The sequence below is a fragment of the Perognathus longimembris genome, chromosome 19, assembly GCF_023159225.1.
Source record: "Perognathus longimembris pacificus isolate PPM17 chromosome 19, ASM2315922v1, whole genome shotgun sequence".
In the NCBI taxonomy this organism is placed as follows: domain Eukaryota; kingdom Metazoa; phylum Chordata; class Mammalia; order Rodentia; family Heteromyidae; genus Perognathus; species Perognathus longimembris.
In genome coordinates, this window is record NC_063179.1 from 8,751,793 (window position 1) to 8,995,585 (window position 243,793).

The 243,793-nt window shown below is 45.1% G+C and overlaps 2 protein-coding genes and 1 long non-coding RNA gene across 4 annotated transcripts; all 3 read right to left on the reverse strand.

Annotated features, from left to right (window-relative positions):
• Positions 1-111,566: 111,566 nt before the first annotated feature.
• On the reverse strand, positions 111,567-127,030 carry Znf622 (zinc finger protein 622). Its single transcript, XM_048368043.1, has 6 exons — positions 126,267-127,030; positions 124,487-124,750; positions 123,671-123,833; positions 119,571-119,683; positions 112,885-113,028; positions 111,567-111,826 (listed from the first exon to the last, which is right to left on the reverse strand). Exons 1-6 carry the CDS (start codon positions 126,883-126,885, stop codon positions 111,699-111,701), a joined length of 1,431 nt encoding a protein of 476 aa, XP_048224000.1. The 5' UTR covers positions 126,886-127,030; the 3' UTR covers positions 111,567-111,698.
• A 1,383-nt stretch (positions 127,031-128,413) lies between these two features.
• Positions 128,414-234,532, reverse strand: Retreg1 (reticulophagy regulator 1). Of its 2 annotated transcripts, XM_048368044.1 has the most exons (9): positions 234,259-234,532; positions 200,309-200,415; positions 196,940-196,970; positions 138,362-138,488; positions 135,948-136,032; positions 132,918-133,055; positions 132,142-132,206; positions 131,792-131,918; positions 128,414-131,209 (listed from the first exon to the last, which is right to left on the reverse strand). In XM_048368044.1, the coding sequence occupies exons 1-9, from the start codon at positions 234,510-234,512 to the stop codon at positions 130,716-130,718; spliced, it is 1,428 nt and encodes a 475-aa protein (XP_048224001.1). In that variant the 5' UTR covers positions 234,513-234,532; the 3' UTR covers positions 128,414-130,715. The 2 variants fall into 2 exon arrangements, with proteins under 2 accessions (XP_048224001.1, XP_048224002.1); XM_048368045.1 differs by lacking the exons at positions 196,940-196,970; positions 200,309-200,415; positions 234,259-234,532 and adding an exon at positions 160,809-161,691.
• Positions 203,413-224,584, reverse strand: LOC125367398. The gene is made up of 3 exons (XR_007214078.1): positions 224,454-224,584; positions 215,742-215,747; positions 203,413-203,423 (listed from the first exon to the last, which is right to left on the reverse strand). It is a non-coding gene; the product is annotated as an uncharacterized LOC125367398 (long non-coding RNA).
• Positions 234,533-243,793: the final 9,261 nt, after the last annotated feature.

Genomic DNA, 243,793 nt, shown 5'->3' on the forward strand with positions numbered 1-243,793 from the left:
GTAAGACTCTCAGAAAGAGTCTTATAACAATCATGCCAATGAAGTCCCATTTGGACAACGCACATTTAGGAAACCAAGGGGAGCAGAGCGGAAGTCTCTGCTCTCCAAATGCCCTCAGATCAAAGTAACCAGCACAGCATGGAATCCTATTTGGGGGTATAATGCGGTCTAGTTGGTATATTTTCCAAGACCATTGAACTTCTCTTGGAAACGTGAATATATCATTTAGAAAAGTTTTGATCATTTTGACTAGGACACAAACTTTACTTCAAATGAAATTATTTATTCAAACTATTCATTTAATAAGTGTGCATTTATTGATGAGATTGTCATTCAAATAAGTAAGTTCAATGGTACAGAAGATGGATGAATGTACCTGCTTTCTTTTGAATGTTTGCTACTTCGGTATTCCATATTAGTAGCTAATATTTATTGTTTAATCCCTTGTCACCAGTCTCTCCACACCCCACAGATGGACTTTTGGAATCTACTGGCAAAATAGTGTTCCTTATTTTACCAGAATTGCCCATTCCTATTGCTGCTAGCCCATAAGTGCAGAATTTCATCTAAGCTAAACTATGAAAACATAGTCCAAACGCACATTCCTACTCCGTCCCCACCGCCTCTTCTGCCAAACTTCTCTCATCACACTGCCAATGATCTGACGCCTTGATGAGCTACATAAAACAACAAAAAACATCTCTCATGTAATACTCTGCTCACAGAATCAACTCAGAATCCTACTTCAGAATTTAAAGACTTCTACCATCTGGTCCCACCTTGAATTTCCCCCCGTTTATAGGTTTTATAGATCACTCACACTTTCCAAACTTTCTACTTCTGTTCATAGTTTCCTTTGTAAAAATTTCTTCTCTTTCCTTTACCCACATAACACCTGCGTTTGCATATTTAAATTAGCCCTTGTCCATAATTCTTTTTTCTATGAGTATTTTGTACTCTGTGGGTAACTGTTTAAAAAAATTATCAGAACATTCCCAATTCCTAATAATGTTGACGTTGGCTTAATATTGTGCATGCTTGTTTGATTACATCAGATTCCTTTGAACCAATCATGTTTCTTCAGTGACTTTAACACTTTAATTCTCCTAGGGGAAATACATATCTATAATATATTATATGTAGGTTTTTGTTATTGTTTCCTATTTTCTGGGTTTTGAGATTTAGAATATTATCCTTGGTAAGTGTCATTTAGGAAGTCTCACATGCAAATACTATTTTCAATTACACACACACACACACACACACACACACATACACACACACACACAGAGGTTCACTTTTCTTTTCTTTTCTTTTTTGCCAGTCCTGGGGCCTGAACTCAGGGCCTGAGCACTGTCCCTGGCTTCTTTTTGCTCAAGGCTAGCACTCTACCACTTGAGCCACAGTGCCACTTCTGGATTTTTCTATATATGTGGTGCTGAGGAATCATACCCAGGGCTTCATGTATACGAGGCAAACACTCTACCACTAGGCCATATTCCCAGCCCTTAGGTTTACTTTTAAAGGATTAAATTTGATCAGGAAGTGCCTACAATTGACCTGTTTTTACTATTAATTAAAGGACTATGCTTTGTGAAATTACTTGTTTGCTTCTTGATTTCTTCCTAGTAACAAAGATAATGCTGAGGTTATGATTTTTCTGTCCTACAGGACATTAATGATACTTTTCATCTAATTACCCAATATGTTCTAACACACTTTTCTCAAAGTATCTATAATTACCCAGTTTCTCAATATGCTGTCTAGACTAGTTTCATCATCTGCGTGATCTCTCACTCATGAGTTAATAAACCTCTAGCCCACATCATTCTGAATTTTAGTGAGAATCGTGGCTTTTATTTTTCTAATTATACATAATACCATTATTTGAGAGCACTTTATAATTGCTTGATTTCCATAAGATCCACCTCACTTATCTTTTCCAATTTGTTGTACTAAATTGTCACCCCCTGGAGGGCAGGGTTCTAAAAATGCTTATCTTTGTATTCCCTGAGACCTCATACAGTGCCCTGCAAGTGGTAGACATCCACAAAGCATCTGTTAAACGTGAGGAGAAATATATACCAAAAAATTGACCTCTTTCCTTTTATCTTTGCAAGTAATTTTAATTTGAGAAGTTGTTTGAAAACATCTGTTCAGCACTATAGAATCCATTCTTCAATTTGATCAGTGCCCCAGTGCTGGAAAATAAATAAACAAATAAATAATATATATACACACATACATATATGTAGATATGAATAGATATGTATGTAGTTATAAATGTATACAGACATATATGTGTATATATATACATATATCATATATCTGCATATGTATAAACACACACAGACAGGGGCTGTGGCTCAGTGATACCTGCCTAGCAAATGTAAAATCATGCATTTAATCCCTAGAACCATCGAATTTTTTTAAAAAATAAAGAGTTGGCCCCAGGATAAACTTTGAAGTAGGAAGAGCTCATATTTTTCAGGCCTGATGCTTCCTGTCTGTAATCCAAGCACTCGGAGACTGAGGCAGGGAGACTGTGAGTTTGAGGCCAACTTAGGTAATGTAGCAACACCTATCTGAAAACAAACAAACAAAAAAGAGATTGCCTTTGATATCCCCATCTTGTCTTCCTCATGGTTTTTATTCTGTCAAAGCTTTCAGAAAGACAAAAACTTCCTGTACACTTCTGGCTTCCATTACTCATAAAACAGATTCCATGTCCACTTAACTGTTTCCCTAACCTGGCCTCTTACTGGTGCTATCTCCTCTTCCATTGAGCTTTGTCCTCCAGTGTTTTCATCATGAATCTTTTTTCCCCTATTGAAAAGAAATAAAAGGAGTCATCTTCAGTTAAAACACTAATTGAATTTTCAAAATAAGAGAATTTTGACAGGACCAGGGAATTGTCTACATTCTTTCTGTTTAATTGTCTTTCTGGTGTACAGGAGAGGTTGGACAAAATGACAACTGCAGCAGAGTAAGTAAACTTACCCAATGAAAAAAATCTGGTAAAATCCTACAAAGAATGACTGGATAAATCCAGGAGGTGTGACATTCTGAAGGGCCACTGACAGTTGCATTAATAATTCTGTGTCATTTTTTAAAAGACTGTTCTAGATCAGCAAGTAGCAGCAAACTTTACCTGCAAATGTCCAGGTAGTAAGTAGGTAGGGCTTCGCGGGCTGCAGAGCCTCTGTCACAAGTATTTGACTTTGCTTTTGTCGAGAGAAAGCAGCCATGGACAACACCAGGCTGTCTGTCTGTTGCTTCATTTACAACAGGCAGCCTGATGGATTTGGCCTGCAGCTCTTGTTCTAGATTGCAGACTTAATTAACTTAACAAGGAGATGTAATGCACAGTCTTGTTGTATATTCATCTTGGAACAAACCAGCTGTTGAAGACATTTGGGAGAGTAATGGGTACAATTGCACTATGGTGTAGATACAAATGGTCCTTGAATTTACCATGGTTCAACTTTTTCAACCACATGGATAGTATGAAAGCAATAGGCATCAGTAGAAACCATACTTCCAAAATTAAATCCAGGTCTTTTCCTGGGCTGGTGATACACGATATAATCCTCTGCTAGGATTCTGGACAGCATAGCAAAGCCATAGCTCCCAGCTGCCCTGACAATCACCAAGGCAAACAATAGGTACTCCATAATCAGTCCTGCTGTCAGGAGATGATGTTCACCGAGTAAGTGAATTAAACACAAGTTTTACTTAGGATGGGTTCATTGGCATGAAAACCACTGTTAGTCCAGAGGCATCTGTACTGAGTGCATTATAATTTTAATTCCGTGGGAAAGTAGAAAATAGCAACTAAATGCACATCACTGGATCTTACCTGCACAATTTCATTTTCTAGAAAATATATACATCTAGAAACTTAAAGCTATATTTAGTGATAAGAATCTAATGCTTTAATTTTGTGATTTAAAAAAAATTAAGTATATTGCAATGTACTTCACTGCTTTTGTAACAGGAAAAATTCATTTTGTTACTATTGTTGTTTGTTTGCTTGCTTGTTTTGGTCGGTCATGGGGCTTGAACTCTGGACCTGGGTGCTGTCCTTGAGGACTTCAGCTCAAGGTTAGTGCTCTACCACGTGAACCACATTGTCACGTCCTGTTTTCTGGTGTTTAGAGATAAGAGTCTCATGGACTTTCCTACCCCAGCTGGCTTTGAACCACAATCCTCAGCTCTCAGCCTCCTAAGCAGCTAGGATTACAGGCATGGGCCACCAGTGCCTGACTTTTGTTTTTTTTTAGTTTAAAAGAATACAGAAGAAGATTATTTAATTAAAGCCTTTAAAAGTAGTATATACTTTAGTTAATTCAAATAAAGTCTTAAAGCCCCCACATCATTTCATTTTTGGAAAAATGTTTACCATAGTGAACATTAAATTCATTTAAAGTCTATGCTTTTATAATTCACTAAAACAAAAATGATTCCTCAAATTAAAACAAATTCTCATGGAAGGGGTGACATTTATCAAGATGCACTGTACTTACAAACAGATATGTTGAGTTGAAACCCCTTCATACAACTATATAAAGATAATAAAAAAAACTAATCTCCCATTTTTTTCTAATTTTTGATGGTTTTCGGAACTGTCCTCAAGAGAATATGAAATAGACTTCCCACAAATTTGTGACTTATAAATCACATTTATTGTTGCCCATAGGAAATTTTGTGCTTAATGTATGCAGTGAATTATGTATGGCAATAAAGTGTGTCATTTAAATATACATAGCTATTAACTCAGGATTTTACATTTTATTAAAGGAATTCTGCAATGCATTTATAAGTGGTTGTCATTTAGCATAACTGAAACTAAATTTACACTAGGTAAGTATTTCCTACTACAGTGTGTTATTTGACTCAGCTACCTTTCAACATCTTCATTATTTTTATTTTCTTCCTATAATAAAATGTGAGAGTCCAAATACTTCCATAGTTGTATTCGCACAAGCCAGTATTCTCTATAAAACAGAGCTAGGAGAAGTCTTAGGTCAAATGATTCCAAATTTCTGAACGAGTATTTAGAAGACTTTTCAGTATAATGGAATGCTGGCTTCTACAATGATACAAAAATACATTATTTAACATTTTTTACTTGCCCTTTTTTTGCTGAAAATGATGGGCTCATGGTATATATACACAATATTTTACTCATCCATTAGAAAGAATAATGCTACATTATTTGTAAAGAAAAGGTAAGACCAGGAATAAAGTATGTTAAGAGAAGTAAGTTAGGCCCAGACTTAAATGTGGAAGCTAAATTTAGCTTCTAAACTTATATGTACATATGTTGGGTAGTATGAAAGTGCATACAAATGTGTTAATTGAAATATGGCAGATTTGAGGGAGAACTCAAATATTTTAATTCCTTAGAAAAGCAAACTCAAATTTCAACTAAATAAAACACTAGGAAATATGTACTCCAAATGAGTGGGGTGGGGTCAAGGAGGAAGGGGAGATGAATGGAGAAGAGAGGGAAAAAATGCAATCAAGAGTCCAATATATAGCCTACAGAATTAACAAGAGTGAGGGAAGGAGTAGGTTGGGGGGATGAGTAAGAACATTGAAAAGGGTAACATTGGGGCTGGGGATATGGCCTAGTGGCAAGAGCGCTTGCCTCGTATACTTGAAGCCCTGGGTTCGAGTCTCAGCATCACATATACAGAAAATGGCCAGAAGTGGTGCTGTGACTCAAGTGGCAGAGTGCTAGCCTTGAGCAAAAAGAAGCCAGGGACAGTGCTCAGGCCCTGAGTCCAAGGCCCAGGACTGGCAAAAAAAAAAAAAAGAAAAGAAAAGGGTAACATTGATCAAGATGCATTATATTCATAAACTGCCTTGTTAAATGGCAACTCCTTTGTATAACTACTTAAAGACCAAGAAAGGAGCAAAGAACGAGAAATAGATTATATATTTTTCAAACTAAACAAAATAAGGGATTTCAAAACAAAAAAAAACAAACAAGAAAGAAATGAAGGGCTCATGACAGCTTCTTTTTCAAAAGCCCATTTAGCAGACATGCGGTAGCTTACGAATTGTGAGTCTCATTCCTTGTTCATTCATCTTACTTTTTTCATTAAATGAAAGCCTTGCAATAGCACAGGGTAACGAGCTCCTTTCTTCCCGCTACCAATGCCCCCAGAGATCTCGCATCTTTCTCACTCCAAAGCTGCTGGGATCTGCTTTAGTTTTGTCGACCTCCACAGCCAGGCTGAGCCTTGTTTACACTCCTACTGGAATGGCTAATTTTCTGTGTCCACTTGATTGGGATAGCTGGTATATATATATATATATATGTCTAAGGGTATCTGTGAGAAAGTTTCAGATTAACATTTGTATCAGTGGACTGAGCAAAGAAAATCGCCCTTACCAGCATGCCAGGCCATCTCCTGACATTAAGGATCCAAGTGAAACAGAAGACTCCCTCTGCCCCTCCTTTCTCCTCTCCCCTCAGCTGGTGAGCTAGACATTCACCCTTTTCCTGCCTACCCAGGTTTTCCCCTCTGATTCTCACAACTGTAGACTCAGGAGCAGGACTCCCAGCCCTGGCTCCTCTGGGTCTCGGGTCTTTAGGTGTGTGCTGATGCAGGAGCACCTGTTTCATTGACAGTACATGGTGGGAATGCTCAGCTTCCATTCTGATGTAAGCCACTTCCTTAAAAATCTTTTTTTTTTTTTTACCATGTACAATTGCCCCGTAGCGTTCTCTGGGGACTGGTTCTAGGAACCCTACAAACACTGAATTCTGTGTGTGCTCAAGTCCCACACCATACCATAGAGTGGTATTCGCATATAACTTCTCACACCTTCTATGTACTTTGTCATTTCTAGATTACTTATATTTAATACAACATAAATGCTATACAAATAGGAGTTACACTGCACCGCTTAATAAACAAATGACAATAAAATGATGTCTGTCAATGTTCAGCACAGATACAATTTTTTTTTCCTGTCCTGGGGCTTGGACTCAGGGTCTGAGCACTGAAAAAAGAAGCCTGGCTTCTTTTTGCTCAAGGCTAGCACTCTACCTCTTGAGCCACAGCACCACTTTCTGCTTTTTCTGTTTATGTAATGTCAAGGAATCGAACCCAAGGCTTCATGCATGGTAGGCAAGCACTCTACCGCTAAGCCACATTCCCAGCCCCACAATTTTTTTTCACAGATACAATTTTTTAAATGCTTTCTTTTTGAGTTTGGTTGAATGAATAAATGAATGAATTTTTAACCCACAAACATAGAAGGCCAAATGTATGTGTATATATACATGTATACCTGTATGTTTTATGCATATGTGTTAACTATGTTATAGTCACATGTGTGTATACACATGTATACATGTATATATTCTAGTTTGATAGAGGACTTTAACATAGCTGCAAACACGACCTCTGTCATTCTCTTCTGGAAAGTCTCTATACTTGTGTGCAGAGCCATTCACATTTTTCAGATGCAGCTAAGTGACAGAGTATTGGAACTATGAATGCATAATGCAGGTTACAAATCAGGCTAACGTGCAGACCCTCATCCTGCACACCCTGGCCATCCTGCCCTTGAATTCTTCACTGCTGCATTCATTCTTCTTTTTCCTCTCCGCTCTCCCCTTTCTGTCTTGTGCCTTTGGTTTCTCAGCACAGGAGCAACTCATATCCAAATTAATACTTAAGAGGAGATACTTTTAACACTCCTCTCCTCAAATATTATAATTATCTTTGGTACTTTAGTAATCATCATGAAAATGAGATGAATAATAAACATGGCTCAAAAAGAAAATGACCATGTAATTTTTCACTTATGAAAGTTTGAATATAAAATCATGCCAATAAAAAATTAAAATAGACAGTGATAATGAAGTATAAAATAACATGGAAAATAGACATTGTGTTGATTTGAATTAGAGCTTCCCGAACACTGTCCCAGCCAGAATCTCTGCAGATACCATTGCATGAAGGGTAGTAGGATGAGGCCATTTTGAACTAACCAGGTTAGTCTTAAGTACAGTGATTTCACCTCATAAGAAAGGGAGAAGGGAGCACAGAGGAGAAGGCATGTGAAAATGAAGTCAGAGATTGCATGTCTGCAAGCCAAAGAATGCAGGGATTTTAGGAACCCCTAGAATGTCAGAAAGAGCCTCTAACAAGAACCATTCCAACATTTCGAGTTTGTGCTTCTAGACTCTAGAACTGAGATATAAAATATTTCTTGAGCAAAAAAAAAAAAAAACTAAGTAAGAGTTCAAGGCTCTAAGTTCAAGCCCTCGGACTGATAATAAATGGTCTAAATGCCAGGATACCTTGGTAGAGATACATCAAGATCCTGTTTCACAAATTTTGGAAATCACAGAAGTCCCCATCTTTTTTAATCCTTTCCAGAAGACTTTCAATGTTCCCCTTCTTCTTAAAGTTTTTAAACATAAATAGAAACTCCAGTGATCATATAGAAGGCCAAGTACCCATTGGTCACCTTAATAATTCTTATGATTGTCAGCTTGGCCATCACTGTGCCCTTGTTGTTTTTCCTTAAGCCCAGAAGTATGTTACATTGATGAAGTGGAAGACATAGACCAGACCTGGAGCCCTTCTGAGACTTGAGAATGTACCTCAGCAGGAATGAGAGCGTGGAATGCATGTGGGTGGCAGGCCAACTGTGTATCGAGGCGTATTTGTCATCAGTTAAGAGATACAAAATAGAAGCATGCTGAGTTGAAGTTTACATAGGGATAGAAGCAGTAGTTACCTCAAAAATCCTTCTCGGGGCAGGGAGAGAAAAACTAATGATTGTTGATCTGGTTTGGAATTAGGCTATAGAGAACACCCTTTAGTCTAATTTTATTGTTGTTCACAGGGTTGTCTAGAAACAATTTACCCCTTGCTGACTTTATCCATATGGGCCTTACTCATGAATACACTGTACTTCCCTTAGTGTATTTCATTTGCCTGAAGGACAAGAAAGAGAATACAGAAGTTGTATTGTTTTATTTTCCTAGGGCTGTCATGCAAAATACCACACACTGGATAGTTGATTCTCACAACTCTAAAACTCTGCATGGAGTCCTCCCTTGCCTCGTCATAGCTTCTCTGTGGCTGGAAAGCCATGATATTTATTGGCTTGTGGCTTCAGCCCTCCAATTTCTGCCTCAGTTGTCATCTGATCTTTACTTTGTGTGTCTGACTATGACCTTCTAGGGAAAATAGGGGAACAGTAAAATGCTAGAGGACAAATTGGGGAGGGTGCAAATGGAGATCAGTCAGCACAATAGCTGAGTGGTGAAAATTAATTAGCCCTAATAGGCTTCCATTTTTACCATTGTATCTACAGACATCATTTGACAAACTCAACTCTCTTAACACTTGCAATTGAAGCTGCATAAAAAGGTCTAATTTTGAGTCACTCAAGTTTAATTTCACACCATGAAATTCATACATTATTCAGGATTATTGAAAAACAAAAATAGAAAAGAATAAAATATACACAAGACTGTGACCCACATTTGAATCACTTCTAAAAGTCATTGGGACATTGTGTTGCCTTGATTGAGCCAATGTCAGTCATGGTTAGCTCATCAAAATGCACTTTTCATTTTGTATACCACCATCTAAAACTATCTGAACACTATAGAATAATTTGTGGAGTATTCCAACTACGTGCTTTCCTATTACTTCCCTAAACTTCCAGTTAGTCAGTGCGGCGTGGGAAGGGGAAGTAGTTAAGACCAGACCGCAGGAAGAGCAATGAACGTTTCTGACATGCTGAAGGTCATCGAATATCTTACTTCATACATCTCTGAGAGGATGGAAATTACTTCTGGTAACACAGGAAACCCCAAACTAGAACCCGGGTGGCTAATTCCAAGTTTTTCCCATTCCCCTATAGCCATTTTAAGGTAAGAAAATAGGCCCAGACATGCTAGCTAACATACCAAAATCAACCAGGATAATCTATTCAATACTAATTATATCCACAGAAAATATCTGAGAGTCCAGATCCATGCTAGATTACAGGAAGAGGACAACCATTCTTTCTTTCTTTTTTATTTTTATTTTTTTGCCAGTCCTGGTCCTTGAACTCAGGTCTTGAGCACTGCCCCTGGCTTCTTTTTGCTAGCACTCTGCCACTTGAACCACAACGCCACTTCTGGCCATTTTCTATATATGTGGTGCTAGGGAATTGAACACAGGGCTTCATGTATACAAGTCAAGCACTCTTGCCACTAGGCCATATTCCCAGCCCCAAAGATAGCCATTCTGGAAGACTATGAAGAAAGATGAGACTGGAGACCCTCTCCACTCAGCGAGTGCCCACATCATCTTTGGGTACCACATGCAACCTGGCCAGTGTGGTCATCTCTGACTGTAGACACCACAGGTGTGCCCTCTTTGGGGCAAGATTTTTTTTTTAGTAATCCCATAATGGATCCAAAGGAAATGGAGTGATTGCAGCTTTAATTTATACTGTAAATATAAGCCAAATTACACTAAAAAAACAACGATGCTGTCTTTCAATATGCTGATGAATACAATGAAAAAGATTTTCCATGTCAATGGAAAGTTAGTAGGGGAATATATGAAACTAAGAGGGAAAAACAGCAATCACATGAAGACCTGCAAATGAAAATAAAACCCAGAGATCCTGAAGAATGCTTTCCATCATGGAAATATCATGCCCGTTAGTCCTACTGTCAACTCCGAAGTAGATTGCTATTGAAAGGCCAGTGTGAGCAATTGTATTTTGTGCTTTAGAGATGTTCCATACAGCAGTAAGGGGAGCTCCTTTGTCATTATCTCAAAGGGGTCTTACTACACTGACATCAGTAAATACAAGGCACATGGAAAGGTAGCTTAAAGTGAGATATATATGTACATAAATATTTTCAACTATGTTAACTTTGTGTTGTTTGCATTTTTTCAAATGCTGCTTGATCAGTGAATTAACTTGGGTTAGTAATTCCAAAATACACCTATTACTATCAAACATGTCGATGAGGATCTGGTTCTCCTTTTCTTTCCATTGGTAATCAATTTTAATTTTATTCCTATAACAATTGTACACAGTGTATTGGCAGTGTGTGTGTTGTTTCAGTACATTTATACTTTAGGTGTTGATTAATTCACGATTCTAAGGTTACCCATTATCTCCAAAATTTTTCTTAGTGATGACAATATTCAGCATCATCTCTTCTTCTGGGTATGGTGGCTCAGAGATCAGGAAGATCACAGTTTGAGGCAAGCCTAGGCCATGACAGCCCATCTCAGCCAGTAGCTGGACATGGTGATTCATGAGCCTGTTATCCCAGAAAGGTGGGAGGCTGAGCCTGGGAGGATGGTGATTGCAACTGGGCATGGTAGCATCTATTGTTGGGAGAGTAAATAGGAGGATCATAGTTCAGGTCATCCCAGGCATGGAGTGAAACTCTATACTAAAAATAACCAGAGCAAAAAGTGTTGGAGCTGGAGCTCAAGCAGTGGAGTGCCTACCTAGGAAATTTGAAGGTCCATGTTCAACTACCAGTAGCACCAAAACCATACTTTAAAATCCTGTCCTCGAGCTGGTTTGCATTAAGTGGCATAATATTAAGTTCAACCAACCTCTATGTCATAAAACATCGGTTTGTCCCTCGTGCTATGTACCCTTGTCCCCGTTACCTGGGCTCTTCCCTCCCACATTTTGCCTGCCTCCTCCATGTCCTCTGGTAACCACTATTCTCACTAGTTTTATGACCATTTTTTAAAATTCCATGTATGAATGATGTCATGCAGCACTTTTCTCTTGGTTCCTGGCTTATTTCCTTTAACAGGATGGCCTCCAGTTCCGTCTGTGACAGTGTCTTTTTTTTTCTGATTGAAGACCGTTTCTGTGTGCATATATGTATGTGTATGTGAGAGACAGAGAAAGAGAGAAATGGAGAGAAACAGAGAGACAGAGACAAAGAAACAGTCAGATACATATTTTCATTCATCTTGGTTATTGTGAATAGTCCTTCAAGAAATATGAAAGTGCAGCTATCTTTTGATGCACTGATTTCATTTTCTTTGGATGAATAGCCAGTGATGGGATTGCTGGATCACAGGATAGTTCTCTTTTCTCATTTTTGAGAAATAACCATACTCCTTCTTATAGTGGCTCTACTGATTTACATTCTGACAGAAAAGAAACATAAATAATGTGATTTGAAAGTGGGAAAATGATCTGAATAAGCATTTCTCAAAAGAAGACATACAAATATCCAATAGAATATGAAAAATGCTCTATATCACTAATCATCAGGGAAATACAGATCAAAACCACAATGAAGTATTATCTCACCCCAGATAAAAGGGCTACAAGCAAAAAGACAAAAAATAAAAGGTAACCAATATTTTTAAACTAAAATCTCCTTCATCTTTTTTGTAGTCACTGGTGCCTCATATAGCCGAACTTTGAATATATATCAATTTCACACATACTGCAGCTTTAGAAATGAAATGTAGAATGTGCCTTATATTCGCAGAATAAAAACAGAATTAGAAGCTCACAGATCCAAATGGTTTTCTATTACATGGAACTGGAAGGGGAGTTTACACAGTGGATAAGTTAACTGAGAAATTGCAGGCAGGGGGTAGAGGTTGAAGGGGAAACTTTTGACCCTGTGGAAGCTGGAGGGCAAGAGCTAGCTGGATGTCTGTCAATGCAAAGGAAGTTCTACATATGCATAAAACACTAATTTTCATCAGCGGGTCCCCATGTGGTATGTGCGTGTGTGTAGAAAATTTATTATTATTGTCACTATATATAACTCCAGTCTGTCTGTGGCAGTGAAGAACAGCTGTCTTCCATGAAACAATGTGCCTCTGAGGAGTTCCAAACAAGTCTGGGCACAAGGCAAAGCAATCAGGACTGATGAAAAGGATAGCATAACGGCGGGAGAGGCAACGCTAATGGGGAAAGAGAAGGGGGAAAACATCACACCTCAAGTCACATTTGTATCACCCACAGGCATTCCACACAGAAGCATGCTGATTTCTGTTTCTAACCATGATCACTTAGCACAATGAGGAAATTAAGAAGTTATTTGTTATATCACATTCAGAGTTGCACAGGTATAAACTCATGGACATTCCTAGTACACAAATAAGGTGCCATTATCATGCATTTGTATAACTTACTAACATGGCAGCCATTAAGAACTCATTATTGACATCCTCTTTAAAGGAAATCCTTTGGGAGGTTATTTGCTTTATCTCCTCTGAGGAGAAAGTTTGTCACATGAGTTTCTCTGTCTCTCTGTCTCTGCCTATCTGTTTCTCTGTCTCTGTCTAGCTCTCTCTGTCTCTCTCTCTGTCTCTCTCTCTCTCACACACACACACACACACACACATACACTTGCATAGAAGAGCCAATTGATTACAATAAGATTATTTTAGATTTTTATGATTATGTTTTATCATTGCATATTAGTAAATTTTTTCCCATCATCATTCAATACTAGTAGCTCAACTCATTTTCCATAACAAATTCCCTGACAGTGTGTGACCCATAGTACTTGGCCACAGAGAAGGAAAACGTTTCTTCATCAACCATGCAGCATGGCCATATGACCAGATTCAATAAAGGCCAAATCAAAATAGTAGTTAATAGAGTTGTCTTGAAAAATTGAATCTATCCTCATAGACACTACCTTGAGAATGGCTTCTCATGTTCCTGTGAACCAGCCATGATCACAGTGTCAATGCTTCAGAAACATCCTGAACCATTAGGCTGTATTTTCTATCATCCATGCTTTAAGAGTCATTGTCTAGGACTGGGAATATGGCCTAGTGGTAGAGTGCTTGCCTCATATACATGAAGCCCTGGGTTTGATTTCTCAGCACCACATATATGGAAAAAGCCAGAAGTGGCGCTGTGGCTCAAGTGGTAGAGTGCTAGCCTTGAGCAAAAAGAAGCCAGGGACAATGCTCAGTCCCTGAGTTCAAGCTCCATAACTGGCAAAAACAAAACAAAAGAGTCATTGTCTAAAAACATTCAATCATATAAATTTTCAATTATATGAGTAAGAACACCTGTTATCAATAGGTAAGGTAGGTAGAAACTCACCTCCATTGGCCTAATAAGGAGAAGAAGGCATCAACAATTCCTTTATAATCACAGAGCATAGTCTAAGCCCTCAGACACTATTAAACCTACCAAAAGGGGGCTGGGGATATGGCCTAGTGGCAAGAGTGCTCGCCTTGTATACATGAAGCCCTGGGTTCAATTCCCCAGCACCACATATACAGAAAACGGCCAGAAGTGGCACTGTGGCTCAAGTGGCAGAGTGCTAGCCTTGAGCAAAAAGAAGCCAGGGACAGTGCTCAGGCCCTGAGTCTAAGGCCCAGGACTGGCAAAAAAAGAAAAACCTACCAAAAGGCAAAAATCCTCCACCTTTGCATAAATGATTATGATTGTTTATATCTTCTTCAGAGCCTCTGTTCCATCCATTGAAAGTGAGTTTCCCATGTCCTGTGGGGTTTGCTGTAAAATTCCTGGACATCACAATAGGAGAGATGATATAATGAAGTACATGGTAGTAACGCCAGGTCAAGTGTTGAAGGCAGCATCTACTACAGTGCCATCACAGTAGTAATGACGCACACACCTCTGCACTAGTTAGGGATTTCAGTCCCCTCCTCTGCATATTTACAATGGCCCATAAAGCTTCACTCCTGTCCATGCTGCTGGAAATAAGGATCAAATACCAATGAGTCTGCAAGAGAACATTTCCCTCCCACACAGGCAATGCATATAGGAGAGAAGATGACTAGACAAGATGTTATCAAGCAAAGCCTGTGAGGAAAACATCTATAAATCCAAGATGGCCATAATTGAAAAGCACTGGCCTTTTCAGGCTAGGAATAACTTCAGAGAAAGAGACAGAGGTTCACAGGAAGGAGGAGGGGCTGGAGTTGGTGAGGAGGAGAGACCACTAATAAGAAGCCAGAGGCAGGGATGAACTCTAGGAATTAGCTGCAAATACTAATTCCTTCCAGACTTTTTAGGAATCGGTGGAGAACAATCAGGCCACACCAGGTGAAAGCCTATGAGAGTATCTGAACAGGAAGGACGCTTGGATCTCAAGCCCAATCTACAGTGTTCCTATTCTTTTTATTTAATTTGGAAGCTCTTCCCTTTTTTCATGCTATGAAGACATCAGCTGTCTTCTGAGTATGAGGTCCCACGGAAAGAATATCACAGGCTACATAAAGAGGAGTCTGCTTGGTTCCTAGGATTTGGGAGATTTTATTTATTTTTCTCATTTATTTATTTGAAGGCATCATGAAAATTCAGCTTAATTCCTATTTATTGTTGTTACCATTGGTGATACTTTTTAGTATGGAAAGTTTCAAACATATACAAAGATAAAGGAAAATAACCTGACCAATTTCTTATTTCAGCAATTCTAGCTCATCCATAATATCACCAGATCCCTAGGCGCTCAGATTATTTGAAAGCAAATCTTAGGCAATCATATAACTTCAGAAGTATTTCAGAAGATCTATATAAAATATACAAAAATTAGAAACTGAAATTTCAACTGACCATGAGCAGAATATTACTCCTTGCAAAAGAAAAAAAAAGTGTCACTTGGCTACATTCTACAAAGAAAAGAAAGAAAAAAAATATTAATGTGCCTTTCTTCTTGGTTCACTTTTTCCCACCTCAAGAATAAGTTCAATCGTGATAAATTACTTAACTTCCTTCCTGTCAGACATGGAAATTCTCCCATTTGCTCAAACAGAGTCAAGAAGGAACCGGGCTGTATCAGTTTCATTCAAAAATATATGGAGTTTTCCTTTTCACATTCAGTTTTTAAAAGGCAAATGCTTACATTGTTGGAATGGGTTCCCTGATGTTATGCTCCAAGTCTCTTCACAGGATGTCTAGGTCCACACATGAATCTCCAAACCCACCATTGTTCATTAGTTCTTCGGCACCGGGCCTACAAGGTCCTTGGGTGTCAAATGCCAGGTTCATCACACCACTGCTCTTTCTCAAAATCCTATAGAGCTCCTTATTATCTAGTAGTCTCCCACATGACGGCTTTAGGAACGATTTCTATGCTGATTCATTTGTATATCTACATCTCCTTTCCAACCAGGTCAAAGTTAACTACAGTGGCTTATAATTTTTCTTACACACTGAGCAAGTTTTGCCCTGTGATACAATTTTCCCCAGTGGATGCATTTTTTTCTACCTCTGTGCCATGATTTCCATTTGGGTATAATTATTACCTTCGGTGTAAGCACAGATATTAAAGAAAATAGTACCTCAATTTTTAAAATTTATTAGTTGTCAAAGTGATGTACAGAGGGGTTACAGTTTCATATGTAAGAAAATGAGTACATTTCTTATCAAACTTGTTAACTACTCCCTCACTTTTCTCCCTCCTGTCTCCCTCCCCAGTCCCCTCCCCTCCCCAAATTGTACAGTTAGTTTACGGCATGTAGTCTTATAAGTATTGCTGTTGCATTGGTTCTCCTTTTACCCTTTGTCTCTCCATTTTGATGCTCCCCTTCCCTTCTCTAGTTCCAATAAACATATATCCAGTACCAGGGTACCAAACTCCATTACAGTGACATCAGGGGTAAAACCATGAAGAAGGAAAACAAAAGAAAAATGCATAACATCACATGGTAGGTTGAAAATAATAACAACAATGATAAGCCACTTATCTCCATAACTTGGAGTTCATTTCACTTAATATCATCTTATGTGTTCATGTGAGCATAGCTATTGAGCTATGGTGATCTGCTAGGACTATGCTAGACATGTACTAATTATTACCAATGAAGGAGTCTATGTTTCTTTGGGTCTGGCTCACTTCACTTAGTATAATTTTTTCCAAATCTTTCCATTTCCTTATGAATGGGGCAATGTCCTTCTTTCTGATAGAAGCAGAATTCCATTGTGTATATGTACCACATTTTCTTGATCCATTCATCTACTAAGGGGTATCTGGGTTGGTTCTATATTTTAGCGGTAGTAAATTATGAACATAGAATGAACATACAATGAACGTAGTTGTGCTGGTAGCTTTAGTGTGGTCTTACATGTAATCTTTTGGTTAAATGCTCAAAATTGAGGTTGCCGGATGATAGGGGAGCTCTATGTTTAGCCTTTTGAGGAACCTCCACACTGATTGCCAGAGTAGTACCTCAATTTTTAATAGGTGATTATCACAAGTCAGTTGGTCTTTTGAGTAAGACACCAAAACAAGAATAATGTCACATTAAAAATTAATATGTGGAGGGGCTGGAGATATAGCCTAGTGGCAAGAGTGCCTGCCTCGGATACACGAGGCCCTAGGTTCGATTCCCCAGCACCACATATACAGAAAACGGCCAGAAGCGGCGCTGTGGCTCAAGTGGCAGAGTGCTAGCCTTGAGCGGGAAGAAGCCAGGGACAGTGCTCAGGCCCTGAGTCCAAGGCCCAGGACTGGCAAAAAAAAAAAAAAAAAATTAATATGTGGAATTCAATGTTTATTATTGGATTGAAGCAAAGAGTCATGTTTGGCCATACAGAATTGTACTTTGTAAACCATTATTTATCATATAAGTCATGTGAAACTGGATGTGATAATCTATAATATAATAGGTGAATCTTACACTTACTGTTCAGTAAACGTTGTTCACCTATTTTGTTCTAACCCAAGGCCTAAATCTAAGGGTTATACTTAAAAAGTAGACTAATTACGTACATTCATGTAACTAAAGAAGAGGACACAGAATATTAAAAAGTTAATAAACATAGGAAGCAATTTCTGTGCCGATAAGTGATGTAGAACTAAACAAACCAAGACAAAAAAAAAAAAAAAAACACCAGTGGGTGGAGTGGCCATTTGTTTACTTGTTGGCCTCAGCAGTCAGGAAGATGACTGAGAGATCTTTAATATGAATCTCAAAGGGAAGAATAATATGGAAAAAGTGGAACTCAAAGTGTGAGTTAGAAATGTTGAGTTTGGCATTCACTCTTCTAAGACATGTGGATGACATGATAGGATGTAAGTCTGGAGCTCAGGAAGGACCCCCCCGAAAGAGACACTATGGGGTCACCACCATGTGGACGATAGTTAAACCCAGGACATTGGAGATCCACTAGGGAGAAGAGTTCTGAGTCCACTCCAGCCTTGAAAGAAGGGAATGGATTCAACAAGAGAACAGAAGAGAACCAGGCAACTAGGTGAGTGGAAGCAAGGCCAAAGCTGAGTCATGGAAGGCAAATAAATAGTGTTTTTAAGAAGGATCAAGTGATGGGGCCATTGTACCAAACACAAATACTCAAATCAAATGGGCATCTAGGATTTGCATTGGATCTGACAAATAGAAGTCACTGACGATTTAAAACGAGTTTTAATGTGATGAGTGAGTAAGGGACAAAGACCTAAATGAGGAGGATTAAAATGGAAATTTAAAAGGAGATTAAACTATGGGAAAATATAAGCAATTCTTTAAAGGAATTTTGGCTCAAAGAAGTGAGGCAGTTATAGAGGGGATTCTAAGGTCAAGGGAGGATTTTTTTCTTTAACTTGCGATACATTAAAACCTTTCTATATGCTGATGAGATGGGCCCAGTAGAGAGGCGGCAATTGATAATCTGGGGAACAGAAGCAATAAATGCAGCAACAAAATCCCCAGATCAGTGAGGAAGGCCAGGATCCAAGCAGAGAGGAGAGGGAGCCTCTCGAGATAAGAGCAGGCTCTCTCCATGTCAGGGGAAGAACAGATGGAGGACGGGGATTCAGATGCCATGAGATTGGAGGTTGTGCTGGGGCTCAGTCCCTTGACAGGAGACTTACCCAGGTGAATGTTTCTCATAACAAAAAGGTGCAGCACTATACTTGAGCTGACAAAACATGAGAAGTGAGATACAAACATTGACAGACGAGCGTAGGGTTAATGCATTTGTGTGGAAAGCTCTACTGACCATAACTCAGACTTCAACATACAAATCCCACTCAAGCCTATCCACTCATCTCAAAACTACCACAATGAAGGGGCTGGGGATATGGCCTAGTGGCAAGAGAGCTTGCCTCATATACATGAGGCCCTGGGTTCAATTCCCCAGCACCACATATACAGAAAATGGCCAGAGGTGGCGCTGTGGCTCAAGTGGCAGAGTGCTAGCCTTGAGCAAAAGGAAGCCAGGGACAGTGCTCAGGCCCTGAGTTCAAGGCCCAGGACTGGCCAAAAAAAAAAAAAAAAAACTACAATGAAAATTAAGATTCCTTGGCAGAGATTTTTTTTACTTTCCATAGTATTTGATGGACCTTTTTGTAGCTCATATGGGAACTATTTTCCAGAGACATGCAAAGATCTGGAACTGGCTCAGCATCCTCAGAGAAGCAGAAAGCTCAAGATGAAAATTCATCACTGAGTTCTTTATACTTCTTTTTTATTATTTTAGGCAGAAAGGAGTTTATTGGGCGGGGCGGGGGGGGGAGCAAACTGCCAGCCCGCACAAGGTGGAGGTGTGGGGAGACAGATGAGAAGGAAGAAGAAAAAGAGGGAAATAAGAGAGAGAGAGAGAGAGAGAGAGAGAGAGAGAGAGAGAGAGAGAAAAGGAAAGAGAGAAAGGGAGCAAGAGGGAGTAAGAGAGAAAAAGAAAGAGCAAGAGAGAAAAGGAGTAAAAGAGAGAAAAGGAAAGAGAGAAAGAGCAAGAAAGAGTAAGAGAGAAAAGGAAAGAGCTCTACTTTTAATGTGGCTCTATAACATTTAAAATAACACATGTATCTTGTAAGTGTGGTTTGCACTTGTTTTCACACTATTACACTGTTGTGGAGCTGTAATCATGGTGGAGTCGAGGAAAGGCCTCTGGAAGCAAGGTGAAGGGGCTAAGACTCCAGGACGGGGTGTAGACCACAAACACACAAACACTGAGCTAATAGGGAGCCATGGGAAAGGACTATGAATCTAAGAAAAACCTTAGTGAGTGAGGAGCTGGCCAGACTGTTAGTAGATGACTACGGCTAGGAAAGGTAGCGAGTGATGGATTCTCAGGAGGTGTTCAGGGATTATGAAGAGGAAGGAGGCTTATCTATGCACATCAATGAGAAATGAAAGGGTTTACCTCCACTCCCAGCCTGGGACTACAAGGTGGATACAAGAAAATCGCACCATAGAGTAGCATGGGAAAAAGTCAGAGTATGTATGTATGTACGATGTATGATGTATTATATATATATATATATATATAATGTACGTAACACACATATGTATTATATGGGATTGAAGGTATGACCCAGCAGTAGAGTGTCTGCCTAGCAAGTAAGTGCAAGACCCTAAGTTCAAACGTCAATACAACAAAAATGAGAGGTCATAAAAATAAGCGATTAAGGATATGGAATATTATGATGGCATACCATGAATGCCAGTGTGTTGCAGATTTAGAAAGCTGTGGAATGTGTCAGGTTTGAGGAATATGAGGATCGCTATCCTTATAAAGACAGGTGACTGAAGACATTCAGATCTCTGTACTGCAATGCATGATAATCAGACCTGATGGTCTTATTGAGTATTGATGGTCTTATTTGGTTGATTATTGTCTTCCCAAAATTTCTATCTAGCTGGAACCTCGTTCTTTGTTTCATTCTTTGGAAATAAAGAATTTGCATATACAGCTAGCAAAGGGCCTTCAGGTTATATCTTCCAGGTCTTTGGGAGGCACTAAATGCAGTGGGGTAGTGTTCTTAGAAGAAGACAAGCATGGTGAAAGGTAAAGAACCAACAAACATACCTACTACTAAGAGAGCATCAAAGATGGCTGGCTGCTTCAAAGTTTCCAAGACAAACCAAACCCATCAGCACCTTCATTTCCAGATCTCTAGCTTCTGAACAGTGAAAGGACATATTCCTATTGTTTTAAGACATCTGGTTTGTGCTAATTTGTTACTGCAGCCCTAGCAAACTAATATTCTTGGTAATTAGCTTACCAGTAAAAGGGACTGTGGTTTCCTGTTGTATTTCAACAGTCACCCATGAAGCTAGGCACACACCAGCAATTAGGAAATGTATTTTGTCAGCCCTATCACTTCTCAAATCTATGGCACAGAATTTCTCAGCCCTTAAACATATCCGCATGAAAAAAATTCAGTATCATCTTAAACCATTCCACTACTTATTAGGTGAGTCGCTGGACACAGGGAGAGAAATCTCTTCATTTACCCCACTTCCCCCCACACACACTATCTTAGTGTGTGCAGAACTGAAAAGCCTGCATGTATCTTTCTAAGTGGCAATTCCACCAAGGCCAAGTGCCTTGATCACTTGGAGGAAAATCAAGTTCAAGAATTTCATTAAAGTTGTAGAAAACCGTAACTTCCAGCCACCTACAAAGTCTCACAAAGCCCATTTCCACTTTATAACTGGAAAGAAGAACCCAGCCATGGTAGCACATTCGGCTTGTTCAATGCCATTCCAGCAGTGCCTGTATGCAGACAGCTTGAGGAGCTTTTTACCCCCTCTCCCTATAGAAAGCCATTGTTCACTAACAGGATTTTAGTGACATTGATTCTAGTGACATTGTTTTGACATTTTTTATCAGCTCTCTAATAAGGTTCTCTCTCAGCTTCAGGTGACATTGATCAAGTTATATTGTATTCATTGTATTCACAAACTGCTTTGTTGGGACTGGGAATATGGCCTAGTGGCAAGAGTGCTTGCCTAGTATATATGAAGACCTAGGTTCGATTCCTCAGCACCACATATATAGAAAACGGCCAGAAGTGGCGCTGTGGCTCAAGTGGCAGAATGGTAGCCTTGAGCAAAAAGAAGCCAGGGAAGTACTCAGGCCCTGAGTTCAAGCCCCAGGACTGGCAAAACAAAAAACAAAAAAAAACTGCTTTGTTAAATGACACTTTCCTTAAAACTACTTAAAGAGATCTATGTATTCATAAGCTGCTTTGTTAAATTGCAACTCCATTTACTACAACAACAACAACATCATCATCATCATAAATAAATTCAATGCAGAAGAAAGAAAACATTCTCCTACAGGTGAAAAGGGACAGCCAGAAGAACAGCAGCCACTGATCAAAACGCTTTGGGTTTCAAAAAAATCTGAAGGACTTAGAAGTAAGACAAAGAATGTTCTAGCCTTCCATAGGAGCAGAAGCTGAGGTTACAGAAAAGACTGCCCTTCCCAGAGCCTCATCTAAGCAGGAGCAAGCATCGAACCTCTCTCCTTCAGGGTGCCACCACCTGCCTGTCCTATATCTGGTGTTTTTCACTGTGAGGCCAGAAGGAAAGAGAAAGAGAAGAGCACTAATGGATGTAGGAATGAGGGGGAGGCTAAGAAGAGAAGGCAGATTTACTTTAGCTTGAAGTAAAATCATATTTTTTAAGTTGCAAAAGAAAACAGTGCGGAGTTCTTGCTGCTCTTGCTCGTTCGTCCCTGTCTGTCTCCGGCTCACACACTGATGGATGGGTAGCTGTAGAGGGAAGGTGAACGGAGGCAATGCAGACCTGCTCTAAGGATGGCCTTCTTGCTTTGAACACTCCCAAGAATGCTTCCAGCCAGCCAGTATTGGAATAGAGAACTCCCTTCTCCTCCCTTTCTCAGGTTATCATCCTCAGGAGTAGAGGTAAAAAGCCACTAGTGACACTAATTCAATTTCAAGATACATTCATTTATCTTCTGTTCCAAGCTTGTTCACACCTTTACTAATGTGTTTACCAAACAATGCCTTTTAAAAATAAACATGCTACTCGTTAGCATGAGATATATCCCATCAGAGTTTTATGCTGTGGAAGACACTACACTGATATTATTATTGTTTCAAACATTCAGGAGCTCCTTTTATAAAATTGGTTTCAGATCTTAGATTAACCTTTGAGTAGGGATGTGCCTCATGGGTGGTAAAATGTCACTCAGAAAGAGCTGGAGCCTACAGGGTGAATAACCATGCTAAGCAATATCATTGTTGGACAAAAAGCAAGTTCACAGAACAGCTCATGATGTAACAGATCATGCCTATTATTGGCATAATTGCTTAGACGACAATCCATTTCTAGTCAAGTTGAAAATGCATAGACTTGCTGCTGGCCAGCAATCCTAGAGAATTCTCATTTGTATACACAGAGAGATAGGTCAAAGAAAAAAATGTATGCAGCACTGTTTGCAATGCTGAAAAGAATATTTATATAAGAGGACATTAGCCAAAGCCCATGGAATCCATATGGATAACTCTGAAAAGATATAATTTCTAAGTTATATCTTTGTAACAGAAAAGTGTTTCAGATGACTATATACAGGAGGATGAAAATTACATGAAGTATTAAAATCTACAAAGAAACTAGAAATTATTTATGAACGTATATAAAAAGCATAAAAACATGCAAGTGTATGATTTTTTTAAACCCCTGTATTTAGACATCACCTTTCCTTAAACTGCTCCTAGCTGAAGCCTTTGCCCTTTGTAAGACTTTCCTTTTTGAGGACGTAGGTACTGTTGAAGAGTACAGTGGTTAGTTCTCTTGTGGAACATCCAAATATGTTGATTTGTCTGGTATTCTCACAATAAGATGGAGTCTCTGAGTTTGACAAAGAACGACCATAAAAATCCAAGTGTCATTTTTATCATATCATATCACATAGCAGCAACACGATTTTTGACTATAATTACTGATTTCTGCACTGAATCATGGTGTTGCCATCTCTCTCTTCTGTAAATTTGTTCTTCTACCCTCTTCCTTTCCTTGGTGTGCATTCTATAGACGATGGAGGATATTATTAATAGTCCCCACCCAGGGGAGAGGTTGAAACGCACTCTCCCTTTGAAGGAGGGTATCTACAACATATTTGGAATTCTGCATAGAAGACTCATCTCTGCTCCCTCGTTTGTTAGTTTAATCCTTTATTGCTTCATATGGAGTCATAATTACTGATATTACTCTTTGGGCTCGAATCCAGTACTCTTTCACTTATCTTGTGGCATAATCTTCCAGTTTGGTCCTCTAGGAACTGTTTCCTGGGGCTCCTGTGGTTCTTTGACCCACTCCATGGCTTGCTTCCTTACTTTCTGATGTGGCCTGCTGTTCTAGGCTCTTCTTGTGTAATCCCTGCCACTGTCCAATAACCATTCATCTCTCTAGAGCCTTCTCTCTTTTCAAGGAGAATGTAATTCAAAAATCAAGTTTTAGACTCTGAGTGAGCTAGTTGCACCTGGGGTGTCCCCAAGTTCTGATCAAGCCATTACTTTAGCCCTAGCTTATGAGGTACTCCGTTAAGTCCCAGTGGACATGACCTGGACTCTTCTGTTTCCCTAAGTCACAAGGACATTTCAGTTCCGTTATTCCTTAGATGTATTGCACTCAACAGAACCAAGATACGCATGGCAATGCTGGAGCTCAGTGGTTATATGAAGAGAAGGGCACTTGATGTTCTCCATGTAACAAACTGGATTGGAACCGTTTCTCCCCAGTGTCCCTATAGGCCTTTACTGGTACTGATCTGTGTCACTATGTCCCTTGTTACTTCCAAGACCCATTTTATCCCTTAATTGTAGTATTTCTATATTACATCACCCTCCTTCATCGGAAAAATATTTAATGCTCTTCCCAGTGATAGGAGATTAACCACCCTATCTTTGTTTCAAGATTAGGATCCTCATAATTCAACCCAATTCATGAAAGCAGAAGTGAATTCCAGAAGTCTTATAAAAATGAAGGTGTCCTTATGCCATTCAGGTTGTTATACTAGGATACCACAGAATGGATGGCTCATAAACAATCGATGTTTATTCTTCTCAGTTTTGAAAGCTGGGACCAAATCTAAAGTCAAGGCACCAGCTATCAGAGTCAGCTTCTGATGAGGCCCTGATGAGGTTCACAGACAGCCGTCTTCCTGCTACCTCACATGGCAAAGGACATCATGAGTCTCTTCCAGTTCTCTTCCTGTTCACAAGGGCTTTACTCTAGCCACTGAATCACTTCCCAAAGGTCCTCCCTCCAAATACCTTTATCTCAGGGGTTCATTCTCATAAATTTAGGGAGAACACATCCAGTGCATGGCAAAGACAGCCTAGGTCATATTTCTTCTAATCTCACAGTCACTGATTTAAATATTGTTGCCGATGACAACCTATTAGCATTAAAGGGGCGGCTCTATTCCAGAGCATGTGGTAATAATCCCTGAGTCCAGCTTTACTGACAGTTTCCACTGCAGTAAACACAATGGAAGGACGATTTATTCCAACTACTAAATAGAGAAAAGCGTTGTGTTCCCATAAATGACTTATAGCCTCCAAAGTGATTCTAAACTTGTTGGCTTTGCTGTTTAGAATTTCTGCATCTTTGCCTCATATGTTCAGGTCTGTTTTCAACAGTTGAATGACAGCCAGGTGGATGTGTGGTTCTAAGCCCTCACCTTTTTGAAAAAACAAAAACAAAAACAGATTGTCCCTACTTCTGGCAGGAAAGAGATGATGTATATTGTACATGCCTTGCAAGTGTGTGGTCTCTTGATTGAGTTGAGATCTGTATGACCACCCAAAGCCACACACTGCCAAAAACTGAAACTTGTTCTGATTAAGGTACATCATATGGATATATGTGCATATCCAAAAGAAGCCTCCCTTGTACAATGCATTGACACAAAATGTATGTGTATGTGCAGAGAGAGAGCGTTTTAAACTACTGAGAAATATTCATCCATGAAAATTAGAGTACCTTCTCTACATAGAATGCAGTCCCCTTTGAAAGTTCGTTGGGCATCTTCAGTGCAAACAACCCAACTATTGGGAGGTGGGTGATGACTTCTGAAACTGGGGTTGGATATTTCCATTGATCACAATAAAGCATTTGACCTGTAAAACAAATGCAAGAACGTTAATTTAATGTTTGTGCAAAACAAATCGAAGATGTTTTGTTTTATGGTAGTAACTTTCTCTTTATCACAAAAGATCTACAGGCACAATTTAAAACCCAAACTCACAAAGTCATTGTTTGTCAAATGATTTGCCTTGAGTGGGTCTATTAAGTAAGTCTTAAATTACAATTTCATTGCTAAAAATTTATTTTATTATGTACTACTATAACCTCCTAACTCTTAGTTCCAAAGTCTTAATATAAAATATTGCTAAATAAAATCTTTCCAGTTTTATTGCTGCCACAAACATAATATGTCCTTTCCTATGTTCACGCTTCTTCTATAAAACTGCCAAACTCTACTCCATTTTCTGAGCCAACAAGAAACCACCACAGGTACCTGCTCACACCAGCTCACAAGTGCTAACTATGCACAGTCATTCATAATCTACTACCGAGGGGCCATGGTGAGACAGCACACACTCCAAGAATCTACATTACAAGCTAAGGGGGTTCCTAGGGTTTTTTTCCCCATAAACACTGCTTACAAACTTATTACCAATGTTCACAACGCAGGGCTTGTGTAGGGAAAGGGCCTGTTAGTCTGTGAACCAGCCTTATAGATATTATTGGGGGAAAAGATTATCCTTTGAGCAGAGTCTGACACTAACGTAAGGAAACTGCTGACAGGAACCTCAAACACATGACCTCCACAGTCAATGCTTTGAGCATATGGAGCCCAGGGACTCCCAAGTAGAAATAAAATGTTCCACCGTATTTGTTTCCTATTGCAAGTGGGAATTATTTGTTTATGGTTCTACAAGTGATAAGTCCAAAAGAAGTTTCACTAAGCTAAAATCAAGGTGTGTGCAGAGGTTGTAGGACAGAAACCATGCCCTTCCCTCTCTAGGTCCCGCATTCCTTGCACTATTCTCCACCTGGATTTTGTCTATGCCTTTGTTAGCACGTATTAATTGTGTAAAAAGGCTTTATTGTGATGATTCCATGCATGCACATATGATTCTTTTATCAAACACTCCCTCTATTCCTGTTTTGCATCCCACTTTCCCCCAATTAAAAACTATTTTAACGGGTTTCATTATTCCATTTTCATAAGTATAATAAAGCACTTCTTTCCCTCTCTCCTTTCAGCTTTCCTCCTCCTTTTCACCCCTCCACCCCCAAACACTCCCCATTAAACATTTCAGTCAGTGTTTACTGAGGTCTAGATTGGGAGTGTGAGAGACTACATGTGGTCACACCCTCTTCAAATCTTCATATATACTCTAGCCCTCTTCCTGTTGTCACATCTCTTTCTCTTCCATCTTTTAAAGATGCCATGATTACGGGTAATTGCCTGAATGATACAGGATAATAATAATACAGGATGATCTCCTCATTTAAAGGTCAGTAACCTAATCATATCTACAAGATCCCTTTTCATGCGAAAGGTTACAGTCACATATTCTGGGAATTCACATCTGGACATCTTCAGGGAACATGTTTTTCACCTAAAAGGAATTCTTGGGAGATGATGGCATCATAGCTTTTTGACTTCTTCAACTTATGCATAAAAATAATTGATTGATAATAAAAATGGAAACAAAACCTAACTAGTATGTCAGGAACGATGGCACAAAAGAGCAGCCGATGGGGGGAAACTCTCAGGATCTCTGACCCTCTGCTGCCCCTCTAACTCTGTATTATCATGGCACTTTCCACCCACCACAAACTATTTAACCTGTTTGCATGAATAATTAGATAATGAGTTCTGTGCCTAGACAATAATTCTGACATATTTGTTTCATAGTTGCCTCTAGGGCCTAGCCAATATCTAATCACTATTTTTACTTGACATGTATAATATTGAAGAAGTTGATTTAAATATTATTTCCCCCAACAGAATATCTGTTCTTCCAAAGACCAAGTCTCAAACTATTTTTTCTTCTGATGGCTCATTGTCACCCCAAAAAAAATACGACAGAAGGCAAGTGCCACAGTAAAATGTGCCTCTCTGGCCTAAGGATTTTGTTTGGAGCTTGAGAAATTGCAGGCAAAGAAGCAACTATGGAAAGATGTCCTTTTGTACAAGAAATCCCTACTCACCAGAAAGAAGACAACTCCACCCATTAAACTCAATTGATGGGGAAGGCTTGGACTTAAGCCTGCGTTTCAGCTACACCTTTATCTTGTTCTAAATATTTTTTCACCGTCTTGTCTTAACCAGGTCTTTCTCTCATGCCTTACGTTATTATTATTTTTACTTCAACTAACTATCATATCTAAGCTTGATGTTCATACTACTCTGAGACTGCTCTAGAGATTTGCTCATAGATCTGGGTTATCTTTCCCATTTGTTACAGAGCTTCTGTTTGTCTTGCCCTTGTTAATCTCGCCTATGTTACCTAGAGCTCAGGATATACCCAGAGGAAACCATCTGCCTTCCTTTACAAGCTAATTCACATCACAGCAGAACATATTATAGGTATTCAAAAAATATTTCTTGGACTTCTCTCTAAGGACCAGATGGAGTCCTTCTACTTTCCTTTCATTTTTAAATAAACCTACTATATTTACCTTAAAGAAAAGATATGAAAATATCCGTTGTGATAAATTAATGAATCAGTCCTCTTGACAAAGATTATGAAAGTGGTCTTTGCTAAAGAAGGATCTCTGGCTCACCTATCAGACTCCTTATCTGAATCCTCCCTTCAGAGCAAAGATTCTCTCATCCCTGGTAAGTGCCCAGGGCGACTGCTGGCACCCTAACCAAAGAATCACAATATGTGGATTCTACTACCAAGCCAACCAGGTGCCACAATCCAATACTTTACCTCCCAGGACTAGTGCTTCATTGCCTGTAAAATGTGAAGAAACAGACCTAGGTTCCTTTTGGAAGCTATAAATGATTACATATAGCACATTAATTCATTATTATTTTTTGTCTTATTATTTTTTGTCTTATTATTTTGTCTTATTATTTTTGTACAAATTCTGGTGCCTTCAGTTACCTGACTGACTTTATGTAAACCTAAGTTCCTCTCAAATCAGAATAAAAACTAACCTTGTCCTGGTTAAAATATACCATCATGTGGCATCCCCCTACTTTTCTAACTGATAAAGTCCAATTGTCCAACAGCCAATAACACCTAGACTTCTCATTCAACCTCAGACAGCATGTGTGGTCCAAACGCTTCCGTTGATGTATTCTGACCATTTATCCATGAAAGTCTCCCCTCAGAAATTCACACTATTCGGGAAACTGGGACCTCCCCTAAGCATGCAATGCCAAGTATCCTCTTCCTTTGATGTCTGTTTTTCTGCCCTTCAGTATGATGTATGATGACATTGATCTGCATATTTGTGGCTTCTGTTTCTATGGTTAAACTATTCGTTCTATGAGAACAAAAATTTGGTCTTTTTCTTTTTCTGAATCCTAAATGTCTAGAAAAGTGCCCAGTCCCTTGCAGGCATTTGATTTACATATTGAAAACAGAACTCCCCCCCTCCAAAAAAAACATTGCTTTAGAGTTCACACTGACAGCCCCCGGGATGAGGGAGAAAAGGTGTTGAAGAGCTTTCTCTGAGGTTCCTCTAGCAACCTAAATATCACATCCCTCCAAAGAGGAGCACAATGACTTTCAAATCCTCCTACTGAAATTTCATTAACCATAAACTCCTAGATGAAGCTGACATTGAAACGGCACGCTAGAACCAGAGGAACTTGGTCATAGAGCATTGTCTGTTCTCTGGGTTCATCGACACCCTTGAATTGGTCCTTGAAATTTGCAGTCCCCCTCCTCCATACATTTACTTCCCCTGTAGAAGGGGAAGCCTCCACTATCTGGCCCTTGTTCAGGTTTCTATTTTGTATGACTCCCATGAAGATATGTATGCTAATAAATTCATTTGTATTTGCATATAATACATACATATGTATATAGAAAAACATGTATATTCCACTGCTCTTTTCATTCTGTTCTCTGAGGACCATTTTCAGATGATACATACTTTGGAGAAATCTGGTAGCAACAGGGTAGAGGTAAGTTCCTGTAGGTATTTTTGTCTCAGAACCATTCCTTTTGTGTGAAACCTGTGTATTTCTTTAAGGTTGCTCCTTGGAACTTCAGTCCCTAAGTGTTAGATACTGTCATAAGACCTATGAATTTTCCAGTAGGTCATAGGTCTCTTTCTTTTTAGGAACTCCTCTGATTCTTAGCAATAAAACTCTCATGTGTTCTTACATTTATAGTTCAAGGGGACCTAGGGATGCAAATGGAAGTCTTGTAGCCCTTTACAAGAGGACTTTAAGTTTATGAAAAAGTCAATTTCCTTCTTCTCTCTCTTTCTATTCTTCTTTCAAATCTTCTTTCTTTTTACCCTCATTTCCTTCCTTCCTTCTTTATGAAAAAACTGAGATATAAATTCTCCATAATTTTAAACTCCTATGCTACTGAACATGTAATAAAAATAAAGGAAATCTATTTTGACAAAATTTGAGTCATAAAACAAAAACAATTGTCTTCACATCTTTACTATTAAGGACTGGCTATTTTTGTTCACAAGCTACAAGTTACAACTATATTTGAAATGGTGCTGGGTGAATACATTGAGCCATAAAATTCCTGATGCTTCAGAGAATATTAAATTTGGGACATATCATAGTTGAACAATAGACTCCCTAATCAGATATCTTGTTAATTAGTAAAATTATGTTTTTATCCTGATTATCGCAAGAAGGCTTATGTGTTCATGCTTGTACTTGACCAATTGTAGAGGCCTACTTAGATAAAAATTGGAATGTTAAGTCATTTCCCCAAAATAATGGTTTTACATGCTTAAGCATATAGCTACTTTCCTCTACCATCAGTTTCACCTACGGAAGCCAAAATGAGAAAGAAGAATGGACTCCATTTCCTACACATGCAAAATACAACATTTCTTTCCAGATTCAGGGTGATCAGTTCTCTTTGGCAATTACACAGATTGCTACAATGGGAAACATAAAAATCTAGGGACCCACTGCAGCTTACTTCCTCTCCATATTTACTGTGGCCCTACCTTAGAAATCTACATCCCTACCTTAATTCATAGCTAATAGAGGTCAGAGTCAGGGTTAATAGCTTGCAGCTTGCCACTCATTAAGTCATTCACTGATCGTTAAAGTAGTCTGAAAGAGCTTTGTGTTGAAGTTTTAATAGCAGCAATATATAGAGACTTGCTGTTCCTAAATACTAATAACGTTCTTTTATGACAATAAGGAAGAGTTTGCATCCAACAATCAACATTAATCTTGGTTACCAGTTCTGCTCCCTAGAAGTGAATTTAAAACTGAATTTTAAAAAGAAAGCTTTCATGAAGATGAGATTTCATCATCTGAACACCCCTGGTACAGAAGACCCAAGAGTGTTGAAGGATCCCTGTGCTCACATAGTCTGCTATGGGAAGCTATCCTGGCATCAGTACATGCCTCTAATCAAGTCACTTTGTTCCAACACATTGGGTAAACATTAATTGAGCATCTATGACCAAATGGCCCCAGAATGGGCCGGATACAATGCTGTGGAATCCAGACTTCAGCCATTTGGAAAAAAAATTCCTGGCCATATAAGACTGAGCAATCTGGAGAATGATCAAAGTAATCATATAAAGTCTATATGCAGCATCAAGAAAAGATCTTCAAGCACACTGCAAACAGTTTCTATGTCACCTGTATAAATAAAGATAAAAATAATGCTGTGGACTGTCTCTTAATGCATATTTATTTTTAAAGGCATTTCCAATTTGGGATGGGAGGCAGGAACAATGTAGGAGTCAGAGTGGCCAATGGATTTTTATTGATAGGGCACTACACAATGTGCTACAACACTCTGAAGTAATCAACACAGTATCCATTGTGTTTCTTGCCAAAAGAGTAAATAATCCAAATGGAGTCATAATGAAATATAAGAAAAAATCCAAACTGAGAGGCATTCTACAAACTGAAAATTCTTCAAACTGAGACGACATTTTTCTACTAGCACATTCAGGGCGTGGAAGACACAGCTGAAGCAGGACCCATCTGGACACACCTCACCAAACACCTGGTTCCCCATTGTCCTAGAGTGAAAACCGGCCATGCTGGAGACTACCTGTGTGCCTAGCAGCCCACAGTCGCCTCCACAACCCCAACAGGGGCCCTCCCTAGGTCAGGGGTGAGGCTGAAGCCCTGCCTATATGTCACTGATGGCTTTGGTTTTCTGTACCCATCTCCTCTTGAACTGTCACATTGGCTCTTAGAACAATGTGAGGTGCTACACTCTATGGCCTAGCTCTGAAAAATCCAAGTAGGAGTATAATTCGCTGAGGCTTGAGAAAGCATGAGTAAGAACACTGTGAGCGAAGTTCCGCAGACTGTCAAAGACTTCAGAAAGTGACATGTAGACCTTAGGCTGTGTGAGTATGCTCGCAGACCATGGAGGAAATCCAGGTGGGGGCTGAGGAGTAGACTGAGGCTTAGAAACCGCGGCCTTCCGTTGAGAAAAGTTAACCGTAACTTAAATTTCTTGGTATGCCACAAGGAGGAAGAGGAGGAGGGGGGAGAAGGGGGAATGAGGAGGAGGAGAAGGTGGAGGAGGAGGAGGAGGAGGAGGAGGAGGAGGAGGAGGAGGAGGAGGAGGAGGAGGAGGAGGAGGAGGAGGAGGAGGGGGAGGAGGAGGAGGAGGAGGGGGAGGAGGAGGAGGAGGAGGAGGAGGAGGAGGAGGAGGAGGAAGAAGAAGAAGAGAAGAAGAAGAAGAAGAAGAAGAAGAAGAAGAAGAAGAAGAAGAAGAAGAAGAAGAAGAAGAAGAAGAAATGCCCCCCAAAGGAACGAGGAGAAGGAGAAGGAGAATGGAGGCGGGGGGGGAGGAGGAGGAGGAGGAGGAGGAGGAGGAGGAGGAGGAGGAGGAGGAGGAGGAGGAGGAGGAGGAGGAGGAGAGAGGAGGAGGACAAGGAAGAAGAAGAAGAAGAAGAAGAAGAAGAAGAAGAAGAAGAAGAAGAAGAAGAAGAAGAAGAAGAAGAAGAAGAAGAAGAAGAAGAAGAAATGCCCCAAAGGACTATATAATAGATACATTAAATGATTATTTTTAATGATTCAACACAAATGTTGAAAGTTGTAGATGCTATCGCAAGCTAGAGATAAGACAAGAACTGTACATTTGGGGTCTTTTATTAGTATAAAAACATTTCTTCCAATGCTTACGTGCATGCCTACACAGATACTGTATTTCTATATACAATACTCACGGAAGCACCCATGAAATCTTTAAAGGATTAGTAAGGAATGGAAGATTTATAATAAGAGCAATGAGAATTTCTAGAAAGGACTGAAGCCTGGTAATTGATCTCATTTATATTTTGTAACGAATGAGAAAGCAAAGGGCCATGGCCTTGGATAGAGACAGTGGGCAGCTGTAGTCGATGCTCACAGGAAGAATGAAGATGCTTTGGGGCAAGTACAGAGGCTGACATGAGATTTGCATTAGAGAAACATTTCTTTTTGTCAGTTGCGGTGCTTGAACTCTGGGCCTGAGAGCTGTCCCTATGCTCTTCAGCACTCTACCACAGAGCACTTCCTAGAGAAACATTTGAAAGCTAGAATCAGCAGATAACTAAATAAGAAATAACAAACTTGAGCTGAGCACTGGTGGCTCACGCCTGTAATCCCAGCTACTCAGGAGGCTGAGATCTGAGGACTGTGGTTCAAAGCGAGCCTGAGCAGGAAAGTCTGTGAGACCCTTATCTCCAATTAACCACCAGAAAACTGGAAGTGGCGCTGTGACTCAAGTGGTAGAGCGCTAGCCTTGAGCTGAAGAGCTCGGGACAGAGCCTAGGCCCAGAGTTCAAGCCCCACAACAGAACTAACCTGATAAATAAGAAAACAGAGGCATTTGTGGGCCAGTTGAAACTGTCCAGTGGCTTTCAGCTTATAAATATCAGCTTCACACACATGCTGTCCTTCTCCACTTCCTTGTATGTTTTACATCTATATAACCCCATGATTTGAAGTCAATGATGATGTTAATTAACTATTTCATTTCCAAGATCATTTATAAGGAAGTGTTGTTGACTGCAAAGAATCAACTTTTCTTTTTTTCTTTTTAAAATAATGCCTTCCATTTTTTAGCATTTCCATGAAGAGATCACTTCAAATTGGTTTTGTCTTTGTAATCTAATTCTGACATGTTAATCCCTCCCATGGGGCAAATAGACATAAATTCAGATGTGGACTCAAGCATGTCTTACATGATTTTATAAATATTGTTTGAAATCTACAAGTGTTAGGAAAACACTAAATTGTTTTTCCTTAGCATTCACTGATGTTACTATGTTCGTTAAATTTGGAAAACCAATTTCTATGACAGATAACAGCAAACCACTTTGCAGTCAGTGTCTTTACAGAAAGGTCATTCTTCTGCAGAGATACATCAAGGCTAATGGATATACTCAAAGGTTAAATTCCATAGCCTTAAACCAAGTTTGATTCATGCTGGCTCCTAATTGCATGCCCATGGCTACCCTGGTTGGTTAGCAAACCATAGTAATGAGGTCAGTGGCAAAAGTTCAAATCCTTAGGCAGGCAATTTGTTTATCTCTGCTTGTGGTGATGACTGTAATACTTACCCCAAGTCGGGCATTCGAAATGCATGTCCATCATCACAGTGCTAAAAGGGAGTACAGGTAGCAAAATAAGAATCTGTCCTTTCTAGTAAATAAAACTGCAGATCACACGTACAACTGATGGGGGAGAGCACAGTGATGTCACCTTCAAAAACAGAGAGGAATACTCCTCATATTACAACAAACAAAGTTCTTGCCAGCAGCAAGTCATAAATGTCATTAAGAATGATGAGCTTAAATTAGATTCCCCATGAATAATTTCCTCATTTTTCATCTTGGACCAAGCTGCATTAAATTTACCATTAAGTAAAAACACTGCTTCGTCTGCTTCCTCTTCCTGTCTCCCAAAATTGTTAGGAGGATGAATCAGACAGCATCTTGGAGGCATTTTAAAATAATAAAATATTAATCCAAATTGCCCCCTTCTGGCTCAGCAGGGGAAGAGATATATTGAGTTTTCACAAAGCAAAAGCAACGGCTGATGTTCAATTCAGCCTTGAACAACAGCTAATTCAGAAAAGAAAAAGAAGAGGATTCGAATCCCTCTACTGGGTGGAACAGTAGTTACGTGAGTTTGAATGATTAATTGGTGGCACAGGCAGACAGCGACACCGGTAGTTCCAGCATAACTATTCGTTCATGTTCAGTTTAGCAATACTCACTTTTTGAATAGAATTCAGATGTTCTGCCCATGACAAAACCCATCTAGGAGATTCATTGTCTTTATTAACAAAATGTCTCACTAGAGCACTGTCCCTTTGCAGTCCCTGCAAGCCCTACTTGGCCAGCTCAGCTAAGCGACTTCAAATAAAGAAAGAGAAAAATGAAGAGGAATGATCTAGGATTGAACTAGGGACCCTCCTGCCTCAACAGAAGGGCTGAGATTACAGACATGAGCCACCGTTCCTAGCCTCAGAGCTGTTATAACCAGTGGCGGAAAACAATCCAACTCATAGGCCCATTTAAATATCAGAATGGCAATGTTTTACTTGTTCTTTTACAACAATATCAAGATTCATATCTATTATTTGCTCAGAGCACTCTCTCTGAATAAGCAAGCATGAGAGATTCAGGGGTTAGGTTGTAGCCATAGAATTACATTTAAAAGAATTCGGAAAAACAAAACAAACTAAAAAAATTTTTTTTCCCAAGGTTTAGCTCATTTCCATGAGTGTGCATGCATGTGTGTTCCGACGCCAGTGGTGGATTCTGTTTCTTGCCCTTCCTAAGGCTGGGCGGCAGCAGACATCCCGGGTTTACGGTGTGCTAGGCCTGATGAAATGCGCTTTCCTGCCTCCATGAAATGCCCCTCACACGGTGACCTACCCCAGTTACTCCGAGGAGAGAAATCAGATTGTTTCTTGAAGTCGATTGGAATCTAAAGGCTGAAATACCTATTCATACTTTACAGAGAAAAAGAGCTTTTCTAAGGGTTAGCGGTCTTCAGGGACACCTCCACCAAGCCAGAGTCATCAGGTGAGTCCCAATCCTACGTTTGACTTGTCCCTCGCTGCGAGGCAGCGGAAGATGGAGCTGCTCCAGAGACAATCAAGAAATGAGCATTGCCCTCTGCTGCGGGCCCCGCTGCCTCTCGATGCCTAATCACTCGATCCTCCCTCCACAAGGGAAGAGGTCAGACTCCAGGCCTCTCACTCTTTCCACTACCCAGCCTTTCTTCCAAAAGGTGTAGAAGCGACAGCATGCTGTGACACGAAACAATCCACCAATTATTTCTCTGCATAATAAGATCTAAAAATCCTGTAACTATTAGTCTCAGGAAGAAAACAACAACAACCAAACAACTTCTTTCTCTGCCTGTTTACTCGGGGAAGGCTGTGGTGAGTATTTTAGCCTGGTCAGAAGAGGTTTGCAGTAGCCCATATTCAAGGAAAGGATCTGAGGAACTATGAACTTTTAAAACGGCTATAACTTTGTCAGGTATTACCAGCCCTGCTCTGCAGAGCAATGCATTCATTGTATAACAGAGGTTTTGTTATGTACCCCTCATCCTAGCAAGCTAGCCGTAAGATAGTTTTATAAAACAAACCAAAATGACCTTGCTTGTATATATTACAAAGAGGACTCGTGGTATGGTTCAAGTGGTAGGGCCCAACAAGCATGAGACTCTCAATTTAAAACCCAGTTTGGCAAAACACAGAAGTCAGACGGTTGGTCTGTAGCAACAAAAATACATTATTCTTACTTTTAGGTGTAAACAGCAGTCATAAGATACAGTTTTTCTAAAATATATGAAGAATAAAGGAAGAGCACTTTCCCTTCCATGTTTACAATGACAATGTTTTCTCTCCAAAGAGCTAAAGCTGAAATACAGCTTGGTAGAAATTTTCCATTGGCTATCTAAATGATAAAGAAAAAATGTTTTTCTTTGCTATATGGGGAGGTAAAGTATATAACAAAGTTCTCTTAAACACTGAATTTTTATCATTCATGCTTGACCTTTCTTCTTTCTACTTCTGATCTGTCAGCACAAACGCTAATCTAAGAGTGGAGCCAGGCTAAAGGAACTCATGACGCTTACAGAGGAGGAGGAGAGAGAAAGGGCGGGGGCGGGGGGCTAGCTTAAATTAGCCAGACAGATTTCATTGGATATAAAGAGAAATCCTTGATTTCATATAATAAGATGTCAAAATAGGAAAATTAGAGGTAATGAAGTGTGTATCCTTGAGGAATTTTCTATAAAGGCTTAAAAATGTTTCTATCAGAGGCCCTTCATTCCATTGGTTCATTCATTCATTCTTTTGCTAGGAACGCCTATCAAACAGCTGACCACTTAACATGCACATAGCATGCCTCTCCACCAACAGGCGGGAATCAGAACCATGTGCTCTCTAGGTTTCTGACATTTTTCAAGTGATATGAATATGACAATGGAGAAAATGGCTGAGAAGATCATCTAGAGAAGCGTTTTTCAAAGCAAAGACAGACGAATTCAGCTATTGACTATGGTATAGCTGTTTGTGATGGATGAGAAACATGTGTGAGAAATGAATGGAAGTCAATCCTTTATATTTCAGAGGGGAAATTGACCTCCATGAGTAGTGAGCTTTCCATCATCAAAGTTAGAAAAAACTAGATGCCCATCTGTAGCTAATAGCTGGTTTGAGCAGGATACCCCTGAAGGATTCCTGAACTGAGAACTACACTGTTGACCAATTTGTTCAGCAGTGAATTTATTTGAAGATATTTAAAAGGGTAGACAATAAATCAGTGCTGTTGTTACATGTACATACACAAACTCTACATGCACACTCACATGTATACACACAGACACACACACGACCGCAAAGGAAATAAGTTCAGTTCAAAAGCACTAGATCATACTTTAAAAGACCGTAATGAGGCCAGACACTGTAGTCCTAGCTAGATCTGAGGAATACAGTTCAAAGCCAGACTAGGGAAGGAAAGTCCATGATTCTCCTATCTTCAATTAACCACCAGAAAACCAGAAGTGGAGCTGTGGCTCAAAGTGGTAGAGCACTAGCCTTGAACGAAAAAAAGCTTATGGACATTGCCCAGGCCCTGAATTCAAGTCCTACCACCAACTAAAAATGAAGTCGTCATCATCATGAGGAAACAGGAGTGGTGGTCAGCCACCAACACGGCACAAGCCACAGCTAATCCGGATAGGTTGGGTGAGGTCCTCGTAGCCTCTTGTTAGGCTGGTTGTTGCCCCTCATTGGCCAGGATAGTTGAAAGGCAGGCCAAGGAAACAGGCTGCAGGACAACTTCTCAGACATTGAACCGTGGCTATTCCTACCTGGCTCTGAAACTGCTTTCTATTTTAACCAGTAATGTTATCATATGAAGGGACTTCATGTTGCCTTCCAGTCTTGGATACATCCACCACTGCTAACACACATTTGGCCACACCCATGACAGACATAGTGAGCTTGAAGAGAAGGGAAGGAAAGAGGCAGTCTATTTTAATGTATCTATACTCTTCATTAATTCTGAGTGCCATGGCATGCATACACAGGGATATACAAGGCTGGCTCTGACAATACAATAGGGAAGATCTAACTGAAGGCTCGTCTACAAAGGGATGCTTCCGGTACTGCACTTCACACAGAGAAACTGGCAAGCAATGCACCACAGAAGTGTTTTGAGACAAATGATGTTCACCTGTTTGCCAGTTGACCATATTTTGTACAGTAAGACTTATAACTGTTAGTGGCCAGGAAAAGAAGAGTTCTTATCAAGGGTTAAAGAAAGTATAATGAAGAGTTGGTGGGATATGTCAGTTTTTGAAAGAACGGCACCAGCCCGAGTGTCATTGTTTACCTAAAAGGTGGCAAGGGAGAAAGTTCCCTACATGAGATGGGAACAAAAGTGTTTGAGGATGGGATGGGGGCGAGAATTTTCTGTGGCTATTACATCAATGCCTTGCTGCACTTATACCTCCAGCTCCACCCATTCTTTTATCTATGCAAACTGTATTCAACATCTGCTCCTTTTCCCATTGCATGTGCTTGTGGAGGCCTGCAAGATGCTAGGTACCATATTTTTATGTTACTAAAATCAATTGGTTTTCTTGAAGGAAATTATAATGTGATAACCTTTTATACATCCAATTGCAATTACACACATAATGATAACTCCATTTACCTAAGCCAACATATAGTCACACTTGTTTTTACTGTAGTATTTGCTTTATTCATTTTTCAAAAGACAAATAGGCTTCTCATTATTGTGTAATCATAATTAGTCCCCAAAGGAGCAATAATCACTGAAAATATTATCCTTTCTTTCTTCCTCACCCATGACTTCCACTGGAAACATCTAATTGGTGGGGTCAAGAGACAGAAAGTAGCAACATCAGGTTGAAGCCGTCAGAACTGTATGGTCTTCAGCGGATCAGTGATTCTGACCAGCCAAAAGAAAGAAGCTACCTGCCATTGTAGAGAGGGAGGCGGGGAGTGCAGTCACCGTATTTAATGTGTATCTGATGAGAGTAAGAAATTGATGGGTTGGGAGGGTTGAGAGAGAATGAGGAAAGGAGTGACATCAATCAGAATGCATTGTACTTATAAACAGATTTGTTGAATGGTACAACTACTTAAAGATAATAAAAACATAGTTTAGAAAAGGAAGCCACCTGTGGCTACTCAGCTGGTCCCCAAACAGCTGGAACCAGTCTTTCTAATTGCGAAGAAGCATTACTAAATCTATTTGGCCACCGTTAGAGCTATGCTTCTCATCCACTCCATCAGTATTAAAGCCAACTTTCTTTTTTATTCCCCATCTGTCTGCCTCTCCACTGGCTCCAAAATCTGGAGAGAAAGATGAGGCTCAGCCCCCCGCATCCCATGTTCAGCTGTAAAAGATGAAGTCTCAAAGCACCTCCTCTTATCTGTGACCACAGCACTGAGCAGAAGTGACAGAGCCTCCCCTGTACAGACTGTTTCCCTTTGTCTTCGGTGACTAACAGCACATATTTGCATGCAAGTCCCAGGGGCAATCGTGATGGCTAGGATTACAGGATAGAGTTTCTTCTAGCTAAAGTTAATCAACACAGAAGGCTATTGATGAGGCTCACTGCTAGAGCCCTTGCCTAGCATCTGTAAGGCCTTGGGTCTTTAATCCTCAGCACTGAAAAACAAACAAACAAACAAAACCTAAATACTAACAGGAATAGCCATGGAGAGTAGCAGCTTTTCATCCTGGATTTGTGTCCCACCCTACTATAGCAACTCATAACCGTTTTAAATCTGTAGATGTTTTAGATTGTTATGTAAATACAGCATTCACCCTGGAGGATCTACCTAAGCATGTAGTCAAGAAGCTTGGCAGCTAGTGTTTCCAGTTTCCTGAAGTTCTTGAAATGATTGGTAACAACCCATACAGCTTCCTTAAACCAGTGTATAATCCAGCTGTCTCACCTCCAACTGGCTGCAGAGAACAGACAGACCCTGTACTTCTTTTATTTATTTATTTTTCCGCCAGTCCTGGGGCTTGGGACTCAGGGCCTGAGCACTGTTCCTGGCTTCTTTTTGCTCAAGGCTAACACTGTACCACCTGAGCCACAGTGCCACTTCCAGCTTTTTCTGTTTATGTGGTGCTGAGGAATCAAACTCAGGGCTTCATGCATGCTAGGCAAGCACTCTACCACTAAGCCACATTCCCATCTCTGGATCCTGTACTTCGAGACAGGAGGAGCATGCAGAGCCCATTAAAGCTCACTTTATTTATTTGCTTGGTTGTTTATATGTCTTACAGGATTTGGGATGGAACCTATACTTGCTCGTGCTGAGCAAGTACACTGTCCTTGAGCTACTGATATCTCCGGCTCATCTGAGAAACAGACCCAGAACAACGTCATTTCAGATTGTTATATGCAAATCTCTTTTAAGTCCTTAAGATTATTCATGTATGCAGCGCAATTTGCCATAGCTAGAATCTGGAACCAACCCAGATGCCCCTCAGTAGACGAATGGATCAGGAAAATGTGGTACATATACACAATGGAATTTTATGCCTCTATCAGAAAGAATGACATTGCCCCATTTGTAAGGAAATGGAAGGACTTGGAAAAAATTGTACTAAATGAAGTGAGCCAGACTCAAAGAAACATGGACTCTATGGTCTCCCTTATAGGGAATAACTATCACAGGTTTAGGCAAGTCACAGCAGAGGATCACAAGGCCCAATAGCTACACCTTATGAACACATAAGATGATGCTTAGTGAAATGAACTCCATGTTATGGAAACGATTGTTATATCACAGTTGTAACTACTTTCAACGTCCCATGTGTATCTGTAGCTTCTATTATTGATGATGTTCTTGTATCACCTTCATGTGGTTGTACCTACACTATCTCTGTAATCTTATCTGAGTATATTGGAAACCGTGTATACTGGTCTTAGAACTAGGAAATTGAAAGGGAATACCAAAATCGAGAGACACAGGGTAAAAAAAGACAAACAACTACAAAAGCAATACTTGCAAAACTGTTTGGTGTAAGTGAACTGAACACCCCATGGGGGGAAAGGGAAAGGGGGAGGAGGGAGAGGGGTACGAGGGACAAGGTAACAAACAGTACAAGAAATGTATCCAATGCCTAACGTATGAAACCGTAGCCTCTCTGTACATAAGTTTGATAATAAAAATTTGAAAAAAAATTTAAAAAAAGATTATTCATGTATTAATACTACTACCTCTGGAACAACTGTCCTTTCCAACTGATGTTGGATGCAGTTTTAAAACAAAAAGAAGCCAAATGTGAATTCTTTTTTTAAAAAGATATACGAGTCACACTAAACATACATATATATGTATGTACATATATACATGTATACATACGTATATATGTGTATGTGTATATACAGATAGATAGAGAGAGAGAGAGGGAGAGAGAGAGAGAGATATTCAGGGCCCAGTGAGTATTGAGGAAATTATAATTATCTGAGAGTAGAAGAAAAGTCGTATTTAAAAGAAACAGAGTATACCAACTGTCCCCTCAAGAAATGAGCTAAAGACCTAAAAAGAGACTTCTCTGAAGAGGAAATGAGAATGGCCAGAGACACAAGAAGTACTCTACATCACTGGCCATAAAAATAAATGCAAATCAAAACAACACCGAGATTCCAACTCACCCCAGTAAAACTAATCATAACAAATGCTGGAGGGGATGTGGCCAAAAAGGAACCCTACTACATTGTTGATGGGAGTGTAAACTGGTTCAGCCACTCTGGAAAGAGGTATGGAGGTTCCTCAGAAGGCTAAACATAGAGATCCCCTACAACCCAGCAGCCCCACTTTTGGGTATCTACCCAAAAGATTACAAGCAAGATCACACTAAAGCCACCAGCACAATTATGTTCATCGCAGCATAATTTGTCATTGCTAAAATATAGAAACAACCCATGCCCCTCAGTAGATGAGTGGATCAGGAAGATATGGTACATACACACAATGGAATTCTATGCCTCTATCAGAAAGAACTACACTGCCCCATTCATAAGGAAATGGAAGGACTTAGAAAAAAATCATACTAAGTGAAGTGAGCCAGACCTAAAGAAACATGGACGCTATGGTTTCCCTCATAGGGAATAATTTGTACATGTTTAGGTTAGTCATACCAGAAGACCACAATAGCCCAATAGCTATACCTGTATGAACACATAAGAGTATGCTAAGTGAAGTGAACTCCACGTTATGGAAACAAGTGGTGTATCATTGTTGTAATTATTTTCAACATGCCTTGTGAAACAGTACCCTATTTTTATTTTTATTTTCTCTCATATTCCCTTCCTGTAGTTTTACCCTTGCTATCACCGTATCTGATCTTAGTACCCTGGATACTGTATATATATATTAGAATTAGGGAAGGGAAAGGGAATAACAAAATTGAGAGACAAAGGATAAAAAGACAAACCATTCCAAAAGCAATACTTATAAAACCATTTGGTGTAAACAACTGTACAACTCATGGGGGGGAAGGGGAATGATGGAGGAGGTAACAAGTTGGGTAAGAAATATATTATCTTACATATGAAACTGTAACCCTTCTGTACTTCACTTTGACAATAAAGAAAAAAAGTATTTCTGTTTATTGTAACTATACCTTTTATGTACACATTTCATTAAAGGCAAATCAGTTTCAACCTCAAGACTCTGGGCTGGTGGCCAAAGTGCTTTTGAGCCACAGTTTGGATATCAGTGTTGTTTAATTAACTCCAGACACCTGACAAGAACATTGAATCATCCTGTCACATTTTTACCTCTTCATGTTGACTTCCCTTTTGTCATAGCAATTAAATCCTTCCAGGCTTCCTACCAGTTGTTCTATGAACACAAAAGTTGTTCTTTTTCTTACTGAGTTTCTCAGTTTTGCCACTCTTGATGTTTAGAAGTGGATTAACCTTTGTTTGGGGACTGTTTCACTGTATCCATGGCCTCCACTCATTAAATGCCAGTTGCCCATCCTTTCTTTCTGCTCCTGATAACCAAAATATGTCCAGACAGGAGATGAGAGAGAGAGAGAGAGAGAGAGGAAGGAAGGAAGGAAGGAAGGAAGGAAGGAAGGAAGGAAGGAAGGAAGGAAGGAAGGAAGGAAGGAAGGAAGGAAGGAAGGAAGGAAGGAAGGGAGGGAGGGAGGGAGGGAGGGAGGAAGGAAGGAAGGAAGGAAGGAAGGAAGGAAGGGAGGAAGGAAAACAGCCTTTGGTTAAGTTAAAAACTTGATGCAATTTCCAGGAATCAAGAGACCAAATCAAATTTGAAACCAAGAAAGTACTAGAGAACGGAAAGATGCTAGTAGGATTCTTTCCTCAGGATAAGAGATGTCACAAGCACCCAGAATAGATGGCTGCCTGGATTTCCCCCTGGATTTCTTTGACCCAAAAGGACTCTCACTATACATTGGCTGGAAATTCTTCCTAATGACTCTCTAACCTCTGCTGATTGCTTTAGGACCCTTCTTATAATGTACTGTGCCATCTTTTCTGGCTCTAATCTGTTTTGTAATAGAAGTAGTATGTGTTTGTGGGGAATATCAAGTTTATTACATTTAGACACATAATCAATGACTGGGTTTTCTTAATGAAAGGAAATGAGGTGACCAGAAAAGGGAGTAGCTTAAGTAAATGTGCCAGGCAAACATCAGTTTAGTTTTTCAGTACAACAGTGAGCTCAATGCTTCTAGAAAGTTCTTTTCCAAATTGAGTAACTCAGAGATGGCCCTCCGGATGCCAACTGTTCATCCATGGAATGAGAATCTGGCCAAATGTAATACAGGGAATTGCTTTTCCGTATACCTACCTCTAGAGTATCCTCATTCAAATTCCTCCATCCTGCTAATTTATGGCACAGCTCTGTGTAACTCCACAGCCAAGATGCAATAAGGCAGCTCAGTAAGAGCCACGAGGGAGTATTTACGAAACATGCAAAAGGAACAGTCCCTTCATTTCCTGTCCCTAGAGCCTTGTTTCCACTCTAAGGTTTTCTCCATTTCTTCTAGTTTGAACAACTAAAAATTGTCTTGAAGAATAACTTGCCACTACAGGTACATCTCCAGGCAAAATGGCTTTCACTTTCACTTTATGGTTCCCGGAGATGAACGTGATTCCTTTCCAATTCCAGAAATCCAAAGGAGCAAAATGCACTTCTATTTCTCATCTACATTAAATAATTCATTTCTCTAATTCTAAAGAATCCAATTCAAATACATTGACAAGAACTCATCTACTGCATTCATTAGAAATTCACCTTTCTCTCTCCCCCTCCCTGTAATGCTGGCCTTCCACAAATTCGGTGGTTGTTTCAGAGTGTGCTGAACAGACACAATCAATACCTCATTAAGTTGTTTCAAATTGCTGAACTACAGCTGTTTCAGAGCCCAAGCATGAAATATAATTTCATCAATAGAAGTCCAGGCTGTGTCTACACAAAGACAAAACAATTGGGCAATTAAGTCAATTTTGTAAAAAAAAAAAAAAAAAATCAAATGGCTTATTTGGTATTGGATAGGCCAAACAATTATGTGCCTGATTTTTAGAAATCATTTATTTTTGTCACATGTACAGGACATAGAATTGACAGACACTACCGTGGTCTTCCTGGTCTGTTTCTTTGAGTTCTTTTAAGACTATATGTAGAAGATGTCTATTTTATTCTTTAAATGTTGCTAAGAAAATAGTTAGTGACACTCTGAAGCAAAAACAGCCCTGGTGGCCCATCTCTTCACTCAAGAGGGGATACAAAGCTTCCTTATAGGTCTCTAAATCTATATAGATCTATATAGATACAGCTATACCTATAGCTGTATCTGGGTGTTTAGGAAGGCTGCCATATGCATGGAAAAATTACATTCTTATCTTGTCCAAACTATAACTCACACGGAACTTTCCCATGGTTATTAACGTAATTTATTAAATTGCCAAAGAATTAATGGCAGAAATAGGCCTCAGACTTCTAGAGTATCAATTCTTTCACCAACAAATGGGAAAATGAGAATTTCTCATAGTTGAATGAAAATGAAAGTGCATGCCATAAAAAAGTTATAACTAGTTAGAGATCTATCTAGATCTAGAGATCTATATATGAACCTTGGCAGGAAGATTAAGTAACAAATATTATAAAATAATATAGGGATTTTCTTTAAAATAAATTGTATTTTCTAACAGCCAAAACAAAAAATTAGCATAGTTTACATAAGGTTTAAGTAGTAATTGACCTTAGTTTTCTAGTTTACATAAGGTTTAAATAGTAATTAACCTTAGTTTTCAGCTGATTCTTCTTAAAATATTGTTATAATTGAGTTGGCATTTAAAAGAGACAACTTTTACATTTTGGGGGGAAATTAAAGTAACTGCCCCAGCAATAAAACAAGAAATTAAGTATATCAAATAAAATGTCTCATATCTCCCTATTATATCTACTTAAAAAAATAAGGGCCATGGTCCAAATGACTCATCCATATGCCATGTTGACGAAGTCCAGTGATTCCAAAACGGCATATACTGAAGATGTTCATGATGCTCTGGACCACCTTGTTGGGCAGAAGATGATGCAGATTTGTGATGATTTGCCTACAGTCTCATGTCTTTGATCCCAGTAACCAGGAGTGGATGAAGAACTCGAGGAGGTAGAAAGGACCTGCCTAGGGTAACATCAGAGCACCCAGAAGATGGTTAGTTTTAAGGTATGTGTGTATGTCAGGAATGTGAATATGTGTGTCTCTACTCACTAGATAGAGTATTACCCCTTTGCTGTGGCTTTATACCAAAAATAAAGTCTTTAAAAATATGTTGCCAGGTGCCAGTGACTCATGCCTGTAATCCTACTTGACTGGGGAGGCTGAAATTTGAGGACCACAGGTCAAAACCAGCCCAGGGCAGAAAAGGTTGTGAGACTCTTAGCTCCAATTAACCAAACCGAAAAGCCAGAAGTGGAGCTGAGGCTCAAGTGGTAGAGTGCTAGCCTTGAGCACAAAAGCTCAGGGACAGCACTTGGGCCCTGAGTTCAAGCTCCAAGACTGGTACCAAAATAAATAAATAAAACTGAGTCTAGGAGGAAGCATATGAGAAAAGTAAGAGAACTTAAGTCCCTGCAACTTAAGTCCAAGCAACTTACTAAATAATCATTCTTCATCTCTCAATTGTCACATCATTCCTCAGTCATAGCCCCCCCACATACACAGTAGCATTCTCCAAAGCACTGTAAGCTTGTGCAATTACTGTGGCTTAATACCCATTTGCAGTGGATACTCAGGTACATAGACTTCAGCAGAAAATATAAGCTGCCAGCCTGGGTAGGATGTATACTTGGACTGTGGTATTCTTGGTGTCCTTTGATCCAAAACATTCCTTACTTGGATTTATATGCAGTCTTTTGGAATACACTTAACATTTTGGTTCAAGTATGAGAAATTCTTATTTTTCCATTTGTTGGTGAAAGAATTGATATTCTAGAGGTTTGGGGCCTATTTTTACCATGAATTCTTTGGCAATTTAATCAATTATGTTTATAACCAAGGGAAAGTTCCATGCCAATTATAGTTTGGACAAGATAAGAATATAATTTTTTTCCATGCATACAGCAGCCTTCCCAAACACGACACAGATACAGAAGCTGATTAAATCAAGTGCAAGTGTAGGTGTTATATCTACAATGTAGAAAATATTCTTTTCTTATTCTGGCAACCCTTTGTAACTAATCTGCCAGATTTATTACATATTTTCCTTTCTGCCATGCAGATAATCCTCCCACTCTTCCAAACGTCCTGAAATCAATGTCCTTCAGCAAATAACTAATTTTAAATAATAACACAAGAACTTTCTTTCAAGCTGGCAACCTAACATTGCTCAAGTCAGAGAAAAACAAAGCCAATAAGCTTTGATTTGAAGTGGGAAACTAGGATTCAAAGTGTTATTCTATGTATATAATAACTGTATGATTTTCACCTCCCTTTAAAGAAATTGCTCTAATTGTATCTGAATCAGCTCCTCGGCCTTTTTCTTCTTCCTCTTTAACACCCAATGATTCATTTGCAGATACTTTTGTCATAGAATGAGAATTTGCTAGATTTAGGAGACAGTCAGCTAGTTTTAGCTTAGTTCCCCTTTGTCCTGTTTACCAAGAAATTGATTGGTAAATGAAAACCAAGAGTTAAAAGATCAGTATTAAGATGCTTATTAAGAAATCTCTGAAATTCTTTTTCCTTCTAATATTTTAATAGAAAGATACTTTAAATAAAGAAATAACAGACTTTTTTTCCCAAAGGATCTAAGTTTCCTGTTACCTGACTCAAGTACTTAGAGACAGGTGAGAACTAAGCCATAGCCTTAGAGTGTATTCTTGTTTTAGTCTTTTCTGAAATAGATTTGCTGAAGCAAGAAATGTATGTGCCCTTTTATTACAATTTTTTTTCCTTTTAAACTAAACCTTCTCTCAGTGATCCGTGTCTATGCTTTCCAAAAGCACAACTTCAATTTCTACTTTGAAAAATGAACTCAGGCCATTTTTGTCAACGCACATTCTTCTCCACTAGACATTTAATTTGTTCTGGCCTTTCAGGAAAGCATCTCCATCTTGGGGTCTGCCAACAGCCTTAATGGAGCAATTCCTTGAAGTCCCTTCAGGTTCGCAACAGGAGCAGTAGACATCGTCAGAAACGAAGAGGACACCTGGCTCTCAGACTGTGAGAACTTCTTCTCTGGAGTTCTCCACCCAGTGTCTCTCTTCAGGTTCCTAGCCAGCACTGAGACATTCATTTTTTCATTATCTGAGAGCAGGTGCTGAAAAGAGATTGCCCAAAAACATAACCCATCACCTATTTTGGCAATGAGCTTTGAAACTGCTTTGAATAGAGCTCTGGATGGATCTGTGACAATAGAAAATGAGAAACGTTAAAAACTGTTAACATCTCTATGGCTCTATGGGAAGGTCAGTGATCAGCTCTATTCAAAAACTGTCCGAAGTGGCTTACAAGCCAGTAGATTGGACTGTTTTCTTTACCAACTTTTTGTATTTCGCCCCCACTGCTTTGCCTTCTCATTTTGACTGCCATTCTGATTGTTTCCTGAGAGGAACAAGGGCCAGGCCTCAGTACAGGCAGAGAATGAACTTCACGTACATTATGGCTCAGGCAGTGTCAGTTGCCGCTGAATTAATTTATCTCAAGAAGCCACTTCTTGTAACCGTCAAACTGCAAAACTCAGGGAGATTGTCACCTAATCTGAAAGACATTGTACAAAGCAAAATGGAATCAAACAGAAAATGTATTATTTCTTGCTCATTGAGATCAGAGTTCCTTAAAGTTTGTTTATGCCATGCTATCTTCTGGTATTTTGGTGAGTACTTTAGAATCAGATTGATAATTTGAGTTTGTGTGTATGTTTGTGTTTACCAGTCCTGGATCTTGAATTTGGGGCCTGGGCACTGGTACTGGGCTTTTGTTGTTGCTGTTTGTTCCTCGGGGCTAGTGCGCTACCCATTGAGCAACAGCTTCACTTCCAACTTTCTAATAGTTTATTGGAGATAAGAGTGTCATAGACTTTGCTGTTCAGGATGGCTTCAAACAATAATCTTCAGATCTTAGCCTCTTGAGTGGTCACAGGCATGAGCCACCAGCACCCTGTGATATTTGGGGCTTTTCTTAAATCACAAAAACAGTATTCTAAAAGAAAGCAGTAATAATGAAATATCATTATCAGATATTTTCCAAATAGAGTTAGAAGACTTCAGATTTCCAGTCTAACATGTAAGTACCTTAGAAGAAACCATTCAAACTAACTTGAAAATCAATATTTGTTAACGCCATCAGAGAAGTAAAGTCAGAGGGCAAACTGATGCCCCAAAACTATGGCAATCGACAGACACATGCAGAGAATCCTAACTCATCTCAGGAGTAGAAATTTCTAGATCTCAGGAGTAGATATTTCTACTGCAACCAGCACCAGGATAGGAAAACATGCTGTTTAACTGATGAATTTTTAGAGCTCAGTGTGGAGAACTTTGAGAATTAAAGGGGAAAAAAACTCAAGGAGATGGGAACTGGGGTGCTGCCCAGTGATAGAGCACTTATATATAGCTTATGTGAAGCCCTGAGTTCAATCCCCAGCACAAAAGAGAGTAAATAATCAATCATCCAAAATAGAAAGCATCTGGCAAAGATGGGGTAATAATGAATTTTATTGAACATCTAAGGAAAAAGTTAAATTCTCTAAAATCTCAAAGCACAGAAGCAGAGAATATATCTTAATTTATTCTATAATCCCAACTCTATCTTAATACCAAAATCTGACAATGTTATTAAAAGAAAATCACATGCTAATGTTTTGCTTTAGAACAAAAATGCCAACAAAATATTCACAATTTAAATCTAAAAATTTATCAAAAAGAGGTGTCTAGTATCAACAAATAGGGCTTTAATCTATGGAATGCAAGGCTGGTTCAACATTAAACCATCCACTAATATAATCCAACAGGAAAGAATTTCCTGTGAAGGTCAACAATAAACAGAGATGCTCCTTTCACCACTGCTCTTCAACATGAAATCAGGATCCCTTGCTCGTGCAAAAAAAGACGAACAGGAAAAGAGAGAGAAATGCCAGTGGCTCCTACCTATAATCCTAGCTATTTGGAGAGCTACATCTTGGTTCCGGGCCATCCTAAGAATAGTGTTGGGTGCCTGCCATGGTAAGCCTCATGGGAGGCTAAGATTGAGAGGATCGCTGTTCTAAACAGGAAAGTCTACGAGACTCCAACTTTTTAAAAATCTTTTTTATTATCTTTAAGCAGTTAAACTAAAGAGTTTCAAGTCAACTTATAACTACCATGCATCTTGATCAATGCCATCCTATCCCCCTGTCTCTCCTAACTGCGTGTACTTTTTTAGTCAAGCTAAAAAAAAACATTCTACAACGTATCTTTCCATGAATCATTTTTAAGGGTCTGATTTTTGTGTCTATTGGGAGGACGTTTTCGTGTGTTTTCAGTATCACACCACATTAGTAGGCAGGATTCACAGGAAGGAATTTCACTCCTAGAACCCAGGATCTGTGAAAGGATATCACTCCATTGATTGCACTATGGAGATGGCACGGTGAATCTTAAACAAGAGGTTGCCTACTGAAGATCTAATCCTATCCACCCTTAAAAGAGAGCTTTCTCCTGCTGGAGGCCAAGGGTAGCAGTAGGGGTCAGAGCAAGATGGGGCATGAAGCCAACTCAGCACACACTGCTGGCTAAAGATGAAGAAGGCTACCACAGGGGTCTCCATCTCACATATAAAGGAACTGGATCTTGCCAACGTGTAAAAAGAACTAGGAAGAGAATTTTTCCCATGTCTTCCACAACAAAAACCATAGCCCTTTTGTGTTGCTAAATTTGCAAGAATTTTGGAGCACACAAATCCAGACTTCCAACCTACCAATTGGGGAGTTAACAAACTGGCATTGGCTTAAGTCTTGCTTTGAGTTTGAGGTGACTTTTTAGGACAGCCTTTTAAAAAATAATCTCCTGGTTAGCCTCTCCTATAGTCAAACTCTCTCAACAGTTTCAGTTTTTGTGGCTAGGATTGAACTGCTTGCCACAGTGTTTAAAATGCAGCGTTGTCTCTTCCTAATACTGGACCCCACTCATCTTTCCTGCAGTGGCGCTGCTTTTTGCCTTGTGCTGGTATTGCTTCCATTAATTAATGACAGACATTTCTCAGGGTCACCTCCTGCTCTATGTGCCCGGTGCCGTGTTAGTCATGTTACCACAGCTTATTTGGAATTTCATGAGGCTCCTTCCACCATTCTGTAAGCAATCTTAGCCTGCCTCTACAATGCTACCGTTTTAAAGAAAGGATGACCTTTGGAAGCAGTTGAACTGCTAGTGGAGTTCGTCTTATCCTCCCTACAATTTATTGTTTTAGTCATAAAATGACCTGCTTTGTGGGGCTGGAAATGTGGCTTAGTGGAAGAGTGCTTGCCTAGCATGCATGAAGCCCTGGGTTCGACTCCTCAGCACCACATAAAAAATCAGAAGTGCTGCTGTGGCTCAAGTGGTAAAGTGCTAGCCTTGAGCAAAAAGAAGCTCAGGGAAAGTGCCCAGGCCCTCAGTTCCAGCCCTAGGACTTGCAAGAAAAAAAAATTAGCTGTTGTTTGACATTTGGTAGGTTGCAGAAAGGAGACAGGCTTTCATTGTTTGACGTTTTCCAAAGTTACATATACAAAAGGGTAAGTGATAAGGCAAATGGCAGCCTCACAAACCATTATTGGGATCAGATAGTCAACATACTGCTTCCGTCTTAATCTTACTAAAATATGAAACTACTAGGACTTCTGACACAATTATAAACATAATTTGTAACCTGGACAGTGGAAATTAGTCAAAGGATCTCTGGTGGCAAAGAGAATGGTCACCGGGTAGGATTGGAAGTGAAGCAAGGAGTTCTGGTAAGTAAGAATGCCAGGGAGGTAGAACTGGCCAATGAAAACCAGGAGAGTTACAATCAGAATTTCAGAATGAAAGAAAGCGTTGAGCGAGTTCCCAGGTAACCATTTGAAGATGAAGAGCACAGTCTGTAGGAAGTTGGAGAGAACGCTTTGTGGCATCAAGGAAGCGTGAGCTCAGTGGTCCATGGCCATGTTAGAAGAATTGAAGGGTCATTTTAAATGCAGAGCAGGGAAGTAGCTAGAAACCAAAGTAATTCAAAACATATAATTTGTAATATTTTCACGATTCTAAAATCTCTGGGAAAGTATCCATTGTGTTTCAGTTTCTTCTTTGCTTACACGTTTTAAACATTAGAAAAACTCTGTTGAAAAAAAGGAATTTCCTCTTCCCCCTGGGCAAGTTAGGCAGCTCTCAACAATGGAAACTATGTTTATTGTAATCGAACTATATTTATGTAATAGAACCATGTTTATTGTGATGGGAAGACGCTGTAAGCCTCTAAAAAGTAAAAATTCAAATAATATATCAGGCTGTATGTACTATTTTGTAAAATGTCACATGCAAGATACCATGTTTGTCTCATGTTAACCCCTGCAACACAACTCTGAGGTACGGGTATTAATATTACAAAAATTCACAATAAGATAGAAGGTTTCAAACTGTTTAAGTACTTTGTGTAAACTCACAGTAACAGTACCCACCAAATCTGTATCTTAAACAGTGGCTTGCTTTACTCCAAAGCTCATGTCTCTAATCAAAAACTATGACCTCATTTCTAAGAGAGAATAAACCATAAATACATCGTCCAACTACTCCATTTACTCTAAGATGCACTTTTTTCTACAATCTTGTTGTGTCGTGAGTGTACCATGCTGTTGCTGACAATCTGGAGGCAAGAAATTGAATTTTTCCAGAGAGGATTAGGAATTGCTTCTACCATGTTTGTAATTAAATTAAATTCTCTTCTTTGGAATCTTTGGGCCACACAGGAGTTGTAAATTCAGACAACAAATCTGCTTTTAGGTACCAGCTTGTGATGTAAATTCTCAAGGGAGAGTTTCCTGTTTTTCTTCTTCTTCACAGCACTGTTAATAAAATTTCCTTCTGTTTCTTCCTATTTTTTAGGGGGAAGTGGATTTATATGGGGGGGGAGTCCCTGCCTTCATTGTTCTTTTCTTTGCTAGTATTTATCTTATTATCACTGATTCTTTAGATCATATAACATTATATACATCAAAATATTAATAGTAAGGATATATAAAGTAGATTTGTTCTTTTTGGTCTTATTTTCATTTTTTGTACAAAAAAACAACATGAATTTGTATTTTTTTAAAGAGAGTATTAATAACTGAATCAGACAATATATTAAGGTACTGAACCAACCATCAAATGTAGGTGGGTTTAGGAAAGGAAAAATGTCTCCTTCTACTCTGGTTAAAAAGATGAGAGAAAAGTGCACAGGTGTGTTTAACAAAAAGTTTGCATGACATGAGAACCTTCAGAAGGAAATGAGGGCCCAAAGAAATGGGTGGACTTCAGCATTTCTCTACTAGGTTTGATGAAGGGTAAAAAGTTGTAAAAAAAAAAAAAAAATGTGATAGGACTAAACCTGGCCATTCAGAGTCCTCTCACCTCCCTCCTTCAGAGGCAAGGATGTTCTTTACTTCTGGGTATGAGGGGGCCTCTCTCTCTCTCTGTCTCTCTCTGTCTCTCTCTCTGTCTCTCTCTGTCTCTGTCTCTCTCTCTCTCATCTTATGGTCTGCTTTAGACAAGTCCAGAGAGGGGCTGGGAATGTGGCTTAGTGGTAAAGTGCTTGCCTCGCATGCAGAAGGCCCTAGGTTTGATTCCTGGGCAACACATATACAAAAAGAAAATAATTTAAACAGGAAAAAAGCCAGAGAGTCCTTCTTGACTCTTACCTGTCTCTGTTCCCTTCAGCCTGGAATGTTCATTATGGCCAAACTCATATTTTGAGGCAGTACATCCTAACTCCCATCAGGATGACCTAGCCTGCTATACGTGTTGGTGTACACACATGCACTCATTACAAAAAGATAAATCGCAGCTGGTCAGGAGGCAGGGCTATTCGGGAAGCTTGTGGTTCAAGGCCAGCTTGGGAAAGAAGATTAAAAGACTCAATTACAGCTAAGAAAAAGCTAGCCGTGGCGGTGTGTGCCTGTCATCCGAACTACATGAGGAGCATAAATAGGAGGCGTATCACAGTGCAGGCCAGCAGGGCGCCAAAGCAAAACCCTATTCAAAAGACAAGAGAAGTAAATAGGGCTGAAGTACTGAGTGAAGGGGGGGGGGCGAGAAACAGACACAGACACAGAAAGGAATTATATGTAATGTACATGAAAATATATCCATACAATAAAGTACCTATATGTACAGAACCTTCTTGCTAGGATCCTTTCCAGCTTTGCCCTAAGTATTATTTTATCTAGCTGTCTTGTGAAATTGAGCCCCTAACCTGATCCCTTAGCTCTCGGCACTAATTTTAGTCAGAACTGGACTTAAATTGTAGAGCAACCTGGATGGTATCCAGAAAGAATTGAGAAATGTCTCAAGGTGGGAAATACACACATTTGGGGTCACATATGTTGTGGGTGTTGCAATATCGTTTTATTTTTTCCTTTCAATCACCTGCTTGTTTCTGCAGGCTCCTGGGGCCACGACCATCTAGACGGAGCTAGACCGCGGCTCCGTTCCAGCCTGTGGTTGAATTGAGCTACTCAGGAGGTGGAAGTGTGAGGATCGTAGTTTGAAGGCAGCCCCAGCATGAAATTCCATGAGACTCTTAACTCCAACTGAACCCCTAAAACCCAGTAGTAGAGCTGCGGCTCACTACTAGGGTCAAGGGCACTAGCCTTGACCCATAAAGGAAGCGCAAGCCCCATTATTGACCAAAACCAAAAAAGGCTGGACATCAAGGTGTAGCTGAAGTAGTAGAGTGCTAGCCCAGAGCAAAAAAGCTCAGATACAGCACCAGGCCCTAAGTTCAAGCCCCAACGGGCACAGAAAACAAATTTTGAAAAGAGTGTTTCCGTTGAATTTTTCCAAATCCTTCTACTCTTTAAGAAATTACCTCAATTTTTAAACAGATCATTCCTGGGAGGGCCCACTAGAGTGCCAGTGTGCTACCTTTTGATGACTAGATCAGAATGTTTGAGAGAAACCAGCCGTGGGGAAAACGCAGCCTGTGGGAAGATGGACTCTGAAGATGGTCACGAGAGACATTTCGGAGGAGATGCAGTAGAATTTCTGCGGGTCAAGGAGCTGGTTGCTTGACCTTCTTACTTTTTCATTCTGTATAATTCTTTATTCTGCCCCCCCCCCCCACACACACACACACACCCACTGTCTCCCTCAGCTCTCGCCTCAGTCCATGGGAAGGAGATCCTCAAAAAAAACCAAAACCCTGAACTCGTTTCTCTGGAGCTACAATGGGGATTCAGTAATAATGTAACATGCAGTGAACGCTGCATTTAACCTTAATAGCCCACGCTTTTTCTCAAAGACCTACCAGAAAAAAAATTGATTTTATTGAAGGTTGTTTATATTTGGAATGCAGCAGATAGTGTACCCACTGTCCCAGTCGGGTTAACTATTCTCATGCCATTAAATTAGGAGAGGAGAATGTTTGCATCATACCTTGTCCAAGAAACCCAAAGTCTACAAAAAGTGAACAGTTTAGTGCAGTTGTGTTCTTATATCTCATTTGTGCTTACTGAAGATTAGAAGGACAAAGATTGACCATCTTCCAAAATATAAGGCTAACAGTAAAGCAGTCAGTTATATTACAAAGGTTTATCACACACGGTTGAGACGATTGAAATCCATTTTCAGCCAGATGCCAGCAGTTCTGGCCTGCAATCCTAGCTACTCAAGAGGCTGGAATCTGAGGATAGTGATTGAAGCCAGGCAGGAAAATCCTTGAGACTCTTATTTCTAATTAATCACCAAAACAAGAACTCAGAAGTGGAGCTGTGGCTCAAGTGGTAGAGCACTAGCCTTGAGCTCACAAGCACAGGGTCAGTACCTAGACCCCAGGAGCGGCTCGCGCGTATACACACGCAAACGCACACGCACATACACACACACACACACACACACAATCCACCTGACTTACATAACTGTACCCCCTCTGTACATAACCTTTATAATAACAATAAAACTAAATAGAAATCAATTTTCAATTATACCTGGATTGCATATTTCTACGCAACTGACAAGCTTACCCAACAACAATTACAAGTCAAAACTTGTACTTTTCAAAAGTAGACATTCTCTAGTGATGAGTATAAACGTGTCCCTTTATTTCTTTAGTCCAAAGTCACTCCTCCTGCCTTGATTTTCTGCATACACACCTTAGCGACATCCCCTCTGTCCTTGGACAAGACGCACTGTGAATGAATGGATTTCCCATTTGTAGGGAGTATGACAGGCTTGGGGGCTGATGAAGGGAAAGCATATGACCACAAGGTGGCAGTAGTATACACAAGCTTTAGTTGGATGCTGCTTGGACAGGTGTCCAGACGGAGCAAGCCCCTCTGGGAATGGGACAGTCCAGACCACTACCCAGAAGGTGGGGTAGGGGCAAGGGAACTCCCAGTGGAGAGGGATAACTGGAGAGGGGGTTACACATTGAGGTGATGCCATTGAACTATCCAGCTGAGAGACTGCCCCCTAAGCGCAGCAGCTGCTTAGGGTCTTCAGAACCCCGAGGTTGATTTTATTGTTAGGAAGAGTTTCCAGAGGTGTGAAAAATGACTGGAAATCTGCTTATTTCGGGCTCTGTTTGTGTTTCGGTCTGGTGCTGCAGGCTCTCAAGTCACGCATCTTAGCTCACTGTGAACCAGAAAATGGCCCTGGGATGGACAGCGGAGGCCCTCTTTAGCACCCCGGGCACTGCCTTGTCCTTGCCACAGGTTCTTTCTGTGTCGAGCTGCTGTTCCTGCTGTGCCAGCCTTGTCCCAGGCGGGTCTGGGGACTGGCCGTCTCCAGGAGGGAGGAGTCATGGTGCCTTCACCTCCCGCCGGTCATCCTTGGCTTTCTAAAGGCTCTGAATGCTCTGAGACCTTCCTAATGTCTTCCTGTCTGTGATGCTCCATCGCTGCTGTAACTCAACATGAGGTGAATCTAAGAGCCAACAGGCAGTCAGATAGGGGTGAGAATTCAGATGAGGAAATACATCTTTATTTTTATTAACTGCAAACAGAAATTCAGCATAACCTTCCTCTAGGTAAGTCAAAAGGCCCCTTACTTTACAGAGAATGAGGTTAGCTCTGCAAAATTTGAAAATAGCCCTAGTCAAAAAATGCACTTAATATACCTAACCCATGGACCAGTCCACCCGGAACGTGCTCAGAACACCTACATTGGCCAACAGCTGGACAAAATCAATGAACACAAAGCCTGCTTCTTAATGGAGTATTGGGCATGTCATGTACATTTTTGCATACTGACCTGAAGGGGAAAATAGAATGGTTGATTAGATAAGGAGAAGAAAGGACGGCTGCCCTTCTCAGTGTTGATATCACTCATGGAGGAGTCACCGGGGCCTGCCAAAGGACAACAAATGGGACCAAGAGGGGAAAACCTGGAGGAGTAAAGACACCTTCCAGAAGTTTCGCTATGAAGGGAAGGACAGAAACAGGGAAACAGCTGGAAGACAAATCAAGATACAAGACAGTGGTGATACAGGGACATCTTAGGTGCTGCTGGTTGGATCCAGGGAAACTGCCGAGGTAATCTACAACCTCCATGGTAGCCAGGAGGTGGTCTGTCCACAGCAAGTTGCTTCACCCTGCATCAAGAGGGGAGGGAGGATTCCATGGATGCAAACACAGGTAGGTGAGAGGTGAGGGGGTAAGAATTTAGGATGCCTCTTTTCTGACTCAGACTTTGTTTTCAAGGAAATGGGAAGCAGCAGTTGGTCAGTTGTGATTTGGACATGTGAGGTCTTCGAAAGTGATTTCCAATACCAGCATGGCCCCTGCTGAATGCTGAATGCTGAAAGCCACAGCCCCAAGTGCATTCAGCCGTGTTCAGGGAGTCAAAGTGAGGTCACTGATCAAGACAGGAACAAGAGAGTTGAAGGCAGGGACAAGAGCCTCTCAGAATCAGGGTACTAGAGGAAATAACTGAAAAGGTAGGAAGTAGGGGAGACACACCCGTGGTAAATTACTGCATAGGAAGAACAGGGTGAGAGGTGGGATGGAAGGGGATAAAATCACTAATAAGCAGAAGTCGAGAGCCATGAGTACGTACAGATAACCAAGCCCAAGCACTAGGATGGAACACAGTTGAAGAGAGGGAGCCAAGGGCTAAAACTCTTAAGAAAGACAAAAGGACATGCATTGTGATGTTAGAGGCCAGCTTCCGCTGGGTCAGCTTCCGCTCAGTTCCACCTGACTGTGAGTGAACGGGACGCGCTGAACCCAACCACTTAATTCCGCCACACGCAGCCACCTGTCACCTCCCTGTGACCTTTGTCCACTGGATGGAAATCATTTGAATTCATCAAGCATTCTTTGACACAGCCTATTTACATAGGGAGCAGCCTGAAGCCTGGATCTTTCTGTCTATTAAAAGCATACCTTGATGTTCTTTTACACGTCCAAGTCCGCAGAGTAAAACAAACAAGCCAGCTTTTTGTTATTAAGGAGTTAACCACTGTCCTTTCCCCCCAAACCCTAAGCAGCATTTCACAAGCCTGGTCTTTCAGTGCTACATGATGATTGGAAGAATGTGGTACTCAAACTCTTTTCCTGTGAAACATGGTCCAAATCTCCTTATATAATTATTGTCACACGGCCTATAATTATTCAAGTGTTTACTTCAGTTACAAGCTTTGCCAGGACAGCCCCGTGCCAATGTTCTTCCCTACTGCCTCTCTCTCTGATCCATTTCTCCCTGTTTATCAAAATTAATGGCCAATAGAACAAGACATCTATTCAAAATCAGGAAGCAATTGAATTCCACATGGCCAAAATCGCAGTTATTTTTAAGGATGTTCTCAGAAGTAACACAAAATAACACACCCCATAGAAATGATCACACTCTACCGTTCCACCTGCCTGAAGAACCGAGGGTAAGAGTGGCCTCTTCTTCTGCTCTAGTTTGTGTTTCATTACCTATGACTGTGTATGTTTTGGTCACTAGCAAGCATCCGTTGCCTACAACAACCCATCAGCCACAAAGCAGGAGCAAGAATGTTCTCAATGAAGGTATGAGTGAAAAAAAAGGATGGACACAAGAAATGCTATCTCGGGGCCGGGGATATGGCCTAGTGGCAAGAGTGCTTGCCTCAAATACATGAGGCCCTGGGTTCAATTCCCCAGCACCACATATACAGAAAACGGCCAGAAGTGGCGCTGTGGCTCAAGTGGCAGAGTGCTAGCCTTGAGCAAAAAGAAGCCAGGGACAGTGCTCAGGCCCTGAGTCCAAGCCCCAGGACTGGCCAAAAAGAAAAAAGAAATGCTATCTCGAGGAGAGAATATTCTTAGAAATGTTTTTCATTTCATAATAAGAAGGCAACTGTTAAAAAAAAAAACATTTTCTGCAAGCTTAAATCGTTAAAATACAGTAATATCACCGAAGGGACTGTCTTGACCATTCTGTTGAAAAGAGAATTTCACATAAGTAAGAAAAGGCATAGAGGAAATGTCAGTCCAGGGGATAATTTTACTTGAAAAGCAAGTACTCCAAAGCAAAGTCCTGTAATGGGACTGCGCCATCCAGCACACTGTGTATGCTTGACAAAGCACTTTCATTAGAGTGATTTACGTAACAGTGGGTTTGAACAAGTCCAAATACACACACAGTAAACATAACGATTACACAAAAACATAGGCAGAACTTTTTCGTGTCTAGTTCTGAGAAATAGATAAGTCCTACTTCTGGTTGATAATTACAGTAATATTGATGGGAATTACTGTGTTAACTTCCATAAGGCATTTCTTGCCAGAGGATCAATTTAATACTCTGTCCCCAGAAACATCAATCGTCTGAATAATTTCCTCCTTATAGATTCAGGCAACATGAGACAGCATTTTTCAGATGTTCCTGGCTGACTTCCAATCTGTGTTCAAAAATTCATTGGTTAAGCTTAGGGAATGTGGAAAGAGAATGAGGGCTCTGGGGAAGGGTGGACCCAGAGGGCAGAGGAAAGGAGCTACTTCAGTTCACTGCGTAGATCAGATGAAATGGAACTGAAGCCCCAGTTCAGAAATCACCTCCCATTTAAAGGAAAGAAGCTCGGCTAGCTTTGTGATGGTATGTATAGGCATTTGTGTGCCTAGTTATTTCTACATATGATTTTGTTCTATTCTTTTATTCCAGATCCTTGTGCATCTACATAGGCAGAAATCTACAAATGCTCTTCTGGAAATCTTTTCTATAATTTTAGTAACATGAAAGGAAGGTAAATTTCATAAAAATGAGAAGGAAAAATATACCTGTTCAAGAAAACATGTCCAAAGATCACTGTAGTGAAATTATTTGTATTTTTCACTTACAGAAAAATTAAAACCTATTTCTTAAAAGCCTTACAACTTGTTGTCAAGATTGTAATCCACATTCCTTATGTATAGTGTTGGGCGACTCCCAACTTCACGCAAGTTACAAGAAGAGTTTCATACACAATTTCAACCTTGTACAACAAAGCTGACTTGTTTATTTATTTTTTAATCTCAGTTTCATGGTCTTGCAAGAATAAAATCCTTACCAAAAAAAATAATAATAATAAGGCAAACCTGTTTAGCATTTCGGGTAATCTTGCTTTCACCTTCTATACTCCAAAAATGGACCCCAGCTTTCTTTCATGAGTTCACTCATCATTAACCCTTTGTTGATCTAGCCTTTCTGTAAGCACCAGTAATGTCCTGATGGCGAAACAGTGCAGAGAATGGGGCAGAAATCTCCCCCTCATTCACGGATGATACCCCCTCCCCTACAGCCCCTCACCTTTGAGACTGATGGAAAGCCAGTGCCTCCTGTCCTCCCAGTCTGAGGGGGTCATCAGCTAACTTCCACTAGCACACGTGTCTTCAGGCTTATCATGAAGGTAGATGCATAATGGCCCCTGGAGGAGGAAGTCAGCTTGACTCTCTAAGACATTTCAGGGTGCTTGTGTAAGGTGCTCACTGAATATATGCAAAGACTTTTAATGGGTTGATTTCATGGCCCCAAACTGGGCCCAGGAAATGGTTCTTCTCAAAAAGATCAGATCAGAGTCCTGGGGCATCTGATGTTTTCTTTACCTTCCGCTATGAATAATTAATCAAAAAGCATTCTCAAATTCTGAACAACACAAATACAGAATGAATTATTAACAGGAGCTTCTCCAATGGAATCAGTGTCTCTTCCTTTCTAACTTACCCTCCTCCCTCCTCTTGTCGTGACTCAGTGGAAACAATCTCTATTCTTGGCTCTTCTTGTAAGCAGCTGTGTACTCAAAATTGTTTTGAGCCTTGTGTCTATATCTATAAAGCAAGGGTTGGCCCAAATATTTTGTACCGCATCAGTACTGATAGTCGTGTGGGGATTGGGGAGTAATACTGGTCCTGGTGCTTGAACTCAGGTCCTGGGCACTGTCCTTGAGATTCGTTTGCTTAAGGCTAGCACTCTACCCCTTGAGCCACCGCCTCTCGCCTTTGAGCACGTTGTGTATTCTACATCAATGGAAAACACCTGCGGGCGCCGGGCTCCTCCCCACCGCTCCCTCAGCCCCTCTTGTCCCTCGACCATGGTGTTTGAGGGCATTTGCTCTCTCTCAAGGACGTTCCCTCCACCTCACTTGACAAGCACACACAAGGAATAAAGCCAGACTTCTTGGAAAGTATCACTTTAGAAATAAGCAAAAAGGTGTGGTCAGAGTTCATGGAAAGCCATGAAGGGCAGTGTTGCAGCAGCACGGGAAGACCTAAAGAGAGCAAGGGAAGAAACAGCGATGAGATTCCACTGAGGCAAAGTGGCAAGAGCCACCTGGCAGGACGGTGGCCAGCAACATGGAGTTAGAGCAAAGCCCTGGCCACGCGGTAGGGCACTCCCTGGGCCTCTCTCTCCTCTCCCCCGCCCCTTTCTTCTAGCAAGGCTTCCATTCTTGGTAGAAGAGACCCAGAACCCTAAGCCAGGACACGCCATGATGTCACCACAGATCGCGTTCCACGACCTGGGGAAGCACGGAGTGGTCCCGGAAGGACGTCCCCGCCTCTAGCATCTCTGTTTCTGGGCACCCTGGAGCATATGCTCCCTCCAGCAACGCACAGCCTGAGCATCAGTCCGGTCCTAGCCTTTCACGATGATGTACGCTTAAGCATCGCAAAAGCCTTATCTGCTTTTGTTCCTCTCTGTATCTCTATCCCCTAGAATAATACCTAACACATAGTGGGCGGTCCTCATTCGTACGATGATGGATGAAGTCACACCACTAGATATGATGAACTATGAGCAAAATGCAAATTTCCCACTAGGGGTTCATGTGGTAGAGCACCTGCCTAGCCAAGCACAAGACCCTGAGTTCACACCTAGTACTGAAAAACTAAAATCCAAATTTCCCTTCACCCAACCCCACACTTCTTCCTCTCTGCCCTCTGAGAACATAGCATAGGTTCTGCAAGAACTTCCCACACACATGGAAAGATTTGTGGAATGATTTCAACTCTCACCTCCATCCAACCTATTCCCAAAATCTTTCTCTGTAGCTCTTAATAACTTGGAGCTATTAACACCTAAATGGCCCTCCGGTGCAGAGGAAGACATCTTTGAATGCACATTGCAATCATTTGTCGCTTTTCTAAAACACCAGTCCCTGACTCTGCCCCCAGGATTCTGATGCCACAGACAGGATTCGAATGTGTCCCCTCAGTTCAGAAACACTGTTCCAGTTTCTCCAGTTGCCCATATCCAAAACAGCATCCAGGGTCTTTCCCTACAAGTTAGAGTTTGCTTTTCTTCCCCTAATTGTCTGTTTCTGCTTTAAATCCAATTTTTCCTAATCACCCATAATCAAAATCATGTTCCCTTTGGCTTCATCTCCTGCATGATCTCAGGCAAATGCCTGCCAAGTCACAAAGCGCTAGGTCGCCATTTTCCACCTTCCCTGTTGGCCCTGAATTCATCATTTCCTCCACTAGCGACAGTACATGGTGGATCTCAACGTCTCTTGAGATCCAGCCCTAGCCTGAGCATGTGGAGACTTGGAGGGCATCTACTGCCAAGATCTACCTGCTCATTCCAAATTAAAGGACATTTATTACACAAGCAACCTTGCAAGGAGATATTATTACCTTCCTTTTATTTAGAAATATCTACTCTGAAATATGATCAAAATCAAAATGTATTCAGATACTACATATGTATATATATGTACATGTACAGATACTACATATATTAATATGTAATATAATTATATAATATATATTAATAAAGGGTCAGATCATACCATTAGTTAGTATCAACTTTTGTCATCTGTGAGTAAAACCCACTTTGGGAAGACTCTCGGTACTGGACTCCTTCCTCCAGGCCTGTGTGACCACAGCACCAGTTGTTTCTGCTGTGGTGATAGACTGCTGGGTTCTTTTTTTGCTATTATTGCTGTTAAATGATTGCTTCTTTAGAGAAACAACGTAGACAAATAGGAAACCCAAGGTCTTGGCCCATCTATTAGATGGGACAAAAAGTAGACCAAATGGTAAATACAGAGACATTTTAATTATATCCCCAGGATTCTAAATGTAAAACCCCAGGGATTATTGTCAGAACTAGCTTCCAGGCTGTCACCTTTGCCAAGAAAGCAATCAGTGTATTGAGGTCACGGGCTCTTCCCATATGTTTGCCTTTCAGTGGACTCCAAGCCCCGCCATGATTCATCCCTGCCACCTCCGTTTCCACGCCCTCCCTTTGTCCCCTGCCACCGCTTTGACCTCTAGCTGAGTTTTCAAATATGTCTACCCCCTCCGAGCAAGGACAGTGCTGGGTCCCAGCAGCTGCCTCTACCGGGCCAGCTGTCCCCCGAGGCAACCTCCTTCTCCACACTTCGGCTTTTCTCCAGTGCCTCCTCAGTGAGCCCGCTCCTGCTGGCCCTGTGTGACACTCAGACCCGTCCCTCCTCAGTCCCTCTTCCACTTTTCTTTAGAGAACTCCTTGCTAGCTAGCACTGGCACGAATAAAACCTAAGCCCTCCACCAGGCTATTCTAACAGCATTTCACAGGCTACCTCATTTCATCCTCACGGCAACAAGGAAATTGGGTCCTCCACTGATGTCCTTTCACAGAGTAGGCAAGTGAAACACAGAGGAAGTGAGAAGTTTGCTGCGAGTTCCAGAATGACTGCATGGTGCATTTAAAACCCAGGCAGTCCAGCTGGAGAGCCGCAGTCCACCAAGCTTTCCTTCCTGAACCGATTGATCGAGTTGATTTTGATCTCCCCCCTCTACAGAGTGAACTCCTCACAGCCAGGATGTTCTTATTGCTACAACTCCAGCACTCACCCACCCTGCCTGACCCACAGTGGTGCCTGGCATGTTTGTGTAATGAGTTAGCTATTTCTCTCTCATCCTATTCAACAGCTGGCCTATGCCGGCATACCTAGATGCCTAGTCAATATTCTTCAGGTGCCTTTCCCTGACCGTATTACCCCACTGTCTACACCAGGCAGAAGCACATAAGCAGGGTTACAGGGGAACTCTTCTCTGACTTTTGGCATGCAACAGCCAGTTAAGTGCCCACAGTTCCTCTCTGCCAGACAAGGAGTTGGCCAGTGATGCAGAAGCCAGAAAAAAAGGCCCGAGACTCTTTCAAAGGCAGATGAGCATGGGCTGTTGGAGGTGGTGGGCGGGGTTCTGCTCTGCAGGCAGGAGGAGCCCTCTTGGATCCACAAACTGGATCTGACCACAGCTGTGTGTCTCTCCTGAGAGACCCCTGCCGTTCTCATCTCTGTCTCCACAGAGGCAGGTGCTCTCCTCAGTGCTTAGGGTCACAGTGTGCAACTCGCAGAAATGGGCAGAAGGGAGTTTTCCTCACCAGTGTACAGGACACACACACACACACACACACACACACACACACACACACACACACACCATGCCCTGTCCTACAAATACCCTTGTCTTTACCCTAGTTAGTGAGAAAGCCATTTGAGCTGAATTTTTAGAGCCCACAGTGACTGTGACCCCTTGATCTCTAATTCTCATCCCTAGGACAAGTGACGTGAAATGCTCCTGACGACCTGCAGTCAACTTACACATGGGTGTAAATACAAGGGCATGCAACCTGCTTTCTCCTGGGTACAACTCTCCAGTTACAGTCTCCATGTCTGGATGGCTGTTGGTCTACCTCACCATCTGTCAAGCTGGCCCTCTGCCCACCTGGGAAAATGAGTCCGTGGCTTATTCCACACAACGAAGCTGAGAAGACTGGGATTTGTTAAACCCGTGGCATTGCGTTTTCACATACCATCCCTCTCCCTGGAAGCTATTCATGAGCACACCTGTTGATGCCCGCACTTGTGGGAAAATCCCATAGCATAGACAGGTATACCTGGCAACGAGGGGGAGCTGGTACAGAAACCAGAGGCTCCAATGGCAGCTTCTGCCATTCCTCCAGAACTGAACGAATGCATCATGAAAGGAAGCTCTTGGTTTTCTGTTCCTTGGTTGGTTGTTTGGGGCGTGTCTTGGGCTTAGTAGGCCCATGCTCTGCCACTGAGCTACATGTCTAGGCTGTGTATTTGAACACACAGGGTGTAGTTCAACCCTGCTATTCCATTATCCAAAATCACCTAGGAAAAATTTGTCAATAGGGGAAGACTTGAACCAAGCTCACCCGGTTGTCTCTTTTAGTGCTGTGGCTGACATCTCTGTCGTGGAGCTAACTAGAACGTATAGTCACTGTGTGGGTCCTTCAGCAGCCAATTCACCCTGTGCCATAGCAGCCATACATGCAGGGAAATCAATGTATGGAAACGATCCTTACCCCAGACACTGAGAGCTGCTCCTATCAACTAGGTTTCCTTTCATCTTAGAGCAGAACACTTGGCATCTGCTTGTGGCTAAAGATGCAGGAGATAGAAGAGCAAATGGGGACAAAGAGAAGCTAGTTTATTAAACAGATCAATGATGAGCTCGTCCCTGTGCACTACTTAGTAACAAATGAGAGACATGTATATTGCCTAGGAGGGTTTGGACCGAAATAAAACATCTATACTGGTTACCACAACCCTACTAAGTTAAAGCGGATAACATTCAGGACACTGAACACAACGTCATTGTCCCCACCTTGTAAGGGGAAAGAGCCAAGTAGCTTCAACACCCTTCCAACCAAAACACACACAACACCGCTCTTGGCTGTGCTGGGAGTGGAAGACAGCCGAGTCCTGGGTTCACGCCAGGCGCCTGCGTCTTTGGAAGGAAGCAGCGAAGCTGGCTGAGCCGGCAAGCAGTCACACCCACCAGCCTATGGGCGCTCACCAGTCAGTTCCCAGGAAATTTCCACTTCCGTTACATGGATACCTACAAAACGTGGCCAAAATGCCACCCTGTGGCACTGGTTTTAGGTGGGCAGGGGAAGATCCAGTCCAACCCTTTGCGTTGCCCACCCCACTGCACTTTAGAGCCCCCATCTGACCCAGCAGCTATTCTCTATTTCCTGTTCCTGTCAGGCGCTTTCAAGATACTAATTTATTTATTCGGGCTTCGGTGAGACGTAAGTTTATGATGGTCAATAAACAGACATTACTGTTAAATGATGCAAGCCCTCTGCTGGGGCGTGCTGCCAAGCGGGGGTGAGCGGGCTTCTCCCACACACACCGGAGTTCTCTTCCACCCCACGCTCAATTGCGGATGGCACGGGCCACTGTGTGCAGTTTTCTGGGTTGAGATCACACAATTTGCCTTCCTCCAGATTTCTGAGAAATCTGCCTAAAGCTATGACATTGTAAGCCATTAAATATATTACCACCCATTAACTAGGCCAGGAAATCATGTATTCCTTTCACTGGACTTCTGTACATGCATTGAAAATAGGCAGAATATAGATTATGAAATAACATTGATTTTTTTTCAACTTCAGTTTACCCACTTTAAAACATGCCCACACTAAAGCGTCAGTGATATATCCTCAAAACGTTGTGTCATGTTTTCTCTCTTTCTCTGTGTCTCTCTGTCTCTGCCTGTCTGTCTGTCTGTCTCTCTGTTTCTCTCTGTCTCTTTCTCTCCCCCTGTCTCTCTCTCTTCTCCCCCTTTCCTCACTTAAGAGAATTGAGTCCTGGATCACTGTTAGACATCTTAAATGCATTTAACCTGTTCAGTGGTCTATGATCTTAAAGACATGAAACATAAAAGGGAAGATACTGATGAGAAGGAAATGGTTACACCAAGCCAAACAATGGCTTCTTTCTCAACCATATGCTTCCTCTAGTCTTTTAACACATTTCTGAACCCTTTAGCTTAAAGGGGATTCTTTGTAGAAAGAAACCCTCCCAAGGAAGCCTCTTCTACTAACCAGCCTTCTTTATTCTGATCACATTCACTTTTTCTTTCTTGCCCATGGTTCTTAACCTTGCTTCCAAACACTCTTCCTCTCCTTTTCTTATTTATTCTTGTCATGAAGGCTTGCAGCTTCTAGGAAACCATCTTAGATGAGCCTTCCACCCTTGTCCCTTCTGTATACTGTACCCAAGCCCACTGGTATACTTTATACCATTGTACATACACGTATTATCTTGCGGAGTATGTGTGTGTGTGTGTGTGTGAGAGAGAGAGAGAGAGAGAAAGAGAGAGAGAGAGAGAGAAAGAGAGAGAGAGGAGATGGGCTCACAAAAAAAAAATCTTCAGATGCAAGAATTCTGTTATTTATCTTTTATGTCTTTGCTTGCCTAGGGCCTCGGACAGCAGGCAACCAAAACAGTGAGCTCATCAAATGGCTAGTAGTGCATGCTAGTAGTATTCTCTATTCCATGCAATGGCCCTTCCATGTCGGCATTTCTACTTCCATTATAAAGACAAGAAAACTGTAACTCATAAAGATTAAAGAAATACACAAAAAGTGAGAAGACAAGTCGAGCAATACGTCTGCCCTTCTCCAGAGAAGGAATCCTGTTATGTTTCCTAACACTCCAGGTCCCTCTGCCCCCTTTTTTCTCCCTGCCCCAACCCTCCACTCCCATCCCTGAGTCTGGGAGTGCTTGCTTTGGGTGGAAGAAGAATCTGAATAACAACTTCCCTCTCCTCTTCCATTCCTCTTGTGCACAGAACCTAAGTTCTCTGATCCTAGTCACCATAACTCTTTTGGAAGCAGCTTCAATTCCAATAGTAAAGACATAGGGAGGGGGTCTGTAGTTTTGGGAACATCAGCTCTAATGCTAGAGAAACTGGCACCATATACCAGTCATCATAGGAAATAAACAAAAAGCAAAATATCTACTAACTGATTGAGCCAGAGAAATAGCTTTGATCCTTGGATCTTAGCGCATGAGCAAGGGTTTTGACCTTAGAAGTGCTCCAGGTTTGTCTACAATGTTAATGCAACTGTGCCATGGGTTTTAACTGCTGAAGCTTGGGCAGAAGCATTAAGCCACAGGCTACCTAGTTTTTTGACCTTGGTAAATGACTTCAGCTTTTGTGGGATTTGTCCACGGGTCATTGACTATCTACAGAGAGGCACAGTTGATTACACAGTGGGAGAAAAAGAACCTGATAAAATGCACAGGACTTGACAAAAGAGCCAGGCAATTCAGGGATTAACAAAGGCCCAGGGGACTACAGAGTCACCAAGGCACCAGGGCTCCAACAGTCATGTCAAGGCCATCTCCGCTGGAGTTCACACAGGTTCGCTCTGGGACAACGCCTCCCGGCGCCTTATACAGGCCTCTAGGCCTCAGCAAAGCTGTGGGCCATTGTCAGTGAGGTTGGCCTTGGAGTCCAGGTGCTTCAGCTCATCCTGAGCCCACGCAGCTTGCAGGCCACCTTCCTAAGCAGGGGAAGCTGAGCAAGGTTCACCCACAGAGCAAAGAGTCTTCCACGCGAGGGTTCGTGACCTATCGACTGGCTTCCCTAAGAGTGATCCCAAAGCAAGGCAATGTCTCCTGGAACCTTCGCCTTGGAAGTCACACACGCTGCCATTTCCATTGCAAAGCAACACCCAGCAAGAGCCAATAGACGTATTTCCAGCAATAAGGGGAAGGTCCGTGAGCAAGGTCTGTAGTCCCAGAGGTGGTTCGCCTCTAGTAGAGCACGCCCAGGCGCCCGTGGCTCACGCCTAGAATCCCAGCTACTCAGGAGGCTGAGATCTGAGGATCATGGTTAGAAGCCAGCCTGTGTATAAGTCTGTGAAACTCCTATCACCAATAAACTACTTAAAAAAAAAAAAGCTGGAAATGGAGGTGTGGCTCAAGTGGAAGGGCACTCGCTTGAGCAAAAAACACATAATATATTCTTAGTAAATGTTGATCTCTTGCTTCTTCATCACATCATCAATATTTCATATTAAAACATGCCAAATATATTTCACATTCTGGTTCAGATCATTTTAATATCTAATGTCTTTGCTTCTTTTGTGCTTTTGGTTTTTTTCCTCCTGACTTTTTGTTTCTGGTGGCTTCTTTTGACTTGTTTTAAATCAAGAACTCATTTTCTTCTGAAACTTTATCTATGGGAATTCTTTGATGCCATAGTTTAAACTGTATATCTCTACGAACTATTTGCATTTGCTTCTGCCATCCTTCCCCCAGAAACTGCCAACTCAAGACTACTTCAAATTTTCTATGACCAAAATCTTATGATTACAGACTCAAAGTCTGTAATAAAAAAGAATGCAGTTTTTCTCCAATTCACTAAACTCCTGAGGCTGAAATGGGAGTGTACAATCTGTATTATCTTCAATATCTTGATCATCAGGACTTACATCTTATCATCTTATCCCAACATTCATCTCTTATCCCTGTGCATTTGTCTGAGTAGCAGCCAGACACTCAGTACCAGATTTTTCTGTTTGATCTGAGGGTCCAGCCATTAGATATTAAAATGATCAAAAACAGCATGTGAAATATTGACCAATACAGCTAATAGCTCTGGGGAAGGGAGAGGGAATACCAAAATCGAAAGACAAAGAACTAAAAGACAAACCATTCAAAAAGCAACACTTAGAAACCATTTGGTATGAACCAACTGCACAACTTTTGGGGGGAGAAGAAAAGGGGGACTGGGGAAATGAGGGAGGAAGTAACAAGTAGAACAAGAAATGTACTCACTGCCTTTCATATGAATCTGTAACCCCTCTGTATCACACTTTGACAAAAAAAAGAAATATATTTGATATATTTTAATATGAAATATTGAAAATATGATGAAGTAAGAGATCATTAAGATTTGTAATTTGGTATAAACACCCTGGAAAGCTCCTTTACTTTCTCCCAGGTCTACCTGCATCATGAAAGACATACAAGGCTGCTATGGGGGGGGGGGGAGGCTGTCCTGGGGCTTGTATTCAGGACCTGGGCACTGTCTCCAATCTATTGTGCTCAAGGACCGCACTCTACCACTTGAGCCACAGCTCTACTTCTGGCATTTTGGTAGTTTATTGGAGATAGGAGCCTCACAGATTGTCCTGCCTTAGCTGGATTTGAACCATGAGCCTCAGATTTCAGCCTCCCAAGTAGCTAGGATTATATATAGGCAGGAGCACCGGGCACCCAGTTAGAAAGACTGATTTTTATGTAATATTTTAGGTGTGCAGTAGTAGGAGAGGTCCTCTAAGTGTCTAAACACCACTTTGCAGACACTAGAAGGTGGAACTATAGTGTTGGATCATGCCTCGAGCAAGATTAAACATTTACTTAGGCTTTGTGCTTGAGACTCCAATCGAAAGGAGAGATGAAAAAAAAGAAGCTAAGCAGGTCCATGGTCTACCAGAAAGGAGCAGTTTCAAGAGAGCCAGAAGGGTGTTAGGTAAGGCAATATTTGAATGTTCCTAGGAAGCAATAAAGTGTCAAAGGATGAGACCATTGCGCAGTACCTCCAGCAGACAACAGCTACAAGCTCTGAGATGACCCCTTCCCCCAGCGAGGAAGAGCGAAGCGTGGAGAGGCGGGGCTGTCAGTCAACACAGGTAGGATCTCACCTAGGGAGCGGGAAGTGTAAGAGGCAGACACAGCTACTTTCGGAAGCAGGACTGAAGGTGTGGAAACTGAGAAAGCGTTCCTCAGATACAGTGCCAGTGAAGTGGGGATCCGAAGTCTGGATATTGCAGGGCCTCCCTGTTCCCTGCCTTTGCAAAGTAGGGCTGGTGCTCATTTATGCAGAACACATGGAGGGGAGAGCTTTGTGATGAAGTGAATAAGCCTAAAACCAACCCGATAACTCTCCCGCACAAAATTATCTTTCAGGAGAAATAAGGACGTTTAAAATCCACATTGGTGTCTGCTTGTAACCGGCAAAAGAAAACGTCCACGGGAAAAACATGCAAACATTTGTGGAACTAAATCTCAACAAAATCTCTGTATTTTTAGATCAGATTAAAAGTCCCAAATAACATTAGCTCATTAGAGCCTCAATTAACCCCATGTGTGTAAAGCATGTGGGTCTTCAACCCACGAGCAAGCGGCTATGACAAAAAGATTCTGCCCTTCGTGGGTCTGGTGTCTCGCACCTGCAATGTCATTGTACTTTTCAACCGTATCCTCAAAGTATGAATCATAAAGCATAGTCCTCAATCACAAAATGAGATTTAAATCATTGTGACAGTCTGAGTATCAAAGGAGAAAATGAGATAGGCAATCAAAATTCTTAAGGTATGAAATAAAATATATATATATATTTCATACCTAAGGAATTAGAAGAAGTGAATGGAGATTATCTCATTCCTAGTGATTTTTATTAATAATTATTACGTAGCAATTAAAATAAAATTGAGAAAACCCTAGAGATGCTGGAATTATCTTGGAATTATATATAATTAACTCGAAATACACTAATAAGCCGGTGCCACTGGTTCATGGCTGTAATGCTAGCCACTCCCAAGGCTAAGACCTGAGGGTCTTCTGTTCAAAGCCAACCCAGGTGGGAAAGTCTGTGAGACTCTTATCTCCAATACAACTACCAAAGTAAAGCTGTGGCTCAAGTGGTAAAGGCTAGCCTTGAACAAAAGAAGCTCAAGAACAGTGAGCTGAGTCCAAGCCCCAAGCCCAGCACAAGCGGGCTCGCACATGTGTGCACACGCACACACGCGCACGCACACACACACACACACACACTAATGAATGGGTATTTGCAGCCTGGCCCCTAAGCCTGCAGGTGAAAACCATGCTCTGGCACCATAAATACCTAGGCTGCCTCGTCTGGTATTAAGGCTGAACATCATCTCTTCGACATTCATATGCTGATGTCATAACTCACTATCTATTAAAGGTAAGTGAGTTTATAAGAGTGGGCCCTGGGTCTGAGATGACTATTTTTCTCATAAGAAGAGATTAAGACACAGACACACCCAGATGGAGCACTATGGGAAGATGCGACCTGAGAACCATGACCTGCAAGGCTTAGCAAGAGGCCTCAGAAGAAACCAGCTGTGTTGGACAGCTGGATTTGGCTTTCCAGTCTCCAGAATGGTGAAAGGATCTATCCCTAATGTTCAAGGTACCCAGTCGGTGCTCTTTGGAAATGTCAACCAGAGCAAACTAATGTATCTGCTAATGAGATACAGATTCCCCATGATGGAGCTGCAAGAATAAAATAAATTAGTTACAAGAGAATACATTGTTGTAGCTAACGTTAACTGGCCACCTATTATATGCTGTAATGGCTAGGATGAAAGCCTGGTACATGGTGTCTGCTCAGTCAGAACTCTTACTATACTTCCATTCGTTTTCAAGGAAGAATTTACTGGGTGCAACAGCATGATATTGAACTATAATTTTGGATTTGGTTTTAAATATTAGCTATGGACTGTTCATCTTCCTTCCTAACTTGGGAAGAGAGTCAGCCTCTGTGATAAATGGCAGCCATGTGTAGTTTTTTATCCACACACTGGATGACACAGTTTGAGGAATGACAATAATTCATTTAACCTCATCTAGTTCATTATATCACTTGAGAGCAGGGAAATTTATGTTCTTTTGTGTGACAGGCAGTAAGTCATTGCCTGAAATAAGATTATCAGTCTTGACCCGCCCTCTGCCTCTTCAAGTTCCTAACCTAACTCTGCCTTTACTTGAAGTGGAAGGGAAGTAGATGTCAATTTTCAAGTGCTGTCAGAAGAGACATACTTAATGGTAGGCATGGCCACCTGGAATAAAAGCATGACTCAGAAAGAGGCAAAAAGAAAGGAAGGGAGACAGGAAGGAGGAAGAAAGGGAGAGGGAGAGAGGAAGAAGCGAGAAAGAAGAGAAAAGAGAAGGGAAGAAGAGGCGAGGGGAGAAGAGGAGAGAGGAAAGGAGAGAGAGGGAAGGAAGGAGGGTAAGAGAGTAACTTGTAAATACACCTGGACTGCTTAGGAGAATATGAATCTATCGAGACACTTGACCTTGACTTGAGAAATCGAATGAAGAATTGTAATATGGTGATAAATGAGTATCTATCTGGGATGTTTTTATCATAACTATGTAAGACCTACGAGGTGAATAAGCTTTAAGGTGATTCTAGAAAGGCTGGAGAGTTCCTGCCGTGTCAGTGAAGGGGTGCGCTGGCAAGTTAACCTCATATGGAAGTCCACTGCGATTCCTCTGTAGACAGACCATGTGGACTCGAATCCAGAACTTCCTGGAAGTCAACGGAAACAGATGTTCTGAGCTCCGCTCATTCCAATCCTGGGCCAGACTTCCCATGATAAAGTTTAATAGGTAGAAAGGCAGGTTTGATTTCAGAAGACATCAAATGTCCAGTTTCTCTGTTCTGAGAACATTCGATACCTTGAAACACAGCATCAAAAGAGAGGCTCGTCCGAGTCTTTGCCTTAAGGACTGAGAGTCACGCGTGAGGTCTGGAGGTGTGGCTCAAATGGTAGAGCACCTGCCCAGCAAAGTACTACAAAAGAAGTCACATATAACTAAGACGTGCCAAGTATTTGTCCTCAATGAATGACTTGCCTTTTTAATAACAATTTTCATACTGATTCTTGAGTTGCCTATTTTATAATAGATGTACGATGATTAATTCCAGCTCAACCTTCAGACTGAATTATCCAAAATTCCAAATTTATAGAATTAGATTATGAAATTCATGACTGTTCTTTGTCGTGTTGCTTGCCCTTGATCTTGACCCCTATCCCAAAAGTCTGTGCCATAAATTTACAACAAATCATCTTCCAGGACACAGACTAATTTCTTGGGTTGTGAGTTATTTGCTGTGTGTTTTTTTTCTCTTCTGTGTATATTCATGTATAAACCTTAGTTTAACTCCATAGGCTAATTCAGTAACTATCAGCCCAACTTTGATGTTTATCCCACTAAAGCTCAAATTCCACAAAACACAAAAATTAAAAATATTTCTCTTCTAAGAGATATGTGATATTAAATTACCCCAAATTACATTTCCTATTATAAAACATCTCGAGTATGTTGGACATCTTAAAATGTTTTTAGTAGTCCTGCCCTTTTGGTTTTCCTAAGTGTGGAACCAAGAGTCCTATGTATTCTAAATAAATGCTCAAACACGGAGCTACCCACACATCCTGGTGGCCAGCCTTGATTCTACATGGCAGGGTCCTGGGCACAGGGAGGTGGAGTTTAACCCACTAAGATGACTGGATAGTACAGTTTGAGTTTATAGAGATACTCACTGAGAGCTGGTTGCAAATGTATGGAAAGAATGACTAAAATCACCGGGCTTCTTTGATTAGCTAGTAATTGAGTTTACGGCTGTCAAAGTAGCTGTCGATTTGATTTGTACATAAAATTAAAATGATAAAGACATCACCGGAAAATTATTCTGTGGCTTATGGTTACATAAAAAAAATCAGTTTGATGGTTTGCAGACTCACTTGATTAGATTAGCTGGTGGGAAGTTTAAAATTCATCAAACCAGTTATATTACTGAATTGACTGCTAATTCATCTTAGCAGCAAGTTAAATTTTTAGTAAGTTATCTCTGTGTGTAGAACTCAAAAGCAGCCGAACACTGTCCTTGCCTTCCAAGACAGGTAGCTAGCTACGGACCTAGCATTGGTGAGTAGTTACAATTTCTGTTTGCATGCTCGCCAACCACTTGACCTCTGGCACACCTGCATAACCACACCTAATCAGGGAAGAATCATTACGCTGCCATCGGAATGTCAGGACCTACCACAAGACACAGTAGCCAGGAGCCTCGGGACGAGAATGAAAAATGAACAGAGGAATAAAGGTGCTGCTTTGCAGATGGTGAAGATGCCTGGCTCCCATCTCTGCTCACTGATGGAAATGGTTAGGGCCCCGGTGGATATTAAGCAACAGCAGGAAAGTTGACTTGCATCACCGCAGCTAATGCACGCAGGGACTCCGGTGGTAATTTGTTACCAATGCGACGGCAAGAAAGTCAGCGGCATCATTTCCTCTGACGAGTGATTCCTTCTAGGAAAACCACCGTGAAGCCTCTGCAGTTAGATCTCAGGCAGCTACAAACTTCCCTCCGCCACGCAATGCGCAGGGAGACCAGGCCGGCTCCATAACGAGAACACCAACCGTGTGCAAAGAGAAAGCTGTGATGTACTGAGACTCACTCGCTTTTATAAACACGTGGGGTTCATTATCACTTCTAGGAAGTGTTGGTGACAAAGGTGACAATGTACGTTAAAAATAGTGTTTTCTAAAGATCCAGAAAAGAGTGCATGAGACTTGGGGCTTGAAAACCCACCACAGACGCACTGGGGGTAAATTAGTATGCACTGTGGAATTATCTCAGCTTCCTAATGGTGCTAACATTTATTTTTACTTAATCATGGAGAATGACAACTGAGAGAGGGAGATAATAAATATATAAAAGGATGAAATACACCAGAGAGAAAGAAGTCAACCTCCTGACCAATTTCAGCATCGCTGGGGAGATGTGTCAGCCCCCGGGGAGGAAGAAGAAAGGGAAGGCATCATCGTCTGTCTGTGATTTCCTGGATCGCTTTGCTGGCTGTTTGGGCTAACGACTGATCTATGAGCCATTCATTTAGAGAGAGGGGGAAATGGAGAAGCGGAAATGGAAGCAGTCCTCTCTTATGTAGTGCAAGGTTTTATTTGCAAAGGGCTAAATATAATTGCAGCTAATATTATTAGCGTGCATAACTCATGGATTTTTTAAAGGCTCATTTGTTTCAGACACTTATTTTCATAAAAGCTTTTGCATGAGTTGGATGCTTTTAACTTTCACTCTATTAACTGAAAGTGGTCAGGAAGAAAAGAATACTCTAGAGCAACGATGGGTTGTCATTTAAAGATGCCTGCCAGAGTCTGAACTACACCACCACAGTCTCATGGTATGGGAGGGAAGGGCTCTTATTCCAGCCAAAGGGAACTGCACGTTAATATCAGAATGACTCCTCTCTGTCTTAACATTTCTGGAAATGTCTTCCCTTGAACACCAAAGTGGCATCTCCCACAGGAAAGCAACTGGGTTTATGCAAACAAATGTGTTCTGCTGGGATGGCCATCTTTTCAAGCAAGAGGGGAAATGAGGGAATCTCCGTGTGTTCTCAAATAAGCTGAATGCTTAGGGAAGGGAAACCATGTATGTTTGCGTAGGTGAATTTAAGCTATTTACAACTCCTGCTTTTCAGAGGCAATGAGTCTACCTTTAAGAATTAAATCATGCCCTCTACATTTCTTAGCTCAACACTCCTTCATTAACTATAGATGACACAAAGTAGAAAGACAGGAACACAAAGTTCAAGAGCCATGTGAGACACAAACCAATTTTCTAAATGAGTAGAAAAGGTTCAATATTCCTCATCCTGTTTGCCCATCAGAATGTCCTCCCCACCAAATCAATGACTCATAAGCATGTGACGTGATCTAATCTCTAAATACCAGTTGAGTCAATGGGCCACCTGTGTCCAACGTACAAAGGCCTCTTTTCTAATTCAGCAACATAACCCTCTGCTGTCCGTTGCCCTATTCGAATTAACCGGATTCAACCTAGAATTTCAAATTCATATTTGGGATCAGGAAACTGCTCAAATGAAGCCCATATCTGTATTTATCAAATATTTATGCTTGTCTGGCTCACTTTTCTAAATGTGCTCATTAGCTATGATACCCTCAGAAAGAACAGCGGATCTACACTTGCTCAAGTGTGTCGGGGGATGGAGGGAAATAGAGGCTTTGGTAAAGAAAGCACTGCCTGAGGACAGAGAGGCGAGGAGGAAAGAGCTAAGAGGCTGCCGTCAAAGAGGGCACGGCCCTTTGCACTGGTACAGTGAGCCCCAGCGAGCTGCAGGGGAAAGAGGGTCTCCTTGGCAGCACTAAGGTGACAGAAGCAAGAAGAGGGCACAGGACAGAGGGGGCTGCAGGGGCGCCGTTGGGGGATGGGTAGAGGACATCGCACTGAGGTCCTGGGTTTTATTCCCACTCCCTTCAACAAGCATCAAGCATGTACTATCTGTGAGGATATGCTAGACACTGTGAGTGATTGCAATAAATACAGGGAAATTGTGTTTTGTGCCCAACTTCTATTCCAATAAAGATACAACGCACATGTTTGGATGCTACTGTACCGTGAGAAAATGCTAGAACTGCCCTAGCCCTAGTGGATTATACTTGTAATCCTAGCTACTCAGGAGGCTGAGATCTCAGGATCGTGGTCTGAAGCCAGCACTAAGCAGAAAAGTCCCCACGAGACTCATCTCCAATCAGCCACCAAACACCAGAAGTGGAGCTGCAGCTCAAAGTGGTAGAGCACTGTCCTTAAGCAAAAGAGCTCGGGGACAGCACGCAGACCCTGAGTTCAAGCCCCCATGACTAACCAAAAAAAATTCTTAGTAGCAAGAAGCCTGCTACTAAGTCCTGAGCTTCTAGAAGACATGATGATTCTCCGTATACAAAGCTCAGTACTTCAGATATAACTTAGACTCGGTATAACTAAATTGATTAATGATGTCTGAATAAACATCTGCTACTAAGTCCTGAGCTTCTAGAAGACATGATGAAACCTCCCTGTCAAAATTACTGGCTGCCAAATTTATACCTGTTTCTTCAGCTGTATCTTTTGATATTTAGAATTTTTAAATTTCTGTAAAGTAGATTTTTTAGAATGTAATGTGTTTACTGCCTTTGTGAAGTGGTATATAATTGTATAATTTCTGTGTGTAAATTGAATGCTTGGGCTTTCAATACAGTATTCATATAAAGCAATAAATGTTAATGTTATGAAAAAAAAGACATCATGATTCTCCGTATACAAAGCTCAGTACTTCAGATATAACTTAGACTCATTATAACTAAATTGATTAATGATGTCTGAATAAACATCTCTGATGTGCCATTTTAAAATATTTCATTCTTACAAAATAGATCTCTAGAGTATAATTATAATAAATGCCTTAGGAGTTAATATTTGTGTTACATTTATTATTTTAAGAACTACTCTAATAAACAGTCAAGATTCAGCTAAAGAAATAGAACATTTGCAAGTGTTTAAAGTCTCTCTAAATTGCTTCCCAATTCTCACTCTACATTGTAATCATTTATATCATAGATTTATTTATGCCTTTCTAGTTTTACCTCATACAGTTGATCTTCATTATGTATGGATTCAGTATTCACAAGTTTGCCTGCTGGCTAAAATGTACTTATAACCTCCAAATCAACCCTCCTGGCAATTTCACCATCGTTTGCCAATATGCAGCAGGTGTGCAAAGTGAGAGGGAGCAGGCCTACATCCTCAGCTCGGGTTGCACACGATGATGCTGCCTTCTTCTCACAGCTCTCATTATCACAGTTATTCTTGCAGCTGTGCCTTAGGGGGGAAAAATACATGTATACCAGATAAGCTTCAGGCAAAGTGACAGTGCTACTGACAGTGAGCTCAGTGTAAATGAATCCATATTATAAGTTAAACACAGTGTTTAAAACAGGAACTCGGATCACACAAGTTCCATACAGATTGCTTGACAAAAACATGACCAGAAGCTCACAGGAATCAAACCTCCCATTTATCCTGAGAGCAGTGTTTCCATACCCACTAATTTAATGTTCTTAAATTGACGTTGTACAATAACACTATCACAAATAACATAAAACAACCATGTCTACGTATCCCTGAGTATCACATGAGTTAGTCTTATGCAGTATTCAGCATGAGTATACATATACATTTCAATATACCTGACAATGTATTTTCCACCATGGTAGCTATACAATTCATCTGTGTTGACACATGCAGGTATATCTCCTCTGACAGTACTGTGCAGAATTGCATTTTTCTTTCTTTTTGCTTTTGCTTATAAATTGAAGGTTTCTGGCAGTCCCACATAGAGCAAGTATGTGGGTGCTATTTTTCTAATAGTAATATTCATTTCCCATATTGACTCACATTTTGGTCATTTTCACAGTATTCTCAACTCTTTCCCTGTTACGCCGTCTTTCATGGTGATCTGGTATCAGTGATTGTGTTTGTTTGTTTCTGGTGATACTGGGGTTTGTTTCCAGAGCTTTCCACTGGCTAGGCAGGCATGCTAACACTTGTACCACACCTCCAGCCCTTTGGTCTCTGGCTATTTTCTAAGGTCTCACTTTTTGTCCAGGCTTGACTGAATACAACTCTCTTATTTACACTTCCTGCTATAGCTAGAAAGAAAGGCATATGCTACACCAATCACCTTTTACTGTTGAGACAGGAACTTTATGAGCTTTTGCCCCTTCCTGATAAACTCCACATTTGCAGTAGCTAGCTAGGATTACAGGCATGTAGCACCAGTTTCTGGCATAAATCAATGATCTTTGACATTAATATTGTAATTGTTTTGTTGACCCCACGGACATTCATATATGACAATGAACTGAATAAATGGTGTGTGTGCTCTCACTATCTCACCGAATGGCCATTCTCCATCTCAGGAAACATGAAAGCCTGACTATGGAAGCAATATTGAAATCAGGCCAATTACTAAGCCTACAGTGACTTCTAAGTGTTCCAGTTCAAGGAAAAGGTTTTTACTTGAGTTAAAAAAAAAAAGAAAAGAAATATTTTAGCTCAGTGTGAAAGGTTGTGAAAAACCAAGATAGGCTGAAATCTAAACCTCTTGCATCAAGTTCGCTAAGTTGTAAATACAATGGAAACATTCTTGAAGGAAATTCAAAGCACTACTCCAGTGCATACATAAATGATAAGAAAGAAAACCAGCTTGACTGTTGATATGAGAAAGCCCAAGTGGTCAGAATAAACCAAACCAACATTTCCCTAAGTCAAATCTAGCCCCCAGAGCAAGGCTGTCACTCTCCTCTGTCCCCTGAAGGCTGAAAAGCAAGGAAGCCAGAAGGGGTTGGGAGAGAGTCTGAGCTAGCTGAGGATGCTTGGTGAGATTTCAGGAGAAGAAGCTGTCTCCACAGCCCACAAGAGCAAGGCAAAGCAGCCAGTGCTGATGGAGACATTGCAGCAAGCTAAGACCTAGCTAAGACTGTTGAAGAACTAGTGATCTGTGTGGATAACGCAGCCCTGTATTGGCAGATGTCATGGAGAGCGCTTATAGCTAGTGTAACCTCAGCATCTGCCTTCACAACGTCAAAGGACACGCTAACTCCTTTGAGGGGCTAGTGCAGCTAATGGCTTTAACTTTGAACGAATAGTCACATGCCATTATGAAGTCCCAGAAATATGCTAAACATGAGTTTAGGAGTATAGCTCAAGTGGTAGAGCACTTGCCTAGAAAATGTGAAGCCCTAAGGCAATCTTTAGTCTAAAATAAATAAATAAAGACCCAAATAACTCTATGCCACCCGCCTGTGCTCTGCAGCTGACCAGTTGTCTTAGCACCATTTATCACAGTGTTCCGCCTTACATTCTAATGTGCAATGCTACCTTTAATATGTCCTTTCCAAGTAAGTATCTGAGCTGAGAACTTGGAGCTTCACCCTAGCACCTGGCTTTTTCCTTCACAGCTGGAACCCTACTACTTGAGCCATGCCTCTCGTTATAGCTTTTTGGCTGATTATTACAAGATGACTCTCAGATTTGCCCAAGCTAGCTTCAAAATGCAATCTCCACCCCTGAGAAGCTAGGGTTACAGGCTTATCTACTTTACTAACCACTGCTCTCTTTGTAAATGACTTCTTGCTCAGTCTTGGCATCTGGCAGAAATAAATCCCTCATGTCTGTTCTTCAGAAATGTTTAGATATTTCTAGTCCTTTGTACTTTCATGGAAATTCTCTGACCAGTTTATCAAGGTCTGTCACAAATGCTACTGAGATTTTGATGACAATGACATTACATTGATAGATCGGTTTTCCATGAAAATGATATTTCTCAGTATTTCATATCTTTTTTTTTTTTTTTTTTTTTTTTTTTGGCCAGTCCTGGGCCTTGGACTCAGGGCCTGAGCACTGTCCCTGGCTTCTTCCCGCTCAAGGCTAGCACTCCGCCACTTGAGCCACAGCGCCGCTTCTGGCCGTTTTCTGTATATGTGGTGCTGGGGAATCGAACCTAGGGCCTCGTGTATCCGAGGCAGGCACTCTTGCCACTAGGCTATATCCCCAGCCCCATGTATTTCATATCTTGAAATAAAGTTTTATAATTGATTCATTAATATATTTCAACTATTTTGTTCATTTTATGGTTTTGTGCCTTATTGTTATTATTACAAGTATTGCTTTTCTTGTTCCTTACTACTGTCTATCAAAATATAATGTTTTTTATTAATGTCACTTCAATGGCCTTTGCCCTTTACTTTTGAAGTTGCCATCTGCAATTTACAACAGCTTTGTTCCTTCCTAATTGTTATAACATTTTTTTTTTTTTTTTGGCCAGTCCTGGGCCTTGGACTCAGGGCCTGAGCACTGTCCCTGGCTTCTTCCCGCTCAAGGCTAGCACTCTGCCACTTGAGCCACAGCGCCACTTCTGGCCGTTTTCTGTATATGTGGTGCTGGGGAATCGAACCCAGGGCCTCATGTATACGAGGCAGGCACTCTTGCCACTAGGCCATATCCCCAGCCCCTGTTGTAACATTTTTATCCTTAATCTTCTCCTTATAGATATTATTGGCCCTTAATCTTTGACAGTGTGTTATGAGAATGTTGATATGGTATCCTTGTCTTGTTCCTGATTTCAGTGACTTTTCATTACAGCTAGCTGGACTCCTTTAAGTATCATCTTCTGCTCCTCCTTTAAGATGAAAGCAAAGCTTCACTGCTGAGACAGCCCTAGCAATAGTACCTTTATGGAGTCTAAACATCTTCTACCCTTTCCTCAGATACTTCCGTCCACAACACTCACTGTCCACCAAAGAGCCCCAAGTCCTCAAACTAATTATATCTAAAATCTAAATTGTCATTTTCTTAAGAAAAAAATTAATAAAAAAACAACTTTAAGGCAGCTAGGTATTGCTTAAAACCTTCCTGCCATCTCCTGCTCCAAAATCCAGTTGGCTCCCCAATCTTGTCTTGGTGGAGAGGTGTCCCTCCCCCCAACAGGTCTTCCCAAAGTTCTGTTTTTATCTCTCATGATCTCTCCTGGATTACTGCATGGTCCCACTTCACTGGTTGGCTTTTTTTAAATCCCCATTTACCCAATTAAATTAACATTCCCGATGGCACGCTATATGGAAGGGAACAGCTGGGCAGTGAGGAACTGTTTGTGTTTGTTGACGCAGCTTCGCAGCCTCACCTTACAGATAAAGCCAGCCTCCAGTTACAGATTTTACACTGCCTTTTGTTGATTTGTACAAATCAGAGCTGTGGGTGATATGTCACCCACTGTTCTCGACTGTCTCCCTAGTAGAAGGTGCTGTGCAAGTCGCCGAGGGGCATGTGAAGATGAGTAAACAAGAACTTGGTAGTCTAGAGATCACTCAGTTAATTAGCTCCCTTGGCTGGACTCATGACTACTCAAAATGTTCCTTATATTTATAGAGATGAATGGCTAGAGTTGTCAACCGTGCACTGTCTCTCTTGCCTGTGACTCTTTAATTAACAGAACCTACCAGCAGACCACACATATTCCTTCATAAATCTTAGCCTTGGCTTGTTTCATCCCATAACTAAATTTGCAGAGACAGAATACACAGATCTCCAGGGCTGTTGTCCTTGAGAACCACGCAGGTGCTTTCCCAGGGCCTCCGTAAGCACACACACACTTCCCTGTGGTTCTTTTTAACCGCTCGATAAAGGGGAAATTTTGAAATTCTTGCCCTCAAAAGATACTGCCAGACCATCCACTGCGGAAAGGTGAGTTTGTCAGTTTTCTGTCACTGTGACAAAAGCCACAGTGAGAAAGGGACAGAGAGAAAGGGAGCAAGAAGAACAAGAGGAGGAGAAGAAACTAGGGACAAAAATATATCCTTGAATAGAACATTCTCAGCGACCTATTTCTTCCAGCTAGGCCCTACTGCCTGGGGAACTTCCTACCACCTCCCAGTGGCTGATTCGGCTGCGAATCCATCAGCGGATTAATCCCTTCGTGAGGTCCGATTCACTTCCCAAAGGGCCCCCTGTCAAGGAGCCTTCAACATAGGAGAGTTTGTAGGACATTTAGGATTCGAGCCACAGCAAATGAAGGCAACACACATGTCCATGTTGGAAAATAACAGGGAGCAGGGATCTTTTTAAAAATTTCTTATTATCTGTAAACGGTTGCACAAAGGCGGTGCCATTGAATGAAGCAGTTTATGAATGCAGTACCTCTTGCTCAGCATCCTCCCCTTCCGCGTTCTCACCTAGCTTTGGCCCCGACGGGCCCTCTCTTCACATCGTGGTCTCTGTAACGAGTTCTTGACTGCATTCGCCACCCGCTTTCCCTCTTCATTGCTCTGCCGCTCTCTCCTAGGCCCCGTTTCCACCGGTGCATGGATCCATTTCCTAGAGTTGACGTTGTTGGGCTTTGCCCTCATCTTTCTAAGAACGCATGCTATTTGAGCTCCTCGTAGAGTCTACTCTAATGAGGAAGAACTTAGTGGACCAAGATTGGCAGTGGCATTTGGTTCTCTTGCATTACCAGGGGACCGGGTGAGGTTATTATTGTTGGAACAGCAGTCCTGGAAAAGCAATGGATTGTGTAAAAGCACCCGGCGCTCAGGCTGCTGCAGCTCCACAAGGTAGCACTTGATAATTTTTTAAAAAGTGGAAAACAAGTGAGACTTCACTAGCAGTGTGTCAACTAGGAGCAAAACTAAATGATACAAGAGAGTAGAATGCTCAGAGCTGTCGCATTTCAGAACCTCGCTGTGCATCCAGAAGACCCCCCTTTCACCATCACCACCTCAACCGACTGACTGGCTCTTCAGTATCCTATTGTGTCCACTTGGGTGGTTTTTCTTCTAATGTGCAATGTTGTTGATGTGGAGGTTCTTTATGTTGTACTAATCAGTAATGCAGAAGGAAGGGACTGGGGCATAATCTACTACAAAGAGAGAGAAACTGATGACATTATCATTTTACCCTGGACTTTCCAAGTTTCAGCAATAAAGATTCCATAAACCTGCAGATTCTCAGTCCCAGACAACTAGGCTGGGTTTCCTATTAGAAGAAAAGGATCAGAATTAGGAACTGAGTGGAATTGACAGCATTTTCTATTTGTTTTATTTTATTTATATGTGACAAGTCATTGTACACAGGTGGCTATCTGCATTTGCGGTTAACACATCTCAAAGGGAACCAACCACAGACTGAAGAATAGTGTCTGGCTAAACAGGTATAGGCTTTCTTCTTTTTCATTATTCCCTCAAGGATATTTAACGCATAACAATAATTTACACAGTGCTTACATGGTATTAGGTATTATTCTATTTAGAAATTACTCTGATTTAAAGTATGAAGAAGATACAAATAGGTTATATAAAAATATTGCACCATTTTCTAGAAGGATGCTAGAGCATCCTTGGATTTGGGTATCTGATGGAGGTCCTGGAATGAATTTTCCACTGATGGGAGACAACAATGTGTGCATTTGTAAGAGTCAATGTGAGGTTATGGTATATGTACACATCATACATACAACTAAATGGAACTGATTAGCATATTCATCAACCATATTCATATCATTTTGTTACATCAAGAACACTTAAAATATACTCTTAAAATATGACATAATTATTTTTATTAATATGCATTAGTTGCACAGAGAGTTTTATTGTGACATTTCCACATATGTAAACAATATACTGTATCTCACTCCTGCTGTCACACTCTATCTCATGTCTACTTCTTGAAACAATTTTAATGTCATTATTTATTTTCATATATGCCAATAAACTATATAACCATATCCACGCTGTTAGCCCTCTTCATTTCACCTTTCACCCTCTGGCTGGTGTCTACCCCCCAATCTGATCCTGTTTTACTTTCCTGTCATTCTCTTGCTTTTTCTGGTGTGTACTTATTACTCCAACGGGCTTCACTATAGAATTTCACACATGTACATACCATGTTTTGCTCAGACACTGTTATTAACTACAGTAACCATGCCATGCAATTCCTAGCTAGCATCTATTCTTATCTAAGTGAAACTCCATGTCCTTTGGCCGACAGCCCACTTTCCCCATCTACCTTGCTCTCTCCTCCAGTTTCTAAGTATAAATAAAATGAGAGAGAGAGAGAGAGAAAGAGAGAGAGAGTGCAACAAGACACTATTCAGCCTTAAATTACAAGGCAATTCTGTCTTTTACCACATCGTGGATGAACCCAGAGGATATATGCTAGGTGGTACAGCAAAGCACAGAAAAACAAACACTACCTGACATCCCTTAAAAAGTTAAATTCTTTAGAGTGGAGTGCTTTTTTCCTTCTGATAGGAAAGCAAAGGACATCTTTACAGAAGGTTTAAAAATAACAACCTGGATTTAGTAAGTCAACAAGATTCACTTACTGGGGGGGGTGTGTGTGTGTGTGTGTATGTGTGTGTGTGTATGTATGTGAATATTGGGGCTTGAACTTGGAGCCTATAGGCCTGTCCCTTAGATGTTTGCTCAGAATGGCACTCTACCACTTGAGTCACAGCTCCACTTCTGGCTTTTTTGTAATTAATTGGAGTCTTATGGATTTTCCTGCCCAGTCTGGCTTTGGACCTCAGTCCTTACATCACAGCCTCCTGAGTAGCTAGGGTTGCAGGTGTGAGTCATCAGCTCCCAGCTTACAACTTTGTTCTAAAGTCCAGATTTAATAGACTTTAATTCTATTGTTCATTCTTTTAGAACTCTCCTTTCAGTCCTCCACTCGTGGCTTCGGTTACCCTTGCTGTTCCTTGACCCATGTATAAATAGATGCTGTTCCCACTGGCTTTCTTAATAGATCATCCAGAATGACTTCTTTTAGCCATTTACTCCGAGGCACGGCTTTATACGGTGAGGACACAGACGCAGTGGAAATGCGGTGTGGAAGCTCTGAGCTCATCGCTCTGAAGAGGAGGAGGCTGCTGAGACTTCGTTCACAAACATGCATACAAATCCCATCCAGTGTAGTTAAGTAGAGAATGACATTGCCATTCGTTTTTCTTCTCTGAGTTCGTTGATGACTCTTTTGTTGACTATGAATAATGAATCAATTACTCTTTCAGTTCACCACATCACTTGTGTAAGTCAGAGTTCTCCAGAGAAACAGAAACAAACAGGCTGTATCTGGAGAAAGAATGATCGATTTCTAGGAACTGCCTCACTAGATTGTGGAAGCTGGCAAGCCCAAAGTCTGCGTGGTGGACCGTCAGGCTGGGGAACTAATTGCAGCTTGAAGATGGGGCTTTTCTCTGCTAGGCGGTCAGCTGATTGGCAGACAGCCAACCGCCCGTGGCGGGCAATCAGCTTTCTTCAAGGTCTTCTGACTTCGATGTTACTCTCACGGTAAAAATCTTCACAGAAACATCTCAAGTGATATTTGACCGACCATGTAGGCACCATGCCCATCTTGTTGATACTTAAACCATCCCAAGGTCCAAGTGGTTTAGCCTCTCAACGAAAGCCACTTACGCAAAGGCTTCATGAACTATGTCTGACTAGGCAGCCCAGAACAAGTTCATGGCTATGTTTGAGCATCTGTCCTCCATGATTACCTCAGAACGACTCAACAAGCACGGAAGACAGGTTATCACATTTACTTGAGTCTACGTTTCCTAAATAGGGGGAGCTCATTGCTGTTTTGCTCACACTTGGTGTCTGAGTAGGACATCAACTAGGGTCTGAATCTAATATTCAGTGTGAACTGTTTTCAACTCGGTCTACTCTTCCAGACAGTATACTTGACTATCTCCACTCAGAATTGACCAAAGGAAAGTCAAAATTTCTGTCTTGTTTATTTTAACATATGAGTAATAAAGTTATATAGTGGCTTCCGGCATAAAGGTATACACATCTTTAAGATAAAATGAGAGAATTTAAGGAAGAATTTTTCTTTCCATTGTCCCTTTGGGGCTTTATAGCCCTGTCTCTCTCGGGAACAACTCTGAAACTTACATTCTTCTCCATTAGACACTGAACTTTATCCGTGTGATGGTTTCACCCTGGTCATGTTAGAGCCTTATGAAAACGAGATCTTCCCCCTGTCGCGTCGCCTGGACATTTGGCATTTCTGGAACAAAACAGCTACAACTCCTTTAATGAGTTAGTCCCATAATCATATTCATTTATTCTTAGCCTTCTAGCCATCCCCTTTCCTCACTGCTGGAAGCCAAAAAAACATAAATTCAACATAGCAGTCCATCACTGATAAACATGCTTATGGCACGTGCACTCAACAGAATCTTTGAATTAGTGTTTCCAACAACAACAACACCAGCCTAAGACTTTCACTCCTCCAACAAACACTTACTATGTATTAGTAGCCCTTGTCTAGGCACATTTGCTGGGCTACATATCTTATTTGGTTCCTGCTCTCCAGAGGTTTGGAGGGATTAGAGCAGACATAAAAGTAAGAGAGAGAAGCATTAGCTTCATCCTAAGGATATTTGTTACATAATTGAATTTGATCATCCATTTTAAGACTCAGTGAAAAACCAATTGCAGAAAACCTTTAATTTAAAATGGAAAAAAACTCAATGATTTTCTCCTACTGCAAACTTAGGTAGGGAAAAAACTTATTATCTAATAAATTATCTCCATTAAAAATGCATTAGTAATCAATCTTTATAACATCTGGTGACAGCTACATTGCTTATTAAAAAAACAACACAGTGTCTTTTCTCCGAGCATGCTTTTTATGGTTCTTCTGAAAGAAACTCATTAAATTCAACCATAGAAAAAGGCGAACTGCTTTACAATAAATTAGTATGTTATAAATAAGAGAATGCTTAGCATAATATTTTAATTGCTATTTTAATTTAAGGCCTAATGCACTGTTGCCCAAATGTCAATTGCAAAAACATTAAAACACACACACACACACACACACACACACACACACGGGGGGGGGGGGAAGAGAGAGAAAAACTAACACTTGGGAAGCAAGAATTCAGATAAAGAATGGGTAAAAGATATAAGCAGTAATGATGAACTAACAGTGAGTAAGTAGTGAATGAATGAAGCCAAATGTTTTCAATGCCTTTCTCTTTCCTTCTCCCATGCTATGGTTTAATGTATTCCCTTTGAAATTTCTGTTGAAACTTAATCTTTATGGTGACTGCATTAAGAGCTAAGGGTTTCAGAAGAGTAAAAGCCATGATGGCTTCACCTTCATGAGTGAACTGGTGTCTTATAAAAGGAGACAAACTTTTGTCTGCTTTTTACTGCATCATTGTGACGCATACTTGTGGCCAGTTAACTCCAGTACTTTGAATCTGAAGCAAGACAGAACACCACAGCAATTAGAACATGAGCACGAGGCTGGTCACCTCATTATCACAAGCTATCAGTGCCTGCGCCTTTTGAAGGGACAAACCCTAAGAATGCTTTCCCACTCTTCTGCCAAAGGAGGAAGGAGGAAGAACCTGCCAATGCTGTGAGCTTGGATCTCCCAGCTTCCAGAACTGGGAGAAAATGAATTTCTCTTATTTATCAATTACTCAGTCTGGGGCATTTTAGTTACAGCAGCACAAAGTCTAAGATATGCTGCCCTGCCCTCGTTCTGATTAAGGATACTTTTCTCTTACCAGTCTCTGTTTCTGTTGGGTACAAGTGGTCATTAGCCCATGACTGACCTTCAAGATCGCTCTTTCAGTCACTGGTGAAAAGAAAACCCTGGGACCACTTCCTCCTTCCACCATTTACAGGACCCTCAAGTGGGGGATAGCTTTTTGCCCTCGCCATACCTCAACTTCATCATATGTAGTAACACACGGGTACTAGTGCATAGCTCAGGCATAGAGGCATTGCGTCCATATAACAAGGGCCCAGCATTGCTGATGTCAAGCCCACGGTGCAATTCTGTAACTTGTAGGGAAATTTTGTTTCCAGGATATGGAGTTTACACCATCACCCCTGACCCGTAAAGGGGTGACTGCCTGTCAATCTCCGTCCATCCACCACCTGCCCTAAACCTGCCTGTCAGCATGAGCGATGCTTATGTCTGAAGTTCCTAAACCTGTCTGATCATCAGAATCACAGAAATCCTTTCTAAAAATATAAGCTCCAGGGATATCCTAGGTTTGGCTCTCAAGCAGCCAAATGAGAATTCATGGGTGGAATTCAAGGTACATGCTTGTCGTTTTCACAGATGTTCTCAGTATAGTAATTCTAATTTGTCGTCCATCTAGGACTCCATTTCAAATTCTGTTTTCCTAGTGGAAAACTTGCCCAAATCAATAACTGCTAGGTACAATGCTCAGCCTTGGCTGGCCTTCTCTTCCACGCTGCTCCCCGCCTATACGTGCATCCGGAATGGCCTTTTTCCAACTACCAGTCCTCTACACTTAACTCTCCCAGGCCCAGCTTCCCAAACAACCTCAGCTTCTTGCCCAGCCTGTCCTGAGCTCCCGTGCACTGCTCTCATTGTGTATGCTGGTCTCTGTTTAATTCTTCTTCCAAAAGCATATGGTTACTGGTTCCAAGGCCACTCTCCTGTGCTCAGCACTGGCCTGTCCTTGTAATGAAGGCCCAAACTCCAAGCAGCAGTTCCCCTTTCCAGGCCGCACTATCAATACTTTCCATTCCTCCGCTGGAAACCCATTTTGTTTTTGCATCATCAGCCATAAAAAGCAAATGCAACTTGTTTTAAATTTCCCTCCTGTTGCTGATTCCACAGAATGCAAATGTAGCTTTCTCCAGGTCTTCAGGGAAAGCCCTGAGAAGAGACACCAGACTCCTCCATCCACACAGATGTGAGTGCCCCATCCGTTACCCAGACTCCTCCTCTGCCATCCACAGCCCAACAAGGCCACTACCACTTAAAACTTCGATATTTTGTTCTTGTCGATAGTCCCTGGGCATTTAAAACCATCACACACACACACACACACACACACACACACACACACACACACACACACACATTGAACTGAGAGGAAGCATATCAGATGTGATCTGTGTGTACATACGTACATCCCTAGTGCCAAAAGAAGTGTGCCTAGAAGTATTGCCTGTGTTTGTGAGAAGGGAGCCACTTTGGGTCTAAGGAGAATGAGTGTCCAAGGGAAGCTGGGGCAAGTGTAAATCAGGATACTTTTAGCTGAAGATCAGAAAGTACTCAGTCATAAGCAACTTAAACCCTAAGCGCTAAATCCAGAAGACTGTAGGGAGGGTGACTCCCACTGGTGCTGTAGCTCCATGATGGCACTCCAGCTCTGTCCATCTCTCAGCTCTGCTGCTTTGCAGTGCTGGAGCATCTCCCCTAAATGTGCGGAAATATTATAGCTGCATCCAGTGGAAAATAGTAGTGCTTTTCCACCACAGATGGACAGATAGAGACAGTGCCTCTTTTCTCAAGGCTGGATTGTAAGCCAATCTCAGCTTCCAGACAATCTGGGAATGTGAATTCCTTGTAATGTGAGCCATCTTGGGAGTTTGACCCAAACAAAATAAGAAGCCATGGAACTGTGGCAACGGTAAAAAGGATGCTGAGTCAACATCCAACAATGGCTGTCCCCAGGTCTCCGGGCTGAATGAGAGGATAAAAACATTTTTCCTGTGTGACTCTGGGGTGATTTTCTCTTGATAGGATTTGGGACACTCTCAATGGCTGCCTCCTTCATATCTAGATGTGCTTTAGATACTGACATATCATACTTTCATTTACTACCTCCTTGCTGAAGGCACCTTTCATCTTTCTAGACCCAGGAGATACGGTAAGTATTGTATTCTTAAATTGACATGCCACAGGGACTCACACTCTACAACCGCCTGTCTTAGCTCAGACTGATACAATGAAAACACAAAGTCTGGGTGGCTTAGACTTCCTTTACGCCCTTTTTGTAGTTGGAAATCTGAGATCACAGTGATGGTTCAGGTGAGGCCTTCTTTCTGCTTTGTGGATAGACACCCCCTTGCTGTGCAAAATGTACATGGCAGAAAGCGAACTGGCTAGCTCTGTGGTCTCTTCCTACAAAGGCACCTGTCCCCATTCATTAGAGCTGTTATACTATACAGGCACTGACCCCTCTTCCTAATTCCATTAAGTGGGAATTTGGGGTTTCTACAGGTGAGTTTGAGAGTCACAAACATTTAGTCCACAGCAAAGTTGGGATGAGAAGAGAAGACAGGATGGCTCTGTCTAATTCACAGTCCAAATTCAGATTCGCACTGGGGCAGTGAGGCAGGCATGCGCAATGTCTGAGGCTCACCTGGGTCTCCCAAGAGGGCAGTTGAACCAAAACACACTGAATCAAGGCACCAACTATTATAGAAATTAATCTCCCTCTTGAGCTTGTGAAGCCTGCACATTTGTGGATAAGGAGAATTAACAAGGAACATCAGGAAATAATGGTTAGAGCAGGGCTTAGAAGTCAGACTCTGGGATTGAGTCCAAATCCCAGCCATGGATCATGGTGTAACCTTGAACAAGGCCATTCAGACAGCAAGGAGCCATCAGGACATCGTGTAGATGATGCAGGGCCTGTTCTGAGTCTGCAGCAAGAGGAAGCAGAGGTTATTCATTCACAGAGGGTCCTGGCAAACACAGACAGCTCCCAAGGTAAAACTGGAATGCTTACTGGCATCGCTGAAAATTGGACATCACAGAATTGGGGAAATTCTATAAACTTCCATGACACTGTCTCTTTTTAGTACCCTCTAGCCCTGTTTATACGCCCTGCTCCTGCTTAGGTATTTCTGCCTTTACAGGGTCAGAAGCCCTTAACTCTTGAAGATGAAGTATCATCTTTTTGAGACTGTTTTCTATATTGTGCCTCTTCTGTAATTTTTTATCTTGTTTTCTTTTTGTCACAGTGCCTGGGTTTGAATTCAGGGAGGACTTTACGCTTGCTTCAAGAACAGATCAGGCCTAAAATGAACAGAAAAGACAGGGTGATTGTGCCTAACACATAGTCCAACTTCAGGTAAACACTCAAGTGTTAACTTCAGTGCTTGTTCTGTTGGTGCTCTACCACTTGAGCCATGCCTCCGGTCTTACTTTTTGCTGGTTATTTTGGTGATGAAATCTCATAGACCTTTCACTCTGAGCTGGTCTCACACCATAAGTCTCAAGATATCATACGCCTGATTAGCTATTATTAGCAATGCCTATAATAGTTCCCAGCTCTAACATTTGCACTTCTTCCAAAATCTTCCTTTATATACCATTACATCTATGTATTACTGAGATGGTATGGCTCAATTGGTAGACCACTACCTTCGAGCAAGAAAACTCAAGTACAGCACCCAGACCCTGAGCTCCAACCCCAGGACCAGCACCAAAAAACAAAATGGAATGGATGGTTTTCTTTAGTTGTCACTAGTCAATGGTTCCATGAAAAGCAAGTAAAGTGCTCTGTACGCTTACCCTCTGTCAGTGACAGACAACCAGCTGTGACTATTATTCTGTGCTCCTAGAAAGAAGACCACAGGCACCTCAGAGGGAGGGTGTTGGAGGGAACCCTAATAAGAGTGGGATTCTGGGTAGGTCATTAGTGAGCTGGGTGAGCCGGTCTAGGAGAGCGCTCGTGGAAAGCGAGCCATGCTCTGTGATTGGGTATATCCTCTTATCCATGTCAAGGGCAGAATGAAGTGAGGATGAAACTGCAGCTGGCAAGGAAATAGCCATCACTTTGCTGCAAGCATGGCTGTGGGTGTTTTATGGGCTGTACCGTGGCCTTGTTTGGTCTCACTTCACCAGGGTCTCAGAGTGACCTTGCTGGATGTTGGCTGTTCTCTGAGGTTGTTTATGGGAACGAGAGAACAACAGGTCCAGGGATGAGAATCAGAGCAGCTGGAAGCAGCACTGAGGTCCAGCCGGGAGCACCGGGCCACCTCCCAGATGGCAGCGACTGCTTCTCTTTTCTTTATGTTCTCACCTCTCTAACAAAATGCATGTTTTCATTCTCTTAGAAACAGAAACTTAAGTCACTATCTCCATAACTAAGAGGCCCACAATGAAATGAGTTACTTCATTCTTTCACATGACATTTAATTCATACAACAGTCGGTACTTTAATAATATTTCTGGGAAATATTTCTGTGAAAAATCATCCTCAAAATGTCCTGCTCTCCAGGTCCTTATCCTCTTTCTTACCCACTCCATCTCTCCCCCACCCAGAGACAACGGAAGCTTATTCGGGGATTCATCTTCTTTATATTCATATCCTTAGGAAAGCCTGAGAGTTGCCAGATAATGAACAAAGGACTAAATGGGAAAAGGATAAAAGTGGGACAAAAAGATACATGGAATTTTTCATAAATGTTGTTCATTGCACCAATACCTATCTGGCATGAATATTGCCTAATTTTTCATCAACTGGAGACAAACCCAAGATGTATCTGCATCAAGACGGATTCTTTAATAAAGAAATAATTTGAAGGGCATGCATAATCCCCTTGCAGCAAAGAGGAACTGAAATGAAAATGTTCAGTAGATGACTTATTCTTTGGGGAATGAAACAGAGAAGGGAATGAGAAACTCAGATGCACCTGAGCTTTTAGTGTATTGGTTTATATACAGAGTTAGTATCAATTAAAAGCCACTCTCGTATTAATATACAAATGTACATTGTTTACCTGTATGTATATGTGTGTGTACATATGTGTGTGTATCTACATAGATATGCATGTGTGTGGAAACCTTAAGTGCAGAGCCATGAGGGCTGCCCCAGGGACTTGGCTCTCAGAAGGCTGAGAGCAGCCTGAGAACGATCTATTGCCCTTAGCATTACAAAGGCCACAGCTTCTCCCCGAGGTGCAACCTTTCAGCTTCTGTCCTTCCCTAGACCTTGGAGCACGGCCGGAGCCTATCCGAATTGTGTGCCCTTGCTGCTCACCTTCACCTCCTGTTTTCAAGAAGTCACTGGTTCTAGGATGGCTGAGACTGTAGGAGTGGCTAAAGGAGCTAGCTCACCCTCATGAGCTATCTCATCTGTGCTCACAGACCATTTCCAGTGGCACCCACGGGGTGCGGTTTATGTGCAGATACGAAGGCCTGACCCCTGGCCTGAGTTAGAAACACGCTGAAGGGTCATCTCCATCCACCTCTCCCTGGGGCATTTGCAGAGGCCTGCAGTAATGACATCGCAGTTGGACATCTCCTGCTCCCGGTTGGCACAAGCGATGCTGCTGAAAGCCTTGGCATGTTGACCTTCCGTCTCAGAGCCTGGGTCCTGGGGTCCCAACCTAAGAATGGGCTCCGGCTTAAACGTCTTACAAATGCTTTCATTCCCACCGCCCCCCCACACCCCTCCCAAATAGTTGTAACTATGGGGTTAAAAACAAACCAATTTAAGAATAAAATTTCCCCTCACAAACTTAAAGCTAAAATATTTAGTCATTTAATTTAGCAGAAAATAGTTTGCTAAGCACCAAGGGCTTTGTCTTCCCCACATAGCAATCCTTCCATGTGCTTTCGGTGGTTAAATTATTTATTTTTAATAAAATTCAAATCCATTGTTTAGATGGATGTTTCCGATATATTTTTATAATGTGGTATGTTTTAAAAATGAGATCTCCATCTGTCATTATGTGGAATCTGTGTGGGCATATGGTGAATGGACTTATTTTTAACCCCAGAAAGCTATCAGCTTACTTAATTCTATCCTGTTATTACAAGTATTTTCTTCTCTTTACTCACAATTAATTTTTTTCCACTTCCAGACACGCAGCATCAGATTTTTGAGAAATCAGATTACCATCTTAGCCTCCTTAAAGAGGATTACAGAAAAATTGATCTGCAGGATTTATAGCTTCTTTCCTTCTCCAAATTATTCCTTTGTAACAAGAAAGACATGTTCACCAAGCATGTCATAAGACTTTCATTCTCTGCATTTCTTCCTTAGGTTGAGACATTTTATGTTCTTACTTAAATTGATGATAGTGGTGAGTGCCAAATGAATGTAGAAGGTGATCAATCTTTTTATTAATCATCAATTTCAAAGCTAATCGGATAATACTTGGAATAATTTCATGTCAAACCTAGATATGGAATCAGCACATAGCTTAGGGAGTAGGGAGTAGACATTTCTAACAGATTTTTTAGAGTTATTTATACCATGTCTGAATATTTAAATATCTTCTTAAATATCACTTTACTGCCATTTTTGTTGAGAAATTTTCCAGACTTATTCAAAGAATGATACAATGAAACCTCATATACCCATTGTTCAACTTGAGCAATTATCAACACTTGACAACTCTTATTTCATCTATTCATATCTTTTATCTCTCTCCTCTCTCTCATATATCTTTCTTCTCTCACACACACACACACACACACACACACACACTTTTCTCCTAGAGTATTTGAAATTACAGACCTGTCTTTTTCTCATAAATACTGTATATGAACTTAAGCAACACGACATTAGAAATATAACCACTTAGGCATTATAGTAAACAACAAATAACAATACTTTATAAAATATTCTAATACCCAATCCATATCCAAACCTCTCCAATTGTCACCAAATTTATCTTTGTTGTTGCTGTTCTTGTTTTTGCCAGTCCTGGGGCTTGGACTCAGGGCCTGGGCACTGTCCCTGGCTTCTTTTTAGGCTAGCACTCTGCCACTTGAGCCACAGCACCCACTTCTGGCTTTTTCTGTTAATGTGGGATCGAGGAATCGAACCCAGGGGTTCATGAATGCAAGGCAGGCGCTCTACTGCTAAGCCATATTCCCAGCCCCAAATTTACCTTTTACAGTTTATCTTGCCAACAATTAACACCTAAAAAAAACTCATGAACTGCATGATTGTAATCTCTCTTAACTATTTTAATACACATCATTCCTCTTTCCTTCTCAATTCTTTTCACAACTCTGAATTTATTGGAGAAATGAAGATATAAATGTGTGTATACATATATACATATATATGTATACACACACATATATATCTCCTTTAGATTCTGGTTCTACATTTGCATGATTGTTACTCTGTAGTGTTTTAAAGTAGTGTTTTAAATTTGTCCTTCTGTTTTATTGCATTTTCTACAAAACAGTAATTGAATCTGAGCCTTGATTTGATGGAAATTTGAATGGTATTTTTAGGTCCTATTCCTATGTCGTGTGGTTCCTGTGGCAGTATACCAAGCTCATGACGTCTGTTTGCCCCACTTTGAGTAATGAATCGGTGAGGTCTGAGAATTCCGTTCTCTACCAGGCTCCTGTGAACAACTCACCGAGACTTCGCATTCACGACATCTTTGACCCCGTGTTTCATTGGAGACTGAAATGGCAGTTTTCTCAGTGTGTCCTATCTTTTGCACCCCGTAGCCACAATTCTCCTAAAGAGACTTTATTCTAATCAGTTATTTGGTTGTCTTGAAATACCGTTAGTACAGAAGATTCAGGACAGATTCCTGAATTTATATTTTTATCAATTTTCAGTACAATAACTTGGTGCTAATTTAGGAGTACACTGATTTTGATATTTACTATTGTAATTGACTGCAGTTTTCCTTTTTGAAAGCCACACTGTGTCATTTTGGCCAGTGAGATTTCTTTCAAATCAGTTCTTTTTGTTCCTAACATAGCCTATTTAAGTCATGTAAACCTATTTTTGGATCATCGTGTACATTTGAGATTTGCTATAGGTTTGCAAAATATGTGATTTACTGAGTGAGAAGGAATAATTATCATTGTCTTTTGGCAGCAGTAGAGGTTTGAATTCAGAGCTCTGAACTTGCCAGGCTCCCCCCCTTAATCCATGCCCCAAACACTGGAATAACATTTTTTTTCCCTGGTGCTGGTAACGGGGCATGAATGCAAACGCTGGATGCTATCCTTAGCTTTTTGTGCTCAAGGCTAGTGCTCTACCATAGCTCCACTTTCAGTATTTTGCTGGTTAATTGGAAATAAAAGTCTTGTGGATTTTCTTGCTTGGGCTAGCTTTGAACTGCAAGCCTCAGATCTCAGCCCCCTGTATAGCTAGGATTCCAGGTGTGAGCCACTGGCACTCAGCTAAGAGTAACTATTTTAAAGGCCATTGAGCACAATGAAAAGACTATGGTCTGTGGAGGTATCAGGTTGCAATGCCAACTCCATTTGCTTACTAGCTCTGGAGTCTTACAGACGGCTTACCCTCCCCCATATAGGCTGTGTTCAACAGCCTATAAAAGTTGTAGAGGAAGGAAGTTATAACAACATAGGAAATTGTTTCACTTTGTGTTAAGTGAAAACAAAAAGTAGAACCCACAATTCTGTAAAATGCATAGTTATGATTACATATGCTCAGATGTTAACAGTGGCATCCGTTGTTGGTGAGATTATAGGCGGTGTTTCTCTTCCAGATGTTCACACTGTGCATTAACACATAATCTATAATGGAGAGACGTAGGGAAATATCATAACAAGCAAAATAACCTCTGTTGCAAATCACGTAGTGTTGCTTAAAATTCATTTGTGATATGATTTATCATGTTCTCTCGCTTTTTGGTCAATTTAATCTCCTTGTTCTTTAACAGAATTTAATGCAAATTATAGGAAAAGAAAACTATTGATGTAACTATACACTGCCATCTGCTTCCTTTCTCTGCGTCATGCCACATTGATTTCGGTAGACCCGGTCAAAGCTGAGTGTTTCCTGCTTTCAAGGATGACCCTGAAAGCCTCCGACTATCAGCCTCCAGCCCCCAAGGGAGGGGGCCTAACTTCGTGGTTGACAGCCGAGGGCAGAGCTGTAAAAACAGGAAGTAAAATATAATCTCCATTCGACACGGAGATAAATCAGCTTCCTTATGGGATGGAATTGGTGGTGGTGGGCACTTATTGAATATAGTCTTATTGATCCGAAAATGAAACCACTGGTCCTTGACTCACATAGGAGTCAAAGGATTTAGAATAACTTGTCAAAGACAAATTCACCTAGTAGCTTTTTAAAATGTGGAAAATGGTAAAAAAAAAAAAAAAAAAAAAAATCTTTTGTGGAACTTATCCCCAGATTTCTAATCTAGGGTTCATTCTGGTTTGGGGGACTTGAACTCAGGGCCTGAGCACTTAGCATTTTTGCTCAAGGTTGGGGTCCCACCACTTGATCCACAGCTTCGCATCTGGCTTTTTGATGGTTAATTGGAGATAAGAGTCTTACTGACTTACCGCACAGGCTGGCTTTGAACTGTGATTCTCAGCTCTCAACCTCTTGAATACCTAGAATTACAGACTCCTGGCTACAGGGTGGTATTTTGCCCTTGGTGTTGAAAGTCATCATTTCATCATTTAAATGGGCAATGAAACGCAACAGACATTTGGAGTCTAAATGAGGATGATAATTGTAAATAAGTATGTATGTTTTTTCGGTTTGAATTAATCAGTTTCAAAAGACAGCTCTTGAAGTTTAGGCTTGAAACAGGTTAGGTGAAGTCCTACATTGTGGCAACTTACTTGGTTAATTTTGTGACAGTTCTCTGCATAGCTGTGTAAGAAACATGCACAATAAAATCTTGTGGAAGCGAAAACAACTGGGTAAGAGATGCTGTTGTTTCTCTTAGTTTTCTCTTTCTTCCCCCCAAAATTGAGCAGATTTGGATGAGAGGCTATAAAAACAAACAAACAAACAAACAAAAACAAAAAAAACACTCAAGCTCTCATCTTGAAGCCAACTGTCATTAAAGTGTGGCCTTCCGGGCTAGCTAGCATGGCTGGCTGAATGCTCGTCAGGAAACAGCGCAGCAGAGCTATGAGAAGGTGATGTGTGGTGGGCGGAGCCATTCCCGGGGTCTCCTGAGAAACAGAGCAGAATTAATAGGGTGGCACCCACCCCTCACGAGAGATTGACTTTAAGGAATTGGTGTATGCAGCTGTGGCTGGAATTTGCAGACAGGCCAGCGGGCTGGAGAGCTCGGCAAGGGCTGATTTCAAATTTCCTGTCTGAAGGCAGTCCAGGAGAAGACATGCTCTGGGGAATCTTAGTCTTTTTTCCCTTACAGCCTTCAATTGATTGAATGAAGCCACCCATCAGCTTTACTTGAAGTGTACTGATTTAAATGTTAATTTGATGTGAATTCTGCCTTCACAGTACCATCTAGACTGGTGTTGGACCACACACCCTGGATGCTACAGCTTAGACCAGCTGACAGGTAAAATTAGCCTTCACAGTTGAGACAGTTCATAGGGGAAGGCTGGTTAGGAGGCATGCCAATATCCAGAGAACCCCAAGACTGAGGTCTCTGGCTGCTCCAGGAGTAACTGAATTGCAGCGTGGCAGCAATGAAGATGCCATCCAATGGAAACACTTTCCTCAGGAACAAATATATAAGTATTTGACACCTGTTAAGCACAGAGCGGAACTTCTACCAGGAGATGACCTCATGCTCTCCATTTCCAATGCAAGTTTCTCTGTGTGTGTGTGTGTGTGTGTGTGTGTGTGTGTGTGTGTGTGTTTGCGTGTGCTGATGCTAAGGGCTTGAACTCAGGGCCTTGTGTTAGCTCAGCTTGCGTGCTTGGCTGTGGCTCTATTACTCTTGAGCCATCTCGTCTAGCTTGGCTTTCTCTGCTTGTTTTGGAGATGGAGTTTTGTAGACTTTTCTGCCCAGATTTGCTTGGAATCACAATTCTCAGGTTTCTACCTTCTGAGTAGCTAGGATTATAGGCTTGAGCCCCTGCTATGAGCATAGATAATTTTTAAAGATACCACTGATAATGCCTTACTTTACTCAGTTAAAAATTATGTTGAGGGTCTGGGAGTGTGGCTTAGTGGCGTAGCATGCACGAAGCCCTGGGTTCCATCCCTCAGCACCACATAAAGAGAAAAGGCCAGAAGTAGCACTGTGGCTCAAGTGGTAGAGCACTAGCCTTGAGTACAAAGAGGCCCAGAGACAGTGCCTGACCTCTGAGTTCTAGCCCCAGGACTGGCAAAAATAAAAATTATATATATATGTTAAGATTGTTTCGCTGCAATTCAAAGCTTTTTTATTATTTCCAAGGCTATAAAATATTCAATCTTACACATATACCATATTTTATTAAGCCAGTCTTCCAGTTGAGTCTTTCTAATCTGTCCTAGTAAGACAATAAAAATATAAATATCTGTGTGCACTGTTGGGAAAATGGAGGAGGATGGAAAAGGACTAGGCCGGACTCGATCCTCAGCAGCCGAGGACTGTTTATTGAGGAACAGCGAGGGGTACAGACGTTCCCGCGGGTTTGGCGGTTATGTTCCTGACTGGGTTTGGGGGTGAGCTTGTACAGGGCTCACCAACGAAATAGAAAACAGAAAAATGGGTGATGGTCCCAGGGGGATGTCCTTGGCCAGCCCCACACTGGAGTGCTCCATGTTGGGTGGGGGGCATTGTCCCTGGGGGACCAAGGGTGGTGTCCTTGGCCCGGCCTCCATTGGAACCGCCTTGGACAGGCATGTGATCAAGCTTGTTGTCTTGCCTGACCTTGGGAATGAGGCAGGAGTCAATCCTTCATGCACTATTTTCTCCCACTCTTTTTTTTTTTTTGTCAGTCATGGGGCTTGAACTCAGGACTTAGGCATTACAACTGAGCTCTTTTTGCTCAAGGCTAGCTCTCTACCAAAACCCCACTTCTGGATTTCTGGTGGTTAATTCTCCAATTAGATAAGAGTCTCATAGACTTTCCTGCCTGGGCTGGCTTTGAACTGTGATTCTCAAATCTCAGCTTCCTGAGTAGCTAGGATTACAGGCGTGAGCCACCAGCACCCATATTTTTCTCCCAATCTTTAGGATAAATTCCCAGGAGAGGAACTGGTAGGTCAGATTGTATGTACATTTGACATTTTGGCATCTTAGCAACATGTCTACCCCAGAGACTGTGCCTACAATTGGTCATTCTCCTCTCCCACCTGCAGATGGGGCAACATGGCTTCCAAGGGTGGTGATCAGTTCTGGCCAATCCATTATTCCTTTTCTCTTCATACTTCCGGAGCCCAATCACCAGCCTTTGCCAGCCTGGGGAGGGTGTGAGGAACAGTGGACAAAATGAAGGGAATCTTCCCATGGCCATATTGACTCCCGAGATTTACTTCATTACTCCTCGGGTCAAGTTCAAGTATGAAAAGCTAAGTCTCCTTGCGCTGTGCCCAAGGGTGCACAGCTCATGGCTGCCAGGGGCAGAACTGTTTAGTGAGTTCTTGTGGCCCTGGCTGGGCAGGGCCCGGCATGGGAATGGGAGAGGATGGAGTTGTTGGCACACCTCTACACCTGTTTAGGACGCCAGTGAAGTTAGTGACTGTCTTCCTTCACCCAGAGGGAGTGCGGGATGGGTGGGGTGAGGTGGTGGGGGGGGGGTCTGTGTACCTCTGGGGCTGGAGGTAGCTTGGCTGCCCTCGCCAGTCCTTCCTCCATCTGTGCGTCTCAAACAGCAGCTCGTGTGCTCTGGGAGCGAAGGGCATTACTCTTCATGGAGCAGCAGCTAATGGAGCTGTATTTCTCTGAATCTGCCCGTTGGATGAGAACAAACATTCATGACCGCTGGGCTGGGACGGGCCAGATACCATTCACCAAATGAGAGGAGCTCTTCCCCCACCAGCAGTCACGCGGTGTGCAGGAGCAGCTGGGGCCGCGTTAAATACAGGGCGAAGGCTCCAGAAACCGGCCCTGGAGGAGGCGTGCAAGCTACCCGGCCCCATTTGGCACGGATTTCCTCGGGTGCCCTGTTGGTGTAGCTGCTCACCAACCTTAGCCCAGAAGAGCAGGGCGGGGGGGCGGGGGGGGGGCGGTGGCGCAGAGCCCAGCACAGAGGGGCAGATCTAGTCAGATGGGGGGGGGGGGGGTGGCTCCTATTCAAAGTGGAAATTAATCCACAAGCAACAAAGGCGAGCGGCTTATTTGCATATAAATGGCACGCTCATCGGAAATGTCCACAGAGCAGTTCAGACTCCAGGCTGTGTCAGGACAGCCTTCCTGTGGGGCGGTGTCCACACACAGGAGACATCCGGTTTCAGGGGAATGATCAGCTACCCCAGGCCCACGGCAGGGGGCCCGCCCCCCCCCCCCCCCCCGATCTCTGCAGTCCCGGGATGGGGGACCATTATCTGCTAAAGCGGAGGGATTAGAAATCATGTGAGGGTCTTACGGACAGCGGTAAGTAGTCAGCCGCATGGTGACAGCCATTGCTTGTGAGGAAGGCATCTTGGTGGTGGAGTCAGGAGGCCAAGGGAGATGAATTCTGGACTACTGGCCAATTACCAGAGTCACCTTGGGAAAGAGAGCTTTCCTGTAACTGAGATTTAGTCTTCGTTGCTATCATTTAATTCTTGTTACAGGAATAAAGTACAACAAGGTTGCAACGGCCTGTTGGGAAACTGTAAGTTCAATCCATGTAAAGAATTGAATTTTAGGCCACTGGTTACTTGGCATTTAATATATGCCCAACATTGCATCCGCCAGCGTGTATTACATGCTGCTATATGGCAGCATTGCCCTAAGTTTAAGTAATTGTTTTAGTCGGTTAGTACAGCTGATAAGGTAGATGGCATAAGATAAATCTCCATTGGGGAGATTCGAACATGGAGGGAAGGGCACGGGTTGTAGGTTGTAGCTACTGTGTATCCTGAGAGCCTCCAAGACATTCTAGAGCCTGTATTAACCATGTGCCCTTCAATTCGGTCACTGCGGTGGGTCTCATATAGAAGTAAAGCCAATAATTGATTTAATGTACATCAGTGTACTCCATTACAATACCTGCCTCTCACTTGGCTTCATCTCACTGAAGTGGGGGATCATCTCCCTGACGCCCTGTATGACCTCATGTCATCCCAAGCACACGTAAGAGAAGCATTTGAGAGAAACAAAACCATGTAGCTTTCATTATTCAGTTACAATTGTTCAGTTCTATTGTGAATCTCTTACTGTACTTAACTTATAACCTTTCTTTCAGGGTTTTGGAAGTATTAAGATTTGAACTCAGAGCCTAATCCTTCCTAGGTTGGTGCACTACCGCTGCTCCAGCCCTAACTACGTTTGCTAGCCATGTTGGAAATGGAGTCTAATGGACTGTTCTGTCGGGGCTGGCGTTGAACGGTTGTTCTCCAGATCTCAGCCTGCTGAGTAGCTATGGTTACAGGCATGAGCCACTGGTGCCTGGCATAAAAATTAAATTTTACCACCTACACAGACATATATCATATATATATGAAAAATATGTAGACTCAGTACTGCTCATGTTGTTAGTCGTCTGCATCTTGGGCTGTATCTTCCTCTATATAATAACTGCATATTCCCTGCCTCTGCCACCTGGTTTCTGCCAACCAGCCACTGTCAAGTCAAAGTCTTACGGTGCCCATTGCTTTAGAGCTGAGGGCTGAATGGGCAGCATTGCCCTCCACAACCCGTCCTGAAGAGGGCGTCATCACGGGGTCACTGTCTCCGTGCCCCTCACCAGCCTCGTTCCTTTCAGCTTTGTGAAATGGCTTGAGGGTCTGTGATGGTTGTTTTCTTCTGTTTTGTTTCTTTTAGTTTCCTTGAGAAACTCAGTGAACTTGTAGGTTTCCCAGTCTCAACCTTGGCTCGTTTGTCCGCTTCTCCAGGCCTTTGGATTTCTTTGGTCACTGTCTTTATGGCATTTCTCACTTATCTCCTTTGTTTAGCTTAATAATCAAGCCTCTAAAAAGGAAAAGAGTCAAAGAAAAGACTACAACAGTCAACCAGAGTGCCAAGCCCTCTTATCTCAGGAGAGTGCTCCTATGCATGTAAACGTCATTATCCAACTGTATATTTATCTGCCTTAATCCAGACCTCTCAGGATTCAAGCTTACATACACGTATTTCCACTTCTTCTAGCATTGGGTGGTTAGATCTTGCATGTTCTTTGATGTACATTTGTTTTTGTCAAGGTCTGCACTTCTCCTGCCAGATTCTATTATAACTTGAACCTAGTTCAGGGTCCAGCTTGTCCTACAAAGAGCTAACTAGTGTTTGGTGGTTCACACACCCTGCTGCAACTATCCCAATGTCGCAAGAAGGCGGCCAGAGACAATGTCACTGTAATGTAGCAGTTACAGTCCAATACAACAGTCCCCCAAATTCAGCGTCATAACGGGGACAGTGGCGGAGAATGATAGGATGACATTGATCAAGATGCATTGTATTCATAACCGGACTTATAGAATTGTAACCTTTATGTATAACTAAATAATAAAAAAGAAAACACTTTAGTCCCCCAAACAAACGTCAGCTAGGTTTAATTGCTGATCCTAATTCCAAGGATGGAGATAGAAATACCTTTCAAGGCTTCGGTTCTGCATGAGTAGCTTTATACAAAAGTCTAAGTAGCTTGTATTTGGGAAGAGTGGGCCCAGAGGGGTGGGGATAATCTGAGGATAGTAGATTTTTGGTGCATCAATGTACTGAATCCAAATCTCCCAATCTTACTCTTTGCCAACTAGGTACTGGTCTGGGCATAGCAGGCTTGCTAGGGTCAGAAATTCAACCCTCTCTGGAGCTCTGCTGGTCTTATAATGGACAATCTGGGCTTTGTTTTGTTTCTGGCTGCAGGAGGAGGGAGTTTCTTTGTAAACTACCATCTGCCCTCTGGCTTTTACATGTTGCCCTATATTGGTAATTAACCATTCATTGAAGCCTTTCATTGCCTCTCTCACTGACTTTATAGCACTGAGCAACAGCCATCCAGTCTCACTGTACTAACCATTACATGCCCTGGACCCTCAAAGGAACTCGGGTTTTGGATCCACGGGTGCGTTCCCTTCCAGGGTCACCACAGGAAGGCTGCAAGCATCCCAGGACTACTGCTGGACACGGTCCCAGTGCTCCACCCACCCAGCGGGGGTGTCCTCCGCGAAGGCCGGCCAGCTGGTGACTTGGTTCTAGAACACCATTTTACAGTGCCTTCCTTGGGTCACTCCTTGCTTCAATGGTTTTAAGCGAGAAGTGGCACTGAAATAAACATTTACGTGCAGGACTTTTAGTGAGGCGCGCTTTCAGGATCAATGTTCACAAGAAATGAAGTAAAATAGAATTCCACCAAGGAGAAGCTGAAGGACAATGCAGTCGTGTGGAGGCTTTGGGCAATCTGTGGATTACTGTCAGAGTTGTCCTAGACTAGGCAAGGAGCCAACTTGAGATGCAGGCCGCCCCCCACCCCTTAACCCAAGGGAAAAATAACAAGGGGGGGGAAGGAGTGGAGAGGGTGTGAGGAAGGGACAAAGGGAGAGAGAAGAAAAATTAATTCCTCCCAACTCACTATTGTAGCCTCTCTACTTAGCCAAGCATACATATTAAGAGTCCATTTCCCTGTCTTCTAGCACACGTTTTCCTTGGGGGGAGGGGGTCACTGGATGCATCGTGATGCTGAATAAAAGACAGTGGAAACTTAAGAGGCTGACTATGACTTTAAGAAGTAGATATAAATAAGTTGGAATCAGCAAAGTATCAAACAATATGTGTAGTATGCAATACCCAAATAAATGTCACTTGTTTCTTCCTAAAGTCAGAAAAATAAGTAGAGTTAAGAAATCATGTAAAGTTATGTTATCTTTGAAGATAAAGGTTTTTGAGAAACCCCACAGAAACGACAAGTTGAAATCATTTCTCAAGGTCCTCAGGCACTGTCATAACACTTGAATAATTTCAAGTTCGGATAAATTCTTCACTAGCTTAATTCTATCTATAATCCTTTCAGCTTGTTCAACATGCTCTCACAGCCAAGACCATTTTTTGTTTTTGTTTTTGTCTTCAAACTTCAGGGTTTATTTCTCTAAGAAACCCTGTACATTGAAGATTATGAACATGAAATAATGAGCATGGGCACTTGTTTACAGATTTTGAAATGTGCCATCTGTTCAATTTCTATCCCTATAAATGCAGTTGAGTAATGAATCTTATTAGTATCCAAAATATATCGCAGCTTATACTTACTTGTTCACGGTATATGCTTCTAGCTAGGTGAATTTTCTACCAGCTAAATATAAAGGGTTAGGTTCCGGGGGGCACTGTTCTTGTGAGAACATCTGTTGATGTTATTGGGTTCATTTTGAGACCTAAAGAACACACATGCCAGGGACTGGTGGATCACACCAGTACTCCTAGCTTCTCACTCAGGAGGCTGAGATCTGAGGATCACTGCTCAAAGCCAGCCCACGCAGCAAAGTCCATGAGACTCTTATCTCTAATAAACTACTCAGAAAAAGGCAGAAGGGGTGCTGTGGTTCAAGTGGTAGAGCACTAGCCTTGAGCACAAAGAGGCTCTGGGACAGAGCCCAGGCCCTGAAATCAAGCCACAGGACCAATAAAAAAAAAATGAATGAATAAATAAATAGCACATGACTAATCCCCGTGCCCCTTGCCCTCCCCCCCCCAAAAAAAATTTATGTAAGTGCTTAGGCTCTAAATGGCAGATAATAGCCATGCACCACAAGTTAGAGGCCACATTCCAACACTAGGGCCTGATAAAGCTTGCTGAAAACAAAAACTAGGTAAGGATGGTTTTGCCTCCTTAGATCTGTCTGCTTTGTGCTCACAGGGTTGAGAAAATGAGATGAACTAGTGCAGTCACAAGCCCTAACCTGGTGCAAGTACTATAGGTAACTAGGCACTAGTTAAAGTCTGCCATGTTTGTTTCTGTACACCCTTCAGCCTCAATCCCTCCTGGACAGACAGGAGGCTATTTGGAGGCATTAGTATAAAATGCGTTCCTCTCTAGAAAACCAGTGCAGGAAATCATCAGGTGATCTTCAAATTCTAGGAAGGTCAAACATAGGCCACTTATGCATCACATTACATTTCTAGCTCAAGATGACTTGAAAGGGTTTTAAAGTTTGAGCATCTGTCCTTGCTGTCTTGCTTCCCTTCCCCTCCAGCTTCTCCTTTTTGCTTCCCCTGATTAGCTGGTCTGAAGTAAAAACTACACTTGGTCAGGTATATTCTGTTGAGCACTTTATCACATTGTTTTAAGATGTGTACAATGTTCTTACACGGTAATGAACTATTTTAAAGATGCAGACAGATGAGACAGAGAACTTGCAAGTGCTCAAGGTTAGTGCTCTACCACTTGACCCACAGTCATTTCTGGCTCTTTTGGGGGGGGGGTGTAGTTAATTAGAAACAAGAATCTCATGGACTTTCTAACCTGGACTGGCTTCAAACCATGATCTTCAGATCCCAGCCTTCTGAATAGCTAGGATTATAGGTATGAGCCATTGGTGCCCGGCTTAAAAGGGTTCTTAAATGTATGGTGTGATGCTTGTCTTCCAAGGTTCATGCATTGAAAACTTAAAGCCCAATGCAACAGTGTTGTCTGATGGGACCTTCAGCGGGCCACAGAAGCACGGTGCTCATGAACGGATTGATGGTGCTGTGTTTGTTATCACAGAGTGAGTTTGTGATAAAGTGAGCCTAGCCCTCTGTCACACTCTCTTGACCTGCCTTCCACCATGGAATGACACACAAACAAAGGTGTTGCCAGGTGCTGCATCTGACTTGGGACTTCCCAGCCTCCAGGTGTGAGAAATCAATTTCTCTTTCTATTACCCAGTGTATATAACATTGTTATATCAACAAAAAATAGACAAAGACAGTAAACTGCCGAAGACGAGGGACCACTTCTGTAACAGACACCTGAGAATGTGGGAGATGTTTGAGGATTGGATGAGGCTGGAAAAATTTGAAGGAACAAGCTTTTAAAAATCTGTATTGCTGTAAATGGAGCATCAAGGGCAATTCTGTAAAAGCTCAGAAGACAAGAGCTGTAGGGAGAGTTTAAATCTTCTTAGGGATTACGTAAATCCATCCTTGTTATAAAGTAGCACAGAATTTGGAGGAATTGTGTCTATGCCCCAAGGCTTTATGGAAGATGGAATTTCAGAGTGATGAATTAGCATATCTGACAGAAGAAATATTTAAGTACCAAAGTACCCGAAGTGCTGTGTGGTTTTTCTTGGGTGCTTACAATTAAATAAGACAGACATGATTTAAGGATGGAATTGATAATTAAAAGGAAGCAAAATGAAAAGATGTAAACAACTTTCAGCTTGGGCCACATAAAGATTAGCCAAGTATGCCCTGGAAGGAATACCAAGTTTATAGGCAATACTACGCTGGAAAACAATATGAAAGAAAGCCAGGTTCTGGTCAATTACAAGCAAATAAATAAATAAATAAATAAATAAATAAATAAATAAATAAATAAATAAATAAATAAAAAGGAAGACCCCGGAGACATTTGTGGAGAGACCTTTGAGGCAAGGTGTGACCTTGAGGTCAAGATTTCCAGACAGAAGCCAGCGCGGTTCAGCCTCGGCTGCCTGGTGCCAGCTGAACACAGCGCCCTCAATTCTAGCTCAGTGCATCTCTAGCTCTGTGCCCCCCACTCGGGAAGGCCCAAGCGGTCAATCTCAAAAGAATCCACAGGATATGAATTCTTGTAAGCATGGAGAATGCAAGAGCTGTGGAGCCCTGGCAGGTTCCGCCTCAATTTCAAAGGACATCACAGACAAGGGGGTGAGGAAGGACGCAAGGACGAATCACCAAAGGGAGTCCTCACTAGGGCAATGCCCAGTGGCCTATAGGAACAAGGGTACCACACGCAGTCCCGACACAGTGAATGCCTTGGGGTAGAGCAACCTCAAAGACTACAGAACAGAGATCCACTACCATGCACCTAGAGCCTGGGCAAGCAGCAGGCATGAGCCCAGCCACACTGGGGAGCTGAGCCCACAAAGCTGGGCAGGGCTACCTGGGAAGCTGAGCGGGAGAGGGGTTTATGAAACATGGAGTCAAAGGAACTTTGTCACTTCATGTTACCTTCCCTGTTGTTTACAACTGGCATGGGACCTGTGACTATGTCAATCCCAGCTCTCCCTTTGGGAAGGGAAATGCCCATTCATGTCCAGCGCGGTATGTTTGAAGCACATTAACTCGTCTGATGTCACAGGCTCAGCTAGAGGATCTTTGCCCCAGCATGAATTATGCCTTGAGTCTCACTTGTACCTAACTAAGTTGATGGAGGTATACAGCTTACGAATTAGGAGTCCACAAATAGCAAAAGCTAGTTGGGAGCAAATTTGGTTCAGATTCTAGGGAAGAAAAGGTGACATCGTCCTTTACATAGCAAAGTAAACAATAGGGTGAATTTATTTATGGACTTAGAGCAAGCTTTGTTCACAGCTGTTGCGAATCTAACGGACTTAAATGTCTTATGGCCTCATCTTCTCCCTCTGCTAGGCACAATACCCAGGACCTGCAGGTGCCGTGGCAGGATCAGCAACACTGGACAGAAATCGTCCTGAGCCTCCTTCTGTTGTCCTTCTTGAAAAGTTAGTGAGCTTTCCTCAGCCCATTTCCTGGTCTGCAAGATAGCACTACTTACACTTCACAAGGGAGAACCATAAAACGTGCTTAGGCTCAGTAAAACACAAAGTCATACCACACCCAGTAGAGGAGTCCTGCAGCATCTAGACTGGAGATGGGAAGTGCAAACAGCCAGGCCGCCCAGGGCTTCTAGAATATGCATACAGAGGAACAAAAGCTTATGTTCTCACTTGCCGTCCCAGGTTTCATGTCTGATGCTGAAGCCAGACAAATCAACTTGCTAGGCCACGCCATCCCGGGATGCCTCTCAAGAGGAAAGACGTTACATGAGCCACAAAGACAAACTCAACTTCAGAAAATGACAGAGATAGAGGCAAGTAGATTGCTCCTCAACCCCAAACCAAAAGTGTCTCCTGAAGGTTGGAAGAAGTAACTAAGAAAACAAATGGCATGAACACAGAAGTATTTCAGAAGTCAGTCAACACTACTATCATATCCCACTCCAAAGGTCGACGGGATGACATCGTATAAGGAAGCATATAAATAAGCTCCAAGGCTTGGAATATGGCCTAGTGGTAGAGAGCTCGCCTCCTATACATGAAGCCTGGGTTCGATTCCTCAGCACCACATATATAGAAAAGGCGGGAAGTGGCGCTGTGGCTCAAGTGGCAGAGTGCTAGCCTGAGCAAAAAGAAGCCAGGGACAGTGCTCAGGCCCTGACTGCTCAGGCCCCAGGACTGGCAAAACAAAACAAAAACAAGCTCCAAGTGATCGGTACTGGGCTGGTGTCCTAATGTGGCATTGGAACAACCACATATTAGCTCCATGTTTCTAACACATTCACATTAGGCAGCACCATCATGAGAGAGACTGCCACATGGTTAAATGAACGATGCTGAGAGGAAAACTGAGAACAGCTAGCATAGTATCACACACATTTGGTTAAGTTTAACTTTTAAACATACATATGCAAAGTATTACACCATTTTACAAGACAGATTTAAAAGATGTGTCAGGACTGGGTATTTCTGTGAGGTGGAGGAGCGAAACTAAAACAAGCTCTCCATGACTGGATAAGTGAGCCTGTGCACTGAGGTGTGATAAAGGCTGGCTAACACCATTAGGGCAGCTCCATCCACTCTCCCCTCAAAGTAGAGCCTACTAGAACATCAACTTAATGTGACATGTTTGCTCTGGAAGGGCACTGATTTAGTGCTAGTGACTAAATAAGAAATGGGTCCTTTGGCAGATTCATTTAGCTACCACCCCCCAACTGTGAGACAAAAAAAAAAAATCACATTTAAAAAATCAAGCCACTTTTCCAAAATCAAGACATTATCTCAATGAACTCTAGCTTCACTGTCAATGCTTTTGCCTATCTAAACTGAGAATCTCCTCAGAAATTTCACTGTGAGGTAATCTTTCTAAAATACTATCCAACCATTTCACGTTTATTTCCCCCACCTAAACTAACTGCTCAAGGAATGAGAACCCTAAAAACAGGTCTGAATGTCCGGCACTGGATGTACTGCCAGAAAAGCCACTGCAGCTTCCTGCCTAGATTTAATCAGTGCCACAGTTCATGAGCCATTACACATGTAACGAATGACAGTGTTTTATTCCTACATAAGCCTCAAAGCCCTTATTATAACATAGTCCCAGGATCATAATGTGGTAATTATTCTGAAACCGAAACTAAGTTTGGAGTAGGCAAACTTCCCACGTGATGATACCACAGGAGAGAAAGCCTTTGAGAGCCGAGACAGTAAGGCAGCTGGCAAACAGGAGGAGAGGCCCCAGAGCCAAGCAAATCCACACCACCTACATATTAGCAGGAATGACACTTGAAAGTCAGTCGGATTCTGACTTTATTAGGGCAGAACAAACGAAGTAGCAGCAACAAGGTTTATCCTGCAACTCAACTTCCACCCTCAGATGAGGAGGAAACTGAGCAGGCAATGGACAGCTTGACCCCGCAGACTCTCAGAATCTCACTTGGGCCCTGAAGTGCATCTGCTTGGTGGCATTGTTCTTCATTCCCGTCTTCAGCATCCATTTTGACTTCATCCGCTGGACATACTGCATGTCCCGCTCTCGCACAAGAGCTGCTCCTGTGGTTGGAAAGAGGTTAAGAAAGTGAAGCTCTGTTATTTGTAGTCAGAGAAAGTCCAGTTTTTGCAAAGAATCCCAAAGCTGGTTTGGAGTGATGTGAGTTCTTAAAGAAGAAATGCAAACTTGAGGTGTTCAAGCAATGACCCCAGGGGTCTATCGAAGCATCTTTAATTCTCATTATGTTGAAGGGACTACAGGACTCAGTGATCTTAGAGGACAAAGGCAGAAACTACAAATTGAGTCAGTAATTTCTGACAAGAGTTAAGATGAAGTCAGCTTCTACAAAGCTCAAATGGGCTCACAGTTTACAATGTGGGTCCACAGTGAAGAAGCCATGTGTGCAGACAGAGGTGTTTGAGATGGATTTAGGAGCACCCATAGCTTGCTGGGCATGAGAAAGTTCTCGTATCCTCTCCACTGAGCTCTAGTTGGATTGATGTTCTCCTCGGAGAGCTGAGGATAACCCAGCTTTATAAAGCACACAGTTCTCAGTAGATTTAAGGCACACCACAATGATGTTTGAAAGCTTTACCCATCAGAAGCTTACAAAAGTTTACACAGAAATTTTGCAGTAAGGAACTAATTAATAGCTAACCTTTACTGTGAGCATACTTAATAACATAAGCATTATGATATTCAACACTCTCAAATGTCATTACCATTTCCATTGTAGGAATGGGGAAACAGAAAGCAGCTTAAGTGAATTACTCATATTCACCATTGAGGACTTGTAAGTATGCTTGCAAGTTGTGCTAGACTCCACCGCTCCAATTAGACACAAGGCATACTATTTAAATTCCCCTGGAAAGCCTCCAAAGTTTCTGCCTGTGGTGACCAGCAAACCTTTATGTGACTGTGATCTTCTCAACAAGTTCATGGTATAAATTAAGTTACTATGCTGGGAATATGAAGTTTTTAAGTCATACAGTGTTGTTCTTATTGCCATAAGGCTATCCAGTGGTAATGGACCCATAAGGACAAGATAAATGCAAACACCACCCAAGCCTCTTTAGAAGTGCGAGTCCTTGGGTATCTGTAGGTGTACACAGTGATATACCTGTGCTTCCGGTCCAGCCCAGGGCTCTGTACTGCTGGAGTACCCTGCCCACTGCTTTCTGATTCTTGGCCACTGCTACAGCTCTTGACACGCCAAATCGCTGTTTGTAGTATCTCATCAAAGAACGATGGCCCACTCTGGCACCTGTTTTTGCAAAAGAGCAGGATTTAAATCCTGAGTTTGATAGTTCTTTCAAGGCAGAATTATAAAGCAAGGCTTTCCAAATCACATCAGGAAAATGGATATGTCAGAAGAAACAAGTGTTTTAGTATAAAGAAAGATGACCCAGCATTTACAAAAAAAAGTAGAGGAACAAGCCAAGGATATTAGGATATTATTAAAGAGGAAAATGGCATGTCACTGTTAACAGAAATGAAGCACTTTAGACTTCCAGACAACAATGTGCCTCCCAAGGGATGCCATACTACTTCCACAAAAAAGGCCATGTAGGGGAGGATTTTACATTAAAAAAAAAAAAAAAGATTAAGCAGAGAACAATCCTGATTTTTAGGTCTGGGTCAGAAATTAACCTACTTCCGGTTTGCTTAAGTTCTCTATTGTAATATTCTCTAAAAGGGTGAGTTTACCCCACAAGAAGTATTTGGAGCTCACTACAGACACTGTTACACCTAGAATACTACTGGCATCTAGTGACTAGAGGCTAGAAACGCAACTAGACATTGAAAGACCTCCAACAACAAAGTACTTATTTGGCCCAAATTGTCCAGAGTGCAAAGTTGAGTAACGCCTTCTATTGCTTCCTAAACAATAAAAATCACCTGGTGAACGTTTAAAAGATGACTAAGATGAACTCTGTAGTTTTTGCTTTTTGGAAAAATCTTGCAAAACCATCAGGCTTTCAGAAATGAATTTCTAACTTTTATTTGTTTTGAGACAATCCTGCTGTTCAGACCAGGCTGACTTCAAATTGTAGATCTTCCCGTTTCAGCATTCTGAGTGAAGGGATTATAGGTGTGAGCTACCTTATCTAGCTACGTATTTCTAATTTTAACTCCTGACATTTTGATGTCATTACAAAATATGATTAGACATGTAATTGCCATATGCCATCACCAGTCATAACAGGAAAAAAGGAAAAGACTGAACATTTCAATGGACAAAAGTACTAGCCAGGGCTGGGGATATAGCCTAGTGGCAAGAGTGCCTGCCTCGGATACACGAGGCCCTAGGTTCGATTCCCCAGCACCACATATACAGAAAACGGCCAGAAGCGGCGCTGTGGCTCAAGTGGCGGAGTGCTAGCCTTGAGCGGGAAGAAGCCAGGGACAGTGCTCAGGCCCGGAGTCCAAGGCCCAGGACTGGCCAAAAAAAAAAAAAAAAAAAAAAAAAAAAAAAGTACTAGCCATCAAATGCTTTGGAATGTGGCAGCTGGGTTAAGAGAAACCCAATGTAAATAAAGGTCTCTGCTGGAGGAATAATTCAAGGTTCCTATTTAAAGGCAAGGCATATCTGATGTAACAATCAATGGGATGGCAAACTTCAGACAGAGAACCAGATCCAACCAACCAGCCTGTTTGTGAGTTTTATTGGAATACATCCACACTTGCCCATTCAGATATTATCTTAGATGCTTTCATGTTACAAGGCAGAGCTGAGTAGCTGCTTCAGAGACAAAACGGTTATCTAAAGCCCAGCCCCTTTACAGGAAAATGCTCCAATTCATGTTGTACGCCACAGTTGAAAAGAGACGCCTAACTCCGGGTTCCATCACACCATCCATTCTCAAAAAGTAGCCTCCAACATCACCTCAGAGGCTCACGAAGTATGAACCATGGTTTCACAAGATTAGCTAGGACACAGCAAATAAACCTTCCCAGATAGACATAAATGTGTTGACACATAATAGAATGTATACAAGGCACTAGAAAACAATTATTCCCATGAAAGTGAGTAAAGAAAATATATTATTCCTAGGAAAGTATTTTACATTTGTGTATATTAAACATCTTGTGCTAATACAATGAACAGTAGTTATGAAAGGCTGTATTTGCTTTTAGGATCAAAACCTCCAATTTGCATGAAAAAGTGATGTGGTCAGGTTATTTTAAGTGTCTCTATGTGACAAAAACACCTGGAAAATAGTTTGTTGGCTGTAGACATAGGAAGGCGGTTACCCAAGTGATCATACTCATGAGTTGACAAAAAAATTTCAAAATCAAAGATACAGTTCTAGGATGTTAGTACAGATGAAAATTGGTCCCCTGTGCTTTGCTGTTCTGGAAGGCTAACAGTTAACCAATCTCTAGGATCACAAAAAATAAGTGAGACGAAGCTAATGGGAAAAGCCTCAGCCATAATTTAGTTCCCAGCAGGAACTGCCAGCAATTATTTATTAAGATTTCCTATTTATAGTATTAGGGCAACATGTTCTAACTGGGTTTGCAATGATAAGTACCCTCAATCAATAAACAAACATGTATATAATAAATCAACATATGAATATCTTTAAGTAACATTTGGAAATACATCTGACAGTTTCAAATAGTTGGCAGAAAAGAAGTGTAGGGGCTGGGGATACAGCCTAGTGGCAAGAGTGCTTGCCTCGTATACATGAAGCCCTGGGTTCGATTCCTCAGCACCACATATATAGAAAATGGACAGAAGTGGCGCTGTGGCTCAAGTGGCAGAGTGCTAGCCTTGAGCAAAAAGAAGCCAGGGACAGTGCTCAGGCCCTGAGTCCAAGCCCCAGGATTGCCAAAAAAAAAAAAAGAAAAGAAGTGTAAACACAGTTTGGAGCTCTTCTTTCCCTGTGTGAGTGACAGCTTTAGGTTCTCAGAACTGCTTAACCTGAAGAACCTCATCAAGGGGGACTGTATTAGAACACAGTATGACTGCTTAATAAATAACATACTGATTAAATCTGAGTTAGGATGAAGCATACTACCTATCCATCTAGCTCTTGCCACATAACTGCTTGCAAAACTGCCCATTTTTGCTGAACAACTATGCAACTCATTACACTGGATACAGACAAGAAAACCTCCAAAGGCAATTTTCCTAAGAAGATTACCTATGTATTTCTTATAGATCCAGCAGTAGTTTCATCTGGCTAGCCAGAAGCCTAATGAATGTGTCTTTCACATCAGGTTCCTCCATATGAACTGAAGGGCAAAGAAGAGAACTGCCAAACTGTGAGCTTCAAAATAAATGCTCACAGTGCCCTCTGCTGGACACACTTTGTCACTGATTTGGGGAATCATCTAATTGCTAATTTTACTGAAGACCAATCAATCTGAGGATTTAGATTTAAAATATTCTATTTGTTTGAAAACAGATTAAATAAGACAGCAGGGATCACTAAATATCACTAAGCTCTATATAAAATCCTTTCCACATTGGCTTCAAGCATACTCAATGAGGTTTCTGAATGGTAAATTTGTTCAGAGATAAACAGCTGATGAAACACAGTTGATACATTTTTGTAGTGTGCAAAGATCCTCTAATTTCTCAGAGTTGCTACAAAAGCCATGGAAACAGTAAGAAGGCACAGAAGCAAATCAAGCAAGTGTCAAATCTCACTGTATACAAGACTAATTAAACAATGCATGGCTATTAAAATCTGAAATAGAAGTATAAAAAAATTAAAAACCCTTTTGTCAGTCAAGATGGAAGAACTTTCAAGATACCGGTGATTTTTTTATGGGCTTAGAAATCTGTTTTGTCCTCTTGAAATACACACATTCCAACTGTAATTTGTACTTAAAGATATTCTTGCCAGTGGCTCTCCAGCTTCTCGAGGTCACATATGAACTCAATGAACCATAGCCTTTCCCTAGAAAAACAGGCTCTCATGGGGGGGTGGGGGGGGGGACAGAGCCTAGTGAGTTGGGGGGAGGGGAGCTGGGAATATGGCTGAGTGGTAGAGTGCTCGCCTCATATACATGAAGCCCTGGGTTCGAATCCTCAGCACCACATATATAGAAAAAGCTGGAAGTGGCACTGTGGCTCAAGTGGCAGAGTGCTAGCCTTGAGCAAAAAGAAGCCAGGGACAGTGCTCAGGCCCTGAGTTCAAGCCCTAGGACTGGCAAAAAACAAACCAAAACAAAGAAGTTTTGGGTTTCAGAGTTTTACTTTGCTACTTCCAAGTCTATGTCAGAGTAGCCTGCAGTTATCTTGTACTTTAAATCCATAACTAATAACTACACCTACAACTGTGAGCAAAGAAACCTAAAATCTAAAACTAAATAACCTTCCAACTCATCTCAGCTACCTTCTTCTTTGACTAGATGTCACAGAGGCAAAGCCATCTTCTACATGGACCAAGATGGTAAAAGAGACAAATGTGATTCTAAATCATCATTACTCAATGCTTGCCTTTTCCTTTATTACTACAGGCCCAGGGGAATCAACTTCACCTTTTCGAAATTGCCCCACCCTCTCCATAAATGAAATTTATCTGGTTCTTATGTATCTGAGACTCTCTGAAAGGAACATGAAAGTAATGGCAAGTTAGATATGAGGAGTAACTCTCAATGTTCTATACCCAGCAGGGTAACTGTGGTTGACAACCATCATTTCAAAACTGCTGGTAGGAATATACTCATGCTCCCAACACAAAGATGTCTGAAGTGACAGGCGGCTACTCTGATGACATTACATACTGTATGCCATAATGAATGCCACAAAAACGCACAGTCACTATGTATTAATTAGCACACATTTATGTATTCCAATTTGTTTAAATAATGAGGGAAGACAGACAAGCAAGCCAACAATGACAAGGATTGAGGTGAATGCCAGCCATGGCAGACATGCAAGTGTCCTGGGAGCAGAGACCAGCTCTGCCAATCAGCAAATGGGTCAACAAATGGACAGCAGAGAGAGGTTAAAGACGACTGTACTGGGGACAAAGAAAAAAACACCCAAAAGACAGAGGTTGTAAAATCACCTGACTGTGGGATAAGAAATGAGTGTCCAAAAAGATACCCATTTGGGGACTTAAGTTTCAAATTTTTAATTTCAAAGCCTTGCACTGGGGGTTCATACCTATAATCCTAGCTATTCGAGAGGCTGAGATCCAAGGATCACCGTTCAAGAACAGACTGGGCAGGAAAGCTCACGAATCTCAAACTTACCACCAAAAAGCCAGAAGTAGAGCTGTGGCTCAAGTGGTAGAGCACCAGCTTTGAGTGAAAGACCTGAGGGACAGCATCTAGACCCTGAGTTCAAGCACAGTAACAGCACCCCCCACCCCAATGTCCAGATGAAGATGTTCTTAAATACACTGTACTTCTTAAATAGGATATGCTTGCTATGAACATTTTGGTAATAGATGCTGAAGTAGATGTAAAATAAAGTAAGCATGATATTAATCCAACACGTCAGACATTACTTATCTCACACAACTTCCTTTAAGTTTTGTTGTTACTTTATTCTACAGTTAAATACAGGTACTCAATATAATATGGTAGGTATAGTATTTGCACATAACCTACACTTATCCTGCAATATCATTTATATCATTTCTAGACTGCTTTTAACACATATTTAGTGCAACACAGCTGTTTCAGAAATGCCAAGAAAAAGTCTATTCGGTACAAATGCTCCTAAATATCCTCAGCTCTTAATCGGCTGACTGCTGACGTAGATACAGAGGATGCTTTTCTCCATTTTTGTACTTACACCACAGTTAAACTAGAGGAGATTTTCTATGAATATATTCAGGTTCTTACCATTATCTATTCTATGTGCCACAGTGCTATACTGCAATAAAGTATCATTGTAAGAAGACTATCTTCAAGATAGATTCTTCCTGCTATTTCCTGCCAGCCATATCCTCAAGGTGCCCTTGAGCCTTAAACAGTTATCATTCTGACTTAAAGATGGCTGTCTACCTAAGCAGTAATATCTGACATGGAAAACAATACTGAAAACTTGCTCCTTAACCACACACAACTCCCTGGTAGAGTGTGCTGCTCCTGCCCCGCTGTAACTACAATAGAGAGAAGGGAAAAATAGGTTTGGCATGCTGTCTTGGGCAAGTTACTCAATTCCTATGTATTATGAGGCTGATAGAATCTGACTCCCAGACTTGCTATAAAACCTGCTCCATAAATTCTAGGTATTATTAGGATTTTATTACCATCTCTATCATTCCATTCCCTTTAACTTCATACTCAGTAGATTCTCCATTACTAGTTAGGTACAATTCTATTTTCCCAAACAATATACAATGGCTATTTCTCATGTTCATGGTTATTCTCCATCTCATCCCTGGAGTAAATTCCCACTGGGAGTCCTATTCCTCACAGGAGGCAGAATTAAAATTCCAGGCCTACCCTCCAACTAGAATACTGACAGAAATGCAGGAATGTAAGCCAGATACGCACATGCCAGACTACTATTCTACTATTTGGACATCTGAGCAACATAGGATATAGGTATCAGTTCAAAGAATAAGTCAAGATTAACAAGAAAAAAAAATAGGAAAGAAAAAAAAAGACAAAGGAATGCCTAATTAAAACATTCTGAATTGTAACAGAAATTAGTTAAAAAAACAAGTCGATCCAATTTAAACGAAACAGCTAACTTAAGCAAAGGTGTTATCTTATATACAGAGCACATACATTCCATTCTACTTCCTTCAGCATGGCAGATAACTGAGGCTGTCATACTCTTCACAGTGAATTAACACAAAGCTATTTCGCTTCGACAGATGCACTTACCAGAAGGCAGGATCAATTCCATAGTTTCATCGTCATATTCTAAGTTCTTATCTGAAGGCAATTCCTCAGACTCATCAGGGTCCTCTCCCTGCTTGTGATCTGGGTAGCTACTCCTGTAACAGTAAGAAGGGGCATTTATACAATACCTCCTGCAACCTGCATTTGAAAACGTGGCATACCCACTAGCTACCTGAAAATAAGCTGCAGAGATTGCCAGCTGACAGGTTTGGTGGAAAAAGCAACTGCCAGCATTTCTCTGTAATAAAAGTAAGGAAATGACAATAACAATTTGTTTTTCTTATGTTTCTATGGTTACCAAATGCAGAGGAAGAGAACACAGATCTGGGCATTCACATGAGGTCAAATGAACAATTATAAAAACAAGGTCAAGAATGGTGCTCCCATCAGAACTCGATGATAATAGCAATGTTCTCTGTGTCTCACATAGACACAGGAGCTTCTAGCACTCAGGGTAGTATAATTGAAAAGCTGAAATTTTAATTTTTCTTTAGCTCATTAAAATAGCTACCCAGTAATTACCATGCTGGACAGTGCAGTTCTAGAGACTTTCTATGTAACTAGAAATGTCCATAAATTCATATTTATACATACTGGTGGTCATTGACTGAACAAATATACAATAAAATATTAACAGCCACATAATCCAACAGAAAAAAATGGATAAACTAGATTAGATGCTTCATAAAGAGAACTCCAAGTGACTAGTTAAAATAGGAAAAGGCTCTTAGTTTCATTAGTCATTGTAAGACAGACCTACCACAGTGGCTAAAATGAAAAACTCCCCCTTACTTAAAGTAGGATTACAGAGAACCATTCTGCGAAACCACAGGACAACATCTTATAAATTTGAATAAATGTATATATCCTCTGGCCTAGCTCCTACAAACATGCTTAACACAACAGAATGAGAATGTTTGCCAGAAAACCCCAGAATGACAGAGCAAGCAGTTCTAATAGTTCACAACTGGACACCACTAAAATACTCTTAACAATGAGAATAGATGTTCTAAAACTGTAATAAGCCATATGGTAAGACTCACAAATGTAAAGTTAAGCAAAGAAAATCAGACTCAGAGTACATGTCTTTACACAAGGCCCAAAAACTGGTCTATGTAGTTCTAAGTTATTCTTAGGGGATAGAAGGGATAAAGAAATATATACATGGAAAATGTCAAGGTATCATTAATCTTCTTGTTCCTTGATCTGTGTATTTGTCTAAATAAGACAACTTTATTATTTCAAGGCCAAACAAACTATCCCTAGTTATCTTGGGAGTAAGGGATTACAAATAATTTTTTTTTTTTTTTTTTTGCCAGTCCTGGGCCTTGGACTCAGGGCCTGAGCACTGTCCCTGGCTTCCCTTTGCTCAAGGCTAGCACTCTGCCACTTGAGCCACAGCGCCACTTCTGGCCATTTTCTATATATGTGGTGCTGGGGAATCAAACCCAGTGCTTCATGTATACGAGGCAAGCAAAGCACTCTTGCCACTAGGCCATATCCCCAGCCCCTACAAATAATTTTTAACTGATGAATTTACATAACGTGAACAACTGCAGATAGTAAGCACTCAATAAGGGTTTCTATTTTCCAAGTTTTCTTCACTGAGCCTCAGCAAGTTTTGCTTTTAAGGCAATTTTAATATTCACTTTTATAAAGGCTCATTCGATTTCTAGGAGCCAATAGAAAAACTGTAACTCTAAATAACAAATCCTCATTTGGATAAAGGGAAATTCACCTCTTGGCTCAAATTACAAAATTTTCATTCAAACTAACAATCTGAGCAACACTGTCACTAAGCAATAATAACAGTAACAAAAAGACCTAAGCTACATAGATTTTAAGAGACAATAAATAAAACATAAAATGTGAAATGGCAGGAAGGGTTATGAGAACAAATGAAAGAAAAAAACAAGATTAGGGAGCTGTTCCAATCTTATGAAAATTTCAAGGCCACAGTGGGTAGTATTTACTTATGCCAAGCCCTGCAAGAAAGGAGGGGACAAATGTCATATGAGTAATCTGAACAAAGGTTATACACAAAGACAACAGAAAGTACAAAGGTCCTGGGATATTAGAATCATGAGGAACAAACAACAGAAAACACCAGGACCATGACAGGGCTCATAGGTCTTTTATTATGAGAGGAAGCACTTGGAAGATTGAGCAGAGCCTACCTGACTTAACGTTACGATCCCTTTGTCTAGCCGATTTTTGAGGTGTTTGAACGAGAAGGACAGAGTAACAATTTCCTTTGGGAGAAATAGGTTAGGGTGCATAGCAGAATCCAAAGTGCGGACGACGTACCAAAATGGCGAGGAGAGCTTGGAATGCAACTCTGGAGTTAAGGAGAAGACTATAGTTGGGACATTAACCTGGGAGTCATGAGTCTACACAAATAATGAAAATTATGAGAACAGGTAGAAAGCTAAAGGCCCTATATAGGGAGCAGCTATAGACTGAGAGGTCACACTCAACAGTGCCAACATGCCAAGCCAGCCAGGACTTAGTCTGTGGTGTTGCTGTGACCACTCCGGATTAGAACATCGGTCAAAAGGTCATCAACACTGGAACCAGGTAACTTGAGGGGATAGGTGGGGGTGGGAGAGATGGGGAAGACCCATGGATGGGGGGAGGAGGGCACTGATCAAGACGGATTCTGCTCACAAGCAGACATGTTGAATTGAAACTGCTTGCATATGTACTTACAGATTTTTTTTTTTAATGACACGAAAGTAAAACAGGTTCTGTTTGGGGGTGGGCATCACTGGATGGGAAAGCATGAAAGGAAAGGGTATGTGAGGATTGCCTGCTGAGGCTGGTTGCTTACATATACAAAAACAAGCAATAAAACCTACTGAGGTTGTTTTAGAAAAGGGAGGTGGGCAAGGAAGTGATAAAGCGTTGAATCTGGTTGGGATATACTGTATGTATATACGGAAAATGTACGCACAAGTCACATAGGCTAATAAAAGTTGTATGAAAAAAACACTGCTGGCTGACAGGAAACTTGAGATGGATAAATACAATTCATTGCCAGAAGAAGGGTGCTTTCCACCTCCTAAAGACACGAATTCATCTTCTCCACTGCTATCACCACTAACTGCCAAAATAGGGCAGACCCAAGATCTCAACTGAAAAAAAGTGAGGAGTCAGTGTGAAAATGCAAAAAGAAACTTAGAAAGATTAAAACTTTTTTGGTTTTGTCAGTCCTGGAGTTGGGACTTGGGGCCTGAGCATCATCCTTGGCTTCTTTTTTGCTCAAGGCTAGCACTCTACCTCTTGAGCCATAGTGCCACTTCCGGCTTTTTTTGTTTATGTAGTGCTGAGGAGTCGAACCCAGGGCTTCGTGCATGCTAGGCAAGCACTCTACCGCTAAGCTACATTCCCAGCCCAGATTAAAACTTTTCTAAACATCTGTACCACTTGGGCTATACATGCTTGGCTGCTAATTATATACATTTACTTATCTCTTACATCACTTTGACAAGAATCATTGTTAATGAGCACTAATACTCCCAAAGTTATTCTGTTACTTTTTTTGTAGTACTACAGTGTAATTTTATATCTTTAAAGCTGCTTTACAAAACAGAATAGCTCTATATTTTAACAAGACCAAAAACTCTTGCAAAAAATCTTTACATGTTATCTATAGAACTAAATTAAAAAGAAGCAGCCTAACCTGAAAAAAAAAAAAGAGCACTAATACTGTTGCCTAATGTACAAAGTGTTCAGGATTCTAATAAAATCACCAATGGAATAATCTACCAAATGCCAAGATCAGGCCAAGCTTAACAACCATTTCAATCTCTTTACAAGACAGCTTGTGACTCAAAGTCTCAGGAAACCCAAAACATAAAACCTAATTTTCATTCTACGTTCACTAAGAAACTGACAAAATTGATGCCTTCTAACAACCAGTCAGCTAGGCTGCAATCTAAGCCCAAGATCTTTTCTTTCCTAGATGTGTTAAACTAAATTCTTGGCTCACAGAGAGCTGTTATAAGGGTTAAGAATTTAGCATACAATATCACCTCAATGCAAATAAGATGTCAAGTCATTTCACCGAACCCCAAACTTACCTAAAATCATAAAAGTCTGCAAATTCCAAAGCAGCATCCCCATCTGTGAAGAGCTTACAGTGGCTTTTGTCATTCATGTGGGCCTGTACTGCTTCTGTGGAGTAGAAGGACTTCCCTTTCTCGTTGCACCACAAGCAAATCTTGCCAACACCAACTTTCTCTCCTAATCAAACCATTTGAGGAAAAGAAAGAAAAAAGTTTGAAAGAAAAAAGTTTGCATTTTTTTGCAACTGCTCTGAGTCTCACTTATCTCTCCAACTCAAAAGAAGTTTGTTTTCACAAAGTAAGCAAATTACTAAATCAAAGGCTGAGGAGAAAAACAAAATGGATGTTTTAAGACTCATTTAGTTGCCCCCAGTCCTGGTAACATGGTATTTCCTAATTAAGAGGAAAACTGACTAGGCCCCTGTGAAAAGCAGAGACGGGAGGATCCCAGCCCAGGCACATATGCGATCCCTTTTCAAGCAATAGCTGGGTGTAATGATAACACTGTCATCCCAGGAGGCAGAGTGTGAGAGCACTGGAATTTCAGGGTATTCCAGGAAGGAAAGCCTAAGACTCCCATCTGTACAGTTGAGCATGGTAGCACATGCCTGTTATCACAGCTACAAATGGAAAACATAAAATAGGTAGATTGTAACCCAGTCACACACCTGGGCAGAAAGTAAGACCCTATGTCAAAAATAACTAGTGCATAAAAGAGCTAGAGACATGGCTCAATAGTGAGCACCTACTTAGCAAGCACAAGGCCTGAGTTCAAATTCCAGTGTTGCTGGAGGGCAGGGTGGGTGAGGAAGACATCACCATTATACTTACCCAAATATTTAATCAATCCCTTCAGGTCTGAAAGATATTCTATATCAGGGATAAAGAAGCTGTGGATTTTAGTCATGTGAGCCACATTCTTCATGAGGGAGCTTGAATGATGGGAACAAAACAAGCAGTCTGTTATTGGGATGGCACCGGGGGGCGGGCCTTCCCCAGCCTCCTCCTCCTCCTCTGCTTCCTGCTCCTCCAGGTCATCCATCACTTCAGTATCCTCACATTCCACGTCCTCCTCAGAATCCATGTCTTCCCAGTCTTCAAGCCAAAGTGTCAAGAAGCAGAGTTAATTTATGAAAAGTGGTAACCACAGTTAAGACAACAGAGTGACTCAGATGACAAGGCTGGTATGCAGGGCACATGGTACCCATGACATCCCCTTCCCCCTGAAAACCAATCTTTTCAATGCAGCGGCTCACTAACCACAGAAACGGTTGTATAGCTAAGAAACTTCTTAAACTTTATTTTCAAGTATGCGGGTAAACTCTTGCACAGTAAAACTCTGTGCTTTCCTATCCTCACCCAACGTGGGACACGAGTAATCTCACATGTTTTTATGAACGACTCAACAATGCCTAACACTTCACAGGGAGGTTTCCATGCATGTGCATGGTGGTGGCGTACGTGTTACATGTTCATGTAACATACGTTCTTAAGTTTCAATGTATGTTCCCTTCCATGCTGAAACCCCTACTGAGAATATTAACTGGTGTCTAGGAGGTCATAAAAGCTCTGTCCTTTTATAAAAGAGTTTGTAGGAACTAATTATCCCCATTTTTGACGTTTGTTCCTTCTCCATGCGATGACAACTCCTGTCACTTTTCTGCCTTTCCCATCATGAGAGCAGATTATGAGAAAACCTCACTATGGATTAGACTCTGGCCAGACACTGAATATACCAGTACCCTCATTTATGGCTTCCCACCCTCCAAAAGTTTGGGAAAATAAATTTACAGCTGTCCCAGCCTCGGGCATTTTGTCATAGACGCACAGATGGACTAAGATATGAACACATACATTATTAGTGCTAGGACATGAGGTGATGGGAGTAATAAACAGGTCATAAAGCCAAAGAGGGTAAGTTGCTAGCTCAGGCTCCACATTTCCGGTTTGCAAGCAGATTTAAATACTAAACCAGTACAATAGCAAGCCCAGTATCTATACCAGAAGTCGGCCAACAGCACTCAAGTCGTCCTAGCACAGGCCAAAAGACACAATTTGTCTCTATCATAGTTACCCCATACCTTCTCTTTTTTCCAGATAAGGTTTTAGACCCTGAATCTACTACATAGAACCAAACAGCTAAACCACCCTCACACTGGATCTGGAGGCATTCCACAAGCAGCAGAGCACCAGCCCAGCAAGCCCAAAGTCCTGAGTTCAATTCCCAGTAAACCAAAAAGCAAGCAAGCAAAAAAAAATAAAATAAAATAAACAAAAGCCCCATCAGTGGGTGTAGTGGTCCAGGCTAGGAATCTCAGGTTGGGGGAGCTGAGACAGGAAGACTGTAGGATCCAAGCCAATGTGTGCAACTTAGTCCCGTCGCCAAATGAAAAATAGAGTTGAAGGGCCTGGTGATGTATGTAGCTGGGTGGTAGGGTGCTTCGCCTAGCATGCATGTTGCCCTAAGTTCCACCTTAGCAATAACAACAGTAACAATAACAACAGTAATTTAAGCAACAACAACATACTCAGGGATAAAACTGGAAGCCTAAGCTTTCAGAAATTTGGGGGCCAGTTTCCGGTCCCCTTCGCCCCCAGCCAGGCCCCTCACCGTCCGCGTCCAGGTCCTCCTCCTCCTCCTCCTCCTCGCCTTGCTGCCGGGCCAGCTTTTTCGCCTGCTGTTCAAACCACTGGAGCCGGGGCGGTTTCTCCGCCGGGTCTCGGTCGTGGGTCCCGCGGGCAGCGGCGGCCACCGCCACGGCCCCGGTGGAGTCGAGGGGCGCCGGGGGCGCTTTCTTGGGGGACGTGGAGGGCTGCGCCTTGATGGCCTGCTGGATGGCGGCGTTCACGGCGTCCTTGTCCACGCTGTCCACGCCCAGGCCCTTCTCCAGGTTCTTCTCGTTCATCATCTCCACTTTCCGGCTCACGGCCTGCACCGCCCGCTTCTCCAGCTCCACGTGCCGCCGGGACCGGAGGTGGTTCTCGTAGGCGTTGAAGGAGGCGAACCTCTTGCTGCAGACGGTGCAGTAGGTGGCCGAGCCCCGGGCCTCGGCCGCCGCCCCGGCGCGCTGCGCCTGGACGCGCTCCTGGAAGCCCTCGGCCGTCACCGGCGCCATGCCCGCCACCTTGCGCCGCAGGTTGTAGCGGTGCCAGTCGGTCTTGTAGTGGGCCCGCTGCAGCTCCGCGTCGCGGAACGCCACCCGGCAGGTGATACAAGTGTACGTCGCCATCGCCAGGCGAAAGGGGGGGGGGAAGGCGACCGCGCCAAGAATCTGGTGGTCAGCGTTGAGAGCCGCAAAACCCCGACGGCTCCGGGGGCCTCCGGTCGCCGCCGGTCTCCGCAACAGCCACGAAGACGTCCGACCGCAGCGACTTCCGGACTCTCACCGAGGGAGCTTCCGGAACGCGCCGGAAGCGAGTGCTAGCCCTGCCGGAAGTCCCGCCTCTCCGGCGGTGACCACGCCCCGGAAGGCAGGGAATCGTCGCCGTCGGGACTAATTAGCGCCCTGTCATTCGTTCACGGCCCTTGGAGGGAAGCGGGGGACTTGGGCTTTGGGGGTTTTAAAGGTATTGGGGGGTCCCTTCTGACCCGTGCGGATTGCGAGAACCTCTCCGGATGTGGGAGGACACAGGACAGAGGAGACTGCCCATCCATCCGCGGACTCGAGGGCCGGCCTTGCCGCCCACGTCAGCGTTCCGCATGACTTGGCTGCGGAAGCGTCGGGGTGGCCTGTGTCTCTCGGAGGTACCCCCTGCGTCCCGAGGGTGGCGTCCTGAGCTCCTCAGCGACACCAGCAGCACCGGTAGACCCACCCCCCAATATTTCAGATACCGGTGTGTGTCCATGCCTTCGTGATGGGACAGTTTCGGGAGCGTTAGGTAGGTCTGAGTGGGGATGCGCCACTTTGCTTAGTGCAACAACTCTGGGAAGCTAGGTGATCACCATCAGCCGGAGGTGAACGTTGAGGTGAAAGACCAGTGCCAGGGAAAAAGTGAGATCCAGTCTCACTCCTATACTGAGAGGGCACTTCTGTCATCCCGGAGAAGGCTGTAGCTAAGAGGATCATCAACTTAAGAGCAGTCCTAGGCAAACACAGGAGACCCCGTCTGGTGTCTGTTTCCTTCCTCCCTAGAAAACTTGAGGCCTTGAGTTCCAGCCCCACTACTCCAAGTAAAATAAACGACAAAAAATGGTTCGTTTACATAGTTGATGGCAAGAAGTTCTGTTTAAATATGGGTGGAATGCCTAAATAGGATGTTGAGGACATTTTTCTAAATGCAAAATTTTATCACTGTTTACCCAGAATTCAATGAAACTAGAAAGGGAGAGTGGGTTTGTTTTATTTCACGCTAGATGATTATTAGAATAAGAAAGGTGCAAAGGTGTTTCAGAGTGAAAATACCCAAGCCTGGATTAAACTTCCAAAGCAAACTTCAACTTCTGGAACACTGCTTTATTATATCAAAATACAGAATACATTTATGCTATTCCCATTGTACAGTTTTTCTCGGCACTCTCTAAAGGAAATGAGCTAAACTTTTCCGCAGCTCCTCTACAAAATTAAAAGAAAAAACATGATTCACATTTGAATGACTACCTTCCACTTAGGTCTTTACAAAGTGTGTGTGTGTGTGTGTGTGTGTGTGTGTGTGTGTGTGTGTTTTACTGGAAATTAAATTCAGCAAGTGTTCTACTACTTGAGCCATGCCCCTAGTTCTAGTCCCTTTGGGGTTTTATCTTAGTTTTTTTTTTTTTCCTTAAATAGAATTTGATGCTTTTTGCCCAAGCCAACAGCATATGACAATCTTACTACTTCCCCTTCCTGGTAGCTAGGATTACAGGTGGGTGCCACCAGACCTAGATTATAAGACATTGTTTTTTCAGGGTTTTGTTTTTTACATAGTAGAGAAATATTGCTATTTGCATAAATTCACATGGTAAAGCTGTGTAGTCCCCTACTGTAAATCACTCACATTGCTTATTGTCTACTGTATTTTAACTGAAAATGCCCCCTTACACACATGCATACACACACACACACACACACACACACACAATCTACCTCCCCATCCATCAGTTTCAATGAAAAGTTTTGAAATGAGTACTCTCAAAAGCATATGTAGTTATATTGTTACCCTTCATGGACAACTGGTATATCTTTCCTATACTGATGACTTTTCTTTTTTATTCTACCAACCACCTAGCTGTAAACCCTCTTTAATTTATAGTCTTGTTCATACCATTAAATACTACCAGCCCTAGAGTTTCTCTTCTTGGAATTTTGCCCAACAAGTTATAACATATTCATTAATTGCTTGTTTATTTAAATTCTTGTTTTCTTCTCAGTGAAGAAACTGAAATGATCTTTAAACTTTTTTACTTCATGCCCAAGAATATTTTGTAAATGAAGAAGCATACATATATATAAAAGAGAATACTGGTAACAGCTATTTTGCAAATATGTGGCTGTATCTTTCTTCATGTCCAGAAATTTATTAAATAGAATTCAGATATATTCTTCCAAACCCCACACAGTTCCAAGATCTCCTAACAAGTTTACATTTGTACCAAAATGGGCAAGAAAATGAAGGCACGGGCTCACTTTGTGTCAATGAAGGACATCACACGGTCATGAGGAACTAATGACTGACACATTGTCATTCCTGGAAACCTAAATGTTCAGTCTACAGTAGCTTTCCTCCATTAACATTTGGCAAAATTCAGTCTAGATATTTTAATAACTCAGAAAGAAACTGTAGGAGATGCTACATTAAGATGTCAGATAGAAGAAAGGGATAAACCAAAAGATGGGAACACAGATTTCCTACATGCCTTTCTAATGCTCTCATCTCTGTTAATCTGACAAATCCCAGCTATAAATGAAGATTTAAAAAGATTTGGGATATTTGTTCACATGGTCCCTCAACACTACTTAAAATTTGCATTATAAAGACAAAACAAAACTATCTTGATTTCTGCTTTATTTAAAGTGAGCTAAAAAAAAATGTTTAAAGGAAAAAATACATTCTACCTTCCCAATAAGAAACAGGATATATTTAGACTCCAATGGCAAATAAATACACTCTAAAGCCAAGCCACTTTCTCTCTCTTTCATCTATGCAGACTAAGAGAAGAGAACAGAGTTCTGATTTCTTTATTGCTGATAACCACATCACTCACCGGGAACATAGCAATAGCTATACTTTCACAATTTTAGGAGACTTTTCCATGACACAATGTAAAAAATGAAAGTAACAAGTCTGAGTGGACACAAGAGATCTGTACCTGCAACACCTCTGGTTGCAAACATATGACAGAAATGAGCTACAGAACAACTGAACCTGTTACCTCAGAAGCACCCTCAGTGTGATAACTACTGAACCCCACCCATTGCAGAACTAGTGGCAGCCATCAATGAAGCAAGCCACGTTACAAGTGTGCCTGTCTAGAACCACAGAAATAACATGGAAATGTTCCTGCTTATCTAGAGTACTTACATATTTTTTTAAAATTTTTCCTAGGTAATTAATTTTGACAGTATTTCCCAACACCTTCAACTAAAGACACTTGGATAAATGATCTTTCTTCTAACTTCAAAATCTTAAAACTGTTGCCAAGTTTTAGGAAGAAGGGCCATTGACAGAGCATGTCTTCACAATTAATATTTTTCAATTAGTTATAATAAATTACATGCTTGAAAGTTAATTATAAAGAAAAATAATGCCTACAGAAGGATCTTAGTAATTTGGTGGGTTTTTGTTTCATTTTTCTTTACAAACAACCCTGTGTATTCATTTCTGACACCACAGTATGTATGTATGCATATGTAAAGTTCATTTCCATGCTTATTACATAAAATAACTATCAGAAATAACCTGTCTACCAGTATCAGTTGATATACATCCAATTCACTGCAGAAGGGAAAATAAAACAAAAAAAATCTAATCATTAAAAGCTTACAGTTTGTATTTTTTTCCTTTTTTTTTTCCCCTTTTTTCCCCCTTTTCCTTTTTTGCTTGTCTGAGATGTTTGGTATTCTGTTGCAAACTAATTCCCGGCTTAATGGCCTCCCAGTAGATTTGAAAGGAAGCTTGAAGACTTCTTATTTTGCTGTGCCTCTGCCTCCTGCTCTCGTGCAAGTCCCAGTTCACTCTCAATTTGATCTAGTTCTGCCTGGTCAAGCAGTTCAAAGTCATCCCCTTCCTCACTGTCTGTGTCCTCTCCGGGGCTGAGGGCAGCCTGCGCCAGGGCCTGCTGGGTGCCTTCTAATTGGTCTTTGATAGCAGCAGACACTGCGGCTGTGATGACTTCCCCGGCCAGGTTACCCATCAAGCGATAGGCTTGGTCACTGTTCAGAGGGAGCGAGAGGCCAGCTGCCGACTGCCTCTCTTGACTTGCGCTGCGACCACCATCCAACTGTTCCTTTTTTCTCTGGAGCTCGGCAGGCAAGCCGAGGCTTAATTCATCCTCATCATTTGTTCCCATGCCATTTTCGAGGGATGGAAAATCAGCGAGATCTTGGGAGAACACTTCTTCACCAGGCCGATCAAGATCTGTGAAATGTATAACAGGAGTTCACCTGGAAGCATCATAACAAACTAGAAACAAGGACTATGAAAAGCCGACCTTGAGCTGACCCCCCTATGTAACCTTGGTATCCATCTCATCCCAAGTCAACTTAAATCTATTTAACCATTTATTGTGGATCTGTTTAACCATTTATTGGCCCCCTCCCGGTATACAATTCAGAGTGTTTTAGTATATGTACAAATCTGTATAAGCATGACCACACATTCTACAACATTTTCATGAATCCCAAGAAGAAAGTTGGTCTAATTAGCAATTGCAATTCCTTCTTTCTGACTCCTAGCCACCACTAACTTACTTCCCTCCATGTGGATTTGCTGTTCTGGACAGTTGATAGAAATGGAATGATACAATAGATAGCCATTTCTGTCTGGCGCCTTTCCCTTAGCAGAAAGTTTTCCAGGTTCATCCATGCTGTAGGCAAGTATGTTTAGCTCATTCATCTGTATAGCTAAGTAACAACCCATTGTGCAAACATACCACTCTTTAGTTAGCGACTCACTGACAGTGAATATTTTTGCATGTACTTAAACTAAAAAGAGGAATACCATCAGAAGTGTCTGTCTGCGGAGTGTATCCCCCCGAGAGGCTGAAGGTCCCATTTTCAGTCCAGGACACTTCTGAGACATCTGTGTCGGACACAGATAACTCTTTGGCAGCAACCGTGAGGCTAATCTGTGTTAACATAAATCCCAGCGGCACATTATAAACAGAAGCAAGTATTTTGAGAAAAGCCCCATCAACAACCCCTAAGACATCACAATGATAAAAACAGATGAGTTTTCCTTTGAGATTATCCAGCCATCTTATAAGATAGGTGTTTATTAGAAAAAAAAAATCATTACATTTTGCTTCATGTATAGTCAAACCATGCATAAACAAACTCAACAAAAAATACCTTAGGACAAAGAGCTGAAAACTCAAGTTCACTATCGTCTTTGTGACTTTTATCTTTATCTGCTTCTGTTGAGGGGGAAAAAATGGGAAGTTTTTAGTTTCCTGGCAATCTTGAACATCGTATATTTATTTTACTATAAATTCTTACTCAGTATTCCCTAATGCCTCCCTATAATTCAGTATGTGCATTCAAGAAGCTTCACCTAGTTGCCAAATAGGTGATGGCCCATGTTATTTGTTCTCTCAGCACGAACCATTAATACTAGGAACTTGCTAACAGTTCAGTCTCAGGTCCTGCTAAGCCAGAAATCGTGTGGTAGAACCACATTCTATGCTTCCCTACGCCCTCCAGGGAATTCTGATTCATCTTATAGATTGGTAACCTCCAGGGGAAAAAGGATCACGCTATGTTTCCACCTGTTTCCCTTTCCTTCCCCTGTTATTTCAGCCCCTACTTCCGGAGCTCCCAGGCGTGATTCCTCCTTTTGGCAATGTTTATCTTTAGCTGTCCAACCCAAAATAAAATAAATCATGAATAGCAAAACAGAGACTTGTTGAAACCTTTTCTTTCCTTCACAATTCTGATTAAAAAGTCAATTTGAGTTTTTGAGAAAAGAATACGATTCTAGGTAGGAAAGGCTAGATATATTAAATGGGGTTGGGGGTGATCCTTTAAAGTATTCAACAAACGACCCTGAAGTACATTTAATAGTGATCTCATAATAAACAGCCTGCCAATGTCTCACGCATAGAACCTGAAATTCACACTTTACATACCAGATCTCTCACGTTTCTTCTGATTAATATATTCTCCAATTCCAAAGTCTAGTTTCAACAGAACTGACTTGATTTTGCTGTATATTTTTTGTCCAATGTCATTACATTTAAACAGTGGACACAAAAATGCAAACAGTACTGGAAGACAAGAAGAGAGCACAGGTGAAATAACCATTTCCAAATGCTTAGGTCCTAATAGTTCACAAAATACCATTTCCCAATCCATGGAAAAATAAAAGATTTTCCACAGGGTTATTAAAAAACTCCCTAATTTCTACTCTTCCTTTATAATAAAAACATGCTTTACTACACACACACACACACACACACACACACACACACACACCTCTACACATGCCCATTGTTTTCAGACTTGTAATTAGATCAGTTTTTTCCCTCTGTACTTCTAGAAAGGTGATACTATATACTGTCTAGGTGGCTGTCCTGAATTAAAAATCTCACCTATGCCATTTTACAGTGGGAATGTCACGATCGGCCTCTCGTGAGTAAGACTGGAATAATACCATTGTCTGGGGCACATGCAAACCGCCTGAAAATGCCTGCTCCTATCTCTCCTTCCTCGGCACCTTCCTCTCCCCATCTTTTAGACAGTGCGGATGAAGAAGCTATATCTTTTTTTCCTTTTTAGCAATCCTGGGTCTACAACCCCGAGCCCTGCCATGCTCGGCAAGTGTTGTTCTGAGCTCCACCCCCACTCCCAGAAACTAATACTGCATATGAGTTCTACTGGGAGGCTTGGTTTGACCTCCAAGAATTTGTCATTTGTGTTATACATTAAAAATACCAAAAAAAATGAAGAATGCTATCCAGCTATATTGTATTCTCTAGCATTTGTTTCTTTATTATTGTTAGAAATCTCTCTCTCTCTCTCTCTCTCTCTCTCTCTCTCTCTCTCTCTCTCTCTCTCTCTCTGTCTTTCGCCTTTGCCAGTCCTAGGGCTTGAACTCAGAGCCTGAGCACCCTTGGCTTCTTTTTGCTAAAGGCTAGCACTCTAACACTGGAGCCACGAGCCACTTCTGGCTTTTTCTGTTTATGTGATGCTGAGGAACCAAACTCAGGGTTTCATGCATGCTAAGCAAGCACTCTACCCCTAAGCCACATTCCCAGCCCCCCTATCTTTTATCTTTTAATATAGGAGTTGCAAACGAAAGTTTCTTTTGAGGTAAACTGAATTTGAAAAGCCAGTGTAAAAAGTAAATAAGAAAACATGTGGGTTATCTAAGGAGAGAGTATCTGCCCCATCAAAAGGTGGTAGTGCCAAGTTTTCATAGTTTTTCAGGAACAGAACATCTGTAGGTCTTGATAAAACTTCTGAGTTATGATGGAAACATAATACATAAAGGGTACATTTTGCTAGATCTTGACTCATGCACACTGCTAGAAACTACCACCACATTTGAGATAGTGAACAAACCTCAGGTCCCCAAAAGTGTCCTCACATTCTATTAAAATCACCTCTCACGGCCTCTACCCAGTTCATCCCCAACCAATGACGTACATGATTTGTCCTTACTTTGACTTTTCTAGCATTATATATAAATAGACTACTAGAACACAGACCTCTTTTATCTGGCTTCTCTCACTCAGACTAATTATTTAAACATTTTTTCATAGTGTTGCATTATCAATTTTTAGTAGTAATCCTTACACAGATATACCACTGATCATTCACTCATCAATTAAAATCATGTGGGTTGCATTTTACTTTGGGCCACAGAAAAACCTGCTGTGAGCATTTCGAGCTAAAGAAAAAAGTGTGCTTCCATTTGTCTTATGTAAGTACTTACCTGAGGGATGGCTAGGCATAGAATAAAAACAGCCATTCTGAGCTGGGTGAAAGTGGCTCACTAATCTGTAATCCCAGCGACTCCTACGGCTGAGATCTGAGGATCATGGTTTGAAGCCATTCGGGACAGCAAAGTCCACAAGACTCTTATCTCCAATTAACCATTAGAAAACCAGACATGGAGCTATAGCTCTTAAAAGTAAAGCACTAGCCTTGATCAAAAGAGCTCAGTGACAGCACCCAGGCTCTGAGCTCAAACACCATGACCAACAACAACAAAAAAACAACAACTGCCATTCTGTTATCCAAAATAACTTCACATTTGGACCTTACCCATCAACATTAGGAAAGAATTTCACTTCCTCTGTATTCTTCCTAGTACTTGGTATGATCCGTGTTTTTAATTTTAGCCATCATGGTAGAAGTTTGGTGATAACTTATTGTGGTTTTCTTCTCTTAAAACTACAGAATATGTCCAAAAGAAAAAGTGCTGGTGTACTTGCGGAGAGTGGGACATATAATTTACTTAATTTTTGTTGTTTTTGTTGTTGTTGTCAGTTGTGAGGCTTGAACTCGGGGCCAGGGTGCTGTCCCTGAGCTCGTTTGCTCAAGGCTAGCACTCTACCACTTGGAGCCATGGCGCCACTTCCAGTTTTTAAATGATTAATTGGAGATAAGAGTTTCTCAGAAACTTTTTCTGCCTGGGCTGGCTTTGAACCATGATCCTCAGATCTCAGCCTCCTGAGTGGCTAGGATACAGACATGAGTCCCCAGTGCCCAGCTATTTAAATTTTTATTGCCATAATTTAATATAACAAATTTACTTATCCTTCCTTTTGCAACCATTTTTCTAATTTCAAAATGTAAAGGTGTCTCTAGGGAAGAAATTGTGTGCATCAAGATATTAAAGAATGGGGGCTGGGGATATAGCCTAGTGGCAAGAGTGCCTGCCTCGGATACAGGAGGCCCTAGGTTCGATTCCCCAGCACCACATATACAGAAAACGGCCAGAAGCGGTGCTGTGGCTCAAGTGGCAGAGTGCTAGCCTTGAGCGGGAAGAAGCCAGGGACAGTGCTCAGGCCCTGAGTCCAAGGCCCAGGACTGGCCAAAAAAAAAAAAAAAAAGATATTAAAGAATGATGACATAGAAACTCATCTCTCCCTTTCTAAACTATGGAAGGTCTATTGATGCCACATGCGCAAAAGCTGCACTTTGATACTTACACAATAGATAGCTGAGTATAACCCCAGGAATGTAACTTCCCAAGATTGTAAAAAACGTGCACACACTGCAGACCAGGAGACAAAACTGGAAGTAACAGAAATGACACGGCCAGTTATGCACAACATGAGGACATCGGAGAGCACACTCGATTGCTTTGCTACATGTGATCATTCTTTCAAGCAGCACTCTTTGCACTCAGGACATTTATTAAGCTCTAATTCACCTTCACACTTAGTTATCATCATTTGGAGGGCAGAAGAGCTCATTTCTGGTACTGGGAGTAATGACTTCCAGTACACGTGCCTGTGACTTTCATTGTCAGGCAGAAGACTAGATGCTTCTACTCTCTCCTCAATGCAGCCTGATCAGCTAATCTGAAATTCCAAACCACCACGGTAATCCCACTCAAATTCATAAGCACAGCAAAACATGTTACAGAAGTCAGAGGCATCTATACCAATCTGACATAATTGGCACAGCTGGTAAGATTCTGGCATAAATCTGGGGACACTTATAATCCTCTTTCCTAACTATATTTAGCCACTTTCAGAAACTAATGCAAAGGAAATACAACTGCTCTAGTGAAGTGTGATTATTTTTCTTCTGTCTGGTTTTTTTTTTAATTCCTTGGTTGTTTTAAGAAATTTAAAAACAGCCAACAGACTTTTCTCCTCATTTCCATTCGGAAGATCAACACAGGAGACCCTCCTGTAGGAGCGTGCGCCGGATCGCACACCACGGTCTCAGGCACTTGCTTCACCTTTAAATGGAGGGGGGAAACTGAGACGTGACCAAAGGAATTTCACTAAGGGACTTTCAGAGAAGCAGAGAGGAAAGAATGTGTATCTCTGATCAATACTGATTCCGAGAAGGAGCAAGGAGGCTATATTTCAGGGTAGCTTTCATAGTTCATTCTTTGGCACAGGGTTAATAAATTAGCTCCTTAAAGGAGAATAAATGAACTTATGGAGCTAAATTAAGAGTTCCTGCAGAAATAGCAAGTCCTTCTGAAGGTACTTGGAATCTTAGGACTGAAACAAAGGAGGAGGAAAAGGCCGCAGGAACCAAAAGAAATAAATAGTTGGAATGAATAGTTCATAAAAGCAGAACTACAACCAGAATTTTGTTTTGCAAAGGGTTTTGTTTTTTTATAATCATCTGGATTTGCTAGTTTCATCCTCTTCAGCTAAGATATCTGAACACATTAATCAATGCAGAAGTGTCGAGTTTAGAATCTCCCCAAAATACAAGCAACCATTTAAGTAAAAAGAGGCACAAAAATCTGTCTTCCCCTCCTCCACCACCACGTGGACTTGAAATCTAACAAGCTGAAAAATGACTGTGAGTGGCTTTTGCCTGTAGGCCCAGCCGTTTGGGAGGAAGAGATCAAGGGGGGTCTCTTGGATGCCAGCCTATCTCAACAAGCAATCCAGGCATCGTGTCCACATAGTAACCACAGTTAAGTGGGCTGGTTAGGGAGGAGGACTGTGATCTGAGGATGCTCACAGCAGAAAGCAGGAGAGACCCTCTCTGAGAAAAGAACTAGAACAAAAAGGGCCGAAGACAGGGCTCAAGTATTAGGGTGCTTACTGAGCAAGTGCAAGTCCCTGGGTTCCTCAAGTTATAAGTACAATGGTGGATATCTCAGAGGATGCTATTCCGGCTCTTGCTTCCAACCAGATGGATGTTTGTACTTCAAGGCAGCGTGGCAGGGACACTCGCTAAAACCACCAAGCCTGTTGGGCGTGATGGACAGGTTTCTGCACATGAAGGGCAAGCCCACGCCGTCTCTTTAGACTTTCCTCTTGTTCGCTTTTATCTTAATTGGGAATGTAGAATTGCTCTCAATGTTTCTGCCAACAACTGAATTGTTTTGGTTTGGCTTGAGGACAGTCTCGCTGTGAAGTCCAGGCTGGCCTCCAATTCCCAGTCCCCCTGCCTCCGCTTCCTGACTGCTGGAATTACGCGTGCGCGCCACCATACGTGGTCAATTGCCTGAAATAAGTCATTCCAGAATCTCCACTTTTTAGACTGAAGGCAGGATGTTACCTCTGAAAGCAGCCTCACAGGACTGTGTCTTTATTTCACCAATCTCTGACTTCAGAACCCAACTAAACATAACAACCGACATTTTCAATCATTTTTCTTCCTTTTCAGTCTGGCTGATAAGACCAGTCGTCATCATTTTAATTAGTAAGCGAACTCGGTGTGTATAAAATCTAAAACCAAATACCAACCCAAGAGGCTGCAGACTGCCGCTCACTTGTTAAGATCTTTGTTGATAGCAACTGTCATAGCATACATTTCTAGTACATTCAGAATTGGGGAACCTTTTCAAGCCAAATGAGGTTAGCTCATCTGTTCTCAAGCATACTCGGCATTTTTAAACACACTCCTTCACTGGAAAACTTACCTTGCCGGGGCTCTGCTGTTTAAAAACAGACATTTCTTGAAGAAATAGGCTGAAATTCATCCATGATTCTGCAATACAGTGGCTGAGTCCAGGTCTCTCCTCTGGTTTGGAATTGATAACTTCCCAGCTAAAGAGAGAAGGAAAATGAAATATGTAATTGAACCTCAGAAGATTTATTCAAATATCATCCTCGCCTGCTGGGCTCATTCTACAAAAGTTCTGTGGATTCTGAGTTGAACCAGTCACAGAGCTGACGCAAGAATCTCCGGTGCTGGCCTCTTTCCCGTGTGGATGGTGGTGTACATAGCTTTGGGAGGGTGGGGGCCAGGGCAAGCACTTGAGGGAAATAGGGTGGAAATGTGCAGCGGTGGAGCTCACTGGACACAGTTGAAAGTGAACTATAATAACTCGTGGGTGGAGACTGGAGGGAGGGATGTCATTGTAATCCCTCTCCCATCATCGTTGTAGTAACAATAAAGTAATTTTTAAAAAAGAAAAGAAAAAGGATCTCAGCTGCCAATAGGCACAATGAATTATCTGGTTAAAATACAACTGGGCCAAAGTCAGGGCTGGAGCTTTAAGGTGTCTTCTCTGAAGAAGTCATTTCTGAGCTCCGGTCTGGAGTGGACCAGCAATTCACCCTAAGAAAGAAAGACTTGGGATGGAAACGAGCTAAAAGAGCTACCCTACGAGTCCCATGTGGCTCCAGCAAAGTGAACCAGGAGAACAATTAATTACAAGGCTCGGTGGCAAGGGTAGTCATAAACCATGCAGGGCCTTGTAGGACTTTAACACACACACACACACACACACACACACACACACACACACACACACACACACCCCTCTTAAAACCTGAGGGCTTGAGAAAATTCCGGTGTTAAAATAAAATATTCTTAATGATAAACCTCAACCACTTGTTTTCAATATACACAGTAGTTGTCGTTAGAACGCAACGTCATCTCCTGCTCCCCCTTCTTCTCAAGTATCTCTTCCAGTCATCACTGGAAGGTGCGGGGCGCGATGCAAGGCCAGGCAATGTGCTTCTCCCCGCCCTCGTTTGTCCACGAGAACCCCAGCAAGCTGAAAACTGGAAACCATCACTCTGGGAAGAGGACACATGCAGGTGCTGCCATTCCCGAAGTTGACAATATCATCAAGCATGGACCAAGCTTAAATTCGGCTTTCACAATCCTAATTCATAACCATACATCCATGCCGCCAGCCACTGGTGGCTCACACCTATACTGTCATCCTAGCTACTTAGGAGGCTGGGATCCGAGGCGCATAGTTCAAAGCCAGAATGGGCAGGAAGGTCCATGAGTCTCTGATCTCCAATTAACCACCAGAAAACTGGAAGTGCACTGTGGCTCAAAGTGGTAGAGCGCTAGCGTTGAGCTGATGATGAAGATGTGTGTGTTGCTCTATTAAGTAGAGCCTTAAAATTGTAACAGAACCTATTCTAATGCTCAATGAGCACTGTAGAGGTAATAATAACTTAAATAATTAAAATAACTTCCATGATTAAAAGCTTTCAAAAAAAAAGCTTTCACATTGAAGAGTTTTACCTATTTCTACAGTGAGCCTCAGTTGGATATTGCCCATTAATTTATTCATTTATCTAATACAAGGCGACAACAGTTTCCCCTGTATCCTCCATTATGACAAATATGCCAAGTATTACTTGAAAGCTTGAATACCTGTACCACTATCCTCTAACTGTGTCTCTAGATCCAGTTGCTAGGACGAACAAACCATGGAATGACTTATGATTATTTTTCATAAAAGCATCTTATTAAATTTATCTCCTTCGAAAAAAAAAATCATATAACCAAGTATGGTGGGGCATACCTATGATCCTAGCTCCTGAGATACATAGTGAGACCCTACCTATTTCACAATGGCGGGGGGGGGGGCACCCCTCCACTCCAGCCACTTGAGAAGCAGAGATTGGGAGAATTGTTGCTTGAGGCCAACTAGGCAAAAAAAGTTAGCAAATCCTCCTCTCAACCAGTAAGCTGAATGTTGTGGGACACACTTGTAATCCCTGGTACAGGAGGCATAAATAGGGAATTATCATCCATTGCTGGCCCAGGCAAAAACCTTGAGATCCTACCCAGTAACGAAAGTAGAAGGGACTGAGGGCTCAGCTGACGTACTACTGTGCTTGCCTGGAAAGCACAAGGCAGTGCTACCAATAAATATGTAAGCAAGCTGTGGGATAGGGTTGTTTGGGGGGGTTTCTTTGTTTTTTTTGGCCAGTCCTAGGGCTTGAACTCAGGGCCTGAGTTGTCCCTGGCTTCTTTTTGCTCAAGGCTAGCACTCTGCCACTTGAGCCACAGCGCAGCTTCTGGCCGTTTTCTGTATATGTGGTGCTGAGGAATTGAACCCATGGGTTCATGTATACGAGGCGAGCACTCTTGCCACTAGGCCATATTCCCAGCCCCATATTCTGTGGTTTTAAGAGAAGAAAACCACAATAATGGGAAATGAGGGAAGAAGTAACAAGTTGGATAATGTACTCACTGCCTTATGTATGAAACTGTAACACCTCTGTACATCACTTTGACAATAAAGAAATGGAAAAAAAAAAGAATAAAATGTGCTAGAGAAAATTTAGTAGGATTGGCTGATTTTCAGTATTGGGGATGGAAACCAGGGCCTTGCACTTACTAGCCAGTGCCATGTGAGCTGGGCCCACAGCCCTGAAAATCTGATTTAAAAAGAAATCCTGGGGGCTGGGAATATGGCCTAGTGGTAAAGTGCTCGCCTCGATACATGAAGCCCTGGGTTCGATTCCTCAGCACCACATATATAGCAAAAGCCGGAAGTGGCGCTGTGGCTCAAGTGGCAGAGTGCTAGCCTTTAGCAAAAAGAAGCCAGGGACAGTGCTCAGGCCCTGAGTTCAAGCCCCAAGACTGGCAAAAAACAAAACAGGAAAAAAAAAAAAAAGAAATCCTGTGTTCAAAGATGAAGAACGGATATCGTTCAACTTTAAATGAGATATATACCCAAAAGACTTGCTGTCTGGGAGTCTGAATCATAATTAAGTTTTCTAGTAGTTATTACAGAATAGAAACTACAGGAATGCATTCCTACTGTCTTCAGTATAGACTGCGAATCTACCCTAAGTTATTATCACCACAGTTCAACTTAGATACCAGACAATGACCTAAGTTTGGAATGAACTATCACCCTTAATGTTCACTTTTCACAGTCTGTTATTCTATAGATTAGGAACATGAAACCCGCCCTCGTTTTCCCAGCCAGTCTGGAACAGATTCAGTACCCAGGGCCATCGTACCTGACTCCCAGGACACTTCTATTCACTCTGAACCATGTGCCTTCTTCATCCGATGCATAAACTCAGTGGTATCCTTTCAAAGACACCACGTTGCCGTTTAGAATAAGGAAACACTTCCTGCCCTTCCCACCCCTGGCTGGAATGAGGAGGGTTGAGCCGTGATTAAGCAGTGCCACGGTGGCGTCATGTGAGACCAGCCCTTCCAGGAACACGCAGCACGTCATGGGCAGAATCTAAAAACTCAGCGGAAACTAAGACCCATGCCTGCCGTGCGGTGGATGTTTAATACAGGTGACGTGTGCAGAGTTGCTCCATAATGAAACTCTAGGTTTTCCTAGACAGCCTTGTTTGGGAAACACAGAACCAGAGAAAGGATAGCCTGTGAATACTGGACAAGGCCTGGGAAACAGATCTTTCCATGGTGAGTGGCTGTCTTCCTAGCCTTCTTGGCACAAAGCATTGCGGAACTTAAGGCCCAACTAACATCCACAGAAGGAAATACACCTTGACTTTCTTTTTTCTTGGTGTCCGTCATGGGCCTTGAACTCCAGGGCCTGGGCACTGTTCCTGAACTCTTTTCCTGAGGCTAGTGCTCTTACTACGTTAAGCCATAGCTCCACTTCCGGTTTTCTGGTGGTTCATTGGAGATAAGAGTCTCACAGATTTTCCTGCTTGAGCTGGCTTTGAACCAAGATCCTCAGATCTCGACCTCCTGAGCGGTTGGGGTGACAGGTGTGAGCCACCGGCGCCCAGCGTTTTAACCAGTTCTGACTCACAGAGTGAAGTCTATGACTGAAGGCCATCTATGGAGGGGAAAAAATGACCAGTGGCTTTGTTCCTGCGACTTCCTTCTTCCTTTCAGAGACACCGTACAGTATAGGGAAAGAAGGCCCCTGGGTTCATCCTCCCCGCTGTCTCCGCTCCCCCGTGAGCCTCAACATGTCCACCCCGCCCTGGTCCCCATCGTGTCTGTGCGAGCAGCGTGGGGGACGCCCAGGGAGAAGTCACAGAGCTCCACCAGGCCGGGCCGGGTCCACGTGGCCTCTCACCAGAATCTCCAGGCACAGATGCCTCCCAAACAAGCCCCAGGGCGTGTCCCTCGCCCACTTTCCCTGTGGAGAAGGAGCAGTCAGGTGATCTTGAGAAAGGCCAGTGTGCAGTCCAGATAAGGAATTATTTACCCGGGAATGCTGTGCCAAGACAAAGCCCCCACCCCCACCCCCGGGAGCTGGGAGGCCTCCCCACAGAGGACGCTGCTCTGGCTCTTGGGGAGAATTTCACATCAGTGTTCTTTCTGCCTCCGTATCCATGTTAGAATACAGCTACTGTGTACGGGAGGCGGCGACTCCAAAGGCTGGGCTACGTGCCGGGCTACGGCGGTGGCCCGTCAGAGCCTGAGCCTCGGGCGGCCAGGGAGAAGCTCAGGAAGCTGCCTCGTTCGCAAGAGAACCAGGGCACTCCAAGGCTTCCGTTCTTAGCCCGAGTCACCATCAGAAACAGCCGGGAGTCGGGCGCCAGGTGCTCACGCCTGTAATTCCAGCTGCTCAGAGGGCTGCGGGCTGAGGATCCCAGGTCCAAGACAGCTCAGAAAGACAGATGTACCACCCGAAAGCCCTAAGCGGGGGTGCGACAACTAAGTGGCAGAGCATCAGCCTGGAGCCAAAAAGCCAAGTGAAACTGGGAGGCCCTGGGTTCAAGCCCTAGGACTAGCACAAGAAAAAAAAAAAGCAAGACTGAGAGACGGCTATGCCGGATTCCCAGTGAGTAGAGAAGAGATGTCTGCTTGTGGACAAGACGGAAGGGCAGGGACACGGTTTACCTTCCCGCCGGAAACAACCAAACCACAAAACATAGGAGAGCAATGATCATGATTTCCAAGACCTCGGTCTTCAGCAAGGAGGACAGCGCTCCAACCAAGAGGAAATCAAGGAGGGCCTCGGGGCTTCCCTGCTTGCCGCCTTGAGGGTTTTCAGGCCTCACAGCAACCCTGCTGGCTCGGAGGTTGAGGATACCAAGCTGCCTGTGCTGCAGACCAGAGTGTGGCAAAGTAGAGCACCACACAGAAGGGCCGAGGGGAGGGTGGGCGAGAGAGGGCTAGCAGGGCGCTGGTGCCTCACGCCTGCAAAATCTTAGCTTCTTAGGACTGTGAGATCTGAGGGCCGCAGTTCAAAGCCACCCCAAGCAGAAAAGTCTGTGGGACTTGTATCTCCAATAAACTACTCAGAAAGAGCCAGAAATGGTGCTGTGGCTCAGCGCTAGCCTTGAGCACAAGGAGGCTCAGGGACAGCACCCAGGCCCTGAGTTCAAGCCCCAGGACTGGCAAAAAAGAAAAGAAAAGAAAAGAAAAAGAGTATTGCACATCTGCAGGAGTTTGCTGAAGACCCAGGTAAATGTATGTGAGGAACCGAGGCCAGAAAAGCCATTTGAAAAGACAATAATGATTCCTGGTCCTGCTAACTAGACTGGAAAAAAAACTCAAAATCTATAGACACTTGTAGAGTTCTCAAACATATTTTGCCTCAACATCAGATATGAACAGTAAACTAAACATGCTCTGGTCTGGACTCACAAAGCAGGCCCCAGCGGTTCAAAGTGATTTGAAGAAACCAGCAAAACAGAGAAGGCAGGCTTTGTTAGGATCCCAAATAGCTCAATCAAACTGGGATCTGAATGATATTACGTATTTACCTTCATGTGTATATCCTAAGTTATCATGTATCTTTTCTCCCCTTCAAAACTGGAGTTATTAGCAAAAGCTATGTCTAAATATTTTAAAACTGGTTTCTGTGTAGTTCGATAGCTACACGTCATTTCAGCATGTAGTGCCCAGTAATGTCCACTAGGTGGTTCTGTGGGACTAGGAAATGCAACAACACATTAAAAATAGATGTCATTCAGAGAGGACATTCAGAGAGCTCTCCTTCACCCAAAGTGTTGGAGCCCTGGGAAAAGTTACGCTCCAACAAATGAATCTTGGTATAGGAATAGCAGTGTCACTTCGCCTCTGTTCATTTCAATAAATAGACACCAATAGCAAGCTGTCCGTGACCATTACTGGCTCTAAAGACTTAGTGATGACTAAGTCCCAACTGGGAAGTGAACTTCCATATGTCCCTTAAGTGATCCAACACACACACACACCATATATGCAAGTCTCATGTTAAAAACAGCATTTAATTGATCTAAAGCTATTGAAGAAGACGTAATCCACATACTAAGCTAAGGGCTGGACACAGGATCTTTTCATGATTGTATATTGTACATCATTAAAAAAGCAGGCTAGTCAGGTGCCAGTGGTTCGATGCTTGTAATCTTAGCTACTCAGGAGGCTGAGATCTGAGGATCATGGTTCAAAGCCAGTCTAGGCAGAAAAATCCATGAGACTCCTAGCTCCAATTACCCAGCAAAAAAAAAAAAAAAAAAAAACAGAAGTGGAGGGGCGATTCAAGCGGTCAAGTTCCAGTCTTTCAAGACTGAGAAGCCTTTGAGCTGAAGTTCCAGGACCCATACCAAAAAAAATAAAAATTGTTGTAACGTGTCACCTAGCAACTGTGACCAACAGCTGCCACTGCCCTCACACCTATAAATATGCTTTGGCCTGGAGACCTTCCATTCTCAGCGAGTGACGAAGGGTCTCATGCTGTCCACGGAGGGAAGCGGCTCTCGAGGCTGGGTAAGACCTGTCGAATTCTTCTTAGAAAGGTCAGTCAATGTCTGATTCCAGCTCTTGACATTTCTTAGTGCAATGTATTCCAATGCTTTCTTTTTTTTTTTTTTTAATTCTGTGGACTTGTTCTATTCCTCCATGAGTGAATATATGGAGACAGGGAAACAAAACAAGAACAACCCCTCACAGAATTTGAGCTATGACAAAGCAAATAAGATGTGTCAACTGGAGGATTAAATAAGCAAACACAAGATTAAAACATTACATAGCACTCAACTTGAAGTTTTCACTTCTCGGGCCAATTAGCCACCCAGCACCACCCTCCCCTGAGGCCCGGGGACACGCAGGCGCCAGCAGCCAGTCTGCAGAGTCCGCCCGGAGAAGGGGGGCCTCACCTGCCCCGGGCAGCCCCGGGCTTCTATTTGGGGCTCTTTTTCTGAAGCTTGCCTTGTGAGATTGTCTCTTGCTCCCTTTTGTCTCCAACTAAACATGGTCACTTCCCAGGGGAATGTCACCAACGCTTCCACCCACTGTGTCACCCACTGTGTCATTCCTAAACGCTGGCAGACCCTGTGGCGGCCCACTACATTACATGTAGTATTTGAGAGTTGTTTTCTTTTTGTGAAAGGACTGGGGCTTGAACTCACGGCCTGGCACTATCTCTCAGCTTTCTCACTCAAGGCTGGCACTCTACGACTTGAGCCACAGCTCTACTTCTGTCTTTGTCAGTTAATGAGAGATGAGAATTTTGTAATCCTTCCTTCCCAGACTGGCTCCAAACTGTGATGGTCGGATCTCGGCCCCCTAAGCTGCTTGAGTTACAGGTGTGAGCTACCAATGCCTGGCTAGTATACTAGCTTTGAGTTCCAGAGAACCAGGTCCTGCTTAAAGTCATTTTCAGCATTTTCACTACGTTAACACGTAATAAACAGACGTGCGCAAAGGTGCACACAGCGTAGATTCCCCCATCACAGGGCATACTGGAGACACGGAAGAGACCAGCACACCTCATCTGCGCATGCCACATTTCTACTCTATCCCTGAAGGACTGGCGCCTTCGGAGAGACCAGGAACATTCCTCAAGGCAAACAGCAAGTTAGTGTGAGGAAGAAGCTAGGCTGTGTGCGATCCGCAATTTCCAGTTCATTAGAATTCAGGATTTATGGCAGCTAGACTCAAAAGTAAATGTCCTTTCCCTCTTCTCTGCTTTACCTTTGGCCTCGTTATATGAAAGCTGTGACAATACCAAAAAAAAAAGTTTCTTATATAGTACAAAAGAACAGAAATTAACTATTCATGAGGCTGAGATCTAAGGATTGAGGACTGTAGTTTGAAACCAGCCTGGGCAGTAAAGTCCATGAGACCCTTACATCCAATTAACAAGCAAAAAGCCAAACGTGGAGATGGGACTCAGCCTTGAGCAAAAAGAGCTAAGGAACAGCACCCAGACCCTGAGTTCAAGCCACAATACTGGCATCAGGAAAAAAAGTAAGTATCAATATATTTCCTAATTTTGTTCTTTGGAGATTACATCCATTGCACTGGGCCCAATTATATACAACCTACAGAGACTGAGTTACTAAATGTTTCTTTATAGTTCTTTATTAAGAAGACCAATTCAAGGGCTGGGAATATGGCCTAGTGGTAGTGTGCTTGCCTCGTATACATGAAGCACTGGGTTCAATTCCTCAGCACCACGTATATAGAAAAAAAAAAGCCAGAAGGGGTGCTATGGCTCAAGTGATGGAGTTCTAGCCTTGAGGGGAAAAAAAAAAAAAGCCAGGGACAGAGCTCAGGCCCTGAGTTCAAGCCCCAGGACTGGCAAAAAAAAAAAAAAAAAGGAGCAATTCAAATTTAGTCTGTTTGGAGAATTTATTGTCAGTCTCTGAGATTAAAAAAGTGGAGGGGGGTAAAATGTAAGTGGATTGCCATCACACGCAGAGCAGACAGACATAGTCGGCTGCTGAACTATTGAATCTTTGAAGAGCAGGTGTGTTATTTCTCTTCACATACGTTAGTGGCGGAGGGAGGGACATCACCACCCCCTGAGCAGCCACTGAGCAAAGCGAGTCTGCCTGGGATGTCCCAGAGCACCTGCCATGGGGAACGGTGGATTCGTGGAGAGTCGCACAATGCACTACACTCAATAGCACGCAGGGGGCCGAGCTGGGCTTGGGGGGGGGATGGGGACGGGGACGGGGGACAAATTGTAAGGGGAGCCGGTAGAAGCTCATGTTCCCCAAGTGCTGTCAGGAAGCTGGAGAGCCTTTTCCCAGGGGCCAGGGCTGACTCTATGGAGTTGGGGCACATGCCCAAAGAAGCCATTTCTCCCAGTGGCGACTCCTATAGAAAAACGAAACAATAAAACCTCAAACTGCCTGTGTGAACTGAGGAGCATTTACTTCTCACCAACGCCACGGAGTACAACAGGAAATTACCTGGGAAGCAACGGAAAGGATTAGCTCTTCTGTCTATTTCCAGTTACCACGTGAACCATCGTGCTGTTTCGCATATGGCCTAAGGAGGTTCTTGGAAGCAGTGATTTTTACCAGCTCCTGCGACCCTTCATTTTCACTGACATTTTTAGTTTGCGCAGGAAAACTTGTGTTTAAACATGAGCGTTCCCAGGTAAAATGAAATGTAGGACAAACGACGGAGACTGGAATGGTCCGGGCAGAAGCGCGGCCTGCCAGCGCGAGCCACCGGCCCACCTCCTGGAGCCTCCATCTTTACCTGTCCCTCATCCGGGAGCAGAATCACCTGCGCTCATGTCCGCCCCCAGCGCCCCCAGCTGGCTCCAGTGTCGGACATGGGTGCAGCAGAACTTAGTGACAGCCGCTCCCACATCACGTGTAAGTAAACTGAGGAGCCACATAGAGGGGAGATCAGACAGCACGGGGGGGGGGACACCTCCCACCACCTCAGGGGTGACGGGAGACCTTCCCCTTCCTCCTCTCCCACAGGGGCACTGCCCACGAGGCTTGCTGGGTTGCAAAGTGACGTGGATGCTTCTTGGTTTGCCACACCAGCAAAACACCATGCCCAAGCACCTAGAGGTAATGAGTCTTCATTATTTCACTTTCTGCTTGTGCTCTCCACTTACTTAAGCTAGATAAAACCACCATCAGGAAGATAAACAAGTGCTGGCAGGGCCGTGGGGAGAAATGAGCCCGATCGCACTGTCGGTGGGAATGTAAACTAGCACCACCACCGTGGAAGGCAGTCTGGAGGTTCCTCAGAAACTCCACACACAGAGCTACCCTCCAATCCAGGAATGCCACTCTTCGGCATTTATACAAATGATCACAAGTCAGGATACAGCAAAGGCACCAGAACTCTCACGTGCAGTACTGCGCTGTTCACCACAGCCAAGTTATGGAAATAGCCCAGATGCCCTTCAGTGGATAAATGGACCAAGCAAAATATGATACTCATACGCAGACATATATATACACACACACACATACATATACACACACAATGGAATTTTACTAATCCATCAGAAAGAAAGCCAATAACAAATATCACTCAGATGGACTTGGGAAATTATGTTAAGTAAAGCAATTAAGGCTCAAAAACAAAAAGCACATATTCTCTCTCCTATGTAGAAGTTAGAGCCAATTTCTAGAGATATATGAAGACATATACAGGGCCATATGAATATATACACACAAAAATTGACTAAAGTATGGTACACACAGAAGGGGATTCTAATGGTATAAGCTCCTTTGAACAACTAATTTACAGTTTAACAAAATGAACACCAGAAAAACATTTTGTCAGGCATGCGTTGAACTCAGGAGAGGGGACAGATGAATGGAGAGGAGAAAGGTGGGCACACATTGCCTTCATAGTCAACGTACACATGGGAAAATGGAACCAGGTGGGGGGATGGGCGGGCTTAGGAGAAAGAAAGGAGAGAAAGAAGGGGTGACCTTGATCAAGACGCACTGAACTCACAATCCCCTTAGTATAATTACTTAAAGATAATTTTTTTTAAAGATCCTCTAGTAAAATCAAGTAACTGATCAACCTCGGTCATTTACTTTTCCTGAGTAAGAAACGTCTAGAACTACACGGTCAGAACTATTAAGAGAACTGTCCTAACTTGGACATTGACATTCAAGACCAGGCTAGCTCCATTTAGCAAGCAGAGTGATCACACGGTGCTACCCTCATTACATCTGGCATCCCACAGTCCCAGGTGAGAGACACCAAAGCCATGGTCTTCAGGGCTGTGGACACAGCCAAAAGAAACCAGTGGGCCAGTTGGTCAACAGGAAACACTATTTATGGGCAATCACAACAACAACTGGCACAAAGAGATAGATATGAAGATCCTGAGCACACAACTCCAGTCGTGGAAGTAGATACATACTAGACAAGTCGTGAGCAAACATGTTCTGTAAAGGGCCATAGATATGGTCTCTGTGTCCAACAAGAAGGCAACCATTGCCAATGTACAAATGGAAGAGCTTGCCTATGGCCCCATAAAACTTGACTTTACAAATGAGGTTGCAGGATAGATTCAGCCCTCAAGCCACAGCACCTCCTATTTATTGACTGAGCATGTGCCACGTTCTAGGAACTATATTAGCAGCTTTATTTACACCCCCTCATTCTCACAACAATCTGACTAGGTGAGGAAAATGCCTCTATTTTCCAGATGACCGGTACAGTCGAGAGGAGCCAGCCCCAAACTCTTGGCGGCCACAACCTGCCAGTTCCCCAGGGCTGCTCTCTTCCAGAAGAAATCATGTTCTTCTTCAGAAGTCTGGTGAAAATCATCCTTCATGCTGGGCACTGGTGGCTCACACCTGTAATACTAGCTACTTAGGAGGCTGAGATCTGAGGACCACGGTTCAAAGGCACCCGGACTGTCCAATCAACTGCCAGAAAATCGGAAATGGTACAGCACTAGACTTGATCCAAAGAGCTCTGGGGACAGTGTCCAGGCCCTGAGTTCAAACCCCATGACTGACAAAACAAAACACAAAATTATCCTTCAACTAACAATCTGTGAAATATATGTATGTAGGTTCTCATCCTAGTATTGGCGAAGCCACTCCACCTGACTAGACTTGTAAAAAGTTGTCTTCCCTCTGATCTTTATTTTATTTTGCCAGTGCTGGGCCTTGGACTCAGGGCCTGAGCACTGTCCCTGGCTTCTTCCCGCTCAAGGCTAGCACTCTGCTACTTGAGCCACAGCGCCACTTCTGGCCATTCTCTATATATGTGATGCTGGGGAATCGAACCCAGGGCTTCATGTATACGAGGCAGGCACTCTTGCCACTAGGCCATATTCCCAGCCCCCTCTGATCTTTAAAATAGACTTTGTGTCGCTACAAGTGTCTTGGATTTTGCAAGGAGGCATACAGCTCTCAGGTGCATCTGGGAAGTGATCGCAAGGTCCTAATGATGGGAACTCGAGTCACTAATGAGGGGGTAGGAAAGCCAAGGTGCCATCAGGACCACCGGACGGTTCCCGAGTCTCTCAAGATCTATCTAAATACAGGGAGGAAGGAGGATCGCCCCAGCCTTGTCCTCACTCCTGGCAACTTACCACTGCATCCTCCCTACCATTCAGGGGAGAGTATGCTAATGTGTTCTAGCACTCTTTCCAGAAACTTCCTCACAAGGCCTCATGATGGTTATCAGAGCTCCAGGCATTATTTCCAGTTTAAAGGAGCTGGCATAAGGAAACAGAGCCATGCACCATCAAACCTTCAACACTTGCCTTATGGGACACAACAGCTTCCCGCGTCCCCTCCACGGTGCCCAAACAAGGGATTATCAGTCACTTCCTGCGTCACTCCTGCCAGGCCCTGTCGCCTCCTAGATTTACCAGGCAAAGTTCTTCTTGTGTCAGCAAGCAAGTCAATTAACTCTAGGTTTACGATTTCTCTATGGATACACACATTTTGCAACAAAGTGTACACCTCGAAATCTTTCATAGCACAAACAAATATGCTCCTCAAAGCAAGTTTTGACAACATTTCAGCATCGGGAAACTAAAACGGAAGAAATGGTAGAGCTTGGAGCATCTGAGCTGCTTCAGAAATGCTGTCCATATGCCACCGAATCTGATTGTGTGTGTGTGTGTGTGCGCGCGCGCGTGTGCCAGTTCTTGGGCTTCAATTCAGGGCCTTTTCCTCTAGCTTTCTTGCTCGAGGCCAGTGTTGTACCACTTGAGTTACAGTTCTACTTCTGGCTTATCGGTGTTTAATAGAAGATAAGAGTCTCACAGACTTTCCTGCCCTGGCTGGCTTTGAACTACAATCCCCAGATGTTAGTCTCCTGAGTAACTAGGGTATGTGGGAGCCACCAGTGCCTAGCTAAGGTTTGATTTTTACACAGAATAATCCAAGTAACAGAGACAAGTCATTTCCAAGAAACCGATATCCACCTATAACGCTCTCATCCGAACGAGAGAAGTTTGTACTTTTTCTAAGTACCATTCTAAGATGTCCCAGTGATTGGTGGGTTTGTTGTCTTTTCAAAACAAAGCACTTGTTTATAAAGCTTCAAAGCTCAACTGAAACACGGGCGTGAAACGTCTCTCCTAGGGCTCACAGTTGCACACAGCTGCTCCGGCTCTGTCAACATCCGAACAAGGAGGCCCCGTGGCCTCTGTAATTACTGCGTGACATTCATTAACCTCCGCTGGGGGTGGGCGGGGGCCACCTCTGGGAGGGGCGTCTCCACCCACACAGCACTTGCAAGTGGGGGACAGGGACGCAGCCACTCTCTGTACCTCACTGTTGCCAGGCAGAGAGAACATTCTGGGCTTGGATGGTTTCTATATCGGGCACCCGCCGCTGGGGTCCTCCCTTCCAAGGCTAAGACTGCAGCCCGGTGATGCCCCACCCCCACCAAAACATCACGAAGGGCCACCGTGCCAGATCTTTAATAGCCCTGGCTGCTGTTCCCCCACTCTGTGGCAATTATTACCAGGGCAGGCCAACTTGTCAAAACTGATGCTAAAGGGGGAAGGGGGGGTGGCTGGGCTTGCGAGACTCTCCAAGCCTCCTTCGGGGCTTCTTTTCACCCGTCTCTCTATGGAAAGGGCTAATCAGCTCATGAGGAGCCAACACCACCCCTGTCCTCTTCGCCCTCGGGTTCTGTGTGTCCCCAGGGGCAGCGGGGACATCCCCTACCCCCTGGTTTCCCAACTTGGCCATTAGGACACGATGTGACCTAGATGTCTTACAAGGCATTGCCACATTCGGGGTTGGCCTTTGCCTTTGCCACCTGGAATTCAGAGACGGCAGGTGGGAGGCAAAGAGACAGCTTAGAGCAAAGAGCGTGGGCACAGACGCTCGGGGTGAGGGCGAAGATGAAAGAGAAGGAAACCACGCACCTGAGGGCCCTGGGGGACCAGATGCTCCCTGCCTGATTTCATCTCCCGCGCACAAGGCCCTGGATGAGGCTAAAGAGCCAGAAGCCAATAGGCCCTTCCTGGGGTTGCTGTCATTTTCCCACTCAGGGCTTCCTGGAGGTTTCACAAGAACAGCTGAGAAAATGTAAGTCGAATTTTATAACTGCTTCTGCCCGAAAGGTCCCTCCTCTGCATTCTGTCTGGCTCTTGTTATATACTAAGAAAGAAAGCTGAGCCAGAAACGAAACTAAAACCCCTAGATTTCAGCTGAAAGAAAAGTGTGATGGACAGAGAAAACAAGGATTTTTCAAAGCAGCCTCTACGCCTTGCATGCTACGTCCTATTTTGCAAACGTCTCTCCCTTCCCTGACTTCTAGACCCGAGTCCCTTTTGGTCCCATAGTCTAAAACATAGGTGAGTGGGACTCTTCACTTTCCCTATGTCCGTGCGTGTGTGTGTGCATGTGTGTGTGCACACACGTGTGTTATGTATTAATTGTTGTACCCAGCCAATGTGTGTGACATAGGAAGTGTGCTCCATCATCAGGATGAGACCCAGAACCAGGGCCTGGACTGCTGTCCACTCAGCTGGTCGCCCAGGACGCAGGAATCAACTATGGAAGGAGGTTGGTCCCATAGGTGAATGGGTAAAGGAAACACAGCTGTGCAGAAGCAGAGCGCTCATTACAGACAGGGCTACACCCGTGCTGGAGAGAAGCGGAAGTTCTGCTTGAGGGTCCTCAGAGGTGTTGCCTGGAATTAAGCTCCTGTAGATACAGAGGGATAATTACGCCTTCATTCACTCAAGGCCTGGCAGATTTCCGAACGGCTTAATAAGACAAAGAAGTGTCACCATTGAGGAGATTCAAAACGCCCCTAATACAACACCAAAGCAATGACGCAAGCGGCTTGGGTGTGGTCGAAGCCTGAAAGTCCTCATCTCCCTGCCCACCCCGTTCCACCACCACCAATCCAACCAACGTGGAGGAAAAGAAGTGAGGCCTGGACTGAACATGACAGACTTCTTGTCTTGTCATTATTCCCTACACAGTGCAGAAGGACTGATTGAAAGAGGAAGAGGGGACTGCACTGGCTCTACGCAAACACCTCTGCCATTGTATGCAAGGGCCCCGAGCCAAAGGACAGCTATGCGTTCTTTCACTAACACCGTCTGTGACATAACATCAAGGCACACATGGCTTGAAGCAATCCCTGGGAGTGTCAAAACAAGGTGGGCCAAACATGCACCCCTCTGAGCCCTAACACATTCTAGAGCAGAGGGACTCCCACAATCCAGACATGCACACCAATTATACCAGGCATAGCTGAGGTGTTTTCGCTCACAAGTCACTTGGGAAACATGTCATTTACATGTTACGTTCTACTTCTGAGAAATTAACAATGAGCCATTCATGAAATAGTTAGTGTAGTGTATCATTTTTAATCTATAAAACAAACCTGTAAGACAGGTATTATTAGCCTCCTTTTTTTTTTTTTAACTGATAACAAAATGAAAGCAGAGAAGTACCTTGCCCAAGGCTACCCAGCTACCATGTCCACACACTGAGGCTGGGATTGACAGCCAGGATCACTGACAAGCTTCGTATTATCCCGAAGCCGCTGAGGAGAATGATGGTTAAAATGCTTAACACACTGTATTCACAAACTGGTTGAATGGTAACTCCTTTGTACCACTATTAAAAGATCATTTAAAAAACTGAACATGCTAAAACAAATTATTAAGGGTCCCCATTTCAATGCGAGAGCGTCAAGGAGCTAGAGAGCTCCGCCGTGCGGATGAGCTTATTCATCAAGTGACTGCGTGGCAGGAGCTCGAGTGGGTTAGAGCCGCCGTCCCGTCCGTGGCCTGCAACCCTTCACAGGGCGGGTGAGGAAGCCAGATGTAAGTTTCACCACAGACACCTTTTCCACTGATCACGGACAGATGTTTACAAGCACGCACATAGAGCCCCCAATCTTCCCAGGGAAAGCTGGGTTCCACCTGACCAACAGGACATGATTCGAGGGGGCAGGGGGACTGGGGGGGCTCTGGGCCCAGGCCCCAAATACTGGAAGTCTATCCTTCCCCTCCTTAACCTTCCTTCCTCTAATTAAAAACAAACAAACTTCTGTGTTGTACCTCCCCCCATCTCAGGTATAAATGGCATGATTATTTTCATTACAACAAGGAATGGACAGCTCAAGGAAAGAGTACTTTGGCAGGCATTTAGACGCCGCTGAGAAATGCTTAGGAGAGAACTCCATCACCCCTATAGACATACCATACGCCTGTCAACACAAACTAGATCTAAAAGAAACTAGAAGAGCATTTTGATTTTGTTTTAGGTATTAGGACTGCAGCTGGCGACGGTGGCTCATACCTGTAGTCCTAACCACTAAAGGAGGCTGAGGTCAGAAGAATTGTGTTGTGGTCTCACCACAACCTAGGCAAAAAAACAAAAAAAATCTCAAGACCCCATGTAAATAGAGAAGGCTAGGCACGGTGGTATCCACCTGTCATCCCATCGATAGATGAAGCACGAATGAGGCTCACAGTGAAGCTGAGCAGAGTGAAAATTGAGACAGCATCTGAAAAGGAACCAGAGCAATGAGGGCGGGAGGAGCGGCTCGAGTGGTAAAACACCTGCCTTGAAAATGTGAAGCTCTTTCCGATAAATATATGCATCGTGTGTGGAGTAGTAGATGTAAGTTTACGCTGTGGAAGCAAATCTTGTTTCAATGTTCATTACAAAAGCCTTGCTAATTTAGTAGTGAGGCTTGGTTCCTTGGTTGTACAGGTGTACATTTTGTAAGCCATGCTGTAAGTGGAATTTGTTTTATCTCTTTGGGAAACATTTACATGTTAGTGTACATTTATGTCCCTGGCCTCTTGGACCTGGCAATATAGTGTTGTATAATGTGAATTTATTTCTCCAAATCAAAAGTGAATTTTTTAAAAAAATTATCTTTATATGGTTTCAGAAGTAAGGACCAGCTTTCTTTTTATTATTGAGAGAAACATTTTGTTTTATAACATAGTCACTGGATCTTAATAATGGACGTGCTAGGATTGGGTCACTTTCAATTGAAGTCAGGGTGTTGTGCATAATAAAATGTAATGGACTGAGATATTTGGTAACCATGGAGGCCAATGCTTTTTCCATCTTATCAAATGTGATGTGACTTTCTTTTCTTTGTACAGAAGAGTACTGTATTTCTGAATAGCCTACACCCAAGTAAGAGCAAATCTGTATGATAACTTTTTTTTCCTCTGGACATAAGACGTTATAACAGTAACATGGCGTACATTTACAAGCGGCCTTATGTACATTTCCCAACAATCTTTTTAAGGCAAAATTGTGACCATATGGGTATAATTAAAATTGTTTTTAATCCTTTGCCTATGAAAATAAAAAAACAGAAAATGTGAAGCTCTGAGTTCAAAAGCCTAGAACCAGAAATAAAAGATTGTAGTTACTTCTTGTTTTATTTCTTTTTTACTGATACTGCTTTTATCTACTCAAATGAGTATGTACACTATCCTTTATTGGAAACTTTTAGTGGGGTGTTTAGAGGGGGTTCACGGGGAGCTAAGTGGCCATTGCGATGTATCTCTTGCCAAACAAACTCCCCTGTGACAAGGACAGATAACATTGTTCTATGTGTTCTTTATCAGGTTCAAATATTAGCCCAGCTGCGTCAAAGTGGGGTTTCAAAAGTGATAAGCATTTTTCCAGGCCCTTTTGACATGTTCTATAACTGCGTGGGAAGGAGGTAAGAAAATAAATCATTTGTTCTTTCAACAAACCATTCCTGGGCATCCACGATGGCTTCGGGATAGATCCGTGGAGAAGATGCAGCACGTGAGTGAAATGCTGCCTCTCACCTCCTCCACCCTCCTGCGCGCGCACACGCACGCACACGCACACACACGGGCTGCCTTCCACGCTCCAGCCTCCGGAACCATCGGCAGCCACTTCCTGTGGGTGGCTTCCACTCAGGGCAGGGATTTACCCCACCGGGCGCGTGGGCTTCCGGCCCTCTCGGCGCTGCTTGTGAAACACCCGCAAGCACACCCCTCCTGCAAAGCCCCTACGAGGGAAGCGCCCTCCCCACTTCTACACCCCCCCCCCTCCAAATCACCAGTCTTTCCTTGAATGGCTTGTGCGAACTTGGCTTGCTTCACCCCTCGGTAGCTATTTGCAAACACAGGTGGCACAAAGAACTTTTTGAAACATCCAAAAGCTGAAATACTGAAAGAAGAGATGCGCAAAACTAGATTTCTGTGTGAGGCATTTCTTCTCCGTTATTAGATTTTAAAGCAGTGGTATTATTAATGAACAGCAACACTGTAGAACTATACCTAAAATCCAGCCAATCTGTATGATTTAAACATCTGGATTAAAGACTAGGCTTAAATTGATTTCTTCCAAGCCTTCTAAGCAAATTCAATGCATTTGATAAGGACATTTCCAAATGCTAAACAGTCCCTTTCACTGTAAGAGCTTTGGTTTTGTATTTTTTTTTAAATATTTCTTTTCATATAGCCAGAAACAAATACAAGCCGCAGACTTCAGTCTGAAAATTTAATATCTAGAACGTTCCAAATCTGAAAGTGTTCCAAGTGACAAGCTGATGTGACACGTGGAGAGTCACAGTCAAAATGCACATGCAGAAAGCTTCTGTGACACTGACTGCAGGGTACGTGGCTACGGCAGAAACCAAGCATCATCATAATTTCACGTTTGGACGTGGAGTCCAGCCCCAAGATCTATCATTCTATGTGTGCAGACAAGGCAAAAACCTCAAAAGAAACCTGAAATGCCAAAGCCTCTTCTGGGTGAGGAAGAGGAACTGGGCGCGAGCACTTGGACAAGAGGTTGTGAACTGTTGATGAGCAGCTTGCCTCTCCTGAGCAGAGCAAGAACGGGAAGGTCTGAGAGCAGCAGGCACTAGTGTCACAAAGCTCTGAGTTTAGAGGCTCAGCGGCCTTTTCTAACAGATTTCTAAGTCATGACTTCCTGACAAGTAGCCTATCAATGGATCACAAAGCTCACGCCTGGCAGCCACCCCAGACAGGAAGTCTCCCACATTATCATTTTAAAGTGTTGCCTAGATGATCAGCCTAGTCTTATTGGCTTATTGCTTTTCCCTATAGTCTCTCTCCCCATGCAGGATATACCCCCTTGACCGCAGGGGCCTAATCCACCAGCCTATCACAGCAACGGACCGAGCACACCTGATGGCTATGTGAAAGTAATTACCCAATGTCCAAGTGCTTCCAGAGCCAGTATACACCAGCTGCTCCCAGTGCTCAGGGTCGGTCTCTCTTTGGGACCGTTACATAGGTCACGTCCCACCCACCCAGCCCTCCATGTGGCTACCAGAGCTCATCAGAAGGCTGGCAGGGCTGATGCTCCAAGATGGAATCCAAGATGTGGTGGGAAAAGGAGTCAGGGCCAGCCACTGGATGGGGTCTAACCTCCCAATGTGCCTGATCTTCTCTGGCTCCTAGCTGGGGTGAGGTTAACCACCCCAGCCCTACCTTGGCACCCACTGCTTCCTGCTTGGGTCTCTGCTGTCCTGAGCCTGTTTCAGAATGGCTTCCTTGCCCTCTCCTCCCAAATCTTGACCTTGGAAATGGCATGGAGTCTTCGGCGGTCCTTCCTAATAAGCGGGTCCATGACTGGGCAAAGGCCGCCATCAGTGGGGCGGGTCTCTCTCCCCCTCCCTTGGTGAATTATAAAACAGAGCTTTGGAGCCACTGGCCCAGAGTGAGCAGCACCAAGGGGTAATGGTGCCCGGGCACACAGTCCCGGATGGGATGCAGACCCCTGTCCTGCCAGGTCCACTGATTTTTTTTTTTTTTAAGACCAACTCAGATTTAGCTGTCCAGAAATTACCGAGCAATCCAGGATGCCAAATTCCAAGCAGGAACCCACGTAACCTAAGAAGCCTTGGTGTGGGATTCAGTCAGGACCTGCTGCCACCCGGCGTTCAGAACACGGTTTGTCAGCAGATTCAGGACTTATTATAGTGACTGCTCTCTCAGACATGGCACCAGAGGACTTGTTCAAAGGCATTTCGTCTCCAACTTAGCAAGAGCAAGCTTCTCTCTCCATTGTAAATATTTTATTTCTAGTCTAGCTCTGAACTGCCTTCCCTCCCCCACTCCCCGACATGGTCTAACATGCCCTTTTTTTTCTCCACAGATAAGAGAAAAAAATACAGGAGGCAAAGTATAAAACCCTAGTTATTAGCTGAAAGACTGCTAAATACACAAACTAGTAATAAATAGATAAACATACAAACAAGATAATACAGAAGGCAGGAGGATGTTACCTCAAAAAAGTGAGGATTTCTCACCTTCCACTAAGCACATTACAGTCCTTGGTTATTATTATTACTGTGTGCAGAATATACACTTATGTTCATATGTATATATATATATATACATACACACACACACATATTCCCATCCATTCTCCATTTTACTTGGCTATCCTTTTTAATGAGTAAAAATATCCTTAACAAAAATAAACAAATTATGCCGGGTTAGTTTGCATCATAGACTGTTAGTTCAAAACATTTGTTAACGGGGCTGGGAATATGGCCTAGTGGCAAGAGTGCTTGCCTCGTATACATGAGGCCCTGGGTTCGATTCCTCAGCACCACATATACAGAAAATGGCCAGAAGTGGCGCTGTGGCTCAAGTGGCAGAGTGCTAGCCTTGAGCAAAAAGAAGCCAGGGACAGTGCTCAGGCCCTGAGTTCACGGCCTAGGACTGGCCAAAAAAAAAAAAATTTGTTATCAACACCCATTCCTATTTGATTTTGGCGCTGCATTTTATGAAAGCAACCTTTATTACTTTTCTGCCAACCTGGCCTCCTATCTACGGCGATCAGGCCCCTGGTCATGAAAGTCTTGCTTTTAGGAAAGGGACATCAGATATTCACAAAATTCACACAAGACCCATGTATCAACCCGTCTTCTCAAAACCACAGCTAACATTTAAATTTCTCTGCAAATGTTTTCTTCTCTACTCCATTACTCCTTATACTTCACCAGGCACTTCTATGAAGGTCATCTTCAAGCACCTGGTTTAATGTCTTATTTTATACATAAAGTTGTTTCCTTGTTCAGTTAAATGTCAACATTAAGTCTCTTCAGAACAATGCAGAGAAAGGCAGCCTTTGAGGACACGGTTACTAATAATTATAATCACCGCCCAGGGGTTACCTCATACAACCACAGATTTGGTAAATACATTTTTGGAGATCTTGTTCCAAAACATTACAGTTACATTTTCCTTTGGTAATGAAATTGTCAGTGTCTGTGTTTCTTTAGTTTTTGTTATGCATTTTCATATCCAAATTTCAGTGACCCCAAATTCTAGTGATTCAGTACAAGTCTTCACAGTGAAGGAGCCAGGGCAGGGACTTTCAATATGGATACACTTGTGCTCAGATTAGCAAGAATTAATTGCCTGTGCCTGGTCTCTTTGTAACTCCTCTCCCCTTCTTAGAATTAGATAAAAATAAAAACACGGAGACAACTAAGCTACAGAAAGGGGGGAAAAGGGGGAAACTGATCACATTTTCAAAGACAAAAACCATAGTTTAAAAAATGAATTTTAGAACATCAAAATTGGTATGTTGGCCCAATGTTTACAATGTGGAACTGCTTGCTTAGCAAGTCTTTAAAATGCAAATAGTTACAGAAGTTCATCAGTTTAGATTTCAACAAGATTTAATCATCTCAAGTTAAAAGAAAAACATAAAAAATTCAAGTATACATTCTGTATAGAAAATAACTTGACACAAAACTCTAGGGCATCATTTCCTTATCCAAGAAAAAAAAACAAAACAGTTGCTTGCATATGTTTCTGAGATTTTTTCAGTTACTTTTGCCTCTCTGGTTAGTTTGTGTCAAAAATAAATTCAATAAATTCTGGAATTAAGGAATGGCATTCCTCTTCTTAAAAAAAAACTTTTCACGCAGCCTATGCTTCAAATTAATCATCATATTTTTAAGAAGACAATTATTAAGTAAAACCGACTCCAAACGAAAGTATATCTCATCATATGGATCATAATTACCTTCTGCCTGGTCCGAAGTTCTCCCCTTCGGGCATTTCTGCCTTTACAAATCTGGCCACACCGCTAAGGCCAAACAACAGTGTCCTTTTCCACAGCCACACAGAATAGTATGAGGAAAAACCCCAGGAGTGAAGCTCTGTCCTTTGGGGAGAAAGGTGCTCCTCCCTCCCTCAGAAAGTCGGTGTTTACAAACTTCCAAAGTGCCTGCCACCTGCCTTGAATGAAGCGAAGGGCTGGGTTATTATGACAGCCCCCTTCTAAAAATAAAGAGGTCACCTCTTACTCCCAGCGCCGTGACAGCAGCTGGGAGCCAGTGTTTTCCCGCAGTCGTGTGAGCCGTGTCACCACCCTCGTGGAATGACTTCACGGGGCAGGCCTGCCTTCTCTTTCCTGGCATGATCGGGCACCCACCGAAAGGTGGAGTGACTGCGAGCTGGTTGAAACTTCACCCCGGGCTATCAGATCTCCAGTCGCAGGAGGCAGAGTTGGAGAGCGGAGAGCAAGACAGACTGTCCCTTCGAGGGCTGGGAGGCTTGTTTGCAGAAGGCCTGGCCATTCCGCTAAAAGATCCCTCACTCAGAGAGGAAAAACACAATGGCCTGTGGAGCAATCAGGTTTTGGGAGATCTCTGTAAGAAAAGCTGCCTCTGAGTCATCTAGATTTCTCAACTCAGAGGACGCGTGCACAGGTGCTCATGGATTTGAGCGGGTGCCCTTGTGGGCAAAGGGCTTTCCCCCCGAGTGTCCTCTGTAGGCAGTTCACTGGCACATGGCTGGGCTCTAGGGCTGCTGTTTTTACACTTTGCTCTTTGCTGTATAGTTTTCCATAGCTGATTCTCTCTTGCTCTGACGTGTGTGTGTGTATGTGTGTGTGTGTGTGTATGTGTATGTGTACTGTGTACTGTGTACTGGGTGTTGAGTCTTGAACTCAGGGCATGACACTCTTTATTTTGTTTTGTGTCAGTTCTGGGGCTTGAACTTAAGGCCTGTGCTCAAGGCTATCATTCTAACCACTTGAGCCACAGTTCTACTTCCACCTTTTTGCTGGTTATTTGGAGATAAGAGACACAAACTTTCCTGCTGGGCTGGCTTCAAACCCCAGTCCTCAGACCTCAGTCTCCTGAAAACCCAGGTTTACAGGCCAGTGGTACCTGGCTATTTCTTTCTATAACATGATCACCAGCAATGTTTAAGTACACACACACACACACACACACACACACACACACATTTTTGTGTGTATATATACATGTATTACATTATGAATTTCTGTCAGACAGCTCAGCTCAGGAGCTTTCTCTGCCCAAACTGTCTGAATTAGACCTAAGACAGAAAATTCAGTGAGTGCTAACTGGTATATCCAATCTTAATTGTTTTAGAACATTTCCAGAACTTCTTTGAAGCATAAAGCACAGGGAAAGATTGCAAAAGGCACCAGCAGGATGGGATAGAGAAATAGTCCTTGCGACAGTTACTGCCTCAAAATCTAACTCACGTGTACATGAATCCCTCTTCCCTGCCTGCCCGTGTCTCACCCAAGCCTTTGGATATTGCTGACACAGAAGCTGTGTCCCAGGGCAGTTCAGAGTCCGTGTTATGTTCTTCACAACCATGGGATGAGGGTACAGTGCTAGCGGCAAGCCCCAAATCAAAGAATGCAAAGGTGTGCAGATTTCTGCATACTCAAATTTGCATATATATGTCTATATATATTATTCAAGACTGCTGATCTAACAAGTAATGACTTTGTAAGTCGTGCTGCTTCAGGAGGCTGAGGGATGATGGTTCCTCTGGCTTGCTTTAAGGTTGGAATCAAATTGAGACAAGCCCGAGATTGTGGCTCTTTAAAGCAATATAGACGCTTTTCCCCATTCTCAATGCAAGCTGTAAGACCAAACCTTAATATACAGAAGATAAAACAACAGCCAAACATCACTCCAAGAGGAGCTCACTGTTCTTGGACAGGGGTGGGGAGCTGAAACTTGTCTCAGTCCCCAAGGCCTAAGTGACATGGGACCCCAGAAAACCACGTACAACAAGAGAGGTGGCCAGCAGAGGATCGGTCCCCTGCACAGCCAGGCAAAAGGAACAAGCAGGAAAGCTTTTCCTCCCTCTCTTCTCCTAACAGTTAGATTGACCCAGTTACACGCTGGATCTTTGTCCTTTTTTGTGAGGGGCGGGGGTAAAGCGTAGCACATGGGGTGTTTTTCTGCGAAGTTCTTCTCATCTTCAAATAGCTACAACCCTAAAAGCAGCACACCCAGCTTCTCAGGCTTCCTGTCCTCTGAGCTCTGCTAACCTTCTCCACGTTTTTTTTCTAGAAATATCTCTGCTATGGTTTGGATGGGTCTCGCACGTGCGCGTGTTAGAATCTTAGAATGCTGGGCACGGTGAGAGCAGGTCCTTCTGGTGGGCGACTGGCTCATGAGGACGGAGCCCTCGTAAACGGATTCATCTCTCACACCCAGAGCACTACTGACCTGGGGGGACGGGTTAGGGAATGAGAGTTGACCCCCCGCCCCCCGCCTTCTCTTTTGCCCCCCCTGCCTCTCCCAGCCTCTACTTCACTTCTTTCCTCGCTAAGTTACCCAGCCCTGCTGGGAACAACCGTGGAGCCCCATTTGCTACAAGCCCGCTCTGGGTGAACAGCGAGTGGCTCTCGTTCCTTTTCTGTCCAGTTCCAGCCACACCCGCATCTCCCCGTCATCCCAAAGGTCGGGTGAAGCAGAGCGAGGTGGAGGCCATGTTCTAGACGGACTAGAGCAGGCACCCGCGGGACACTGGAGGAGCCGGCTGGAGGGGAAGCAAAGGCCATGGTGGAGGAAGAGGAGGAGGGAGGAGGGTGCGAGGAAGGGCAGGAAGGAAAGGGTGGGGAGGGAGGATGGCAAGGGGCTGACAGGAGCCGCAAGGGGCCTCACGGCCTGGGAAGATGACATCCCATCCAGTTTGCCAGGCTCATCTCCACCTCCATGCCAATGGCCGGACTTCCTGATCAAATGTGGTTCTCAAAAACGGCCCCTGACACTTACTAAATTTTGCGTTGTGGTATATTATTTAGGCATCAAGGACCAGGTGAACGAACAGGTGAAGCCGAGACTGCCCTCCACCATTCGCCACGGGGGCGGTGGCTCTGTTCCAGGAAGGGTGGCAGACAAGAAGGGCAGGAAGCGGTCAGAAAGTGCGAGGACAGGAGGAGCCTCAGGCAACGGGGCGAGGAAGAGGAAGCAGCCTGGTAACAGCTCAGGGAGGAGGCGGCGATGGTGCAGGGGCCCCGGGCTGGAGAGGCTCAGCACCCTGAGACACAGACCGACCTGCTAGCTGCCAGAGCAGACCCATTTCATGGGACCGAGCTAGCTCTAGAAACGCGGCTGACATTCCTCTCAGAGAGACTGCTGGGGCCCTGAGACTCATTTTCCTTCTACTCTATTCATGTTCCTTCCGTCTTTAACATCTTCATCCTCCCTCCAAAACAAGCCAGCCGACCCCGTAGCACTGCCCACACCGAAGTCTACACACCTAGGCCTCGGCAGGGTCTGCTTCCTAAGGTGCCCAATATAACCCGCCGGGGCCAGGCTACCCACCCTGAGCCACTTGTTCCTGAAAACCGCCCCAGCCTGCTTGCTTCCTGAAAGCTCTTCTCTAAGACTACGTGCACCATGAGGGGTGCAGTTCCTTCACGGAGAATTTCTGGTTCCAAGAACCTTAGAACAAACAGCTAGAGCGATGAAAGGGACGTGGGCAAGTCTCAGTGTCTTAGCAAGCACAAGGAAATGGAAAGGTTCCAAGCCTGCGAGTGGTGGAGACAGAGGTCTTTGTGGACTGTGAAGACAGGAGTGAGTCAAGCTTGGTACAAACAAGCCTTATCTCCTGAGTTTGAAAACATAATGTAACGCAGGAGCAATTACATAGAACCGCTGCTGAACGACGGGCTGTGTCATTTGGCTTGCTTGCTGATCTTCCTTATTGCCTTTTGCTTCTATTAGTGCTAAGATGCTTTCATCCTTGAATGACGGGCGATTGGACGATGGAGGAGAGGCTTCCTGTCTACACCCTTGCCCTGTGCTGTGGGGCAAAGCCCGGCTGAAACGGAGGCCCTGGAGCTCCACAGCTCACACAGTTCACTGCTGCTTCTGAACGCTTTGACAGAAGGCCTCAGCTGCCCAGTCCCCCTTGCGTCACAGGCTACGTGGAAACATGGCGGCCTGGGCTGGGTGAGTGCCACGTGCTGACCCAGCCTTGGCGAAGGATGAGAGATGGCCTCAGACCCTGAAAAAGCTTCTCTTCCAGGCCCTGGGGTTCACCTTGCTCCTGGCCAGTGTCCTCCAGTCTAGGCAGGTTCAGACAGGAAGAAGCCAGGCGTGTGTGTGGGTGCCAGCTGACCCAGGCAAGTGGGGAAAAGAAGATGTGCGCGTGTCCATGCAGGTGTGCACACGCGTGCATGCACGCGTGCAGAAGCTGGTAATGGAGCTTGAACTCAGGAACTGGGTGCTGCCTCTTAGCTATCACTCTATCCCTTGAGCCACATTTTTCCACTTCTGGCTTTTGGGTGGTTAGTTGGAAATAAGAGTCACAAACTTTCCTTTCCCAGCTGGCTTTGAACCTGGATCCTGAGGCATCAGCCTATAGAGTAGCTTGGATTCCAGGCACGAGCCACCAGTGCCCAGCAAGGTCTTTTGAACCTCAACAGTCCACAGAATTGCTCCTTGTGATGGTCCGAGTCCCCTAGTCACCAGACAGGCTCTTGGCTCCTTACTGCCTCCATTGCTGCGTGGTGATAAACCTTGCCCCTGGGAAACGTGGCCTATCACCTGAGGCTACTCCAGGGCTCCAAACAACACAGTAACCTGAAAAGGTCCCACAAATAAATTCATTCCCATCAGGTTATGATCAGAACCCTTTTGTCTTAGTCCATTTGGGGTCGTGAAAATAGAATATCCAAAGCAGGGTAATTTATAACCAACAAGCACGTATTTCTTACCCTTGTGGGGGCTGGGAAGCCCAAGGTCAAGGGACCCACATCTGACAAGGCCTTCTTATTCCGAGGATGGGAACGGGGTGGGGGGGGAGGGGAGCATGCTCAAGAAATGAGCAAAGGAATCCACCTCACTAATCAGAAGCCCATTCTCACAGTAAAGAACCCCCTACCACTGGACCAGCATTAATCCACTCAGGAGGGTGGAGTCTTGGAGTCCTGCCTCGCCTTATAGTTACTTTGGGGAATAAGTTTACAGCACATGAGCTTTGGGGATACATTCAAATCAAATCACCTTCAATGACTATGAAGTAATGAGACGAGATCGGGCACGTCCAGGGTGGTATGGCCAGGAGGTCAGGGGGTAAACAAATTCAGTAGTGACACTCAACCAGACACTGTATTGGAAATGAACTATGCAACTTGTGGGGGAGGGGGTCAAGAAGGAAAAAACTGGGAGAAAATGAGGGAAGGGTGACACTGTTCAAAAAGAAATGTACTCATTGCCTGACTTTTGTAACTGTAATCCCTCTGTATATTACTTTTACAATAACAATTAAAAATAAAGTAGTGAGGCTTAAAATCGGAGTGAAAGGAATCCATAACTCAAAGAGTCTCTCAGAAGAGAAAGCGGATGTGTGGTCATCTCCGGCTTCTACCTGCACAATAGCCAGCGCCTGTCCATGTTTCTCCAGCATCTACTCCTCCTCTCCTGGGAGCACACACGTTTGCTGTATTGTAATAAACCCTTTCTTCTGGAGTAACTCCCGATGTACAGAAGAGCATCCAGAGAGCTGTCACCTGCCCCTCTCCTATCCCTCCTCCGCCTGTTCCCACCTTACATTCCCAAGGTACTTATGTCAAGACTGAAAAACAACACTGGTGCACTGCTCTGAGCTAAACGTCAGATTTCATGACATTTTTCCACTAACATTTTTTTCCCTTCCAGGATCCTACTCAAGACATGGCACTATCTCATATGTAGTGTCCTGTGGTCTCTGAGGGTTGCTGGGTCTTCTCTTGGTTTTCATGCCCTTCACTGCTAGGATGAGCATTCTACAGACACCTTTCAGCTTGTACTTGTGCGGAGTTTTCCTCGGGAGTATAATGAAGGTCAGGGATAATAACACGAGGCTAATGGTTTTTTAAGTTTGAAGTTTGGTCTTACACTTGGTACCTAGGCAACAACTTAAGCCATATGCCCAAACATTTTTGCTTTAGTTTTGTTTTGTTTTTGTTTTGGTCGGGCATGGGGCTTGAACTCTGGGCTTGGGCGCTGTCCCTGAGCTCTTCAGTTCAAGGCTAGCACTCTACCACTTGAACCACAGCACCACTTCTGGTTTTCTGGTGGTTGATGGGAGATCAAAGTCTGACAGATTTTCCTGCCTGGACTGGCTCTGAACCACTATCCTCAGATCTCAGCCTCCTGAGTAGCTAGGATTGTAAGTGTGAGCCACCAGTGCCTGGCACTTTGGTTATTTTTTTCAATAGCATCTGATGCATTTTGTCCACGTTAGACTTGGACTGTGATCCTCTTACCTACGCTTCCCAAATATCTGGGATTACACGTCTGTGCCTCCCTGCCCAGCAGCTACTAAAGCTAATACAGGCTCACTTGGCTACAGTGAGCTCAGGTTTACCGACTATAAACTTGCTGTTTGTGTTCTTTCTCATACCCTATTCCTTGAAAACAAGTCACTAAAGTTCAATCCATGCTGAAAGAGGGAAAGATGTTAGTAAAAGAGACCAACTCTTAAGTCCTAACCAAGGGAGCACTGACATGAGGTATTTGGGAATCTTCTACGTGGAAGATTGACTCCTCCATTTCTTCAGTAATTGACATTCGGAAGGACTCATTCATTTTACACTCTGGATTAAGCGCCAACTATTCCGGCCACACATCTGCTTTTTCCTCCTTTCCCTGACAATTCCACTTCCGTGGGCTGGAGGGGCCACCTCCACTTCACAGTGCGCGCGCGTAGCACGGGTCTCGTAGACTTGTCCTCCCTCGGCCGGTCCTCTCCCACTGAGCTGGCTAAGCACAAAGCACCCAGTCCCTTCTGAGGTCCCCCTCCCCTCCCTGCCAGCATCAGCGCGAGCCACGAAGCGCCGCCAGGAGGAACCAACACCGAAGAGCCAGCCGCCCACATGAGCTGACACCACGAGGCCCCACAAATGGCTGCTCCCCACGGCCACAGCCGTCTCCCTCAACAGTGTCAACACAGAGCCACGTGGATCCGATCCGCTCTCAACGCGGGGGGCAGCGTCCACAGAGCGGGGTGACCTCCTGCCAGCACGCTCTTAGGAAAGCCATGAACAACAAGCTGCCAGTGGATAAACCTGGGTGGACGCTCTGACAGACTCTCCAAACCACATCGTCTTCCCGTGGAGTCCCTTCGCATGCTCCTCACCTTTCATGTTTCTTCTCTGCCTTGACTATTAGAGGAAGCCCATGCTTCAAAAATAGAACAAAACTTGGCTTCTTCACGTGTACCTACTTTTAGCACCCAACCATGGCAACCCCATACACACGGCTCCTCGGAGTTCTCGTGGGCTCACACCACCACGCGTGGCTTCCCACCTGCTGCTTGTTTATAGTCCGTGTGAATTTCCTTGCTCCAGTCTACTTTCTACTATTTTTAACGAGACAATCCCGTCACAAGCTGTCCTGTGACATGGCAGAGGGCAGCGGCCCGTGGAAGAGTCCTCCTCCCCAAGCTCGCGTGCCCATCGCCAGTAGCCAAAATGTAAACATCACCTCAGTCCTAAATAGAAGTGAAGGGGAAGGAACAGGACGTGTCAGAAACTTTAAGAGTGGCGCCTACACAACGGGCATGGCCACGCCGTCCGCGACGAGTGTGCAAGGGAGCACAGTGTTCACACGTGTCTTCCAGGATGACCCGTGCCCCTCTCCCTCCGTGAGGAGGCATCCGGCTCCATGTGCGGAGACAGACAAGGAGTCCTGGTCCACAGGGAGAAGCAGCTGTCCTAGGCTCTTCACGACGACACGGCACTACCAGCCCCACGGGTGAAGGCGGAGCTCTCTGCTTTGGGAGCAGGCAGCTGAGGAACCGTCTCAAACAGGTGGGCATGGCAGCAACTGGGAAACCACTGGGGATGGAAATGGAGCCAACACTGGAGAGAGAGGACAGACGGACTTGTTCTTTAGACAGGCTCGCTGGTGGGAGGTCCCGCCCCACGGCAGTTCTGAGTCGAGAGGCCGAATTCCTTCTTCGAGGGCCCTCCACCTTTGCTCTTTGCCTCCAATTGACTGGGCAAAGTCCACCCACATGACAGAGGGTCATCCATTCGCCTTACTCTGAGTCTGCTGCTACGTAAAGCACAGCCCAAAAACTACCTTCTCAGCAGCATCTTGACGGGTGCTGGAGCTAATGACTGGACAGCGCAGGCGAGCTGAAGTGGCACAGAAACTCGAGCATCACCACGGGGAGATCCCCGTCGAGTGAGTGGAATAATGTCTATAGAAACACGTGTTCTCTTTCCAATAAAAATCAAAGAATCTCGACCTACAGGCGTGCTGTGGGGCAGACGGGAAAATCCTCCGCCTCTTATCCGCACCCCCGTGTTTACTGAGAGGGTATTCAATGCCTATTCCATGGGATGTCATGAGACCACTCCGGGCGTGTCTGGGACTCCCTGGGAGGAAGGAGTCTCCCAGGCCCCACGCCAAAGGAGACTAGCTATTACCCAGGGGAAAACAAACACCAGAAGAAATGTCCCCCAAATCAGTATAAACGCCAAGTTAGGAGTGGAACTGACACGTTCCAAATACAGGGTCCAGAATCCAGCAAGGCAGCAGCCCTTGAGGTCTTAAGTTTAACTCACTCAGCAAGCGCACATCAGTTACCGCGTCAGGCCTGTTCTGATGCTGGATCTGGGAGCCACCATTATCACTCTGTGGGAAGGGACCCCCCCCCCCCCCGGAGAGACTGTGACCTGCAGTAAGGACTTTCTCCTCCACGAGGAGGTGGGGGGGGGGAGCCTTGCACCTGCCATTCCTCTTTGGGTACCATCTGCTCTGCCTCCCGCGAAGTCCCATCAGCCAGGGACCGATTAGCGCCGACTGTGGGAAGTGTTTCCCTGTCCTAGCTTGGGAGTCTTCAGGGCTGGAAACTCCAGAGAGACGGAAGCACAACTCAGTTTCTCCTGCTAGACAATCGTGCTCTGCCCCCCACCCTCCACCCCCACCCAACTCAAGAGGGTTCTTGTGGGAGACCTTAGAGATAGGGGCAAGGCATGGAGCTCACTGCCCAGTGCTCAAAGCCAAAGACCTGGTAAGCAGAGAGCCAGGACTGGAACCCAGGCCAGCTGTCTCTGGGGCAGAGCTTCACACTGCTCCTCCAGTAGAAGGGCATGGGAGCAAGGGTCAGCGGCTGTGCAGCTTCAGATTTCACCTGTGCACCTGTGCTCTGAGGATATGGCTGTAGGCTTGTGATCTTGCAAAGTCAGTCATGATTCAACTGTCCTGGCGGAGGAGGAAGTCAGACAGGCCATGAATCAATGTGAATCTGGGAGCACTTTGATGCCATAGCAACCACCTGAGTGAACTGACAATGGCTTGAGGGGAACATCTACTACAGGTTTAATAATTATTGGGGGAAATGGGCCTTCGTAATTAAAGGCTAAGAGTCAAGGTAAATAAGCTCTTCATATTTTTTCTTCAAAAAGGGGTTACGTGATGAAGACTGAATCAACATGTTTTACAATGACTAATTTTTTAAAGTGCTCTACCACAGCTTAACAATGGTCACCAGACTTAAGCAAAAAAAAGCCAAGCAAGAGTGCAAGCCTTGGGGCTGGGAATGTGGCTTAGTGGTAGAGGGCTTGCCTAGCGTGCATGAAGCCCTGGGTTCAATTCCTCAGTACCACATAAATAGAAAAAACAAACTAATATATGATGTAAGGAAGATGTTTGAAAGAGATTAAAATTCACATGAGTATGACGTACAGCTGACATACTCCAGGGGGGCAGAGTTCTCCTGGATCTTGGCAGTGGAAAAGGGGCAGCTCTGTTCAAGGTCACCTTGGATAGAGGGGCATAGAAGTTGCCTTACTGGTCTGTCTCCCTTCCCCTCCCCATGCCTTTTTTTTGACCATTAAAATGGAGATGAGCCAAGCACTGGTGGCTCATGCCAGTAACCCTAGCTACTCAGGAAGCTGAGATCTGAGAATCACAGTTCAAAGCCAGCCCAGGCAGGAAAGTCTATGAGACTCTTATCTCCAGAAACCCAGAAATGGCACTGTAATAGAACTCTAGCCTTGAGCAGTAAAGTCCAGGGACAGTGCCCAGACCCTGAGTTCAAATCCTATGACCAACAGAAAATAAGATGTGGAAATGAAAACAGTACTTCCTGCAGGTGTTGGCTGGACTCAGTAGAGCGTTCCTGTATTACATCAGATTCCTGTGGTTCTGTGGGGAGCAGCCTTTGAGGGTGAAGAGGACCAGAGGCCACGAGGAGGGCGGGACGTGTGTGAAGGCGATGTCCATCATCTGAATATAATGCAGCTCTGCAAAGCACTTTTCTGAAGTGAGTCTGAAGGCCTGCGCTACTTGACGTATTTCACAGAAACTGCAAAGTTTTCCGGGCAAGGTCACACAGCAAATACTTCCCCTGTGTGAGCCAGTCGGTCTCTGTCACAACTACTCGGCTCAGGAGCAGCTGCGGACAACATGGAACCGGGGAGGGGGGGGAGCGCTTGTACCCCCAACACACACTTATCACAGAACATGTGTAAAGATAACCTCGGGAAGGCACTATATACTTCCACGCTGCCCTCATGCAGCAATACTGCTTTAATGCTAGAACCATCTCACACACACGCACACACACACACACACACACACACACACACTTATTTTGTAAAAAGTCAAGCCTTTTTTGATTCCTAACTGTATTAACTGGTTTACACTAATATGTTCACGTCACTGGCCCTGTCCGGATGTGAATTCGATCATCCTCTCCTTAGTTCCAGTGAGGATCGTCTCGGAGCTAGGGTCTCACTTTGTAGCCGGGTGGTCTTCCCTATCCTTCCTGTGCATTCCACGCTCGGGGCTACAGGCATACACCACCATAACCGGCTCTAGACATAATCGGGATTCTTATGTGTGCTTCAAACATCTTCAAAAACTTTCTCCAGCTGTGTCTTCTTTTCCTATATGGTCAAATCTACACGTGAAACATAAAGCTTGTGATTCAAACTATCAACTAACGGAAAAAAAACAACACAGACGAAAACTCTGATGTCCTGTCATCTTCGGCCCTTTTTACCGAGACTAATAGGAGACACAAAGGCCATCAGCAAGCCAGTTCCAAGTCAGTAGCTGGGAGAATGCCTTAGAGTTGTCTCCAGGACCTGGAGGGGTGTCTGGGCGGGGGGGGGGGGGGGTGTTTTTACTGCATTGGCCCAGTCTCTGGAAAAGATTGCATTGAATTAGCAGCTCCACTCTGCTGTCCAGATAAATATTGTGTTGCTATGACTGACAGGGGCTCGCCACGTGGGTCACCCTGTCATATAATTAGCTTCTTATCGTATCGGGTGAAGATCAAGCTAACAGCCCTTGCTGGTAAGGTGGTAATTGAACAAATCAGAGGCACTGTTTGCAGAGATCAGCAGGTGGAGTCTCAGATGGAGATTGCCAGTCCCGATCAGCGAAGGCAAGCTGAAGCTGGGAGCAGACCTGACAGGTGGAGGTGGCGTTCTCAGCTCGGCTGGTTCCATCAGCCCCTTCAGCAGGGGTTCTAGACCTTCCCCAACAGAGGTCTAGATACTTAATTCCTTCCTGGGCCCAGGCGCCGCCCAGCCTGGTCCATCCGAAGGGCCATTGGGTGACTTCTCAGCCTGTCTCGAGACCCAGTCACGTCTAAATAAAGCCTGACACAGCTTGACCTGAATCTCCAGCCTGTGCCCTTTGCTCTCCGCACCCTCTCCCTGCCCAGGAGGTCAGGCAGGTTCCCCCCCCCCCCCCCCCCGTCCACTTCCCAGGGCTGGACCCTCAGGCCCGCCTGCTGGGAACCCCCTGCCGCTGCACTGCTGGGCTTCCACACCTCAGTGATTCCTCCACGAGCCCCGAGTGCACCGCCCCCGCCCCCCCGCTGGGTCCCCCGTGAACGGGCAGTGTCGCTGCTGTCCAGTCTCCTCGCTGCCCTGGACGCACTGCATGTGCTCCCAGAAGCCTCCTGCCAAACGAGCCCTGGAGCTAACCTGCCTAGGAGCCAGGGCTGGCTCCGTCCCTTACAGGCTGTGTGACCTGAGGCGAGTTAAGCACCCTCTCTGTGTCCGTTTCTTCACCAGTAAACCAGTAACAACAGCAGCACTTTTGACAGCGGAGGTGAAGACTGAAGGCACATGCAAATCTGTGTGGATGAAGACATTGCTTGGCTTACACAGGCCTGGGCGAGGATGGAATCCCAGGCAAAGAGCTGTGAGCCCTGACTGGCATTACTGGTTTTCCTGTGCATGTGTGTGCTTCCAAACATAAAAACGAATTGTCGTTGTTGATCTTTGTTTTGTTTTGCAGTACCTGGTGGAACCCGGGAACTCTTAATCACTCTGTTCCTTGGACTGTGCCTCAGCTTTTTATTTATTTTTTATTTTGTTCCTGAGACAGGGTCTTGCTAATACTGCCCAAGCTGGCCTTAAACTGGAGAGCCTCCTTCCTCTGCCTCCCAAGTAGCTGGAACTACAGGCGTGTGCCACCTCACCTGAATTAATGTGAGATGTTCTTTGTTGGCATCTCCTCCCTTTTATTTTAATCAGAGGAAAGAAAGAAGGAGAGAAGAATAAAAGAAAGAGAGAGATAGAATGAAAGGAAGATTTTCCCCAAATTCCTTTTATTTTTAGTCACTCACTACCACTGATGAATTGACCCCATGACACGCAATAATAACAACAACAATAATAATAGTAGTAACGGCAGCGATGTTGTTCTAAGTACTAAGCTCTGTCAGTTGTTGAATGGGATCCTTGCAATGTCACGAGCCAGGCGTCCTTACCCATTTCCCAGGCCTGAAGACCGAGGCCGATGGCGGCCAGGGGCGTGGCCGGAGCCGAGCGGGGCTCAGTGCTTTCCTCTCTCCACTCGCCCCGTGCCCGTGCGCGGCTCCGCCCTGGCCGCGAGGCTTACGGGCGCCCCCGCCTGCTTGAATGACTCATCCAGCCGTTGCGGAGGGGACATTAGAAGGGCAGAGATGAGACACGGTCTCCGCCATGTCCGGGCAACTGTGAAGCCGTGGAGAAGTGGCGGGGATTTGCCAGCCACGCGGCACGCGGTGGAGGTGGCGGGGGGGGGGGGGCACCGCCCTGACGCAGGCAGGGAAGGTTCTACTCACCAAGCCCCGAGTCAGGCTCCGGGGTGGGCGGCTGGGTGGGGACAGGGGAGGAACGAACCCCGGATCTCTGAGCTCGGGGAAACCCTCCTTCCACCGTGGGCACAGGAAGATGCCCATCGAGATGAGACAGTGTTTGCCAATCTAACCGACGACACGCAAGGAGGCGGCTGGACCTGACTCGAGCCGAGGAGCTGTCACTCGAGCTCGGGGGTGGGATGGGGGGGCTGTGTGTGATGCACAGTTTTCTGGAACACCAAACATTTCATCTTAATGTTCTTGTAGAGCTCAAATAGTTCTCTCTTGTGCTTGATGTCCCTTGTTCTCCCTTCTGTCTTGTTAACTCAGGCCTGCACGCAGACGATGCGAGGAGAGACGGAGGGAATGTCCCGGGTGCTAGTCCTTCAATGTTTTTTGCAAAGTTAGCCTTACTAGTGGCTGCTCTGGGAAGCGACCTGCCACACTGCCCGCCTCCGAGGGAGAGGTGTGGACGCTCCGCGGCACGTGGCAGTCCACGCGCCCCAAACGGACGCAACAGCCCCGCCCCCTCCATAGTGACGCTGCGTTACAAGCCGACCTCTCAATGGCAGCGCGCACCGAGACCAGGAGCCCAGACGACCACGATTATTCCACCCCACGAACCGAAAACCTAGCACGGAGGCGGAGGCGAATTTATACAATATGCTCATCTTCATTCATTGCTTGGGACATGCTGTAAAGACCCAAAGAAACTATTTTAGAGAAAATCACATCCTGGAGTCTAGGCTTCACTGGAAGAGGGAATCTGCAAAAGACAGACACAGATACTTTCACCACTGAGAAGATGAACGCCCCTATCTCAGGCTCCTCTCCCTCCTCCTCCCGCCCTAGGACCAGGGGTTGAACACAGGCCTCATGCTTGCTGGACACACATGCCATCACACCAGGCTGGCCCCGGAACAAGCTCTATGGTAAGCAGAGCCGGAGGTATGATAATCCACACTGCTGTGGGCTCTAGAGCTTGAAAGGCCTTCAGTAGCAGCCCACAGTCCTGACGGTAAGTAAGACTAAGACTCTGGTTGTTGTAAGCACAAAGGAAGTCACTAAAGGATCCCCGAGCATATCTAGAAGGTCGGAGATGCAGGCCCCGAGTGCTACCCAAGTCAGAACAGGGGGCCCCGACAGAATCACCCTCGGCCTGTGGAGATGGCACCAGGCAACCCAGCACTTGGGCAATGACCAGTCATCTCCTCCCTCATCAGCATGGCTTCCTGTATGGCTCCTCCCACGTCTGCCCAGGTGCATGTGGCGGATGCAGCCTCACTTTTGAAAAGTCATGGACCGAGAGACAGACAATTCCCCTGCATTGCAAAGTCCCTCAAACGCAGCCAAGAGGAACGACTCCCACCCACTCAGGACCAGCACCCTGCCGACGGAGCCGCCGAGCAGCTAGGACACACGTTACTAGGATGTGCCAGGACCCAGCTGTCCGCACGCCCTCCAGGAATCCAGACAGAAGTGACTGCCGACGTGTGAGGGTTGAGGAGGCCCCAGTGGGGCTCCCCGAGGTCATCCGCGCAGAGGGCTTCCCACGGGTCCAGCCTAACTGCAGAATGGAGACATACAGAGCGGTGGAGAGCTCACACACCGACTCCAGCCAAGCTTCTCAAGGCCAAGGCCACCGTGCGATATGGGTGAGTCGACCAGAAGGGGAAGCTCGGGTGTTTCTGTCTCCATATCAACATTCACAGTCACCTCCAGCCAGCTGCCACCTTCCGCTCCAGCCGTCACAGCAAAGCTACTTGAATGCGTGCCAAAAGTAGAAAGAAATCCCCTCCAAACTACAGCGTACCGCAGAGGGCGGCGTGGGTAACACACTCCTGCCAAACCCCAGACCAAAGTGCCCTCTGCGCCCATGGTTTAAGTGTGTGTGTGTGTGCGTGCGTGTGTGTATGTGTACACTAGGGCTTGAACTCAGGGCCTGGGACACTCACTTGATTTGCTTGCTCTCAGTTGGCACTCTACCGCCTGGGCCATGCCTCCAGTCCTGAATTTTGCTGTGCATTGGAGATGGAGTTTTACAGACTTTTCTACTCGGGCTGGTCTCAAGCCACAATCTTCCAGGCTGCATACAATTCAGTAACTAGGATTTCAGGTGTGAGAAACCAGATCACCCAATCATTATTCCTTTTTACTGGGTGTGAATCAAGTGGCAAGACTATCACTGGCTATAGCAGGCCCTTGAGAGTCAGGGATTGTTAAGACAGACAGCTTCCTGCCTCACACAGCTCCCAGGACAGACACAGGCCAGTGGTTACGTGAAAAAAAAAAAAAAACAGAATCGTGTGTGTGTCTCACATGAATATGAACACGTTCTTCACTGTATTTCACACGCACGCACCCATATCCTCGGTCAGCTGGGCGAGTCCTGTAAGATCAGAATGCTCTGCTTGACCTCATCCTTCAAGAGCAGGGACAGCGGCCGCTGGGTGCAGATCGCCTTGGGCTGACGAGAGCCATCTGCCACAGGCGCAGACCTAACAGGCCGATCAAATGTGAATCGAATGCCACACGGGGCCCCGGGAAGCAAGATTCTGACGAGAATTCCCCGCTTTCCTCTCCTTTCCAGCCTGCCTCACCAAGGTGGCGGTGGGCTGCCCATTTCACCCGTCTAGCAGGGAATGGATCATTCAGGGCCGCAGGCCTGGTGGGAATTTTCCAGCCAGCTTACCCCGGGGGCCGAAACCTGCCTCCACCCAGAGCTGGCCTGGAAACCAGTGAGGCCCCCGATTCATTCCCCGAGAGTTCTCAACTACGCTCTGAAGCTGGACAGCGGGGATCCGGACCCCCAAACCTAACCATGAAGAATGCGATCCTCACGATGACCACCAGGAACCGAGTCGGGAACCATGAATGACGAGCCTGCGTCACCCCCCGAGCCCAGACCAGATGTGCACACATGCTCCAGCGCAGTCTACCCTCTCTCCTGAGACACAGAGATGCAGAACACACTTTAACTCCAGTTTCATTTTCTCAACACGCTGCCAACAGTAAATTCTAACTCCAGAGACCACAGATTGCATCAGATGGGAAATCCTGAGTTCTGGAAGGGTGGCATGGCTGTGGAAAAAAAAAGACTGTAAACCAGTGCAAGGTATGGGTGCCAGCCAAGCCAACGGACGCCCGAGACCAAATGAGAGCAGGAAGGTTTCATAAACAGATGCACCGAACGTTCATCTCACACTGCTGATGTGTGGAACATCCTGGAAAGCTGAAATAATGATTTTCCAACAAAGATTTGCTTGTAGGCAGTCGGTGATGAACTCTCTGAGTAGGGAAAGGGGTTCTTGAGGGCGAGGATGGGTTCGCCTTGGGCCTCATACGACCTTAGTCCTAGATAGCAAGAGCCACTCTTTAGCCATGTTCTGCTGCTATAACGAGAATGCCTGAGATAAGAATAAGTCTGTCTGGCCCACTGGAAGTCTAAGAGCAGGGCAACATCTTTCTATGGTAAAACAGAGCAATGGCTAGCTTGGATCTCTCTTGGTCTTTTTTTTTAAATTTTTGTCTTTTTTGGTTGGTCATGGGGCTTGAACTCAGGGCCTGGGTGCTGTCCCCGAGCTCTTTTGCTCAAGGCTAGCACTCTACCACTTGAGCTACAGTGCCAATTCTGGTTTCCCAGTAGTTAATTAGCTCCTTAAGAGTCTCAGCGACCTTCCTGCCCTGGCTGGCATTGAAGCATGATCCTCAGATCTCAGCTTCCTGAGTAGCTAGGATTACAGGCGTGAGCCACCGGTACCCTACAAGGGTCTCTTCTTATAAAGACACACAAGGCTACCACGAAGACCCCACAGTCCTGATCACATCTAATTTTAATTATCTTCTCAAAGCCCCGTGTCTAAATATCATGAACATATGAATTTGGAGTTTAAATTTGCAGCCAGTAAACTTGGAGAGCACATTCAGACCATCGCAGCTGCCGCTGCAGGGGTCAGGCGAAAGGTCCATTGTAAACCCCACTTCCGTCCCCAGTCTTCTTTCCACCAGCCCAATGTCCATATTATTCCAAACGATCTGCTTCCTGTCCTGCCCTGCACAAATCAAGGAGCTACTCTGCTCATGGAGCCCACACCGAGGGCTAGCACCAAGACAAGGGCGTTGTCAGTCTCTGCGGGCTTTAATCCTTACCATGACCTCCTGAGGTAAACTCCACTTCCTGTATACTAAAGACTTTTGAAAATGAGGTCTTGACGTAAAATCAGGGACTCCACAGGAAAAATTACAACAAGTACACACGATATTCAAACAATCATAAGGAGCTATTTCCAAAACCTCTACTCAGCAAAAAACAATAATTCTACAGAAATGGATCAATTCTTAGAGAAGTACAAACTGCCCAAACTGAACCAAGAAGAAATAAATCAGCTAAATAAACCAATAACTTACGGTGAGATACAGGAGGTAATCAAGAACCTCCCTACTAAGAAAAGCCCAGGCCCAGATGGATTCACCAACGAATTCTACAAAACCTTTAGTGAGGAGCTAATTCCAATACGCCTCAAACTCTTCCGCGAAATAGAAATGGAGGGAGAAATCCCAAACTCATTCTACGAAGCTAATATCATACTAATTCCCAAACCAGGCAAAGACCCAACAAAAAAAGAGAACTACAGACCAATATCACTAATGAACACAGATGCAAAGCTCCTCAATAAAATATTAGCTAATAGGATCCAGAAAGTGATCAAGAATATCATACACCATGACCAAGTAGGCTTCATCCCTCAGTCACAAGGATGGTTCAACATCCGTAAATCAATCAACGTAATTCACCACATAAACAGAACTAAAATCAAGAATCACATTGTTATCTCAGTCGATGCCCAAAAAGCCTTTGACAAAATACAACATCCATACCTATTAAAAGCTTTGGAGAGAACAGGAATAGATGGAACATTCCTCAAAACAATAAAAGCCATATACAACAGACCAACTGCTAATATCATATTAAATGGAGAGAAACTTAAGTCATTCCCCCTAAAATCAGGAACAAGACAAGGATGCCCACTCTCCCCACTTCTGTTCAACATAGTGCTGGAATCCCTAGCCATAGCAATAAGGCAAGAGGAGGACATCAAAGGGATCCACATCGGCAAGGAAGAAATCAAGTTATCCCTATTCGCAGACGACATGATCTTGTATCTGAAGGACCCAAAAACCTCAGTACCCAAACTCCTACACCTAATAAACCAATTTGGCAAAGTAGCAGGATACAAAATCAACCCACAAAAGTCAGCAGCTTTTCTGTACACCAGCAATAGACAAACAGAAAAGGAAATTATGGAAACAATTCCATTTACAGCAGCCAAAAAAAGAATAAAGTACCTAGGGATCAACTTAACCAAGGACGTGACGGACCTATTCAATGAAAACTACAAAAATCTAATAAGGGAAATCAAAGAAGACACAAGGAGATGGAAAGACCTCCCATGCTCATGGGTAGGCAGAATCAATATAGTGAAAATGGCCATATGGCCCAAAGTGTTATACAAATTCAATGCAATACCTATCAAAATCCCAGCCACATTCTTCACTGAAATAGAGAAACCAATCCATAAATTCATATGGAACAGCAAAAAACCTAGAATAGCCAAAGCAATTCTAGGCAAAAAAAGCAATGCAGGAGGTATCACAATACCTGACTTCAAGATCTACTACAAGGCCATCATAACAAAAACAGCATGGTATTGGTATAAAAACAGATCGGAAGACCAATGGATTAGAACTGAAGACCCAGAAATAAAACCGCACTCTTACAGCCAACTGATATTCGACAAAGGAGCTAAAGATATACAATGGAATAAACATAGCCTCTTCAACTACTGGTGCTGGGAGAACTGGGCAGCCATATGCAGAAAACTCAAAGTAGACCCAAGCCTATCACCATGCACCAAGATCAACTCAAAATGGATCAAGGACCTCAGCATCAGACCTGAATCCTTGAAACTACTGAAGGACAGAGTAGGAAAGACACTAGAACTTATAGGCACAGGAAGGAACTTCCTGAATAGAGTCCCAGGGGCACAACAAATAGGAGAAAGACTCGACAAATGGGACTACTACAAATTAAAAAGTTTCTGCACAGCTAAGGACATAGCCACCAAAATAGAAAGACAGCCAACGATATGGGAAAGGATATTTACCAGCACAGCAACAGACAAAGGCCTGATATCGGTCATCTACAGAGAACTCAAAAAACTAAGCCCCTCCAAGCCCAATAAACCTATTAGGAAATGGGCAAAAGAGCTAAAGAGAGACTTCACAAGAGAAGATATAAAAATGGCAAAGAAACATATGAGGAAATGCTCAACATCCCTGCTAGTAAAGGAAATGCAAATAAAAACAACCCTGAGATACCACCTCACCCCAGTTAGAATGGCCTATACTCTGAACTCAGGAAACAACAAATGCTGGAGGGGCTGTGGGGAAAGAGGAACCCTTCTCCATTGTTGGTGGGAGTGCAAATTAGTACAACCACTTTGGAGAACAGTATGGAGGTTTCTCAAAAAGCTCAATATAGACCTACCCTATGACCCAGCCATACCACTCCTAGGCATCTATCCTAAACAGCAAAATCCAAGATATCAAAAAGGCATTTGTACTACCATGTTTATCGCGGCACAATTCACAATAGCTAAAATATGGAAACAACCCAGATGCCCCTCCACAGACGAATGGATCCAAAAAATATGGTACTTATACACAATGGAATACTACATAGCGATTAGGAATGGTGAAATATTGTTATTTGCAGGGAAATGGTCAGAACTCGAACAAATAATGTTGAGTGAGACAAGCCTAGAACACAGAAAACAAAGGGGCATGATCTCCCTGATATATGACTGTTAACAAAGGGAGACGGAGAGACAGTAGAGACCAAGTCTGTGAATACTGTATATGTTCTTGATACATTGTATATTGCATATATGTCAACCTGACCTAGACAAGGGATAGAAAAACAGGTTGTAAGATATCATAAGAAATGTACACACTGCCCTACTATGTAACTGCACCCTCTTTGCACAACACCTTGTAAAAAAATTTATGTCCAATTAATAAAAATAAATAAATAAAATTAAAAAAAAAAGAAAATGAGGTCTTGAGATCGTATGACTTGCCCAGGGGCCATTACCTGTTAAGAGGAAGAGCAGGGTTGAAACCCCATGAGAGCCTCAGGGCCGATCGCGTTACTGATTTCTCTCCACCCACGGACGGTGCCCCGCCAGGTACCCAGGGCCCAAGCTAAGAGGCAGCTGCAGACATCGCTGCATCCCAACAACAGCGGGTGAGCAGGGAGGCTGTGTGGTGTGTGCATTTGACCGCAGACCATGTCGGTCACACAGAGAGTTCCACACAGGGGGCCCCGTGCCCGCGGCCTTTGCGGAGGCCCCTGCCGAGGGCCCCCGGAACCACTGCGTGTGCCTCACACACTGGCGTCTCTAGCACTGGAAGTAAACCCGACAGGGGAAGCCCATGTGGTGCGGGAACCTTCAGCCCCCGGGCCCCCAGGCAGAGTCACGGACAGACTAGTCCCTCCGACAAGGTCCCACAGTGAAGGCTCCCCCGGGCCCTGAATCTGAAGGGGAACCCGGAGTTGTGGCACAGCCCTGACCCCTGGGGAGCAGATGGTGCCCGGCTCCCCCCTGTGAGGACCAAGCTGCCGGAGGACAGATGAAGAGATGGGCTTGGACGGAAGGCGCCTGCGAAGGGACTGCTCAAGGCAGCTGCGGGATTAGCACACGCTCAGTCTTGTTCTTAGCTTGGAAACAAACTCGGAGCAGGGGTTCTGCTTCTCCCACACAGCACAGGCGAGAGCAGGGGCAAACGGTGCCGATGACTAAAAATGAGCTGAATACAGGCCTTGTGCATTAAACATGCGCATGCACGCTCTGCCCAGAGCCTCAACACAGAACCTCAGAATAGAGAAGAACAAGAAGCAGGGTGCTTGGAGGCTCCCCCCCCCCACCCCCCGCAAGCCAGTCCTTACAATTCCGTGATTCATCATGTGACAGGCTGGCGACACAGCCTTGAATGCCATCAGAGTCCAGGCATTTGCACCAGGAAGCCAGAAATAAGCGGTCACCAAAGGGATGTGTGCCCTCTAGAAATAACTTCCAGAACATATTTCATAATCTAGGGTTGGTACTGAGCGAGCCAAGAGACAAGCAAAGGTCAAAGCGCCGCCCGCATGTGCTGGGCTCAGCCTCTGCCCGCCTCGCGCCTCAAGGAAACAGCTCTCTTCTTCCTCGGCTTGCCATGGCCTTCTGGGCCTCAGGGTCCCTTCGAGGGGAGGGGATTCCTGCCACCGAGCCACCCTCTGAACGCAGCTCCACGCAGGCTTCAGCGAGCGGTGGCTTTATGCCCTGTGCCCGCCTTGAATGTGCTCTGAGTAGCTACCAAAAATGAATGAAACAGCGTCTGCACCACATATGTAATGTCCAACCATTGCTGGTACTCGAGTCTCCACTTAACAATAGCTGAGCTGGATGACGGTTTAAAATAATGGATCTTTACGAAGTAACATAGCTTCAGTACAGAGTATGGCAAATGAGATACTTTAAATGAACAAGTAAGAGTTCTTGAAGAAGAGTGCAAGTCCAAACAGTTGCTTAATATAAAGCTTACGGCTACTTATATTTCTGAGTGTTTTCTGTATGGGGCTGATGATAAAAAAAAAATCTGGAAGACTTATCTAACAATTCCACAGAAACATGGTTTTGTTTTGCTGGGTTTTGTTTGCACTGCTGGGGATCGAACCCTAAACCGGTCACACCAGTCATGCACTGTACGACTAAGCTACAACGTAGCCCTTTTGAAACTATTTTTTAACCCCAAATGAATTTCTTAAGTCACCTTCATCCATTTACCAACTAAACTTTCTGAATGAACCAGGGACTCCCACGCAGCCTCCGCCCTGGTAAAGTTCTTAAGTGCAGGCAAACAAGAAGTCCTGTTTACTGAGCACTCATCCATGAAGCCCCTGGCCGATTCCAGTGGGGCAGGGGCCCAGCACCTTCCCACGGGAGTCCCAGAGGCTTGCCGGGCCCCGGGGATGAGGAGCGGGTTCCTCCCACGGACCCACACGCAGGTACAGACAGGGACCAAAGAGTGGATTCACTTTGACCGCTAGTGCGAAAAGAATCGGAAAGGCTGAGACCCTCCAAATCCTTTGATCTGTTCCCTTCCAGAAAATTCACACACCTCCCAGTGAATGATTCACTTTGTCACTAAGAAAAACAAATCTAGGAAAGATGTAGACTCGTTAATGAGTAATTTGGAACTAACGGATGGTTCTATAAAAGGATGTGGACAGAATGAGGGAGATAACGCTGTGTATATTCCAGACTGTACGTGCTGGGAGCAGGCCACTGGCACACATTTCCTCGTGTCAGCCTCCCTCCAAGATCCGAACGGGAAACCACCGTTCTCTCTCTCCTTCCCCTCTCCCTTCTCTCCAATACCTCTCACTGTGGACCTCAGACTAGCCTTGAACTTGGGATCCTTCTGCCTCAGCCTCCCGAGAACAAGGATCCCAGGTGCGCACCACTACCCCTGGCCCGCAGGCCCTCTCCCAGTAACAGGCCTTCTAGGGCTCCGAGCCCAGCAAGTGACAAGCTGGGTGCACGGCCTATTATGACACGTGGCTACTGGCTGGCTAACTTGTGCCACGTGTCCATGCAAACCTCGGGGGACTGGCAAGAGTGGGAGTTGAGTGGGTTACTCCAGCGAGCCGAAGAGGAAAAATGGATGCGTTCAGTCAACTGTCAAGTAAAGAGGTGTTTACCATGCACCTGCTGGACATGACTAGTGATCATGCTTCCTTAACAGTCAAGTAGTGAAATAGACCGAATGCTTGCGTTCTCCCAAAGTTGCATATCGCAGCCTAATAGCCCCGATATTACTAAGTGGTGAGGACTTTGGTGGTGTGATTGAATCAGAAGGGCTCCACCCAGGTAGTAAGATTAGTGCCCTACAAAAGACAATGGCGAGCGATGCTGGCCTCTTCTACCGTGCGGGACACAGCGCCTTCACACACCTCCTCCCTCCACACCCGCACAGGCTTCCCAGTCCCCAGAACTCCAAGCAAAAATTCCTGCCACTTACCAATTACCAAGTCTAAGGTAGTTTCTTACAGCAACTCCAATGGATCCAATGACCAGAAACCAACTGCTGCGGTTCGGCCCTTGACTTTGCTCTTAGAAAACACAGTTCAAGGCTAAAAGTAAAAACGAACCCGTATGCTTCTAGTCATCCATTTGTGTTACTATTGCTAACATACCTACACGAGGGTAACATCTTTTTTAAGAAGGTTCGTATCGCTCACAGGTTTGGAGGCCGCGTCTAATACCGGGAGGCCCACTGGCCCAGCCTCCAGTGGGGCCTAGCTGTAGATGTGCGAGCCAGAGATCCCACTCCCAGAGAGGAAGCCAGAGCCGGGAGGGTCAGGAGCCAGGGAGGGGCCAGGCCCTCTCCTCCGGGCCTCTGAGAACGCCTTTCCAACGGTCCCAGGGCAGCTCCCCAGTGGCCCCTTGGGCTCCACGTCTAGAGGCCCCACCACCACGCCGAGAACCGGTCTCAACCCAAGGCTGTTTGGAAAGGAAATCATGTCCCCAGCACAGCAGTGCCTGTGTGTGAAACACCATTAAAACTTAGGTTCTAAGAAAACCTAGTCAAAGAGGCAATGATATAACTACTTTATTACTCCCTGCGTTCAGGGACCATTGTGTTCTAACGGTGAAATCGGAAAGGTGTGGAGTTTTTACAAGCACCAGCTTTAAGGAGGCAGAATTTATAGAGAATAAACTATCGCTGTGTCAAGGAATAAAATTTGATACATGTACGCCCCAGCCACCACCGTTTCGAGTAGGATCCGCAACACTGCCAACACCCAGAGCAACAACATTCATTCGGACCCCTCCTTCTTTTCTGCCTCCAAGAGAGGCCATCTAGCCTCTAGAAAGCCCTCCCGGGAAATGCAAGGACTGCACAAAACCGCCATCCCCTCCTCCGAAGGCGGCATTCACTGGAGGGCAGGGTCCGGCATGTGGACACACCGTTCTGCCCACCTAGACCAGGGAGAAGGGGACAGGGCTTTGCCAAACGAGATAAACTGGGAAGTGGAAAGGGCTAAGAGCCCTAGGCCATTAGAACCTGCCTTCCTCCAACCAACCACCCCCTTTGATGTTTGTGTTTCTACAACAAAGCAATAAAGCAGGTACAGTATAGCTCTTCACTCACCCCCAAAGGCCAATGTGTTAAAGGCTGGGTGCCCAGCCGGTGGAGACTTCCAGGTAGAACCTGGAAGAGGCGAGGCTTGCTGGCGGGGAGCTCTTAAGAGGCCCCATGAGGGACTGGTCTCGCCTTTCTCTCTCCATGCTTCGCACTTTCCATGAAGCTAATGGCTACCTGTGTCACGTGCTCCCACCGTGAGGTACTTAGCTGCCACAGGCCCAGAGTGTCAGGGCCCTGCAACCACAGACCGAAACTGAGACCACATGCACTTCTCCTCCTTAGGAGCTGTGTATTTCAGGTATTTGACCCTAGGACAGAATACTCACACAAAGGCCACAAGCTCCTAACACGGCTCTACATTGGTCTAGGCTCCCACTAGCAATCCACAGCCACTTAAAAAACAGTAACTTAGCCTCACAAATGAAAGGACCTCTTCATTCATCCTCAAAGGTTTGCTCTTTCTTTCATTGGCACCATATCATCTACTGAAATGTAATTCTTTTACACACAGGGAAAATTTACATCAATACAAAAAATATGATAATCCAGACGCTGACATAATCTTGTATTTTTAGTACAGAACCATGTTGGGGGATGAAAGTGAGTTGTAAACCAATTAAATGTAAGTTGGGTGTTTGGTTGTTTCTGTTTTGCTTTGTTTTTCCTTTCTGAGCTGAGGACCAAACTTAGCGCCTTGCAATCCACCAGGCGGATGCTTTTCCACTGAGCTCAATTCCCAACCCCCTAGATCCACATTTTTAAGAGCGACAAAATAAATTCAGTCACAAAAAGTCTACCTTGCCTTTCCAACATCTGGCCCCCAGGGTTCTTTCCACCTAGCAAACACCCCACAAACCTCCCCCTGCCCCCCACTCCCGGTTCTGACCACCCCTAACCTCAGTCCCATCACTAATGCCAACACTGTTTGCCTCTTCATGACAGGCACGGATGAAAACACTCCCAATTACTGTTTTAAATTCCTCATTTACTGAAATGCTGCTTAAGCAGCTAAGATCTGGGGGTGGGGGGTGGGCGCGAGATGAACTTGATACGAGATGCAGGAGAAGCCTGGGAGAGGACACAGACTAGACTGCTCATAGTTCCTTATTTAGGTTAGACTGAGGAGATTCCTGCTTGTTCTTTAACACAGAAAGTTCCTCTAAAAGACAAGTAAATTCACCACTCTAGGCAGCCAGGAAAAGAGGCCTGCGCTAGACGTGACACGTCACGTGACGGGGGCTAACCCTTTTCTCCCTCGGCGGGAGGATGGAAACAAACCCACCCTGAGTGGCTCATCAAAGGCAAAGCAATGATGTACAACGGTAGAAATGCCAAGGAAGAAATAGGAACGCTAAGAAGAAAACACTTTCCTTTGGTCTGTTTCATCACTGTAGAAGTCTTCAGGTGTCATATTCTTGAGACAAATACACACTCAACATGTGAAAAGAGGTAAGCTGTTAGAAGCAATACACCGCACCAGAGACTTTTGTAGTGAATCAAAGGCAGCAGGATTGTGACAGGTGGTAGGGAACCAGGAAGAAAAGAGAATGATTCGGGACCGAAAACCTGTCAGACTATAATCTGAAATACTCCTCGGTGTGTGCAAAGAAAATTCAGTGGCTTTTCGTCTCCCAGGCCTCTCCTGTCTACTTTCTTCCTAGTCCTAAAAGTGTCACTTCCATGAGAAAACCGAGTCCTTCAGGCTTCACCATAGCTTGCTGCCCTCCAGGCCTGGAGCGGCGGTGGGAGCTCCTGGGGCTGATGGGAAGCTCCCCGGGGGTGGGCTCCTGGGGCCCAGGCTGTCTTTATGCAGAGCAGATAGCAGGTAAAAGGCCACGGTCGCCAGTCGGTCGGCGGTCGGAAGCAGGTCCACCCACAGGGCTGAGGCAGCCTCTGAGCAGAGCACCCGCCCCAGCCGACTCCCCACTTCTCCAAATCATTTGCTCCCCAGACGAGAGTTTCCTTCCAGAATTCACTAGCAGCATCTAGAGAAAACGCTCTCTTCGGCTTAGCGAACTCGCTATCGATCCATCATCCCACATTTTGATCAACCGAAGGCTCGTTTATGGTAAATTATTTCTCTCTCATTCCTGGAGGACTTTTATATCTTGACTGAAGAAGAAAGACGAACTTACGAATGACTTCTACTTTCCAGATGCCCTGTCCAGAAACCACAAACCAGGTTCTCAAACCAGGGGAGCTTCCTCCCGTCCGTGCGACCAGTCACGATGGTGAAACAAGGCACGTTCTCACCTGTTGACAGCGCCTATCCTAGTGCTCCGGCCTGGACAGAACACGTCCTTCCCCCAACGTCTCACCTGTTGAAAGCTTGGCCCTCCACCAGCAGCACCTTTAAGAGGTGAGCCGATCACTGGGATGGAGTAATCAACGGATCGAAGCGTGAATGGACTGGGAGGAGATGGGCCTATCTAGAGGACACAGGTCACTGAGGCCATTTCTTTAAAGAACAGATTTTTCTCCACAGTGGCTTCCTGATGTCTCTCCCCCACCCCGGCCACCCCATCCCCTTATCTCTGTCTCTCTCGGCTTCCTGCCAGCCATGAGGTGAGACCCTTCACGACGTGTCCCTGCCCTGACGCTCTGCCCTCACCACGAGTGGCCCAGAAGCCCCAGAGCCACGGGACTGAAAGCTCAGGAACCAGCTGATCCTTTCTAAAGTGTTTTCCTAGCTACTTGCCCAACAACAAAAGCCGCTAACAACAAAGCGGAGCAAAAGGGCCGTCTTCTAGCTCGATAAAGACTTGCCATAGTCCTGTGTTCAGTCCCAGGTCAGCTTCAGACCATTTCTCAATTTAAAAAGACAAGTTGTATGTCCATTTGAAAATTCTGTCAGTCGCTGGCTCTTCTGTCCACGATCTAAGCACAGCGTACCCGTTAAAATCTCCTGACAGCACCATGATCTCATTCCAGCTTAGCCCCAGGGAGGGTGGAAGAAAAGATTTAAATGCGCAACTGATTTGAAATAAACATCCATTTCTGAGTCGAGAGACGTTGAGCTTGGTGGTTTTTGGAATCCAGACAGTTTTCTTTCCACTGCAGCTGACTCTGCAGTGGTCACGATTAAAAAAAACGTCCTTACTCATTTTAAGGGAAGACAGTAATAACTGGCTAAAACTTAAAACCGAAGGATGCAGGAAACTGTAAAAATGCCTTTGACCATGAAAAGCTTCTTGATTAGAAGAAATAAAACACAGAAAGTGCCTCTCGGGCTCCAAGTGACACGCAATGGCTCTGAATGTTATAGTTTAAAAATACTCCCTAAGAATACAAGCCAAATGACTGCAGGATTATAAGTTCTCTCTCCCAGTTGTTCAGGTATTAAAAAACAGGCACAAGTAAGAATAGCTTCAAAAGAACTAATAAACAGCCCATGAGTAATAAAGCAACTCTCCCCAGGCAGGGAACACCACATACCTGTGCCTGTTTCATCAAAATCCTCTAATAATCCCGAGCCCGCACTTCCTCCCCCCAACCCTCCTCTGCAGAAAAGGCCCCGGAGACGGAAGCCTGACCTAGCCGGCGGCCAAAGAGCGCATCCCGGGGGGGCTTCACTTAGACATAAGGGGCTCCCTGCTGGGGGCCCAGAACTCAACCTCCCGAGGACATCCCAGCATGCCCTGCTCTCTCCAGCTCTGCAATGGGGATTTACAGCTTTGGAATTGGGTCTGTCCACTGCCCAGGGCCCATCCTGCCCCCAGTCTCCGAGCTGCCGGTCCCTGCTAGCACTGCCCAGCGTCCTTCCACACACCCCTCTCTCCTCCACCCACGTGAGCCTAGCTCTGTTTCCAGACAAAACCCCGCTGTGCACACATCATGCTAGCCAAAGGTGGACAGGATGGAAATGCCCATCAACTGAGGGCCAAACAAGGTGCAGTGTTACGCACCTAGTAGAATGTTCTTTAGCCACGAAGATGAGGGAAGGATCACAGGGGTGAACCCGGAACTCACTATGCTAAATGACAGAAGGACACCTGTCACGGGGTATGCCTAGAGGACACAGCAAAAGAAAGCCTTTGGAGAGAGTGGACAGCAGGGCCAGGAGCTGGAGGGAGGGAAGAAAGGGAAGAGCTATGGATGGCTACCCGGTGCTCTTCCGGGTGCTCTTCCAGGAGGACCACACACTGAAATATACTACACGTCACTCATGGTAAAACGAACCCAACGGCACAAGACCCAGCTGCTACCTCTCCAGCCACGTTCTTCACCCCTTCCACTCTGACACCCCCACACTCCAACCACACCCACTGCCTTCCACTCTCACTGACCCCCCCACACTCCAAACACACCCACTGCCTTCCACTCTCACTGACACCCCCACACTCCAAACACACCCACTGCCTTCCACTCTCACTGACACCCCCACACTCCAAACACACCCACTGCCTTCCACTCTGACACCCCACACTCCAAACACACCCATTGCCTTCCACTCTCACTGACACCCCCACACTCCAAACACACCCATTGCCTTCCACTCTCACTGACACCCCCACACTCCAAACACACCCACTGCCTTCCACTCTCACTGACCCCCCCACACTCCAAACACACCCACTCCTTTCTCTCTTTCCATTCTTGCCAGCTCAGCCCTCACTACCCACCCCATGTTCTCACTTCCTCCTCACCCCTGCCCCTCAAATGTTCCCACGCCCTCCTTTTAGCTTTTTTACTCAAAAGTGGCACTCTACCACTTGAGCCACAGTCCCCACCCCCCTTTTCTGGTAATTAATCGAGTTAAGAGTCTCATAGACTTTCTTGCCTCGGTTGGCTTTGAACCCCAGTCCTCAGGTCTCAGCTTCGTGTGTAGCTAGGATGATGGGGTGCGCCACCAGCACCCAGTAAGGTTTTCTCTCTTAAATGCCTGCCCCCTCTCCTCCTCCACACACATAAACAAAGTCCCGGCAGCTGTTCACACACATCTGCAACGTCTTTAAAATCCTCCCTTCTGCACTCACAGGCGGCAGGTCAGGCGGCTCCTGACGGGCTGTGCTCCTGGTGCCCGGGCCGGCCCCGCCATGGCTCCTCCAGCTCCCCCTGGCATCCTAGTCCTTTCTCCCTCGCTCCTCTCCGCGGGCGGGTGCCATCGCCAAGGCCCTCGTAGCCCGTCCTTCTCCTCTGCCCCGTGAACCGGCCTGGCTCTCCCACAGGGCTGCGGCCTTCCGGACACAGACCTTCCACACCACGAGCTCAAACCACACTTCTTCCCCGGGCGGAGCCGCAGAGTGGCAAAACCATCTCCGACGCTTCCCCCCAGAGCTAGGTCTTTGACGTCATAAAGAATAGATTTGTTTCCCGTTGCTGCTTTTTGAAGAAATGCCATACATTCAGTGGCTTAAAACCCGACAACGTTAGCAATTCTGGTGACCAGACTCTTGCCTGGTCTGCGAGGCTGCCTTCCCTCGAGGCTCTGCTTCCTCCTCTTCCAGACGCTTCTAGAGACTGCCTGCACCCCGCGCTCACATGCTGCCTCCTTTGTTTTCTTTCCTCTTTTGTCTTCTCCCTCTTAAAAATCAAATAATGTTGAACAAATAATGTTGAGCGAGACAAGCCTAGAACACAGAGAACCAAGGGGCATGGTTTCCTCCATAGATAACTGTTAGGGAGGGAGGGAGGACAGTAGAGACCAGGTCTGTGAAACAACAAACTTCTTGTCAAATGGTATTTCCACAGGTTTGGGTCAGCGACCTTACATTATGTAACTAAAACCAAACAACTACTAGACACAAAAAGGTCCAGAATAGACCTCTCAGTGGCTCACAATAGCGCAACAGCTATGTATATATGATCATATAAGACGAGGATAAGCAAAAACAACTCCAAGAGAAGGACACAGGAGGACTCTATTGCTGAGGTTACATTTAAAGTTCTAGGTGAATTTCCTTTGGCGTACCCTACATGATTACTGCATATGATTTTGGTACACTGGATATTGTATATATGCCTACCTGATCTAGGGAAGGGAAAGAAAAACAAGGGTGTAAGATATCACAAGAAATGTACACACTGCCCTACTATGTAACTGTACCCCCTTTGCACAACACCTTGTCAATAACATTTAATTAAAAAAAAAAAAGGAAAGAAAAGAAAAATCCCTGGGATGAGCCGGGTCCACTGCTAATCCGGGAGCACCTCCCCTCCTCAGCCCCACCATATCCATGAAGGTCTTTGGCCAGGGGAGGCCCTGCCACGGGGGTGGGGAGAAGAATGTGGGCCCCCGAGACCACAGATGGTAGAGACCATGACATCACCCCAAATGCCTGGGGTCCTCAACAGGCCTGAACACTGTCCTAACTAACAGGGACCTCTGTTTCAGCATTTCACACACCAGGTAGGGGTGTGTGTGTGTGTGTGTGTGTGTGTGTGTGTGTGTACACTCTGGTACTGGGGCTTGAACTCAGGGCGTGGGCTCTGTCCATCTTTGAGCACACAGTAAGCAATATTACAAAGGTTTTATGAGACAATGGATAGGCACAAGCAATAAAATGGCGGTGAACTCAAAGGGCCACTGAGTTCGGCAAACCCGGAGCTCGTTTCTAAACACAGGATCCCAGACCTCTGCCACTGATTCACGTGTGAACTTCCTCCTCACCCCGTGTTCTTACATCTAGATTTTTTCCCACACACCCCTCTAACCAGTAGGATAGCCATCCATGTCACAAGTACAGATAGATGTGATCTGTCATTTTTATTTTTCCCCGTAACTGGAATTATAGGAGTTCTTTCACCCTACTAAAATGCACAGTGCAAGTATTAAGACAAGATCGGGGACATGTCAACAGCGTTTCCGGCTCCCTCCTGCCCCCTAGTGGTAGCCAGCCCCACGACACTGCAGCACCTAACAAGCCGAAGTCTCAAAGAAAACTTGTAAGAACACAAGAGATACTTCTGAAATACATGTCAGAGACCAATCGTTCAAACACCAAGTTTGAACAACCTTTTCAATGCAAGTCTGTATGCTTTAAAACCTGCTTACTGGGGCTGGGGATATAGCCTAGCGGCAAGAGTGCCTGCCTCGGATACACGAGGCCCTAGGTTCGATTCCCCAGCACCACATATACAGAAAACGGCCAGAAGCGGCGCTGTGGCTCAAGTGGCAGAGTGCTAGCCTTGAGCGGGAAGAAGCCAGGGACAGTGCTCAGGCCCTGAGTCCAAGGCCCAGGACTGGCAAAAACAAAACAAAACAAACAAACAAAAAAAACCCTGCTTACTTTATGCTTTAGGCATTTACCATTCCTTTGCACTGCCTTACACCAACCATAGAAACTCAGAAACAGTGGGCAGCCTGATTTAAAAAATAAAACACCCAAGTCCAATGGAAAATAGGTGTCTAAACATACTGTATTAAATTCGGATGATGGACTATTATACAGCAGTGAAAATTAAATGAACCACAAACAGATATAGCAACATAATTATAATCACTTTGTAATCTAGTGCAGGACATTAATACTAGACAATAACACAAATATGGCAACATTTTATACACCTCAAAACCAATCTGGGACACAGGTATATGTAACTTCAGTATACATATAGTTTTCAAAACAAATGAAGAAAAGTGCAAAATGCAGGATCATGTTTTAGTATCAATATTAAAATGCTAAAACATAAGTGAGAGCTGGTGCCGGTGGTTCGCACCTATAATCCCAGCTACTCAGGAGAAGCCCAGCTCGGAGCCTCAGCAAGCAAGGAGAACTTTGACCCCACTCCTGGGGACGCGCTGGCTGGAAATCCAGCACTGTTCCTGCAGCCCAATTTTGTGGGTCTTTGTGGGGAGTGGCACTGGGCTGTCGGGCTCCATCTAGAGCTTGGGCGTATTGGCCCCAGAGGCCCGCGATGTCTGTCTGGGCTCACGAGACTCCCTCCGATTACATAAGCACAGCCATCTCCAGACGGCAGCTCAGCCTCCAGAGCCCTCGGCATCCAGGTGAACTGAGTCCCCGCACGGCCCGGGTGTGTCACCTGCCCGCGGAGACACTGTCCCTTCTGCTGAAGATCTTCCTTTCCCTCTTGAAAAAGCCACGCTCACTAAAAAGGGTAAACAGGATTTCAAAAACGCGGCCTATGCCACTTCTACTCGGGTGGAGACCAGAAAGAAACGCGGGAGGCCCAGCTCCAGCAATGAGTCAAGCCCAAGGTGGCGCCTCGTGACTCTGGTCCCTGCTGCAGGAGCCCTCGCTGGGAGGATTACGGGCTAGACGTCAGTCACAAGCAAAGAGTCTTCAGACTGTAGCTGACAACTAAAACAAGAGGGAGGGGGGTTGCTGGGGAAATGGCTCAAGTGGCGGACCACGCACAGTGAAAGCACAACGCCCTGAGTTCAAACCCCCGTACTGCCTTTTTAAGGAACGATCTTTCATATCCCTATATATTCTTCCACAAAATGCTATTTACTGGCTACCTAATATTCCATTCGTTGCAATCATTATGGCTGCATCACAGCAACAATAAAACAAAGCGAAACACATCTGGGTTCAAAAACCAAAATCAAAAACAGCTCCAACCACGGATCCTTTGCCCTTGCGACTCTTCACCCAGGCAAGATCCTCCAGCTCCCCTCGGCTTGGACTTGCTGGGATTATCTGAATTTAAGGGGGCTATGGACATGTGAAAGGAACCCACGACCAGGGGCAGGACTGACAACCTGCCCCACCCCCACCCCCGGGCCCACACAGCGAGTGAGACCCAGCATGCACCGCCTGCTTGGTTTCCTTTCTATTTCGCGGCAGTGACTAGGGGCTTTCCCCGGGGGGTCGTCAGCCTCTAGCCTGAGACACGCAAAGGCTCAGCGATGGCCGCGGCCGGCCGGGGAGAGGCCCGAGGCCCGCTCTGCTCTCCTCCGTGCCCTCCAGATGAGCTCGGTCTTGAACAGGTGTCCATCTCCTCCAGATGAGCTCGGTCTTGAACAGGTGTCCCTCTCCGAGTGGAGCTGGGAGGAACCGCCGCTGCGGACGGATGGAATGGGAGAGCTCAGAGCCAAGCCCAGGCCCCCGCCGGCTCACAGGCCGATGAATGGCTCCCTTCTCTGCTCAGGGGAGGAAGAAAGGGACTTTGACTCACCATTGTAGAGTGCATGACTGCAGAACTGTGCTCGCTTATTATTTTTGAAAAAGGGAATAAAAGGCCTATTGGGTTGTATTTTGGCAGAAGACAGACTTTTCGGGGCGGCGCTCAGCTGCTGCCTCGGGGCCTCTTCAGACAAAGACTGGCTGGAGCCCAGATCCCCTTTCTGGGGTGTCCAACATAGTCTGAAGTTCAGGGACGGTTTTCCCTTCGTTCAGTCCAGTCTCTCCTTCACAACAGGGGTTTCTTTGAAGACTCCTGGTTCGTTACCCACATTGACCATCAACCAACGATGCAGCTTTCGAACAGCGTGCCTTCATTAGCAAGGTGAGAAGTACGCGGTTGCAGTCTGAGAGCGACAGGGCCTTGAGGACACAGAACCGTGAAGTCCAGTAGTTTCGACGCCCAGAGTCAGAATTCTCTGAGTTCTGGGAGACAGGAAGCTGCCAGTGCCCAGCGATTTGCTTGGGAATTTGGCCACCCCTCCCCCACCCGTGCAATTTCAACCCACCATAAATATAAGCTTTCTCACGAAGTTCCAGCTCACAAAGCAGGTTTAGTGATGCTAGTTGGCTTGCTACTTTGATTTGTGAGTGTGTGTGTGTGTGTGTGTGTGCGCGCGCGCACATTGGTACTCAAGTCTAGATGCTGTCCCTTGGGTTTTTGGCTAAAGGCTGGTGCTCTACTACTTGGGCCACTTCTGGCATTTTGCTGGTTCATTGGAGATAAGAGTCTCAAGGACTTTCCTGTTTAGCCCGGCTTAGAACTGCAATCCTCAGATCTCAGCCTCCTGAGTATAGGATTTCAGGTGTGAGTCCCCAGCCCCCGACCAATTCCTCAGTTTTAATAGTGGCATAATGTTGGCAGGATTCACTAACATCTCATTTAAACGTACCAGTTGGTTCTGGGCCTAGGAGCTAAGTCAGTTATCAGGACTCGGGTTTAACAGTCACAGATTCTGGGCTTTTCTCTGGCCACTCCCTCACAACACAGAGGCAGCTAGAAAGCTTTGGTTCTAGAGCGCTGGCAGTCATAGGCACCCCACAAAATAAAAAGGCATTTATTTTCTGAGAGGGAAGCACACACGTGGAGTGTGGAAGGAAAAGGCGAGTGCAAGGGCCACGGGCCCCTGTACCCTGTTCCTGCTGAAGCCAGAAGCTCAGGGATTTCTTCAAATCATCGCAAGGGACAATGCTCAAACTGCCAGTAAATCTGACAGCAGCAAACCAGCCTTCGAAATCACGCTAGCTGACATGGAGAGAGAACGCCAGTGAATGGGAAGCCCAGACTCCCAAGGCTGAAGAGATGGGAAAAGATGCCGGGCGACATGGCGGGAGCCCGTCTGTGGCCCTGGGCTGTGGGTGACAAAAGCAACACCTTACCTCTGGCAGTGTCGTCCCAGACACAAAGAACCCACAGTCACAACACACAACTCACAACACACGCTGCCAGGCAGACCTCGCACCTGACGGGACCGACAGCAGCGTCTCAACGAACGTCCAGGCTCAGAGACGCTGCACAGGCCAGACAGGGAACCGTGTGGGCTGAGACTGGAACCGGAAATGAGCACGGAGAGGCCTGAACAAACCCAGTGCGGTGTGCGCCCTAGATGGAACCCGGAACCAGAGGTGGCCTGGGGTGCGGGCTGAGGGGCCCAAACAAAGCCAGGACGAGGCTGGAGGAGTGTCCCAGACATTCTCGTTGCATTGGTGATTACAGACGTGGCCGTGAACATAAGCGTGTGCAGGGCTAGCACTCCCCATTGGGATTTTCCTAGCATTTGCCCTCCCGTGCACATACATTTGTCCTTCGAAAGCAATCCAGACATATGTTAAGGCAAAACTAATTTTCTTTAAAAAATCAACTGCTACAGAAGTTCACTCTACTGGATTATTACCCTTCCTCTTTACGTATTCCTTGTGCTCGTCTTTCCATTCTTCGTGGCCCCGTCTTTCTATTCTTTCTAGGGGAGGGACGCCATTCCCTCTGTCACCTCCTGCTCTTTTCTCCACTTGGAAGACGTTAGAGGGGCCATGACCACGGGAAGTAAAAAGGAGCTGATACAAGGGGTCGGTGTGGCAGTCGCCCCACACCTAAGAGCCTCCTACCCTCCCTCGCACCCCACCCCACAGTCCTCTGGACCGACAGCATGGCTAATTCTTCGAGAACATTCCAACACAGTTCTCCAACTGAACGTGGCCCGGTTCTCTCATAACAGCGACACTGCTTGTGCCCCCGCCACGAAGTCTGAAAGGAAATCCCCAGCGGCAGTGGCTTCCCGCTTGCCTTCCACAGCTTCACACAAAGCCACCCTGCCCAACACCACAGAAAACTAGGAAGCACTCCCAGGACGAGCTCCAATTTTGTCCTCGTCCTCTGTTTTACTGAATTTTTTGCCGACGCACCCCACCCAACTTTCCATCTTCATTACCATGTGATTAAAAGAATGTCCCCTACCTTTCACTGAGGCTTCTCCACAACTGTGCACCTGCAACAGGAAGAAGGGAAACGTGAGACACAGCCCAGCTACTGCTCGCCGGAGGTGTCCCCAACTTAGAAATATCCGGCACTAAGTAAAGTGGACCACTCAGATCTTTAAGCACTAGAAGCCATGGATGGCGCTGGTCCCATGACTGAGTCACAGACCTTACTGAGCTCCTATTTTGTCTAAAACACTGAATAGGTCCCATCGTCCATGAGACATGCTATCACATATAATCTCTGCCTCACAGGCTCTAGGTCTAGTAGGACAGACAAAATACACGTGAAATAGTATTGTTTTATTTTCTTAACAAGTTTTTAGAGTACAGCACTATGACTGAAACGGACAATGCTGACCAGCAAACCCCAAGGGCGTCCATCTTCGACGGCTGGGTCTCTGTACTCACTGAGTAGCAACTCCCAGCCGTCCCCTCCCCGGGCTCTGGCTACCCACCTTCTACGCTCTGCTCCTCTGAGTTTGATTACTCCAAGTTAATATAATAATATAATATAATATATAAAATATATATAACATATATAAAATAATATAATATAAAAGTTAATATAATAAATAAATGGGGGAAGAAGTAGCAGAGCTGTAGACTCATGACTCCCACAGAACGTGTGTCTCTAAGTGTGAATGGCTGCTATCAGCAACCTCCAACTCCACAGGTCCCCTCCTCTCTCTTTTCCTCTCCTCGCCCTCTCTTTCTCACACACCCTCTCTTCTTTCCCAGAAATCTCTTTTGTGGGACACTCTGTCAACGTGGTTTTCGCCATCTTTTCCTTCTCCCTCGTGGCAGGAGGGCCGGTCTTTCCCACTCCAGGCTCTCACTGAGCTAGTCAGCTGCTCCGGGGGGCGGGGAGGGGGGGCAGGGCCCGGCACAGGTCCCCCGCCCTCGCCACAGACACCTGGGGAATGTCTCAAACCCGGTCTCTTTCCAGGATCCCGCCCTGTGAGAGCCACGCTGTCCACTCGTGCCCAGCAGTTGAGCCGTGCACTGCTGGTGAGGATGGACTCTGAGGGGATGGGGTCCAGGGGTGGCGGTCCCCCGCGCCACACTCCCTTCAGGCCCAGGTGCGGCAGCTTCATCTCTGCCCTCAGCATCTGAGCTGAGCGTCAAGTGCACGTTTGTCCTCGGTGTCTGCTCCCATTGGACCAGAACTTCAACTATCGGTCGGCTTTCCCTGCTCAGCCCCTTGCCTTTTTTTTTTTTTGCGGGGTGGGGAGAGGTCATGGGGCTTGAACTCAGGGCCTGGGCACTGACCCTGAGCTCTTTTTGCTCAAGGCTAGTGCTCTAACACCTTGAGCCACAACACCACTTCCGGTTATGGGGTGTTTAACTGGAGATAACAGTCTCATGCACTTTTCTGCCCGAGGTTGGCTTTGAACCACGATCCTCAGGTCTCAGCCTCCTGAATAGCTAGGATTACGGGCGTGAGCCACGGGTGGGTTACACTGTCCCTTCATCCTGTCTCTGGCCAGACTTCTGGGGTCATTCGGTCCGCACTCTACACGGCGGTTCTCACTGTCCCTACTCCGTGCCCATCGCACAGTCACGTCTCTGTTTTTAAAAATAAGGCCAGCAAATCTTATGAAGTAAAAACATGCCATATCATCACCCACTTTGTCCACTTCTGACTCCAGGGCAATCAGAGGAGGTGGCATGAAAGGAGCGGCAGATGCCTGTAGGACTTGGCCTATCCAAACGTCCAACTCCTACTGTGAGCTCGCTATTTCCTATAGAACTCCCCGGGTTCTTTGGCGCCTGTCAGCTTTGTTCTTAGGCTTCGGTGCCCAGATGGGGGCCAAACTTGATACATGACCGAGGAAAAGGGGGTGTTTGGCTTTCTATTCTTCACAACTGAGCTAAAAGGAGTGCTGAGGAATCCTGCCAGGGCCTGCGTCTTCTCGGATCCCCACAGGGCACGGGGCACCATCTACGGGGGGGGGGGGGATGGGCCCTCCTCCACGGGGGATGAGGCAAGGCAGAAGCCAGATGCACGATGCGCCAAGCAGCCCCCCGGCTCGCAGAGCCCCGAGGCACCGTGGAGCTGCACCCGAAGGTGGCCGCGTGCACTGGCGTAAACAGAAGGCGTCACAACATTGCTTCTCAAGGTTGAATGTGAGTGAGCTGAGTGTCGTCTGTCCTCTGACACGGAAATGGACGATGGGATGGAGAAATAAGAAAAAAAAAAAAGGAGAAGAAAAAAATAGGTGTGCCAGCATAGGCTCTAAACCGACAGATTTATGAGATGTGTGTAGCTGGACATAAACACAGACGGTCGTCATCTGAGGAGGGGAGCAAACATGGGAAGTCACTAATGAACCTGATGGCTCACACAAAGGGGACCGGTCTCTCTCAACCCAGAGACACCTGCGCAGCTCTACACAGCCACCCACGGGCCCCAAACAAGACTGCCTTCCACTTGGGGACGTGTAGTGAAAGGAGGACCCCCATTTAAACCTCCTCCTGGCTACTTTTCAGCATGTCTATCATATTACATCATAAAGGTCCACAGGCTCAGTAAGTTCCCAGACGGATTCTCGTCTGTTGACAAACTCTACCCCAGACGCAAAAGACGAGCGTTTAGATACAGAAAAGCATACTCACATTTATAATAGAGTTCAATTGCCAAAAATAAAAGTAAGAAAATTTTAAATAATACTTTATGTGTGGGCCTGAGTGCTGTTCCTATGCTTTTTCACCCAAGTCTGGCTCTCTACCAATTGAGCCACAGCTCCACTTGGTTTTTTTTGGTGGTTAACTGGAGATAAGAGTTTCATGGACTTTCCTGCCTGGTCTGGCTTCGAATCATAATCCTCAGATTTCAGCCCCCTGAGTAGCTAGGATTCCAGACATAAGCCAAAGATGCCTGGCTGAAATTTTTAGATTACTCATGTTCTCACTTTCAAACGTAATGTTTACAATTAATTAATTAATTGCCATTAATTTTAGTTGATGTGTCATTTGTTTCCAATTAGTTTTTTTCTTCATTGAGGCAGAGAAAATTTTATATAAACTAGTCCATTTTCCAGTGACCTAGTTTCTTTTGGGGAGCAATAAATGTTTAACTGCTATTCTCAGTGTAGCTTACATAAATATCAAAATGGTGTTTGAAACAGCACTTAAAGCCAAGAGAAACCAGCACACACAAACCTTTGGCCAGGTAGCTGTAACTCTGACCAGAGATTATATCCATTAAAGAGATTATCATGTTGAAAAAAGCAAAATCAATATCTATGTAATCTACTACTTTGCTCCTGTACAAAGGATCCATTGGTTAATAAACCTAGACAAAACTCACAAATTCAATGAGATGCATAAGTCTGAGTCTACTTACCTCTTGTTCTAGACAGCACCATCTCCTTTATTATCTGCATAATAACTCGTCCAAGTATCATGACCGAGATCAGATGGTACACTCTCCATGGAGTCAACGCAAGGAACCTGGACCAGATAAACAAGCAAATCATTATTGCAGCACGAGGCCTTTGCATCTTTAAAAATAGTAGGTTTGCTTTCCGAACTCAACCAAGAAAAAAATTTAAATCCATTCATTTATGATTCAGCTCTTCAAAGTTCACCCTATTGTGACCCCTTGAAGTCGGCAAAATAAAAGTCTTTTAAACCCTGTGTAGGTTGGTTCTAAGCTTTCTGCCCAGCCCCTTATTTGGGTGAAAGATTTGCTCTCCTGGGTGTGACCCAAATGGGAATATGGGTGCTGGGTTCTCCTGGCCACCCACGCAAGTGTTGGAGGGGGTGACTTGGGGCTGAGTGGTGATTAACTGGAAAGCCTAAGAAGCTACAAAGTCCAGAGTCCTGGAGTCTCCCTGGACTGACAGTCTGTTTCTCTTATGCCACATTTCCTTCTCTGATGACCTTCACCTCTATCTCTAAAAAACGTATTAAAGCTGGGTGCTAGTAGTAGCTCATGCCTATAATACCGGCTACTCAGGAGGCTGAGATCTGAGGATTCCAGTTCAAAGCTAGCCCAGGCAGAAAACCCTATGAGACTTTTATCTCCAATTAAACACCAAAAAGCTGGAAGTGGCGCTGTGGCTCAAGTGGTAGAGTGCTAGCCTTGAGCACAAAAGCTCAGGGACAGCACCCAGACCTTGAGTCCAAGATCCAGGACACACACACACACACACACACACACACACACACACACGCATGTGCCAAAAAGTATTCCAGATTCAGTTTGCAAACTGTCTTCTATTTAATATCACCCAACTCTTGTCCACGTGTTGATTTGGCTTACAAAAGGAAACGATGACAAAGAAGTCACAGGGGGCTCTCAGCCCTCACAGGAGACTAAAGATTTGTTTTGTAACCAGCTGATTGGCCAAACTTCCAATACTATTAGATTTGATGAAATCAGAGCTCATCAAAAAATAAACAAAGGTTTAAGTACTGGAGGCAAAGTACTGAAGAAATAAAGAACACACACCCATTGCCTTCTACAAACCTACTCTCTTATCAGACAAGCATGCTGAGGTAACAAAATGCAAGGAAAGCCTTGGGTATTGTGTCAGAACATGAGCAAGGAGCACGCGGCTCCAAGGTAGAAATGCGTGGAGAACCTGACAAAAGTAGCACTTGAACTTGGCCTAGTAGAATGCATGCACTTCAGAAGAAAACAGGCGGATCCAACTGCTAGATAAACTAGGGACAGAAAAGCAGAGATGACAAAGGGTGAGCTGTAGCAGGAAGAGAAGGTCAAAGGAGAGTTGGGAGACTGGCAGAGAGAGGAGAGACTAAGGGGCCAGGTGGTTGACAGATCTGAGATCTGCTAGGGTGCTTGGGTTTCAGGATGCAGGCCACAGAGAGAAAGCCCAAGGTATAGACCAGGAAAATGAAATGATGGATGATTTACAAAGAGGAGGTAGAGTATGGAGGAAGTATGGAGTCCAGGCCAGGCAAAAGAAGGCATTGTGATTGGTGAGTAAAGACTGCATATAAGGTGCTGTAAGAGGCTGAGCAAGGCCCTCCACCAAAAGGGAGAGAAGACCACGTCTAGCCTGGCCCGTCACGCGCAGCGCCTCTGTGAGTGGGGCCAGGAAAACGAGCAGCCTCTTCTGTAGTGGGCAACAACTGCAGTCAGGCTGGCTCCTGGGAAAGCTTGCTGCTTGTCCTCTGAAACAGGTGGTTTAATTGGCCGTATTTGCATCCAATAAATATTTACTTATGGTTTTCCCATGCTGGGAAAGGCAGTATCCTAAGTGGTGAACAAAGAGCACAGAAAGTAGGAGCAAGCATAGAAGTTCACCCATAACGCCTACACCCAGGTCTTTAGCAACCATGACTTGGTCTTGCAGTAGGGAACCTAACAGGTTCAGGTACTTGTCGGTTTGCTTTGGGGTGACCTCCTAACATACCAGCTCATGGTGAATCCTTGCAATTGTCCCTGGGCTGGAAACCTTCCCAATTCTGCATGCATCATGTTGAAGTGGCATGCATCATGTTGAAGTGGCAATTTTGTGTGTGTGTGTGCATCATGTTGAAGTGGCAATTTTGTGTGTGTGTGTGCATCATGTTGAAGTGGCAATTTTGTGTGTGTGTGTGTGTGTGTGTGTGTGTGTATCTGTTGAGACTGGGGCTTGAACTTATGGCTTTACATTCTCACTTAGCTTTTTTTTCCCCCCCTCAAGGCTAGTGCTCTACCACTTGAGCTACATCTCCACATCCAACTTTTTGCAGGTTAATTGGAGATAAGACTTTTCTGCCTGGACTGGCTTTGAACCATGATCCTCAGAGCTCAGCCTCCTGAGTAATAAGAATTATAAATGTGAGCCATCAGTGTCTAGCTTGAAGGGGCTGTGTGTGTGTATATGTATGTGTGTGTGTGTGTGTGTGTGTGTGTGTGTGTGTGTGGTAGCGCCTAAACTCAGGGCCTGGGTGTTATCCTTGATACTTTATGCTCAAGGCTAGCTCTCTGCCGCTTGAGACAGTTCCACTTGCAGATTTCTGGTGGTTAATTAAAGGTAAGAGTCTCATAGAGGTACGAATCTCATGAGCTTTCCTGACTGGGCTGGCTTTGAACTGTGATCCTCATAGCTCAGTCTCCTGAGTAGTCGGATTATAGGCATGAGTAACTGGTGCCCAGTTTGAAGGAGCAATCTTTAGACAGGGATTCGTCATAAGAAATGTACTTATCTTACCCTAAGAAATTTATCATACACCATAACAAATTTGTTTACGTATAAGTAAAGCCAGAGTTTCCAAATCCAGTATTTATTCCCATAAGCTGCAACTCCTTTTCATATTCGTTCTTTTGGGATGGAACCCTTGTGTGTGAGTGGCGCTGTCTCACCCGGCTTTCTGGGGCTCCCTAAGTTAGTAGCTCAAGTTTTCTCACCCTGAATCAGACAGAGGTGTCAAGAGTTAGGCGAGCGTATTTCTTAGAAATGCCTGCTTTGTAGAGTGAGGCAATGCCCTAGGAGAGGCAGAAAGCTCTCTCACACTTAAATGTCTTTGAAGCTAGCCAGAAAGCCACTTAAGTGACTTTAAAACAAAGAACTGTACAAACATCTGATCTGTAAACACCATTATTTATTCTCTTCATGGAAGTCTCAAAGTCCCAGAAAGTTAAGAAGTGAAGCAATGACAGGACACTGACCTCCAGCCCTGGCTGCCAGACCTCGCTGGAAGGCACTGCCATAGCAACGCCAGAGCGCCACCCAGCCAGCGGCCTCCTGCGTTCCGAGCGAGCTCCAGCCGGCTCCGCGGCCAAGGTGCTGGCGGGGATCACGAAAAATCCTTGGTCAGGTGACAGGGGAACCCTAGAAATTGCTTTGAAGATGATGTCCCTATGGTACGGGCTGCTTAGCTGTTTCCTTGCTAGCTCAGGATCACTGAGCCCAAAGGATGAAAGTACACACGCGCTGGAGAAACAAACAAACACTTAGGGTGAAAAACTGGCCTTCTGAAAAACTCTATGCACTTCAGGTTCTGAACTGTAAGTGAAGCTTACAACGAAGCATCTCATGAATCATCCGCTGGTGGCTCGGGCCTGTAATCCCAGCTACTCAATGGGGGTTCAAAGCTAACCAGGGCAAGCAAGTCAGGAGACTCTTATCGTCAATTAACCAGAAAAAAATGTCAATGCCCAGCCACTGAGTTTAAGACCCATCACCAGCACAAAGGCAAACAGAAAAAAAACAACCATCTACAACAACTATTGGTTCATTTCAAACCTACAAGCAGAGAGGCCAGAGTGTGGAGCACGTTCTCCTCCTTGCCAACTGCCTTCTCCCCATGGTCTCGCCCACTGGGCTCCCACTTCTCCATTGTGACCTGAAGCAAGTCCCAAACGCCATACAATCCGCAGGCTACACTCCACCTGCCACACTGATACTCAAAAAAAGGCCTTAACCAAACAACAGCACTACTATCACACTTAAATGTTGATTCCTTCAGAGACTGGACCCCAGCCTGGCATTTGCAAGGTAAGCACTGAGCCAAATCCCCAAGGCCTTCCGTTTGTAATTTGTTCTTGAGACAGGGGCTGCTTTTGCCTGGGTTGGGGCTAGAACTCCCAGGCTCTGTGTCCCAAAAAGCTGGATTACAGACTTGTACTACCATGACCTGCCAAAAACTAGTTGTAATTCTTAATGTCACCAGATGCCCTGTCATACTTCCCCATTTTGTACACACACACACACACACACACACACACACACACACACACACACATCAAGGAAGAATAATGAACAACACAGGATTTTCAAAAAGCCCTACAATCAAATTGTCAATTTGGATTTTATTATTCTTGTATCTTCTAGATCTGCTTCTATCTTTTTCTTTTCTTATTCCTGAAGTTGTTTGTGAGTGTGTGTTATTTATTTATAATTTCTTAGTGAAATCTCCCAGATCCTGGAACTAGTCACGACACCGTTGGGTTTTGTGTCACATTTGCTGCATTTTCTAGCGTGGGGGTTGGCGGCTGGGTCTGCAGCCTCCTCAGATCCTCTTTCGTTTTTCTGTAAACCCCATCATAGGCCTCACACAGACGACACGGACTTTCCGGGTGTCGGCCATCTATGTTTCCCAGAAGTCAGCAGCCATTCGCCATCACTGCCTAGAAAGAAACTCCTGGCGAAGCAATGGCTCTTCATTCCAGCTCCATACAAATCACTGAACCACGACACTGATTTCCTGAGAGGCTGAGGTCACAAGAACGGCAGGGCCAGGGATGGACTCTTCGCCTTGACTTCCCAGTGTTCACCAAGGCAATAAGGCCGCTCCCTAGCGTCCTCAAAGGTCCCTACGCTGGTATTTCCCTAGCATCGTTCAAAACTCAAGCGTCTTCACATCTGTGACGTGTTTCCGTGGGCTGGACTGTTGTCCTTGCTGATCCGCAAGCTGTCTCCCCTCAGCCATGGGCTCCCGAATCCCTTTTTTTCAATCTCTGAAGTGAAATACTTTAAATGGACCCTGGAAATACAAAATTTTAAGTTCGGCATGGTAGCCCATGCCTGTAATTCTAGCTACTTGGAAAGCCAAGATCCAGGAGGATTATAACAGTTCAAGGACAACTCAGACAAGATGTATGCGATCCCATCTTAACCACTGGTGGGGCCTGATAGCACACATCTGGCTTTGAACCCTGATCCTCCAGACCTCAGCCTCTCGAGTAGCTTAGCATTACACATAGGAGTCATGAGTGTCCTGCTTAGGCTACTTTTTTTTTTTTTTTTCGCTCAAATTGAGGTTTACAAAAAAGTATAGAGAGTTCCCACGGATTCTCTTTCCCCTGCGCTCTGGGGCCTGCCATTAATACCTTGCATTACTGATGTGGTACATGGTTACAACAATCAAGCGCTGCCAATATATTGTGATCCCATAAGTCCACCTAGCAGCAGGACTCCTCTTGATGCTTTTGTGGCTGCGTGGCGCATTCTCTTGGTCACTGCATAATATTCCATTGCGTAATGCACTACGCTTGGCTCATTTATCACCTGAAGAACATTTTGCCTGCTTCCAATTTTTGGCGAATATGAATAAAGCTGTTATTAACACTCACATCTAGGATTTTTGTGGAGACACATTTTCAACTAATTTCGGCCCAACCTCTTTTTTTTTTTTTTTTCTTCACAGTTTGGTCAGAATGCTGACTCGCATTGGATTCCTGTTCTATTTTAAATCTAAGTATGTCCTATTAAATTTGTTCTCCAAATCAGCAGCCTCCTGCCGGGCCTCGCTCTACCGCCCCCCCCATCTGCGTGGGGGTGGGGGTGGGGTCCTGGGCTTGTCTGCTTCTTGCGTGTGGGATCCATACTCGCTCTCTCACGTCCCCTGGCCATCGGGATTAATCGCGGGAGCGGGGTCCCAATGCAGCCTCAGTTCGCCTGTGGTTGCGAGACCCCATGCCCGCCAGCCCAAGGAAAGACACGAGCGCGCGGTGGTCTCGGAGACCGCCTCTGGGGCGTTCTGATTTATTCAAATGAGGAGCCCACAGATATACCCCAAGGGCGGGCACAAGAGAGGGACTACAGGTTGGCCACAAGGGCTGTCCTTCAAGTGATGTCAGGGGACTTCCTTTGTGGGCGGAGACCCAGCCCCCCCAAGGATTGGGTTCTAGGGTCCCCGGCCATCAGACACATGCTCCACCCCCAGGGGCGGGGGCTTCTCTTCCTGTTAAAGGCGGAAGGGGAGGGCACGGGCTAAAGCCAGCTGTGGCCTCTTAAAGGCACAGCTGTCCCCAACAGCCTCCGACGGTGGTGAACCAACCCTTGGGTTCTTACCATGTTGTCACCAACCCTCCGTCACCCTGGATCAGGAACACCCCTCAGGCTGGCGTGGGGCCCTTCCCATCAGCAGTGTGACCTCCTTTTGTCCCTCTGCACTCCAACAATGCATCATCCTCCCTCGGGGGGCTTCTACGCAGCCGCTTCACACGGCCTGAGGAAGAAGTCGGTGCCCTTCCCAGCCTCCCATCGCCCAATCCAGACGAACGAGCGAACCCTCGTACGCTGCAACCCACAGGACAGGACACGTTGGGGGCCGGGATCCATGATGGGTAGACTACAGACCCACATCCCTGCCACCAGGGAGAGGCCGGTCCCGACCTGTGTGACAGCTACGGCACAGGGCCTCTCACGCTCAGGCCCCCTCGCGAGTGACGGCCACATACCCACGCGTCCCGGAAGGCCACCGCAGGTGGAGCTGGGAGGGACTGGGCAGGCCTGGGTACTAAGTGGCAGGGCACCCTGCCCTTCCCTCCCTGTGACCAGTGGAGGCTTTTAGTCTCCATAAAATGGTTTTCAGTTCCATCAGCACGTCCACTGGCCCCGCTCACTCTCCAGGTTAGCCCAGGGACCTGTGATCACACTGTGCTAGAAAGAAAGGAAGAAAACTGAGACGGACCATTCCCACCAAGTTAACAGCTACCAAAGACATTGTTCTATGAACCACCAGCCTTCTTACAATCAGTAAGAAGGTGGGGGGCGGGGGGGATGCCATATCCTTTTCAAGTTATTTGCTTATGAGAAGAGTTACGTTTTCAAAAGCAAAGCTGACATATTTGCAACCAGGGTTTAGAAACCTTGTGTGGCAATTATAATAAGCACATGCCGATCAGGAGAGGTAAGTATTAGATACAGCAATTGTATGTGATGTGAAAATACGAAACGATCCGCGTGGGGAGTACTGATACCCTGCGTGCCTTATAAAGCCGCGCTGTGTGGTTGGGTGCCGGCTGGAGAAGTACGGCTCTGGAAATGGCCGTGCGCGCTTGCTGTGGGTGAGCTGTGCCCTATTTCTCCGCGTCTGACGCACAGCACCCGGCCTCTCGCACAGCTCAGCTGCGATCAGCACCGCCCCACGGACAGCTTCCAGCTCTGCCCCTACAGCAGCGCCTCTGACTCATTTCTAGACGGGATGTGTCCGTCTACTGCTTACTTCGGCGTCGTTTCTCTTCTATTCCTCTCACCCTTCCCCCTAGTCTCGTCAGTTCCCACTATTTTGAATTTTAATCTTCAGGCGCCCAGCTGCCTTCTCCCCTTGCCACTGCTGGGAAGTTCACGAGAGGCGTCTCTGTTCCGTGAGCTGAGTCCACGAAGAAATGACACTGGATCCACGCTCCGAGGGATCGAGACGAGCATAAGGACAACGTAGAGGTCCCGAGGAAACTCCAAAGTCCTCCCAGGCTTTCCTCATGGTGAAGCAAGGAGCCCTGGGTTCAGTCTCAGATTCATTTCCAGTTTAGAATGCACTATGGTTGAAAGGAGGGAATGTTCCTATCTAATTGCAGGGTGTGATCAATTCCACGATCAGTCTTCATCTGCAGCACACTGCCACGGAGGGATGAGAAATGCCAGGCCAGTGACCTTCAGGTAAGGCAGCAGCTCACCTTCCTACGCACCAACCATCGCTCCGACCTGGCCTCTCCCAAGGCCACACTCAGCCTTGACCTTGGTGGATACTCCAGCCTCCTATCTGCAGGGGGACACAGGGTGCGGCTGCTCAGGCTTAGGAATGAACGAAGCCACAACAAAGCGACCAGGGTGTGCATGGCTTTGTGAACATATTAATGCACCTCTGTGGCCCACTAAGTGCTGAGTACAAGTGCTTTTTTTTTTTTTACTACTGTATATCACTTGGATTAAGAAAAACTTGACATGTTTTTCTATTGCTCTATGGTGAGTTTTTCAAGTCCCAATTACAGAGCTCCTTAGGACTGACTTCTTGCAGAGCCAATCTGCTGTAACAAGGAGGGCACCATTCCTTGACAGTGAATGGAAAGAACAAGTGTGGTGCAAAACACTTTGCTTCTTAGTAAAGAATAAGTCACTCTGCTCTATGAACTGATGTCAAAAGCTCAAATGTCTTTCTGTCCTTGAAGACTCTAAAGCATTGGAGCCATCATACTTCTGCTGAAATTATATTATTTGACTTAGAACTCTTTCAAGCTACATATGTAAACATGAGGCTTTGATTGCTTTCCTGAAATCCATGTAACTGTAGATTGGAGTCAGACAGGGGCCAGCAGGGTCCTTAATGTGTCCCGGCTCTACCTAACACCATTGTAGATCTAATCACAAGAGAAAGAAGGGCTCACCCGAGGTGTAATGATTTTCAAAATCCCAGATCCTAACAGAAAAAAAAAAGACCATTTCATCCAGCATTACCTACACTGGCAGCTCTTAATAGCAGACTTTGCTGACTCCTTACATAGATCTTGCAAAATTAGTGACTGAAAATTCAGTGTGAAATTAGAGTATGTTAAACAACTAAATTAAGGGGGGAAAGGCACCAAATAAATTATGGCCCTCCAAACCATAATATGTATTCCATTGGTAGAGCAGTTTAAAATCACTAGGTGCTAGTGGCTCCCGCCTGTAATGTCTAGCTATTCAGAGGCTGAGATCTGAGGATCATGGTTTGAGGCCCGCCTGGCTATGAAAGACCATAATACTCATCTCCAGTTAACTACCAAAAAGCTGGACGTGGAGCAGTGGCTCAAGTGTTAAGAGTGCTTGGTTAGCCTTGAGCAAAAACAAAAGCTCAAGGATAGCACCCAGGCCATGAGTTTAAGCCCAAGTGCCAGTGTATACATATACAAAAACAATAATAAAATAAAAGGAATAAGTGAATCATAAAGTGGAGTAAGATAAATAAACAATCACAAACCAGGGACTTCCTGAATCTTAGATAATGTTTGTTTTCTAAGAGAATACCTTTGTGATGATACACCCTGCCCCCCCCCAAAAAAAAGTGAAAGAGAAGGAGCAAATGGGGAGGGGGCTGGGGCTTCTTTCCACGGGGAAATTCATACCCCCTGGCCTCCAGGGGCCCGGAGCTCTGGGGCAGCCACCCTGGGTTCCTCCGCCGCAGGGTGGAGGAGGGAAGGGCGTAATTCTAGCAGAAACAGGTTGTGCTAATCCAGTGAACACGGGGAATGCGCCCAGGTCAGCAAGTGCTGCGGAGAAACACACAAGACAGCAAGGGAGGTGCCGCGGGGAGTCTGGGTTCTGTTTGCGCGCTGGAGCCCGCGAAGGGGAGAAGCCAAGGGCACAGCTGGAGGGGAACCGAGGCCATCGTGATCAAGGCACTGCTCACTCCTTGCCCTGGAACCTGGAGACGGGCCAGGCGGGGGTCCACATGGGGTCAGCCGGGGCTCCACGGTCCACCTACACTGACGTTGAATGCCCGGCCCCTGACGCCTGACCTGCTTGTGACAGTCTGAAGTAGAAGGATTCCATCCTAAGGAGTAAAAAGGGCACACACCACAACAAGAGCAGGATGGCTAAGAAGGAAAGGGATTACGAGCCAATGCAAGGGGCAGACACACGAACGGGGGGGGGATATCCAGGGGCTGGTGGCCGGTGCACAGTTCAGTTTCTTAGGGTTTGTCTGCAGGTGACAAGGAGATATGAATGGAGGCTCCACACTCGCCCGCACAGAGGCCGGCGTGGCCCAAATCCTTCCACACCCTCTGCCTGGGACTTTCATGTTTCAACGGAGGCATGGCAAGCTAAGTCCTTCCCTAAACTGCCTTTTCAGCATCCTCAAGGTGACTTGAGGCACGTTTTTAAGTTGCTGAGCTGCCTAGCCGGTAGGGTGGCTTGTACCTGTAATCTTAGCTGCTTAGGAGATTGAGATATGAAGCACGACAGTTCAAGGCCAGTCCAAACCAAAAAAAAATTTCAAAAGACCCCATCTAAGCCACTGAAAAGTATGGCGTGACGGCATGTACCTCTCATCCTAAGTACCTGGGAAGCACAAAACAGGAGGATCGCGGTCCACAAAGGCACAGGTCAAACAGCAAGGTCCTACCTCAGAAACACCCAAAGCAAAAAGGGCTGGAGGGGTGGCTCAAGTGGTGGAGAACCTGCCTAACAAGTACAAGACTGAGTTCAAACCTCAGTCCTGCCAAAAATGCAGATTCCTGGGCCCCGCTCTAGATCTGTGAGATGAGGTGCAGGATCCACAAGTCCCGGGCCCGGCTCCCAGCCGCTGGCTCCACAGACCTCTCAGGCCACTACACATTCACGCAAGTCCAAGCACGTGAGTCCCAGTCTACTGGTGTGCCCGCAGCCACACCTCCCTCCTAAATAAGTCAGTGCATGTACTTGTATCCCCATCCAGTTAGGCTGCTACAGAAACAAAAGCCCAACAGCTCAGTGCCTTAGAAACAACAGAATGTGTTTCTTACACTTCAGGAGGCTGGGAAGTCCAACCTAAGGTCCTAGCAGGTATAGCCTGTGGCAAGAGCTTGACCTCCAGTCCATCAATGAGCCGTCTCCCTGTGAGAAGAGGGAGGAGTCCTCTGAAACGAGTCTACTTCCAGCCGACTCATTTCCCATACCTTAACAACCTACTGTCCAACATCAGCCAGGTCCAGATGACCACTGTTAATTAGCATCCCGCGTCAAGTTCCTGGACTCAACAGGTAAGACTTCACACTGCCAAACTCTCCCTTCTCCCAGTCCAGGACCACTGTGCCCACTTCCAGAATGAGGTCTTGGGGTTTTACAGCTCTTCAGTCAGGGGTATTGCTTTGCTGATAACCAAATACCCTCTGCTGGATGGCGTCAATGGTAGACATTCGAGATCAAGGTGTCAGTGGTAAGGTTCTTCCTGAAGCTCTCTCTCAGCTTGCAGTTGGCCACCATGTCCCCATTCACCCACATTTGTCTTTCCTCTGTGATCAATATTGTGGGGGGGGCCCCACACAGGACCCCACCCAACCATAATCATCTCTCTAAAGGTCCTACTTCCAAATATACAGTGTTACTCTCAGGGCTTCTGCGAGTTGGAACGTCAAGATCTGAATTTTGAGAAGACACGATTTAGTCCATGAGCATGCCACTGCCTGCTCCCAGGTCTACTTCAATGCCAAGAGTGCCCTGTCAGCCCACGATGCTCAGGACAAATCTCTTCCCAAATATTCTCTCATGTTTCTGTGTTCAGTAAACATAAATGAAAAAAAGGCTGGTATACATATGCATGTGTATAACATATATACATATATGTAATATATACACACCTATGTAGTGTATATATATGAATATATTATATATGTATATACATTTATGTGCATATATATACACATGTATGTGAATTTTTAAGATTAGAACTTATTTAGCTCAGATTTGGACAGGCCATAATATTCTGGTTTACACTGTATCCTAACCTCCTTAGGCTTGGACAATACTTTTTTTCCCATATCTTGGAGTTCATTTCACTTAGCTTCATCTTATATGGTCATAAGTACATAGCTATTAAGCTATTTTGATCTTCTGCTAGGACTATTCTAGACTATACTAATCGTTACTAATGAGGGAAACCATGGAGTCTATGTTTCTTTGGGTCTAGCATACTTCACTTAATATGATCCTTACGAATAGGGCTATGTCATTCTTTCTCATGGAAGCATAGAATTACACTGTGTCCTCAAACTCTTCAATGAAATTGAAAGCTAAGGTTCACTACCAAACTCATTCTCTGAAGCCGGCATAACCCTCATCCCAAAACCAGACAGGGACTCATCCAAGAAAGACAGCTTTGATGACCATCAGTGCAAATTTTCTCAACAAAATTCTGGCCAATCGACTTAAAAGTCATCAAAAAAAAATCATACACTATGATCAAACAGGTTTCATTCCAGGGATACAAAAATGGTTGAATACATGCAAATCAATTAATGTAATTCACCACATCAACAGGATCAAGGACAAGAACCACACGATCATCTCAGTAGATGGATGATAAGTTTTCATGATCACCCTGCTGAAGTTCCAAATGAGCAGCCAGAGAGGAAACTGTTTGTTTCAAAAGCCTACAAACATAAAATATGCTGATCAGTGAATTCCTAAGTGTGTTGGCCTAGGAGGATCTGAAGGTGGAGACCCAGCTCCCCCTAGCAAAGCTGGCAGGGCCGCACTGTTGACCACACACAGCCCTGTGTCTAAGGCCACGGTACAGCTGGCTAGGTGAGCAGCAGGTTCGCACATTCCTTTAAAACCCAGAACCACTGGGCACTGGTGGCTCACACCTGTAATCCTAGCTTCTTAGGGGCTGAGACTGAGATCTGAGCATCGCAGTTAATTTAAAGCCAACCCAGGCAGAAAAGTTTGTGAGACTCATCTCCAATGAACCAGCAAAAAGCCAGAAGTGAAGGTATGGTTCAAGTGGTACAGCACTCACCTTAAGTGAAAAGGCTAGGTGAGATTATGAGTCCCTGAGTTCAAGCTTAGTACTGGCACACACACACACACACACACACACACACACACACACACACAAAAACACATGCCTAAAATCATATACAGAAGTCATTTCCTGAAAAATACCATCCATTATTATTTCTTATTCCATGCCAAAATGTTCAAGAAACCCCCAGAGCCGGAAGTAAACAGGTCACTTGTCCCCAGCTGTCCCACTGAGCCAGGGTGAGTGTGTTAACGCAATGAGCTGAGGCATGTCGGGGGGCCCTCTTTGTAGCTGCTGGCAGGCAGGGGGCATCCACGACCCTCAAGTCCAGTGCACAGGAGCTATGACCGCCTCGTATTGAGACCTAACCCAAGACAGGGCAAAGGGCCAGCATGTGTCTGGTCACCCACTACGTAAGGGGAAGGACCCCACTGGATGTGATGCCCACAGCCACACTCTGGTAGGACTTTGGCAGGACTTTCTCAAGGCCAGAAATTGGTAGAAAATATTTTCTGATTCCTTCCTATGAGCTGAATAAAAAGAGAAAACCAACAAAGCAAAGAGAAGAGGTTGGAATGAGGGAGGAGGAAGAGCCAGAGGGAGGGGACCAGGAGCAGGAAAGGGAAGGAACCCCCATGGACGCATATGAGCACAAGGCAGAACTGCCACCTGCCTCAGGGATCACACTTCCTCAACTTCCCTAGGAAGCTAAAGACAGAGTCCTAGAACATTCCAAACTGAAGGTGAACTGGGGATGAGAATGGGTGTCTTTGATGAGTGTTCATTCTTCAAATTCACCCCATCCTGGGACCCATACGCAGCCAGTCGTGCTGCTCACTGTGATGGAGACGGTAGGACCAGCGTGAAAACCAGCTTTTGCTCTAACGTCCTCCAACCACACAGTGCACACCACACGTGACACGCGGGCGCCCAAGCACAAGTTCAGGCCAGGCTTCCTCCAGGGGAAAGGCAGTTTTACTGGAAGTCATATTCCGATGTCCCATTTCACACAGAGTGATGTGGAAAACAAAGTCCCGCAAATAGTTTAAACACAGTGTGAGAAGAAATTTAATGACACATCTGGAAGCAGGAAACTGTGATTGCGGAAAAGCACGACAGGCCAGAGGCGCCTGCAGCCAGGCCATACCCTTGAAGTGAGCCCCAGATCTGAGGAGGCCAGTGTCTCCGCACCTCGTGGCTTTCCTGCATGGTGACTGCCATCCACTGTTTACAAATGAGAAGCCCACAGTTCAGAGGTTGGATTCATCTAGCTAGAGTGCATTTCTTTTCCGAAACCCCTGCTCCCGCCCCTCCCCCCAGGCACAGAAGCACACGTGGACTTGCCCACCAACTTGAGCATTTATTTCAACGATACTCCAGTCCCAACACCAACTCAGAGGGCAAAATATCTGCCATATCACAACATAAATATAAAGAAAGTGGGCAAAGGGAAAAATAAACCCAGGAAAGGAAGATGAGTCAAACTGAAGTATAGGCCACAAAAATTCAAGCCTCAAGCTGAGATGCAAGCACACAACCACAAAATGGATTCTGAGATGAGCATCTAACAACTCAGGCTAAGAACTTAATTCTTTCTCTTTGGGTTTTTAAACTGCTGTTGTTTGTTTTGTTCTTGTGCATTCTTTTTGTTTGTTTGCTTGGGGGGCTTGAACAAAAACCCTAGGCAATGTCCCTTAGTTTTCTTTTTTCTCAAGGCTAGCACTCTGCCACTTGGTCCACACCTCCTCTTCCCGCTTTTTTTTGGGTGGCTTCAGGACTTTCCTGCCTAGGCTGTCTTTGAACGGTGATCCTCATTTCTCAGCCTCCTGAGTAGCTAGGATTACAGGTGTGAGCCACTGGCGACTGGCTGGCTCATCCTTAGTTTTGGAACTTAATGGAAAGAGAAGACAAACTAACACAGAGAAATAATTCTCCAGCTGCTCTTAGTAGAAAGAGAAACCATCAACAAAGCACAGCAGGCCCATAATGTCAGTGAGCATTGCAGACACGCCAGGGACCCAAGAGAGAAAATAATGAGCGTCATCATCACCACCAGCACTGTCCTGACTTGGTAAAGGTGGATCCCTGAGGATATTTGTTTTGTAATACTTACACTGGAGGAATAGGAGGAGGAGGAGGAACAGCAGCAGTTGTAGCAGCAGCAGCTACAAACTAGGAAGGGTGATTAAAAGTGCTGGGCACAGAACTGAGGTGGCCCTTCTTACCCACTGTTTAAACACTCACACGGAGCTGCTGAAGAGCCGTCTTCCCCCAACAGGGCCCCGCTCCCCGCCCCCTGTGTGTGTACACACGGGTAGTACCCAGAGCCACAAACAACCCTAACCACATCCTCTAATTAAACAAGGGAGACAAAGCCCTCCCTTAGCACCAGCCCTTACCAAGCTCCAAAAGAAAACATACGTCTCTCTTGATAATTCCACCTGAGATTGCCAGTGCTACATTACCTCTCCAAACAAGACAGGCAAAGCCCAAGCCTAACAACGCAAGGAGCGAGAATAAAAGAATACATAATAAGGAATGATGACAGTTCCTCATTAAGCTCTCCAGCTTCTGTCTGTAGCACTGGACGGGAGGCCTGAACAATAAAAGAAAACGCTTCCCTTCCAGCACAAAGATCTCTCGTTGGCATGGGGTGCCATGAGCCTTGATTGGAAAGGGGTCCGGGCGAGCCACCTGCTGACATTTCAAGCAGATGATAAAGGGGAGGCAGAGCCGTGCTTACAAATAATGGGAGAGAAGGGCCCCTTGCTTGAGCGTGTTTTCTACTAACAATAAGCCCAGTCGCTTAAGATATTGCCAGGAGGAACTGATCACCTAAATGACAACCTTGTTTCTCTGGCAAAAGGCATTTGTGTTCCAAAGCTTGGCAAAGACCCCAGTGTGAGTTTGTGATTCACGGCCCCATGTACAGCACTAACAGTGCAAGGAACATCTACCCCCGGTTCCCTGGCAGTGTGCACTCGAATGCAGTCTGCACATCTCCCCAGAGCAGGGCTTGTTCCTCTCCTGTGCTCCTTTTGGCTCTCACTGCCTGGTCATCCGCTGCCCATCTCTTCCTCCCCCGTGGTCAAGCACGGGCTCCGTCCAGCACGACGTCCTGCCTGACCCACAACGGCGCTCGGCAAGTCCCGGCTTCCTGGTGCTGTGCGATGTTTGTGGAACAAGTGATTTAATTAAGGTAACTCGTTAATCGTGCATCTGATCAATGTAATTGGGACTTATGAAGTCCCCAAAGCATACACACTGCTGCTTGAGAAACACTGGTAACAATATGCACGGAGATCACTGATGTTTCCATCGTACATGTTTGAAGGCACTTTGTGTGAGGCACTGACAGATGACATGCTGGGATCTTGACTTAAGACTCGAGTTGGGGGGGGGGAGTGGACAGTAGAGACCAGGTCTGCAAAACAACAAACTTCTTGTCAAATGGTATTTCCACAGGTTTGGGTCAGCAACCTTACATTATGTATCTAAAACCAAACAACTACTAAACATAAAAAGGTCTAGAATAGACCTATCATTGGATCACAGTTAGCTTAACAGCTATGTATATATATATATATATATATATATATATATATATATGATCATATGACACAAGGATAAGCAAAAACAACTCCAAGAGGACACAGGAGGACTCTATTGTTGACCTTACATTTAAAGTTCGAGGTGAATTTCCTTTGGTGTACCCTACGTGGTTACTGCATATGATTTTGGTACACTGGATATTGTATATATGCCTACCTGATCTAGGGAAGGAGAAGAAAAATGAGGGTGTAAGATATCACAAGAAATGTACTCGCTGCCTTATTTTGTAACTGTACCCCTTTTGCACAATGCCTTGTCAACAAAATTTAATTAATAAAATTAAAAAAAAAAAAAAAGACTAGAGGGGAAGGGGAAGTAACAGAGCTGAACTCAGGGCCTGGGTGCTGCTCCTTAGCTTGTTCTCTCAAGGCTGGTGCTCTACCAATTGAGCCACTTGGGCCTTCTTGGTGGTTCACTGGAAATAAGAATTGCATGGACTTTCCTTGCCAGGCTGGCTTCAAACCATGATCCTCTGATCTCAGCCTCCTGAGGTAGCTGGGATCCCAGGCGTGAGCCACAGGCCCCCAGCAGACTGTTTCCTTAATAGGAAGAAGACCTGGTTTCTGATAATCCCTCCATCTTAGTCCATTTTCTACCACTAATGACTCAGTTGTTTAAAACAAAAGAAAAAGAAAAGAGGTTTCTCTTGGCTCATGGCTAGGATGCAAGGTCAAGGGACCACCTCTGGCACAGGCCTTGTAGCTGGCACGACCTGGGGCAGGTATCCCACGACAGGCCCGCGAATGTGCGCTCTGCAGTCCTGGTCAACTTGGCTTCTATAGAAGACTTGCTCTCCAGATAGTTCATTAACCCCTTACTCCACTAATCCACTAATTGCACAAGCAGACCAAGCCATTCGTAAGGGAAAAGCCCTAATACTGAAGGTTCCACCTCTCTTAATATCTCAGAAAGGAGATTAAAGGTCAACATGAGTTCCAGAGGAGACAAGCTATACCGAAAGCAATAGAAGGCAGCGTGGCTCTCCTCTGCTGTGTTGTGTGGTGTGGTACCTCGCCCGCCTGCCCAGCCGCACCACCACGAGAGCTGAGCTGACACACCTCACTCAAATCTAAGCTTTAGATTTTTTTTTTTATTTCTGTTGTTGTTGTGGTTGGGGGTGGAGGGGTCATGAGTCTTGAACTCAGAGCCTGGGCGCTGTCCCTGACCTTTTGTGCTCAAGGCTAGTGCTCTACCACTTTGAGCCACAGCTCCACTTCTGGTTTTCTGGTGGTTAATTGGAGATGGGAGTCTCACAGACGTTTCTGCCTGGATTGACTTTGAACTTTGACCCTCAGATCTCAGCCTCTTGAGTAGCTAGGATAACAGGTATGAGCCCCCAGCGCCCAGCCTAAGCTTTAGATTTCAGTGTACTGCAAAGGTCACACAATACAGAATAGAGAAGTGTTACTTTATAAAGACGTAAAAATTCTTCAAAGTAAAAATATAATTACCTACATTGTCCTTCTGGAGACTGTGGCCCAAGAAAGGTACTCGGTCAAGACCCACCTTGCAAACACAAACAAACACACACACACACACACACACAAATTATCTCACTAAAAACCCCTGCTACACATGCTGAGATGATACCAGCTAGTTTTAATTTAACCAGAAGGTACTAGGAACTTAAACTCAACAATATGCCAAGGAGATATAGATTTGTTCCTAAAAAGACATCAATAAGGTGAGATTTCCAGGCTACAGCCAATATTCCAGAGACAGCCTCGTGAACCGAGGAGTGCTGTAGGTTGCTTCTTCAACTATGAGCTGAAGATGGATATGCATTTTTATGCAACTCATGGGCAGCTAAGCCCTGCGTGAAGCTATCTGTGACTCATGGTGAAATGCCCCGACAGGAGCCTGGCCACGTGCAAGATGACAGGGTTACATCTTACACACCCAGCCTCAGAGCCTAGGCTGGGACGCCTTTATTCCAGCAAGGACCATTTGAATATCTGCAACATCATTTTCAGGCTATCGAAATTATCTGTACAGGCAGCCAGCCACAGACAGCACATGAGGAGGACTCCAGGAGCATGTGTGTCTGTTCTGTCATATTCCAAATGATTTCTTGGGTCTTACAGGGCCTCAGGCCTACATGTACCCCACCCCTGTCAGTGACTATTCCAATGGATGCTCTTGGTTTTTTGTCTTTGTATTCTAGCGCTCTCTCTCTCTGTCTCTCTCTCTCTTCTTCTCTCAGTCTCTGTTTCTCTGTCTCTCTTCCTCTCTCTCTCTTCCTCCCTCCCCCCCAGACATATTTTTAAGCACAGAGTATTTTTTGTTTGCAGATAATCTGTATTATTTGCAACAGCTAGAGAAAACCTTATTGAAAAGAGGCCAACACAAAAGATTTCATGAAATCGTGGTGTAGTAGCTAACAGACCCACTAAAGCAGTCCTAGGCTTTTTAACAGGTCTTGGTGTTGTTCTGGTAAACTCCGATGTCAGCGTGGAGTTGGAACAGGAAATGCACTTGTCTGTAGCGGTTTTCTAGGATGCACTCACCCTCACAGTTGCATTAGCACTCGCGGGATGCCCTGTTTCAAGTGGCTGCGGTGGGACACGAGCCATCACGACCGCCAGTAAGAGAAAATCCTACGTTGTCCCCTTTCATCAAGGTGACTTCTGACAAACTGGTTCACTTGTCAGAGAAGCAGGAAGGGGACATCTAAGGCAGAGGCTCCACGCCACGGCTAGAGGCCCTGGAAGAGCACGGGGCACCTGTGTGGACCCCGCCCGGTGCTCAGAGGGCCACAGAGACACGCACGCCTACCAGTCACATCCCCACACCCCCGCCAAACAGGACAGTGGCACCCGAGCCTCTGCGCTTCCTTTTCATCTCTCCACACCCTCTGTTGGGACACTGGCAGGCTCAGAGTTTAAGGAAGGGGCCGGGGAACTCTGATTTTGGTCACCCTGTCCTCAGCTCCCCGTGGGACCGTGGCACTCAGTTTCTCCATCCATAGAATGAGCTGCTTAAGCTGGAACTGAGATTTCCTCTCCTGTTGTTTCGTTTCATCACACGAGGCCTGCCTGTCAAAGGCCTGAGCTGCCAGCCAAACAAACCACCTGGTTGACTAGGTCGGCGCTGGGCGGCCTGATGGGAAGCGGAATGAGCCCCACCCGGCGCGTGTCAGAAACACCAGACACAGGCTTGTGCCTTTGGACAGCTGAGCTGCCCACGTCCCGGTGACTTTAGCAGATTGGTTCTGCATTCCCTGGTGGATACCTGCTTATTTCAGACACACTTCTTTCAGTGTTACACAATCTGAAACACTACCCAAACTGCCAGGGTGGCTTTTGGAAGCTGACTAGGGAAAAGTGGCATCTCTACGGTACTAAGTTTCAAACCAAAGCCAAAATGCAGTGACATTTCCCCCAAATGGGGGTGTCCCAGACAAAGGCAGGTTAGGAAATTTGTGCCGCTGAGACCCCATGCAACTTTAGGCATAGTCCATTCTAGAACTACACACGGAACAACTAAGTCAGTGGTCCAGCTCGGCACTGACTTCTTGGGGTACAATTAAACAAAGCCTATAGAACCCAGTTACAGGGCAAGGGGCGGGGCTCAGGCTGCTCCAGGGAGAGGTACAACACAAAACTCTTGTGCTCACTCCCATGTTTATTGCTGCACAATTCACAATAGCCAAAATATGGAAACAACCTACAGATGAATGGATCCAAAAAATGTGGTACCTATATACAATGGAATACTACATAGCGATCGGAAATGATGAAATATTGGAATTTGCAGGGAAATGGTCAGAACTTGAACAAATAATGTTGAGCGAGACAAACCTAGAACACAGAAAACAAAGGGGCATGATCTCCCTGATATATGACTGTTAAGATGGACAGGGGACACTAGAGACCAGGTCTGAGAAACAAAAAACTTCTTGTCAAATGGTATTTCCCACAGGTTTGGGTCAGCGACCTTGCATTATGTAACTAAAACCAAACAACTACTCAACATTTAAAGGTCTAAAATAGACCTCTCCGTGGATCACAATAGCTCAACAACTATGTACATATGATCATATAAGACAAGGATAAGCAAACTCTATTGTTGACGTTATATTTAAAGTTCTAGGTGAATTTCCTTTGGCGTACGCCAAGTGGCTACTGTATATGTCTTTGGTACACTGTGTATTGTATATATGCCTACCTGATCTAGGGAAGGGAAAGAAAAACAGGGTGTAAGATATCACAAGAAATGTACACAATGCCCTATTATGTAGCTGTACCCCTTTGGCACAACACCTTGTCAAGAAAATTTAATTAATAAATAAATTAAAAATAAAACCTCTTGTGCTCAATTCCACCCACCTACAGAAGAGACCACAAGAGTCACACACAGGAAGCGCATGGAAAGCAAGAGTGGAGTCTTCCCCAGGACGGTCACGCTAAGTGAGAGAAGCCACGCACAGAGAGACAAACAGTGTATGTTTTCTCTCCTACGTGGAAGCTGGAGCTGAGATACAAGTGGACATGACAACCTACACAGGACTCTAAGGCATTCACACTCAGACACACTACAGGAGGAGAACCACAGGAGAGGAGCTCCATAGTGCAACGCCTCTGAACTTTGAAAATACTATTTCTTAAAACATTTCCAGGAAATGGAAATGTGGGGTTTGGTGGTAATGGTGGTAGTGGGTGGTGGTGTTTGCTTTTGTTTTTTCTCTTTTTTGGAGGGCAAAGGAGGGGAGGAAGGGCGAACAAATACAATCACGTTATGCAGCATACACTATGAGGAAAATGAACTACGTAACCTGTGGGCAGCAACAGGAGGGCAAAAATGGGGGAGAAAGCAAAGGAAGGGGTGACAGTGTCCAAAACACGAAATATATTCAAAGGGAAAGGGGGAGGGGAGAGGGGGAATGAGGGAGGAGGTAACAAATAGTACAAGAAACGTATCCAATGCCTAACGTATGAAAGTGTAACTTCTCTTTGACAATAAAAATTTAACAAAAAAAAAGAAATGTATTCATTACCTGACTTATGAAATCATAGCTAACCTCCTAATAATACAATAAAAGCATACATATTTTTAAAGTAGGGTCTTTGAAATCTAAAAGGCAAAAAGATGCTTAGCATAAGAAATAACACAAGAGTTACTGTGCGTCTCTGCTCACCTCAATACTAGAGCTCACAGGTGAGTAGACAGATCATGAAGTGAAAGAGGGTGAGGAATTGAGTGGAATACACCACATACATGCATGGAAATGTCGCAGCGAAATCCCAACTTATAAAGCTAACGTATGCTAACTAAAACAGATGAACTACAGAGAAATGCATCTCCACTAAGTGACATGCAAAGAACATTGAACAAGTCGTTGGGTGCGAAGTTCAACGAACAGACAAAATAATCAGCCAGTCAAGGGCCAACCAGACAGTCTCCACCCACCCCCAAACCAGCCTCGGCCACCAGGGCCCTCGATTGTGGTCTCGCATCACTGAACTGGTCTGGGGCTGCTGTCCTCTGTAAAAGGGGAACATGAGTATTGACACCTACCTCCACAGCCAGCTGTTATACTACCTAAAGGGCAGATTAAAACATCTGGCATAATGCAGCAGCGGTACTCACTAGACCCTATGTTGAAAATTAACTATACAACTTGCAGATTGGGACAGGAGGTGCAGAGAGCAAGGGAAGGGGTGACACTGTCCAAAAAGAAATGATCTCTTTTCCTTTTTTTTTTTTGGCTGGTCCTGAGGCTCGAGCTCTGAGTTTGGGTGCTATCCCTGAGCTCCTTTTCGCTCATGGCCAGCGCTCTACCACTTGAGCCACAGAGCCACTGCAGCTTTTTCTGTGATTCATTGGAAATAGAGTCTCACGGACTTTCCTGGCCAGGCTGGCTTCAAATGGTGATCCTCAGATCTCAGCCTTCTTCCTAAGTAGCTAGGATTACAGGCAGGAGCCATATGTTTCCTGACTTATGCAACTCTACTCCTGTACACCACTTTCACAATAAGAAGAGGAAAAAAAAATCTGCCACAGGCTCATCCTTCAGCAAATTGACTGTAAATTGTAACGGTATGATGATTTAGTGGTTTGCCGTGTGTCTTTGACATTCAGGCTAATAATCCTCCTGAACTTGACGAGCCCTAACACGGGGTGCTAAAGGGCCCTGCAGCCTCCCTCTGTCCCTGGGGAGCCCTGGGGCCCTCTCCCAGGTCCTTCCGGACCAGAACAGCCTCAGACTTAGCTGGGCATTTTGGTCGTTCCAGAGCCCCATCGGGGAAGACTCTTTGCACATGCCCCGTGGCCTCCCCAACACTCGGGGTCACATCAGGCAAGCATGACCCATACATCTTTGTGGAAAACTTGGGGCTCCCTGCACACTTCCTCCCCACCATCCACACTCCAGAATCACCTCCCACACGACACCCCTCCTCACTGCCACTGAGCACTTCCTGTGGCAAAGGTATCATGGAAGAACAGAGGTAACCTACCACGCCCGGACCTCCAAGGGGTCCTCACCCTTGAGCCAGTGCCCACGCTCTTCAGGTCCGGGCTGCCTCCCCTCCCCTTTGCCACCCCCCATCTCCCCCCCCCCCACCTCCCGCTACTTCCAGACGCAGCCCACTTCCTCCAGGGGCCAGGCTGTGTCCCGGCAGAGGACCCTCATGGCCAAGCACTGGGCCTCATTTCCGCCCTCACCCCTCCCCGTGCCATCTGCCCACCCAGACGCCCTTTCCTCCGTCCGCTGGTGTGTGGCACGGGCCGCTCTGCTGCTCTGGAACGGAGCCTTCCTCCCCAAGCCTGGAGAGCCAGCCACCTCGCGCCCACGCTGTAGGCCTCGGCTCAAGTGTGACTGCCCCTGGTGTGTCATGACTGCCAGTCACCACGGCTTCCCCTCCTCCATACCTTGGCTGGCACTGGGAACATCTGGAAGGCCCCTCTTTTCCCAGACGAGAGAGTCACCGAGGGAGAACTACATCTCCAGGGGCTTGTAGGATGCCCTCCCCCTGCCAGGTCCCTGCTGGGTACCAGCTCATGGCGGGAGCGGTCCCTCCTAGCCATACGCAGCTTGCCACTCCCTCCACCTCGATGCCCTGCTCCCTTTTACCACTCAAGTCCGTATCATTCACAAGCTACCTTCAGCGGTGACCGCCATGAGGACCCTTCGGCCCCGTTCCCATGGTTCCGGTAGTCGCATTTCTCAGGCTCCTCAGACCCAAGGCATTGGCTACTCTACTTGTCATCCCTTCAAGAAACCGTCCATGTCAAGTCCCACAGCCTGGTGGCCCCAAGGTTGCAAGAGGGACCAGAAGGACCTTTCCAGCCTTTGGTAGCTGGAGACGCCACCACGTTACCAGGCCAGCTGACCCGTGGAGTTAGTTCCATGCCACACCCCAGGGGCAGGAAGATCCTTGGGATTTAGAGTTTGATGTTAAGGCCCTGCACTCACCAAATCCTGTTTGTTTGTTTAGCACTAGACTTGATCAAGTCTACTGCTCTACCACTTTGAGCCACAGCTCCACTACCAGTTTCCGTGTTTTGGTGGTTAGCTGGAGATAGGAATCCCAAGAATTTTCCTGTCCAGGCTGGCTTTGAACTGTGATCCTCAGATCCTCAGTAGCTAGGATTACAGGCATGAGCCACCAGCACTGGGCAAGCCAATTTTTTTTTAAGTTAAAAATCAACAAAACCTTATGCTAGACTTGGGGAAGAATATGGCAGATTGCAGAAATGACCCTTGTGCAGACCTTCCTCGCCACAGTCGTCATTGACTCAAAGGCTGAGACATGTCCCCGCAGTGCCAACCATTCAACTGCTGAACACCTAGTGCTCAGGGGGCTGGGAACACGCAGGCCACGCCCCGGGCTGAGACCGCCACACAGAAGCCACGCCCTTCGCTCAGCCTGACCAAGCACACCCCCCCCCCCCCCCATCAAGAACTCACTTTCTCCAGACCCACACTTCAGCCTGGATTCGGGAAAAGGCTCCAAACAGGAGAGAAGGAAGCAGAACGAGATGGATGTCTAGGTCCAGAGACGATGACACAAGACGGAAACAGGAGGGTGAGGACCTGCAGAGTTGGCTCTGGCCCAGGAAGGGGCACTGAGAAGGCACAGAAATTGGACTGAGGTATCTGTGTGACATTTGTCCCGGCATGACATTTCTAGACATTCTGGAGAGTCAAAAAAAAATATACTAAAAGTCACAGCAAAATAAAATGGTACAGGAAGGAAATGTAAGTGTGGCACTCAGGTGTGTATAGTACATTTCCATAGCCATGCTGATTTGAACAAAAACACGTATTAACTTGCTTGAGGCAGCAGGACAGCCATGTTTTCTGGGAAGACTGGATTTGTCCTGGGGCTGGGCCCCCAACTATGAGATTCATCGACAGCACCTCTTTGATGCGTGCTCCACGCCACAGAGCCACGCAGCCTCCGTCCCCGTGGCCTATTACCTGGACAGAAAAGGGCAGCCCTGGGTCCAAAGGATAGATGTCAAAAGGAAGTGGCATCTGATGAAACTGGGCCCAGTGTGGATAATGAACGCCTAACGTGCAAAACAAAGGTTGCAGGGCGGACCGGGGCCGGGATGAAGCTGCCGGGTCTGCTGTGGCGATCTTACTCAGAAAAAGCATGGGCTTCCCCCTCTAAAGGCAGAGTCAGAAAAAGCATGGGCTTCCCTCTCTAAAGGCAGAGGGAGAAAGAGCAGCCCTGCACGTGGGAGACGCCGGCGTCTTCCTTTGAAACATGAACTTTGTCCTCTGAGAGGGAGGGAGAAGCCAGAGAACTGTGCTCTAACTATATCCCGCAACCCCCCCTTGCAGTCCAATTACTGGACCCCCCCCCTCCCTCACTTCCTTCCTCCTTTTCCTCCTCTTCCCTCCTCCTCCTCTTCTCTCCCTCCTCCTCCTCCTCCTCCTCTCTCCCTCCTCTCTTCTTAGCAGGGGTTTGAACTCTGGTTTGGACACCTCGTAGCAAGGGCTCTCACTTGAGCCTCAGCCCCAGCCCTTTATGCTCTCATTGTTTTTCAAATAAGATCTTCCATTTGGGTCCAGGCTGCCCTGGACGGCACTTCTCCTACTACCTATGGCTTCCCAGTAAGCTAGACTTATAGGCACGGACCACTATGCCTGGCTGGCTGCTTACTGTTCCTTGGGGGCAAGTTACTTAAACCTAAGCCTCAATATACCTTCTGTCCACAGGACAAAGACACCTTGCTGCTCGGCCTCGCAAGGGGCCCGCTACGTGGAGCTCAGGAAATGCTGCTTCTTGCCGCTACCAACCGCCACAAGAGGAATCAGGAAGGTAACGGGCAAGAGCGGAGAAGCCCGAACACGTGCGTCGTCAGAGGTCACCTTCCACGCGCAAGGTTCGCTCCGCCTGGGAAGAGGAGGCTGCCGCACAGCGCAAGCGCCTTCCCCCCGTCCTGGGGTCACCGCGAGGGTCAGGGAGCAGCCCTACCTCACCCAGCCTAAGCGCTTCCACCTCGGCGTTGCTAACCTGCATCCCAGACAGGAAAACCTCTCTGAGCAACCTTGAGCGCCTCAGGACGAAGAGCCACCGGGTAACATGATTCGGCAGAATCTCTGCAAATCCGGAGAGCAATAAGCTTCTACGAGCACACCTAGAATGACACGCGGATTTCATGGCCTTGTTTTCATTTCAGCGACAAGAAATTCCCCGGTAAGATGCTTAAGTGTTCACCTAACCCCATAGAGGAGTGATCCAAATATTCAATCTAGCACTTTTCCACTAAAAAATATACCTCGAGTCACGAGGTGGCGAGCTCAGATCTGTAGTCCTAACCACATGGGAGGCTGAGATTGAGAACACCACGGTTCAAGGCCAGCCTGGGCGGAACTCATGAACGCCATGGCCATGGCAAACAAGGAAGCTGGCACTGGGGCACACACGGGTCATGCCAGCTACAGTGAGGAAGAAAACCCAGAGGCAATTTCAACTTAGCAATTTGAAGGCCATGGGAAGGAAGGAAGGATGGAGGGAAGGAAGGAAAGAAGGAGAGAGAGAGAGAAGGAGGGGAGGGAGGGAGGGAGGGAGGGAGGGAGGGAGGGAGGGAGGAAGAGAGGAAGGAAGGAGAAATTAAGAGAAATGTTGAAAAACCATTTCTAAGGACAAAAGGAAGACACAGGAATCTGAGCCAAAACATCTTCACTGAGAAGAAAAACAGTGGCAAGCCAGGCACACCCCCAGTAATGCTAGTCACTCAGGAGGCTGAGATTTGATCAGGATCCAGACAGCCGGAACAGGAAAGTTCCAGAGACTCTCATCTCCAATTAACCACCAAAGAGCCAGAGGTGGAGCTGTGGCTCAAGTGGTAAAGTGCTAGCTTGGAGTGAAATAGCTAAGGGACAGTGCCCCGACCCTGAGTTCGAGCTCCAGCACCGCCCCCCCCCCCCCCGGTCCACTGTTCTCCGCACAGCCAGCTGGCTGGGAGAAAGCAGAGTGGGGGCCAGGACAGACTACAGGAGGCGCAGGAGGACGCAGCCCACGCGCAGCTCCTCACGCCCACACGAGGGCACTCCATCGGAGAGAAAGTCCTGGGCAGCGCGGGCTGTGGGTCACCAAATCCCCAGGCTGGAGTGAGCTCAGGGTCCAGTGCTTGCCCAGCATACGCAACACCCTGGCTTCCAACTCCAGCACCACAAAAAGGGGGGAAAGGCCATCCACGGAGCATCTTACAAAGAACCCAAGTGCATTATTTACAGTTCTAGGCGCTGGGAAATCAAAGGGCCGCAGAGGCAGTGTCCCCTGGTCCCTGGAGAGCAGGCCCTTTCTCCTCACGGCAGACCAGGGTGAGGGCGGCCAGGGTGGGGGCGGCCAGGGTGAGGGCGACCGGGGCTCCCATACGTGCCGTCCAAATGCCTCAGCGTGGTCTAACAGCGGTCACCTCTGCATCAAGCGGTCTCAACCTGTTCCTTTCCCATCTCACCTCTGGAATGTTCTCCTAGCTCATAAACCACCTTCCGTCTCCCCTTCCGATCTCCCTCTCTCTCGGTCTCTACTTATAAAGAGATAGATGAAGGCTAACACGGGCTCAATCCATGCTTCCGGAAGTTGGCTCCCTGATACGCGACAGTGACTTCTCTGGGTCTATCGTCTCGTCTTTTTACACGACCATCCTGTCTCCTCCTCTTCTCCCTCATTTTGATCCATTTTCTATTGCTGTAACCGAATTGCACTGACTTGTTGGTTTGGGAAGAACGAAGGTTTATCTGGCCTGCAGGTCTGGGGGTTGGAGATCCAAGATGGAGGCAGCGTCTGGGGGGGTGGGGAGGCCTGCACTGGATCACCACGTGAGGCCCAGCGGGTGTGCAGGCCCTTCATGGGGGTCTCACTTAGGTCTGAATTACCTTCCACAGGCTCCACTTTCAAATCCCATTAGCTTGAACGCAGGGATCAATTTTTCAAACCACTGCACCCCTCGGCCACTGCCTGAGGGAACCCCACCGGCTCGCTGTGTCCTCTGCGTGAGAAACTGGCACGCCCAATGACAATCCGTATGACAATTCTTCAGACTGGGTCTTCGTCATCATTATTGACCCAAGAGCTAGGCATCTCGACACACTTCGTTTATTTACGCTTACTTGGATCAACTAGACAGTAGCAGGACAAGACGTAAAGAGCAGAATGGCCCCAAAGACGGTGAGGTGGCGATCACTCCAACAGCACAGCCGTAAAACTGCGCACCCACGCCTGCGGCTGAGCACGCCGGCTCTGCGCTTCGCTGCATCAGCGCCCGAGGACAAGCGGGGGCCCTCTGGGCCGGAAAGCCCACCAGCTTTCACCGGCGCTAATGAGCCAGATGTGGGAAGAAAACCAGGATCTGACAGCGAGCCTCCCATGAAGTCTCACAAAGAGCCGGTGTGCCCCCAGTGGCCACGAGGCCACGGCAGAAGACGCGCTTGCTGAGGGCGCCATACAGAATGTTCCAGGCTCTTTCCAATGGTCGAGTCCTCCCTATGTCCCAAGCCCTTCAAACCAGCCCCGCCCCGTCTGCGCTGGAGGAATACTGCCTCGTGCACCTCAGTTCACCCCATCCTTCTCAACCACTTCCTTTCAGATCTCTGCCACTCCAGGAACCCCAGATTAATTCTGTGCTCCCCAAATCAACCCTCTGTTCTTGAACTTGTCTAAAAGCCTGACTATAAACTCACATTTACAAGAATGTCCCTTCCGAAGCTTGCTTTCTTTTTTTATTTTTTGGCCTGTCCTGGGGGCTTGGACTCGGCCTGACCACTGTCCCTGGCTTCTTGCTCAAGGCTAGCACTCTGCCACTTGAGCCACAGCGCCACTTCTGGCCGTTTTCTATATATGTGGTGCTGGGGAATCGAACCCAGGGCCTCATGTATACGAGGCAAGCACTCTACCACTAGGCCGTATCCCCAGCCCTGCTTCTGAAGCTTGCATGGATGTAAAGGAAGCACCCGGCTCTCAGCTTCGTCCTGAACTGTAAAGTCCTGGAGACTGGGACATGCAAGCTCCTCCATCATCCACCGGGCCAGCCGCGGCACGGTGCTTCCATCATCCACCGGGCCAGCCGCGGCACGGCGTCTCCATCATCCACCGAGCCAGCCACGGCACGGTGCCTCCATCATCCACTGAGCCAGCCACAACACGGCGTCTCCATCATCCACCGGGCCAGCCGCGGCACGGTGCTTCCATCATCCACCGGGCCAGCCACGACTCCGCCCACAGAAGGTGGGCGCTATTTTTTTCTATCTCATTGGGTTCATTTCATGTTGGGCTTCAAATTGTAACACTGGTCATCCATGGAAGGAGACTGGGAAGCCAGGGCAGGCGTGGTTATTCAGAACAGTTACCCCTTTCTAAAAACGTGTGAACTGGGAGGCCATGTTCATTTTTTAAATTAACAAAAATTGGCCAGGCACAGCGGTTCACTGCTGTAATCCCGGCCCCACGGGAAGCAGGAACTAGGGGGATCACGGTTGGAAGCCAACGTGGCACAAAAACACAAAGAATATTCCAGATATACCAAAAAGCGAAACAGGGCTGGAGGTGGAGCTCAAGTAGTAGAGCTTCTGGCTAGCAAGTACAAGGCCCTGAGTTCAAACTTCCAGTAATGCTGCAAGACAAATGGAGAGGAAGAGGGGCACGAGGGGGAAGGAAGGAAGGAAGGAAGGAAGGAAGGAAGGAAGGAAGGAAGGAAGGAAGGAAGGAAGGAAGGAAGGGAGAAAGAAGGAAGGGAGAAAGGAAGGGAGACGGGAGGGAAGGAGGGAGGGAGGGAAGACGGAGTCCACCTGGGTAAACTGAGTGTTCGATGGAACAGGATGCGCTGATACCCCGCCCAGCCTTGAACTGAACTCTCATGGGGAAAGTCTGCTTTCGGAGACCAGAACTACATACAGTCTGCACGACAGGCTCTGCGTGCATATTGGTTGGGGGCTTTTTTTTTTTTTTTTGGTTTTTCTTTTTTGCCTTTTTCCTACCTTTGTATCTATCCATTGCAAGATGGGAATATATTTCTATGTGTGCCTCTGATTCATGACTGTGATATTTTCCTGCCAGTTTTACCTCCTATGTGTGTACCCTTAACCAATTCTGCTTAGTTTTACGTGTTTTCAAACTTGAGTTTAACACACACACACACACACACACACACACACACACACACACCTGTCATTCTGTATATATTAAGTTTTCTGCTTCCCTTGCTCCAGGTTACACTTGTAAATTGCATCCCGGCTGCTACCCATGGCTCCGCCCACCTCCACGGTCACGTGTAGTGCTGCATGGATATATTTATCCAGTAAAGAACTGAGGCATATTTTTACAGGTCACTTTAACTGTTCCCATTACCTATAGAAAAACTGAGTCCAAACACTTAACAGAGAATTCTGAACTGGTACTGGCCCTCCAAATGTCACCCCGCAGCCCACAGCCAACCTCCATCTCCACTTTGTCATCAACCAAGTGTTTACTTGGGTCACAGTGAACGACGTAGTGTGCCTTCAAAATGCTATTCATTGGTTCAGTTCATTCCTACATCTGGATAGCAGCTGACCATATGCCCGAGAGCTACCCAAACCGTTCCTGCCCATCCAAGTCTAGGTCCTTACCATGACCCACAATGCCACTGTCTAGTTCCACGCATTAAATCATTCCAAAATTATATGCTTAGAATGTTAATTTCAGGTGAGGCATCATAGCCCATACCTGTAATTCCAGCTACAAAGGAAGTGTAGGTAATAAGATCATAGTCAAAGGCAACTCCAGACAAAAACAAGAAACCCTATCTTGAAAAAAATAAAAAACTAAAGCAAAAAAAGAGAAAGCTGGGGAATTCTTCAAGTGGTAGAGCGCCTGCCTAGTAAATTTATGGCCCTGAGGTCAAACGGAATCCCACCAAAAGGAAGTTAATTTCCACAAAGAAGAAATAACAGTACTTAAAGTTAGACGCATCATTAGTGCATAAGACAAGATTCAGATATCTCATCTTTCTAACATGGATCTTTTGGGTTTTCTCACAGAAAATACCAGCTTTAGAGTTCTTGCCATATAGACAATTAAAGTGTCATATAATTTGCAATCAACTAAAAAGAAATCCATTCTGCATGCAAACAAAACAAAACATACCTCAAAAGCCCTGAAAATAATTTCAACCCCAGAGAGACAAATAAAGAAGGGAAATTTCCCAGATTTTACGACAGTAATAGATGACTTATAAACTCCAAGTGCATTACCCTACAAAAGCAAAAAAAGTATTTTCAAATTTAAAGAACAGAACTGTTACCTTTCTGTGAAAGCAAACACATACATGGCATGCAGATATCAAGCAGAGGAAATACCAAACAAGAGCCTAACATGGTTAATACATCTCCTTCAGAATCATACATTAAATGGGGGGGATGACCCTAATTAATACAAGATATTCCTTTCCATTTTATGAAAAAAGTTTCAATACAAGTTGTTTAACAGAGATTAGGCTAAAGTTCTTAATAGAAAAAGATCGACAGTCGGTAAGAAAAATATCAATAACCTCATAAAAATAGGCAAATGTTATCTACCACAGACAAGAAAGACAAAAGTAAATTACAGTGGCTTTTGGTCTTTTTAACTTGTGTGTGTGTACGTGTGGTGCTGAGGACTGAATTCAGGGATTTACACTTGCTAGGCAAGCACTCTCCCACTGAGCTAATTCCCTAACCCCATGGCTTTGAACATAAGAACAATATGCAATCCTGGAGAAATCCAAGTTAAACCCCATATTGAGATCTCATTTTCTTTTCTGCTATTGTATTTGTGAGATCAAAAAAGTTCCAAGCAGGTCTGGGAGTATGGCCTAGTGGTAGAGTGCTTGCCTTGTATACATGAAGCTCTGGGGTTCGATTCCTCAGCACCACATATATAGAAAAAGCCAGAAGTGGCGCTGTGGCTCAAGTGGTAGAGTGCTGGCCTTGAGTAGAAAGAAGCCAGGGACAGTGCTTGAGCCCTGAGTTCAAGCCCCAGCTCTGGGGGGGAAAAAAAGTTCCAAGCCTGCAGAGACACAGGTAGTCACACACATTAATTACTGGTGCCAATAGAAATTGGTAGCATCCCAAGGAAGTGCAATATGGTGCTACCCATTAAGATGACGAATACACATCCCCTGTGCCCTAGCAATGTCAGGTCTGGAAATTAACCCTACAGAAATACTTGCCTAGCCAGGCACGGGTGGCTTATGTCCATCATCCTAACTACTCAAGATGCTGAGATCTGAGGAGCACTGTTCAAAGCCAGCCCAGGCAGGAAAGCCTGTAGGATTCTAATCTTCAATTAACCACCAAAAAGCCAGAAGCGGAGGAGTGGATCAAGTGGTTAGTGCGCTAGCCTTGAGCACAAAAACGCAGGGTTGGCACCTTGGCCCTGAGTTCAAACTCCAGGACCAGGAAAAAAACCAAAACTTGCCTATATACAAATGATACATGTATATTGCTATAACACCAAAATTACCCCAACTTGCAAACTACTTACTATCTCCAGAGAATTCAGGTTAAATAACCTGAAATAGTCTTACAAATTCTATGCATCAGGAAAAAAATAAATGAAGTGACCACCTTGGTATACTTAAAAGAAAAATAGTTGATACAGTATTCCACCATTTGCATGAAGTAGTTTGCATTTGGTGAAACAGCCTATGTGGAAAGATGGACAGGAAACAAGTTCCAGTGGTAGCTTGTGGGAAAAACTGTGCCTGCCTCAAACTGGCATGGGAGAGAGATTTTTCAAAACAAAAGCTTTACATTTTTATGCCTCCAAACTTCTCAACTGTGGGAGTTTGTTCGGTACTTTTTAAAAGAAAAAATAAACAAAATTCAAAAAGAAAAAAAGTAAAGCATGCTGCACACTGGTAACAATGAGGCAGCCCTAAATTTGTTGATGAGCTAGCCTTGCGGTCTAACAGGACACAAATACAACACACGCGCCTCGAGAGGATTCCAGTGACTTCAGAACTGGGGAGAGAGATGCAGAATAAATTCTACAGACACCAGATAGCTAAGCCATCTCAAGTCAACGGGCAGTATGGGAATCCAGCAAGACACAACTTGTTTCAAGAGTCGGCCCAAACTAGCACAAATCGGCAGAAAAATCTTCACCCAGGTGAAAGTTAATCCAGGAGAAATGACAGAGTACGTCTTTGGGGGTATTTACCAGGTTATCTGTCAGGGAAACGGCTTATTCTGCACTGTGAGGTCATGCTGTCAGCGGGGTGCTCTGGGGTGGGGGGCAGGGGTTCTCGCTGCCCTTAACCGCACCGCTAGCACGCCCCGGCCGGAGCTTCCCTGCCCTCGCCTGGGAAGAGCATCTTTTGGGGACACAAACCTGTGGTGCAGGGGTTAAGAGAACATCCTGGTGTGTTCTCAGTTGACTTTGCCTGAAACTAAGCCCGTTTTACACACACACACACACACACACACACACACACACACACACACACACACCCCTTGCAGGCCTAGGGGGCGGTGCGTTGAGCATAATCCACCTGTTTCTCTCCTGTTTCCTCGGCAGGGACGAAAGAACAGTAAACCGCATCCTCCAGGGGAGAGGTGTCTGATGTCTGATGGACATCGCAGTCTGGTCTTTGATTTTCTTTTCCTCCCCCCGTCGCTCCCCTCCTCCCTCCCTACCGGTGCGGGTCCCGAGGCTTGAACTCAGGGCCTGGGCGCTGTCCCTGAGCTTTCTCGCTCCCGGCAAGCTCTCCACCCCCGGTTTTCCGGTGAGGACTTTCCTGCCCGGGCTGGCTTTGAACTGCCATCCTCGGCTCCCCGCGCCCTGAGCGGCTAGGACGCCGGGGTCGCGGTGCGTCCGGGGCGCAGGAGCGGCACCCCGGTGGGCGCCCCGCGGCCCGGCACGCTGCGGTGGGCAGGGCCACACGCCCGGGGCCGGAGCGGGCGCGCGGGGCCACGCGGGGGTGACAAGTGTCCGCAGGGCAGGCAGTGCGCGGACAGGAAAGTTGGCGTGGGGCCGGGGGGCGCTTCCTCCGCCGCCCCGGGGGCGCCCCCCCGCCCCCCGCGCCCCGCCCCGCGCTCACCAGAACAGCAAGTTGGCCCCGAGGAAGGCGAGCAGGCTGCGCAGCGGCCTCTTCCAGCTCAGCAGCTCCTCGGCGCGGCCGCCCAGCCACAGCGCCGGCTCCCCGAGCAGCCAGGCGAGCGCGGCGGCCGCGCGGCCCGCGGCCTCGTCCACCTGCGGCGCCCCGCGCGCCCCCTCCGCCGCCGCCGCCCGCGCCTCGGGCCCCCGGGCCGGGCAGCCTTCCCGGGCGCGCTCCCCGGGCGCCGGGCTCGCCATCTTCCGCGCGGTTCGCACGCGGGGACGGGGACGGGGGGGCCGGGGGACGGGGACGGGGACGCGCGGCGGGCGCGGCGGGTCCCGGCGCGGGGTGCGCACGGCGGGGCGCCCGCGGCCCGGAGCCTTGTGACGTCAGCGGGCCCGCGGTGGGGCGCCGCCCGCGGGGGAGTGGGCGGGGCCGGGCGCGCGCGCGGGGCGGGGCCGGAGGGGCGGCGTCCCGGGGAGCGGGCCCCCCCCCCACGCCTCGTCGCCTCGCCCCGGGCTGGAGAGGATGCACCCCTCTTTTCATGGCCGGGCGCGGGGGAGGGCACCCCTCTTTTTCCTTTCCACCGGGGCGTGGGCGAGCCCCGCATCTCCACAGGGGGCCTGGCTGGGAATAAAAGAATGGGGGGGCCGCCCTCGCGGTCCCATCCAGCGCCCCCCGCCGCCCGGCCCGCACCAGCACATCGCAGCCCCCAGGACCCCCCCACGCCCCCTCCGCACCCCAGTGCCTCTGCGCGGCCATGGATGCTGGCCTCGGCACCCCGAGAGCCACGCGCGGAAGCAAATGCGGGGTGGACAGGGGACGAGAACCGTGATCGGGAGGGAGGTCGGCGGCGCAGGGCAACGGCCTCCCCGGTGGTGCCCGTGCCGGTGCCGCGGCCCTGGGTAGGAAGCCAGCAGACGCCTGGCCCCGACGCCCCCCCCCCCCCCGGGCGCTTCGCTCCGGCACTCTGGTCTCCAGGTCCCGAGGGGGCGCCCGAGCCGTGGCAGGAAATCCGGGCGTCCCCACCCCCCGCCCTCCATCCGAGGACGCCTGTCTCGAGGTCTCTGGGGTGGGCGTGGGGAGAGGGGCCGGCTCGCGGTGCGCCCCGTCTGAAGTCCTCTCCTTGTCGTTTTCAGAAGGGGCGGGCGGCTTCCATGGGGGGGGGGCGGATGGGGGTCCGCCTGACAGCCGGGGAGCCCCTTTGTGTTGTGTTCAGGTTTCCTATGCTAAGCGGCGCGTGTAAGTCGTTCACACACACGGTAGACGCGCCCTCACTTCCAGGGGCGCCCCTTCCAGAAGGCTCCAAAGGCTTGGGGTCCGGCTCTGGGGCTCCAGCTCCCACCACGGGGAGGCCAAGAGCCCAGCGCCACGGCCCTGTGACCCCAGATACTCCCGAGCCTGAGCGTCTCCACGAGGAGCCCGCCGGGCCGGTTAGTCCATGGAAACTCCCAACCCCAAGAAACCACCGAGGAGCCAGGAGGGGGGCCCAAGCGACAGCCTAGTCCTGAGTGAGAAAGCACAGGGGCAGCACCCAGGCTCTGAGTTCAAGCCCCACACTGACACGCACACGCAGGCAGGTGGAAATCACTCGGGTGTATCTTTCCCAGGTGTGGCTCCGCCCTCCCGGCCCAGGCAGAGGCGCTGTGCGCAGGCAGCTCCTGCTTCTTGGTGCCCGCTGGTGTTTGGGTAGCACGCGGTGCACACCGCCTTGTGATATTCTAAACAGGATGGCTAGGCACGTAGGCAGGGCCGAGCAGCCGGAGCACCGGACCTTCCCGCATCCTGCCCGCCCAGGGGCCGTGAGTTCAGAGACACATTGGCAACATTTTCCTCACTCCCTGGATTCTAAGTATTGCTGTGGGATCTGTGGAAGCGGTGAAAAGCCATTGGCAGCTGAGACGCAGAAGCTCGGCGCGCATTGCAACACTTAGTATCTCCCTTCAATGATAAACCTGCCTGTAAACAGGCCTGCATTGTCAAGTGTTTGCTTTCTCATCAAATTACTGTGGAGGAAACGCCATGCATATAAGGCTGGATTAATTGCTCTAATCTGTCTTTGTCACCTCTGATCACTAATAATTACTAACTAATTATGTGAAGGGAGGAGATGCAGGCAGAGATGCATAAGTGGGTGTTGCTGGGCTTTTTTTTTTTTTTTTTTTTTTTTTGGCCAGTCCTGGGGCTTGGACTCAGGGCCTGAGCACTGTCCCTGGCTTCCTTTTGCTCAAGGCTAGTACTCTGCCACTTGAGCCACAGCGCCACTTCTGGCCATTTTCTGTATATGTGGTGCTGGGGAATCGAACCCAGGGCCTCATGTATACGAGGCAAGCTCTCTTGCCACTAGGCCATATCCCCAGCCCGTGGGCTTTTTTTTTTTTTTTTTTTTTTATCTTTGTCTACCTGTGGGATGCTTGAGTAGTGTATTCAATGTAAAGACTCCAGAAGGCGATTGGTGGCTGCAATAACCCTTGTCCCCTAATTTCAGGAAACTATTTGGGCTCCCTTGTGTGTCTGAGGATGACAGGTAGCTGGGTGTCAGTGACTCACACCTGTAATCCCAGCTATTTAAAACACTGAAATCTGAGGACTGCAGTTCCAAGCGAGCCCAGGCAGAAAAGTCCATGAGAATCTTACCTGCAATTAACCACTAAAGTGGAGATATGACTCAAGTGTGGGGCAAAAAGCTAAGGGACACGGCCGAGGCCCTGAGTTCAAGCCCCGGTACTGGCATATATATTATTTGAAAAAAATCTGTAGGAAACCTTGCTAGTTAAGATTTTCTTCTGGGGGTTGGAGATATGGCCTAGTGGCAAGAGTGCTTGCCCCGTATACATGAGGCCCTGGGTTCAATTCCCCAGCACCACATATACAGAAAATGGCCAGAAGGGGTGCTGTGGCTCAAGTGGCAGAGTGCTAGCCTTGAGCAAAAAGAAGCCAGGGACAGTGCTCAGGCCCTGAGTCCAAGCCCCAGGACTGGCCAAAAAAAAAAAAAAAAAAAAAGATTTTCTTCTGAGTGTGACCTGCATATTGCATATTTGGAACAGAGTGATCAACTAGTGAGCTAGTATAGTATCTGAGCAAAGCAAGAAAGTTGGGGATGTATCTAAGGAAAACAAAGACAGAGAGAAAAGTAATTATAGCCAGTGACTCAAGGAAACAGCTCTGGTAACACAAGTCCTCGTACTGGGGGAACTTTGTAAAAGACGCACTTATCTTCTCTTGAAAAAGAAAATCAAGTAGAACACCTGTAACCAGAGAGGAAAAGAATGAATCATTCATTCTCACTATAGAAGGCATCACAGGCAAAACCAAGCTCAGCTTTAGAGGGAAGAAGAAAATGTCCCAGTGGTTTTGCTTTTTCTTCAAAAGTATTTCTTGTGGTTTAATATCCTACAACAGGTTCACATTCCTTGAGCCAAAGGACTTGGATTGTCTGTGTGGCTCGCTGTGTTTCAGCCTCATCCTGATGGGATTTTTGTGTGGTCTTAATTGTACTAAAGTAAGTCTACAGTCCTCTTTACATATATGCACATGTGCAAGTATACATAGACTATACTATCCCACTGTTGTTGTTATTAATGCATTTATTTTTATATCTGGGATTGTACTTAGGTGCTCCACCTTTCCTGTTGTTTTTAGTTTTGTTTCTGAGGTTTTAGGTAGAGTCTCGTTTGTGCTCCCAGGCAGGTGTGGACGGTGGTCCTCCTGTTCGTGCTCCCTCGTGTGCCTGAGATCACAAGTACACACCCCTGTGTCCGCTCCTGGCCTTCCTCTGTGGCTGCCATCCCAGATGCATGCCACTGTGTCCAGCTACTGCTTGAGATGGAGTCTCCATCTCATTGCTGGCTGGTCTTGAACCATGGTGATGCTCCATGACCCCAGCTTCGTGGGACCCGATTTCTGGGGCCTAGCACAATGTTGTGTTCATCTAGGGATGAACTGTTTCTGTGTGGGGTTGCATGTTGCCAGTTGTGCATAGAAAAATGAGAATGTTCCAGCTAGAATTTCCCATGTATGGTAAGCATTCTTTAAGAGATGAACACTCTCCCACCAAGATGGTGGACACCCAGAGACCTGTTGGGCTGTCTAGTTTGGATGTCACTCCCTAATACCCAATAGAGTTTATGGATTTGTTGTGTGTATGTGTGTGTGTGTGTGTGTGTGTCTGGGGGATTGAACTCAGGGCCTGGGCACAAGGCTGGTGCTCTACCACTCGAGCCAGAGCTTTACTATCAGCATTTGGGTGGTTAATTGGAGATATGAGTCTCGTGGACTTTCCTACCAGAGCTGTGTTTGAACCATGATTCCTAGATCTCAGTATCCTGAGCAGTTAGGATTACAGGTGTGAGCCAAAGGCACCTGGCATCTTTCTTAAAGCCGCATTGGCAATCTGTCTGATGAAGACTGTCATCTGCAGATCTGGTCTTCTAGTCCCCACTGTAAGCAAACCCTTCCCCCATGCTGTTGCCGCTGATAGGAAAACTCTTCTTTCTCTGCCTCTTCCCACCCTTGCCACCCTACCTTGAGGTGCAGCGCGGAGTCCCAACCTCTCAGGGAGAGGTGGATAGGACTGTAAGCCTCTCACCAACTCCTGCATCCCTCTGGTGCTCAGACACTTGTTTTTCTTTTTAACATACCTGGAAACAAAACGTACCTTAAAAACCTTCGTGTCTTAGAGTCTACCGAAGAAGAATTCTGTTACCTAGCATTTCAACAAGCTTCTTTTTTTTTTTTTTTGGCCATTCCTGGGCCTTGGACTCAGGGCCTGAGCACTGTCCCTGGCTTCTTCCCGCTCAAGGCTAGCACTCCGCCACTTGAGCCACAGCGCCGCTTCTGGCCGTTTTTCTGTATATGTGGTGCTGGGGAATCGAACCTAGGGCCTCGTGTATCCGAGGCAGGCACTCTTGCCACTAGGCTATATCCCCAGCCCCTCAACAAGCTTCTTGGAGTGTCTGTTTCCATGCTTGTCTTTCTTTTACTCCCATGGCCTCTTAGAGAATGACGCGAAGATCGTGGTGAAGACCCCAGAGTGGAACTGTGCCCTGTGAATCTGAATTCGGTGTCTGCTCATGCTGTCGTGACTGCTCTCTCTGGGGAGACGGGTACTATGTGGACAACATTCTACACCGGGTACCACGAAGCTTGTCTAATCCTGGAGCTTCACCAAGTGCCCGACCCCCCCCCCCCCGCGAGGCCTCCTCTCCTTGGTGAACCAGTTGGCCCGTGCCAGAGAGGCTCTGAAGAAGGCCTGGCAGCCGTGGGCGCAGCCTAGCTGGCTGGCTGCTTGAGTCCCGGAGGCTCCTTCCTCTCTGGTGGCTACAGCCAATGGGGGTTTTCAGGGAAGGGACTGGAGCCTGGAGTTGCGGGGGGGGGGGGGGGCGAGGCAGAGCCTCTGGGGCAGGATTTGAATGCAAGTTCTCTGTGCTCTAAGACTGTAGCCACAGGGAGAAAAAACTAACACGAGCAATGAGCTCATACAAGAAGGGGCTGGCTTGTGAGTATTTCTGTCTGCCAGGAAGAATCAGGGCTACTTAGAGAATCTGCTGATGCTAGGTCTGAATTAGAAATAGCTGGTGTGCCGGGAAGCAAAGGCATGTTCAGACTCCATGCGGAGGGGATGAATAACCTGGGTGAAAGGAGCCCACTACCTCGCCAGGGAAATCTGCGCATCCAATAGATCACTCTGACACATTGGATTTTGGGGGGGGGGGATATTTAAAAATCATGTCTCCCTAAGTATCAGGAGAGAGAGCTCTTCTTTATGAAATTATAGGTTACTATATGAACATTTTAGACGTTTAAAAAGCTCCATCTAATAACAATGAAATCACTGATCCAGACAACAACAATTAACGAATCACGTGACCTACTTGGATTAAGGGTGGGGGGAGGCGGTGGGCACAATCTCACAGGCTACTGACCCATTCCCAAGGCAAATATGGCCTTTCCCCAGGAGAGCTCTGCCAGGAGCCACCTTTCCCCAGCCAGGAAACCCTCTGGCTTTGTGAAGCTTGAGCTGGTGCCTTGGTGACAACACACATGCCAAAACTTGCTAGAAACAACGTTTGAACTAAATGGAGTCCTGCCATCGCAGATGGAGGAAGAATCCAGAACGTGGCTTTCTGTAGGTCTGCTGGCCTACAGAGTCAGGTATCAGCAACAGGAGAAGAAAGAGACAACCAACCGAATCAGTGGCTGAACCCTGAGCGGCTTCTTGCAGGAAAATATCTGTTTTCAAGGGTGTTTTGGAAGGTAATAGGGACATCTGAGTCCAGATTCATGTGGATAATTTTAGATTTTTGTCCTTAGGTGTGGCCACCGGCATTATGACCTTGTTCTGAGCACAGCGAGATGCACTTGAAGTCACAGAGCATGAAGGAAGTGTGTGTGTGACAGACAGAGAGGAAATAGGTGTGGCCCAATGTTGTTGAATCTATTTGAGGCGCATCCGGGTTTTCATTGTAATATTTTTTTTTTCAACTTTTCTGTGGGTTTGAAACTTTTTCCAAACAACAAAAAATGTTTTCCAGAAGACTGAACCAATAGGAAGCCATAGTTGTTTATGCCATTTTAAAAGACCGTTTCCGTCGACTCCCTCTTCCCCAGGCCGTACCCCTCGGGGACAGGAGTCCGTCACATCGCCTGCTCAGGTGGGGTACCTGTGATCCCCTTAGCCAGGAGAGACGGTTGATGACAAGAAATGGAGATGTCTATCTCCTCTGGGAACGGAAGTGTCTCTCCTCCACTCTTGTTATATGATGTTTGAACTATGCATAAAAGCCTGGGAGAGGAGTAGATGAAGACAAAGGCAGACATCAGCATGCTCTCTGCCACTAAGGAGTATAAATTCTGGCCCAGAAAAATTGACCGAATGAATAGCGGTACCCTGTATATATGCATGTATAACATATGATGTATGTGTTGCATCAGGGCTTGAACTCAGGGCCTTGCCCTTGTCACTCAGTTGGTTTGCTCACAGTGGGCGCTCCATCCCCTGAGCCACGCCTCCAGCTCAGCTTTTTGCTGATTATTTGGAGATGGAATCCTGGGTCCTGTTCCAGCCAAGCGGATTTCAAAGTGTTATTCTCTGGCTCTCAGTCTCCTGATTAGCTAGGATTACGAGCCCGTAGCATCTGGCTTTGTTCTGCTTAGATTCTGAGATACAGTCATCTTTCCTGCTCAGCCTTTGACCAAACGAGATGCCACTTCTGATAGGTACACTTAAAGAACGATGGCTACATTTTAGTTTTGTTACTGAGATAGGAAATCGGATGGCAGAGTCCACTGACATTGCCTCGAAGCTCCTGATGACTGCCAGTGAGAAGGGAAGAGGAAGGCTCTAGAAGCGCGAGGAAGGTCATCTCACGCTAAGGCTGAGCTGGTGCCATCAGCTCCCCCCTAAGAAGGTTTGGAGGTTCACCCCCGCTTTCAGTTAGAGCTGGGAGGGGAAGGGGCGTAGGGGAGAGGTGTGTGTAGGGATTGGGGCGCTTGAGCCGTCATGGCTCTGTGGGACCCAGGGCATTCACTGTGTGCCATGCGAGAGCCGCTGCTTGACCTGCTGGAGGCTGAAAGCGAATGCGCAAACCTCGCGTAGACGGCTGCTGGAGGCTGAACGCGAATGCGCAAACCTCGCGTAGACGGCTGCTGGAGGCTGAACGCGAATGCGCAAACCTCGCGTAGACGGCTGCTGGTTTCTCATAGGGCGCCACGCTTGGCTTCTTCAGGTGCTTGGCCATGTTCCGCGTGACTGAGTTTGCCAAGTAAGTAGCATATGCATAACTCATTTTTAACATATAATGACATTTATTAAGCGTTCATTATATAAGCCTATTTGAAGACATAATCCTACAACCCATCTCCCTTTCAGACATGACTGCACATTCTCGGGTGTGTGTGTGGGTGTGTGTGCTGTGTGTGTGTGTGTGTGTGTGTGTGTGCGTGTGTGTGCGTGTGTGTGCTCTTTCAGTTTTTATACTCTAAGTTAACTTGACGTGAGTCTGCAGCACAGGACTTGAGGGAAGAGCACAGGTGAGGTCATCCAAGCCCGCCCTCGGGCTCTGCCCCCCCCCCCCCCCCCCGCACATGCCGTCGGCCAGGCTGCTGGGTTGACCTTGCGGTAGTTCACCATCATCCTTCTAGTGTGCGTCGGGCTCAGCCGGGCCGGGCCGGGCTCCATTGCCCCGCACGCTGTCGATCTGCCATCTGTCCAGGCCACCGTACCGTCTCAGTCTCTCTCCCTCACCGTCACCTCCTCGGCCCTCCACGGCCTTCTCCTCCGCCCAGGCGCCACGCGGGCTAGCGCCGACGGCACCCGTCCGTGTCTCGTGCGGATGTGGATCCCGATGGCACCCGTCCGTGTCTCGTACAGACGTGGATCCCGAGCACCGGCACCGGGTGGGTCGGCAGGTGCGGTGAAGCAGCTGGGCGTCGCATCAGACCCAGCCTGGTGCTCACCCGGCCCCCACCCGCCCCCCCTCCACCAGGGAGCAGACAAAGATGGCTGCTTCTGTGTATTCTACCCACCAAGGCCTCGTCCACTAGTTCCAGACACTGAGGGTATTTCCCAAAGTTCAGTCACCAGGTAAATCCCCCCCCCCCCATGGTGGTGGTGCTATGGTTTGAACTCAGGGCTTTGCACGAGGGCGACCTCAGCCGCTGACATTGAGCTGCCCACCGCGCGGGTCATGGCTCCTGAAGTAGCTTTTCTGTTTCAGGAAGAGTAAACTGCAGCCGGCACAGATGGAGGCGTGTGGAGACAGAGGGGAAGGAAGAAGAGAGAGAGGCAGAGTGAGAAAGGCCTAAGTAGCTTTTAAAGTCACCGGATGACATGGGAATGTGGGGGCGCTCCCCCCACATTGTAGCAAAATGTGGTCAGCAGCCAAGGAAATAAGATACCGGACCTAGCCAGGAAGAGACGGTTCTCTTCTTTCCTCCCTCTGGCCATGTGCTCTGAGCTGGAATTTTCCCAGGACAGCGGTGGCTATTGCTGAAGGAGCGGCGGGGGTGGGGTGGGGATGGGGGGGTGGGGGTGGGGGTTGGGGAAGGGGTCTCTTGGTGGCGGGCGCAGGGGACAGGGCCGCGGCTCAGCCCCTCCTGCCCGGTCACTCCCCGCCCCGCTCAGGTCTCTGCTGCCCCTGACTTGGATTTCCGGGCGCATGAGCAGTGACTGTCTGGGGCATCTCGGCTGGCATAGCTCCAAAGGGAAAGTCACAGCCCATTCCTTCATGTATGAAGAAATCCCGCTCAGAACGACTTCATGCACAGCTCTAGACAACCCGGGAGGCAGTGCTGGGAGGAGACTGCGCTCACAGAACCCACACTCTAGCTGGGGAAGACGGACAACAAACAAGAACACAGCAGCAGCCATCCCAGTGCCCCAAGCGCTACTCCAAACACAGCCAGGCACCAGGGCCCGCTCTTCTCTATTTGGTGGTGGGCAAGGCCCCTGGAGGTGACTTTTAAGCCACAGTCCGGATGACACAGCCATTTAATGAGGGGTCCACTTAGGGACAGGTATCCATTTGCAATCCATGTG

What these genes read in the sequence shown, in the direction of transcription:
- Znf622 (XM_048368043.1), bottom strand. Translation starts at nt 126,885, where the DNA reads ATGGCGACGTACACTTGTATCACCTGCCGGGTGGCGTTCCGCGACGCG. An exon ending in GGGATTGATTAAATATTTGG is followed by an intron (nt 123,834 to 124,486) that starts GTAAGTATAATG and finishes TGGTTTGATTAG; the next exon opens with GAGAGAAAGTTGGTGTTGGC. An exon ending in GCAGACTTTTATGATTTTAG is followed by an intron (nt 119,684 to 123,670) that starts GTAAGTTTGGGG and finishes TTACTGTTACAG; the next exon opens with GAGTAGCTACCCAGATCACA.
- Retreg1 (XM_048368044.1), bottom strand. Translation starts at nt 234,512, where the DNA reads ATGGCGAGCCCGGCGCCCGGGGAGCGCGCCCGGGAAGGCTGCCCGGCC. An exon ending in GAAGAAACGTGAGAGATCTG is followed by an intron (nt 132,207 to 132,917) that starts GTATGTAAAGTG and finishes CCCCCTCAACAG; the next exon opens with AAGCAGATAAAGATAAAAGT. An exon ending in TTTCAGCTCTTTGTCCTAAG is followed by an intron (nt 131,919 to 132,141) that starts GTATTTTTTGTT and finishes ATGTTAACACAG; the next exon opens with ATTAGCCTCACGGTTGCTGC.